Source organism: Vipera ursinii, assembly GCF_947247035.1.
Source record: "Vipera ursinii genome assembly, chromosome: 1".
In the NCBI taxonomy this organism is placed as follows: domain Eukaryota; kingdom Metazoa; phylum Chordata; class Lepidosauria; order Squamata; family Viperidae; genus Vipera; species Vipera ursinii.
This window is the reverse complement of record NC_139512.1, coordinates 188,404,646-188,668,218: the sequence shown is the minus strand read 5'-3', so window position 1 is coordinate 188,668,218 and position 263,573 is coordinate 188,404,646. Positions and strand designations below refer to the sequence as shown.

General features: G+C 41.4%; 1 protein-coding gene across 1 annotated transcript; it reads left to right on the top strand.

Annotated features, from left to right (window-relative positions):
* Window positions 1-65,095: 65,095 nt before the first annotated feature.
* COL6A3 (collagen type VI alpha 3 chain) lies at window positions 65,096-189,274 on the top strand. The gene is given in 46 exon segments (XM_083350726.1): window positions 65,096-65,255; window positions 101,167-101,305; window positions 103,118-103,509; window positions 103,513-103,735; window positions 108,328-108,927; window positions 113,877-114,479; window positions 117,522-118,118; window positions 119,398-119,961; window positions 121,369-121,968; window positions 122,447-123,046; window positions 125,352-125,954; window positions 127,165-127,511; window positions 128,624-128,702; window positions 130,680-130,825; window positions 132,045-132,137; window positions 133,505-133,558; window positions 134,984-135,055; window positions 135,674-135,700; window positions 135,835-135,879; window positions 136,003-136,056; window positions 136,437-136,499; window positions 138,819-138,884; window positions 139,735-139,788; window positions 142,582-142,617; window positions 143,798-143,860; window positions 145,081-145,143; window positions 147,684-147,746; window positions 149,504-149,566; window positions 149,895-149,945; window positions 152,345-152,380; window positions 152,473-152,535; window positions 154,295-154,357; window positions 155,486-155,518; window positions 155,620-155,656; window positions 156,357-156,368; window positions 156,562-157,055; window positions 158,714-158,810; window positions 159,552-160,247; window positions 161,646-161,739; window positions 165,169-165,221; window positions 165,909-166,175; window positions 169,192-169,287; window positions 173,718-173,888; window positions 174,003-174,053; window positions 187,440-187,610; window positions 188,278-189,274. Coding segments are annotated over 45 exon segments (8,787 nt in total). The 5' UTR covers window positions 65,096-65,255; window positions 101,167-101,214; the 3' UTR covers window positions 188,319-189,274.
* Window positions 189,275-263,573: the final 74,299 nt, after the last annotated feature.

The following is a 263,573-nucleotide window of genomic DNA, read 5'->3' as shown; positions in this document are numbered from 1 at the left end:
TTGTTTTACTAGAAGGGAACTTGAAAAAGCAATACGGGTGAGCCTGTCATGATGGTTACTGAAATCTTCTGTTCAGAGACGATGCAGTTCTGAATATAAATTGTTGGAACAAAGTTACAGAGCAGAAGAGTCCTTCATGTCCTACTCCAGTTTTTGGAAGCATTCAGTTGCCCCCCATTGGAAACAGGATGCTAGGTCAGATGAACCCTGGACTTTTTGCACCAACCAACTTCTGTCCTTAAAATATACAACACAGCAAGGCAACTAAAGCTAGCTGCCAGATTGTTCCCACGCAAGTGACACACTGCACAGGTTTCTTGGGATGTAAAGGTATGGAAAATTACCTTCCCCGATATTATGCTGCAACTGTCCGTTGAATAAGAAATATGCACAGCATAATTAAAACAGATATTGCATTGATTTATCTTTAAAATGAAATAAGATTCTGCACTTCAAGTAGAGTGGGAGGGAACAGGAAATTCACAACACTTTGAATTGGGTATTCATTGGGTCTTTTGAAGATGAGAACCAGAGGACCTTAAAATTAGGGGGTTTTTTTCTGTAAAAAAATGTGTGCTTAGGGCTAGGCAACAGAAGAAGAATAAACTTGCTTATTCATTACTGTAAGCAAAAGAATGTGGAATTCAGTGTCTGTGAGCTGACACTTTCTTTATCCATCAAACCTATTTGCCTCCTTGATCAAATGAAACATGTTGGAATGACCATTGTTGGAATGCTTGCCTGCTAGTAGCACTTGGCTTCAGAAGAGGAAGCTCTGTATAAGTAGTACACTGAATTGCTCATATTCATTATTGTGCAAAGCTTGTTTGGAACATAATGCAGATATATGCAACATATGGAATATTGTAAAACAGTTGGTTTTTAGTTAATTCTTCAGTCACAAACAACAACACTGTGAGCCAGCCTTCATAAATATACCATGGAGGAGGCCCCCTTAAGGGCATCTGGTTTAATCCCCTGCTCAGTGCAGATATCCAAGAAATGAGTACTTACTGAGAGACTAGTTTTGGCTGGAAATTTTCCACTGAGAGAGCTTAGCAGTTTTTACATCATTTATTTGGCCAAATGATTCAGTATCAAGAGGCTTTTTTCAGCAAAATTAAACTTCTTGTCACCTGAGCCTGTAAGACTTGTTCTTGACTTCTACAGAAGGCAGGTAAGAATACATCCCTATGGTACTTCTTCAGATAATATAAAGAGTGCTGGAATGGTTATTTTAATCTTTTCTCCTCCACACTAAACCTATTCTTCACCCTTTCCTCTATTACAGTGTTTTATACAATATAGTAGTAGAATATTTTCATTTACTTATTTTTAAATTAAGCCTTTATTTTTCACCTCAGAGTGATGATAGCAAGGTGTTAGGCGAGCAGCCCTAAGGACCGGTCCATTCAGCAGAGGTTAGATACATTACAATCAGCCACTCCTATTGAATACCACCCTCTTAACCATTCACTCATTTCCCTTCTCACATCATTCCATACAAGGAACTTTCTTCCTTGCCAGAGCCTCTAAATTTTCTGAGAATATTTATCTAAGGAGAAACTGTCCTGAGAATATACACTTTATCACACTTTTCTGGGTAAACTACTTTCACTATCTGGGAACTATGAAGAGTGAGAAGGCTAACAAAGAAGAGGTGAGGTCAGCTTATTTTCCAAAGCACTAGAAGCCAGGACAAGAAACAATGGATGGAAACTGATCAAAGAGAGAAGCAACCTGGAATTAAGGAGAAACTTCCTAACAGTGAGGACAATTAACCAGTGGAGCAGCTTGCCTCCAGAAATCATGGGCACTCCATCAGTGGAGGTTTTTAAGAAGAGGCTAGACAGTCACTTGTCTGAGATGGTATAGGTCAGTGATGTCAAACCTTTTAGAGACTGAGTGCCCACACTTCAACCCAAAACCCACTTATGTATCATTGGGTGCTGGGTGGGCGTGGCCCATTGGTGGGTGTAGCCAATTGGGTGCTCATGGCCCATTGGGTGGGCGTGGCTGCAGTGGTAATGGCAGAGTGAGTGGGACTAAAAAGTTCAATCAATTCCTACTTTGCAAGATCTTTTCTTTTCCCACAAGGTTGAAATTGATTGATTGATTGAACTTTTTTTGTGCACGGTGGTGGAGGCCTAAAGCATAAAGGTTTTATAAAATCCAGCGGAAGGCCTAGCACTGGGGCAATGGTGCGTGTGCCCACAGAGAGGGCTCTGTGTGCCACCTGTGGCATGCGTGCCATAGGTTTGCCACCACAGGTATAGGTTCTCCTCAGTGCTTTTTTTATAAAAGAAAAAGGTGCTGGAACTCACACATGTCATACAACCCGCCTTGCCTACCCTACAAGGTTCTATCCAAAAAAGGTGCCGGAACTCCGTTCTGAGCGTTCTATGAGAAAAAAAGCCCTGGTTCTCCTGCTTGAACAGAGGGCTGGATTAGAAGACCTCCAAGGTCTCTTCAAGCTCTATACTGATTGATTGAAATCCTAAAGAAAACAAAATGAGACATGGTATCTGAGTCTTTATAAAACTGCTGAAATAAAATATTCTAATACTATATTATATAAAATAGCCTTTGTTTTCCATATTCCTATTCAATGCCTTTTCGTTGCCTTCTTCTGAAACTGTCCAGTTTAACTCCCCGCTTCTAAAAATGCAGTATCCAGAACTGAAAATAGATATCTACAAGGTAGTGTAGAGTAACATGGTTGTAGTCTTATTCATATGATCAAAAAAGGGGTTTTCTGCATATAGAAATCAGAATGGGTCTATGCCCTCTGAGAATTTGTGCTTGTGTAATCCTGCCCAAGTACCAATCACAAGTGTTGATAAAGACTAGTTAAGATATTGGCATATAGTTTGGCATATGGAGGCTCTCTTCCTGGTCACTTGAAGGGTAACATCTAGTATCAAAGGCAGGGCTCATACACAAGGCATGTGTGAATTTTTTTTGTTTTTCTTATTGATAATTGTTATGTCTGAGATGTTACGTGGCAAGTGCCAGTCTGTTTGAATTCTAAAGTTTCAGAGCACTTTAGCTTCTTCATTTTCTATGACTTTCTCTATTTAATGGTCCCACAGTTCTTGCTTGCAGGAAAATGGTATTTGTTTCTTATCTTCCAATGTGCCACTCTTGCTATTTTGTTCTCAGTTCTGGCTTTGTGTGCATTTGTTCTCAAGGCTTGGCCTCTGCTTCTTTCTTCAATTTTCCAGCTCTTAGCCATTGCAAAGTCTTGTTGTTATTTGTTTTGCCTGCTATTTTTTAAATGTACTGGCCATGTAATACAGGGCTGTCAACCTCTCAGCGTCACAAGGATACTGGTATTTCTGTCTTTGTTGTGACACACTGATAATTCCTCAGGTTCACATCTTCTCTGTGGTTAAGGATCTTTTTTGGTGTTGATGGGATGGCAGTTGCACAGATTTACCATTTTAATGGCATATTATATGTATTCTTTTCTTAGCATGCTTCAGTTTGCATTCATTTTGGAACTTTTTTCTCAGTACAGAACACTGACATGTTCACCATTGACAGAGGCATTTTTTTGCATTTATGTATTGTATAATTATGAAAGTATTCCATTTTTCTATGTTCTTTTTCTGATTATTGTACAAATAAAGTAAAATAGCCATTTTAAATTCTAAAATATCATTTCTCAACTTGTGTCCTCCATCAGTTGTGGTCTGACTGATTCATCTGATAGGTTTCACACATCTAGAGAAGATTATAGGATGTAAGCAATGTATGAAATATAATCTACACCCACCTGAATTTAATGTAACTTGAAGTGATCTTTCTGTGTTTTTTTAAAAAAAAGTGTTGCAAAACATTTTGGGAGAATGAAAAGTAACTGCAAAAAAGATAACCACAATTCTTTTTGACTGTTACAATCTGGCAGTTCTTGTTTTTGCCAATTCACAAATACATGTAAGTTTGAAGATAAATATGTGCTCTTCAATTAATAGAATAGGAAGCATTTAGATGTTCATGTGATTTGAACAAGCTCCTCTTTGTATTTAATAATTTACCGTTAGTCATAAGTGGAATCAAATCCATTATGATTTGATTTAGCAAACAGTCCCATGATCTAAAACCAAATTAGACAAGACATGAGAAATTTATTATCTGAATGTGAAGCATTTCTATTGGCTTTCTTTTCTTTTCTCCCCCAACTTTAGAGCACTTTCACAATAGGAATTCTACTGTGGCAAACTTTGGGAAATGCTAGGTATGGTACATACCTAGACAACATTAGTTGTTTAGGCATAAATCTCTGTGAGGCATTCAGTTACTGTCTGACAAGTGCATACTGATAACTGACTATCTGTGCTTCTCAGGTGCCAACTAACTAATGGTTCTCTGTATCTTCTGTAGCAGGGGTCTTCAAACTTGGCCCTTTTATGACTTGTGGACTCAGCTTGCCTGGCTGAGGAATTATGGGAGTTGAACTCCACAAGTCATGAAAGGGCCAAGTTTGAAGACCCCTGCTCTGTAGACTCAAAACATATAAACATATCCTGAAGCCTTTAATTAAGTGGTCTCAACCTTAGCAACTTTAAGGTGCTGGGAGTTGAAGTCCACAAATTTAAAGTTGCAAAGTTTCAAAAACACTGCCTTAATTGATCTGAAAACAGTCAGAATGGACCAGATGAATCTCAGCCTGCACATTATATTGGATTCATAAGGTTTAGAAAGGCTGATTATTGGAATGCTTCCCAAGTTGCTATGGTTTGAAGGAACTTAAAAATGAAATAAGCCAGCATGGAATTAGGGAATATTCAAGACAACGTGGAACACCTGGTTTTGTTTTAAATTTTAGACTATACTTAAAAACACTAGATGTTCCAAACACTCAAAACAACCACCCAACTTGCTTTGTAGCTACTAGCATTTAAGATGCAATTGCTGTCTTTAAATATGAAGGTACTTTTCAGCCACTAAGACTAGGGGTTGTTGATAAGTCCTTTCTTCCATTATTCTTTTTTAGCTTTTAAAGTAATTTAAGTGGGTGAACATTATCATATCTGATGACTGCAAATTCCACAGTGCATCTCCATTTTCCATGCCACTAAGTTCCTTGTCAGATGCCTTCTTTCAAAGCAAAAAAAAGCAGCCAGATTTCTTGTAAGGGAGCCATAGCTATTGCTCCAGGGAGAGGTATGATAAATGGGAAGAGAACAGATCCTTTTCACTTGTGGCATCAACCTTCTGGAATACCTTTTTAAAGGCACATCTACATTTTATTTTATCCAGGTCTTTGAAGAACCTTCAGAAAAGACTGAACTAAGGGTTGTTTATCCTCCTGCCAATAAACTGGTTTTTGTTTTTTGCTCTAGTGCTTTGTTGTTTAAATCTGCTTTGTTAGCCACTTTGAATTCCCAATAAAAGATTTGTTTTAACAGAAATATAAAATAATTAGTAGAGAAATATATATTATGCATTAATGCAAGTGTTCCTAGCAAAGTCACCTAAGGAGAATCCAATTTCTGTTTCCAAATGTGTGGATAGCTGATCATTGATTTGACCATTAAGTTTCCATTTATCTGGCCTGTCTCTGAAAACAAGCTGCTTTTTGGCTGGTACAGCTATTCCTTTGCTCAGTTTGCTGGAATTGCTATGAAGAACTTGGTCCAGATAGTGGCTGAAGATGAGCAAGGTTACTTAGCAATGAGGTATAAATGTAACAAATACAATAACTAACAGATATTTTTCACTAGTCCTTCCCTTTACTGCCAAATCTGATAAATTCAGATATATCTTTAGATGTCATAATAACATGTATCCAATGTATATCAATGTTTTTCATCCTTGACCACTTTAAGATATGTGGACTTCAATTCATATGTGTGTGTGTCCAATGTACATTTTAATAATTCATAGAGTTAAGTTTTTTTTGTGCTTTGGAAATAGCAATAAATCTCTAGTGTTCTGGAGGCCAAAGATAGGTTGGTCAGTGTGGAATGCAGAGTTGCTTTGCTGGTTCTGCAGGATTTGGAGGTAGTAATGAGAGTTCCTTTGGCTTGAGACATTCTGAGCCAGGAGGGACAGGAAGGCCAGTTATGTTTTGGAATGTTTTCAGACACTGAAAACAAAATCAACTCCCTTCCCCTTCTGAAAAAAGTATATTGTAGATCTTGCTAATTTCTGCTCTCTGACCATGTGTTTTTTTAAAAAATATATATGTATTTATCTTAACAAGTCTTTCAGAAAGAAGTGGAAAAAAATGAAAAAACAACAGTATGGGAAAAACAACAATCTTCTCAACAACCAATTTAACAAAACAAATAAAAAAGTATAAACTTGAACATTTGCAGGAAACATCCAGTGGCTTCAATTCTTTCCTTTTCATGCAAAATTTAATCCAATCAATAAAAACCTCCTTACTTAAGATTTCTTGCTACTTAAAAACAAGAAAATTGAAAAAAAGATCCTGCCTAGATTTATAGTATTAGAGGTTTACCTAAAAAGATATCAAGGTCTATATTCATCATCATCATCATTTTAGCTATTATCTATCCACTGCAGGATGAATGCTTCTTCTGCATGTTTCCAACCAATGTGGTCTTGAGCTTTCTTTTGCCAATTGGGCCCACAATACTTGTTGATGTCATAGATCCATCTAATAGAGGCATACAATCAAGATCACATGAAGTATTAGTACCGCTTTATGAAGAACGGCTGCAAGATTTGGGTTTGGCTAGTCTAAAGAAAAGAAGAAACAGGGATGACATGATAGCAGTGTTTCAACTGCTGGCTCATAATCAAGTGATTGTCCACTAGGACTCCAAGGTCCCTCTCACAGTTACTGCTTTTGAGCCTGATCTTGCCTAATCTGTACTTAAAGCAAAAACTTTGATTTTTCCTGCCTAAATGTAAAACTCATTTTGTTGGATAGGGCCCATTGTTCAAGATCTTTTTGGATCCTGAGCTTGTCTTCTTGGGTGTTGGCTATTCCTACAAGTTTAGTGTCATCTGCAAATTTCATGAGCTCCCCTTTTGTTCCCTCATCTAAGTCATTTATGAAGATATTGAAGAGTACTGGGCCTAAGATGGAGCCTTGTGGTACCCCACTGCTTCCGTCTCTCCATTTGGATGCAGGACCATTGATTACTACTCGCTGAGTATGATTTGTCACCAGCTACAGACCCATCTGATGGTGTTGTTGTCTATCCCACCTTTTTCTAGCTTACTAAGCTAGAATTGTGGTCTATCTCTTTAAGAACTTGCCACAGTTTATTATGATCCACACAATCAAAGGCTTTAGCATAGTCAATGAAGCAGAAGTAGATGTTTTTCTGGAACTCTTTAGCTTTCTCCATGATCCAGCGTATGTTGGCAATTTGATCTCTAGTTCCTCTGCCTCTTCGAAATCCTGCCTGTACTTCTGGTAGTTCTCGATCCACATACTGCTGGAGTCTAGTTTGTAGGATTTTAAGCATAACTTTACTAGTGCGAAATGAGTGCAATGGTGCGATAGTTTGAACATTCTTTGGCACTGCCTTTCTTTGGAATTGGAATGTAAACTGATCTTTTCCAATCCTGTGGCCACTGTTGAGTTTTCCAAATTTGCTGGCAAATTGAGTGTAGCATTTTTACTGCATTGTCTTTTAAGATTTTGAATAGCTCAGCTGGAATACTGTCACCTCCACTAGCTTTGTTGTTGCTCAGCTTTTCTAAGGCCCACTTCACTTCACATTCTAGGATGTCTGGCTCGAGGTCAGTGACCACCTCATTGTGATTATCAGGGATGTTAAGCTCATTCTTGTATAGTTCTTCTGTGTAATTTTGCCACCTCTTCTTAATCTCTTCTGCCTCTGTTAGGTCCCTGCCATTTTGGTCCTTTATCATGCCCATTTTTGCATGAAACGTTCCCTTCATCTCTCCAATTTTCTTAAAAAGATCTCTGGTCCTCCCTATTCTATTGTTTTCTTCTATTTCTTTGCACTGTTCATTTAAGAAGGCATTCTTATCTCTTCTAGCTATTCTCTGGAATTCTGTATTCAATTGGGCGTATCTTTCTTTTTCTCCCTTGCCTTTCGCTTCCCTCCTTTCCTCAGCTATTTGCAAAACTTCCTCAGACAGCCATTTTGCTTTCTTGCATTTCTTTTTCTTTGGGATGGTTTTGGTTGCTACCTCTTGTACAATGTTGTGAACCTCTGTCCATAGTTCTTCAGGCACTCTGTCTATCAGATCTAATTCCTTAAATCTATTTGTCACCTCTACTGTATATTCATCAGGGATATGATTTAGTTCATACCTGAGTGGCCTAGACCTCTTCCCTACTTTCGTCAGTTTAAGCCTAAACTTTGCAATGAGAAACTCATGGTCTGAGCCACAGTCAGCTCCTGGTCTTATTTTTACTGACTGTATAGAGCTTCTCCATCTTTGGCTGCAGAGCATATAGTCAATCTGATTTCTGTGTTGACCGTCTGGTTATGTCCATGTGTAGAGCCATCTCTTGGGTTGTTGGAAGAGAGTGTTTGCTATGACCATCGTATTTTCTTGACAAAATTCTATCAGCCTGGATCTCCAACAGCTCTCTAGGAGTCTTTTCCAGTGCTTCATCTCTCGGAGTCCCTCGGTGAACCAGGGGGCCACCCAGGATCTGCGCCGGGTCAGAGGCCGCAAAGGCACAACTCGATCCAAGGCCCCAGCAGCCGCCCTCTCCCAGGATGCTACTATGGCCTCGGCAGAGTCGTGGGCAAAGGAAGCAGGAAATGTCCCAAGCTCTGTCTGGAACCTCTCAGGGTCCATCAGGCACCTGGGGCAGAACCACCTGATCGGTTCTGCCTCCCAGTGGCAGGGGGTGGTGTACTGAAAGTCTAGCTGGAGGAGAAAATGATCGGACCATGACAGGGGTTGGATGGTTAAATCCCCCCTACCCAGATCATTAATCCACTGCCCAGAGATAAAAACCAGGTCACGTTTGTGCCCTCCATTATAATAATAATAATAATAATAATAATAATAATAATAATAATAATAATAATAATAATAATAATAATAATAATAATAATAATAATAATTTTATTTATATACCGCCCTTCTCCCGAAGGACTCAGGGCGGTGAACAGGGCAAGAATAAAAAATACAAAGTTAACAAAAGTTAAAAAAGAATTAAATATATGCCCACTAAAAACAATAAATACAAATATTAAAATAACAATAAAAAACCCCACCAATCCCCCATCAGGCCAGGCCGGCTTGTTCAAATAAGAATGTCTTTAGATCGCGACGGAAGGAGCGAAGATCGGGCGCCATCTGGAGCTCAACCGGTAATTGATTCCATAGCTCTGGGGCGCCCACAGAGAAGGATCTCCCCCTGGGGGCCACCAATCGACATTCTTTGATCGGTGGCACCCTGAGGAGGCCCTCTCTGTGGGAACGCACAGGGCGAAGGGAAGTTGATGCCGGCAGTAGGTGTTCCCTAAGGTACTCCGGACCCCTGCCATGTAGGGCCTTAAACACCATTACTAGTACCTTGAATCTCACCCGGAAGACAACTGGCAACCAATGCAGCTCACGGAGCAGAGGTGTGACATGGGAGTATCGGGAGACTCCCAACACAACTCTCGCACCTGCATTCTGTACCAGTTGGAGCCTCCGGGTGGTCCTCAAGAGCAGCCCCATGTAGAGAGCGTTGCAGTAGTCTAGACGAGAGGTCACGAGCGCGTGAGTGACCGTGCATAAGTCATCCCGGCTTAGATAGGGCCACAACTGGTGCACCAGGCGAACCTGGGCGAAAGCCCCCCTAGTCACAGCCACTATGTGGTCTTCCAAAGTGAGCCGTGAATCTAGGAGGACTCCCAAGTTGCGAGCCCTATCTACGGGGGGTAATAGTTCACCCCCCATAGAGAGAGATGGAATATCCGGAATAACCCGGGATGCAGGTATGCAAAGCCACTCAGTCTTGTCGGGGTTGAGTTGAAGTCTGTTCCTCCCCATCCGGACCCGAACCGCCTCCAGGCAACGGGACATCACGTTGAGGGCATCACTGGGGTGGTTTGGGGTTGAATTGAAAAGCTGGGTATCATCAGCGTACTGATGATACCCAACTCCAAAGCCACGAATGATCTCACCCAGCGGCTTCATATAGATGTTGAACAGGAGAGGCGGGAGGACCGACCCCTGAGGAACTCCACAAATGAGAGACCTCGAGGTCGACCTCTGCCCCCCTGTCAACACCGACTGCGAACATCCCAGGAGATAGGAGGAGAACCACTGCAAAACCGTGCCTCCCACTCCCAATCCCCTGAGACGCTGCAGCAAGATACCATGGTCGATGGTATCGAAAGCCACTGAGAGGTCTAATAGGACTAGGACAGAGGAATATCCCCTGTCCTGAGCCCTCCACAGATCATTCACCAGCGCGACCAATGCCATCTCCGTGCTGTACCTGGGCCTGAAACCCGATTGGTACGGGTCTAGATAATCCGCTTCATCCAGGACCAGAGGGAGCTGATGCGCCACCACACTCTCAACAACCTTCGCAAGAAAGCGAAGGTTGGAGACCGGACGAAAGTTGTTCAACACAGCTGGGTCCAAGGCAGGCTTCTTGAGGAGAGGCCTCACCACCGCCTCTTTCAAGACGGCGGGGAAACTACCCTCACTCAAAGAAGCCAATATAACTGCCTGGAACCAGCTTCGTGTCCTCTCCCGCGCTGCATAAACCAGCCAGGAAGGGCATGGGTCCAATAAACATGTGGTGGAGCTCAGCCTCCCCATAATCCTGTCCACTTCCTCTGGAGTCACAGAATCAAACTCCTCCCAGGTAATATCGACAAGACCGCCCGTGTCCTGATCGTCAGACTCTGCCCAGTCAGAGTCCAGACCGGTCCGAATCTGAGCGATTTTGTCCGACAGATGTTGGTTAAACTCCTCGGCACGACCCTGCAAGGGTTCCTCCCTCACCTCTTGATTAAGGAGGGAGTGAGTCACCCTAAACAGGGCGGCCGGGCAATTATCTGCGGACGCGATAAGGGTAGCAAAGTGATTAGACCTCGCCACCCTTATCGCAGCGAGATAAGACCTAATATAGGCTCTTAGTCGCAATCGGTCGGATTCAGATCGGCTGGATCTCCAACTGCTCTCTAGGCCCTGTCTCCGACGCTTCATCTCCCGGAGCTCCGCGGAAAACCATGGAGCTCGACGGGATCTGCATGGGGTCAGGGGCTGCAAGGGTACAACTCGGTCAAGAGCCTCCGTGGCTGCCCTTTCCCAGGCTTCCACTAAGGCATCCACCGAGTTGTGAGCGAAGGAGGCAGGTGGGGACCCCAGCACTGCCTGGAACCTCTCAGGGTCCATTAAGCGTCTGGGGCGGTACCATCTAATTGGTTCCAAACGCCCATGGTGGGGAGTGGCAAAACGGAAGACCAGCCGCAGGAGATGATGATCGGTCCATGACAGGGGCGTAACAATTGGGGAGCCCCCACCAAGATCATCTAACCACCGTCCAGATAAGAAAATCAGGTCAAGGGTGTGGCCTCCCACATGAGTCGGTCCCGAAATTACTTGCGTCAGGTCCATGGCCGTCATGGAAGCCATGAACTCCCGAGCTAACTCAGATGATCCTCCCAGGGATGGTAGATTGAAGTCCCCCAAAACTATAAGTTTCGGGAACTCAATCACCAACCCAGAGAGGATATCAAGAAGCTCAGGCAGGGCTGCTGCTGCATAACTAGGCGAAAGGTACACCAGCAGCAAGCCCAACTGCGCACCAGGGCCGCATCTCAGGAAGAGAGACTCACACCCGACTATCTGGGGAACAGTGACCTCCTGCGGACACAAGGTCTCCCTCATAACAACAGCCACTCCCCCAACCCTACCCTGAGTCCGAGGCCAGTGTAGCACCCGGAAACCTGGTGGGCAAAGATCAACCAGAGGAATACCGCCCTCTGGGCCCAACCAAGTCTCCGTGATGCAAGCCAGGTCCGCCTGCTCACCCTCGACCAGGTCACGGACAAGAGGAGCTTTATTAGCAACAGACCTGGCATTCAAGTACACCAGCCGGAGCTCAGGGGGCTGCACATCCTCGCTCCCGGGACCTTGGGGCGGAGACAGAAGGTCGGAGTGCCTCACTGCTTGCAAGCAGCGGAGAGGCCTTCTCTGAGATCAATACGACCCTCTGTTCCTACACATGCTGCCATTCCCTAACGTTGTGGGAATGGGTAGTCCCACGACCTGCCCTGGAGCCCCGGAGGCAACTGCCCCCTGCTCCTCCCCCCCACGATCAATCCCGGACCTGGCCTGAACAGCGGTTGTTGGACTGTTCCCCATGTCCAAACAACCAAAAGAAATTCCCTCCCCCCTCCCTAACCCCCCAAAAAATTTAGATAAAAAACTAACCAGGGGCCTCTTATTAGATTTATGTCGGAGGCCCCTACCCATGCCCAGCCATCTCTCATTATGGGTCGGGTCTTGAATTATTTGAGTCAGGTCCATGGCTGTCATGGAAGCCATGAACTCCCAGGCCAACTCAGACGCCTCACCCACGGAAGGCAGATTGAAATCCCCCAGAACTATAAGCCTGGGGAACTCAATCGCCAACCCGGGCAAGACGTCGAGGAGTTTGGGCAGGGCTGATGACACGCAGCTGAGAGATAGGTACGTAATCAATAGGCCCAACTGAACTCCAGGACCCCACTTCAAAAGGAGAGACTCACACCTGCCTATCTGAGGGACAGTGGCCACTCACAGATAAAGACTCTCCCTAATAATAACCGCCACCCCCCTGCCCCTGCCCTGGGTCTGCGGCTGGTGAAGTACCCGGAAGCCCGGTGGGCATAGTTCCGAGAGGGGGACACCCCTCTCTTGGCCCAACCAGGTCTCCGTGATGCAAGCTAGGTCAGCGTTCTCCTCCTCATGTATGAGGGGAGCCTTGTTCACCACTGACCTGGCATTGAAATAAACCAACCTGAGCCCAGGGTCCTGCAATCCTATGCCCCCGGGCGAGCAAGAAGAGCATCGAGGGCGGGAACAGGCAACCGCTTGAAGACAGCAGTGGCCCATTCCCCAATTGCAATAACGCCCTCTGCTCCCACACTCTCTGCCCCTCCTAATCACCATCAAGATGGTAATTTGTATGCTTTATTTCTCCCAGAAAAAACAAATGAAGTATCATTTGGCAACAGACTATTTCAAGCTTTAATTCTGATTTAAACCAGGTTTATTTTCTGTCTTTTACTTTATCTGATGATGAGTGTAATCTACCAAAGCTAAAGAAGGTTATATAATGCTTTACCCAATGGAATTAACCCAATTTCAGTGTTAAGATCAGATCATAAGCTTTTCTGACTGGTCAGCAAATAATAGAAGAATCTGAAAGTAGCGTGTAAACATTCCTCAGAACTTGATGATGAGAGACAAAGATGTGCCTGTTCAAATCATATGAAAACAGGAAATGTAGCACAGCTCTATGCTTCTATGTAAGGAGTACAAAATGTTTATAAAACAGTGTAGATAAATCATATAAAGAATGTGATCTGGGAGAAGATTCATTACTGCGTTGCTCTTTCCATGGACTATTAGAATATGTTCTTGTTTATAATCTGGAGAGTGCAGTTTTAATGGAGAGCAGGACCGCTCATCAAAGTCAGATGAATCCAAACCAAAACAAGTTTCAGACTGATTTAAAAACAACCAGGAGCTACCTAAATAAAAGCAGTTATGAAGCAATTATGGATTCAATATATTAATCCATCTCAAACTTTATGAGTGATTCAGAGGGACCCAAAATGCATCTGGAGAAATGGACACATTTTTCCCAGTCTCTTCAGGGAAATCTCCAGGACAACAGAATATTGTTTAGAGACTGAGAACTTAGGTTAAATGTAGTAATAGCTCTGTTGTCCAGGAGAAAAAGAATATCTAAAATCTGTATAAGTAGTATTTTCTTTTTCTTTTTATAAAATAGTGACAAGCTTTCAAATTTCAAATATCTTTAAAGAAGATTAGAAAAAGAACACTGTACTATGCTAGGAATGAACTTTCCTTAGGCACCTGCCTTGAGAGCAAAGACCTGCATGCTTACTTGGTTGTTGTTCCCAATTTAGAAGGGGGCAGCCTAAGATTTCCATATCTGGCCCTTTGGAAAGTTGATGCAGATTCATCAGCCTTTAAAAAAAGCAAGGAATGTTTTCATGATTGTTCCATATTCTCCTGAATTTTAATGCAGAAATAAATATTTTCACTGCTCAGTGAAGATACTGAATCTAATTTTTTTCTGGCAAAATATATTCCATAATGGGTAAGAACCATATACCTAGCTTGCAATGATCAGGAGCTAATAAATATACACAGCCCAACATTTTTGCTGCAGTTCTCGGGTTCTCGGTGCAGTTCAGGGTCCTGAAAAAGGAAAGGCTCTAGAGGTATTCTCTATCACAGTCACTTAACAGAAGGGCAATATCTTGGCATAAGGCTGGCATACTTGTTTCTATCCTCTCAAATGATGAGTTGTCTTTCCTGACAGCTGCCATTGGAATGGTATGAGAAGAAAGTGGAGATGCACTTGCTGGCAATGTCTAACCAGTTAACGATTCCTCCATCCGGCTCTGCTGCCTGCCATGGATGGAAGGAGAATCCAGCAGAAGCACTAAATAATAGGAAGAGTCTACTATTTCCCAAAGAGGCCTTCACCTTCCAGGATGTGGAGGGCAATGGAAGCAGGCAATTGAAAGGCAGGGTTGGTAAGAAGATCCCTCTTCACTCCTTGTCCTATGATGGGTAGGATGCAGGAACACTGGTGGGTAAACATTTCTGATTCAAAAATATCCTTCTATGACTGCTCAGTTGAATTATTTCAACTAGATTGCCTTCCTAAGCAAATATTTTCATATTTGTGTTACCAAAGGCAATGCAATGCTCCCTGAGGGAAAGACAAAAAAAACCTGAAAGGAAATGACAACCAGCTTGCATTGAAATACTTGGCAAATAAATTTTACATTTATCTTTTCAATCGCTAGACAGAGATGGAGTATGTGGGAGTCTGTGAATGCATCAGTGAAGCCAAATTCAAATGGGACCCTCTTTCTTTTATTTTTGATGGTTTAAAATGTGATGGACTGGATCGATTTACCAGGAGCAGAAAAAATATATTTATCAAATATCCAGAACAACTCTATTATAAAGTCCTCAGTGTGTTTATTAGCTGATGAGTTTAGGCTGAGAGTTTAGCTGCACAGATAATCAGTGAACCTTCTATGTCATAGTTGCTGTTATTTCGAAAGCCATTACTTTTATGCAAATATAGTATCTACGTACGCATATTTACCACCTCTTTCTTTCATCACAAGTCCTGAGGAGGTAAAGCAATCTGTTGGTTTATTAAAAAGAGAGGTTGGGAGAGCAGGGGGAAGGAGGGAGGGAGGGAGGGAGAGGTGAACATGAGGAAATCTACACAGGGATCGGGTTTGGAAGGCGTAGCCTTTTCTTCCTTCATGTAGCTTTACTTCTACAGTATACCCATCCACCCCAATAATGATTACTGGAATTTTATAAATAGAATGATTTACAATATCACTTTGTTGAAGGAATAGTTTTCCTCAGGGTCCAGTCCAAGCTGGGAATAAACAACATGGTGACTGCTTTAGAAAGAAGGTTGTAGTTTATTGAAGAGGAGAGTTAGACAGAAAGATGGTAGTGGAAGAGAAGAAAGAGCACATGCAGAAGGGAGTGGGTTTTTATACCTTCCTGAGCTTTTGTTTGAAGTTGTTCCTGTGGCATGATCTTTGACCTGAGTTTCAGTGTGCCTTTCTGGTATTCTGATGGTGGTGGGTTAATCCTATAATATCCCAAAGGTCCTGCTTCCCTGTGGCTGTGGCTGATGACTGTTGGATTTTGGGTGTGAGGGATTGTTGATTCTAGGGATCTTTCTTCCTAACCCCAGTTTCCTGACTTCAGTCTTTCTGACAAGATTATCACATCTACATTTCTGCAGATCTGGTTTCTGTCCGGGGCAGAGAGACTTGGAAGGGGGGGGGGGGAGTTGGTTTCTGCCTTTAAAATCTTTTGGGGAAATATATTCTGCCTTTTTAATATTTCCCAAAATATTTCTTTCTCTGGATTCTTCCTACAACTTAAAGGATGAAAATTAAGCCCTATTTCTAATCCAGTGTATTTATAAGGAGTAGGAAAAAAGGATGCCTCAACCATTATTGATCATGACTGAATTCACCACGAAAACAGTGGACCTATTAGAAACGTAGTGTGATAGCATCACCCTGTGGAGAAATTTTACTGTGCTATTATGTCATGGAAAACAAGAAAGAAATCATGTGTAGTAATGGCTAGTGAGCCATTTTTGGGTCTCCATTGATAATTTCTACAATAGATTCAGCTTGAGGCACATTTTACTTTTTTAGTAATGTATCACAGCTTTGCTGTGAATTTGTCAATCTACTAGATACAGTCCGTTGACATACTTTACTTATTACGTATATTTTATCTGGGGAATGTTTTGGCTCGGATGTTTGTCCAGATGTTTCACACTGACATTTTTATTTCTGCAGAATGAAAAGAGGACATTAATGATATGGTATTGAAATATATAGATCAGCTGAGAAATTGAGAACACATCGTTAGAGAAGATACAGCCATGAGGGAAACAACCGTACAAGACGTACTCTACTGCCTTCATTATTGCACGTCGGTTTAGTCTTCCCAGGAGTTCACATAAGCAATATTTTGTTGCTCTAATGCAGCATATTTTCCTGCTTCCAGAAAAAAAAACCTTGCCTGTTTCCAATTACTTCATTTACTAGAAATAAAACAACCAGAAAAAGAACATGACATAACTGAATTATGCAGAATGAGGCCCTTTAAACTATGTGTAACCCCAGAATAGAAGACTCATATTTAAATTAAAAACATAGATTTTACCACTCAAAATATAAAGATTTTACTATTTTGCTTTTTCAATCTGATTTTTATCAACAATCTGATAGCATGTTTGCGGGAGCAATGATTTTTAAAATTTGTTATTCTATATGCAAAAAGACAAGGTTAAAAGGGAGAGTTCTCACAAAACCCCCCACATCTTATATACTAAAGAAATCCATTCTTACATATTCATGTCTAGTTATATCATTATTAATATTTAACTCTACTGAACATTAAAAATAAATGGGACATTAAACAGATAAGCTAGTGCTATGTTTGCTAATTTCAAGCATGGATTTTCACAACCTATTATTTAGCATAATTGAGCCAGAATTGGTTTGTTGCACCCTCTTCCATGTTTACTTTCTTAATATACTAAATAAGTGCATTTAAGTTGCAAACAACCTCAATGACTGCCCATTTTTAACCCATTTTTTTTAATTGAATGATATTCAGAGTACAAAGTAGGTGATCATAGTAGAATTCTCAGTCTGTTCCTGGCCAATAAAAAGACATTAAATAGTGCCTGACAATTGATCGCTGAAGAATTTCAAAAGTTTCACAATATTTATTTCCTGATCAAAATAAGCATATTCAAAATGCAAGCTTAAATTTCTAATAGAAATATGAATGATGAAATCCAAGCTTGATTCCAGAAAAGAATAGTTTAAGAAATCTGACAAAAATTATGTTAGGGAAGCAATTACTGCCATACAAATTAAATACAGTTGAACTTAACCAATGGCTGAAAAACAATTAAAACAAGATGTGCTTTGCAACATGTCTAAAGCCATTCTTCATTTGGAGCCTGCCTTCACAAACCCTGTTGAATTTCATATATGAAGATATTGGCTAAAACTAAAGCTAAAACTAAATATTGTTCAGTCCATCCTTGTTGGACTGAATAGATATGTTTTCTCTTTCTTACAAGAACTGCGGTGCTTTTACCTTAGCAAAATTAGCATCCCCTAAGGTTTTGGAAGGAAGGTATTCCTCCCTTCTCTTCCTTTGAAATTTTATATCTTGTTTGGATGAAACCATTAAAAAAGATTCCCATATGCCGCTGTGCTATAGTCTCCAACCATCTGTCTGTATGCCTGTTTATTGATCAGATTTTTATCTGGCCTTCATTACTTTGTAAGTTACTCAATACGGCGAACATATTATTTATTTATTAATTTGTATCCTGCTTTTATTATTTTTACAAATAACTCAAGGTGGCAAATATATTCATCAGACCTTCCTCCTAATTTCCTGACAACAACAACCCTGTGAGGTGAGTTGGGCTGAGAGAATCACTGGCCCAGTCACCAAGTGGGCTTTCGTGACTAAGATGGGACTTGAACTCATGGTCTCCTGCTGTCTAACCCAGTGTTTTAACCACTAGACCAAACTGGCCCTCTATAATACTCCTCCTTCCTCAGGTTTTCCCCACAACAGCAATCATGTGAGTGGGCTAAGAGAGAATGATTGGTTCAAGATCACTCAGCCATCTTTCATACAGTACTTTAGGCAGGACTAGAACTCATGGTCTCTTGGTTTCTAGGCCAACTTCTTATCCACTGGACCAAACTGGTTTTCATTGGTTCTTTGCCACAAGCCCTTTTCCTCTGGCAACACAATTCAAAAGCAACAACATGGTAATATTCTTAGTAGAGACTAATAGTTGCTACAAGATAGTCAAGGGATTTCTCCATGCATATAGGAACATACATTTACTTGCTTGCTGAAAATGAATGAATGAACCTTTATCGTCAAAGTACAACCATGTATACATTGTGACTGGCTGAGCCTCCCTTCATGCCCCCACCCCCAACTTACAGTGACACAAACCCTCCATCTTATTATACCATGTGAGCTAATTGCACAACACACCAGCCTCGCAAGACAATCATGCATAAAGTTTATAAAATTATTTCCCATTCAAAAGCCTAACAGCCCATAGGTAAAAGCTGTTCTTCAGCCTGTTGGTACGGCTGGCTATACTCCTATATCTCCTACCCGATGGTAGAGTAAAGAGATACTGTCCAGGGTGTGAGTCATCCCTGAAAATTTTCCACACTCTTCCAAGGCAGCAATCCCTGGCGATGTCATCCAGTGGTGTCAGGGGACAGCCCACAATGTCTTGTGCTGTGCTCACCACCCTCTGTAATGCTTTCCTATCCATGGCTGTCAGACCAGCATACCAAACCACAATACAGTACGAGAGGATACTCTCTATAGTAGACCAGTACAAGAGGGTCATTAGCCATTGTTCTACCTTGTTCTTCCATAAGACTCTGAGAAAGTGAAGTCTCTGTTAGGTCTTTCTGGCCACCTGGGTTGTATTAAGTTTCCAGGTAAGATCTTCGCAGAGATAGACTCCCAGAAATTTAAAGGAGGAAACTCTCTCCACACAGTCCTCCCTGATGTAAAGTGGGGCAGGTTCCTCCTTTTTCCTCCAGACGTCTAGCACCATCTCTTTCATCTTGCCAATGTTCAGGTGCAAGTTGTTGTTGCAACACCATATGGATAGTTTTTGTACCTCCCCCCTGTATGCTGTCTCATCCCCACCTGTAATAAGACCCATTACGGTAGTATCATCTGCGAACTTGTTCTCAGTGAAAAAAGGATTAAAGAAAAATAAGTGAAGAACACCTCATGAATGAACATTTGCTGTTTGTTGAGGGCAAAAGGGAGGTTAGGCAAATATGATTGTCAGGACCCCTTCAAAATCATATTTTTGGGGCTCTACCATTTTGATGGGAGGGGGGAGGCTTCACTCTGTTGGGAGGGGGGCTCACGGATGTATTTCCTTTGCTTTGTTCTCTCTACATTTTCATGTATCTCTTTGAGTATGAAGAGGGGGAGGAATGTTCCAGGAGCTACCTGCCTTATCTTCAAGCTGTTGTAAAAAGAAGACACAGTGTCTGGGAACCATCCCTTATTGTTCCAGTTCCCATAACAACTTCACATCTGTAGATTGGCTAAGGATGCGTTGGACAGTTGGATATTGGCAGGGCTTTTTTTCTCATAGAATGCTCAGAACGGTGTTCCGGCACCTTTTTTTTTCAAAAAACAAAAACAAAGAAACAGCTCCCTTATTGGCTTTCCTGAGCCTATTGCAGAGCTAGGCAATCTTGGCTCTTTTTTATGACTCGTGGACTTCAACTCCCAGAAATCCTGAGCCATCCATGCTGAGGGGAAAGGGAGAGGTTTCCAAGCTGAGCCATGCTGGCTCAGGAATTCTGGGAGTTGAAGTCCCTGAGTCATAAAAGAGCCAAGGTTGCCTACCCCTGCACTAGAGTAGGACATTAAAATTATTTACAGGTTACTTCTTTAGGAACTAAACTTTTAGAATTTAAAAGCTAATTCAAAAAAGCCAACAGGAAAGAACCTCAGATTTTTCATCTGCTTCTGTCTTTTGGAAGGTAAAATTAGATAACAAAATAATCTATTTCCTATGTTAACATCTCTGCAATGATGATTTCATAAAGGTAACAGTAAAGAAATGAGAAACATTTTTCTCAATGTGATATGTCTAATTTAGCTGATGCTAGAAAAAAATAGTATCTTTTGTACTATTTTGTACTATTGAAAACTATTTTGAATCTAACTATCTATTACAACTAAGCCACTTTAAACAATTCTTAAGAATGAAATATTCTTAATTTGGACTTTACTTTTACTGTTTGGACTGTTGTGTGTTTTGAAAAATAGATTATTTAGAATCTAGTTATGTTGCACTTCAGTCTTTAAATAATTAACCTAGCATATACATAACAATATATGATGTTTTCCATGGTGAGCTTAACATCAATAACAACATTTATTAAAAAGGCTAAAATAATTTCTGGTGGTATTATCTGTACATTAAAATTTTGTTTAGTCACAGTCTTTCCCTTTTCACATTCTGGAAAAGCAGTGATCATGTATTCTAGCAAAAGATGTTACATACTGTATGTGCATAAGTGTAGTCAGTAGCATATGCATTTTTAAAAATATCAAACATGCAAAGAAACAAAAATAAGTCCAAAATATCTGTATTAAATCCAGCCAATATTTCTCATCCATAACTATGGCACCCTAAGGATACCTGCATACATGCAAATGCTTCTCTGGGATCTGTAACGCAGCAGGGATTGCTTTTTTCTTCCAGTAACATATACCTAAAACCAGTTTATTGCATTTGGCAATTGTACTAAAAAAAAATCTCATTGTCAACCAATATAATTCATTTAATTTGAAATCAAGTGAAAAATTGATTTAAATTATTTTATTAAAACAAATTAATGGCAATTCTTTTATAAGAAGTTGCCTCAAACAAAATGAGTTTGACATGCCTGCTCTAGATAGATGAATGCTCCAAAATAAATTCTAGACCAGGCCTGTACATGCAGCCTGCCAAGCACCCTTGGACAGAGCACAGACGTTTTTTGTTTTTTTAAAAGTAATAAAATCACCACCACTGCCCTGAAAGTCATGTTGACTAGTGTCTCCATGGGTTACCATGACCACGAACTCCAACACTGTAGAGGCTCCTCTAGTCACCAAATCATTGATTAGCCCACCAGCATTCCTTTGCAGACCACAAAGATTTTTAATTTATCAGTGTGGGCCTTTCCCTTCTACAAGTTGCACAGACCTCTTCTAGATTTTCCTCTTGCCTTTCCAAGTTAACTCCTTGGTCTGTCATTGAGCAAGAATTGACTTTGTAGGGAAGCATATTATCATTTGATGTATATTTAACATATGTTCTACTTTTATTTACAGATTATATAATATTTGTATGCAATCCACATGGCAAGGTTTGGGGCAACTTACAATAGAAAAAATATTTTTAAAATCATAAGATTAAAACATAAAAGCAGGGCTTTTTTCTCATTGAATGCTCTGAATGGTGTTCCGGCACCTTTTTTTGCACACACAAAAAAAGCTTTTGCACAAGCTATGCTACTCCCTCCCTCCCACAAGCTATGCTACTCGAAAGCCAATAGGAATTGCTGCTGAGAGCGCCAAAAGACCCGGCCGGCAAACGTTGCACCAGCAAGTTGTCTGCAGTGAAGGTGAGTTGGCAGGATGTTTGCATCCCTCCCTGCTGCCCAACTATACCATCTCAACTAGGTAAGTAAGAGAGGACAAGGAGTGGGAGGTGGGTTCTGCGGAGTCCATGTGCACTCCTTCCTTGTGCTCACCCATGTCAGCCAGGCTGGTGGCCTACCCGGTGCTGGACCTGTGCCACGATCACCTCGCCCTGCACACCTAAGTGGCTGCCCTGCATCGCCTGGCCTGCACCGCCTCCGCTGCCCATCCCGCGTAGCCCTGCCATATAGAGCGGGCCCTGCTGCTCCCACTGCACCAGCCATGCCAGCTCCCGCCCCAGGGGACAGCCTGCCACCAACACCCCTCATGCCCGTGACCGCAGTAGCGCCCCCCTGCCTCCTGCGCCCGTCAAGATGAGAGCTTAGCTTAGCTTACGTGCTTAGCTTTCTGCTTTCACTGACTCTCAAAAAAGGTTCCTGTTTGAAACAATGCCTGTTTGAAGAGTTCTGCTTTCTTGGGAGTACTAGCTGAGGCAGGAACTTAACAATGATGCTGTTTCTTTTAAAGGATTCTGGTTATTATTTATCCACTTATAAAGTCCCACCAAGGGTCTTGCAAAGTTTGATAGAATAGAATAGAATAGAATAGAATAGAATAGAATAGAATAGAATAGAATAGAATAGAATAGAATAGAATAGAATAGAATAGAAACTGGAAGGGACCTTGGGGGTCTTACAGTCCAGCCCCTTGCTCAAGTACGAGAACCTATACCATTTCAGGCAAGTGACTGTCTAGTCTCTTCTTAAAAATCTCCAGTGATGCCCATGATTTCTGAAGGTAAGCTATTCCACTGGTTAATTGTCCTCACTGTCAGGAAGTTTCTCCTTAATTCCAGGATGCTTCTGTCTTTGGTCAGTTTTCAACCATTGTTTCTTGTCTTGCCCTCCAGTGCTATAATAATAATAATAATAATAGTAGTAGTAATAATAGTAATTACTACTACTACTTCTACTACTACTACTACTTCTTTATTGTCACTTTGAATGTACACCAACTGGCATACATCAAAATGAAATTTCATTGCATACAGCTCTCAAAGGGTCACCACCTCCAATATATACTCCTTGTTTGTGACCAGCTCAAGTTTCAGAACGTCCATCTTAGTGTCTAGGGAGCGAATGATGGCAAAAACACAGATGGAAATGGAGCTCCATGTGGATTATCCCTCAAATTAGCCTGTATTCCTGTATGACAATCTCGCCTCCTTTTCTTTTTCTGATAATGTCTCTTCCAACTTTTCCTTTTAATGGTCTAACCAATAATTCCGAAACAGCTAAAAACTTGCCATACCAGCAAAAATTGTCGGTCGTATGTTAGCTTAGCCCCACTAGGTAAAGGTAAAGGTTCCCCCGCACATGCGTGCTAGTCGTTTCCGACTCTAGGGGCCGGTGCTCATCTCCATTTCAAAGCCGAAGAACCAGCGCTTGTCCAAGGATGTTTCCGTGGTCATGTGGACGGCATGACTAGATGCCAAAGGTGCACAGAACGCTGTTACCTTCCCACCGTAGTGGTCCCTATTTTTCTACTTGCATTTTTACGTGCTTTCTAACTGCTAGGTTGGCAGAAGCTGGGATGAGTAACAGGCGCTCACTCTGTTACATGGCACTCAGGATTCGACCCGCCAAACTGCCGACCTTCTGATCGACAAGCTCAGCATCCTAACCCACTGAGCTACCGCATCCCTTATTAGTCCCACTATGTTGCTCAAATACATTAAAGCCTTCCCAATCATGTGGCCTATATCCCTTATATCCCTCCAAAAACTTTTCACCTTCAAGAGCCAATGCAGCTATAGCCAATCCAGACACCACCATCTCTTTGGAGAATATTTTGATACCCTCTTCTTTGTGGCAGCCCCTCAAATACTGGAATACTGCTATCATGTTGTCTGTTTCTTCTTTTCTTTAAATTAGCCAAACCCAAGTCCTGCAGCCGTTCTTCATATATTTTAGTCTCCAGGCCTTTTATCATTTTAGTTGCGCTTCTCTGAACTTTTCCCAAGGTCTCAACATCTTTTTTGTACTATGGTGACCAAAATTGGTTGCAGTATTCCAGGTGTGGTATCACTAGGGTTTTATAAAGCGGTACTAATATTTCACGTGATCTTGATTCTATGTCTCTGTTTATACAACCCAGGATTGTATTAGCTCATTTGGCTGCTGCTGCACACTGCTGGCTCATAGTCAAGTGATCATCCACTAGGATTCCAAGGTCCCTCTCACAGTTACTGTTTTTGAGCCAGGTCTCGCCTAATCTATATTTATATATTTGATTTTTCCTGTCTAAATGTAAAACTTTGCTTTTGTCCACATTAAAACTCTTTTTGTTGGATAGTGTCCATTGTTCAAGTTTGTCAAGATCTTTTTGGATCCTGAGCTTGTCTTCTGGAATGTTGGTTATTCCTGCCGGTTTGGTGTCATCTGCAAATTTAATGAGTTCCCCTTCTATTCCCTCATCAAAGTCATTAATGAAGATATTGAAGTGTACTGGGTTTAAGACGGAACCTTGTTGTACCCCACTGCTTACTTCTTTCCCTGTGGATGTAGTACCATTGAGGACTCTCATTGAGTACGATTTGTCAGCCAGCTACAGATCCATCTGATGGTATTGTTGTCTATCCCACCTTCAGAGTATTGATGGGTAGTTAAATAAGAATAAATTTGAAATAAAACAGAAAGAGAAAACCATTGATATAGATGTTTCTTTGATTGCCATTAATATCTACTTGGAACAAAATCCAGTAGGCTACCTTATAAATAGATATCGCAAAGAAAGTTCTGTAGGAGCAGGAACAAAAGAGTATCATATTAATGCAACAATAGAAATGTCATTAAAGTGATATAAAAACAGGTAATCCCTGAGTTACATGCGTTCACTTAATGCTCATTCAAAGTTACATGATGAGCACCCCCTTGTGCTTATGAGCAAGTCCCAAATTTATGAATACTGCAGCACCATGGTGGTCGTTCGCCCTTACAAGTGACTGCAGTGGCTCTGCAACATTCACCCTGGTTATTCACTCCCTCCCCACCCCTGCCCCAGGTCTCCCTAAGCACCAGGCCTTCAATACTCACCCTGCGAAGATTGAGTTCCTTCATTTTCTTGGCTGCTCCAGGTCTTCGGTGCATTTGCAAGATCACGTGAGATCAGTGGGGCAAGTTCTCACACAACTGATCTTGCATGATCTCATAGTACTTTAGGCCTCTGTTCTCTGCAACAAAGAATGGAACCGAAGCTGGAAGATGCTTCCATGTGCCTCCGGAGGCAGGGATCAGGGTTTTGGAGGCCTTTTTCAGGCCACTGCGGCCCAGATTTGAGGCCTGGAAATGCTTCCCCCCCCACGGCCTGATCCGTGCTCTGGAGGCACTTTCCAAGCCTGATCAGGCTGCGGGGGGGGACTGTGGAAGTGTCCCCCGCCCTCAGATCCCGGTGGCAGTAGCCTGGAAAAGGCCACTAGAGCCCAGATTGGGCCACAGGGGGGTGGAATGTTCCCCAGCCTCAAATCTGGGCTGTAGCGGCTTGAAAAAGGCTCCGGAGCCCGGATCGGCCTGTGGGGGGACATAGAAACATTCCCTAGCCCCAAATCCAGGCAGCAGCTGCCTTGAAAAGGCCCCTGAAGCCCAGATCATGCTGCAGTGGGGTGTGGAAGCATTTGCTAGCCTCAGATCCAAGCAGCAGAAGCCTGGAAAAGGTCTCCAGAGCCTGGATCGGGCCGCAGCGGGGTGCAGAAATGTTTCCCGCCCTTAGATCTGGACAGCAGCCGGAACCATGGCAGAGAGGAGATGGATCTTTTCCAGGTGAGTCTGGCATGGCAAGAAGGGAGGGGGGAAGCATACGGTATCTTAATGGGTCAAGGAAGCCTTGGGAGCTTGTTCCATCACTAGGCCCTCCATGGCTTTGCCCACCCTGAGATACCTCATGTTTGCTTAATGAGCTATGTGCATTTTAACAAGCAAGGGAGTAATCTTGTTCAAGGTATGAGATTCACTCTACGAGCTTTCGAGTTATGAGTGTAGTGAGCAGGCTCCATTACACTTGTAACTCGAGGACTACCTGTACTGCCAAAAAATTTGCTTCCAGAAGAACAGATTTGGAAGGTACCTAGTAGGTCATCTAGTCCAATCCTCTGCTCAAGCAGGAGACCCTATATCAGGCGTGTCAAACTTGCAACATCATGTGATGTGTCGTGATGTATCATGACTTTTTTCCCATTGCTGGAGCTGGGGTGGGCATGATTTTGGCATGACGCATCCTGCCCATTTGACACCCCTGCCCTATACTATTTCTGACAAGTGGCAGTCTAGTCTCTTCTGGAAAGTCTCTAGTGTTGAAGTTCCCACAACCTCTGAAGGCAAGCTGTTCCATTGGTTGATTGTTCTTACTGTCAGAAAATTTCTTATTTCTAGGTTGAATCAGTTTCCACCCATTATTTCTTGTGTGACCTTTAGTGCTTTGGAAAATAAATTGGTCCCTCTTCTCTGTGACAACCCCTCAAATATTGGAACACTACTATCATGTCACCCCTGGTCCTTCTCTTCATTGGACTAGCCATGCCAAATCTTGCAACCATTCTTAATATGTTTTAGCCTCCAGGCCCCTAATCATCTTTGTTGCTCTTCTCTGCACTCTGGAAAGAGTCTCAGCATCTTTTTTATAGTGTAATGACCCAAATTGGATGCAGTATTCTACGTGTGGTCTTTCTAAGGCTTTATAGAGAGGTATTAGTAACTCACACAATCTTGATTGAATCCCTCTATAAATGCAATTTAGGATTGCATTGGCTTTTTTGGCTGCTGCTGCACAGTATTGGTTCATATTTAAGTGATTGTCCACTAGGACTCCAAGCTCCCTCTCACAGTTACTATTAAGTGATTAAGCCAGGTTTTGCCTAATCTGTATGTATACTTTTGTTTTTTCTTGCCTAAGACTTTATTCTTCTCTATGTTGAATGTTATTTTGTTAGATAGGGCCCAGTGTTCAAGTCTGTCAAAATTCATCTGGATCTTGAGCTTATGATCTAGAATGTTGGCTATTCCTGCCAGCTTAATATCATCTGTAAATTTGATAAGTCCCCTTCTATTCCCTCATCTAAGCCATTTATGAAGATATTTTAGATTTAGATTTAGATTTTATTAGATTTATATACCGCCCTTTTACCGTAGGACTCAGGGTGGTTTACAAGGTGTTTAAAACATCAGTACAAAAATTAAAAAACAATTAAAAATGATTAAATTCAATCCCTGAAGTAGAAATATAAAATATAAATATAGAAATATAAAAACCCCAATTAAAACTCTCAGCCAGGGCCGGAAAGCTCAAAGAGCCAGGTCTTCAGGTCCAGGCGAAATGAGCGAAGGTCGGGGGCAGTCCTAAGCTCCACAAGCAACTGGTTCCAAAGGGCAGGCGCACCCACAGAGAAGGCCCTCCCCCTGGGTGTTATCCGCTGGCAGTCTTTTACCGGCAGCACCCTGACAAGGCCCTCCCTGTGGGAGTGCACAGGACGAAGGGAACTTGATGCTGGCAGCAGGTGTTCCCTCAAATATCCCAGACCCAAGCCATTTAGGGCTTTATAGGTCATCACCAGCACATTGAATCTCACCCGGAGGGCAACCGGAAGCCAATGCAGCTCACGGAGTAGAGGTGTTACATGGGAGTATTGGGAAACCCCCATCACAACTCGTGCGGCTGCATTCTGCACCAGCTGAAGCCTCCGAGTGGTCCTCAAGGGCAGCCCCATGTGGACAGCGTTGCAGAAGTCTAACCGGGAGGTCACAAGCACATGAGTGACTGTGCGTAGGGCATCTCGGTCCAGGTAGGGTCACAACTGGCGCACCAAGTGAACCTGGGCAAAAAGCCCCTCTGGTCATGGCTCCTATGTGATCTTCAAAACTTAGCTGTGAATCCAGGAGGACGCCCAAGTTGCAAGCCCTATCAATGTGGGGTAACACCCCCCCATCGTTAACGATGGAATAAATTGGTTAACCTGAGATGCCGGTATGGACAGCCACTCAGTCTTGGCAGGATTGAGACGAACCCTGTTTCTCCCCCTCCAGACCCGGACCGCCTCCAGGCAATGGGACATCATGGCGAGGGCATCACTGGGTTGGTTCGGGGTGGAGAAAAAAAGTTGGGTATTATCAGCATACTGATGATACCCCACCCCGAATGATCCCGCCCAGCGGCTTCATATAGAGGGGAGAGAGGACCGACCCCTGAGGAACTCCACAAACGAGAGACCTCGGGTCAGATCTCTGCCCTCCCGTCAACACCAACTGCGAGTGGCCCAGGAGGTAGGAGGAGAACCACTGTAAAACAGTGCCTCCCACTCCCAACCCCCTGAGATGCCACAGTAGGATACCATGGTCGATGGTATCAAAAGCCGCTGAGAGATCTAATAGGACTAGGGCAGAGGAACAACCCCTGTCCCGAGCCCGCCAGAGTTTATTCACCAGCGCGACCAATGCCGTCTCTGTGCTGTACCCGGGCCTGAAACCCGATTGGTACGGGTCAAGATAATCAGTTTCCTCCAGGAACAGAGGAAGCTGATGCACCACCACACTCTCAACAACCTTCGCCAAAAAGCAAAGGTTGGAGACCGGACGATAGTTGTTCAAAATCGCTGGGTCCAGGGCAGGCTTCTTGAGAAGGGGCCTTACCACCGCCTCCTTCAAGGCGGCAGGGAATACACCCTCCCTCAAAAAGGCAGTTATTACTGCCTGGAACCAGCTTTGTGTCTCCTCCTGAGCCGCATAAATCAGCCAGGAGGGACACGGGTCCAATAAACAGGTGGTGGAGCTCAGCCTCCCCATAATCCTGTCCACATCATCAGGGGAAACAGGATCGAACTCAGTCCAGATAACATGCTCAAGACCGTCCGATTCCTCCACGTCAGACTCTGCCCAGTCAGAGTCCAAACTGGCCCGGATCTGAGCGATTTTGTCCGTCAGATGGTGACTAAACTCCTCGGCCCGACCATGTAAGGGATCCTCCCTCACCTCCTTGTTAAGAAGGGAGCGAGTTACCCTAAACAGGGCGGCCAGGCGATTATCTGCGGACGTGATGAGGGCAGCGAAGTAATTAGCCTTCACCATCCTCATCACTGCGAGATAAGACCTTTTAAAGGTTCTTAACTGCAATCGGTCAGATTCAGATTGGCTGGACCTCCAACCGCTCTCTAGACCCCGTCTCTGATGCTTCATCTCCCGGAGCTCCACAGAAAACCATGGAGCCCAACGGGATCTGTGCCGAGTCAGGGGTCACAAGGGTACAACACGGTCGAGTGCCTCAGTGGCCGCCCTTTCCCAGGCATCCACCAAGGCATCAGCTGGGCTGTGAATGAGGGTGATGGGTATAGACCCAAGCACCATCTGGAACTGTTCTGGGTCCATTAGGTGCCTGGGGCAGAACCACCTGGTCTGTTCCACAGCCCAGTGGCGGGGGGTGGCATAACGGAAGACCAGCCACAGGAGATAATGATCAGACCATGACGGGGACAATAGCTGGCATACCCCCTCCCAGATCATCCAACCACTGTCCAGATAAAAACACCAGGTCGAGAGTGTGACCCCCCCCCACATGAGTAGGGCCCTGAATTACTTGGTTCAGGTCCATGGCCATCATGGAAGCCATGAATGTCCGAGCTAACTCCGACAACCCTCCCAGGGAAGGCAGGTTGAAGTCACCCAGAACTATGAGCCTGGGGAACTCCACTGCCAACCCTGCGAGGGTGTCGAGCAGCCTGGGCAGGGCTGCTGCCACACAGCTGGGCGCCAGGTATGTAAGCAACAAGTCCATCTGAACCCGAGGGCCACATCTCAGGAGGAGGGACTCACTCCTGCCTATCTGGACAATGGTGGTCTCCTGCAGACATAGAGTCTTCCGAATAACTACCGCCACCCCTCCACCCCTACCCTGAGCCCGTGGCTGGTGTAGCACACAGAAACCTGGGGGGCATAACTCAGTCAGATGGACCCCTCCCTCCGAGCCCAACCAGGTTTCCGTAATGCATGCCAGATCCACGTGTTCCTCCTCGATCAAATCACGAACGAGGGGAGCCTTGTTAACAACGGATCTGGCATTAAAATACACCAGCCTAAGCTCAGGGACCTGATCACCCTAATCCCCAGTCAAAGGGGTGCTAACCAGAGGGTTGGAGCGCACCACCGCTCGAAGATAGCGAGGGCGCGATCCCAGGTGTTGATGCGGCCCTCCGTGCAGCCACCTGCTGCCATTCCCTATCGTCGTGGGGATTTGAAACCCCACCCTAGCACACGCAGAGCCAGCAACCTCCACCCCCAACCCCCCCGGAACCCATAACGGGCCCAGACTAAATGCCAGTTGGTAATTCCCTCCCCTCCCTACTATTCTTCCCGCTCCCTAACCCTTTAAAATAACCAGCTTAAAAACATATCAGGGGCCTCTTAATGCATCTCCACCAGAGGCCGCTAGTTAAGCCCAACCATCTCTCGGGGTCCCAGCAATTGGACCCGTCATCAAGGGAAATGATAGACCGGGAGGCTGGTCATGTCCAAGAGGGAGAAACCCCCCTGAGGGCATACAAGTCCGATCTGGAATATCGCAATCGAGCGATAAAGTGCAAATATCCATGTAAATGGAAAGTCAGATGTTATAAGATGTTAAGTCCAGAACACATCTTCATCCACCAATCCGGATCTGAACGCCGCCCGTGGTCGCCGCCATCTTGGGCAAAACAAACAAACAAACAAACAAAAATACTGGGCCTAAAACGGAACCTTGTGATACTCCAGTAATTACTTCCCTCCATGTGGATGTAGTACTAGTGAGGACTACTCATTGAGTTTGGTTTGTCAGCCAATTACAAATTCATCTGGTAGTGATGCTATTTACCCCACTTTTTTCTAGTTTACCACAACTAGGTTGTGGTCTACTTTGCTGAATGCTTTACTAAAGTCTAAGTATACTATGTCCACAGCATTTTGCTGATGTACCAATTTAGTCACTTTGTCAAAGAATGAAATACAATTGGTTTGGCATCATCTGTTTTTAACAAACCCATGCTGGCTACTAGTTATAACTTTATTGTTTCTAGATGTTTTCAGATTTGTGTTTGTTCTGCCAGCTTCTTCAGAACTCTGGAATGTAATCCTTGGGTCCCGGTGATTTATATTCGCCAAGGTCAGATAGGTGTGCTCTTTACCATTTTCTTGCTTATTTTAATTTTTATTTCTAGTCTGTCTTTTACAGTTATGTTTTTGGTAGGTTGGTACTTCTGTAAACAATTTTTGCTTTTGTCTTATCCATTTCTTGATAATGACACTGTTTTGCAGAAATTTTTTTTGCAAAAAATGCTTTCTGTTTGCCTTTCTATATATCATAATCCTTAAAATCATTTTCTGCAGGGCAGAAGTTTTCTTTTTTCTTGTCCTTTTCTGTTGCATCATTCATTTGCTTTATCTCCCTCCTTTTGGCCCAGCTAGGTAGAGTAACTAACAAATGTAAATTTTTAAAAGAAAGCAGTTAAAGATATGATAGCAGTGTTCCAATATTTGAGGGGCTGCCATAAAGGCTACTGCTAAGCTTGTAAGCCGCCCTGAGTCTTTGGAGAAGGGCGAGATATAAATGGAATTAAAATAAAAAATAAAAATAAAATAAAGAAGAAGGTATCAACCTATTTTCCAAAGAACCAGAAGGCAAGACAAGAAATAATGGATTGAAATTAATCCAGGAGAGAAGCAATCTAGAACTAAGGAGAAATTTCCTAACAGTGAGAACAATTAATCAGTGGAATGACTTGCTTCCAGAAGTTGTGGGTGCTGCAACACTGGAGGTTTTTAAGAAGGGATTGGACAACATTTGTTAGAAATGTTGACCAAGCAGGGGTTGGACTAGAAGACCTCTAAGATCCCTTCCAACTCTGTTATTTTGTTACATAGAAAGAAATTAAGAATAACAGAACTATGCAGAGCCTTCTTAACATAATTTAAACAGGTATTGCATTTCTCAGTTTGGGAGCAACAAGAAGGGGGCCCTCTTATTGTTTTGATAAATGAGATCTTGAATAGAAGAACACTTTTAAAAAGAAACTAGCATCCAAAGAAGATCAAAAGGCATCTTGAAAGTGATCTCTGTGGCATCCGTTAATTGTTAAAAATCCTTTAGCAAGTCTTCTCTATGGTTGAAACACTTTGAATCTTCACAATGAATGTCCTCATCCATGAGCGAGTTTACAATGCTTGGATATTAAACTGATTCTCTCTTTTCTGTACTAACATGTGCAGGGCTTGGATTTTAAGGCAAGGCATGAATTTTAGCTCATGATCAATATGCTAATAGGCTTTTGAATGGTTTTCCAGTTGCAGCTAATTAGTCATGCAGTGCTGTAATGTTGAACTGCTTCCTAGATAACTTTGTGCAAGAAGCTGTAGCTGCTTTTAGGGGCTCCCTAGATATATCCTTGAGTCCCTACCACTGGCATGTGTTTTTATCAGAACTGGAATGCATCCCTCAAGACAATGACCAATATTTGCATTTTGATCCTCTGTGCTTGAAACAGGTGTTTTACCCTTGCCTTAAACTTCTTAGATTGGGATTCTTTGGCATATATAAGTGGCCAAAATGTGTTGGCAAATTTATTTCTCATGAATAATTGCTGAAACATTATAGAGATAGATGATTTATATTCATGTTATACTAATGTTTTTCATACATTAGGCCATGGCAACTAATTCTGCTTTAAATAAACTAACCATAGCACCTTTACTATGGACCATGGACTGTATTTCCTATGGAAAGGACTCTTGGCAAGGGATGAGCTGCACCTCACGAAAACAGGGAAAAATATACTCAGAAAAAGACTGGCCCAACTCATTAGAAGGTCTTTAAACTAAAATTGAGGAGGAAGGGTGACCAAACATTAGAATCTCTAGATCACAGAACCAATCATAAATCCCAAGAAAACAAATCAAACAAACAGCTAGGGAGTGATGAGAAAAAAAGAAAAAAAATCAAACAACAATCAAGAGATCCAGGAAACACACTCATGGACAGACAAAAATGTCTTAAATGTTTATATAAGGAAGGAGTACTTATTCATGTACTGATAATTTGATGATTGCAAACTGTACTTCCAGGTTTATACCTATGTCTTCCATCCATTCCTAAAATATTATATAAATGTTTTTATTTAAAACAAACACTTTACAATACTAGAAACTAAAAAAAAGTTTAGTCAGTATAAAATGAGGTAGCATTATAATCAATGTTATGTATGCCGGCATCTGCATAGCAACAGCCATCAGGGGGCGTTGGCCTGGACAGTTTCGGCGGGAAACCTAGGGCCAACCCCATTGGCTGTTAGCTTACCTGGCCAGGTATATAAGGAGGCCAGGTAGCCCTCATTCCTCAGTTCACTTCCCCTTCCAATAAAGAGCTGAACTCAAACACCGGCTGGCATCTCTCTTGCGTCAGACCCACTACGCAATAATGGCAACAAAGGTGGGATTGCTGCCGACCAAGAGCTGAAGTCACTGGGGAAACGCTCCGCAAGCTGAAGGGAAAGGCATTTTTCCTTCTTCCCCCCACGACCGCCAGCTGAACCGGCAACGCCAAGCGCCACATCCACGACCAACTGCCGCCATGGCTAGAGCCGGACAACCCCGTGAATTCGAGACCCGCCGCCCCGAAACCTGGACCCGTTACCTGGCTCACGTTGAACTGTACATGCGGTTCAATCAGATATTGGAGGACGGTGCAAAGGCGGCCGCCCTGCTCTGCCTTGGGGGACCAGCGCTGCTGGAAGTCGCTGCGAACCTGTTCCCCCAGGAGGCCATCAACACCGTCGCGTACCGAGACCTCGTGGCCAGGCTCAACGCACATTTCAGGCCCCGGCGCTCCAAGGTGGCCGCACGGTCACAATTCAAGAAAAGGGACCAGCGCCCCGACGAGACCGGTGCCGACTTCCTCGCCGCCCTACGGGAAGCTGCCGTCGCTTGCAGGTTCACAAATTTGGAGGAGCGACTACGGGACCGGCTGATTTGCGGCCTACGCGACAGGCGGTTGCAGGAGCGCCTGTTCGAAAGAGAGGAGGTCTCTCTCCAGGAAGCCGAGGACGCCATCCTAGCCCACAAAGCGGCCTGCGGGGCCGTCCAAGCCTGCCAGGGAAACCGGCCCGGCAACCAGGCAACCAGCGTCCACCGGCAAGGGGCCACAGAGGAGGACGACCTGAGCATCGACCTCCTCCAGCGGAAGTCGACCCCCGACCAGCGAGCCAGATGCCCAGACAGGCCCAGGCCTCCCAGCAACACTGCCATTCCCCAGAGGTGCGCAGGGTGTGGTGGGAACCACATGCACAGCCTCTGCAAGTTCCGGTCCGCCACATGCCGGGCCTGCAAGAAAACAGGCCACATAGCTGCCGTCTGCCGTAGCCGCCGCCCCCGAGAGGAGATCCACGAGCTGCAGCCGGAGGAACCGCCGTTCGAAGGTACTGGGGCCCCACCAAAACAAAAATTGGCTATGTCGAGAGCCGGCTAGCCATTAACCACATGGGTAGCTGCCGGCTGCTCAAACCCAAAATTAGATTAACAATCCGTTTGCAAGGCGTCCCTTGCAGCATGGAGCTTGACTCCGGATCAGCGGTCTCGATTATTTCAGACGAGACCCTTAACCACATAATTAGCCGGAGCAAGCGACGGATTAAATTACGGCCTACTAAATTAACCCTGACTGATTTTCAGAATTCGCCGGTCAAGGTGAAGGGGGAGGCCACCATTTCAGTGGGGTTTAAGGGTTGCGAAGGGCACCTGGACGTTGTAGTGGTAGAGGGCCGCAGAGCCAGCCTGGTCGGGCTGGACTGGTTTGAGGCCCTGGGAATCTCAGTATCCGGGATCCATTGGATCCAGGGGGACTCCGTTGAGGCCGTTTGCTGGGAGTTCGCCGACGTCTTCGATGGGTCATTAGGCAAGTACACCGGGGCCCCCATATTGTTCAAGCTTAACCCGAACATCTCCCCCATTAGGGTCCGGCCGCGGCGAGTCCCGTTTGCACTCAAACACAAAATCGAGCGCGAACTAGAGAAGTTGGTGGCCCAGGGAATCTTAGAGCCCGTAGATGGAGTGGAGTGGGAAACCCCCATCGTGAGCCCCCTCAAATCCAATGGGGAAATAAGGATCTGTGCCAACTATAAGTGCTCGGTGAACCGCGCCCTAAACCCGCACGCTTACCTGGTTCCCGCGGTCAGCCACGTTCTCGCTTCCCTCCAAGGTGGCGCCATTTTTGCAAGGCTCGATCTTGCACAGGCGTACCAGCAACTCACGGTCACTAGGGAAACAGCTGACATCCAAACCATAGTAACCCATAGGGGGGCGTTCCGGGTGAACAGGCTGCAGTTTGGAGTCAGCGTTGCTCCCGGCATTTTCCAGGAGGTTATGGAAAAGACACTCAAGGGCATTCCAGGAGTCTGCCCCTATTTTGATGACATCCTGATCGCAGGAGCATCAGCAGAGGAACTGGCAGGGAGGCTTAGGGAAGTGCTGGCAAGGCTGCGCACAGCTGGCCTCAAACTCAAAAAGGAAAAATGCAGCATAGGCGTTCCTTCCACAGAATTTTTGGGGTTCAGAGTAGACGCCAGGGGAATCCACCCCACAGAATCCAAGGTGAGGGCCATCAAACTAGCACCCACACCCAAGAACAAAGCAGAGCTTCAGGCATTCCTGGGTCTGCTGAATTTCTACCATACATTCCTCCCACACAAGGCAGCCATCGCTGAACCGCTCCACAGGCTGCTAGACAAACAGGCAACATGGGCCTGGACGGCCACCCATGATCAGAGCTTCAAGGCCCTGAAGGCATTGCTGTCGGACAAGTCCACAGTAACCCATTTCATTGAGTCCAAGCCCATTTGTATCGCCTGCGATGCATCCCCTTATGGTGTGGGCGCTGTCCTAAGCCACCTTGAGCCCAACGGGGCACAAGTCCCCATAGCATACTATTCTAGGACACTGTCTGGAGCAGAAAGAAACTACGCCCAAATAGACAAAGAAGCCCTGGCAATCGTGGTAGGAATCAAGAAATTCCACGATTACTTATATGGCAGGGAGTTCACTGTCTTCACGGACCACAAACCACTCCTGGGCCTGTTCACCACAGACAGGCAAAACCCCCAGATTCTGTCCCCCAGGATGCTCCGGTGGTCCATCTTCCTTGCAGCATACAATTGCAAGCTGGTACACAAGCCAGGGAAGGAGATGGGCCACGCAGACGGTCTAAGTAGGCTCCCCCTAGACACACACGACCCAGACCCAGCACCAGCCACACAGATCCTAGCCCTGCAGGAACTACCTGAGTGCCCAGTTCTTGCCAAGGACATTGCCAGCCACACAGCCACAGACAACATCATGGGCAGGGTGCACTCATGGGTTTGCACAGGGTGGCAGGACAAATCCCCGGGACCAGAGTTTCAGGCCTATTTCATTAGATGCGATGAAATCTCCACACACAAAGGGTGCCTCCTTTGGGGTAGCAGGGTCATCATTCCACCCGCACTACGCACCAGGGTATTGGACTCCTTACACGAAGGGCACCCGGGGGTGGTCAGGATGAAGGCACTGGCTAGGAGCTAACTCTGGTGGCCCGGGTTGGACAAGGAGGTTGAGGATCGGGTCAAGGCCTGTTATACGTGCCAGAGATCCAGGCCAGAAGTGCCACATGCACCAGTACACCGGTGGGAGGCCACACACACGCCATGGTCCCGCATTCACATTGACTATGCGGGGCCATTCCAGGGTCAACTATTTTTAGTAGTGGTGGACAGTCACTCCAATTGGTTAGAGGTAGTCCCTGTCCCCAACATGACCTCGGGGAGGACAATCCAGGTGCTCAGAGCTCTCTTTGCCACACACGGCCTCCCCGACGTAATTGTGTCTGATAATGGGCCTCAGTTTACTGCTGCTGATTTCCAGGCGTTCTTGAAGGCGAACTGGATTAGGCACGCCACCTCCGCGCCTTTCCATCCATCTACCAACGGGCAGGCCGAACGGATGGTAAGGACGACCAAAGATGCACTCCGGCGCATCATCAGCGGGGACTGGCACCACAGACTGGCCAAATTTTTACTAGCCCAACACACAACACCATGCGTGGCTACCGGCAAGAGCCCAGCAGAACTGCGATGGGGATGGCGCCTCATCACCAAGCTGGACCGCCTGCACCCAGACCGGGTAGCAGCCGAAACCGGAAGGGCAACATCACCATCATCACCATCACCACCAGCATCACTACCATCACCATTGCCATCATCACCCACACACAGGGTCCTCAACCTGGGGGACCTGGTCTGGGCAAGGAACTATGGGGCTGGACATCCTTGGGTTCCGGGGACAGTGGTCGGGAAAACAGGACCCCTTTTGTACATTGTAGGGGTGGAGGGGGACAGACGCATAAGGCGACACATCGATCAGCTCAGAGGAAGAGTCCCTGAGCACGTCACACACGCCCCTGAGCACGTCACACACGTCCCTGAACTCAACGCACACGATCAACAGGAGGACCACACTCCAGGAGGGGTCAACCCAGCTGAGGACGTCACAGGGCAGGGACCAGAAGAGGAGGACTTCCTGATGCCGGCTCCTTGCAGCCCTGCACAAAGGCCTCAGGAACCCACGGTCCAAGCCCAGGGGCCAAGCACACCCAGACGATCCACCCGTCCACACAGGACACCAGCCTACCTGTCGGACTATGTGTGCAAGTGACCCTCACACAAGGACACCACTGTTTTTTTTATATATATACTCATAGTTATAGTAGTTGCATGTTGTTGTTATATGGGTCTTCTCTAAGGGGGGAGGGGTGTTATGTATGCAGGCATCTGCATAGCAACAGCCATCAGGGGGCGTTGGCCTGGACAGTTTCGGCGGGAAACCTAGGGCCAACCCCATTGGCTGTTAGCTTACCTGGCCAGGTATATAAGGAGGCCAGGTAGCCCTCATTCCTCAGTTCACTTCCCCTTCCAATAAAGAACTGAACTCACACACCGGCTGGCGTCTCTCTTGCGTCGGACCCACTACGCAATAATCAATTTGTTAAGACAATAGTATTTTCTCCCACTATTAAAAGTTGATTTAGTAATTTTAGCAAAGCTGTGTCAGGTTAGACTTGTTCTACCAAAGATTTTAAATTTAAGGCTGGGTAGTAACAAAAATTGCAAACCATTTTTGGTCAATGGGCAAGAAAACTGTGTCTATGAAGTCACCAAGAACTTGACAAAATTTTCTTCTAAAACATCTAAACTTACATTTGACAAAAGTGGATTTCGGTTGTGGCCTAATCCCTTCTCCCATATCCTGATCACCCAAAATTTAAACTTGCAGATAAATATGATTAGTGCAAGGAATGAAAAAACAGATTTTTTGTTTTATTTTACTCCATGAAGTAAAATTACTAAGGGGAAATCTATTGCTGCTGAATATATTTTTTCTGTGTTTTCCAACCTAGTCCTGGTTTCAAATGAACCAAATTCAGTACTTTGTTTTTTAGGTGATTGAATCTTACATTACCTATATTGATTTTATAAACTCTTAAGACCAACATATAAAAATAAGGGACAAAATGTGTCTCCAACCCAGCTTCTTCTAGAAATGTCTTTACTGCCTTTTACAGTGGGACTACAACTGTATTTTGTTGAAAAAAGGAACCAGAATATCTGTGAAGGTACAGTATCAGAAGGGTATAGATTTGCTTTTTAGTTATGTCCATAATAGTTTGGATTTGAATATTTGTTTTCCATGAAAGAATAGAAATCAAAGTTATATCTAGCGGTAAAGCTAAAATCCAGGAAGTTAAAACCTTCTTCGTCTTATGAAAGCTAAATTAAATGAAATAAAGTTAGATAAAGAAAATCTGGGTGCTATTAATACTATTTAAAAATATGGGAAAGAATACTTGCTGAAAAAATTAACACAAAAAGAAAAAAATGTGGAAAATCTCTGTTATAATCACATTTTGGGCTCCATTTTACTCATATTGAAGTATTTTAATGGAGTACATATTTTTAAAAGTATTTTATTAGTACTGTATCACTAATTATTTTTATTTGTACAAAAGTAACAAAATGCAAAAAAACTCATTTTTATTTGCATCCATCATAGCAGTTGTTCCTTTCTACATGGCAAGGGAATGTTTTATGATATGTTTACAATGGAGAAATGCCCTGACCTTAATTTTTTTTCCACTGCAAATTAGCCAAATTAGAAAAGAGCAATAGTCAATATGGACAGAGGCACGTTATTCATCGTTCTTGGGAATCCTGCCTGAATTGGTTTGAGAGTCATCTTTGCCATTTGGAGGATGTTGGGTGGTTGCCTTGAAAGGCAGGCAGGGATGGAAGGGGACAAATGTGCAGTGTTTTGATGCTGCTGGGTGCCACATCTTTGATATGCATCCCTTCCTCCTGAATAAATTTAGGGTAGGTCTTGTACATATGATTTTACTGTGTCTTATGGCGAAAGCTGAGGTCCTTTTTCCATTGCTCTGATCGTACAGGGTTGGAAAAGTTGGGAAATAATAATAGTAACCATGTAATGCTGTCCCACCTCTTCCTTGCTCAGAACAGGTTGGTCTTGCATGACAGAGTACACCTCAAAAAACAAACAAACCAACACCCTTTAATAAAGTGGTTAACTGGAGTCTGGCTGACTCCATGTAGAATATTCCAACAAATCTAATTGCTCACTTTGGGCAAGAGTCATATTTCTGTGCAAAAGGCCAGCCTAAAATGCTAGGACATAATTTGCCCATTGTTCCTTTACCCAGACACTAAGATTTGGTCAAATTAAAGATACATGGGTGGCCCTTGATAATTCTCCAGGGGGGAGAGGATTCTTCAGTTTTCTGTCCAGTTATTAGTTGTGCATTATTACATAATGCCAACCCACACTGTAAACATGAAAAATCCAATACTCCACCAAAAGGAAAGAATGTCTAGCAAAGCAGGAGTAATGTGCCAACAAAAATTGTGAGCCAAGGTTTCATTAAAAAAACCCCTTCTCTTCAAAAGCTCCATAGTGATCGTATGTAAAGTAACAGTTGGACAAGAACTTGGAATCCTTTGGGTGGGATACATGGAGACATAGAAGGAATGACTGATTGAAATTTTGGCTGAAAATCTTTGTAGGAGAAAAAAACATCTATAACATTTTGTCCAAATTCTACTATTTGATACTTGGGTACATATGGACCAAGTTTCAATTTAGCCTGGAGAATAGCACGATTCCATTCAGACTGTGTTTCAAAGGCAACATATGACAGTCAATATTTCATAATATTGGGAAAGTACCATAACACATGTTTTGCTGGTTACCTCTCTTGCAACTTCCTGTGGATGTTCAGGGATATGACTTTCAGGAATTCTTTATTTTTCCAGCTAGATAAAGTTGTATTAAAGATGCATAAATAGATGGTCTGCATGAAACCACTAGAAGACTATTGTGTAGTGGGTTCAAAAACCTCATCTGATAGTTCAGGGGAAGAAGGAAGAAGACAGGAGAAGGAGGAGGAGTGGGAAGGGGGACAGGGAGAAGGAGAAGTCTTGCAAAGATTGGGGTGGGAAGCAAGGAGAACGTATTCAAAATGTGGTCATAAAATAAAGGGAAAACAGTATAATTTAATGAAATCATACCTGATTTTCAGTGTTTTAACATTCATTATTTCAGGAATCTAATTGTCTACTTGACTGTTGTTTATATAATTGAGTTGTACAAATTGATAATGATTTAACTATTTCTATAACTCTATAACAGCTATAAATGTAGTTCATACAATTTAGAGAGAGAAGCTTCTGAAGTTGAGGAAGGTAACACCAAGATGGAGGAAATGATAGCAGAGGAGCAGACAGTTTGCAAAAGTTGTAAGATTCAGTAAGGAAAGGAACCTTGAGTGAAACTATTAGATCCATTCTACAATAAGAGGTGAATTGAATTGTAGGCCACCAATTTAAATCAGTTTGATGCTTTAAGGGAGTTTTTGGTGCTTCTAATCTTGGCAATAGAGACGCAGTGGCTCAGTGGGTTAGGACGCTGAGCTTGTTGATCAGAAGGTCGGCAGTTTGGTGCGTCGAATCCCAAGTGCCGCATAGCAGAGTGAGCACCTGTTACTCGTCCCAGATTCTGCCAAGCTAGCAGTTCGAAAGCATGTAAAAATGCAAGTAGAAAAATAGGGACCATTACGGTGGGAAGGTAACAGCGTTCCATGCGCCTTTGGTGTCTAGTCATGCCAGCCACATGACCACGGAGACCTCCTCGGACAAGCGCTGGCTCTTCGGCTTTGAAATGGAGATGAGCACCGGCCCCTAGAGTTGGAAACGACTAGCACGCATGTGCGGGGGAACCTTTACCTTTACCTATGAAGAATTCAACTTATATTTGATTTTTGTACTTTTTAGAAAATTAGTAATCTGGTAGTATTTTTGAATGTCATGTGAATTAGGCTGTTTATTTTAGGATATGTGTGTCAGCAGGCTTTTCTGATACTGTATATGAAAATCTGAAGAAATCACTGAGAATGAACACCCTAATAATTCAGGGTTCTTCCTTTCAAACAGCCATCAAATGGAAATAAATAATCAAAGCATTCTGATAGGAGTCTTTCAGACTAACAGAATTTATTAAAATATTACATTTTGCTAAAAACTACATCTTTTAAAAAAATGTTTGTTTGAAGACGTCTGTTAACATTTCTTCCATTTTGGGCTATCACTCCCTCACTATCTTCAAATGGAAATTGTACGGCATCTGTGGAAACAATGCTATCTTCTTGAATCATGATTTGCCAGTTTTTATCTAGGGATGCTTGTACCAGTCTAGAACAAATAATAAAAGAGTAGCCAATGCAAATAAATGACAGAGGGAGATTTTGAAAGATGCAATCTCAAAGTCTGCATGTAAAACAGGAATCTCACTGACATGGGCTTCTAATTTGATATACATAAACATACACACTAATAATTTTTGCTGCAAAATGCCCCTATTTAGGGTAGTTATTTAGAATCACAAGGCTTCCTTAAAAGCACATTTGGTTATTCTGCAATAAAATTTAGAAGTTCTTAAGTCTTGTCTGCTCTCCCAACTCCTCTGTTTCTTTCACTGTAGCTGTACAGCCTTCAGCAGCCAGTTTGGATTCTGGATAGGAAATCAAATAAAACAAAAGCCTTATGCTATGTCCTTATGCTCAAGAAAAACATGGAAAAAGAATGTGATATGTAACCATCATTTTCAAAGGGAACATAAGTAAATTATCATTCATGAAATTCATATTTAAATGGGATTTGATGGCATTTTTTTAAAAACTGGCACTGCTTCAGCCATGGATATTTTTGGCCAGGAAATGTGACTTTGCTCTGATGTACCAAATCAGGACTACAGGAAGAAGTAGACTTAGGACTTTCTATAACTCTTTGCTGACATCTAGGAATCATCCGAGGTTTTCTAACCCAGATCTGTCAATTTTAATTGTTTACCACCCTGAGTGTTCTCTCAGTGGAAAAGCTGGCTATAAACTTATTTGCATACATCTATATTTTTAGAGTGCAGTTAATGTTTTAATTTTGATCTCATTTTTGCTTCTATGGTGTGTTCCTATGACTATAACTCTCTCTTTATTATCACCATAAAAAAGAAACAAATGAGTATTTTTCATCCAAATATTCTGGATGTATAATATCCAGCAAACTCCCATCCACTATGACATTTTTGGCTCTGATCCTTCTAAGTTAGTAATTTCCTTCTCAGGTACACATTGCTAATCATGCTGCCACACAGATAGTGAAAGTCACCTGAAAATATATAAAGGTGCCTTCTCCGCACACCTTATGGAGCATGCTTCTCCCTAAAATTAGACCAGCTCCATCCCCTTTGGTATTTCACAATGCCCTCCAGTTCTCCTGACATTGTCAGGCTGGGGCAAACAGGCAACCACTTGCTCCATCATTGAGGTGGCTGTTTTTATCCTCCCTTTCTTATGGTTGTCTTTTCATTGTTATGATACTTATTAATAGAGTTTTTATATTGTTGTCAGGTCCCACTTCAAACCCACCTCTTAAGAAAGCAGAACTCTTGGAAACAATCTCTTCCAACAGGAACTTTTATTAAGAGTAGTTGATAGCAGGCATAATAGACTGGATCTGAAATTTCCTGTGCAGAGCAATCGGTTAAAGTATCCCCAAACTAGACCCCACCCCATAGTCCACCCATCCAGTATGGGACGATCAATCCCCAGGTGTTAGGTCCATTGTGGGAAAAGGGGAGATAAGGTTTCCGGTTTGTGCACGCGACGCTGGCGGATGTGCCAGGAGAATCTCTCCCACTGCCTTCTGGTTTTACTCCTTTGGAGGATCCTGCAAAGGGTTAAAAGTCGCCCTGGAGGGGTGACCACCACGAGGAGGCCAGATCCCTGAGATCGCGGAAGGGCGGCAGCCCTCAGTTTGATCTGTAGTTCTCCTCTGGCCCGAAGAAGAAGAGATTGACCACTAAGCCATTCCCTGCCGAAAGCCACAGCACCATCTAAGCACAATGAAGCAATCTGGAGGATTTGGGTGAGACCTTACCCTTTTTACTTCCCTAATCTCTTTCCTGTGGGACTTTCTTGGAAAAATTCTCCCCCCTTTTTGAAAAATCGGTGGCTGCCTACCTGGGGATTTATAACTTTAAAGCCTCAAAAGAATTAATTAAGCTATTTTATTTCGGATTTTTGAAATTTTGGGTTTACTAAAAAGGATTCTATGTGCAAGTGAGGACATCTTATGGCAAAACCTGGTATAGCAAGTAAACCTTTTTTTCCCCCTCTCTGAGATCTGGCTGTAATAGAGTTGCCCTTGACAATATCTTTAAAGATAAAAAGTGGGAACACCTGGTATTGAAAACAACTTTTAGGGATAGTGGAGGTGGACATTTATTGGCTTTTCTTAAATTAGCTTCCACGAAAGGCCTATCTGAAAAATACTAAAGAAATGGAAGAATACATCCCACCACTTGACTATAAACTCATTCCTGATACAATTTTGGCAATGACTGCAGAAATAAAAGCTAAACTTAAAGACAAATCTAACAGCATAAACTCACCTAATGAGACTCTGACTTCAACTGATGAACTGACAACTCAAAATCTAGCAGAGGATGAGGAAATCAACAACAAAATAGGGAACTTTAAAACACAGCAACTACAATCTACTGAGAGCCTTGATGCCCAAACTTTGATCTCAACTATAAAACCTACAATCCAACAAATAACAGAAGCTGAAGAAAGCAATATTAAAATGGAGGATGCCAAAGACCCTCAAATACAGTACATTAAGACTCTAACCAACCAAACGATAATTACAACATTAGACATGACCTTTTATCTAAGCCAGATGGATTTGAAAGGAGAAGATCAGATTGAATTAATGACAACTGTACTACACCAAACAAGGAGATTGGACTTATTAGAATGAAAATTTAATGACTATAAAGGGGTCATTTTCTTTCAAAAATTGATAATTGGATGGTCTCCCTGGATTCAAACAATGTGTGTAGGAAGAAAGGGAGACACATTTAAGAAGTTAAAGGCAATGATATGGAAGCCTGCCTGGCATAAGAAGAAAGCGAGAGTTTGATTTAAAATATGATTTATTGCTTTTGTTGTTGTTATTGTTGTAAATGTGGGGACTGGCAATAATAAAGCTTAAATTCTCTTTTAATGGGCCAAGGGGAACTGTTACAAGAAGTAAACTGATTTTATATTTAGGATTTATATTTTTAAGGGATTGAAAATTAGCCACAAACAATAAAACATGCTTTGTCAATTCTAGATCAACTGTAAGGATGATAAATAGAATATGTATGCATTTTAGATAGGGAAACTATTATATAATGAAATAGATTAGTTATTAGAATATAACTTTGAATTATATTATAGATTTTGCAATGACATAATAAAAATATTATTTTAACAATTGATGAAATATTAAGAGGATAAATGGAATATACTTGTTGCAATGATAGAGCTTAACTTTTTTTTCTTTTCTCTTTTTTATGGCTTAAGGGGAATTTTTAAAAGATATTCACTGATTTATACTTAATTTTTAGACTTCTAACGGAAAAGAAAGCTACTTATTAGAACTGACTTATACTATTAAGATCTTAAACAGAACAAAAGTATAAAATAAGAATGTATTAAAATGAACAATGTATCTATTTTGGACAGGATAGTTACTATATATTGAAATGGGGAAATGTGGGCTGCCCAAAAACTAAGTTTTCATTTATATATTATAGGCTATTTTAGAACATCTTATTACAATTAGGTAAAACTCAAAAACAGGACATGGATATGCATAAGTGAAAATACTTTGAAAATTGTTTTAATTGATTGTATTAGAAATAGAAATGTATTAATTTAATTATTTTGTCTATGTTATTATAACTAAGGGAATTGGAGAGGGAATTTTTGTTGTTGTAAATTGAGCTATTTACAGATGATTCTGTTATTTGATATTGTTTACTTTTAACTACCCAAACACCGTATTGCTTCATAAAGATCTGGATATAAAATTAAAAAATTAATAAAACTTGTATTTAAAAAAAGGAAAAGGGGAGATAACATCAGCCTGAGATAACATCATGCAGAGATGGTCAGCGGCTTCTTCACACCATCCTCTGAGAGCGTAGCAATAAACCAGGCATTGAGGTTACATTCCTTATTTCCTCCCTTGTTCTAGCTGACAGTTTAGGGAGATAAAGTTCAGAGAGAGAGAGAGATAACTCAGGAAGCAAATTATTACATTGTAGCAGATAGAGGACACAGAGGCAATAAACGAAAGCCAAAGGTTACATTGTAGCAAATAGAGGAAGCAGGGGCAATAAACCTGCACATCCCCTCTCCCCCTTGGGAGTATGGCAGAACCCAGGGAAAGGTGAGATTTGATTTTGGGTCAGAGGGGATATATAGAAATGAAATAGGAATGCCCCCTTAAAAATAGGAGAGATCCACCTGTTGAGAAAACAAAACAGGTATAGAGGTTGGTCTGGTTTGTTGAGATATTCTGTATGAAACCTCTGTAGCAGTTTGAGTGCTCTGACCTGACATTTGTGGACCCACTTATTTTGTGAAGAAGGAAGGTGTTTCCCAGCATGGGACAAGGGGAGATAACATTGGCCCATCTCCAGCTCACATACCAATGAATTGGCAGTTTCCTCACCCCTTCCTCTGAGAGCGTAGAGATAATCCAGGCACTGGGTTACGTTCCTTATCCCCTCCTTTGTTCTAGCTGACAGTTTAGGAAGATAAAGATCAGAGAGAGAGATAGTGCAGGAAGCAAATTGTTACTTTGTAGCAAACAGAGGACACAGGGGCAATAAGATGAAGCAAAAGATTACATTATAGCAAATAGAGAAAGCGAAAGCAATAACCCTGCAGGCACATCTCCCCTCCCCCTTGGGAGTATGGCAGAACCCAGGGAAAAGTGAGATTTGGGCTTAGATCAGAGGGGATTGATAGAAACAAAATAGGAATGGGTTCTGACAATTGTATATTTTTGTTTTATTTATTCTTCTTGATTTTGTTTCCTGTTCAGAGTTGCCTTTGATGAGATGGGCTGCTGTATAAATTTGATTAAGAAGTAAGTAAGTAAGTAAGTAAGTAAGTAAGTAAGTAAAATGTTGACTCAAAAAGCATTTCCACTGGATTCAAACTTCTAATAGAATTCTTAATTTCCCTGATATTTTCTCAATATGTACAATAGTACAGTGACATTGTAGGATATAAACCAACAAACCAACCAACAAATAAATAAGACTATCTAGGCTGCAATTAGTAAAATGAATTAATTTTTCCTGTCTTTTTAAACCCCTCCTTTTCCGTAGTATTTGGGATATATATTGCAATGCCCAGATTATTAGAGGCCCATATTAGAGCCTTGGTGGAGCAGTGGGCTAATGCCTCCTTAAGTAACACCAGCTGCCTGCAATTAGTGCAGGTTCACATCCCACCAGGCTCAAGGTTGACTCAGCCTTCCATCCTTCCGAGGTAGGTAAAATGAGGACCCAGATTGTTGGGGGCAATTAAGCTGACTTTGTAATAATGCCGCTTGGGGTGTGTGTGAAAGCCCTAATAAGCAGGCATATACATAGAATGAAGGCTACTGCTAAGCTTGTAAGCCGCCCTGAGTCTTCGGAGAAGGGCGGGATATAAATGGAATTTAAATAAATAAATAAATAATCTATGGGAGGGAGTTGGGTTGTTTTGCTTATTAACTAGGAAACCTCCAATTATATGCTGGGGTGGGAAATGAGATGCCAATGTTTCTGTATTAATCTTTTAATTATAAAATTAAATTACCTCAACAACCAAGAGAGATAAGTTCAAGGCCTTCCTTAGACATGTAAGCTGGCTGGATGACTTTGGGCTAGTCACTTTCACTTTGCCAAACCTACCTTATGGATTTGTTGTTGTCTTATTGAATACTGAAGAGACCAAATTATCCTACAAGAAAAACTAACTGAATAATAGAAAAGAGATGGTAAGGCAATATATTACATGGCCAGTACACAATCTACGTGGGTGTTTTATTATAATATTGTAATACATCACTGACTTGTAGAGCATGTGACACTTTGCTGACCTGTTCTCCTGGTGCTATTTTCTCCTTTATAATTCATTTTCCCTTAACTTGATTTTATCGCCTCTTTAACAATAAATGTTGTTTTTAGTACTATCAAATTATGTATTTTCCAACCAAATAAAAACTAGTTACAATGTACAGACACCCTTATTAGTACTGTGGTAAGGGATTTAAAGCTTAGAATCAATTGAAACTTTGCTCTTTGCTTTCTCCTTAGATCCTAGGCTGGAAGAAGGCATTTGCACGAAGGAGAGCTTTTAGTTTTTACTTTGCATATACAAAGCTATGTCTCTTTATCTTGAATTTACAATCCACATTTCAGTGAAATAATTACATTAATGTTTGAATGTTTTCATAAGCCCATAAACGGCCTGCTCTCTTTTTCCAATGTGAGCTCCATAGGACAGATTCCTAGATTCTTCTCTTGCAACAATCCAAAAGGCAATCAAATCATTGAAGACTACCTTTGGTGAGGGTCATTGCTGTTCAGAAAATTAGCACCATTTTCAGAGAAGACAAAAGGCAACAATTCCAAATTTGGGAAAAGTATGATATAGGCACTTCACTCTTTATCTTGCTACTCACTTACGTTATTTTGATATAAACTTTATAAATTTCTTCTACATTGGTAAGCTTTAAAATCCATAGAATATTACACACAAAAGAGAAGAAATCATAGGAACAATGACAATAAGAATATGATGATGACCTTTAATGGTTCAAAGCTTGAGCTATGGCCAACTATTTACTCTTATTACAGGTGTTTCAAAGATATTTGCACTTAATCTTAGATAACATTATTGGATCCAAGTCATGTGGCAATTTTTCCATGGTGTTTATCAGGAAAATGTTATTGGAGAGGGAATTATACTAAATGTATTGAAAAGGAGTACTATGCCACTGGCTATGCTTGGAAAATATATGTGGGATGTGGGTGAGGGGTTGCTCTGAACTGGAAACAAGTCAATGAGATGCAACACATTGCTTTTTTACAAAGGTAGTGGTTTTTACTCCCTAATCTCAGTTTAAAACTGGGCTGGTTGATAAATATTTTTTTGAGTCTAAAAATTACTGCCCTCTTTTGGGAGAGGCAGGGCTGGGATTAGGCTGACAGCAGGATTTTTAAGGATTTTTGTTCCCGTCAAGGACTATGAAAAAGCAAAATGATTGGCAAATGTTTTAAGTGCTCAGAATGTGATGCAGTATTTGAGGTAAATGTCAACCTTCAGCTCAAATATCCTAATAAAGTCCAGGATCACTTTCATTTCTAAAAAACTTACTGGTTTATTGAATACATGGCATGGCATAGGTGAAGGAAAACTAACTCTAAAACCTCAAGGCATCTAACCATATCATATAACAATGACATTCCCAGCCAAACCCCCCAGATGTCCATGTAGTACATGTAAACAAATTCTCTTTGTTATGAGAACTGTCTGCTATCTTCTTCACACCTGCTAGAAAGTCTTTGAAAGTTTTTCAGACAGCCTTCTCTCTATACCAGGGCTTTTCAACCTTTTCACTGATTGTATCACTTTTAGGATATGGCAATATTCGAGTACCACCTAGCAAGGTGTCCAAAACTTGATGACCAAAAAAACAAAAAACAAAACCTGTTCAAAGTTGCAATTGTACTGAAATGACTTATGATGATTTTTCACACTTATGACCATTGCAGCATGCCCAGGGTCATGTGATTTATATTTGGATGCTTGGCAACTGATTCATATTTATGATAGTCACAGTGTCCCAGGGTCATGTGATCCCCTTTTGCAACCTTTGACAAGCAAAGTCAATGGCAGGGCTGCTGGTGGCCAAGTGCTAAGGTGGGACTTCCCTCCCTCCCTCCCTCTTTCTCATGCCCACCACCTTCTGAAGGAAGAATTTGAAACACCCCCCCCCCCATTTTTTCTGTCTTCCATATATTCATCAAACAAGGAAAAGCCTGCAGAGACAGAAAAGACAAACTGCTGAGTGAACTACCTTAAAAAGGCACATTCCCCTTTAAGAATTAGCTACTGGCTAGAAAGGAAAGTTAAGGAATGCAACTGGCACTTAAGGAAGAAAAAAAGATGTAGTAAGTATTGGCTGCTGGCTAAGGCAGCCTCTCCAAATGGCTCCATTCATAAGTAAAGGAATGCTACAGGCAAAATCCATTCAGGAGAAAAATATTTCAAAATCCCTTGCGGCAAAACTTACTGCTAACGATAGCAGAGCAATAGAAGCTAACACAAGGCATCAGCCAAATAGAAATTGCCAAACACTCCTTAAGAACACAAAGCCCACATTGCACAAATCCCAGAACTTCAAAGTCACAAAAGCACATAAGAATCCTTCCACTCTCCATCTCCCTCCCTCCATGTCTCGCCTCCAGCCAATGCTGCCTTTCTTCATTCCTCTTGGAGGGTGACCCCTCCCCCACTGCATTTCTTGCCTGTTTGCAGCTGCCAGCACAGGTGGCTACCACAGCAGTTGTAGATCAGCTCATGGCCGGCCTGCTTGATCTTCTCTCCTCTCCCCCCTACCCTCCTCCTCCTTCTTTCCCTTCAGTGCAGCTAGAGCTGACTCCACCTCCTCCCAAGGCTGCTGCTTTTTTCTCTCTCTCCCTCTCCCACCCAAACTGCCTCCTTTTATAGCCTCTCCTGTCTCCACCCCCTCCTCCTTTCTCATGGGGGAGGGTGAGCCAGAAGTGAGCCTGGGGCCTTTGCCTCACCCCAGCCACTCTGCAGCTCTGGAGGAGTCTCTCACTGTTAAGTCCTTGCCTGCACTGGCTCTTTCCCTCTCCCACTACAGTTGGTGTACCATCTGCCACTCGTTAATGTACCACAAGTGGTACATGTACCACTGGTTGAAAAGCCCTGCTCTATATACCCATACATTAAGTACTGTCTCATAGTCAATTTCCCTTCCTCCACTGAGGTTGGTTAGGGTATTTGGAATGGAATTTCCTAATTAGCCTATCTGGTCTAACATTTGTAGCTGCCATCCACTGTGCCTCAGCTAAGGGTTATCCTTTCCATTTTACTGCAGCTTTTCCCTGCAATATCTAGAATTAAAGATCTCTTTAATTTCATAATGCCTTTTCCCCTTCACTAAAATTGGAAGCAGAGGTGATTTTCCAGTTGCTTTCAATCTTGAAAAGGCTTCAATAAGTTTCAGTGAAACACTGGGTGTATCGGTTTAAAGCAGGGTGTCAAACTCACAATGTCACGTGATGTGTTGCGACATATTGTGACTTTTTTTCCATTGCCAGCAATGGGGTGGGCATGGTTTTGCCATGACACATCTGGCCCATGGGCCAGCAGTTTGACACCCCTGGTTTAAAGACTCTTGGTAACTGTAATTTCACTATAATTGGGTTGATAACCCTTATGATAGTAAAAGGACCTATATATTTCAGTCCTATTTTTCTACTTGCTATTCTTAAGTTCAGGTATTTTGTGGATAAATATACTTTATCTCCTACTTTAAACTTTTTTGGGTGTTTATCTGTTTATTTGTTTCTTATCTGCCTGTTTGCTTGTTGTTGTGGTTTTTGCACCTGTTCCAGAGCTTTGTGCATCCCTGGCCGTGTGCTTTTTATATTATCCATCCACGTTTTTAAAGTAATAGAAGAGGGAATGTTTTGAGGGATTTCAGGCATAGCTATATATTCAATCCCAGAAGTTACTTTAAAAGGTGAAAAACCAGTACAGCTATGTACTGCATTATTGTATGCCACTTCAGCAAAAGGCAATAAGTCTGCTCAAGCATTCTGTTGATAATTTACATAGCACCTTATATTTTCTTCTGTCATTGCATTAGCTCATACAGCCACACCATTGATAAGATGAATTCTGTCCAAAATATTGCAGTGAATTGTACTCCTTGGTTTGATATAATTCAGTTAGGTACTCCATGCACAAACATTTTGGCTAGCTTCCTAACTGAAGGAAGCTTTGGACAAGCTACAAAGTGTGCTTGTTTTGAAAATGAATCAACAATTGTCCATATAACAGTATTTTACCACTCTCCAGTAGTTCCACTATGAAATCCATTTCTATTTCTTCCCAGGGTCATTTAGGGTCAGCTCCTGGTTGTAATAAACCAGGGGTTTATTCCAGGCAACCACTTCATGGATGCACAAACTGTGCAACTAGTTATCAACTAGTCTTTGATATCCTTTTCCCTTTTTGACCACCAAAATTGTCTTTTCACAAGATGAAGAGTTTTTACAAACCCAAAACAACCAGATTTTTCATCATGGGCTCAGCTTAACACCAACATTCTTTGACTATCTGGAGCATAGAATATAGACCTTTCCATGCCAGACCTTTTTTTATCATAAAATCACTTTTATGGGTTTGAAACCAACTATCTTGTTCCATAGCCTCCTTAAATTTCTGCCTCAGTGGATCCAAGGTTAACTAGGGTGGTTTTCCCCTGCACTGAACCCCTTCCATTGGTGCAGCAAGCTGGCTGGAAGGGATTATAGAATGTATCTCTTCCTCTTTGGTACTTTTATATTAGGCATTCATGAAAGGGCATTGGCTAAAGTGTTTTTTTCTCTGGGTATGTAAAGGAGACTAAAATTAAATTGATTAAAATATTGAGCCTATATGACTTGTTTGGGAGACAGTTTCCTTGGAGTCTTCAAAGCCTCTACATTTTTATGATCTGTCCACACTTCAAATGGAATTTTGCTACCCTCCAGGAATTGTCTTGATGTTACAACCGCAAAAGCTTCCTTTTCCCACATAGCCCATCTTCTTTCAGTATCCAATAGCTTCCGAGAAGTATATACACATCGCTGTAATTCTAACTAACCCATTCAAAACATCAACTTCCCCTTCTTACTCTAATGGCAAGATGAAAACAAAGAAGCATGTAGCTGCCAAACTTTCACTCTTGACTGTAAAATTGTCCAGTGCAAAATAAAATAGAATGATTATTTCTGATTTCTGAATGTTTGTGGAGATTCTCAGTCATACAGGTCATACAGTGCAGAGTCTGGCATGCAGGAATCAAGCGGTCTTGAGCATGTTATCTGGACTGAGTTCGACCCTGTTTCTCCCGATGACGTGGACAGGATTATGAGGAGACTGAGCTCCACCACTTGTTTACTGGACCCGTGCCCCTCCTGGCTGGTTTATGCGGCTCGGGAGGAGACACAAGGCTGGTTCCAGGCAGTTAATAACTGCTTCCTTGAAGGAGGGTATCTTCCCCGCTGCCTTGAAGGAGGCGGTGGTGAGGCCCCTCCTCAAGAAGCCTGCCCTGGACCCGGCTGTTTTAAATAACTATCGTCCGGTCTCCAACCTTCACTTTTTGGCGAAGGTTGTTAAGAGTGGTGGCGCATCAGCTTCCTCTGTTCCTGGAGGAAACTGATTATCTGGACCCGTACCAATCAGGTTTCAGGCCCGGGTACAGCATGGAGACGGCATTGGTCGCACTGGTGAATGATCTCTGGCGGGCTCGGGACGGGATGTTCCTCTGTCCTAGTCCTTTTAGATCTCTCAGCGGCTTTCGATACCATCGACCATGGTATCCTACTGCGGCGTCTCAGTGGGTTGGGTGGTTTTACGGTGGTTCTCCTCCTACCTCCTGGGCCGCTCGCAGTCGGTGTTGACGGGAGGGCAGAGGTCCGCCCCAAGGTCTCTCGTTTGTGGAGTCCCTCAGGGGTTGGTCCTCTCTCCCCTCCTGTTCAACATCTACATGAAACTGCTGGGTGAGCTCATTCGTGGTTTCGGGGTGGGGTATCATCAGTATGCTGATGATACCCAACTTTTTCTTTCCACCCCGAACCAACCCAGTGATGCACTCGACGTGATTTTCCGTTGCCTGGAAGCGGTCCGGGTTTGGATGGGGAGAAACAGGCTTCGACTCAATCCTGCCAAGACTGAGTGGCTGTGCATATCGGCATCTCGGATAAACCAGGTTGTTCCACCACTAATGATGGGGGGTGAGGTGTTACCCCCCGTCGATAGGGCTCGCAACGTGGGCGTCCTCTTGGATTCACGGCTCAATTTTGAAGATCATATAGGAGCCGTGACCAGGAGGGCTTTTGCCCAGCTTCATCTGGTGCGCCAGTTGCGGCCCTATCTGGACCAAGATGCCCTACTCACAGTCACCCATGCGCTTGTGACCTCCTGGCTAGACTACTGCAATGCACTCTACATGGGGCTGCCCTTGAGGACCACTCGGAGGCTTCAGCTGGTGCAGAATGCAGCTGCGCGAGTTGTTATGGGAGTTTCCCGATACTCCCATGTAACAGCTCTTCTCCATGAGCTGCATTGGCTTCCGGTTGCCCTCCAGGTGAGATTCAAGGTGCTGGTAATGACCTATAAAGCTCTAAATGGCTTGGGTCCAGATTATCTAAGGGAACACCTGCTGCCGGAATCAACTTCCCATCATCCTGTGCGCTGCCACAGGGAGGGCCTTCTTAGGGTACTGCCGGTTAAGGAATGCCGGCGGGTTATCCCCAGGGGAAGGGTGTTCTCTGTGGGCACGCCGGCCCTTTGGAACCAGCTTCCCACGGAGCTTAGGACCGTCCCCGACCTTCGCTCATTTCATAGGGACTTGAAAACTTGGTTTTTTGAGTTGTCTGGCCCAGACTGAGGGGTTTTAATTTTTAATTAATGGGGTTTTAGTTAAGTTCAGGGATTAATTTAATCTTAGTTTTAATCGTTTTTAATTGTATATGATGTATTTTAACTTTTAATTTCTCCTGTAAACTGCCCTGAGTCCTACGGGAATAGGGCGGTATATAAATTTAAATATAAATAAATAAATATTTGTTTCAAATGTGCTTTTTCCAAAAGGCAACTGGACTGTTTTTTTCCTTGAGGAGGAAGAACAAAACATTTCATTACTCGTTCAAGAAGCTTCATCAGTTCTGATGGCTAGGGGGAGAGAAGGATAGGTACTGACAGTTGAGACTGGATGGTGGGGTGGATGGAAGGATGGGTTCTGACTGGATTTTTCTTGAGGGGGAAATGGAAAGATTGCAGTTATCTGATCATTAGCGCTCTCCTTGAGAGCTTTTGAGGCCACTTGGGGGTTTATCTTTGCCCCAGGATCACCTGAATCAGAGTGCAATTGGTTGAGGAACTGCTGCAAGGGCTGTGTTGTGAACTGGAAATAGGTGGTGTCTTATCCCTCCCCCCTGTTGAGAGAGGGCTGCTCAGTGTTAGCATAAATGGCCTCTTTTACCCCTCTTTCAAATCAATGATCAATGAATGAACCAAACCTTTCAAATGTTCTAATTTCTGAACTACACTATTGTTGATACATCAAAAACTTGATTTGATTATTGTATTGGATTTGATTTTTTGCAGCCACATTACACTACTGAGTCATAAATGTCCTGCAACGAATGATAGTTTAAGATCTTTTTTTCAGCTATGATTGGCAAGCCAGAATCCCTATTTGGTGTTAATACTTTTAATTTCTGCACTAAGAGATAAACTTTGCATTTTTTTCTTTTAATTTTAATTTCATTTTGTTATTTTTGTCCCATTTCTGCAAACTAGCATTTCATTTCTATCTTGCATAGTTAAGTATCATTTGTACAGCTGATGACCATTTTTTTATCATATAATTCAGATCATTAATGAAAATGTTAAAGAATGCTTGCCCCAGAACTCACTATTGTGGCCTACCACTAAATACCTTGTTCCAGTTTAATGAGGAATCTTTGAGAAATGCTGTGTGTGATTTTCAGGCTCTCTGTATATCCACTTAATTGTCATACCCTCCAGCCAAATTCTAGTTTTCTAATCAGAAAGTCATGAGATTCTTTGTCAGATGCTTTGTTGAATAACATTTGTTATGTTGTCTGAAGCAGAAGTACTTGATGATTGGAAAAGGGCTGATGTGGTTCCCATCTTCAAGAAAGGAAAAAAAACAGACCCATAAAAGTACAGACCAATCAGTCTAACATTGATACCTGGGAAGATCCTGGAAAAAATAATCAAAAGACAGATCTATGAACAACTAAAAGCAGGGAGGGAACCAGCTAAAGTGGTGCTGCACAGACCTGGAGGAGATCAGCTGGAGCTGCAGGGCTCGGCAGAAGCCACAGGATCTGCATATGCGGCTGCATGCTGGTTGGAGCTTCTAGCATACCTGGAAGAGAAAAGGAGGAAGAGGAGGCAGAGAGAGGAGAAGCTATAAAAGCAGCAGGTTTTGGCAGGAGAAAAAAAACACATGGAGAAAGAGAGATAAGAGACTTTTGTTAGTGAAGTGGTGAGGAGAGAGTGAGCAAGTGGCCTTTGCAAGTGAAGGGTGAGTGAATGGAGCAAGATAGAAGCTTGTGCAAGCAATGTGTGTGTGAATGCGAGCAAAAGAGAAGCTTGTGTGAGCAATGTGAGTGAATGAGAGCAAGAGAGAAACTTTTGCAAACAACATGTGAGTAAATGAGAGCAAGACAGAAGCTTTTGCGAGCAATGTGTGTGTGAATGAGAACAAGAGAGAAGCTTTTACAAGCAATGTGTGAGGGAATGAGAGTGTTAAGACTGCAACGACCTGCACTGAAGCCATTTTAACTTCATTTTCAGTTGCCACATATTTAGAAAGAAGGAGGGAGTGGGTGGAGTTCTGAGTTAGACAAAACACTTTAATGTATGGGAACCAAGGTCATTACTGATAGCATTTTGGCAGGCTGGAGAGGTGGGAGGAGTGTCCACTTTTTCTACTAATTGGTGAATGTGATTTATGACATCTAATTGGGGTGGGAATTGCAACTTGCAACTTTACGGTAGGGGAATTTAGTCTTGGGTTAACCTTTGTATGTGCCATTATTTTGTAGCTAAATAAAAATGTTCTTTGAGGAAGAATTCCTTGCCTTGAAGTTCTTTTAATTGGTCTCATCTACCAGAACCATGACATTAACCCAAGACTCAAAACTATTTTAATACCACAGGCTCCTGAGCTCCAGTTACCTACCCAAAGCCTTCGGAGGATGACAAAGACTCAGGGAAGATTACATCATGGAGAAAAAGGAAGATCCTGTTACTAGCCTTGAAGCTACAGCAACCACATCAGTGGATGGGGTGCAGGCCATCGCCCTGATAGAGAGTGTGACTTCAGTGGTTCCAGCACCTGGCATGAGACCAAAGGAATGGGAGATCCAATTGGAGCCATTATTGCTGTTGGAGGGAGTCCTATCATCAGAGACACTTGGTGTTCAGAGACAATGCAACTGAAAAAGAGTTCATTAAAGGCCTCTGAAGCTGAATTCCTGCTAACTGCTTCTCAAGAATTGCACTCTCCAGATCAAAGAGGCACCAAGCAACTAGCACCTTGGGATGAGTCAGATGAGTGGAAATATCTGCCTGCAATTCGTAGGGCCAGTCCGTTGAGCTGTTAATGGAGAGGTTTAAAGGCCTGGAGGTGGGAGGAAATGAGCAAATCACCCAGCAGTTACTTTCCAGAAAGCAGGATACTGATGCCCCCAAAAGCATCCCCAGTCCAGGCAAATTCCCAGTCCCAAAGCTGGGGCCCGAGCTGCATCCCCATGACCAAAGCCACCAGCTTTAACTTCAAGTCCGGTGCGGAGGCGAAGTTTGCCAGCACTGATCGCCATTAATGCTATGCCAGTCCTGGCCATCAGCAATGGTATGTTAGCCCCAATTGGTACCACCACTAGGCAAACTCTGACCAGTACCCATGCCAGATCAGCCCTGAATGTTATCGACATAGAGCAACCCCAATTGCCACCAATACCCGGGTAGCCCTGATCATCGGGCCAGTCCAGATTGATATTGGCACCATGCTAGTCCAGACTTTCATCATTACAGACTTAGCCCCGAACATCACTGGCACCACACCAGACCAGGGCCTCTGCTGATAGAGCAGCGGGACTCCCACAAGATCAGTTGCAACAGTATGGGTTGCTACAGGCTCTCTTAGATCGGCAGTGACCCACAGAAGCCTCTCCTTTCAAATCCACATTTGATGGCAACCCTGAGAACGTTTTTCTTGAATCAAGTGTGCTCGCACATGAACAGGAATGGCAATGCCTATCCAGACCCTGTGGTCGATATGGTAGTGGCAAGCGTGGACTACAACTTGTTTATCCAGGGCCTAAGGACCAGGTTCAAGGATGGATCCACAGCCCTTCAAGCTGAAAAAGATATCCATGTGGTGAAACAGAGGGGTTGGCCAGCGAAGGAATACATGCATGAATTCTGGAGAGTGGCTGGCAGAACTGTGCAATGACCGGAGTGGTCAATGGTTCGTCATTTCAAGTCCAGATTGGATCCAGATCTATTCCAGGCATGCATCAACTCCATGAGTGGTATCACATGGCTGTGAATTTAGACATCAAGTTAAACTGCTACAGGAAGCCACCAACCCCTGGACCTAGACCAAGACCAGATCCAGCGAGACGTCAGCTTCCCAGGTGAACCCCACCAACTGGAACTACTGGAGCTTCAAAGGCTTCAGCTGGACCACCAATCAAATGTTTCAGATATGGCCAGCCGGGTCACCCAGCAGCTTTTTGTCCAGATCCTTTCCCCTAGCAAAAAAGCAGTTCTACTACACCAGCTAAACAAAAAAAAAAGCTTGTGATCCACTGGAGAAAAATCAAGTTGGATTAACCAAGAGCAAGCCACTCAAGTCACCTGTCATACTCTAGAGAAAACTGAGGCCCTACCTGATGCTGTCCTTTCACCCTCTCCATATGACAGCGATGATGAGGCAGAAAATGACCTGATGGTGAGTCAGCCTGTACCACCCTTTTTCTTCTCTGCTAAGCTGTTGGTCCCTAAGACAGGAGCATGGATGGACTTACATGTGCTGATAGACTCTGGGTGTTCACAATGCCTAATCAACTTCCCTACCATTCTCAAATTAGGCATCAGAGCAAAAATGCTTTTCTCCCCCATGAGGTTCAAACAGGCAGATGGGTCCTTACTGGGTGGAGTCCTAGTCACCCACCTAACTGAGCCAGTTTGATGAGAGGTGGGAGAGCATTGGGAACTTATCCAGTTTGTGGTAGTCCCCAAAATGACTGAGGCAGTAATCTTGGGATTATCCTGGTTGGACAAGTGGAAACCTTTAATATGGTGGGAGAATGGAATGAGAACCTTGAGGTTAGCCATAGGGCCATCACCCCCCAGCCCCTCTAATGACACCAGCAGAAAGCAGAACCGCCACCCGAGACACTAAAAGCTGTGGCAAATCCCCTGCCAGGAGTGCCTCTCATTCCCAGCGAAATTGAGACTTGGCTGAAGTGTTCAGCAAGATGGAATGTGATATCCCACCCACCCATAGAACCAGTGACTGTGCCATTGAGATTCTACTAGGGGCTAAATTGCCAAAGCTGAAGATGTATGCAATGACCCCCCTCGAAGTGGAAGAATTGAGGGAGTACATTGATAAGAATTTAGTGAGAAGTTTTATTGAACCCGCAAAATCCAAAGTGGCTGCCCCATACTTTTTAAGGAAAAAGAAGATGGATCGCTTAGACTCTGAATTGTTTTTAAAGGATTAAACACTATTAGTGAGAAGAATATGTACCCCCTCCCCTTAATCAAAGACATGTTAGCCCACCTGGTGTAAGGATGAATTTTTACCAAATTAGACCTAAGACAGGTGTGTTATTGCAAGAGAATAAGAAAAGGTGATGTATGGAAAACTGCATTCAACAGCTCCCTAGGTAGTTACTTTAAAGTCATGCCTTTTGGATTACAAGGAGCTCCTGCTGAGTTCATGCAGCTGATCAATCAGGTGCTGCATGATCATTTATATAAAGGGGTTTTGGTGTATCTTGATGACATCTTAATCTATACAGAACATACAGTTTTAGTATGAGAAATACTAAAGAAACTGCTGAATGCTAAACTCTATGCCAAACTCTCAAAGTGCGAGTTCCATCAGGCACGTTTGGATTATCTGGGTTACAGAATCTCCAGCGAAGGCATTGAAATGGATCCAGCTGAAGTAAAAGCAGTAATTGAATGACAGCTCCACAAATTTGGAAACAGCTCCAAAGTTTTTTGCGATTTGCTAATTTCTACTGCCAATTTATCCCTTTATTTGCTGAGATTGCTTTGCCCCTTACAGAACAATTAAAAACTGGCAAGGATGGGAGTAAACCACAACCAGGTCAACCCTACACTGGTCATTAAAGTGCCAAGCTGCTTTTGAGAATTTAAAAAGACTGTTTGCTGCATAACCAATTCTCAAACACCCTCATCCTGAGGAGCAATTTGTTATTCAAGCTGATGCCAGTGATGTGGCTGTGGGGGCAGTGCTGTTACAAAAAAACCATGTGCTTACACTTTGAAAAAACTCACACAGAGCAGAGGTGGGCCATTTGGGAGAAGGAAGCCTTTGTAATCAGATGGGATTTATTGACTTGGTGTCATTTCATAGAAGGGTAGAAGGTGCCTTTTGGACTGATCACAAAAACTTAGAGGGACTGAAAGCTCTCCATAAATTGTCTCCCAAACAAGTACGCTGGGTGTAATATATAATTGTTTTAACTTTACCCTGAAATACGTACTGGGTGGAAAGAATTTCTTGGCTGATGCCCTCTCTAGACTGCCTCAATATAAAAGCCAATGTGAACAAGTCATAGATTCTATTATGGCACCACCTCAAGTTATTTCTCAAATAATCCCTGGGAAACAATGATATGTGAAGTCCCCTAACCCAGTGTTTTTCAACCATGTTGCCTGGTGTGCCGTGGGAAGAATTGAAAAAACACTGACCTAGGAGACAGCGGTGAGAGGAGGAGGAGGAGGAGGAGGAGGAGGAGGAACAGCCACGGGCGGAGCGGCGCTGCAAGACTCTCTGGCGGGGAGCCTTGGCTAAGCTGACGGCCCTACTTTGCTGGAAGCAAAAGCCCGGGAAAAGAAGTGGGCTCAACCTCTCTAGGCACCAGGGCTCCACGGCAGCGTAGCTCCGCCCCCTTCTCTGGCTTCGGAGGGTCTCTTGCTGAAGAGAGAGACGCTGGGGAGAGGCGACCGGCTCGCTTATCAGAAGAGGACGGATGGGCGGCCAGCCTGGCTCACCTGAGCTGTCGCGTGGTTGGTTGCCTGCAACGTTCGAAAAAGCTCTTCTTCCCCAGCACGCGCCGCTTACTCCTTACTCCCCGCGCGGCTGAGGATGCGAGACTCCTGCCTGGTCGGCTGCCTGGTTGCTCGCCGCGACCCCTTGCCCCAGCCCGAAATAGAGGGATCTGACCGCTTCGCTCTTGGAGGCTTCGCTTGCGTCTGAAAAATTACATGGCTGATTTTTTTTTAACCTGTCCTTTTGATACGTTGCATAATAAAATGTCCTTTGGACCAAAGCAATTAAAAACCTTTGGGGTTTCCCCCCCCCTCTGGAGTGAAGTGCTTTTGATGGTAAAGGTGAGAAAGAAAGAAAAAAGGAAGGGAAAAAAGGAGAAAGGGGGAAGGGGAAAAGGGAGGGAGAAAGAAAAAAAAGGAGAATAGAAAAGAAAGAGAGAGAGGAAGGGAGGGAGGAAGGAAGGAAGGAAAAAAAGCAGGAAGAAAAATTAAAAAGAAATGCAAGTAGCTTCCAGTTTCCACAACAAGTAGAAAGCAAGAAATTGAGAGAGGGAGGGAAAGAAAGTGGGAGAGAGAAAGGAAGGAAGAAAGAAAAGAAGGGAAAAAAGAAAATACAGAAAGATAAATTAAAAAGAAATGCAAGCTTTCCTTTTCCTTCACAGCAAAAACAAACAAACAAAAGCCCCAAAATAAAATAAAATAAAATAGAGAATAATAATAATAATAATAATAATAATAATAATAATAATAATAATAATAAGAAGAAGAAGAAGAAGAAGAAGAAGAAGAAGAAGAAGAAGAAGAAGAAGAAGAAGAAGAAGAAGAAGAAGAAGTTGGAAGGGACCTTGGAGGTCATCTAGTCCAACCCCTTGAGAACACAGGCCATCCTCGACTTACGACCATTTGTGTAGCGACCGTGGGGAGGTCCAACGGTGTGGAAAACGGTGGAGTGCCTCGTGATTTTTTTCATGAAACAAGTGTGCCTTTGCCCAAAAAAGGTTGAAAAACACTGCCCTAACCCACATGACCCATTGACGAAGAAATTAAAGCAAAAAATGACAAATGACAAATGGCTCAAGGAAAATCAAACCATCCTAATCCATAAGGATGGGTTAGCTTGGAAAGTGGGGAAATTATATTTGCCTGAATCGCTCAGACCCCAAGCACTCCAACACAGTCACAACATTAAACAAGCTGGTCACTTTGGATATTTAAAGACACTACACTTATTTCGGAGGCAATTTTGATGGCCAGGCTTAAAGAAAGATGTGGAGAGCTACTGTATGTAAAATGTAGTGCAGTCTGTGTTATCATGAAGAGGATCCAAGGAAAGCCCCCTGGACTGTTACAGCCTGTTGCAGATCCTTCTCAGCCATGGGAGGAGATCGCTATGGACTTTATTGTTGAATTACCGGAGAGTAGCGGAAATGTGGTAATATGGACTGTAATTGATCTTTTTTCAAAGCAAGCTCACTTTATAGCATGCTCTGGCCTCCCATCTGCCCAGAAGCTAACCAAGCTATTTCTTAAGCATATTTACTGGCTGCATGGCACACCAATATGAATAATTTCAGACAGGGGAATTCAATTTACAGCCAGATTTTGGAGGGATTTTCTTTCTTTTTCAAATAATATTTTTTATTAATTTTCTAATTTTACATTTAGGTATTTAAAAGGCAGTGTGGTGGTTGGGTTAATCAATAGTTCAGTAATATACAATTTTTTTTAGTACAAATCTCAAACTACAACCTCAAATATTTCCTCTCTTTTTCCCTTGTGCAATCAACTGTGCATGAAGGAGAGTAAGCTAGAGGCTTTTGTTAGCAAAGGGTGGTGGGAGGTTGCAAGCAAAGGGTGAGTGAAAAAGGGAAAGTGAGGGGGAGAAGGGAAAAAGAAAAGATAAGACATTGACTTCTGAGTTCCACTGTTGCAGTAGGAAGGAAGCATTAACATTAAACCTCCTTTTTACTTTTCCATAATATTATAAACTAGCCATTTCTATAACAACAAATGAATCTAACCAGTAAAGCAGAAAATCCCCCCTTTTTTAGTCATCAAGTTTTTGACCCTTGCTAAGCACTGGTGGTATATGATGATGATGATGATGATGATGATTAGTTGAATTTCTATACCACCCTTCTCCCGAAGGACTCAGGACGGTGTACAGGACAATTAAAATACAACATACAAAAGTTAAAAGTAAAATTAAATTAATTTAGCCCTAACAATAAATAGTTAAAAAAAACCAGACCCTTAGTCCAGGCCGGCCTGTTCAAATAAGCAGGTTTTCAGGTCACGGCGGAAAGAGCGAAGGTTGGGAGCCATCCGGAGCTCAACAGGCAATTGATTCCACAGGGCAGGTGCGCCCACAGAGAATGCTCTCCCCCTGGGGGCCGCCAGCCAGCACTCCTTGACCGACGGCACCCTGAGGAGGCCCTCTCTGTGGGAGCGCACAGGATGAAGGGAAGTTGACACTGGCAGCAGGTGCTCCTGTAAGTAATCCGGACCCATGCCATTTAGGGCTTTATAGGTCATCACCAGCACCTTGAATCACACCCGGAGATTTTATCATGTCCTAAAAGTAGTACAATATGTGAAAAGGTTGAAAAGCCCTGTTCTAGAGTATTATAATCCATAAAACTAATGTGCCAGTTCAAGTAATGTATTCTATTCTGGATAGAGATAAGATGTCTAGACTCCAAGTCAGGATGCAAGACAAAATGCTGGAAAATAAAACTTACCTATCCAACATGTTTGGTTCAAGGGAGCATGCTGCAAATCCCCTCTTTTCCAAATGTGAAGGGTGGAGGCACCAAGGCAAGCCTTCTTTGAGAGAGCCACCTACCTTCCGACAGCAGGCTGGCATGCACCCTTCCATGCCATGTTAGAAGAACATCACAACAGGATTCCTCCAGAGCCAAAGGTGAAGGGAATGCCACCTCATTAGAAGCAGCGCCAAATAGACTTTGAAAGAGATTTATGTACTAATGACAAACATCTAATTGCCAAAGTATATAAATCTTTATTAAAAATAAATCTGGAGGATAAATAAGTTAAAGAGTGTATGATTAAATAGATATAATATCACACACTACCAATGGGGAAATAAGTGGATTAATGAATTACAATTTTAAAGTTTTTTTTTATAAAAGGATGTGTCATTAATATTTAACTCCTGAGAAACTGTCAGGATGGATATAAGAATATGAAATAAGTGTTGGAAATGGTAATCAATGTGACAATACCTTTTATTACTATTCGTGGACATGTGACTACCAAGAATTATTGGAATGAGACATGTTGTTTGATTCAGAAAATATTAAAAATGAATGTAAAATTAAAACTAGAAGCCTTTCTTTTATTGTGAATTAGTACATTGGAAGTAAAGATGGGATTTTGTTTCTATATATGACAACAATGGTGAAACTTTTATATTCACAAGGATGGACAATGCATAAATTCCCACAACTGAAGAGTGGATTTTGAAATTAACAAAACTGACAGAGATGACGAAATTTTGATAAAAGACAAAATAAATTCTAGTTTTGTTTCTATTTGGAGATCACTTTTGGACTTCTTGCTTGAGAAAGATAAAAATGAAGTTTTAATTTTAGGATTTTACAATTAGATTTGTTATGATTACAGAAATATTGTATATTTTTATTCTTACTAATAGATATCTTTACTGTACTTTTATGCTTATGTTTAATCATAGAATAAGAGGGGTTTTTTGGCTATATAATCATGATGTTATTTTGATTGTTTAATCTTTATATTTTTATATGATTATTTAGTGTTTTTGTTTTAACTTAGAGTAAGAGGTTACTTTACTATATATTTGTACCTGTACTGAAGAAAGTCAGAAGATTGTTGATTTTTTGTCACTTTTTAACTTTTTTCATTTTTTAATCCTCTCTACCCCATTTTTGTTGTTCTGTATTTTATATATTTTTTGAAATTCATATATATTTCAAACAGGAGAGAAGGTAGAGGTGCACTTCCAATGTTATAAATATAAAATTAAGATAGGATTAGGAGAATGTTATTTGAGTGTCATAAACACAGACTCCAGAATTTACAGTTAGGTAAACAGTTCAGAACTAACATTTAAAAAGTGAAGTGTAATAATTAATTGCATTTCCTATTTTTTACTCCCCCAAAACAACTGATGCATCATCTTGTGGAAACATGTAAAACAGAAAATGTTAGTTCTTTTCTCAAAGGTGACTTGGAGGAGGTCCTTCATGCAGAAAGTTCATGTAAAACTAGAACAGAGGCAATGCTAAACTCTGACATCATCTTACACACAGGGGTCAGCAGAAACAACCATTTGCTGTTTGAGCAAATCTGCTTTTCATTTACAGTTTGGGTTTGTGAGTGAGGAGGCCTTGATTGTAATATTAGGGACAATCCCGTTTTGAGTTTCTTCCACCAAAAGGCAGTTCAGTTCTTCACTGCGCCTACCCAGTTGGAGGGATTTGTCTTAAAAAAAAACAGCAAAAAAAAACCCTACTGTTCAGAATCCCAGCTTCCTCTCCTTCACTGTGGAGAAAAGCACCAGGCGGAACCAGGGACGTTTAGCAAAACGAGAAGATGAGTTTAATGTGCAGATAATTCCTTCAATAAGGTCCTGGAATTGTTAATTCTGCATTTACTCAGGGGTAAGTACTTTGTTTTCTTTTATTGTAGAAAGGATTTTTATCTGAGAATCTCTGTCAGTTCTATGGCTATTATCTAGATGGAGCACACTGAAGTAATAGGAGCAACCGGGACAGAGTGCCTGGGGGTGGGGAGGGGGCAAACAGTTCAATCTGTTGAGTTGACAGAAGGCAGTCAACTTCAACCCAGTCTCAATGGGCACTAAAGATTGGCTAGTAGTTAATTGTTGGGGGGGGGGAGAAATTTGCTCATTGAAGACTTTATGGCTTGAGGGGAGGGGGAGAAGGAGGGGGACAGAGAAAATCCTTATATCTGCATCGAAATGTACCTCTTTTCTCCTGTTTATGAATGTATTGATTTGGGTCTTCTCTCTTATAACTTTATTCTCTGTTTTAAGGGGTCAATTCTGTTTGCGGTGAAGTTACATCTAGGATTTCTATTACTGTCCTTTCAAGAGAAAACCATAATGTTTCTTCATTTTTCTAGCTGCTGTGCTTTGAAAAGTTCTGTTTGCATGATGGGGAGTGGGCAGAAAGCAGGGGTGTGAGCTGATGAGAAATGATAGGATTGACTCCAGAGACACAACAAATAAACCTAGGGATGGCTGAGTTAAATTGCTCTTTTGCATTCTCCTTGTACTTTTTCTAAATGACTGGGACTAAAAGGAGTGAAGGGAGATGATTCTCAGAAGGGACAATACCAGATTCAGTACTGAAAAGATCCTGTAAACAAGTGTGTAGCTTGACAGCTCAGAAAATGGCACACTCCATTTTTTTCAGGAAAGCTTGAAACAATGCTGCACTCTTCCCCAATGTTTTTTGGGGGGAGAAAATACAGGAGGTGTGCAGATGGAATAAACATAGTAAAAACTAAGGTGAAACAAAGTCTTGCCTTTCTGGGAAAGATTGCTCAGTTTCAATCAGGGAGAGTTGGGAAATGCAAAATTAAACATGTATCCAGCTATTACTTTGGTTTCTGTAGACTTTTTTCTGAGTATTGGGCAGCCACCTGGGCAGATGAACACTATGGCCAATTATCTTTCTGCACACCTTTTTTTTACTCTGCTGACCCACCCCCATATGCTTCCACAAATAAATGTTTATTTCAAAGGGTAGATACGGTACTTATAAACATAGCCACTGTCCATCTTAAACAATTAGTCTCACAATGGGCTCCTGAGAAAAGATTTCCTATGCAAGTCTTTCATGTCATACAGCAACATGCCTCTTTTGTTGCAAAATGAATTGAAGAGACCAGGCAGCTCTGCAGGGGTTAATACATAAAGACCTCCAAGATGAGCAGGAAGAAGAAACTGATATAGACTGCAAGATCTACAGTATGAATTCTTGTTTGTCTTGTGAACTAATTCAAGTTGAAAAGTTAAATAAAGCAATTTGGTATCTCTGGAAATAGTTGCAGTTATATTGAAAGGAATCTGAAATGTGGTTTTCAAAGGCGCTATTCTAGATCAGTTGCTGAATTATCGTTCTTGTTAAGAATGCTTAATGTTTCAAGTAAAGGAGCAGAGAGTTTTACATTTTATTATTTATAAAGGATTTAAAACTTCCAAGAAGTTCAACTAAATTTACATTCTTTTTTTTATTGAAAAGTTTTAAAATACAGTTTTCCTTTAAAAAAAACCCCTTCCCCCTCCCTGCTCCCCCCCTACCTCCCCCCAACCTCCCTTTACATTCTATAAAGCAGACATTTTTTTGAAAAGGAGATGTTAGTACTTAAGTGGCAAATCTTGAATTTGGAGTGGGTGGGGAAGTAACAAAAAATATGTTCATACAGCTACATTTTTTAAAAACGTGATGAGTTAAATTTGGAATTTTTATTATTCTATGTCAAACATAAGTAACATTTAATATGCAAATATAAGTAACATTTAATTATTTGATAACAAACTCATTTACGTTTTTGTATGGCCTAGATAGGTTTTTCCTTCTCTGCCAGCTTCAGCCCATTCTACAGAATGGAGATAATTTATTTATTTATTTATTTATTTTATTACATTTATATACCGCCCTTTCCTGAAGGACTCAGGGCGGTTTACAGGGTAATTAAAAACCAAAAATACAAAAGTTAAAAACCAAGTTTAAAAAAGATTAAATTTATCCCTGTATAAATAAAACCCCAATTAAAATAAATTAATCCTCAGCCTGGGCCAGAGAGCTCGAAGAGCCAGGTCTTCAGGCCCCGGCGGAATGAACGGAGGTCGGGGGCAGTCCTCAGCTCCACTGGCAGCTGGTTCCAAAGGGCAGGCGCCCCCACTGAGAAGGCCCTATCCCTGGGTGTTACCCGCCGGCAATCTCTTATCGGTGGCACCCTGACAAGACCCTCCCTGTGGGAGCGCACTGGACGAAGGGAACTTGATGCCGGCAGCAGGTGTTCCCTCAGATATCCCGGACCCAAGCCATGTAGGGCTTTATAGGTCATCACCAGCACCTTGAATTTCACCCGGAGGGCAACCGGAAGCCAATGCAGCTTGCGGAGTAGAGGTGTATGACCTAAATTGGCTGCTATGGATGACTGAAACTATGTACTTAAAGCACCATATATAATACTATGGACTACTGTAAGAGAGACGAATTGACCCAGAAGATGTTAAGTTTTGCTGTGCTAGCAAAACTATTTCTTGGTTGCAAATTAACTGGTAGAGTGTTAATAGAACCTTCCACAATAGACAATAACAGAATTGGACGGTCATTCTTGATATGACAATTTATGCTTACTATCTATCTTACTATCTTCCTATTCTACCTTGCCTGTGACATGTTGGAAATTATATGGAATATGGTACTAGAAAATTCAATGCTCTCTGACATTTGTGATATGACAATTTCTGTGGGTATTTGGTAGAACTGTGCAGCACTTTGGAATCAATTCAGAAAAGGCCTTCGAAGTGTGCAGAACCCTGAACAGTCCATCCATTTGCAGTTCTTCAAAGGAGCAGTGATTTTTCTACTGCTGGGTTGCTGCTTTCTGCAGCTGCCATGCAACCCCAAGAAAAGACCCAGCTACTTTCAAGAGTTAAAAACAGATGCTGTTTTTGCATTCCTTTGCCCTCCAAAAGGCCTTTTGGAACTGAATCCTAAACATGGTGAAGCACTCAGTAAAACATTCTAAATTGGATCCATTTAAACTTTAATTGGTTGATGTAATTTAATTGTTTTTATGTCCCTACATGACTTTCTGCTGTATTCTACTTTGTAAACAAGTCACCATTTGTGGTATAGAATTGTGGTGATGTTGTGGGGATAACATTGGTGAATGTGCTTCTTTTCTGTTAAACTTTATAGGTGATATATAATGACAGAACAATGGCCCATTTAGAAAGTAAGAAACAACAAAAGATGTTTTGCTTATAGGACCTAATGCCCCATCTATTTCTTTGCTCCTGCTATGATTCATAATTCAGCATAGTTCAAAGTCAGTGTTTTCATGATCTTTCATCAAGGATGGGGAACTGCTCTTGAGGACTTAATGCTTTCTTACAGATAGGGCCTCTGGCGTATAACACCTAGAACAAAATCCTCTGGCTTCCTCCCATATTGTTCTCTCTGCTTCCTGTTTTCTGCTGTTCTGGGGTTAAACTTCTATGGAGGATTTTTACTGCTGTTTAAAAGGAACCTGGCTGTCAGGATCATTTATGATTTATCTATCACAAAGTATGGTCAAGAGTAGGAGAAACCGCTTCTGTAGATGTTATAGCAACTACTGTCAGAATTAATAGAACAGAATAGAGTTGGAAAGGACCTTAGAGGTCTTCTAGTCCAACCCTCTGCTCAAGCAGGAGACCCTAGACCATTCCAGACAAGTGGTTGTTCAATGTCTTCTTAGAACCTACCAGTGATGGAGCACTTTCAATTTTACAAAATATAATTTTTTTGAAATTTCAAAAATTTCAATTTTTTAGAGAGAGAATGTCAGAGTGTAGGAGAAATAGTGTTTTATGACAGTGAACAGGAACAGAAACAGAGGAAAGATGAAGTTTTCCAGGAGGAGAGATGGACGGACACTATCTTGCCTTCTACTGCGAGGACAACAGTATTCTGTCTGAAGCCAGGCTCCTGATATCACTCTGCTCAGAAAGGAAAGTGGGAAGGAGAACCCTTCAACTAGACTCTATGCCTCCCTATTGGTTGGGGTGTCAATTACAATTATTTATTTATTTATTTATTTTCCATTTCTATTGTTATTCTTCTAAATCCAGTTGACTCTGGGTGGCAAACAATACCACAATTATAACCCTAAAAACACAAATTATACATATAGGCAACAGAGAATTTTTATCACAAAAATTAAAAGTTCAGGTAGGTAATGTGGCCCCTAACACTTTCAGGGTCATACATATAGCTAGGTCTTTAGAGCAAGAGTGTCCAAATTTGGCAACTTTAAGACTTGTTGGATTCAACTCCCAGAATTCCTCAGCTAGCCATGCTGGCTGGGAAATTCTGGGAGTTGAAATCCACAAATTTTAAAGTTATCAAGTTTGGAGACCCTTGCTTTAGAGCAGACATGTCAAACACAAGGCCCGGGGGCCGGATCCGGCCCGCGAAGTGGTTTCATGTGGCCTGCGAAGCCATCCTGGAAACAGTGAGGGAATGGCCCCCATTGCCTTGGCCCTGGCCCAGAGACCCTCCTTCTGCCAGAGACCCTCAGATCTGTCCCACTCCTGCCCAGGCCCCCATAGGTACCCTTGATGCAAACGATGTAGAGCTGGCCATGCCCACCCAGTAGGCCATACGCACTCTAACCACGCCCACCCAGTAGGCCACGCCCAGCCTGGCCATACCCACCCAGCCCCCTGAGGGCAACGGCAATGCTGATGCGGCCCTCAATGAAATTGAGTTTGACACCCCTGCTTTAGAGCATTATGAAAGGCTAATGGAGTTGGGGTCATCCTCAGAGGAAAAGTGTTCCAGAGGGAAGGATTTATTGCTGAGGAGACAGCGTGATCCCCACCAGCTGATATTCCTTGATTGACATGGCCCTCAGCATCCCCAATCTACTCAACTGAACTGGACAGGGAGACACTATTGGAAGAAGATGGTTCCTTAGGTAACCCAGTCCCAAGTTCCATCTTTGTGAGTAACATAGCTGTATTATTAATCTGAATATCAGGGGAGAGGTGTTGGAAAAGAGAGGAGCCATCGCTAAGGATGCTCCACAATAGTCCCTGCAGTTGGCATTCCTTTGATGATGGGTTCCTTAACAACATTTTTTTTTCTGATTTCACTGGAGAGGCAGATTCAACCTGGAGACGGTAACTTCAAATATAATCAGGCTCTGAGCTTTAAAGATAGCAAGCACCATCTTGAATTGCATCTAGAAGTGAACTATCAGTCAGTATATTACATGGGCAACCAGCATCACTGCTAATGAGTGACCATGGCTGCAACTGACATACAAGTTAAAATTGTGCAAAGGCCTTCCTGGTCTCCACATGCGGTTCAAAAATAATCTGTGATTTCAGGAGGACCTCTGACTGTAAGCCAGCTGTATCTGGAGAGATACCAAATGTTATTTTCATTTGAGAACATTGAAAGCTGTTTCTTGAGATTAAAATTAGATCCAGGTGGATGCAGGAATTCTGATTCTCTCATGCCAATGGGTAACAGTTTCCTTTGCATAACTAAGACTAGTTTTATTGAGGTCTAGTTGGACAATGAAAGAGGTAAAGCATCAAATCCATGTATAATTTTAGTGAATCAACTGTGTGTTACAGAAAGAATAATAAAGTACAAATTTAAAAGTGAAGAAGAATCCGTGAATAGTTTGGAAAGCTTTTACTTGGGGAGATGTCTGTTATGACTAATTTTGAGAAGCCAGGCCAAATGCCTTGAGGTTTTCTCTTGTACTCTCTTCATGATCAGTTGTCTGGTGAGAAAAGTATTCCTGGCCAAAAATCACTTCCTGGCTATATGTCCAATTGCTCTTGACCAAAATTGGAATGACTCAAATCATTCCAGTGGCTTCAGTGGGATTTTTCGGTTAGGACAGAGTTTCTGCCAATCCATGTGTGGTTCTTTTCCTCATGGTGATTCATAGACTCCTTACAAACTTTCTAGGCCTGAGAAAGAAGAAGTGGTAGTCCTACAATTTCCTTGGACTTAACTCCCAGGAATGGTTCCCATCAAGTCATCCTTCTTCTCAGTTGTATCGCAACTCCCCAATCCTTCATAGCTGTCCCAAAGGAAAGAAATACCTCCTCAAATCTGTGCCTGAACCTCCTGCTATCCTTGATCAGATCCTGTCTGTATGGTCTTTGCATGTTTGCCACATTTAATCTGATGCCTTTATCCCGTGTCTGGAAAGTATTAAGAATCCTCTGCTTTGTTTGAGGGATATCTTTTTTCTATTTTTAGAAGGTATTTTAGATTCCTATTGGAATCCACTTTCTGGAATAAACTATTTTGATTTGTTTGTTGTTTTTCTTTTGATAAACTGTGTATCTGTTTAAATACATAGTAAGTATTGTTTATTCGTTTTTAACCTAGAATAATGCAAGTCAGCAGTTTCAAGACTAACATTTTTGGCTCAGTTTACAGGGATAGAATTAATGACTGTCATTCTTAATTCCTCTGTATGTTCTGCAGAATTAGAGAAAGGGTGGGAACGGAGATACCATGTCATATGATGTCTCGAAAGAGCCATAAGTCTCCAACAACTGCTGGATTCTGTACAATGTGGCAATGTGACCTATTCCACCCCCCAAGCTATGTATTGATAATATTCATTTTGTTTTATTCCCAGAATTCATTTCCCTATTCCTATTTCTTTGGTGGTGATATTTGTATTATTAATACTACTCCATCAATTCAGTGAAAGCTCTGACATATCTATCTGTGTGGGTAGTCTAAAAATAAGATATAAGAGTTCATAATATAACAAATTAGGGAGAGAATATTAAATGTAGTTTACACATATGTCTGCACAGTTCCTTTCTCACAAGACCAGAATGAGCTATAGCAGCTTTCTCGTCCTGTGCATTATCTCCATCTGGATTAAGTAAAAAGGAACAAGAAAAAGGTCATGTAGGATAAGTTGAAATAGACATAAGGAGCAGCTTTGTTAAACTTCCAGGCTAACTTCCAGTTTATTGGGTTTCTGAAGCTCAGACCTATACCTGAGTGTGGTATAGGTTTTAACTCTGGTTTTAAGCCAGTAATTTTTTAAAAACATGTTTATTAATTAAAACAAATCAGACAATAATTCATTAAGTGCAGCAAAAAAATAGGAAGTCAAGCTAGCTTTGAAAAGGCTCTTATATTATCTTCTAATCTTATTCCTCATGGAGAAGAGGTACATTATTTTGCTCACCCTTGTCTTTGGATTGCTGTGCTGATTTCCCCCATCCCATAAGCAGGAGCTGAGACCAGTACAATAATTATATTTTGCTTCATTTAAAGTCATTTAAAACAGTTAATGGTGAATCTCCAGTCATATATGTAATATTTCCTCTTCTTGCAACATTATAACTTAATATTATATTTTTGCTCTTTGGAGGCCTAAGTCAAGTCTTCTAGAGCTTTCTGTAGCATTATTGCCTTATGTGTTTTTCTCATCAAGTCCCTCTCCTGATAAATGGAATTCATTAGGTTGACCAAGACCAATTCTGTTCTAAAATCAGATCAGAGCAAAGCCTGGAATGAGTCTAGATATTAAGATGGTAGATAGGTAGCCATATACATTTGTTCAATAAATCAATCAATCTCCAGAAGTAGCTGTAATAGGGATGACACCACTTCCTCAATCATTTTGCTAAGAAAAACTGTTCCTCACTGAATTAAGGTAACCTCCTCAGTCCAGAAATTACCATCATTGAGACCTGAAGACTAGCAGGAGATACTCCTTTATACAATGTTGCATTCACTAACCCCCGGACTTACCTAATCAGTTCACTTTAGCTAATTTATATTAACCATAAAGGAGAAGGGTTATAATCCTGGAGTTGCCATGACAGTCTTGCCCATGTTCACAGCCACAAAATCTGAGGTGGATGGTAGGACAAATGGTAGGACAAGATGGAGGATTAAACTCCTAATCTATAATTGTAACATTTCCAGCAAATACTCACAACATTCAGGAATTTCTCATATTCCATACAACTCCGATGTAACCCATCTTAGTGGTCTCCAGAGGGGTGGTGGTAGAATAGACTGGGGGGAAAAATCAAACTTCATTGGGAAATGATCATCTCTACCCAAATGAATTGCCCCAGTAATTGAGATAACACATGGTTATTATGAAGATCATGAAATCTTAAACTGGCTCATGAATGTTGAAATCATAGTTTCCATGGGATTTACTAAGAGACAACTCCTGGTCAGAGATGCTGTTAGGTGTCAGTTGTCCAAGCTTGGTCAGTTAGAAAGCAAGACACTTCAGCTCATGGTTAGTCAAAAGTATACTTTACTAAAGCCAAGCAGTTACAGAAGAAGCAAAGCTAGATCTGAGGGTTTCCTGCACAGAGTATATGGTTAATCTTTCCATGTCCCCCTCCACCCCTCTGGAAAAAGGGGCACATAACTAAGGCTGATTATCAGCAGATAGCCAAGACATGCAAAAATGAAGTCAGGAAAGCAAAGGCTCAGAATGAACAAAGACTTGCAACAGAAATCAAGGACAATAAAAGAGGTTTCTTCCAACATATTAATAACAAGAAAAAAGTCAAGAAAACTGTAGGCACACTAAACAGAGAAGATGGCAAGGAAATAACAGGCAACAGGGAGAAAGCAGAGTTGCTTAACTCATACTTTGCATCAGTCTTCACAGAAAAAGAAACTATAGCCCAACATACCCCCCCAAACCACTGCAAAAGACATACTAGAAACAAAAATTAAAATAAGCAAGAAAATGGTAAGAGAACACCTACCCAAACTTGATGAATATAAATCACCGGGACCCGACAGACTACATCCCAGAGTTCTGAAAGAGCTGGCAGATGTTATCTCAGAACCATTGCATCACATCTTCCATAAATCGTGGAGCACCAGGGAAGTACCTGAGGACTAGAAAAGGGCTGATGTGGTTCCCATCTTCAAGAAAGGAAAAAACCGCACCCAGGAAACTACAGACCAATCAGTCTAACATCAATACATGGGAAGATTAAACTAGTAGACCAGCGAAATGCAGTGGACGTAGTATACTTAGATTTCAGTAAGGCATTGGATAAAGTAGACCACAACCTACTCCTTGGTAAGCTAGAAAAAGGTGGAATAGACAACATCACCACCAGATGGATCTGTAGCTGGCTGGCAAACCATACTCAACAAGTAGTCCTCAATGGCACTACATCTACATGGAGAGAAGTAAGCAGTGGGGTACCACAAGGCTCTCTTTGGCCCAGTATTCTTCAATATCTTCATCAATGACTTAGATGAGGGAATTGAAGGGGAACTCATCAAATTTCCAGATGACACCAAACTGGCAGGAGTAGGCAACACCCCAGAAGACAAATTCAGGATCCAAAAAAATCTAGACAACTGAATTTATATATTTATTAACAGAGGAGGGGCTAAGAAACATCCTGCGTCACTCTTAGAGTGAGTTGGAATCTCATTAGTATAGTGACCTGCATACTGCAATGGACTTTGAATCTGCAGTTCTCATAATATAGAGGTTATGCACGAGCAAAAGTAACCATCTGTCAATGAAGGTGTGCAGAAGCTTTGTCCAGAGCCTTGCTCTGGGAACTAGATCAAATACAGATATAAAATCAATAAATGCAGAGTACGGTGTAGAGCAGACATGTCAAACACAAGGCCCGGGGGCCGGATCCGGCCCGCGAAGTGGTTTCATGTGGCCTGCGAAGCCATCCTGGAAACAGTGAGGGAATGGCCCCCATTGCCTTGGCCCTGGCCCAGAGACCCTCCTTCTGCCAGAGACCCTCAGATCTGTCCCACTCCTGGCCAGGCCCCCATAGGCACCCTTGATGCAAATGATGTAGAGCTGGCCACGCCCACCCAGTAGGCCATACGCACTCTAGCCACGCCTACCCAGTAGGCCACGCCCAGCCTGGCCATACCCACCCAGCCCCCTGAGGGCAACAGCAATGCTGATGCGGCCCTCAATGAAATTGAGTTTGACACCCCTGGTGTAGAGTCTACTTTAGATCAGTGGTGGCATTCAAATATGTGAACAACCGGTTCTCTGTGTGGATGCCACTTCCAGAGGTCCGTTCTGGGCCTGGCCAACAAAACTGCCTGAATCCCACCACTGCTTTAGATGTATATTTTTCACCAGATGTTGAAATATGAGGGGATGTCTATATCCAGACCTAAGCCTGCTTGCACATTAGCCAGTTTATGCTCTGAATCAATCCAATCAATTAGTTTATTATATAGATGTCTAGATAGACCTTGCTTATTATGCTTAACAGGCTGATAGGTTGTAATTTGCAGGCAAATATTGTATGTCCTTTTTGTATATAGGCAACAGGCCTGCATGGGCCACACCAGAGAAAGATTTCTGGTAAGAAAGTGGATCCTATCATTTGTTTTCCTGGCCCTCTGATCTAAATCAGAATAGCCAAGTTTATATAATCAATCTAGCCAGCCCATCTACACAAGTCTTCATGAACCTGGCCCTCGGATATGACTTAAATCACAGATAACATGGAATTAACTATGCCAAAATTAATGTTAAATTAAAAACACTTTTCTCAAAATTAATATTTAAATGATAAATCTCCTTCAAACTGCACCTTCATAAGGCATTTTGCTATAGGGGAGGGGGGCAAATTGTGCTTGATCAGTGTTTTTCATCCTTTTTTTCTTAAATCTGAAAATGGTATTCCTTCAGAGCTACTAGTGAAATCAACCATGAAGCAGAAGCATTTTACCAATTAAGGAACAACTATTCAATATGAATAATTTTGTGTATAGATCTGAAAAGTTTTATAATGTCTTCTGATAATGATTGTTAATCTGGTTTCACTCAGGTTTTCATATTCACAACCATATGTTAATTTCAGCTAATAAACAAGCTTCTTCATTAAAATTTATTTTCATTCTGCATACTTTACATATTTGTGAATGAATTGTCTCTAAGAACATTGGTTGGAATAAAAGGAAATCATAAATGAAAATGTTGAAAAATGGAAGGATTCAGGCATAGATTTTGTCAGGACCCACCTCAATCCACATCTTAGGAAATAAGAACTCTTGGATGCAAGTTTAGTCCAAAAGGAAAATGTTTACTAGGAAGGAATTGATTGTGGGAATACAAGATGGAATCTGAGAAAAGTTACATTTCAATCCTATATAAACCATTCCCATTCCAGTCCCTCCCCTCATCCATTTGGTCAGGCTGTCGTCAGTTGCTAGGTGTCAGGTCCTTCCATGGGAAAGGGAACTCTCCTTGGTTTTATGGTTATTGCTTCCCTTTTCAGTTGTAAATGAAGATACAAACCAGATCTGTCCCTTCCCCCGTTAAAACATCCCCTGTTGTTTGAAAATCGCTTTAGTAACCATCCTCTCCCCCCCCCCTCGGAGAGATGGCAGAATCCCCAGTAATAGCACGTTGTTCTACCTATACAATTATGAAATGTGATATAAATGGATTCTGACAGATTTGTAACTGGAAATATATTAAAATATGAATGCGGTTTACTTATGGAGTGAGTATCTGACTAGTTCCATGTGTGTGGAAACTCCATCTGTACCTGATGACTGAAAGAATGCCATTACTGTTTCCCTACAGGAAGGAGAAAATACCAAGAGTGAATGCAAAAAGCAGGAAATTAGTTCGTGAAGTGCATCTGAGAAGTGTTTGATAGGATACAGGGGGTGGCAATGATCAAAATTGGGGAACTACAGTGCAGCTATGGCTGGGTAGGAGATGTGTGAATAAGAAGTTTGTTCTTGGGCAGGACATTGTGAAGTGTATGAATGTAAGGAAGAAAGCTCATTTGTACATTTATTTACTTAGAGGAAATGAATGATGAAAATGGATTGGCCTGTTTTATGGCATTTTTGCACAAATATATAGTTGCTGAATGTGGTAAGAGTGGTATATGATGGAAATAAAACAAGGATGAAAAGAGACTAGTTAATGATTCAACATTAACAGTGAATAATATAAAGGGATGTAATAACATCTCAGTTATTTAATGTATTTATAAATAACTGTATAAGGAACACTTGTAAAGATGTGTTGTTGAGGACATGAATATACTCTTGTATGTAGATGTTCTCTGTTTCTGGAAAGTGCTTATTTTTTATCCCTCTTTCCCATTTTTCATTCTTCCTCAGAGCCATCTCTCTACTCCATCCTTCTCTTACATAGTAAACATTGTCAGTGCAAAATGACACACCCTAACATTCAAAAAGTTTGAACTTTCATTCACAATACTAATGGAATCTTAAAAGGCCGTAACTGGTGAAGAAATGATTTTTGGGTTTTATAAAAAAATTACCTAAATAAAAATTTAAATGTGTTTTTTTTAAAAAGCATACCTTCAAAGTGATATGAGATGGAAATATGCAAAAAAACCAAAAAAAGGTTAGCGAGATGTTTGGTAGCTAAGCCAAACCCAGTCAGGAAATTTTATTTTGAATCTTTTAGCTTACAGTGCATGAGGCTGAATGGAGACAGGACACAGGTATATAAAATCATACCAAGTATGAAAATATAAATAAAAGTTTTTCTTTCTGTGAAACAATGTTAAAAAACTTGTGAAGAATCAGGACCAATAAGAGGAAACACTGTTCAGTATAAAATATAATCAATGAGCATAGGCTTTCCTGTGACCAGAGGTGATAATGAGAATTTATTTAGATTGTTGTAAGAAAGGAAACACGGGACGTGGTGGCTCAGTGGGTTAGGATGCTGAGCTTGTCGATCAGAAGGTTGGCAGTTTGGCAGGTCAAATCCTGAGTGCCACGTAACAGAGTGAGCACCTGTTACTCATCCCAGCTTCTGCCAACCTAGCAGCTCGAAAGCATGTAAAAATGCAAGTAGAAAAATAGGGACCACTCCGGTGGGAAGGTAACAGCATTCCGTGTGCCTTTGGCGTCTAGTCATGCCGGCCACATGACCACGGAGACGTCCTCGGACAAGCGCTGGCTCTTCGGCTTTGAAACGGAGATGAGCACCGGCCCCTAGAGTTGGAAACGACTAGCACACATGTGCAGGGGAACCTTTACCTTTAAGAAAGGAAACAGACAAATTTAGAGAGAATTAAACTATCTGTAGTTAATAATGTTGCTGATTGTTCACTACCTGTTGAATAACAGCTAGTATATCTTAAATAACAATGAAAAGGGGTTGTTGCTTTCTTGTCCAAACAGCAACCTTCCTGAACAATCCAGTTGATTACTGTGGGACATAGAATGCTGGGCTAAATGGTCTCTTAGCGTGATTTGCAGATGTATTTCAAATGGATTTGTACAGAAGGACTTGTTTTTGAGCCATTCACCTACCATTCTTAGTCCCATTGTACAAATTGTGCTGGAGCCAAGCCCTGCGAGTTTTCTACTGAACTAACCTCTGTTAGCTGTTTTTTAATTCAGAAGATCAGCAGTAGAATTCTATAAATTTTTCCTGACCCTAGAAGTCTGTATTTCATAAGAGTGGCATGGGTGGACAACATGTGGTTGGTAACATTCTTATTACATACTGTACAAAAGCTTGTTGAGCTCTGAAAGGTTTCTTATTCTCCCCCAAAAAAGTCATTTTCCTCTTACCAGCTTAAAGTGCAATATCAGAAGCTTACTTATAAATACGATGTATAAAAAAAATACATATACACCTCTTTTATGATAGAACCACTAGGATTTTTTTAACCTGTATCCTTATTAGTCATAAGCACTGAGTTGGCACACAAACTTACTTGAGTCTAAAAAAATCCTGACATTTTAAAAATGCATCTTGATATTATTACTTTAGTTTTTGCAGCATTGGAAAAGCAATATATTGGATTTACTATACAGCAGAAAGGGTAATTTTATCTGTTTCTTCATACAAAAATCAAATAATATCATTCATGTGCACAGGAAACAAGACCATCAAGAATTACGACAAACTAGAAATTTAATTTGGGAAGGGCATACAAGTGTAAGCTTTATCTGCTCTTTTATTCCTATATGAAATAATATGCTAAAAATAGTCTGCCATTTCTTCTTTCATAGTTATTTTAATCATAGGAAATGCCATAATAGTTTACATTCCGAATGCATTATAACATACAAAGGTTTTTTACACATCTTTCTTTAATTTACATAACATAATTATACATTATAAAAATGTACTTTGTATACATTTACTTTTCTTGTACATACACATATTCCTGATATGTGCTTTTTAAATATACGTTTTCTTATTCTAAGCTCTCTTTTAAATTACAGTTACTGCTTTTTGCAACCAATTCTACAGTATATCTTTCTAGATATATTATTTGTACAAATAATTTAAGAAAATTCCTCCAAAATTTTGCTGTGAACTGCACTCCTCTATCTGAAATTATTTGCTTAGGGGCACTATGCAGTCAGTAGATATGTTTCAGGAACAATTTAGTCAGTCGTTGTGCAGATTGGAGTCCTTTACAGGCGATAAAATGAGCCTGCTTCGAAAACAGATCTATCACAGTCCAGATGACAGTATTTCCTCTACTTTTGGGTAGGTCTACAATAAAGTCCATAGCTATTTCTTCCCATGGTTGAGAAGGGTCTGCCACCAGCTGCAGTAGCCCAGGGGTTTTCCCTGGAATTCTTTTCATGGTGGCACATATGGTACAACTCCTGACATAGTTTTCTACTTCTTGTTTTATTTATTTATTTATTTATTTATTTATTTATTTATTTATTTATTTATTTATTTATTTATTTACATTTATATACCGCCCTATTCCCTGAGGACTCAGGGCGGTTTACAGGGAATTAAAAAATCCACCATACAAAAGTTAAAAAACCAAATTAAAAAATATTAAATTGACCCTGTATACTTAAAACCCCAGTTAAAAATTTCTCCTCAGCCTGGGCCTGAGAGCTCAAAGAGCCAGGTCTTCTGGCCCCGGAGGAATGATCGGAGGTCGGGGGCAGTCCTCAGCTCCACCGGCAGCTGGTTTCAGAGGGCAGGCGCTCCCACTGAGAAGGCCCTATCCCTGGGTGTCACCCGCCGGCAATCTCTCACCGGCGGCACCCTGAGCAGACCCTCCCTGTGGGAGCGCACTGGGCGAAGGGCGTTTGATGCCGGCAGCAGGTGTTCCCTCAAATAGCCCGGACCCAGGCCATGTAGGGCTTTATAGGTAATAACCAGCACCTTGAATTTCACCCGGAGGGCAACCGGAAGCCAACGCAGCTCGCGGAGTAGAGGTGTTACATGGGAGTATCGGGAGACCCCCATTACAACTCGCGCGGCCGCACTCTGCACCAGTTGAAGCCTCCGAGTGGTCTTCAAGGGCAGCCCCACGTAGAGAGCATTACAGTAGTCCAAACGGGAGGTAACAAGCGCATGAGTAACTGTGCGTAGGGCGTCTCGGTCCAGATAGGGACGCAACTGGCGCACCAGGCGAACCTGTGCAAAAGCCCCCCTGGTCACGGCTCCTATGTGGTCTTCAAAATTGAGCCGTGAGTCCAGGAGAACGCCCAGGTTGCGAGCCCTATCAACGGGGGGTAACACCTCACCCCCCATCGTTAGAGGTGGAATAAGTTGGTTAACCCGAGATGCCGATATGCACAGCCACTCAGTCTTGGCGGGATTGAGACGAAGCCTGTTTCTCCCCATCCAGACCTGAACCGCCTCCAGGCACCGGGACATCACGGAGAGGGCATCGCTGGGTTGGTTCGGGGTGGAAATAAAAAGTTGGGTATCATCAGTGTACTGGTGATACCCCACCCCGAAACCACGAATGATCTCGCCCAGCGGCTTCCTATAGATGTTGAACAGGAGAGGCGAGAGGACCGACCCCTGAGGAACTCCACAAATGAGAGACCTCGGGGCGGATCTCTGCCCTCCTGTCAACACCGACTGCGAGCGGCCCTGGAGGTAGGAGGAGAACCACCGTAGAACGGTGCCTCCCACTCCCAACCCCCTTAGACGCCGCAGCAGGATACCATGGTCGATGGTATCGAAAGCCGCTGAGAGATCTAATAGGACCAGGACAGAGGAGCAACCCCTGTCCCTAGCCCTCCAGAGATCATTCACCAGCGTGACCAATGCCGTCTCCGTGCTGTGTCCGGGCCTGAAGCCCGATTGGTACGGGTCCAGATAATCAGTTTCCTCCAGGAACAGAGGGAGCTGATGCGCCACCACACTCTCAACAACCTTCGCCAGAAAGCGAAGGTTGGAGACTGGACGATAGTTGTTTAAAACAGCCGGGTCCAAAGCAGGCTTCTTGAGAAGGGGCCTCACCACCGCCTCCTTCAAGGCGGCAGGGAAGACACCCTCCTTCAAAGAAGCAGTTATTACTGCATGGAACCAGCCTCGTGTTCCCTCCCGAGCCGCATAAGCTAGCCAGGAGGGGCACGGGTCCAATAAACAGGTGGTGGAGCTCAGCCTCCCCATGATCCTGTCCACATCATCAGGGGAAACAGGGTCGAACTCAGTCCAGATAACGTGCTCAAGACCGCCTGATTCCTCCACGTCAGACTCTGCCCAGTCAGAGTCCAGACCTGTCCGGATCCGAGCGATTTTGTCCGCCAGATGATGACTAAACTCCTCGGCTCGTCCCTGCAAGGGATCCTCTCTCACCTCCTGGTTAAGGAGGGAGCGAGTCACCCTAAAAAGGGCGGCCGGGCGATTATCTGCGGACGCGATAAGGGCGGCAAAGTAGTTAGACTTCGCCGTCCTTATCGCCGCAAGATAAGACCTTATAAAGGTTCTTAACTGCAATCGGTCGGATTTGGATCGGCTGGATCTCCAACCGCTCTCTAGACCTCGTCTCCGACGCTTCATCTCCCGGAGCTCCACAGAGAACCATGGGGCCCAGCGGGATCTGCGCCGGGTCAGAGGTCGCATGGGTACAACGCAGTCAAGTGCCCTGGTGGCAGCCGTTTCCCAGGCCTCCACCAGAGCATCGACTGGGCTGTGGGTAAGGGTGATAGGTATAGGCCCAAGCGCCCTCTGGAACCGATCCGGGTCCATTAGGCGCCTGGGGCGGAACCACCTGGACGGTTCCGCCGCCCAGCGGCGGGGGGTGGCATGACGGAAAACCAGCCTCAGGAGGTAGTGATCTGACAAATGACAGAGGGGTGATGGACGGGGAACCCCCTCCCAGATCGTCCAACCACTGTCCAGACAGGAACACCAGGTCGAGAGTATGATCCCCCTCCGAAGACTTACAATCTAAAGCACAAATCAATGTGCTTAGCAATAGCCTTCATTCTATGTATACGCCTGCTTAATAGGGCTTTCAGCCCCCCCCCAAGCAGCATTATTACAAAGTCAGCTTATTGCCCCCAACAATCTGGCTCCTCATTTTACCTACCTTGGAAGGATGGAAGGCTGAGTCAACCTTGAGCCTGGTGGGATGCGAACCTGCACTAATTGCAGGCAGCTGGTGTTACTTAAGGAGGCATTAGCCCACTGCTCCACCAAGGCTGAGAAGGGGGCTGGACTAGAAGAACTCCAAGGCCCCTTTCAGCTCTATTCTATTCTATTCTATTCTATTCTATTCTATTCTATTCTATTCTATTCTATTCTATTCTATTCTATTCTATTCTATTCTATTCTATTCTATTCTATTCTATTCTATTCTATTCTAAATTCAAATCCCAGCAGAGGACCTTTTTTAAAAAAAGAAAAAAAATCTAAAACAGTCCTTGGAAGTGACTCTCCCTCCACCTTTTCTTCTCTGAAAAAAATCTGCAGTAAAATTTTATTTATTTATTTATTTTATTGGATTTATATACCGCCCTTTCCTGAAGGACTCAGGGCGGTTTACAGGGTAATTAAAACATTGATAGAAAAATTAAAAACAAAAATTAAAAACAAAAGAATTAAATTTAATCCCTGAAAAAATATAAAACCCCAAATAAAAACTCTCAGCCTGGGCCAGAGAGCTCGAAGAGCCAGGGCTTCAGGTCCCGGTGAAATGAACGAAGGTCGGGGGTGGTCCTGAGCTCTGTGGGCAGCTGGTTCCAGAGGGCAGGTGCACCCACAGAGAAGGCCCTCCCCCTGAGTGTTACCCAGTGGCGTAGCGTGGGTTGTCAGCACCCGGGGCAAGGCAAGTAATTTGCGCCCCCTAACCCGTGGATTTTAGCACTCGAGTCTCTTTCACTAGCTCAGGAATTCTGGGAGTTGAAGTCCATGAGTCATAAAAGAGCCAAGGTTGCCTACCCTTGAGTTAGGTTCAAGGCAAAAAAGGGTCTCTGGAGAAGAGGGAAAATGCTAGTTTAAAACTGAAACAAGGCAACTTTAAGGTGCCTCAGCTGTGATTTAGGATGAGACAAAGAGAGGACATGGCGTTGAAAATGGTTAATGGGGCATGTTTGTTCCACTCTTAGTGGATGTCAAGATAAACCCCACGAGAGAATGACCTTACAACAGATGTGAATAGGCTTGGACTACGTTTGTAGATTGAGTGCATACATCACATGGAGCGATGATGGGCTTCATCAAGATTTATGATCCCACAATTGGCTAGTTTTCTCCATCTTGTACTAAACCCTGGATACCAACCACGGTTTATGGCTTAGCATGTGGTGTGGGGTGACCCAACATGTTAGGCAACAAACAATGACTTCCAACTTACAATGCCTCAGCTTCCCAAGATTATTCCAAATTGTCCATATTCCAGATTGTTGCCTCCTGCAGACCCACAGTCCAGGCTACCCCCTTCCTCCCCCTTTCCCCTCCCAACCCGGGCTTGCTCGATGTCCTGGATTTCAAGTCCCAGTCATCACCAATTCGTCCAGGGTCAATCAAGGATGAGGGATGCTGTAGTCGAACGTACTGGGAAGTCTCTGCTTACCTGGGAATGAATCTCACGGAACTTGCTTCGGCTACTTCTCAGCACGGAGGGGATTGGACTATAAAGTGACCTTATTAAATTCAACACGGATTCGAGAGTGGGTCTTGTCAATTTCTCGGACCTACCCCCCAAAGGGAAAACTCTGAAGTCCCGTTGACTAGTCAATTTCAGGCAGATTCCTCTTCCCAACTAGGACTAGGACAAGCACCGTTCTCTTCCTTCCTTTTCTGGCAGAGATTTCAGGAACTTGGCGCTACCTGGACTTCCGTCCCTCTCCAGTCACCTTCCTCCTCTCCTCAATACCTTCCGGACAAGGTACATTGCCCCCCTCCCCCTCCTTACCCCACAATAGAAACCCAGTGAAACCAATTGCCCAAAGATAGCGGCTGTCTCAAAAGTGAACTTCCACGGCCGAGGGGAAGCTCCTCCGAATTCTCAACCTGGGAGCTCCCGTTTGTCTTGGTTAAGAGGAAGTTCAAGATCAGGGGCAGCCGCCGAGTGATTTTGAGAACCGCCTATCCGTTCCTCTTGCTTAAATGGAGGGTGATGGATTGGTTATTTAGAATTAGATTTAACACCGACGCCTTCATTCAGGCCCTGTGAAGACGGGCGCGACCCGGCGAGTTCACGACTTCAGCAACCGGGTCTTCTGAATCTAAGAGAGATGGGGGGATCTCATCTTTACCTTTACCTCCGGGAAAGGAGATGGGGGCGGGAGCTGGGTCGGGGGGGCGGGCTTGCAGGTTGAGAGCCAAGCGGAGGAGAGCCGCGGCGGGAGAAAGAGAGGGAGGCGAGACGCCGCCAAGCCTCCCCACCCCCACCCGAGAAAGGAGGCGATCCGCAGCCACGAGAGGACGGGATCCCGCTCTGGCTGGGCGCAGCAAATGCGGTTGCTTTCTATGCTCCGCCCACTCGCTCGCTCCTCCGACCCTCGGTGAAGCAGAATCATCCCCCTCCGGCGAGCTTAATGGGCGCCCCCCCAGATGTTGCGCCCGGTGCGTCCGGCCCCCCCTGCACCCCCCACGCTACGCCACTGGTGTTACCCGCCAGCAATCTTTAACCGGCGGCACCCTGAGAAGGCCCTCCCTGTGGGAGCGCACTGGACGAAGGGAACTTGATGCCGGCAGCAGGTGTTCCCTCAGATATCCTGGACCCAAGCCATTAAAGGCTTTATAGGTCATCACCAGCACCTTGAATCTCACCTGGAGGGCAACCGGAAGCCAATGCAGCTCACGGAGTAGAGGTGTTACATGGGAGTGTCGGGAAGCCCCCATCACAACTCGCGTGGCCGCATTCTGCACCAGCTGAAGCCTCCGAGTGGTCCTCAAGGGCAGCCCCATGTAGAAAGCGTTGCAGTAATCTAAACGGGAGGTCACGAGCGCATGAGTGACTGTGCGTAGAGCATCTCGGTCCAGGTAGGGTCACAACTGGTGCACCAGGCAAACCTGGGCAAAAGCCCCCCTGGTCACAGCTCCTATATGATCTTCAAAATTGAGCCGTGAATCCAGGAGGACACCCAAGTTGCGAGCCCTATCAATGGGGGGTAACACCTCACCCCCATCATTAAAGATGGAATAGTCTGGTTAACCCGAGATGCCGGTATGCACTCAGTCTTGGCAGGATTGAGACGAAGCCTGTTTCTCCCCATCCAGACCTGGACTGCCTCCAGGCAACGGGACATCACGGCGAGGGCATCACTGGCAGCAGAGATGAGAATTTGGCTACTGTTGATTTAGCTAATGCGCACGCCAATACTGTTTGTTTTTATAAAAAGGAATCCAGTCATTTGATGTTAACATATCCACAATAATGTGATTTATTCAAACTTTAGAACACCTGAAACAATCATTTGGTATGGAAGTCTACCTGCCCAGGTAAACCAGGCAGAAAACATGACTACATAAACTAAAGTACAGCAAAAGAATAAGTACAAAAAGTGGAAAGAGGGAAACATAACTAAGGCAGAAAATCAGCAGTTAGCCAGAATCTGCAAAGACAAAGTCAAGAAAGCAAAGGCTCAGAATGAACAAAGACTTGCAACAAAAGGCAAAGATAATAATAAAAAAAATCTTTCCACATATAAATAACAAGAAAAAAGTCATGGAAACAGTCAGTCCACTAAAGAGAGAAGTTGGCAAGGAAGTAACAAACAGTTGAGACAAAGCAGAGCTGCTTAGCTCATTCTTTGCATCAGTCTTCATGCAAAAAGAAACCTACCAAAAGCATAACTTTAAAAGACAAACTAGAAATAAAAATTAAAATAAGCAAGAGAATGGTAAGAGATCGTCTGTTTGACCTTGATGAATATAAATCACTGGGACCTGATGGATTACATCCCAGACTTCTGAAAGAGCTGGCAGATGTTATCTCAGAACCACTATACCATATTTTTCAAAAATCCTGGAGCACTGTGAATCATCAGAGGACTGGAAAAGAGCTGATGAAGTTCCCATCTTCAAAAAAGGAAAAAAAAATAGATTCAGGAAACTACAGACAAATCAGCCTAACATCAATACCCAGGAAGCTACTGGATAAGATAATCAAAAAACAGTTCTGCAAACATCTAGAAACAAAGTTATAACTAGAAGCTAGCATGGTTTTGTTAAAAAGAGATCATGCCAAACCAATCTCATTTCATTCTTTGACAAAGTGACTAAATTAGTAGACCAGCAAAATACTGTGGACATAAACATAAAGATTCAACGTGCTGGTAATGACCTATAAAGCCCTAAATAGCTTGGGTCCAGGATATCTGAGGGAACACCTGCTGCCAGCATCAAGTTCCCTTCGTCCAGTGCGCTCCCACAGGGAGGGTCTTCTCAGGATGCCGCCGGTAAAAGATTGCCAGCGGGTAACGCCCAGGGGGAGGGCCTTCTCAGTGGGTGCACCTGCCCTCTGGAACCAGCTGCCCGTGGAGCTGTGGACTGCCCCTGACCTCCGTTCATTCCGCCGGGACCTGAAGACCTGGCTCTTCAAGCTCTCTGGCCCAGGCTGAGAATTTTAATTTTAATTTTAATTTTAATTTTAATTTTAATTGGGGTTTTTATTCTTTCAGGGACTGTTATAATCTTTTTAATTGTTTTAATTTTTGTATTTCTTGTTTTAATTCCCTGTAAACCACCCTGAGTCCTTTGGGAAAGGGCGGTATACAAATCCAATAAAATAAAATAAATAAATAAATAAATAAATAAATAAATAAACATTAGCAAAGCATTCAACAAAATGGACCACAACTTACTTCTTGATAAGTTAGAAAAAAGTGGGATAGATAGCATCACCACCAAATGGATGTGTAGCTGGCTAACAAACCATACTCAATACGTAGTCCTTAATGGTACTACAGCTACACGGAGGGTAGTAAGCAGTGGAGTAACACAAGGTTCCATCTTAGGCTCAGTACTCTTCAATATCTACATAAACGACTTAGATGAGGGAATAGAAGTGGAACTCATCAAATTTGCGGATGACACTAAGCTGGCAGGAATAGCCAACACCCTAGATGATAGGCTCAAGATTGAGATGGATCTTGATAAACCTGAACACTGGGCCCTATCTAACAAAATAAAATTCAATGTAGAGAAAAGTAGTCTTACACTTAGGCAAAAATTGTTCACTAAGACTCCAAGATCCCTCTCACAGTTACTGCTATTAAGCCAATACATACATACATACATACATACATACATACATACATACATACATACGTGTTAGTTTGTGTGTGTGTGTGTGTGTATTGGGTGAAACCTGGCTTAACAGCAGTAACTGTGAGAAGGATCTTGGAGACTTAGTGAACAATCAATTAAATATGAGCCAAATATGGCAGTGGCAGCCAAAAAAGCCAATGCAATTCTTAGTTGCATTAACAAAGGGATTCAATCAATATCATGTGAGGTACTAATACTACTCTATAAAGCCTTAGTAAGACCACACCTAGAATACTGCATCCAGTTTTGGTCTCCACACTATAAAAAAAGATGTTGAGATTCTAGAAAAAGTGCAGAGAAGAGCAACAAAGATGATTAGGGGACTGGAAACCAAAATATATGAAGAATGGTCACAGGAACTGGGTGTGGTCAGGAGAGACATGATAGCAGTGTTCCAATATTTGAGGGGCTGTCACAGAGAGGAGGTGGTCAACCTATTTTCCAAAGCACCTGAAGGCCAGACAAGGAACAATGGGTGGAAACTGATCAAGGAGAGATTCAACTTAGAAATAAGAAGAAATTTTCTGACAGTGAGAACAATCAACCAATGGAACAGATTGCCTTCAGAAGTTGTGGTAGGTTCATCACTGGAAGCTTTCAAGAAGAGACTGGACAGCCACTTGTCAGAAATTGTATAGGGTTTCCTGCTTAACCAGGGGGTTGGACTAGAAGACCTCCAAGGTCCCTTCCAACTCTGTTATTCTGTTAAAGTTACTTTATTGTAAGCTACATTAACAGGATCTTGAAAGTCTGAAAGTACAGACTTCCTGCTTTTTTAACTGCTTGATCCCTTAGGATGGGTGTATCAAAGGTGCTTTTTCAAGAGGCATCTGGACTTTCTTGTTTTTCTTTGAAGACATTTTGCTTCTCATCTAAGAAGCTTCTTCAGCTCTCAGCAGAGCAAAGATGCTTCTTGGATTAGAAGTGAAACATCTTCAAAGAAAAACAAGAAAGTCCAATTGCCTCTTGAAAAAGCACCTTTGGGACAACCATGACCTGGATGACTGAGAATCTCCATAGACGTTAGGATGGGTCTTTCCTAGGTTTCTTTCTCTGACCATTAAGCCACTCCTGCCAGTCTAGTTTGACTGTTTCCTAGACAGCATCTCTTCCCCAAGGTCATTCATACATTCCATTACAAGTATCCAATTATCCAGCTTGTGTAAAGAACATGAATTTGTCATAAATTGTTGATAGATTAAAAGTATGATTAACCTGCTGTTCAGTTAAAATGATTATCTTGCTTTAAAAGTCAGTTCCTGTCTATGAGCTTGCAGTCTAAAAGTCATGACACAAAATGGATAGAGGAAAAGAGAAAGAGGAGAGAAGGTAGGGAACAGTATGTAGCACCAGTTCCTAAAGTGAAATAGTCATTCTGTAATTGCTAGTCAATATATTTCAGGAAAAGAAGACATTTGAAGTTGGCCTTTCAGCAGCAGAAGATGGACTTTCTCTCTGATTTCAATTTCATCTCCTCTAGTTTTAATCCAAGACTATCTGGTGACCCAAAAGACCATATTAGTCCTGGAAGAAAATAAATAAATAGAAGATAATTTACTATAATTAGTATCAGTATTCGTATTAGTATTAGTATTAGAAGAGATAACAGATTCCTGGCATGGGGAATATAAAGGGAAGATAAAGAAGAGGAAGAGAAAAAAGTAACTGGGAAATGAGGAAGGAGAGAGTAAAATAAGCTCTTGGGCCTCTTTGGCTGGGTCTCCTTTACTATAAAAATTCATGGAGGGATTCGCTTCTGCTTGAATTCAGTTCAACACAGACTATTCCTCTCACTATTTCCAGAGAGTTCTGCAAAAACGTAGGCAGCTGGCTTGAACAGCAATTCCATGTAAGCCTTTTGCTGGATTCAACCCCCACCAGGGCCCCCTAACAGTCTCAGAGTGTTCTTTCCCTATGAAATGCCATTTTCATCACTTTGCACATCTGAGCTTATTGGCACTGCAGCAGTACATGTATTTGTGTAATATATTTTTCAGCTACATTCTTGGAACTTGATATTAGAACATCTGAACTCCCTCCACTCAGAACGCTGTTCTTTGGAGGGAATGGCTTTCCATGAGTTACATGTGCATTCTCTGTCAATGCTGCTAACATCGGATGTTCTTGCTTTGACAACAGATGGAAATGTAGCCATTTTTCTATTTCGCTTTTAGAGTTAGTTGATGCTGGGAGGGGGGATGTGGATGAGAGTCCAGTTAGTCATAACAATAATAACTCAGCCATGGGAATCCAAGGTAATTGCGCCCAGAGTTGATAAAGATTTAGCGGGCTGGAGAGCTGGGAGGAAAGCCCTCACTTCAAGCTAATTGGGGAATGTGATTTATGACTGTTAATTGGAGGAGGGAATTGTGCTTTGCTACTTTGTGCCCAGGGGAGGGGATTTCAGTTTTTGGCTTTAACTATATAGTGCCGATAATTTGTTTCTCGAATAAAAGATTCTTTAAGGTAAACAATGCCTCAAAGTTCTTTTGAAGAGTTTCATCTGTCAGAACCATGACCTTAAGCCCCAAACTACAACTTTTACCTAGCTATCTTGTGGTCCCAAGCCCTAGTCACTAACCCTAGAATTGAGGGATAGACTGACAAAGATTTGGGGAAATAAAGAGTGCCTGAAACCAGCACCCTGGCAGCGGCTGCTATCCCAGAGGGGAGAGTGCAAGCCAGCATGTCAGTGGAAAAGGAAATTTTTCAGACCTCTAAGTTGGGGGCAAAGCCCAAGCCACAAGGACACATCCACAGTGGGTCGGCCAGCAACCAATGATGGCACCACCTCTTAGAGCAACCTTTGATGGGGACCTGGAGAAGCTGATCTTTTTCCTCAACCAGGTGCACTTTCACTTGAACCTCTGTGCCTATTTCTATCTGAACCCAGCCGCTTTGGTCAATGTCGTTGCGTCCACCTTGGAAGGGGAAGCATCCAAGTGGCTGAACAATTTATATAATGAGCAAGCACCTGAGTTGGAGGACCCCCAGCTCTTCTTCCTAGGACTGAGAGGAAGGTTCAAGGACCCATCCATTGCCCTCAAAGTGGAGGAACAAATCCACAAAATAAAACAAGCCGGCAGACCTGCACTGGAATATGTACGAGAGTTTTGCAAGATAGCCGGCCGAATAGAGAGGTGGCCCAAGCAATCCCTAGTCCATCACTTCAAGGAGGGACTAGATGACCACCTCTCCCAGGCCTGTATATATCAAGCAGTCCCTGATTAACTGCAAGAATGGTACCAGGCAGCAGTAAGACTAGACGTTCAGCTCGCCCACTATAAGAAGTCACCCCCACAAGAAGCCGAGTAGAGGCCAAATCAACTCAAATGACAGCCAACCCCCTGAAAGCCTCCAACTGCTGCAGCTACTGAAAATCCCAGAACACCTGCAGGCCCACCGATCAAGTGTTTCAGATGTGGACAACAAGGGCATCGAGCAGCGAGTTGCCCAGTCCCTTACCCTCAACAGCAGAGTAGACTGGGACCATCAGTGAGAAAGAAACCAGCCCAGCAGCCAATGAGAGAGAAATCCAACTGGATCACCCATGAAACTATTGCCCAAGTCATGTCCCCCACACAGGAGAATGCTGGGACTCAGGCTGAACCCGCCACCGCTCTATCCTCTTATTACAGCAACGATGAAGGAGAGAATGACCCAATGGTGAGTTGACATATCCCAACTTTTTCACTACCTGCCAAACTCATAATCCCTAAGCACAAGTAGATTTAAAAGTGCTAGTCGATTCTGGATGCTGCCGGCACATTATTAGCTTGCCATTTGCCATGAAATTGGGCATACAAGCAAAGCTGCTCTCCAAACCCATGAGGTTTTAGCAAGCTGATGGCTCCCTGATGGGAGGAACTTTAGTCACTCAATTAATTGAGTCCCTACGCTCAGAAATAGGTGAGTTCATTCGTTTCCTGGTGGCTCCAAAATGACTGAGGCTGTGATCCTAGGATTAGCCTGGCTGCATAAATGGAAGCCGTTTATCTGGTGGGAGAAGGGAATGAGAACTGTGAGGTTACCTATAGGTTCCAAGCCCCATTTACTCAACAGACATTACAGGAGAACTTAGCCCACCCAACGAGCTAGCGCACATGGCTGCCTTGTCTCAAGCCACTCATCCCCAGTGAATAGCAGAAACTAGTGGAGGCATTTAGTGAGAAAGAATGCAACACCCTGCCTCCCCAGCCACCCAATGATTGCTCTATTGAACTGCTACTGGGAGCCAAACTCCCACGACCGAGAATGTATGCTATGTCCCCACTTGAGATGGAGGAGATGCAGCATTATGTGGACAAAAACCTAGTGAGAGGATTTATCGAACGGGCCAAGTCTGCCATGGGAGCCCCAGTGTTATTTTTTTTTATTGAAAAGTTTTACAAAATTTTAATAATAACCCCCCTCCCCATCAACCCCCCCCCTTCTCTCCCCCCCCGGACTTCCCAAAGCAGAATACAGGGTATTAAATATAGCAATCTTATGCAAACATATGCTAAATATCTATTACAATGTTAACAAACCTTCCACCCTTTAACTCCCTTATAACAAAACTAAAGTAATTATAATAACACTTCTATAATTGTTAAGAATTATTCATATGCTATTTGAAACTTTTTAGTCCCATATTTGTTCTGAATATAATCAATCCATCTTTTCCATTCCAAAATATATTTTATGTTGCGCCACCAACAGTCTGGCTGCCGTTATTAAGTGTAACATTAATTTAGTTTCTATAACAGTACAATCCGAAATAAACCCCAATAAGAATAGCTGCGGAGTAAATCTATTTTATCATACAATCTTTAACTAACTCCGATTCTGAATCAATCTCTATAAGAGCATTATATAACCTTTTTATATGCGATTGACTTTGATCTCTAATTTGCTTTATCAAATTTTCATCAACTTTTATTATACCAATTTTCTGATCTATCCATCTAGCTTGTAACTGTATAAACTGAAACCAAGTCTGTACTATCTTTTCTTCCTTTAAAACATTTAAAGGTTTCAGTTTCAAAATATTCCCTTCCATCCTAAGAAGTTCTTTATAAGTAATCACATCTTGTTTCTGCTCCACACTTATATTTCCTATTGCATGTCTAGGTATTGCCCATATAGGTATTTTATTATTTAATATATATTGGTACTTTTTCCAAACTCGGAACAAAGCGTTCCTTAAGATATGAGTCTTAAAAATATTATCCACCTTTTTGTCATAAAATAAATATGCATGCCATCCATACAATAAATCATACCCCTAAAAATAATCCCCAAATTCCATCTTTTCTATTACTTTCAATAAAAATTGCCAGTTCAATTGATCAAAAGCCTTCTTTGCATCTAAAAATATCAATGCAGTGGAGACTTGCTTGTTTCTTTCCAAATATTCCAATAAATTAACAATTTGTCTTACATTGTACTTCATTTGTCTACCAGTTATAAACCCTGACTGATCATTATGTATCACTTGTTGCATTATATTCATTATTCTATTTGCCAATACTTTAGCAAATATCTTATAATCAGTGTTTAAAAGAGATATTGGTCTATAATTCTTTGGTTGACTAAGATCTTGATCCTCCTTTGGAATCAATGTTATGAAAGCTGTTCTCCATGATGGGGGCACTACTCCCCCAAGTTGAATTGTTCTAAATAAGTTCTTCAAAGGCTCCACCATTTCTGACTGCAAATTTTTATAGTAACTAGCTGTCAATCCATCTGTCCCTGGTGATTTACCCAAGAAGTTATTAACTGATTCATTCCATCCCGCTGCTCTTGAGTAACCTTAGGAATATTCACCTCTTGTAAATATTTATCTATATCTATACTTTGAATTGTATCACTTGCATATAATTTAGAGTAAAATTCTGAAAATAGCGTTCTGATAATATCTTGTTGATAAACCTTTTTACCTTTATATTCTATTTTCTCTATCATCTGAGACTTTTCTTTTTTCCTTAACAAGTAAGCTAACCATCTACCTGGCTTATTAGCATTATAAAAAGTATTATGTTTAGTGTATCGTATGTTGGTTGCAACCTGGTCTGCTATCAACTTATTAAACTGCCCTTTCAATAAGTTAATTGTTTCTTTCACTTTCTTATCAGCTGGGTTCAAGATAAGTAACCTCTCCTTCATCTTTATTTCTTCTTCTAACTCCTTTTGCTTTTGTTCCTTTTTATGTCTATACTTGTTATTCAAATGTATTAGGACTCCTCTCATATAAGCTTTACTTGCATCCCAAACCATTTCAATCGAGGTGCCCTTATGCATATTCATTACAAAAAATTCTCTCATTTGTTTTCTACATTCATTCACAATTTCCTCATATCTAAACAAATTTTCATTTAATCTCCAAGATCTTTTATCCCTTTTCTCTTGAACCAATTCCATCCACACTGGACTATGATCTGTTAATGTTCTTGGGCATATCTTAATCTTCTTCACCCTAGAAAAAAATCATTGGTAATTAGTATAAAATGAATCCTTGAAAAAGATTGGTGCCTATCTGAAAAAAATGTAAAATCCCTCTCTTCCATATTTCACTCTCTCCAAATGTCTCTCAATTCCAGGTCATCCATAAGCTCAAAAAAAAAGATCTAGGCAGTTTCGCACGGTTTGATATTCCATTAGAAGACCTTCTTTTGTCTTTTCCTGTGTCCAGAACTCCATTCCAATCTCCCATTAAAATACAAGATTTATAATCCCATTGGGTTATTCTGTCATGTAAAAGTTTATAAAAATTTTCTTGATGTTGATTTGGTGCGTATATTCCAACCAAAAGTATTATCTTTCCTTCTATTATAAGTTCAATTGCAATATATCGTCCTTGTGCATCTGCCTCAGTGTTATTTAAAGAAAAAAAAGATGGATCACTTCATCTCTGCATGGATTATAAAGGTCTGAATGTGGTGAGCATGGAAAATAAATACCCCCTCCCCCTTCTGAAGGACTTACTAACCCACCTGGCAAAGGGGAGTGTCTTCACTAAGTTGGACCTGAGAGAGGCATATTACCGGGTGATGATAAAAGAGGGAGATGAGTGGAAAACTGCTTTTAACTGTCCCATGGGGAACTATCAATTTAAAGTCATGCCATTTGGGCTACAGGAGGATCCAGCTGTCTTCATGCAACTGATTAATCAGGTCCTACATGACCATTTATATGAAGGGGTTCTGGTGTATCTTGATGACTCAGGTTGACTCAGGTTGACTCAGCCTTCCATCCTTCTGAGGTAGGTAAAATGAGGACCCAGATTGTTGGGGGCAATTAAGCTGACTTTATAATAATGCCGCTTGGGGTGTGTGTGAAAGCTCTAATAAGCAGGCATATACATAGAATGAAGGCTACTGCTAAGCTTGTAAGCCGCCCTGAGTCTTCAGAGAAGGGCGGGATATAAATGGAATTAAAATAAAAATAAAATAAAAATAAAAATATACAGCACGAATATGACTAGTGAGACATAAAACTAGTGAGACAAGAGCTAAAGAAACTGTTGAATGCTAAACTTTATGTCAAACTACCAAAGTGTGAGCTTCATCAGATCCAACTAGATTATCTTGGCTACAGAATTTCCAGCGAGGGCATTGAAATGGACCTGACCAAAGTGAAAGCCATAATTGAGTGGCAGCCCCAAAAAACTCGCAAATAGCTCCAGAGCTTCCTAGGATTCACCAACTTCTACCATCAATTCATCCTCTCCTTTGCTGAAATTCCCCTACCCCTAATGGAATTACTAAAAACAGGCAAAGAGGGAGGAAAGCCACATCTGGGCCAACCACTAACATGGACTATGAGCTGTCAGAATGCTTTTGAGAACTTAGAAAGACTATTTGCTGTTGAACCGGTCTTAAAGCATCCCTGCCCAGGGAATCCCTTTGTAATTCAAGCCAATGCCAGCAACATGGCCATTGTAGCTCTGCTACTGCAAAAGAACCAGACTGGGACCCTACAACCCTGTGCCTACACCTTGAAAAAATTCACTGAGAGCAAGAGGAGGTGGGCTGTGTGGGAAAAGGAAGCCTTTGTGTTCCGCTGGGCTCTATTAAACTGGAGACACTATCTAGAGGGGAGCAAGGTGCCTTTCAAGGTTTGGACTGATCACAAAAACCTAGAAGCACTGAAAACTCCCTGCAAATTGTCTCCAAAACAAGTATGATGGGTGCAGTACTTTAACCATTTTAATTTCAACCTAAAGTACATACTGGGAGGAAAAAACTTCTTAGCTAATGCTTTATCCAGACTGCCCCAGTACAAGAGCCAGCGTGAAGAGCTTAATGAGGCAATTATCTTCAATCCACAAACTGCTTCTCAACTCAAGCCACACAGAGTCCTAAGCCCCAATGACCCTGTGGCAAAGAAAATAAAGCAAGAGCTACTCACCGACCAATGGTTCAAGGACAATCAAACCTCCCTAACATGCCTGGATGGTTTGGTTTACAAGGCAGGAAAGATATACTTGCAAGAGACCCTCCACCTTAATTCTCTCCAAAACGGCCATTACATAAAACAGGATGGGCACTTTGGATATTTGAAAACCCTACACCTCATCCACTGGCAATTCTGGTGGCTGGAATTGAAACGGGACATGGAAAACTATGTCCAGAGTTGTGCTGTATGCGTCACCATGAAAAGAATTCCAGGGAAACCTCCTGGATTGTTGCAACTGGTGGCGGACCCTTCCCAACCATGGGAAGAAATTGCTATGGATTTTATAGTAGATCTACCTGAAAGTAGGGGAAATATGGTCATCTGGACTGTGATATATCTGTTTTCAAAGCAGGCTTACTTTATTGCTCACTCCCATCTGCCCAACGACTGGCCAAGATGTTCCTGAAACACATCTACAGACTGCATGGTGCACCAAAACAAATAAACTCTGATAGTGGGGTGCAGTTTACAGCTATGTTTTGGAGGAGTTTTCTCAAACTAATTGGCTTATCTCAAGGACTATCTTTGACCTTTCACCCGTCTACCAAACGGGTGGCTGAATCTGCAAACTCAATGGTGGAATAATATCTATGATTCTATGTGGATGATCAACAAACAAACTGGACTGACCTCCTCCCTTTTGCAGAGGTGGCTTATAATAAGTCTGTTCTCAGCAGCACTGGCTTCATGCCTTTTTAAGTGGCCACAGGAAAGGAACTCAGCCCAATACACGAATATCCCCAAGGACTCTCTGCTTACCAAAATCTTGATCAATGGGTGAGGGGGTGAGAGGAGGTCTGGAAAACCATGAAAATTGCTTTGAAAAAGGCTTCAGAGACATACAAAAACAGGCAGATAGGAAAAGGGCTCCTCAAAGGACATTTCAAGTTGGGGAAAAGGTTTATCAGTCAACTAAATATTTAGGGCTTAAGTTACCTAGTAAGAAGTTAGAATCAAAGTACTTAGCACCCTTCCCCATTGTAAAGATCATTAACCCAGTCATGGTAAAATTAAAACTTCCCAGGCTCATAGAGAAAGTTCACCCCATTTTCCATTGAAGCCTGTTGGAATCTTTTCAGGATTCCATCTTAAGATCTCCCCCTAAGAAGGCACCTGGACCTCTCATAGTGGCAGGACAGACTCACTGTGAAGTAAAGCGTATTCTTGATTCAAGAATTTTTAAAGAGAAATTGCAGTATTTAGTGCATTGGAAGGGATATCCATTGTCTGAGGCCACCTGGGTGAAATCTAGTGATGTAAAAGCTGACAGACTCATTAATAGATTCTATAAGAAACACTGTAACAAACCAAGAGGCAACCCCTAACCTGTGCTTTTGTTTGCATTACAGGATTTGTCCTTTTTGTAAGGGTGGGGGCGGATGTCAATGCTGCTAACATCGGATGTTCTTTTTTTGACAACGGATAGAAATGTAACCATTTTTTCTATTTCGCTTTTAGAGTTGGTTGATGCTGGGAGGGGAGATGTGGATGAGAGTCCAGTTAGTCATAACAATAATAACTCAGCCATGGGAATCCAAGGTTATTGCGCCCAGAGTTGATAAAGATTTGGCAGGCTGGAGAGCTGGGAAGAAAGCCAGCTCTCTCTTCAAGCTAATTGAGGAATGTGATTTATGACTGTTAATTGGAGGAGGGAATTGTGCTCTGCTACTTTGTGCCCAGGGGAGGGAATTTCAGTTTTTGGCTTTAACTATGTAGTGCTGATACTTTGTTTCTCAAATAAAAGATTTTTTAAGGTAAACAATGCCTCGAAGTTCTTTTGAAGAATTTCATCTGTCGGAACCATGACATTCTCCTTCAAAGGAGAAAATGGCTGTCCTTGCCATATTTGTATAGTTAAAAAAACAATGGGTTTGCTTGGATTACAGATCTTTTCAGATATTTATGGTAAGTACAGGAAGAGCTCCATATGAAACAGTTGACAGGCTTGCCTCAAATAGAGTGGTTTAATCGGAAAAGCTTCCCATTGTGCTGGAAAAGACAGCCTTACTTTAGTCTTGTAGAAGGAGGGTTCTTCAAACTTTCAGTTTAGCCTCTAACCCTATTTCTCAGTATTCACATGAATCCCAAGTTTCTTGTTCAGTTACCATCATAATCCTCATCCATCCATAGATGAAAATAGTTTTCTGACAGCAAAATTCTATATGCCCTTAACAGAGAAAAAGGCATTTTTGCTGCAGTCTTTCTTGTATTGTGGCCTTTTACATTCATTTTACTTATACAAGAAATGCCACTCTTCCTGATTTATCCCCAAGCCTACATATAGCCATCAGATGCTGATAAGACATGGTTAATTGAAAGATTATAAGGCAAAGAATATAAGGCAAGAAGGTCTGCTATTGAGTAGAGCAGCTGGTTTTAAAAAATAGAAAAGAAAAGAAAACTCCAGAATTTCAGTGATCCACCAGTAGACTAATGTCATAACAGACCATTCCCAAGTATTACTCTCCCTACTACTACACAACTGCTCATAGAACTGTTGTATGAGTTAGATAGTAACTGGTCCTAAGTATTATATCACATTGAATCACTGCTTTCACTTCACTGGTAGTCTAGGAAAATCCTTTTTGTTCTTGTGCAAGGAATAAGTTAGATATTTATACCCAGAGCTTGGACATAAACACTGAATTGTGTGGGGTCTTCTGTGTGGAACTTAAAAGTACATAGGTAGTAAACAGGGTACACTTTAATTCCCATTCAAGATTACATAACTTTTATATAATGTTTATATATATTTTATATAATTTTATGTAATTATAAACAAGATTATAAACTGAATCTAGAGGTCAATCCCATTTACATTTAAATCTTACTTCAACATCAGCCACAAGAGGCACCAAAAGACTAACATCTAAAAATTGAATTTTTTAGAATTTTTTAAAATTTTAAAAAAATCTTTTAATTTTTTTTGAATTTTTAAAGAAATTTTGAAATTTTAATTTTTAAATCAACTTTTAGATTTTTAAAAAACTTTTAGCAACTGCAAGAAGAAAAGCATGGTCTTGAAAAAATCATAGGAAAAAATACCTGTACTGTTGTGATTTGCAAAATATTTTCCATGTATGTATTCATGCCCATAGAAGATCCAAATTACACATGTAGTAAATGTAAACTAAATGAATTACTCGAAGAAAAAGTAAAGGGTCTAGAGGCAAGTCTAGCCACTCCGAGACTCAACTAACAAAAACTCCAACCAAAGGAAGAAGACTGTATCAAAACTGAACACAGTAAGGAACAAAAAACTACCAGAAACAAATGAACCTTTAAATGACGGGTGTCAAACTCAGCATGTCACATGACGTGTCACGACATATCACAACTGTCAAAATCCAGTTATATTTCATTTCTATCTATCTTCTCTGATTTAAAACCAATTCTTACTATCTCCTGGATTTCATCATACTACTAAGGGGGAGGGGGTATGCATGTGGGTTTTACTACTTTCACTTCCTCTATTCACTACAAAGTAACCTTTTGTTGATTCACTTCAGGTCTGCTAACCATAACAATGTGGCCATCTGACTTTCATCCTATGCCCCTCTGAAACTCAGAGTACGCAGAGTACACTTAAACCTTCCTATTTATTGAATCATGGTCAGTCTCATGGTCAGGATTTAGCAGCTCCTTTTATTTCTGATCCCATCAAAAGAACTTTCAAATATTTTCTAAGAGAAATCATCAATGAAATTTTAGCCCTGATTATGATCATGGTACTTTGTATCAATTAACTTAGCAGATGATACTCAGTTTCTGGAACTGTGTCATGAACTGGAGCTCTTTATTGCTAACTGCTGTGTCTTTGACAGTTTATTTTTCTTACAAATGGGGGGGGCAGGATTTCATTAATAAGCTCAGAATTTGAAACAAAAGAAACTGAATTGAAACTATGAAACACTTTCAGTTAATTGTAAAGAGACATTTCCATTCACAAGTAGTCATCGTGTACCAACCATAATTGAGACAAGCAACTCCATTGCTAAGGTCACAGTTGTAAAATGAAATGTCATGTGACCATACTGACTTACGACACCAGTTCTAGTTGCAGTCATTAAGTAAATCACCCACAGTTGTTAAGCATGACATTATACAACCTTGACTTGTGACTTCCAGCTGGCTTCCCCATTGACTTTGTGATGGTCATAAATGGTGATCACATGACTGTGGGATGCTGTGACTGTTGTAAATGAGCACCAGTTGCCAAATGCTCAATTCACAATTATGTGATTGCAGGGATACTGCAATGACTGCAGGTTTGAGGATTGGTCATAAATTTCCTTTTCTGGCACTATCTTTACTTTGGTCATTGAAGTAGTGGTCAGTAAGCAAGGACTTCCTGTATGTGTGTTTTGGGGAGAGGAAGCCCATGAAGTACTAGATACTGGATGCAGGTGGCCAAATGCTACCTTAATTCTTAACAGAAAATTTCAAACTGAATATCCTAAGCCAACAGTTGAATTGGGTGGCATTGAGTCTACAACATTGGGAACCTATTCAAAGGTGTGTCTTACTTAGCCAAATCCAAGGGGAGAATTATTTTGGGAGAGGTGAAGGAAAGAATAGGAGAGGCCACTTGGCCCAAATTTGGTTATTGGTTTCATTGGAAGATACTTGGATTTCAGTATAATACTGTAGTAAATAGTTTCCCAGCTAGCATTAATGGGTACCAGAAAAGGTGAGAAAAAAGTTTTCTTATGAACATCAATGAGATATTTTATAGTGAAGATATTACATTATTTTGCTATATATAGACAAAAACAAAGTCAGTATTATTATGATATATTATTGGTTTCTGTATATCAAATTTCAACTGTCAACATTTCCATTTCTTTTCAGATCTAAAACTGGTGCTTTGAAAAGCTAACCAACTCATAACCAAACATAATGAAGAAGTATCACCATTTGATTTTTGCAACAATCTGTTGTCTTTTACTCTCAGGCAATCATGAGGCTGATGCACAGCAGAAAGAAACTAGTAAGTGTCTTCTATTTTTAAATGATTCAGTATTTAAAAATGGAAAATTATCCCAGATTTTTCATGGAAATTTTGAAGAGAAAAATATATTGCTGTTGTATATTAATGTAGTACGGATTGCCAATGTCTATCTTTGAATTTTTGCCATGTGTACATAGGCATATATACTGTATGTAGCATATCTCTTGCATGCATGCCTTTGATGAACAAGCAGTTGCCTCCGCTGTACCTACCCTGTTCATTCTTATACAATGGTGGGTATGCTGGAATAGATCAATGTTATTTGGGGCATAGATACAGAATAGGAAAAATGGGGATATTTTTGTGAAAGTGAGCCAACTCTCATATGTTACATTTCTAAAGAGATAAATGTTCTTTTCCCAATGATACAGGTGATTGATTTTGTGCTTGATTCTTTTCTGCAGTAAAGAATTAAGTAATATTACAAAATATTTGGGAAATATTGCACATTGGAACAATTTTCAATTAATTTTAATTTGACTTTTCTTCTGTCTGATGAACAAAGACAGCATCATGTTCTTATAATATTGGTACTATATGAAGGAATTTAATATGAACCAGAGTAAGAAAATGCAAAACTAATACTGTAACAACTTATTACAAAACAACCTTTTAAAAATAAATCTGAAAATTCCCACAAAAACCTGTTCCTCCTAGCTGCCCCTCAACTCTTTCCATTAGCAACTCTTCCCCCCACTCCCCCAGACCTCCACTCTTCCCTTTTAGTATCTGCCATGCAGTATGGGGCAGAGAAAGAAATATGCACTTTCATTTCTTCCTTCTTTGTTTCACTGACTTTCTGGATAGCAATTAAAACACAGATTCCAGGGAACAGATAGAGGGATTTTCCTCCAGAAAGGAATTGGACTGCTGAGTATCATGGTGGAAATCAGTTACTGAATATGCTAAAGCAGCTTAGTTCTCATAAAATGCTAAGCCATAAACTATTGATTTACAACCCACATTGGTTAGTTTCATGCACTAAACCAAAACTAATGGCTTTAAAGACAGGGTCCCCAAACCTGGGGTGTGGCCCGCTACTGGGGTGTGGCCTGCTTGGAACTAGGCTGCACAAGTGATGAGCTGGTGCACACATGCATGTGAGCAGCTCAACTTGCGCAAGCAGCATGCCAATGTGTATATGTGTGTGCACATGCATCGGCCAGTTTCCTTTTCCCCCCCACCAGGCCAGCAAGCTGTAAAGGTGGGGGACTGCTGCTTTAGAGGATATGTGATCTAGGGGAGAGAGTGAGAGAGAGATGGAGGAGAGAAGTAGAAAAATCTCCTGTTTTGCTCATTTAGGAAGAGGGTGATCCTGTTCAGTGGAAACTCATGTGTAGAACTTCAGATGGGCACATTAAGTGCTGTTCAGATTTGCCCTCTTTCAATCTGAATTCATCTCTTCTTGTCTCTTGGATTAGTCTCAGTATTCCTCAATCAACTATTGAGTCAATATACTGCTGTATATAAACAGCAGTCTTGCTTTCTCTTACCTAGGCAAGGAAATCTCACTAAAATCATACCATAAGAAGAAAACATTCCAGTGGAAAGAATTCTAGCTTAGTTTAGCATTTCTGCAAGTTGCTTTAGTAGTTTAAAATTGCCACATCAATCAGTGTTTATTAAACAAGAATAATTTCCAGGATTTGAATAGTTTTCCACCTGCCCCAGTGTAAATGAACTCTGGGTTGTTGGTGATATAAAAGAAGAGCCTGGCTATTAATGTAGGACAAGATCTTTCTCTCCACCATGACCTCCGAAAAATCATAAATCAATGTGTTTTTTTAAAAGATGTCAAAATCAGTGCTGCTGCTGATATAATATTTCTAGTGGATTCCTCTTGGAGCATTGGAAACGAACATTTCCAACTTGTTCGAGAGTTTCTGTATGATGTTGTTAAACAATTAGATGTGGGAGGAAATGATTTTCAGTTTGGTCTGGTCCAGTTCAGCGGAAACCCACATCCAGAGTTCCAGTTAAACACCTATCATACTTTGCAAAATATCCTCTCCCATATTTCACACATGCCTTACATGGGGGGAAGAACCAAGACCAGACAAGAATTAGAGTTCCTAATTCGGAACCATCTAACTAAAGCCACTGGAAGCAGAGCGAACAATGGCATTCCCCAGATTGTTATAGTGTTAACGGATGGACGATCCCAAGATGATGTGGCTCTACCATAATCTATACTTAAATCTGCTGAGGTAAACATGTTTGCCATTGGAGTGCAGGATGCAGTGGAAGGGGAATTAAAGGAAATAGCAAGCGAACCCCTTGATATGCACCTATTCAACCTAGAGAACTTTACTGCTCTCCACGACATTGTAGGAGACTTAGTTGCCAGCATTCGCTCATCCATGGCTCCAGAAATGGCTGGAGTAGAAGGAGGGATTAAAGACATCACAGGTAACACAGTCTGCTCTGCCATTGCAAAATTTGTGTCTGAGGGAATTATTTGCTACTTTTCCATAATTTTAAGCATTTGATACATAGCACAAGGGCATTTCAAGGTAACACTAATCAATTAACTTTACTTCTAGTGCTATACTAATATTTTCTATCTGTATGATGTGTGGCTAATGCTAAAATAGCATGCGGTGTAGAGAAAGAATGCAAGCAAAATGATAAGGGAAAGAGACCGCTGAACAGAATATTGTTGAAACTATTTTCATTACTGTCAAGTTTTTAAAAAGTATTGCATGCAATATTCCATGCCTGGATGCTTGAATGCTCCTGCCAGGGAGTGTGTAATATCCAGACAAATAAAATTATAATACAGCACTTATAATACATAGGATTTTAAGATTTTACAACATGGCATAGGAGGCACAAAGAGTAAGACATCTGTGTTTATCTGACTACCATTAGTAGTAGCTACAAGAGAACCCACTTTTCTCACAATGTTTTGTTTTGCAATTTGTTAATTATGGGATGTTTAGCCTCTCCTTAGCTGTAAGAGAATTGCCTAGAAAAGCCCTAAGATGCACATTCAAAGGGTTCAAAACAAAGGGGATTTCTTTTTTCAGATAATGTTTTTCTGCGATGACATGTGATTTCCATGCCAGTCTCCTCAGGCTCTGCCTCTCCCCAGCTTTCTTATTATCTCTGTCCTCCTGGACACACAAATGGACAAAGAGAATAAAGGGAACCAGAAGTCATTGCCTCTCAGCTGGATAGCAAAATCTCCTGTAAATCCGCCTCTCCATCTCTACATTAAGCAGAAGAAGAGGGGAGGAAATAATCTGATTGGAATACAAACTGTTTTATTTAATTAGTAAAAGTGATGAAATAGGACAGTAAACCTTATTGATTTAAATTTATCAATGATTATTCTGCAGTCCTGCATTCTTAGTCCTTTGTTTTTATATCCTGGAATGTATGAAAGGAATTGTGTTGCAAAACCCCCCACAAAGCTTCATAATATTTGCCTTGTTTTATTAATTTTATTCAGTTTGGTTCAATTACATTTCTGCATGATTCACAGGCAAATGTTTTTATGAATAGGGCAAATAATGAGATTCCTAGAGGAAATCAGAAAGTACTCTTCTCCATTAAGTTATTCCATTTTATCATTTTATATATTTATTAGATTTATTAGATTTCAATGCTGCCCATTGAACTATCTATATTTAAGTAAAACTTCTTTTTAAAAAGCCTATCCAAGAAATCTGTATTATTTTACCTCCAGGGAGGATTTCCCTCTTTTAAAACAGAATATCCATTGAACTTGATTTTGATGTAAAAAAAATCACATTGCAAAAAAGATGGAGTGAATGGAAGATGCATTATTCTGAGTAACCTTAGAGAATTATGGGAGCCAAGATGTGAAAGGCTTATTATTGGATGAATGGAAACTTCCCTTTCCTGTAATTCCTTTCCTGATAGCTACCTTTATCCCTATGGGATGAAGTGAACTGGGTTCCTGGGAGCTTCATGAGATGCTGAGCAGGACTTCCTAGTTAGTCTTCATTAACAGAAGATTCTTGGGCCTTGAGGCAATAACTTATCAAGAGTTCATAAGCAGACATATCACTCTGCAAGCAGAACTCTGTACCAGTGCTTAAGGTATGAATTTTGTATAGGGTAAAAATATAGTTGCAAGTAATAGTTCTAAAAATGGCTGTCTCTTTCTACATGCATTTAGATATGATGCTGGTTATTTGTGCCCAACAATAATGTGAAGAAGTATTTTCCATAACAATAATTAAGTGTTTCAAAAATTTAACATGTTGGCTAATTAATTAATCTTTTTTGCATGAGTTGAAATGACACCTTTATGAATTTAACAATGCCCCCATATAAAATACTACAAGCAGCCATTTTCAAATGCACAGTGGAAGAGATGTTCACTATTCTAGTAACTGCAAGTGTTTACTCTTTAATAATATGTTCTGTGTAATTGGAAACGGTAACTTTGAATTTGCCTTTGTATATATTACACACTACCTTAGTTACTGCTTCCTTTTCAAGCCATCAGTTCTTGGCTGTTATGAAACTCCTAAAAAGCATGCTTTAATCTGTTTTTCATCAATTCTTCAATCCTTCATTGTATTCTTTGGTATAAAGATTCTTCAGCAGTGACAAATTATCCAACTATTATATATACTGTCTTCCTGTTTCCTTGCAATTTGCAGCATTTAACAGAAAATCTATACATTTTTTAAAAAAAATCTAAACATTTTAAAAAATTAATCCAATTTGATATTTTTCAAACTTTCTGAGTTTCTAAGAAATCTTCATCACAAACAGTGGTCAAAAAGGGATAAGGAGATGTGGCTGCTCTTTGAGCTATAACTTTACCAGAAAATATGCTTAAAAGAAATGAGAGTCACCATATATTCATTCTGGCTTTTACAAGGTATATTTTAAAGTTAGGTTACATAACAGGCTGTTCCAAAAGTTGCTGGAAAGAAGGAACTGATGTAGTACTGATGTATAGCCATATGGCTAAGAATTTGATTACTAAAATAGTAAACGGGAAATTTTGAAGAAAGCTTAAATTTATGTACTGTATATGTAATATTAATAGGGACGTGTTGGCTCAGTGTGTTAGGACGCTGAGCTTGTCGATCAGAAGGTCAGCAGTTTGGCAGGTCGAATCCCGAGTGCTGCGTAACAGAGTGAGCGCCTGTTACTCGTCCCAGCTTCTGCCAACCTAGCAGTTCGAAAGCACGTAAAAATGCAAGTAGAAAAATAGGGACCACTAAGGTGGGAAAGTAACAGCGTTCCGTGCGCCTTTGGCGTCTAGTCATGCCGGCCACATGACCACGGAGACGTCCTCGGACAAGCGCTGGCTCTTCAGCTTTGAAATGGAGATGAGTCCCAGAGTTGGAAACGACTAGCACACATGTGCGGTGGGACCTTTACCTTACCTAATATTAATAAGTATATTAAATCTTTGTTCAGAATTATATATGCATATAATATTCTATATAATATATTATTTTGATTGAAAGATTTGAAAGTAGTTAATCCAGGATTAGATAATGGTAAATGAGAAAATTTAGGTTACTAGATTATGTGAACTGTTCCATGTATCTCCTTCCATAAACACAACTAGTTTTTCCATTGCTCACTTTCCCCCTTTACGTATCTCACCAGCTTTCCTCCAATGAGCTCTGCAGGTTTTCTCAAACTTCCTGAGTGATGGTGCACAGACTTGTGCAAAGGATAGGAAGAAACAAATTCAGCACTATGGCATATTTATTCCACCAACAAGCAGAAAGGAGTAATTGGATATAACTCTAAAAATTCTGCTCAACTATGAGAGACATGAAATAGATAATCCACCTGATCATAATAATTTCAAAAATCCATCTCAGGTTAAAAAAACATTCTCCATGCAATTATTGTGGATCCAGAAACAGGCATAGTGTATGTGGTTGGATAATTGTTATGACTGGATTTACTGCTTTAACACGATTCTGCATTACTTGATTGAATATCCAGTGGTAATATGTGAACAAGTAAATCAGAAGTATACTTTTGTTGTAAAAATAATGTTAAAGTTATATTCCCTTAAATGACATATGCAAGGATACTTATATATATTTACTTTCTATTCTTTTGCACTTTGATTTTACATAGATTATAATTAGAAAATATGGTGACAAACATAATTTTATAATCTAATAATCCTTTGAAGATACAGAAGGTAAACATGCACACAAACATTTGGCTTTTGAATGAAGTATTTATTTTTTTAATAAATTGAAACATAAAATTTTATAAATATGTTTCCCAGTTCCCCAAAATCCTTTATTTATTATGTTACATTTTTAACATGATAGGACTTTAAAATCTTTTCTGAACTTTAAAAATATTTTTCTTAACTCCTAGAATTTTATTATTATTCCATTGCATTTATTATCATTAGCAACTTGACTCAAATTTGCATTTTAAAAACAAATGCATGTTTGCTTCATCTGCCATGCAATTCCATGTATTTTTTTTCTGATTTAAGACCCTCTGAAATAAATATATAGAGAATTCCAAGTTTAACCAATTATTTGTGATCCATGTTGAATCTCAAAATGGAAAATAATTTCAGTTTATATTTTGCCACATTTTATGAGTATAGGAAGTAAACACTGTACTACATATGACTAAAATGTAGCATAAGAAGGCATTGTGTATATGCTGGTTCCTAAAAGAAAAGAGCTTCTCCCTCCATGTACAAAGTTCACATTTATTTGATGATAAAATTGTGTTAGAACCTCATTCTATTTTAATGTCAGAGGGGCCCACCTGTGATTGCAAAATATAGTAATTTATAAGAAAACTGTCCTTAGGGTAATTTTTTCAAAGACTGATCATTCATATTCAATCAGAATGCAGAACTGGCAGGCAAGTTTCATTGACTTTGGTCATCACATGTTTTTCCCTTCCATATTCGTGTTTCTTGCTGTTTTTCAAAGAAACATGTCAGAACACTATTCAACTTGCATGGATTCACTTGGTTTAATGCTTTCACCTGTTGCATTTCTGTTTTTTTCAAGCACAAGAATCTGCTGACATTATTTTCCTTATTGACGGATCAAAGAACGGCGCTGTCACTTTCTCAGCCATTCGTGATTTCATTGCAAATTTAATTGAAAGACTCTCAGTTGGAGCTGAGCTCATACGCATTGGGGTGGTTATATTTAGTGATGAACCCAGAACTGTATTCTCCTTGAACAGCTACACCCAAAAAGTTGATATTCTAGAGGCAGTGAAGGCCCTTAGCATTCTTGGTGGCGAGGAAGCTAATATTGGAGACGCTCTTGATTTTGTCATGCAAAACCACTTCACCCACTCAGGAGGCAGCAGAATAGAGGAAGGTGTGCCACAGATTTTAGTGCTCATAAGTAGCATTGAGTCTAGCGATGACATAAGAGAAGGAGTTTTAGCCATGAAGCAAGCTAGTATATTCTCATTTTGCATTGGGGTCCAAAATGCTGACAATGCAGAGCTTCAGCAAATAGCTACTGATGCAAGCTTCGTATTTACTGCCCTGGATACACGTAACCTTGGTGAACTTCAAGAACTCTTACTGCCAAACATTGTTGGAGTGGCCCAAAGGCTCATTTTGTTAGATGCCCCAACTATTCTTACAGAAGGTATGTATTTTACAATGAACTGCTATCTTGCATTTAGTTATTTGTGCTCTTATATGGAATCTTATTTGTTTGATAGTAGCCTGAGGATTGAGAATGATGGGTTGAGGGTAAATGCTTATGTGTAACTGCATAAACATAGATACAGTACTGGCGTGACTATACACCAAAGCACACAGAATTCTGTTACCTTCCCACCAAAGTAATAGCTATTTAGGTACTTTGCCATTTAAAAAATGCACTAAGAAATAGCAGTGATGTTATTTCTGTTGCCACTATTATGAGCACAATCATGAGTAAGACTTGTGAAATTCCAAATGGCATTGCCAATTTTAACAGTTTTGCCTGAAATTCCAGAATTCATCTGTCTTCTCAGTTTTTTCAGGGAAAGAATAAACATCAAAGTGAAGGATGAGAATCAAGGGGGAAATCTTTGCTTGTCTCAAAAGTTTTAGTCTTCATTGTATGCATACATTTACACTTATCAGTGCTGTTTGATTAATCCACACATACAAGTCTGCGTTGGTTTTCTACTTCAAAAAGGTCCACTGTTTTTTGTTCAAAGCACCATGGCAACTTTAAGATGTGTGGACTTCAGCTCCCAGAATTTCCCAGTCAACAAGCTCTAGGTTCTTCCTCTGCTCCCAGATTTAGGGCCTCAACATTCTCAGATCCCTGTCTAGTGCAATCCTGGCCTTCTAGAATGAAATAAAAGTTTTATTGTAATTTAAGATGTGCTCGCTCTATATCTGATGTGCTATGGAACAGCAGGATCTGAAAGATAAAAGCAGCTCATAGAATGAAACTCTTAGTAATCATTCCTGTCACTGAGATTCCAGATTGAAAAATGGTAGGCATCAGTGTCCTGGTCATAAATCAAATAACCTGCTATTTTTCTGTCTGGGATTTCTTATTTCATAAATTTATCTCTCCATTTTTTCTGAGTTGAATGTAGCAGTTCTGGACAGAATGAAAAGGAGAGATTCAGCCAAAGCCCTGTTTCCAACCCTATTTCCAACTTTAAAGAGTCCTAGGAGCAAAGGAGGATGGGTGGGTTGAAAGGCAAGTAGGGTGGAAAAAGTTACATCTTCTTGCTTTCCAACCATTACAGGTTACCTGGCAGGCCTTTGAGAATGTTAAGGCTTCCCCCCTGGAAGTCTGGATTAAGAATAGAATTGACTTGTCTTTATGATTTAGTATAATTTACAATGGATTATGTGTGAAATCGATGTTGTCTCTGTCCCACAACCAAGCTTGAAAGTGACTGGAAAGGGTCCAGATAATTTGCTTCATCTAAGGTATTTTGTAGTAGGATACTTCCTCAAAAGATGGTTGGAGATGTTTTATAGATGGCACTGAACATCGGTGAGGTTAGCAAAAATGTTTAAAAATATATCAAGCAATTGTTGAAAATTTAGACAAAAGCCAGGCACTTACTACCATCTTTGATGGACATGCCCTATATATATATATATATATATATATATATATATATATATATATATATATATATATATATATATATATATATATATATATATATATATATATATACATACATACATACATACCATATTTTTCGGACCATAAGACGCACCTGACCATAAGACGCACCCAGTTTTTAGAGCAGGAAAACAAGAAAAAAAATATTCTGAACCAAATAGTACCAGTATACTAAAACAGGGCTTTTCAACCTTTTCATCCATTGTACCACTTTTAGGACAAGGCAATGTCACCCAGCAACGTGTCAAAAACTTGACGCCCCCCCCCTAAAAAAGGAAAAAATGATAAAGTACAGGTAGTCCTCGACTTACAATGATTCACTTAGTGACTGTTCAAAGTTACGATGGCATTGAAAAAAGTGACTTATGACCATTTTTCACACTTATGACCATTGCAGCATCCCCAGGGTCATGTGATTTACATTCGGATGCTTGGCAATCGATTCATATTTATGATGGTCACATTGTTCCAGGGTCATGTGATTGCCTTTTGCAACCTTCTGACAAGCAAAGTTGGTGGGGAAACCAGATTCACTTAACAATCATGTTACTAATTTAATTTCTCTCTCTCGTTCTCTTTCTCTCCCTCTCTCCCCCTCCCTCTTTCTTTCTCCTTTCCTTCTTTCTCTCTTTCCCTTTCCTTCTTTCCCTATTTTTCTCTTTCCCTCTATTTCTTCCTCTTTCTCTCTCTCCCTGTTTCCCTCCCTTTCTTTCTCCTTCTCCCTCTCTATTTTTCTCTTTCCCTCTATTTCTCCCTCTTCCTCTATTTCCCTCCATCTTTCTTTCTCCTTGTCTCTCTCTCCCTTTCTCTCTCCCTCTTTCTCTCTCTCCCTCTATTTCCCTCCCTTTCTGCTTCTCCCTCTTTCTCTCCCTCTCTTTTTCTCTTTCCCTCTCTTTCTCCTTCTTCCTCTGTTTCCCTCCCTCTTTCTTTCTCCTTCTCTCCCTCTTTCTCTCTCTATATTTTTCTCTTTCTCCCTCCCTCTCTCTCTCCCTCCCTCCCTCTCCCATTGTCCCTTCCTTCTTTCCTTCCTTCCTTCCTTCTTTCTTCCTTCCCTCCCTCTTTGTCCTTCCCTCTCCGCGTTACAGCAGTACCTACGGAGGCAGCCCTGCGGCCCAGCTTTCTCTTGCAGAAGGCAGGCTGAAACTGAGCAAGGAATGCGAATCGACCGATCTCGCGCTCCTGCATTCTCCTCCACTCGGTTTCAGCTTTTCTTGCTACAAGAGAAAGCAGGCTGAAACGGAGCGAGGGAATCTCCCTTGCTTTGTTTCAGCCTGCTTTCTCTTGTAGCAAGAGAAGCTGAAACCGAGCAGAGGAGATTGCAGGAGCACGAGATCAGCCGATTCGCATTCCTTGCTCTGTTTCAGCCTGCCTTCTACAAGAGAAAGCCGGGCCGCAGGGAGATTGCAGGAGCCAATTGCAATCTCCCTTGCTTTCACTTGCGGAGGTTGGGGCTGGCCATATGGATCACCTTCGGACCATAAGATGCACCCTTGTTTTTCCCCCCACTTTGGGGGAAAAAAGTGTGTCTTATGGTCCGAAAAATACGGTATATACTCTTTAAAATTTTTAATTAACTCTTCCTCCGTTGGTTCTTGCTGCAGTTAATACATGTAAAATTATATATATATATATATATAATTTTACATGTATTAACTGCAGCGAGAACCAACGGAGGAAGAGTTAATTAAAAAATTTTTAGATTGTTGAGAAATGGATAGATTGACATTGAAAGTGAAAGAGAAAGAAGATTCAGTTTATTTTAGAACATGGGACACTTTTTATCAATGGCTAGAAAAATGAGGTAGAGAGAAAGGAATTTAATATGTACTGGCAGTCCAGGTGATCACACTTATCCTCGCCCCAGGAACGAACCAAAAAAGGAAAACTTCTAAAACTACAGGCATTTATTATATTCCCATAATGTTTAATAATTAAATGATTTTTCAATCATGATGGGCTGTACACAATATTTTATGACAATATTCCAGCTCTAAAATTAAACCTGCTCTTAAGATTGTGAAAAACACAGTTATTGAATGTTTACCTATTTTCTATGCTAGACAAATGAAAGTATATATATGAAAACAGGAAAGGTGCATGTTATCCTTCTTCCAAGTGCAGTAGTTACTCTACCTGTCATCTCAAAAGTTGATAGTTGAATCTTTCTATTAGTTCTTTTACATCCCAGAGTAACAAATCTTTTGGAGCTAATAGTGATTGGTGTGAATTTCACATCTGACTGAGAATCATATTTGCCATTTTTGGACTAGAGAAGGTTCAGATAATCCATTTCATCTAGGATACTCTGTAGTTGACTTGCTACTATTATGTCAACAACTTCCTTAATAACTCGCTGAGTTATTCTTCTATTTGGGCTGGATATGTATAGCCTGAAACACATATGTGTATTATTTATTTCTTATAGATGCCAATAGATAATTAGTTTGCTTCCACTCAGTGCTGAATTCGTTCTGCATCATTCATTCATTCATTCATTCATTCATTCATTCATTCATTCATTCATTCATTCATTTATTCATTCACATGCTGACAACCTATCCTCTGGTTTCAAGTAGCATACAAACATCTATCTAAAGTAATATTAAATATAGCAATTAAAACTATTTTAACCGCCCCAAAATATTTTCAGCCCCATCTTAAAATGTAACAGGGGAGGAGGGCGATGAATCAGACTAACCTACCATAGCATGTTGTTCCATATTTGAGGAAAAGTAATAATAATAATAATAATAATAATAATAATAATAATAATAATAATGATAAAAATGATAATGATAATAATAATTGGAAGTTATTGTTGAAGTTAAGCATGTTTGTGACAGACTGGGCAAAAGGATCCCAGTGGAATCTTTGGGGGGCAGTTTGTATAGAAGTACATGATCTTGCAATAATAAAGCTTTCTTCTCTATTCCATATGAGAACCATTACCATGTCATTTCCAGGTGATAGGTTAATTTAATTTATTTTTAATAGGAATATCACCAAAGTAGTATCAAATCCATTTAATTTATTCTTGAAACTGTGTGCTCATTCATAAATCTGTTCACTTACTTATGATGGTTTCCTGCAGGTTTTGGACCTAGGTAGGTTTTCCTGTTATAAAGTTGTTTATTATCTTCTCTTGTTCTTTCCATGTGTAGAAGTGGGAGGGAAGGTGAAATTTTATAGGCTTTTGTTTTATTCTACTGTAAAGCCAGAAAAATGTAGTTGTATGAATATTACCCATGAATTTTAAGCAAAAATACTGACATGCAAAAAATCATAAACATAAAGTTAGATTGAATATATTTGAATGTACTGTAACTCAAGAATTAAATACCTTGTACAACAAATAGGAGCATTTATCTAATATGTGTGCACCGATTCAGAATGAATTAGTGTTCTTGAATGAGTAAACACACTGACTGCTTATATATTGTCGCTTACAGTTGTTGAAGTCAATAAGAGAGACATAGTCTTCCTGATAGATGGTTCTACTGCATTGGGATCCGCCCCCTTTAATGCAATTCGTGATTTTGTGGCCAAAATCATCAACAGAATGGAAATTGGACCAGATCTCATTCAAGTTGCAGTGGCACAATATGCAGATTCTATAAAAGCAGAATTTTCTTTTAATAGCTTCCAGACGAAAAAAGACATTGTCACCACTGTTAGGAAAATAAAACCAGTGGGTGGTACAACACTTAATACAGGCTCGGCATTGCGGTTTGTTAAAGACAATTTCTTCACCAACGCCGCTGGAGCCAGGATTGATGAAGGTGTCCTTCCCATGTTGATTCTGATCACTGGAGGTGTGTCCAGAGATGATGTTGTCCAGCCAACACAAGAAGTTAAAAGGAACGGCATTGTGGTCCTTGCTGTGGGAGCCCGAAATGCTGACCGTACCGAACTTGAAAAAATTGCCTACGAACCAAGCCTGGTTTTCACCCCCACAGAATTCCGCACAGTTGCACTAACAGTCATCATTCCTGATGTTTTGTCATCTATACGGTCACTCCCTATAAAAATTCCAGAAATACCATCAACAGAAGGTAATTTCTGTTCATTCTACTTAGCATTTTTTTTAAAAAAGAACAACTTATGTATGTATGTATGTATTTATATTGCTGTTCGATTTCTGTCACTAGTTGGTACATACAGGTAGTCCTCTTTTAGCAACCAAAATTGGGGCTAGGAACTTGGCCATTGCAAAATGGTCGCTAAGTGAAACTGCAACTGTACTTATTTTATTTCAACTTTCCTTTGCATAACCAACCTATGAAAGTCATAAATACCATTTACCATGATTTTAAGAATCGAGGGAAGGAGATTTTTTAATAGAAAATTTAATCCCTGAGATGGTCAATCTACTTTCTTCTCTATCACCTATTCATCTGGTAATGTAACTGTTTGTTCTAATGTTATCATACATACACAAGGAAGATGAAAACATTTATTATAACCACAAAATGTTAGCTTTCTAAATGGCCTTTCCAATAGTGATGAATTTTCATAACCACTTTGAAGTTACAGTACATCATCATTAATTTACTAACTTTCCAGAAATCACTTAATTACCCTTAAATTAGAATATAGTAAAATCTGCAACTTAAAGCTTTTTCAAAATGTACATTTCTTACTAATATTTTCTTGCATGGTACATATCACTGATGACATTTTTATTTTAGAACTGAAATTAAAAATGCTCTTAAATGTTGCTCTATTTGTGAAGATACATTTTCCTCCTCTCCCTTTTTCTCTTTGTAATTATGTAGTATGGATGTACTTTCCTCCTTTTAAAGAAATGTTCATTTCTGTAACTAATCCCCCCACTCCACACACCCAGTCTTTTCAAGCCTCTTCACTGGATTGGAAAAAGTTGTTGAACAGTGTGGCTGGGGTTTTATAGGGCAACAATAGGTACTAATGGGAAACATTTGATAACAGGCAGCAGAAGATTTTACTTTCACTTTTTCCTTTGTTAGCATTTCTAAACATTATTGGCAACATCTCCATTTATGCAGACATTTCTAGAGTTTTTACTGAAGAACATGGAATTCTCTGTATCTACACAGTACTGTCTCTCATGTCTGCCTGTAACCATCAATTGAATGAAATGGTGCATCACAGGACAACAATTTTTCAACCAAGATACATTAAAAGGGCTAAATTACAGAATGCCCCACACCCATCATTCCCTGGGAAGGAAATCTGGAAAGGTTGCAGCCATTGCACTGCTGCAGTCAGACGTTATCATGTGACCATCATTTCAAACTCACCCTGCCAGTTTCTCACAAGTCGATGGAGAAGCCAGCACTTGATCATGATTGCAAAGAAAATCTTTGCTTGTGGGAAGCTGGCAGGGAGTGTTGGCTGTCAAGAAACTGGAAAGAAAGATCATAAATTGCTCCCCCAGCTATGCAACCTTCTAATCTGCACTCATACTACACTGGCCACTCGGGCACCCCTGTGAACTCTTCCAGAACAAAGCCACACCCATGCCTGACCTCTGACCCATATAGCACCTTTCCCACAACCACACTCATCCCCATGCACAATTCCCAACTCATTTAACAATTCTTGTGCAATTCTGTGCATTCTTCCTCACTTGCACTCCACCACTACATGCCTTCCTTGAGCTGTGCAGCACATCTGATGCACTTCATATACCCTTCCTGGCCCACGCTGCACTCAACCCTACATGCCCTTCCCAACCCATGCTACATCCAAACCATGGGCCCTCCCTAACCTGCGTGGCACATCTTCTGCACCCTGTGCATCCCCATTCAACCTTCCCAACCTGTGCTGCATTCCCATGCATTCTCTGCAACCTGCTGAGAATCTCTTGCGTATCTCCCCCCACACCCTTCTTGATCCACAGTGTACCTTGCAATCCTCCCCACTCAGGAGGAGGGTGTGTGGGAGTATGCAAGTGGGAAGTGTGCAAAAGGTACCATGCAGATCAGGATGCCACATGGGATTGTGTGAAAGATGCCATGCAGATTGAGGAGGCTGCAAAATAGTATGCAAAGAGTGCCATATGAGGATTCACAGGGGTGTGCAAGAGGTGCAAATCAAGGAGGTTCTGCAGGGTCATGGTGTGGGTTGGGGAGGGTGCATGGGAGGGCACAGGGGTGCACAAAGCTGTGACAGAGTTCTGATGAAAATCAGGGAGATTGCATGGGAGGTGTGCAAGGTGTGTAAGATTAGGTCTCTGAAATGATGACCCAGTGAGTAATCTAATCTCATCTAAAACTCATCTGTTAAAATTGGATAAAGCTGCAGGTTGTGTTTAAGTTTTCAACTGGTAAAGGGGTAGAATAGCACAGTTCATGGCAGGAAATTTAGCCCTTTGATACATTATGTGGTCAAAGCAGAGCACTCTGTCCTGAAGAACTCATGATGCCAAATTTCATGGGTTTTTTTCTTCCATTCAAATCATGTCTGATTTTCAGAGACTGCCTGGATAAGTCCCCGCAGTCTTCTTGGCAAGAAGTGGTTTGCCATCGCCTCCTTCTTAGAGCTAAGCTAAAGTGATTGGCGCAAAGTCACCCAGCTGGCTTTGTGCCTAAGGCAGAACTAGAACTCAGGGTCTCCCAATTTGTAGCCTGATGCCTTAACCACCTATATCAAACTGGCTCTAATATACAGATGAAGACTTTCCAATTGACCTTATTTGATCAGAGGATCACAGTCTTTGGAAGACTTTCTAGCCCACTTGCTTTGTCCACTGAATTCAGGGGAATAGGATCCTAATATTAGATAATCTTTACACAATTCCACATGCACACATGCAGTTAGCACACATTACTAGCAAATGAATGCACCTCTCACACACACCTGTGAGAAGTATTACAACATTTTAAAATGTAGTTGGTGTGTTTTGATTAATTGTGTGGTGGATGGCTCTTGACACTCCTCTCGGTTCTTCTTTTTTTCTCTTCATGGCTGTCCTGTCCTGTCCCTGTCCTGTCCAGTGCTGTTGTCTCTTGAATGAGATATACATGTGTGTACCACAATTACAAATGCACACATGACCAATACTGGTGTGTTTTTCTATGATGTCTCATGTTATTTTCTGTGCTCTACTGCAGTTGTAACCAAAAGAGATATCGTCTTTCTTTTGGATGGATCAGTCAACGTTGGAAATACCAACTTCCCATATGTCCGTGACTTTCTTGTGAACCTAGTTAATTCCCTTGATGTTGGAATTGATGATGTACGAATCGGCCTAGTACAATTTAGTGAGAACCCCAAAACAGAATTCTTTTTAAACTCCTTCCTAACCAAGGCAGATGTCCTTTCTCGTCTAAGGCAGTTGAGACTGCAAGGGGGGTCAATTCTGAATTCAGGAGCTGCACTAGATTTTGTGCGTTCCAATCACTTCACTGAAGCAGGTGGGAGCAGGAAAGATGAGAATGTCCCTCAAGTGCTAGTCTTCCTTGCGGCAGGGCCATCTGCTGATGCCTTCCAAGATGCCGCCAATGCCTTAGCTCGTGCGAGAGTGCTCACCTTTTGTGTTGGGGTTAGAAATGCCAAACTGTCAGAACTTCAGCAAATCGCATTTAATCCACAAATAGTATATTTTAAGGATGAATTCAGCTCTCTGCCAGCTTTACCACAGGAAATGATTAGTCCACTAACAACATATGTTAGTGGAGATGTGGAAGAAGTTACGATCACATCAACAGGTAATTTGCTTTTTTCATATTACATTGACTTTTCTTTTATCATGCAGTTACATTTTGAGTGACATGCTAATTTTATGAATATTGTTAATTATACTTATTCTATCTGACATTTTATATCTTACATGCTATATTAACAACTAGAGGTGGTATAACGGCTATGGTGCTGGGCCAGGCTCTGCTCTGCCTTTAGACACAGATGGCACAGTGGATGACTTTGGGCCTGAATCTCAACTGTGGTCCAGGAAATTGAAAAACATCTTTATACTAATCTACACCACCCACTGGTCCAGCATCATATAATTTTTAATATTATTATTATACACATACACCCCCCAAGTGTAAATGTCTGAAAGGGTGGCCCATGAGAGGGAGAGTGGTTGGTGACTGTTTCCTGGCAGACAGAAGCGGGAAGGCCCAGCAGCAAGGGAATTGTCCAGTGGGAGGACTCAGCAAGAGAAAAAGAGATTTCATTTCATGCCCTTAAAAATAAGTATGGTCCCTTGTCCCAGTGTGAAATATTAAGCAGCCCTTCCACTATCTGCAAAAGAGCCAAAAAACAATTATGCTTTTGCAGGAGAAAAGGTTTTGCAGAATGAATACTAGAGCTCAGTATAGTAAAACGGGGATGCCTTGTTTTCAAATGCAAACTTACCTATTAATGTCACTGTCAAGGCAATTATGTGCATATATGAATCAGTTCTTGGAAATACTGATATCTGGAAACCTTACTCTTTAAAATACATTAGGAAAATATAGATACTGTAATATCCAGATGCCAACAAGGAAAGCAGTATATATTCTTTATTAAGGGTGACAAAATACATTTATATGGAACAAGCATTTCGTTTTCCTATTAATATAATACTGTGAGAAGAACCTTATTCCTTCTTCTGAAACTTAAGGTGATATATATCTTAAGGTGATATATCCTCCTACCAGTCAATGAGCTAATTTAACCTTTGAAGAGGTGGTGGCATGACATGCATTCCTATATCATGAGTCTCACCAGAAGTGTAATATGCATAATCCATTTAAAAAGCCAAGAGTTCATTTCCCTTAACGTTGTAAATCATTCTATGATTCCACAGTTCCCTCTTGATACATTTTTTCCTTCAATTGTAGAAACTTGTACCAAAGATGTAATCAAAGATGCCAAAGAAATCACCTGAGTCAAATTATATTTCTTACTAATCAAATGTGATTTGGATTTCTTGTCACTTATATAGAAATTCTATAATAAAATAATATGTAATTAATATTTTACCTCACTTCATTCCAGAAAACAAGATTGATATTTTATTTTTGATTGATGGCTCAATGAACGTGGCTGGCCAATTTCCTGCTATTCGAGAGTTTGTGTTCCAAATTATTTCTGACCTGAATGTTGGGCCAGATGCTGTACGAGTAGCTGTAGCACAATTTAGTGACAATGTAAATGTGGAGTTCAACTTTGACATCCCATCCAAGATAGAAATCCTTCAGAAAGTAAGAAAGATGAGGATGAAAGGAGGAAGGCTACTGAACATTGGAGCTGCACTAGATTATGCCATAAAAGGCATCTTTGTGAGACATGCTGGGAGCAGGATTGAAGAAGGCGTGCCACAATTCCTGGTCCTTCTTGTGGCTGGGAAATCAGATGACATTGTGGATGAAAGTGCTGATACCCTGAAACAAACTGGCGTGATTACTTTTGTTATCCAAACCAAGACCTCTGATCCGGTTGAATTAGAAAGGATAGTTTATGCTCCTCAGTTCATTCTAAAGGCTGACACCCTTTCTCAAATTGGAGACATACAACCCGAAATAGTCAATCTGTTGAAAACTATAGAACTTAAACCTCAAGGTATATATCTTTATTTTATTTCTCACTTGACGTTCATTATTTTTTAAATATTCAGACTGATTGCTTGCTTGCTTGCTTGCTTGCTTGGGGTTTTACCCCACTGCAATCAAACAGACTATCAGTGATATGAAAGATCTGATTTCCTACAGTCTACTAAAACCAGTCAGAAGGTGACACGTAGGCAATCAGATAATTCTGAAACCATTGAAACACTTTGGCAAATTTGCAAACATATTCTTCAGCTGAAAACTGACAAACCATTGTGGGCTGAACCCAAATTTAGAACAAAGTTCAGGACCATTTTTCATGGAATGGGAAAAGCTAGCTAGCTCTACTTTTAGGAATTTTATTCTTGGACATTTCCAGGGACATGTTTTGCTGTAGGAATGCATTACCCATGAAACCCCTAATAACACCACCTCAAAATAATAGCAGAAGATTCAATCAGGGCTTCACAATATCACAGAAAAAGCCCGGTTGTTGATAAGCACAAGAACCGAACACCAATATGAATAAAGATTCTAGTGACTCCAGGAGTCTCGGAACTCTAGAGAAAGGTTTTTCAGCCCTGAAACTTGTATCTAGTGTTAATTCATTTGTCAGGGCTATGGAAATACAAAATCATTTGGGGGAAGGGGATCTCTCCCAAGGACTCTTTGTAAATGAGCTGTGTTATACTTTTACCCTAGTAATGAAAAGGCAACATTCCTTAGGAGGTATTTCAGGGTAGAAAAGTACCAGCTCTACCCTCCTTGTGATCCTGCTGCTGATGGTATCAGGGAAGCAGCAATCCAGAGCATAGTCCTTGGGAAGTGACTATGCAGTATAGAAAAGCTAAGAAAAGAAAATTTGAAAATACAAAGAATCAGTTGTATTATGAAGGACACAATGTTATTTCAAGTCAAACTTCTTCAAGTTCAATAGCAGAAGATTCCTCCAAGAAGCTAGTAGATCTCGTACTCTCTATCTGGCCTATCAGCAAATTCTGAAATAAATGTGTAAAATTCAAGCCATCACAATTTTATTCAATCAGTATTTTTGTTTCTATGATACAAATGCTCTGGAAATGTCTTATATGGATTCTAATTCTAATTCTAATAAACATACATTACATGATTCAACAATTGCACAGCTTAGTAAAGCAAATAGTATATGTGGGAACACCTTATGTCTCCCGCTGAGAATTTAATGGAGGAAATGTGCAATAGAAAAAAATAAAAATATATAACTTCCTTTATCAATTTAATCATTTTCCAATCAAATTTTCAGAGTTTATTTTCTATAGCTTTTTAATAATATTTTGTACCATGCAGTTGTTAATATTAGCTAATTAATTCCTTTAACCATGTTGAATTTATTTGCTGTTATAATTTTGACTGTCATCTAATATCATTTTTTGTTCTATAGCAGATACAAAGAAAGATGTTGTTTTCCTTATTGATGGCTCTCAGTTTGCAATTTCTGAGTTCCCTTCAATTCGTGAATTTATTGAACGGCTTGTAAATAGTATGAATGTGGGTTCAGATGCTACTCGAGTAGCCGTAATTCAGTTCAGTGATAATCCCAAAGTTGAATTTTTACTGAATGAACATTCTACCAAGGACGAGGTGTTGGCTGCTGTGAGAAGACTAAGTCCCAGAGGAGGGAGGCAAGTGAACCTTGGTTCTGCCCTAGAATATGTGTCAAAGAATATCTTTACAAGGCCTTCTGGGAGCCGCATAGAGGAAGGAGCACCTCAGTTTTTAATCCTTCTTTATTCCCACCGACCTCATGATGATACAGAGAACCCAGTACACCTGATCAAACAGATTGGTGTGGCTCCGCTTCCTATTGGAAAGAATGTGGATCCTGAGGAAATGACCAAAATAGCACTTAGTCCTGATTATGTATTTCAAGTGTCAACTTACCAAGATCTACCTAGTCTGGAACAGAAAATATTAACCCCTCTTACAACATTAACTACCCAGCAGATACGAAAAATCATTACTGATACAAGTCGCCCTCCAGGTAAGGTGATTTGAAGGACTGTCTGCATAGAACATTGCCCCAACCTCTGCCTATCTTTCCTGCTTCCTTGTTGCAGTGACTAGCATAGAGGTGCATCATTCTTGGCATTTGGCAAGATAGAGCTGTAGTTTTTCTCTAGGCCCAAACCAGGATGACAACCATCTCACTTGGGAGCCAGGGTTGCCACATTTTCAGGAATCCAAAGCACCAAACAGAATTGTAAGCGGTGTTTTTGATTTAAAAAAAAACCAGTGAAAAATAAAGTGTAAATTCTGCATATGACCACTGGTCCTTTTCCACCAGCCTTGACTCTCTCAGTGGACAGGACTGTAAATTGTCCACTGCTGCTACCCCAGATTCTCGTCACTCAGACGGGGGGGTAGCCAGAGGTTGAAGCTGCATGTCAAAAATGCACTCCTTTCTGTGAGAAAAAAGCTGGTCTCATTCTGTTTTCCCATTCTCCCCACCCCTCATTTAGACATTGACAGTGAAGCAAAAGACATCGTTTTCCTTGTCGACAGCTCTGATGATGTCAGATCAGATGGAATTGCTCACATTCGTGATTTCATTTACCGGATTGTCCAGCAACTAGATATCCAACCAAGCAGAGTGAGAATTGCTGTTGTCCAGTTTAGCAATGAAGTGTTTCCAGAGTTCAATTTAAAAGCCTACCTGACCAAAGAGAGTGTTCTACAAGCCATACGGCGCTTAAGATACAAAGGCGGTTCTCCCCTGAATGTTGGGAAAGCTCTGGACCATGTCATGAAGACTCTCTTTATCAGATCAGCAGGGAGTAGGCGAGAAGACGGAGTCCCCCAGTATTTAGTCCTCTTGCTTGGAGGGAGATCCCAGGATGATATCAGCAGGCCTTCCATTCTGTTGCAGAACTCTGGGATTAGTACTCTGGGAGTTGGAACAAGACAAGTAGACAGTGCGGAATTGCAAAGGATCGTCAACAATCCCAAAACTGCATTTATTGTGAGAGATTTTACTGAGCTCCCACCAATAGAAAAACGTTTCCTTGCAGCAATTAAGGCACAACCAGAGCCAACTGAACTACCTACTGATGTTATCGCTGGTCAGTCTTTCATTTTAAAATAAAACTGTGAATAATACTCAGGGGGATTTAAAAAAATAGGTGTATGAAAATGAAAATTGCCTTTTGTTTTCACTTCAATAATACCTATTGCTGGAGTCAACCCACTGCTTTGTATAAAATAAAATAGACAGTTTCCAAAAGAGCTGTTACAGAAAAGACAAAGTTAAAAATTTAGCATTCAATTTTCTTTATAACATTCAAAGATCAATATAGTTTTCACATTGTACTTTTTTGCACGTTTAATTAGAGGTTCAGTTTAGAACTTGCTTTTAAGTAAACAAGATAGAAAGGAACTTCTTAACTCTAATCAAGAAATCTGAACTTATTGGACAATTCTGCCCTGCAGACTAAGCTGCTTATCTCCCATAGAGCTCTGGGTGACTCTCAAACCAACTTCAGAATTTTCAGTCTAAATTTCAGAGGGTTGGCAACCGGCCAGAATGTTCTCAGTCTAACTTTGACTACTTATATTGGTCACACTTCTGCTTCTGGCCCTTCTCATGCATATCAGAAAGGCAAGCCTTGGTGCTTGACAATTGGGTAGCTGAGTCTACTTGTGCCTGCCTTTTCCTTTTATGGTTTGTTTTCTTCTAATGAGTTCCTTTCATTTTCTTTCTCAGATTTTTGTCCATACAAACATCTTCATCCCTGCTTCCTATATTATTTCCTCTGTTATCAACACAAAACACTTTCTTTTTCTTTTTCCCTTTTATGGTATCATTATACCCTCCTATGTTACTATAATTAAAGCAATAATGAGTGAGTTCTTATTTTGTTCCTATGCCCCTTCACTGGTCCATTGCAAACTTTGTTAGCAAGGAAGAACTGATTGTTCAGCTTCATACACATAAAGGAGCAACCTTTAAAATAAAACGTGTTAAAAATTAAAGATGTTTTTAAAAGTAATAAAGAAAGGGGGAAGGGAATCTTTGTAGTACTGTGGGCAGAGGATGGAAAGGAAGCAAGCTTCACCCAGCCTGAGCAGAAGCCAAAATGGTGGATGGGTCGGATGAAACATTAACTTTGAGAGGTGAGGATAGTTCATTGACTGATTGGGCTACTGTTGGATCAACTGGAAGATTATAGAAAAAAAAGGTGGAGAACATATTCAGTGCTGCAATTCAAGATGAAATGGCTGCCCAGGGCAGTGACCAGTCTTTGGAGGGGAGGGGCTGTGGTACTAGAATAGAATGAAGTAACAGAGATCATAGGCTCTGGGGAGCTTAAGGCTGCTTTGCTTGGGGGGGGGGATAGCTTTGAATTGTATCTAGAAAACATAGGTAGAGCTAGATCTGCAATAGGCTAAGAAAGGGAAGAGGACAGCATCATCTGTTCCTGCAGTTAGAAAGAGGTGAGTCACCTGCACTGATGATGAGCCAAGCAAAAAGTGGGGATTTGCACATTGGTTATGCATCAATTTAACCCTGTGTTATATTTCAGTTCCTTCTGCAGAAATTGAAATCCATGTACAATACTAGGGAAGGTAGACTGGGCTGTTTATTTAATTAAGATAGATGCAATAATTTTTAAGAAAGGAATTTTCAGAAGGTAAAACTATTAAAATAAAAACTGTTTCATTTATTTATTAACAATGTAACAACAGACAGACATTCCACTGGACAAGAATGGAAAGAAAATCACTATTTCCCCACCATTTCAAACCCTCCCCACTCTTCTTCCTTATTCTTTCTGTACCATCTACAGATAACAAGCCGCTCCTAGGCTTGCTTCCTCAGAACTGGACTTGATCTGTTGCCTTAAATGGAATGTGGATTCCAGATACTGAAGATTTGGGAAATTTATCCTTTATTTGTAAATTACTTGGCCTATTCTAAATGGGGCAAGAGGCATTTCTCTACATTGCTCTTTTCCTTTTCTCTGCCAGATCTTGAACTGCTGTAGTTTATTACTTTCTCTGGATTTAATTTATGTACTTGATCATCTTGACATAATGTCTTACAAATGGGATTCAAGAAACTTTTACACTATAGGAGGTTGCTATGTCCTTTTCTCCTGGTAGTGCAGATAATTGGTCCCTTGAGAAACAGTTTTAGCTTATTCACCAATAAGGTATCAAAAGCTGAGAGTGAGGAAAAGTGCTATTCGCTGTGAAAATGTTTATTCGCAAAGTACATTATGATTGCTCTCAATAATAATGACTAGAGTTATATTTGATGAATTCTGTGAATACAGAAATCATGCAGATTTCTAGTCATACTGATTAAGGTAAAATGCCTTAAAATGAAATGTCTAATACCTGTACTTTTTCTTTTAAATCTTTTAGTTGATAAAAAACAAGGTGATATTGTCTTCTTGCTGGATAGCTCTATCAATTTTGGGAGAGACAATTTCCCCAATGTTGTTGAATTTATACATGACTTAATTGATGCTATTTATGATGAAGGCGATTCTATTCGAGTTGGCTTAGTGCAATACAACTCTGACGTGAGTGATGAATTCTTTCTGAAGGATTTCTCTGACAAAGAACATATCTTAGAAGCAGTGAAGAAGATAGCCTACAAAGGAGGCAGAATTGCCAATACAGGAGCAGGTGTCAAGCATATCCAAGTAAAACATTTTGTGAAGGAAGCTGGCAGCAGGAAAGACCAGAATGTCCCTCAGATTGCTGTCATTGTAACAGCAGGAAAGCCAGAAGATGATGGGGAGGCAGCAGTCTTAGGGCTGTCTCAGTCGGGTGTCAAGGTCTTTGCAGTTGGTGTGAAAAACATTGACCTGAATGAAATTACGAAGCTCTCCAGTGACAGCACAACAGCCTTTAGGGCTGCAACTCCCCAGGTCCTCTCAGAGCTCAATGAGGCTGTTCTGGTGACCTTGAATGATGTCATGAGAGAACAGTTATGTCGTGGTGTGGTGGAAGTCTCCAGAGGTAAAGAAAATCTTACTTCAATTTCTGTTTTTTGTCTTTTTTTTTTGCTTTATTTTAGATTTAGAGATTTACACGATACTGTACTGTAATTTCTACATGCAGCAGTTCTTTGCTTTTGTTTCCCTTATTTTAATATTCAGTTTCATAATAGCAAGTATAGCTAGTATTTTTATTTTTATTTATTTGTATTTAAGAACATTTATATGGCCACCCAACTTACTCTGTGACTCCAGGCGGCTTACAAAGATAAAAACCAAATATAAAAAATAAAAAGCAATGACTCTCCACCTCTTGGTAGCAACAATTAGTCAATCAAAAAGTGACTTGATGGGATCCCTCCCACTCTGAGTTTCCCAGGCTTGTTGTCAAAACCAGATCTTCAGGGCCTTGTGAAAAAGTGTCAAAATAGGGGGGGAATCTTCTCTCTGTGGGATGATGTTTCACAGGGAGAGAACACACAGAGAGAAGGCCCTTCTTCTTGGTCCTTGACTTATGATTACAACTGAGTCCAAAATTTCTGCTGCCAAGCAAGACAAGTTAAGTGAGTTTTGCCCCATTTTACAACCTTTCTTGCTACAGTTGTTAAGTAAACCACTGCAGTTGTCAAGTTAGTAACAGGGTTGCTAACTGACTGTGGCTTCTTCATTGTCTTTGCTTGTCAGAAGATCACAAAAGGCAATCATGTAACTTCAGGACACTGCAAACATCATAATACATACATAATTTGGGTTGCCAAGCACCCAAATTTTGATCACATGACCCTGGAGATGCTGTAATGGTCGTAAACAGGAAAAACAGCCATAAATATCTTTTTTTCAGTACCATTGTAACTTACACTAAGCAAATTGTTGTAAATAAGGACTACTTCTATGTTCCGTACTCCAGTCTTAAGTGTAGCTATTCATTAACATTCAACGTCCTGTGGTAACACAAGTTTGGGAGAAAATAACACAAAATGGTCAGACTGTCTGGTTTTTCATAAAAAGCTGATCATAATGTGATGTTTTGGATATTGGTCAAGTGATGTACTACTGGATATTAATGAACAATGCAAACAGAGTACAGTAGCTGTTCTTGACTAGAAATCCAGAAATGACTTTTAGATACATCTTACTTCTACATGGTACAATTTAACAATTGCTTCTCTAGCTGGTGTGCCACTTTCCCTTTACTTTATGTATGATAGATTTGCCATTTTTTTCTATTCTAGATTGCAATCTGGATGTTATACTTGGATTTGATGTCTCAGATACTGTACAAGGGCAAAACATATTCAGTGTACAAAGAATGCTGGAATCAACAGTGGAAGATATTCTGAACAGGATTAGTCAAATGCAGAAAATTAGCTGCACTCCCAACCAGGCACCCACAGTGCGTGTGGCACTCCTGGCACAGACGCCCTCTGGAGTTGTAGAAGCCTTTGATTTCTCAGAGTATCAGCCTGAGTTGTTTGAAAAATTTCAGGCCTTGCGAAATGATGGACCATATGTGTTCACAGCAGATACTCTCAAGTCTTACCAGGATAAATTTAAAACAGCTCCTACTGGAAGTACAAAGGTAAATCTCTACTCCATTTTCATTTTTGGAAAGAAAATCCTTTTGCTGCATCAAAATATTATTCTTCAGGCACACACACACCCAGGTGACTGCTGTGTTTGTGTATGTCCTGCTGGAATAGTGAAAGTAAAACAAATAGTTGTAATTATCTGCATTGCATAAGGAAAAGCACATCTTCCTTCCCCTGTCCTCACCACAGTTCCTTCCCTTCCATCCAGGACATAGCATATTGCTTGAGCAGAGTCCGCAGGATTGTCTGGGACACTACACATCCTCTTCACAACCTGTTTTCCTTGTTACCTTCTGTAGAAGGCTTCATGGTATCCAAAGCAGAAAATCCAGATTCAGTCACAGCTTTGTTCCATACAGTATTAACCTTGTGAACTCTCAAGCTTCGTTTTTCCACTGTGTATTCAAGATGGACAGTGATTAATATTTATATGTATTTATATGTAAGGGTATAGGTATATACATATGTTGTATATAGGATGTTTATATGTGTGTTACGTATGTGTACACTTTTGAGAGCAGGCAAAAGAATTTCATTTATAATGTGTGCCAGTGTGCCTACAGTAAAAATAACAATAAAGTTATCTTATCTTATCTAGGCTACATTGATGCACATGGTGTGTGACTTTGAGGAATCAACACCTGCTGGGCCTGGCCAGCTAAACTGACCAGCTGAACTGATCTGCTGGAATCACAGAGGAAAAGGGGAGGGTGTATGAAAGTATATACAGTATTATAATTTGCAGCAAGTGTTTTTAAAAGACTGGGTTTAGTTGGATAAGGAACATGTGCTGCCTTGCAAAATGTAATTGTGTCAGCAGTGTATCAGTGTTAATTGTCTACCTCTAAGAGTCTTGAGCAGGGGTGTCAAACTTGCAATGTCACCTGACATGTTGCAATGTATCATGACTCCCCCCCCCCATTGCTGGCAATAGGGTGGACATGGTTACAGCATGACACACCCGGCCCAACGGCTGGCAGTTTGGCACCCGTGGTCTTGAGCCTCAGACCATTTCTGAATATCAGTCCAATGACTGGCTGATGTTTTCACTAAAGAACAATTCACAACTAATTTTTATTAACACGAAGCTGTTTTTTCATAGGTGGTGATCCACTTAACTGATGGTATTGATGGTGCTATGGGACCGCTGGCAGCTGCATCAGCTAATCTAAAGAAAGAAGGTGTGTTTTGTATTTTCTTGCTGACATAAAAATTCCTTTTAGTTGGGATTTCTGAGACTACATACATATATTCCCACTGATCAATTCTTTCAGATGAATGAATGTAGAATGACCCTAAAGCATGCCTAGTGTTTATAGCCATTAACACAATGTTACTGTTTAGCTTTTTAACTTTTCATTGAAATATTAACGCCAGAGCCTTCCTTGACTAAAGGAAGTAGATTTATTTTCTTTTGCAGTTGTTTTATCACCAAGATGTCCCCCAGATATTTCTCCAATTTCATTCTTGATAGTTTAAAACACCATTTATGAATGTTCCATTTTTTTCTCATTTGAAGCAGCCCTAAACCACTGCAAAATATCTTCTTCCTACATACTGTAAAGAATGGGAAGATTTTATTGGTTTACTTGTTTTTTGGCAAGCAAATGCTCTTGTTGCTGAAATAGATTTACAATCCAAGATATTCTAAGAAATAGGCTCAGACAGTGAAAGAAAAGCACAGAATAGTGAAATGTTACTATAACAAAGAGTGGTATCCTTGATATTGCTGAATATTCAATTTATAAAGACCTCCAAGATTATTGCTATGGTTGAGTAAGACGAGAAACTCTCCCTGAAGACAGAAGCAAGAAAAATGTACTCCTAAACTTCTTTACATTATAGGAATATTTGAGATTGCACTAGTAATTTGATGCAATCTGTGTCAAAACAGGACAAACTTTGGAAGTAAACCATCTGAATCAAAATGTAATATTGGCTGCCATCATCTACAGTACATATTAATGGCGCCATATTTGTCTGTAGCTTCATTCAAAGGCCTAATATAGGTTAAAGATGAAGATGTGCATTTTAATATGAGTTTACCTAACCTGTAGTACCCTTGAACAAATATCCTGTACACATTTTTACAGTGGGCCCATAGTGGAATGAATATAGCAATAATGAAACTCAGCTAGGGCATTCCTTCTTTTGGAGTATCGGTGGACAAAAATATAGAGTGCAGGTGGCTGGAGAGAAGATTGCACATTTTAAAATTCACAAGTTAGATGGAATTCTTATTTTAACTCTTAAGAAGCTTTGGATAGAAGAGTAGGGACCCTTCTACTAAGCTTCATGGTCACATAGAGTCACATAATTAATTTCAGGAAGTGTTGAGTAAAATGCTTTATTTTCCAAAGACCCTAACATTGTTGTGAGTGCACATTTTTTTTAAAAAAATAAATTGCTTTTGAAAATCTATTCTTGCAGGATAATCTAAATTTTATGTGTTTCTTCAGTAAAAACAATGGATAAATAAGAATGTATTAGGAAAAGTGTGCACACAGACACACACATATACAATCCAACAACATATAAAATACTTGCCAAAATACATATATAGGTAGTCCTTCACTTTACAACCACAACTGAGCCCAAAATTTCCATTGCTAAGCAAGACAGTTGTTAAGTGAGTTTTCCACATTTTACAAGCTTTCTTGCCATCGTTGTTAAGTGAATCATTGCAGTTGTTAAATTGGTAATATGATTGTTAAGTGAATCTGGCTTTCCCATTGGTTTTGTTTGTCAGAAGGTTGCAAAAGTTGATCACATGAATCTGGGACAATGCTGCAATGACTGTAAGTGTGAAAAACGGTCATAAGTCACTTTTTTCAGTGTTGTAGTAACTTTGAACAGTCACTAAACAAATGGTTGTACGTCAAGGACTACCTGAAATAGACTTAGTTACTTTTTTTTATAAAGGATAAATTAAGAGAATAATATGGATTGCTTTAAAAGGGTGGCTTGTTGGAGATTACAGAATAAAACAGAATTAAGATTGAGAAAATGAGGGGGAAAAGAGAAATCAAATAGAACCACTTTACCTAATCCTTTGTCAGATAGATAAAAGGATAGGATCCTATAGGACAAACATTATCCTTTAGGGATTATGAACAATCATTCAGGATGGATTCCCCACCCCCCTTCATGTTCTCTAGGTGTCAAGGCTCTTATTCTTGTTGGCTTGGAGCGAGTATCTAATTATGAAGAAGCAATGAAACTGGAATTTGGACGTGGCTTTACTTATAATAGGCCTCTCCAAGTGAATCAGCTGGATTTAGATTTTGAAGTGGCAGAGCAATTGGTAAATAACTGAAGTCTTTATTCTTAACGACATTAAAATAATTTTAATGGATATATATTTGCAAGTACCTATTAGTAACAATATTGCATTTTTTAAAGAAATATAACAATGGTTTTTTATGCTACCTAACTTAAATTTTGTCCATAAAAATGTAACTTCTGTGAAGTCTGAGATGAAAAACCAAAACATTACGAAGTACTGTAGTTGCCCTCAGAGAGGAAGGGGCCTTTATCTGTAAGCCATGTTATTTATCCTTCTCATATAACATTTTCTATATTTGTGAATGGCTTGATCAATTACCATCCAGATACTGTTTAAACAGCCTCTGCTGGCCTGTCACATCTTTCTTTCTGGGCATTGCAAAGACTATTTGTTGCTGCTGTCCTTGAATGAATCATAATGGAAAGTTCATCCCCTGTCCAGATTTATTGAATTGGGAACCTGCTATGCCAAATCAATATCCCAGATGGATCAAGCAATAAAGCTAATTTTAAGGTTACTATACAGCAGACTAAAGTCTTCTAAATTCCTGAATTTGGCCGATATTAGAATTGAGGCATTTTGTATATTCTTACAAATCAGTACATCACTGTTGTTATCTCCATAATACAGTCGAAGAAAAGGGATATTAAAGTTAAGAGAGAAGCTTGCTAAAGGCAGCCTGGTGAGACTGTGGTAGAGGTAAAATATGAATAAGCAGTTTTCTGATTTGTATGTCAATCTCACCTCTTTCATGCTGCAATAACGCTCTGTGATATCAGTCATTTGCAGTAAACTAGAGAAGAATCACAGCCTGATGAGCCAATTCTACTTTATTATAAAGCTACATTGACAGAATCTTCCAAATATGAAAGTACAATCTGCCCCCCCCTGTCTCCTTAATAGCCAGAAAAAGTAGGAAGTGTCTCTTCTCAGTCTCCTGGCCTGCCCACAAGGGTTTTGTGGAAGAGTCCTTAATTGACTCATATATTTATCTTTCACCATCCTTCAGCCTGTTTCAGCACTGTTGTCTTTGAGAAATGTATTTATTTTTCAACATCTGATCAATTATTATATTAATAATGTTTTCCTTGTTTTCAGTGCTTTTTCCATTCTCCAAGCTATTATTATTTCACTTAAAACTCAATATTGGACAAATGTAACTGTGAACAATATCAAGTGCATGTATGTGCGTTTTAATGACCCATTTTTTTACCTAATTAGTGGTCTGTTTTATTAGGACAACATTGCAGAAAGATCATGTTGTGCAGTCCCATGCAAATGTTCCGGACAACGGGGAGACAGAGGATTTCCAGGGACAGTTGGACCAAAGGTGAGATGTTTAACATGGATTTTGCAGTTTATAATAAGGCATCTATGGCAATGGGCTGGATCTGTTCCAAGGAGAAATACAAAAGATGCCCAAGGTTTTGAACTCACTTGCAGCGATCCTCTGGATCCCAGCATTTCTTGTATAGTGATCTCTATTTTGTGCTCATGATGTCTTATCTAGCAAGCATGTTTACATCTATGATGTCTGTTTTATGTACTGTATTTAAATTTCCAGTGTTAAGATTGATATGAATTTTATTTCAGCACATTGTTTATCAAAAGCTTTTGACTCAGAATTTGAAGCTGCTAGAGTTAGTTTTGATACTCATTGCCACATTTCACCTGTGCTTGACAGAAATTGATGATTTAAAAAATAGAATGCAACTCTATGGAAGGCTTTGCTATGTAGGTGAAACTCTATAAACAAATTATATATTGATCTGTGCATTACAGATAGAGATATAATTTTAAATGAATGAGATAACATGAATGTTCCCAATATATATAAAATTGGAAAATCCTACCAGTGATTGGAAAGGGCTAGATTTAAAAGATAGCACTGAGGCACTGATCATAGCAGCATAAGAAAAGGCAGTAAGCATCATATCTTTAGAAGCAGGGGTCTACCACACTAGACAGGATCCAAGGTGCATCCATATGCAGAGACCCCAGAGACAGTCCAATATCATATTGGCAGGATGTAAGATGCAGGCAGGAACTGACCCAACCAAGTTGCTGCACTGTATCCAGAAACATCTGCACGGTGTATGGCCTTAGATTCCCAAACCCTGATGGGAGATCTCACAGAAGGTCATGGAAAGTTATAGGCTAAGATCCTGTGGGACTTCCAGATCCAGATGGACAGACAGGTACTATCCAATCAACCAGCCATAGTGGTAGTAGACAAGGAGCAGAAGACAGCAGCAGGGATAGATATAGCGGTGCCAAGTGACAGCAACATCAAGAAGAAGGAGTATGAGAAGCTGAAGAAGTTCCAGGGACTGAAGGAAGAACTGGAGAGGATATGGAAAGTAAAGGCCAAAGTGACCTCAATGGTGGTAGGAGCACTTGGGGCTGTGACTCCTAAGCTGGGAGAATGACTCCAACAGATCCAAGAATAACCATAGAGCTCTCTGTCTTGAAGAATGCAGTCTATATCTAAAATGCACATGTGTGTGTGTGTGTGTGTGTGTGTGTGTGTGTGTATAACCTCAAGCTTTTTTGAGATCATATTCAGATATTTATTGCAATGAGTTACTATATTTTCTTTGTAAAAAGGCAGATTATGTATTGAGTTTAAAGATAAAATATAGGATATTCAGAATACCATCTTAAATTTATCTATAAATATGTGTCTCTGTTTTAAAGGGAATTCCAGGGGAAAATGGCTATAGAGGCTATCCAGGAGATGAAGGTGGACTGGTGAGTAAATGTTTCTTAATAGCTGAACTTCTACTTGCAGTAGCAAAGAAAGAGGATGAGAAAGTCATCAATACTTTTGCTCTGAAGAGCAATGGAGGAGAAGGAGGAAGAGGAGGAAGAGGAGGAGGAGGAACATGGTACCACAACATTAGTGCTGCAACAGTCTTTTGTTCATGATGAGCAGAATATTAGCAACATTTTGCTTTTTTCTTCCATGCTACATATAGATTAAAGCATAGGCTGTCTTTTCCTACCTGCTATGCATAGTAACCGAAGATCTAAATCTTATCTATAGTTTTCACATGCTGCTTATGTTCCACATGAATCTGGAATCATGTAATGCCAATATACTTATAGAGATACACACACAAAGAAAGACATGCAGACACAAATACACACCAATGTCAAGATTAAATGTGCCATTAAGAGACATGTTTCTTAACAAAGACAAACAGCAGGGCATTAGGGTGTCATATAAAACATTATAACACTACTATCCAATGCTGAAAAGCTAATGTTAAGCTAAACAAAGTTCTCTCTTATGGAAATCAAATGGAGATAGCTAAGGAAGCAATAATCATGTTCTTTTGCATCTAAAGCACAAGGTATTTCCCTAAAAAAGAAAAAAAACAAAGGGGAATGGGTGTGGGTAAACTCCCCCACTCCCTCCATCCTGCTTTGTTCGGGTTTCATGTCATCAAGGATTAGGAAGCCTCTTAGTGGGGACTTTTTAAGGAGCATATTGGGCAGATTGTGACTGCATCTATGTGAGGAGGAGAACTAAATGTCCTCTCAGAACTGTGTATCAGAAATACTTCCTCACTGCAATCCGGCTTTACAATTTCAATCAGTGCACACAGAAGTTTTTCTAAAGGTTATTGCTAGTTGGGAAACGTTTTTTTTTTTGAGAGCACTGCTATTGAGGTTGGAGTCACATATTTGCTTCAGACAAGCTTTGGAATGGAGTCCATTATTCTGATATTGCATTTAATATGTCTCATTGCCATTCTGGAGTCCGATCGAATTTTGAGAGGGTAAGTGTGTGTGTGTTTGGATGAAGGATGTGAAAGAGAATTTGCCTCCATGAAAGAAAGTGAGACCCTATGGCCATGCCCATTGCAAGTAACTGGATCCCAATGGCCCTGGATCAGATATGATCTTTGGACTGAAATTCCTTGCAATTGCCTGTCTTGCATTATAAAAACTGTATACTTTTAGTTTTAGTTGACAGGATTGTATGAATGTAGCATGACAGAAATGTTCCATATTCTAATAATATCCAATGTAATATTCTTGTTATAGAATCTGATATCTCCTTTCCTTTCTAATATTCATCCATTTTCTTTAACTGCTAACATTCAGAAATATGTTTGTGACTGAATAGGATCCATGCTGACTCTCGTACTTTTTTCTTTTTTGTCAAAGGGTGAACGTGGACCCCCTGGGATAAATGGAACCCAAGGTTTCCAAGGCTGCCCAGGTGAAAGGGGAATGAAGGTAAAGGAAGAGAATTCGGCTCTACAGAAGAAGAACACATACTGTATAGACATCTCAATAGACACCAGCCCACTTTATACTAGTTCGCTACAGTCATGTAGCATCTGGTAGCAAATTAGTCAATAGTATTGTCCAAATACTTTTGGGGGTGGGGTGGGGAACTGGTGGGTGAAGGTAAGCTCTGAGAAGGTAAGCTCTGAGAGTCAGAAAAGAAAGTTTCCAGATGTTAGAAACAGAATATATTTATTGAATTTATCTTAACCAATCATAGCTTACACATCTTCCCTCATCTGTGTTATGTGTAGTGAGATTTCAGTGGAATTCTTTTTTTTGTAATAAAGTGTATGCATCAAAGTGTGGACTTTACAGATAAATTGAGACTTTCTTATTCATTGAGAAACAATCTTTTTTGCTGGGTTTTTTTCCTATTTATTTTTGTCTTCTATTTATTTTGAGGTCATTCCAACCTTTCCTTAATTTTATAGAAAAATGGAGACAGTTCTAACTGTGATGGTTATCTGAATATTTTTTGACTACTCATTTTCCTCTGTAGCTGTAGGTTTTGAGGAATTGAATAAAATTTTAATTAGATAAATGATAATTCTTTCTTTTTTGTAGGGGGGCCGTGGATTCCCAGGAGAAAAGGTATATAACAATTTCAATATAATATAAGAAAAAAGAATACAATTTCCCTGCCTTATACTTTTCTCATTGTCAATTGTACCTCAGTATTTCCTTTTTGGGATTATAATAATTAGTTATTTTCTTTGATTCTGTAGGGCGAATTAGGGGAGAATGGGCTTGATGGAATAGATGGAGAAGAGGTGAGTCATTTGAGTTACTTCTGGACTAATAAAGAACATGAAAACACATTTCTTTCTGGTTAGAACTTATTTCAGTAACACACTTTGATTAATAAATGCAATTAATCTGATTGCTTTTGCCAGGGAGAGAGAGGCTTTCCAGGTGTTCCTGGTGAGAGGGGCAGCCCTGGTAGACAGGTAAGCATTTATTTTTTTTGTTATTCCAAAACTTCCAAGAATTGAAAAGACAAAAAACTCCAAACAGCCAAAAATGTATTGCTTGTTATAGAGCTAAAAGAGACTTCTGGGAAATCAGCAAAGGTCTGAGATATTTTTGCTTTCTTCAGTAAAGCCCTAACTGGAAAGGCAAATCACAGAGGCATTATAAGATGCAGCCCAGTTGTATCTCTGAATAGGCCATTCACTGAAAAAAAATAGAAATGACTGGTCTAGTATCCTTTCTGCTGGTTATTCTGCTGCTAGAAATATCAGCCAGGGCAAGGTGAAAGTCACATTAATTACAGGATTCCATTGTTATGGGTAATGGTTTTGATATTATGGAAATAATTTTTTCATAGGGTGGCAGAGGAAGCAAAGGAGAAATAGGAGACCCAGGTGACCATGGACTTCGAGGCGATCCGGTAAATATGTTGAAAGATACTGAGATGTTTATACTTTAGATTTCTAATTCTAGGAACAAAGAAAAAAAGAAAAAAGGGAGAGAGATTTTTTCTTTATCTCTTTTTTCCTCTCCTTTCTCTTTCATATTTACTCTATATTTTTTGAATGTACTCATTATATATGTAAACTCTTTTAATAATTACTATTTTAAAAAAGATTTAAAATTGCAGCGGATTTAAGATGTTAACTATCAGAATGGGCAGGCTTGATGCTTGCAACAATTACCTTACTATTATTGAAATATTGAGATCTGTGAGGTAAAAGGGTGTAAAATCAGGGGTCAGAAGAGCAGTACAGAGCACTTCAAAGCACATACTGAGGCTAGAAATTGTTTTCAGAATTGAACTACCACTCAACAATCCACTTCTATTTTTTTCTGTCTCCTCCATTTCAGAATCTATTGGCTGTTTATTAAAGACCAATCCCTCTAATGGGAAGTTGGACAGGAAGAAGCATCTGCAAAGATGCATGCAATTGATTTCTAAATTTGTATCTGCTCTGAGCTGGAAATAGTTGGGCAAAATACAATCTCATGAGTGGGGAAATGTCCAAAGGGAAGGGAGTGGCAGAACCTGGAGGTGAAGTAAAACGAATTAGAATCAGCCTAGAATCTCTACATAGCCATACATGGACAGTCAGGGGTGTCAAATTGCCAGCCCACGGGCTAGACACATCAACAGGAAACCACACCTACCCCATTGCCAGCAATGGAGAAAAAACTCCGATATGTTGTACAACTTCATGTGACGTCACAAGTTTGACATGTCTGGACTAAGTCCACCCCTCTTGAATTCTGTTTACCCTTATCCTTAGGTTCCTTTGCATAGGCATGAACTGTAATAAATCAGTTTAACTGGAACTTCATCTGTGGTCCTCTGACCTGTGCATCTTTGCCCTTTCACATTCAATACCCCAGAAGACAAGCTTAGGATAAAAAAAGATCCTGACAAACTTGAACAATGGGCCCTATCCAACAAAATGAACTTTAATGTGGAGAAAAGCAAAGTTTTATGTTTAGGCAGGAAAAATCAAAGGTATAAGTACAGATGACGGGAGACCTGGCTCAAAACAATAACTGTGAGAGGGACCTTGGTGTTCTAGTGGACGATCACTTGACTATGAGCCAGCAGTATGCAGCTGCAGCCAAAAAAGCTAATGCAATCCTGGGTTGTATAAACAGAGGCATAGGATGAAGCTCATGTGAAGTATTAGTACCACTTTATAAAGCCTTAGTAAGGCCATACCCAGAATACTGCAAGCAAGTTTGGTCACCATACTACAAAAAAGATGTTGAGACTTTGGAAAATGTTCAGAGAAGAGCAACTAGGATGATCAAAGGCCTAGAGACTAAAACATATGAAGAACAGCTGCAGGACTTGGGTTTGGCTAGTCTAAAGACAAGAAGAAATAGGGGCAACATGATAGCAGTATTCCAGTATTTGAGGGGCTGCCATTAAGAAGAGGGGGTCAAATTATTCTCCAAGTCACCAGAGGGCAGGATAAGAACAATGGTTGGTAACTAATCAAAAAGAGAAGCAACCTGGAATTAAGGAGAAATTTCCTAACAGTGAGGACAATTAACCAGTGGAACAGCTTGACTTCAGATGTTGTGGGTGCTCCATCACTGGAGATTTTTAAGAAGAGACTAGACAATCACTTATCTGAAATGGTATAGGTTCTCCTGCTTGAGCAGGGGGCTGGACTAGAAGACCTCCAAGGTCCCTTCCAATTCTATTCTATTCTATTCTATTCTATTCTATTCTATTCTATTCTATTCTATTCTATTCTATTCTATTCTATTCTATTCTATTCTATTCTAATTCTCAGTTTCTTCCAGGTGAAAGGCAAAATTTTCACCAGTGCAATTTTGGGCCATAAAAGCCTTAAACCCAAAATTACTCTGCTTTCTAAATCCAAGCAAACCAGAATCTGTCCAATAGGCACAGGGAATCATTAAAGTTATCTTTCCTTGTCTATTTCCCAATGTAAGTATGTTAGTTAGCTGAAGCAAATTATCAAACAGGCTCAAAGTATTCAGTGATGTGAACAAGGTCTGTGTGTCAACACTTCTGCGTAAGGATTTATCTTCCTGTAGTCTAATGCATCCATGTGTTTAGAAATGTTACAGAGATGAAGAAGGCCCAGGGTTACCAGATAAACCTTTTGGATATGTCAGGATTGAACACAGTCTTTCTCTGAACTGTATGCATCAATGTGTTATAAACATTTATAACTTTTATCTCACTCTGCTTGGTTTTCATTGTTCGGGCTGCTTCCAGGGTACTTTTGGAACGGACAGCAGTGACAGAGGACCCAAAGGCGAAAAGGGAGAACTTGGATCAGCGGTAAAATATCAATCCTTGGATTTGTATGAGGATTAGACAGAGATACTACCTGGCTTGGCAGGCTGTCCTAGAACCTCCAAAATCAAGTCCAGGTTGCCTTCGAGAATTTAATGCAATCTAATGACTAGACTAATTGCCTTACCAAGAAGGAAAGTAAAGCAGCACGAGACTATGAGACAATTAACCAGTGGAACAGCTTGCCTTCAGAAGTTGTGGGTACTCCATCACGGAAGGTTTTTAAAAAGAGATTGGATAGCCATTAGTCTGAAATGGTATAGGTTCTCCTGCTCAAGCAGGGGGCTGGACTACAAGACCTCCAAGATTCCTTTCAACTCTCTTATTCTGTTACAGATATTTTGGTTTTCTCATAATAGAAATGGGAGGGATGAGGAATAAAAGTTAATCAATTAAAGATATAATCAATCACTAGATCAGATCAACTGGCCAGATCAGCTAAGAAAACAACATAGAATAAGAGATTAGAATAAGAGATAAATAATTTCTCCATCTCAAGTTTTCCCATCCTATAAAATACTCTATTTGAACTAATGATGGCACAAGTGCTAATATAAATCCTACCTTGTTGTCTCATAATATTTTGTGAAAAAAAGAAAAATATTTGGCACCAGAGCTTTATTGAGTTCTAGAATTGGAATGAAGTGAGGTCAGAATCTTTCTCAATTACCGCGTTCCAGGATTCATTCATATCCACAACATAGACCTAATTTAAGAGAAGAAAAGAGAAATTTTCAAAAATACTTTCTACTGAAATGTTTTTTATTGTCCTGTTGTGACTTACACTTGTCTCTTATTTAATGATAAACAATTTCACTGTTCTGTATTCTTATAGGGAGAGCTTGGAAGAAATGGACCACGAGGTGATGCAGGAGGAGCTGGAAGAGATGTGTGTATTATTTTCCCTGCTGTTTGATTTACTAATAATAGACATGTGTGTGTGTGAGTATGTATGTATGTATGTATGTATTATCAAACAGGCTCAAAGTATTCAGTGATGTGAACAAGGTCTGTGTGTCAACACTTCTGCGTAAGGATTTATCTTCCTGTAGCGGTGGCTCAGTGGGTTAGGACGCTGAGCTTGTCGATCAGAAGGTCGGCAGTTTGGCGGGTCGAATCCTGAGTGCCGCATAACAGAGTGAGCGCCTGTTACTTGTCCCAGCTTCTGCCAACCTAGCAGTTCGAAAGCACGTAAAAATGCAAGTAGAAAAATAGGGACCACTCTGGTGGGAAGGTAACAGCGTTCCGTGCGCCTTTGGCGTCTAGTCATGCCGGCCACATGACCATGGAGATGTCCTCGGACAAGCGCTGGCTCTTCGGCTATGAAACGGAGATGAGCACCGGCCCCTAGAGTTGGAAACGACTAGCACGCATGTGCGGGGGAACCTTTACCTTTACCTTTATGTATGTATGTATGAATGAATGTATGTATGTATGTATGTATGTATGTATGTATGTATGTATGTATATATTTCAAATGTTTGAATACTATGCTTTATCAAATTTAGTTCCTCAATAATTTAGAATAATATAGGAACGAACACTTTAGGCAAGATCTCATAATTGTATGGGATTATGCACTGAGATTCACACTTTAAAATCTAATATATTTGCTTAATTTCTAATGTTTTGATATTTACTAAACCAAATAGAGAAATTGAGGTAAGTAGTGAGGAGAAGAGGAATATAATCAATGAGGAAAAGAAAGTCAATAAAGACTGATTATTGTGTTGCACTTTTGTCAATAGAGTTGCATCATGAGAAGCTCATGTAGCATCCCTTGAATAAGTGTCTGAATAAACAATATTGACTAATTCATTGGCTTTGATTTGAGATGATGTGACTTAATGTGATGCAAAACTTTGATCTGGATAGAGAACTAGGAAAGATGGTACAATGACATTAACAGTTTTGTCCCTGTGATAAAAGAGCCCCTACTTTCACAAGGAACAATATAAAATGAAGATGGAAAGGTACACATCTTGATTCCGGAAGGGAACTGGGGAAGAAGGGAATAAGGATGCCAGTTGGGATGGAACCATGCACAGTTGTTACAAAATTATGTTTAAGAATTAATGATAATCAAGGGCGGAAGATTCTCTCAGTGTATTGCATCATGTTGAGAAATAGAGCTAGAGCTGGGTCAGGTTGTGCACAAAATGTCTAGCACAAAATATACTGACTTTGCAATGGAAACAAAACATTTGTTTTGAGTGTTTGTTTCAAAGGTAACTCAGCAGAACACTATTTTTTTGGTGTTCTGACTGTTCTGACAACTGGGATCAGTCGTGTCCCTGCTGTTGTTGATTTAGACTCAATGGGATGTTACACCTGTGGAGCACTGAGGCAAATATAGAAATTAGACAAATTCAAACTTCTTGCTGTTGTAGTCACAAGATGCTGAGCTTGATTCTATGGTATCTTTATCATTATTTTTATAAGACAGAAGAAGATAGCTTGAATGTCTGCAGCCTGCCTGGGAAATTATTGTTTTGTGTGTGCACATGTGTGTTTCTGATTGTTATGGGAAGTTATAGTTAATGGGAGCAGATGGGTAAGCTGTATATATACTTTGCTTCATTTATTCAAAAAGTTCTCTGTATAACATTTGCATTGATAGTTTTTAACTGCAAACTCTATATGGTGTTGGTTTGATTATTTGTTTAGTATCTATTATATTATATATTATCTGTTACTAATATTGAGCTCATGTTATATTTAAAAATACAAAGATTCTAAGTTGGGTTAGAATGATGAAATTTATTGAACTTTGGTATGTGGGTGCTTTCTGGACATACCTTGGTGTCTTGTGTTAATGTTTGTTTTATTAATACAATTAAAAAGAACTAGCAGCTCATTTCTTGTAACCAGGAATCACTCCTTTGTACAAACAAAAACATCTACCAAGATGGAGTCAGTTGCTGAGCTTCCATCTGACTGGCTGAGAAGAGGGGGATAACACACCAAATCTCTTGCTTGGTCTTGCTAAATAGAAGTTAGTGTTTTCAAAGATAAAATAGCACGAAAATAAACCTAAATAAAAAAATTAAAATCTAAAGAAAAACTCATAAACTCATAAAGAAGAGATTCTTTAAAAATATTAAGCAGATTTGTTAGTTCTTCAATCCTCAACAACCTAGAGAGTTTATTTAAATAATTTAAACGACATGTATTTGTTCTACCTGTTAAGAAGGAGAAAGGCTTTTGTGTAGTAGATTCTAATCTGAACAGATTTTTCAGTAGGTAATAGAATTATATTCCCCTTGTTACCTATGGCCAGTATATCAAAATCCCTCGTTTCCTGGTTAAAGCACTCATGACATTTTAAGCTGCATTCAGATGGAACCATCCAGCCATTTTGTTCCATGACAACAGACCTAAGTCAAAACAATCCGAATTTTTGAGAAAGTCTGTTCGGTTTCAGTCTTGAAAGAAACATTTTTCTATTCTGTGCATACTAGGGCCCAATCTTATTCATACCCCTTTCCACACTTTTAAGCATCAATCTTCTCCTTCCTATAGCATTTGGCTGTTGAAAGATAGAGATTTTCAGTTTGGGTATCCACAAGAAAAAATCCCCAGAGAATAAAAAGCTGTAGGTAATTATTAAAATAGAAAAATAAATATGTTTCTAGTGATACCTCTGCATAACAATGAATGGCTATGCTGTATTTATTTCAAGGGAGCACTTGGCAGAAGAGGACCACCAGGGATCAAAGTAAGTATTATGTTTTTACATGGTGTATGCTTGTGTTATGTACCATATGTGTCTTATAAATATTGTATACATATATAGTAAGGGAAGTGAGGATAGCTAAATTTAGTAATATCCTTATAAAAGTTGAAAAATTGAAAAATATAGAATATTGTGGTTTTTTTAATTCTCGGTTGTTAAATAACTTTGCATTTAGGAGAATTATTGAGAAGAATATACTTACTCAGTTCACCAGAGTGTTTCACATAGAGAACCATTTTAGTATTCTTTTGGGGACAAATAATGTATTATTTTTCAGGTATAAACATGCATGCAAAGTATACAGTAGATATATTTCACAAACATTTATTTGAAAATCTGCTTATGAAATTGTAATAAGCAAGACCTTTAGTCTAGTAGGGCAACTTAGTTGCAATTCTTTACTTATTTATCATGTTTATATGGCTTCCCATTTCACAACAGTGTAACTCTGGGCAGCGTATAAAGTTAATTAAAAAGAAAAATCAATAAATATATAAAAACAGTTATCATCGAAACAATAAAGAACAATGAAAAGCCCAGAAACAGAGATGACAATGTTAGCCACAGTAAGGGAGTCATTGCAATATCTACCTGATCTTTATTCTACCTTTCTGCTAAAAAAAACCTCATTACTGTACTATAGGCACACAGTACATGTTTTTGTATGCACTGTAGCCTCATAGCAACTCTGTAAATTAGGTTAATATAGAATATTTGAAATTCTGACTGGCCCACAGCTGTCCATGAGTTTTGTAGACATAAATGTTTAAGGAGGCTGAGATTTTAAATCAACTACGTAGGTAATCCCAGAGGAAAATAAATTTAAAACTCAAGTAGTGTAAAAGACTGCATCTGAAAGACATTCCATCCACTGACAGAACTTAATTTCATTTGACCCTCATGCCCAAAGAAAATGCAAAGAAGAATGCAGCTTTTAACTGAAATCATATAAACATAAGAAAATGCCAGTCTGCTTAATTAAGCAGTAGCTATGTAAAAGCTTCTCTCTCTCTCCCTCTCCTTCTCCCTTCCCCTTCTATCTCTTTATCTACCTCTACCTCTACCTCTCTTTGTCTATATCTGTCTATGTCTATGTGTCTGTGTCTGTCTGTTTGTCTGTCTATCTCATTATGTTCTCCATTCAATTGTTTTAATTTCTTAGGGAAATAAAGGTGCCCTTGGCTCACTTGGATTTAATGGGGAACAAGGAATTAAAGGTCCCCAGGTGAGTTTTTGCAGCTCATTTTCAAAAGTAGGGAAACGACATTGGGGTACATTGAGTGGAAGGGGACAGGGGTTGTGTTAATCCATAGAGCAAAAGCAACAACTATTTCAATAGTAATTTATTGATTAAATTTCTAACTAATTTATAGCTATCAGTTTAATTGCAAAAAGCTTTTGTAGATTATTTCTGATTGTATCAAAACCATCAAGTATTATCTTGAGTTGTCAAATATAATAGTTTACGATGGGTATTAATTTATGGCCAGATCTCTCCAAAACAGCACCTAAGAAACAGCACCTAAGTAGGCTACAAAAGGAGATTAAAGATAATATTGTGTAACTCTTTATATAAATAAAATAAAATAGAATAGCATAAAAAATCAAGGTAAAAAGGGAGAGAGAAGTTCAGCACTGTACAATCTGAAGCCAGGAATCCAAAAGATCATGAAATGCAGCCCTCAAATACATGTAGGAGATTAAAAAGCTACCAGTCCTCAACAACAGTTGAATTTTTTGGGGTCTTTCTGTATATGTGTATGTATAAAATTGTCATTTGAAGTTATTAGGAGTGTTACTGTCTTCCACAGAATTTAGATTCATAGACTTGGAGGTTATATTAGAGGTCATGTAGTCCAACCCTCTACTCAAATGGATTTCTTAATCATAAAGAATATTAACTAATGATGTTAAGAATGCAATAGAATTACTAAATCACATGTAAAACATTGCAAAAATATTGGATCTAGTCTTTTGTACATGCATGTTTTCTAGTGCAGGGATAGGCAACCTTGGCTCTTTTATGACTCGTGGACTTCAACTCCCAGAATTCCTGAGCCAGCCATGCTGAGGGGAAAGGGAGAGGTTTCCAAGCTGAGCCATGCTGGCTCAGGAATTCTGGGAGCTGAAGTCCACAAGTCACAAAAGAGCCAAGGTTGCCTACCCCTGTTCTAGTGGCATGACATCTGATTCATGTAAATGTGCACACTAAATGAAAGTAGTATTATATTATGTTATCTTCTATTGTAATACAATTGTGAGGATTTATTTTTGATAGATGGGAAACTGTAAATTCAATCATTTCTGTTCATTCAGTAATAACATAGTACTGTGGCTTTGGGAGTTGATCTCACATCTTAGTTCATAATAAACTTGTACTTCAAGAATGTACCAATTTATCAGAACTTTTCTGTTTCAAATATTTAATTTTGCTTATTTGTACAGGGATCACCTGGCACAACTGGAATCCCTGGCCTTCAAGGAGAACTTGGCCTCCCTGGTCAGAGGGTAAAATTAGGTTTTTCTGTCATCAAGGATGTTCTTAAAGAGCAAATTGTAAACAGTCTTAGATGGGGAAAAACTCAGTGATTATTGTCTGTTTCTAATCATCATCAGATGTGTGACTGAAGAACAGTTTAACATCAGACAGCTGTGGAAATAGTAGAAAATAATTTTATTATGGATCCTGTTGGGAGTCAATTTCTTCTCATCCTGGCAGGAAAGAAGTCTAGATAGCACTTTTCATTAACAAAAGCTGCAAAGTCATATGATAATCCCAGTATGCACTTGGTTGGCCATCTGACCACTCCAGAAAACACAACAAAAAGCAGTGTCTGCATAGGCCTTTGTGGCTGTGAGGTTGTCAGGTGTCTTTCCTGGTAAAACAGAAGATTAAACCATAGCCCCCTGATATCTTGATCACTTATAAAGTTAGGTCAGCCTCAAATGGCCCAGCATTTTTTTCTTTGAAGTTTTAAGAGAATTTGCTCTGCAAGTGGGCAATAACAAGGACCAGCATTTGGAGGCCTCCTGTCCCCAAAACAGAAGTAACAAATTTTCCTCCAATCCTCTTTTAACGCTATCAAGTTAACGGCCATTGCCTTGCTTTTGGCAAGAATTGAACAATGCCCTGGGTGATCAACTACTTCCTTTTTGTGAAATAAAAAATCAAGATCCTATTGCAAATCTTCATTCAGTCTGCTTCATTGGAGACTCCTGGACCTCTTGTTTGGCAAGAGGGAGAAGACTTTCTCATACTGCACTTTCACTATACTGCATGGGATTTCATAGACTTTGATCATGTCTTGTCAAAGTCACCTGCTTCCTAAGCCAAAGAGTTGCAATTTTCTAGCCCTGTTTCAGAAAGTATGTCTAGACATCCTGACATTTTTCTTGCTCTATATATCCTTTCCCGTTGTATTAGTCCAGCTGCAGGCTTTTTCCACAGTGGTTCCTGCTCTATGGAAAAATCCTCCCTTTGGAGATTAGAATGGCTCCAATCTTGATATCCTATTGTAAGGGCCTGAAAACCTGGCTATGTTTCCAAGCCTGGGGCACTGAATATATCAAAGGCCCTATTTCCTGGCTGTGTTGCTAACTGACCAAGTATCTTGGCTGCTGTGTATATTTATTTAATTTTTTTAAATGTTTTTAGTGGTTTCATTGTAATATATTTTTGAATTGTAAGCTGCCTAGAGTTATTGAAAGGGACGCGGTGGCTCAGTGGGTTAGGACGCTGAGCTTGTCGATCAGAAGGTCGGCAGTTTGGCGGGTCGAATGCCGAGTGCCACGTAACAGAGTGAGCGCCTGTTACTCGTCCCAGCTTCTGCCAACCTAGCAGTTCGAAAGCACGTAAAAATGCAAGTAGAAAAATAGGGACCACTACGGTGGGAAGGTAACAGCGTTCCGTGCGCCTTTGGCGTCTAGTCATGCTGGCCACATGACCACGGAGACATCCTTGGACAAGCGCTGGCTCTTTGGCTTTTTAACGGAGATGAGCACCGGCCCCTAGAGTCGGAAATGACTAGCACGCATGTACAGGGGAACCTTTACCTTTTACCTTAGAGTCATTGACTAAGATGTGCAGCTATAAAAATTTAACAAATAATAAATAAATAATATGTGACAATAGGAACTGTATACAGCAGGGATGTCAAACTGGCGGCCCACGGGCCAGATGCATCACATGCAGACCATGCCCACCTCAGTTCCAAAAAGGCAAAAAATGTTGCGATACATCACGATATGTCACATGACATGATCAAGTTTGACACCCATGGTATACAGTATTCCAGATGAGAATGCATCATGCATTTCTGTAAGGACATTACAATGATGGCAGTTTTAATTCTGCCCCTTTCTTGATTATCACTTGTGTGGAGCTTGCCTTTTTCATAGCAGCTACACATTGAGTCAACTTCTTGAGGTACCTATTATGTACTCAAGATCATTTTTATGGTTACTTATAGGCAGACCTCATAAGTGTGGACATGAAGCTAGGGTTCTGTTGCCTGCTTTGAACTGAATTCAATTTGCTATAAGTTTAACAATTCACATATTTAACGAGTTATTTATCTTTATCATCTCTTTTGACCCTCTTTACCTTAAACAGTTTGGCATCCCAAGCCAGTATCATTTATGAAGAATTGAAAAAGCATGGGGCCTTGAAAGTCCTTGCTTTATATTTTCTGAAAAAAATGCCTGTTCATTCCTACTTTTTGCATGTCATTTTTAATCAGTAATACATAAAAGGACAAGGATTTTTATTCCATGAAAACATATTTTACTGAACAGTCATTGTTAAGTGACTTTGTCAAAGCTTTTTTTGAAAATCTATACAAATCTATACAGGCTTGCTTCCATTCACAGGCCTATTGTGGGAATCTCAGAAAACTTTAGAAGGCTGATCAGGCAAGATTTATCTTTACACACTGATTTTTACATAGCAAGGCTTGTTCCTCTATATTCTTAGGGTTTTTTCCCCCTCTTTAATTATAATTTCCATAACAGTTAGTAATATGCCCATCCTATAATTTCTTTTTCTGTAGGGTGCTGGTGGCCCAGTTGGAGTTGTTGGGGAGCGTGGTAGGTCTGGTCCTCTTGGTAAAAAGGTTAGTTTTTTTTAAATAGTTCTAATAATTACTAGTTAAATGACAGAAATGGTGGCAGTTGAAATAAACCTTGTTTTCACTATCTCCTATATATCTTTCCAATCTTAACTACTACATCAAACTGGATCTCAAAAATATGTCTATAGAAACTAAGAATATTGTTAAAATCTTTAAATATTTGATTAAACTTTCCCATTGGAATGTTAAAAAGCGTATTGTATCTTGTTTAATTTTAAAATAGGTAAAAATGTAAGCAATCAAATATAACATGAAACCACATTTTAAAAACACTTGCAAATGGTATTTTTCTTTCCCCAACAAAGTACATGGGGAAATGCAAGTTTAATGGTTGACATTTACTCAAAGAGCACTGGATTATTTATCGCTCCTATTATAGCAACTTGGAAGTTCTCCTGAATTCAGAGTTCTGCTTGAAGAAGCAGCTTCAGCTGGTGCACAATTTATGTTTCTCTGTGGATGAGAAGCTTTGGTGACAGTAACTCACTGAAATTGGATTACTGTACTGTAGTACACATATTACTTGGGCTGTCTTTGAAGATTACCCAGAGATTTCAGTGGGTACAAAATGTGGTAGCTTCCTTGCTGACAGATGAAATTTGCCTTAGCAGGATCACACCTTTGTGGTAGATGCTATATTGGCTCTCAGTAGATTTTTGACTGCAATGCCTTTAAAGTTTTGAATGGCTTGAGGCCCTGTTACCCATAGAACCATATTCTCTGAGGAGAACCTGTCCTCTTCTGTGCTTAATCCAAGAATGGTTCCTTTGGATTCCTCCCTGTGGGCTGTCAGGATAGGGGGAGTCCAGAGACAGGTTTACTCAGTGGCTCCCCACTTCTATGGAAAAGCTTCCTCCTTGAGATCCTCCACTATTGATGAGCCAGCAGTGTGCTGCAGCAGCCAAAAAAGCTAATACAATCCTTGGTTGTATAAATAGACGCATAGAATCAAAATTACGTCCAGTATTAGCACTTGGAATACTGCATCCAGTTTTGGCAACATCTTGCAAAAAAGATGTTGAGACTTTGGAAAAAGTACAAAGTACAAAGAAGAGCAACTAAGATGATTAAAGGCTTGGAGACTAAAATATATGAATAGTTGCAGGATTTATGTTTGGCTAGTCTAGAGAAAAGAAGGACTGGGGGGGACATGATAGCAGTATTCCAGTATTTGGGAGGCTACCATCAGGAGGAGGGAGTCAATTTATTTTCCAAAGCACCAGAGGGCAGGATAAGAAACAATGGTCGGTAACTAATCAAAGAGAAAAGCAACCTGGAATTAAGGAGAAACTTCCTAACAGTGAGGACAATTAACAAGAGGAACAACTTGCCTTCAGATGTTGTGGGTACTCCATCACTGGAGGTTTTTAAGAAGAGACTATTTATTTATTTATTTATTTATTTATTTATTTATTTATTTATTTATTTATTTATTTATTTATTTTTGGGAGTGGACTAGAAGAACTTCCAGCTGTATTCTGATTCTTTATTCCCCTCCTTTGGGACTCCAATAATGCTTCCTCCCTGGACTATTGTTACTTTATTGTTAAGATTTCTTAATATTAGTTTAACATTATCATTGTTGGAGGTAATATGCTGAATCTGTAAATCATTTATAGAGGGGCTATAAAGCACTATGAAGTGGCATATAAGTCTAAGTTCTGTTGCTAGTGCTAATGCTATTGTTCTCTAAGCACTGTGTATATATCTTACCTGATACATTCAAATAACTCTTTCAGGGTGAAGCTGGTGAGCCTGGTCCAAAGGGGCCCATTGGGCCTCTTGGGCCTCGAGGAGAAATGGTGAGTGTTACTAGGAACCAGTATTACTCACTGCTCAAAGAGCTAGCACTAACAGACGCCAGGGACAATCAACATTTTCTTGATAAAGCATCAAGAACACTTTCCACATGTTTCTTGATTGAAAACCTTGATTGTTCCCTGCAGGTCAGTCCAGATGGCTTACAAACCATTTCAAAGGGTTTCCATCCATTCTTGTAGTCAAAAGAACATCCTTAGCACTGAATTGTTTGGAGTTTAATGCCCTTTATGGTACAGCAGAGATTCAAAGAGGCTTCTCAGGATCCCAGTGTCTGTTGCTTATTTTGATTTGTGCCATTGCATCTTGTAGGGAGATGATGGACGAGATGGAGTTGGCAAAGACGGACCTAAAGGCAGAACGGTATGTATAGGATCAATGTTTGGACTTATAAATATAGCTGAAAGTTCCTTAATCCATACAGCAAGGCCTGGGTGGCAGCAGAATTTGCAACAAAGAACCAAAGGTCTCTTGCCCTCTAACACAAGACTCCCTGTTTTCTTTTGTTCTTCCTTGGCAATAACAACACCCACCCTGCGACACCCAATTTTCACAATATGTCTGATTTTCTTCCAAGCTCTTTTGTGTTCAGATGTTCTTGCTTTGACAGACATCTCAACCCTACTTTTTCTTGGTCTTTCCTTCTCTTCCCCTTACCTGTTCAGTAGGCAAAATAAATGAAATGTAAAATTTGTAGTCTGCAGCTGCCCTTCTGGTTTTTATCTCTTCATAAGCAAGATTTCTTCTCCACAAAGCCTTCCTGCTCTGCACAATTCATTTCTATGGATAATTTTTTATTGATGCCAGTAGAGGTAATTTTTTTAACACACTCATATGAGAAAGTTTTAAGTACTTCAAACAATGAACTTGAGGAAAAGGATTAAATTTCATTATACGGACTGCAGTCTGAGTTGAGTCACCGTCAGTGTGTTTGTGTCAAAGTAACATACTGTTTGGATTTGTTATTCCCCTTTTTGAAAGCTCCCTGAATTTAACTGCCCAGAATCGCCAGGCAGGCTTCATTATTACAGGGAGTGCAGAATTATTAGGCAAGTTGTATTTTTGAGGATTAATTTTATTATTGAACAACAACCATGTTCTCAATGAACCCAAAAAACTCATTGATATCAAAGCTGAATATTTTTGGAAGTAGTTTTTAGTTTGTTTTTAGTTATAGCTATTTTAGGGGGATATCTGTGTGTGCAGGTGACTATTACTGTGCATAATTATTAGGCAACTTAACAAAAAACAAATATATACCCATTTCAATTATTTATTTTCACCAGTGAAACCAATATAACATCTCAACATTCACAAATATACATTTCTGACATTCAAAAACATAACAAAAACAAATCAGTGACCAATATAGCCACCTTTCTTTGCAAGGACACTCAAAAGCCTGCCATCCATGGATTCTGTCAGTGTTTTGATCTGTTCACCATCAACATTGCGTGCAGCAGCAACCACAGCCTCCCAGACACTGTTCAGAGAGGTGTACTGTTTTCCCTCCTTGTAAATCTCACATTTGATGATGGACCACAGGTTCTCAATGGGGTTCAGATCATGTGAACAAGGAGGCCATGTCATTAGATTTCCTGCTTTTATACCCTTTCTTGCCAGCCACGCTGTGGAGTACTTGGACGCGTGTGATGGAGCATTGTCCTGCATGAAAATCATGTTTTTCTTGAAGGATGCAGACTTCTTCCTGTACCACTGCTTGAAGAAGGTGTCTTCCAGAAACTGGCAGTAGGACTGGGAGTTGAGCTTGACTCCATCCTCAACCCGAAAAGGCCCCACAAGCTCATCTTTGATGATACCAGCCCAAACCAGTACTCCACCTCCACCTTGCTGGCGTCTGAGTCGGACTGGAGCTCTCTGCCCTTTACCAATCCAGCCACGGGCCCATCCATCTGGCCCATCAAGACTCACTCTCATTTCATCAGTCCATAAAACCTTAGAAAAATCAGTCTTGAGATATTTCTTGGCCCAGTCTTGACGTTTCAGCTTGTGTGTCTTGTTCAGTGGTGGTCGTCTTTCAGCCTTTCTTACCTTGGCCATGTCTCTGAGTATTGCACACCTTGTGCTTTTGGGCACTCCAGTGATGTTGCAGCTCTGAAATATGGCCAAACTGGTGGCAAGTGGCATCTTGGCAGCTGCACGCTTGACTTTTCTCAGTTCATGGGCAGTTATTTTGCGCCTTGGTTTCTCCACACGCTTCTTGCGACCCTGTTGACTATTTTGAATGAAACGCTTGATTGTTCGATGATCATGCTTTAGAAGCTTTGCAATTTTAAGAGTGCTGCATCCCTCTGCAAGATATCTCACTATTTTTGACTTTTCTGAGCCTGTCAAGTCCTTCTTTTGACCCATTTTGCCAAAGGAAAGGAAGTTGCCTAATAATTATGCACACCTGATACAGGGTGTTGATGTCATTAGACCACACCCCTTCTCATTACAGAGATGCACATCACCTAATATGCTTAATTGGTAGTAGGCTTTCGAGCCTATACAGCTTGGAGTAAGACAACATGCATAAAGAGGATGATGTGGTCAAAATACTCATTTGCCTAATAATTCTGCACTCCCTGTATATTCAGAGACTCTTCCAAAAGGTTACATTGGTCAGTTGGATTTTACAGCATAACTAATTCTTTAATAGTGCCTCTGTTGATACCCATAATCACTAGAAAAGGAATTGGGGAGGGGTGGGAGGAAGCCAACTCTTCTGATTCTAAGACTGCCTTTTCTTTTCTCCACAGGGACAACCCGGTTTCCCAGGATACCCAGGACCACGGGTACTGAAAGCACTTTCTAGTTTTGTAGAGCACTTTAACTCCTATGTGATTATTATTAGAGAATAAATGCTCTGCTTCTCATTTTGAATTAGGGTGTACCTGGAGATCATGGTGATGATGGTAAACCTGGCCCCAAAGGAAGCAGCGGCGAACGGGTAATGCCATGTCATCCTCTGACTCCCGAAGAGGAATAAGATTCCCTTCCTGCATCTTTTTCCCCAATGATTGTCTTTGTTCCAAATGTCATTTTGTTACAATTACTGGCAGAGTTGTGGTGTACTTAATTGGAACAAAGATAAGAAAGTGAAAGTTATACCACCCTGGCCATGCAATAGGAGATGGGTTATCCTTAACTTTTATAATAGTAATTATAAAAGTAATATCCTTGCCAGGTTGCTATTGGCATTTTATTGTAAATATTAGAGGGATCCCTTACCTGGAGGGCTAGAACGCATTGATTTTATTCACTTGTTATTGTCTGGAGAAGATGCTTTATGCTGCCTGTATTCACACATATGATATGTGGTACATTGAAGCCCTATCTTTTCACCAGACACTGATAGTGTGCGTGTGTGTGTATCCTTTTGTTGTTGTTGCTGCAAGTTTTTAACATACAAAAATTTCATAATGATTTATTCATTTTACTGTAATTTAATTCATTTGTATTTTAATATTGGAATCCTAAGGAAGTATTATGGTGCTGTTCACATTAAGTCAACTCCCCAATTAATTAGCATTATTTGTAAAGCATGCCACTGACCACATCCTTCAATGTTTTTTCTTCATCATCTGATTAAGGCATTCATATTAGTTAGGTGTAAGATCCCATACTGTGTTCTTTATCAGCCATGGAGATTTAAAATAAATTAGTGTAAGATAAAGCGAAACTTTGAATTATGTTCTTCTTAGCCAGGAGACAACTGTAAGAAAAAGGAAAGCAGAATTTCATAAAGTTGGAACCAAATATGTTCTTTAAGTACTTTCTGGTCATAGGAGAGTAATGTTGGAACTGTGAACATTAAACATTGTCAAACGAAATCCAGTGATATTCATTTGCTTGTGCAAAGAAGCTAAAACATTGCTATAAATTGAAATGCTAAGTATTATAATACTATGAATAATCTTACATACCAATCTGCTAATACTTGTCACTATGTTTTTTTAGACACACTATGTCCTTATTAGAGTTGGCAATCTTTTTTAGCCAAGGACAGTACTCCACACTTTTTAAATACGACAAAGGCTTTAATAACAGAGTGACAATTTGTATACTTATGTATATGTAGGTGGGTGCATGTGTGCATGTGGGAAAGAATATAATACCCATGAGTGAATCAGGATTCTCTTGAATGGACGAGTCATGTTAGTTAGATGTTTTAGGAGGCTTACAGGTTTTGTATGTTTTTTTTTACTATTAAAATAAATTGAAAACTATGTTTTGGGTTTTTAGTAGCTGCCTCCCCCAAAGGCAATCTTAGTGGTTCACCTCTAATCTTTACATCATTAGAGAAATGAATTTTATTATTTATAATGTGCTTTTAACTAGATGACCCTCAATAATTATTTAAAATAATACAAAAATATATAACCCAAATTCTTTTCATACAACTAAGACTGAATTACAACAAATGAAAGAGATATGAAAAATAAATGATTGCTAATTTAAACAAAACTTCTAGATTAAAGTAATGGTGACAAGTGTTGGATACATTAGATGCCTAGTGAATATGAGATGAAGGTGGAGAATCTATGGACTAGAAGCAAAGGAGAATCCTGCGGTGGAATCTTCAGTGTAGAAATAGATCTAAAACCCTGAACAAATGAGGACATATTTAATTAACTTGAAAGAGCAGGGATGAATAATATGAAAATATATTTATGATCTGAATCAAATGCCTTGTTTTCCCTTTTTAGGGACGTTCAGGGGAACCTGGCCAAAGCGGTCAGAAAGGAGAGAGTGGATATCCAGGACCAATTGTAAGTTTTTGCTATGCTGGTTTTTGCTTTAGTAACTATACTTCGCTAGTATACTTTGCCCTTTCTTTTCATACAATTTGCAAATAAGCTCACATGCTCCCTATTTAACTTCAGTTGTAAAGTTAAAATTCATTCTCTTAAGTGAACTCATTAGAATCACAAAAAATGGGATGTGACTTTAATGTGTTTACTCTGTACATTCCTGACTTGCTTGCATCACTTAAAAGTATTCTAGATTGTTCATAGATTAAATAAAATTGTAGGAACTGATAACAGTTATTGAACTGATTATGGCTAGCTTATGTGGGAATTCTGCCATGAATACGAATGTACTGACTGCATCTTTTTCAACAACAATAGCTAAAGACCTATATTTTGCTGAGCTACAATAAAGGAAGGATCAGCTGTGAAAATTCAAAAGTTATAAAGTCTGTACCTTCAGTTTCAAAGCTTCCCACTTTGGATTTTGAGATAAAAACTTTGTAAATATTTCAGGTTTTTCCCTCATTTTGTTACTCAGTGAGCATCAGCAACTGTATATAGAAATGTAGATGTAGAATGTATCACTATATTAATATAATGTACATTAAAAGTAGAAATCTAATATAGTAAACCAGCAGGATGTTGTTTTCCCCTGTGTTGGGATGCATACTGATAAGAAGCAGACAGCAATAGCAAGAGCAATAGACTTCTATACCTAAGCTTTTTAGTGCCATCAGTTTTCTATGTTCCTGTGTTTCTATTTGAATTCGTTATATCTACCAGACATGACAAGATATCCCAGTCTGTAAAATGAGAGAGGATGCATCTTTAAAAAAAATTTGCTCAATTTCCTCTAAGGAGATGTGGCAGTGAAACTGGTTGTAACTGGATGAATGGTATTATTTTGAAAGAAAGCTTGTTTCATGAGTGGCTTCCTTCTGGGTCGGCATGCACAGAATCAGCCTCCATGGCTGGCTTTCTGTGCTCCTGGCAACTCACAGACAAGACGTTCTCCCCCAATCTCTGGGCTTTGTTTTCCCATATGATTAATTAAGTGTCTGAACTTGTCAAGTCAATTTTAAACAAGCACAGTTAAATTTATTCACAGTTAATTATATCTACATTTTTAAAAATCCTTTCTTTCAGGGATTTATGGGTAGCAAAGGAGAGTCTAGAGATGTAAGTCAACCATTTGTTTATGGTATCAAATCTTTTGTACTTTTCCAGGCTGGAAACCCTTTTTCACTCTCTCTCTCTCTCTGTCTGTCTTTATTTTAAAGCACTGCACACTTGTACGCAACATCAAAGATAAATGCCGTAAGTCTATTTCTTTTGCCCCTGGTCTTGATGTAAGTTGGCTGTCAGGACCTACTTCAAGCCCACATCTTAAGAAAACAGAACTCTTGGAAACAATTTCTTCCAATCAGGAACTTTTATTAAGAATAGGAGATAGCAGGCATAATAGATAGATGGGATCTGAGATTTCCCAAGCAATGCAGTAGATTTTAGTGTCCCCAACCAGGACCCCACCCCATAGATCGAACCCCCCCCATGTGGGATAGCCAATCCCCAAGTGTTAAGTCCATTGTGGGAACCGAGGAGATAATATCGTCCCCTCTCCAGCTCACTCAAGGGTTGGCAACTACTTCACACCTTTCTCTGGGAGCGTAGACAAAATCCAGGCATTGAGGTTAGATTCCTATCTCCTCCTTTGTTCTATCTCCTCCTTTGTTCTTAATTGACAGTTTAAAAGATAGAGTTTAGAGAGAGATAATGCAGGAAACAGGATACAGACCCAATCAACAAAATAAGGGATTACATTGTAGTGAGGGGTGGAAGTGAAAGCAATAGCCCTGCAGGCACATCCCCCCTCCCCCTTTGAAGCGTGGCAAAACCCAGGAGAGGTGGAATGAAATAGAAATGAAGTGAAATAAAATAGGAATGGGTTTTGACATTGGCTCTTGGTATAGATTATAAAGTAATTTCTTTCTTGTTTTTTCTCTGTTATTATTCGCAGCTTGCTGTTATGGTAAGTTCATTTTAAATTACTCATTATCTGACACTGGCCTGCAGTCAGATGAAAAACTGACATACACTTCTTTGAAAGATAAGCATTGAATTATTCGCTGGTAAACTGTCACTTCCTTTGGGTGGGGTGGGGGCTGTAAAACTAATACCTTTTTCTCATACTACTTGTTTCTTAATATTCCTGGTTTCTGCAGGTCCCAAAGAATGTCCTGTTTATCCAACTGAACTGGCCTTTGCTCTTGATACTGCCGCTGGTGGAAATGCAGACACTTTCAACAGAATGAAGGACACAATAGTGTCAATTGTTAACAATATCACAATTGCAGAAAGCAACTGCCCCAGAGGTGCCCGAGTAGCACTGGTTACATACAACAGTGAAGTTACCACTGAGATACGTTTTGCTGACTCCAGAAAGAAGAAGGATTTAGTAAAACGAATTAAGGATCTCCAATTTGTTCAGACATCCAAGCAACGTAGCTTAGAAACAGCCATGGGATTTGTGGCCAGGAATACTTTCAAGCGTGCACGTAGTGGCTTCCTTATGAGGAAGGTAGCTGTGTTCTTCACCAATGGGCCAACAAAAGCATCTCCACAGTTGAATGAAGCAGTACTAAGACTCTACATTGCTGGAGTTGTGCCTGTATTCCTTACAAACAGAGAGGACAGGGTCCTTATCAACGCATTACAGGTCTGCTTCCTTTTGTTTGGTAAAGTTTCCCCCGCACATGCGTGCTAGTCATTTCCGACTCTAGGGGCCGGTGCTCATCTCCGTTTCAAAGCTGAAGAGGACGTCCGAGGACGTCCGCTTGTCCGAGGACGTCTCCATGGTCATGTGGCCAGCATGACTAGACGCCAAAGACGCACGGAACGCTGTTACCTTCCCACTGTAGTGGTCCCTATTTTTCTACTTGAAAAAGGTTGCTTTGAAAAGGTTGCTTCAGAGTATTTGTGGCCATGTGCAAAGCACTTGTGGCAATTATTTTTATGGTAAAAAAAAATCAAGATGGCAGCCATAGATATGCAATTGAAGCTCTGCACTGTTGTGACCATCATCTTGATTTTTTTTATCATATGCTGTGGACACCCATACCATCCCTTAAGACCATGAACAACAAGGAGTGTCTTCAGGAAGGAGGGGGGAGGGGCTGCCAATTACTGTGGCAGCTTTCTGTTTTCATGTATTAGTTTCCTAAGTTCAAAATAATGATTTGACTCCAGAGATCTATACTTGATATTTTATGTATCCAGTAGGACTTACTTCTTCCACTGTTTGTAATAAAAAACCAGTCCTAAAGATGAAGAAAAAGCATTATATCATGTGGTGGTGGGGAATACCCTGAGGATGGGGAAGTTGGCAGAAATGACTGTCTATCCAAACAGGAGCATCTGGCTCATGTAAACATTTCTTTGGATATAAGCCATAAAGTCCATTAATAGTGTATGGCTGCTTCTTTATCAGTCAAAGCTGTCAAGTCAGTATATACTGTGGATTGTTTTGAAAAATATCATGTGGCAACTTTTATTTTTGAAACTATCCTTAGAAGGATTAAAAGGAAAATTCTCAGACAATGAGGGGAAACCTGCATAGGACAGTAATTTAGTGAAATGGCTTCCTAATTTGAATCAAGATAAGCACTTTTTTCCCAAAGATGCATGGTATCCCAGTTAAAATTGTTCCTACACAAATTGTTCATTTCATAGTGCAGTCACATTAATTGGATTTGAGAATTCATGCATGATCTAGTTTTTAAGGTGTTATTGTTGACCTCTCCCTCTCTCCATCTTTCTCATATTCTCTCCTACCTCTTCTACTACAGCTCAAGATAACAATATCATGATTGCTTCTCCATTTTATCATAATAATTTTGGAAACTAGTTGGGATTGTACTTAATTCAAAGCCACTTCATGAGTTTTGTGGCGAAGTATATACTATTAGTTTTTCACATCACATTTCTTGTGAATAAGTTGATATGGATGGTGATATGCCAATGAGTTGCAGTTGAGATTTCATTTCCAAGGCCCACATGTTGTGAGCCCTACACTCAGATGTTCTGGAGGTATAGTAGGAGATAAAGAATAGGCAAACTGTTTGTTGCCTAAAGTCCGAATTGGACCTTATGGCCAACTGCACATTCATGTTCAATCCTTCTCTCAATGATGCAGAAAGGTAGGTTTTGAATCTAAAAGATGAACAATTTACAGAAATATACTGAGATCTCTATCTATGTTCAAGTGGAATTAAGAAAATCTAACTCTTTCTTGATATATTTTAGAGACCCTGGACAATTTAACAAACTGTGTTCAGAATTCCATTGACTGCATGTTTCTCTTCTTGTTTTAATTAGATAAACAACACTGGTGGACAGGTTTTCACACTTACTGGTGGTGCTAGTCAACTGGCTGCAACTTTTAGGAAAGTGTTCACATGCCATATTTGTCTAGGTAAAATATATGACTTTTTTTACTTGAGTTATTTGTGTACTATGAGAAAATCAATTTGTAAGCAGTCTGGTTGAAGATTTTTGACAAATTAGAGGGAACCAAGGAATTTTTTTTTGTTTGCTTTAAGCTCTGCCCTTGTAAGGGCCACATTGCAGTACCATAGACGGACCTGCCTTCTTTTCAACTTTGCATTAGGTCAGAATGCCTTATGAGGTTATGATCAGAAACCATTCTGGAACCAGCGGTTCAGTCTGAGCAGGCTTCAAGAATCTTGTGAACAATTGCATTTGTTTTTTGACTGTTATTAATGTTCCCTCTGTTTCTAATAGTGCTGTTTAAGGGACATTTTGTTTTTACATTTCTGTTCTCATGATCATTCACTACTGGGATTGCTTTGGTAGTGATGAAACCCAGATGAATTTTCAATTAGCCTCAGTAAAGCAATAGTACAATTTGCTCATAATGCAGTCATCCAATTGCCAAGTGCAATGATCCCCATTGTAGTGGAAAATTTTATGGTGGAAAATTTTATGGGTCAGTCAAGGATTTTAGACTCACTCTAAACAAATCCCTAAATGTCTAAAGCATTTTTAAGTGCATAATTGGAAGCTACTAATATAGATGTTTTGGGTTTTGGTACAGTTGTAGATTTGTATATCTTGCTGTTTTTGTCCAACTGAAGGACAAAAAAAGGGCACTGCAAATATTAATTATGTAACAATTATATATTTATTTGTCTAGATGTATGTGATCCTGATCCCAGCTGTGGTATCCAGAGGGGTAGCTTTGGCAGAGACAGACGGGCAGCTCCTACAGATGTTGACATTGATATAGCATTCATTGTGGATAGTTCTGAGAGTACCACTCCAATGCAGTTCAAAGAAATTAAAAGCTATATTTCATATATAGTAAACCAACTGGAAACTAGTTCTGATCCCAAGGTATCTCAGCATCATGCCAGGGTTGCTGTTGTCCAACATGCTCCCTTTGAGTTTCAATCCAACTCAAGCATATCTCCTGTCAAAGTTGAATTGTCACTCACAGATTATGGACCTAGGGACAAATTAACGGATTTCATTCAGAACCAAATGTCACAACTTTATGGAACACGGGCTGTGGCAACTGCAGTAGAATATACAATGAGGCATATTCTTGAAAGTGCACCAAATCCCAGAGATCACAAAGTCATTGTTTTGATGATGACAGGAGGCATTGAAAAGGAAGAACTTGAACGCCTTCAGGAAGTTATTGTAGAAGCTAAATGTAAAGGATATTTTTTTGTCATTATTGGCATTGGTAGGAATATTAATATTCCAAGTATCTACAGCTTGGCAAGTGAGCCTAATGATATCTTCTTCAAATATGCTGATAAGGCATCAGAACTTCATGAAGAACCATTGCTACATTTTGGAAGCCTTTTGCCATCCTTCATCAACAGTAAGTAGATGCTTAATCCATCAGTGAAAGGTATTGAGTGTAGAAGGGTTAGACAGAAGAGAACCTGAACCTGGGAGGGGAGCTTCCTTTTATAGTTTAGGGTGTAAGACTGTACAGTCAAAGAACAATGTTGCAAAAGAAACCTAAAACCACATATTTGACTGAGTACTTCAATCAGTACCTGTCCGTCCATTTGTCCATCCATCCATCCATCCATCCATCCATCAATCAAACTTAGAAACCACACATTTCCCTCACAGAGGGACTCTGGGTGGAATACAAAATATTAAACCATAAAAACTATATATAAAGTTTAAAAAGAGGCAAAGATAGTTTAAAATCAATGTTAATAATTAATTAAAAGATGGGGGGAGAGCTTTCAGAGCACTAACCATCCCCACAGCTGTGTGATTTTCTGAGAGCCCCAAGCAAAACAGCAGAACCTGAAACATGGCAGTTTGGGATTGGATTAAGATGACTACATCAAATTAATTAGTCATATTTAAATAAGAAGTTTGCCAGCCAATTTGGATACTTTGATCCTACAATTGCAGTATCAGATGGATTTCTCTGAAAGGATTTCTGGATTTTGTGTTGATTAAAATAATTATTGTCAAGCTTGGAATAATTAATCCTGAGTAAACACAATTTGTATGCATCTTAGATGCCTCATAATTCCTAGTTCCTCTGTTATAGGTATTAACTTGAAAAAAATTGTATCAGTATATTTGTATAAAGTGTCCTGTTTCCTATTTAAACAAATGGAAACCCTTTAATTCTACCTAAAGAAAAGGCCCATGCTTGCACAATCAACAATCTTTTTTCTTTTTTTTTCTTTAAAAATTATTAACAAGTAACATTTAAAAATAGTAAGAAAAGGAGCATGCAGCTGTTTATTCAGACATATAACGGGTATACTTTGAAACAGCAAAACAAAAGCTGCACTTTATTTTTTGCTAGATTGATGCCAAAAAGAGAGCTCATGTAGGTTATTACTGTATATCTCTATAGTAATAATAGAGAAGATGTTGGGAAACGTCCAGCCAAGCAGTGGGGGTGGGGGTTGAGGGGAGGCCTCCATCACTGAATTAGGTTCAAGTTCTTGTGTGGCTGCAACAGATCCAGAACTAATTCCTCCCCCCACTGCCCCTTAAGCTCCATAGAGCCTTATCTATTTGTTCCCAGGCTGAGGATGGGAAATTCCCGTATAATAGGCAGAATATAATAAAGCAGCAAGCTTGAACTCTACACATGTGGGTCTGACTGCTTGTGCCTGACAGAATATTACTAAATCTAAATAAAATGTTAGAATGTTTAAATAAAGACATGGTTTATATTCCTATACTATGTTTGGGAAATGAGAATATATTTATTCAAAAATTCTCCTTTATGTTTTAGGTGAAAATGCCTTTTACTTGTCTCCAGATATCCAGAAAAAATGTGATTTGTTCCAGGGTGACCAGCCAATCAAAAAAAGTGGCCAAAAACAACTGTAAGTCTTTATCTTCATTTTCAGTTTCAGAAAGTAAATCCCCCCCATATCAAATTATGTGTGGGGGAATGAGACACCTCACTTCATTATGCTTTTAATTTTTTGTCTCGGTTTTTTATTTTATTGATTGTATTGCAATTCCTTTGCTTGATTGTTGTGAGTCACCCAGTTATTATTAAATACAAATTTAATAAAATATTAAATTATTATTATTATACCTGTGGTAATTGAAGGGACAATAAATATGGGTTTAGAGCTGTTCCTTCTTATATGGGTATAAAGCAGTATCCCCACTTGATCCTGTCCTTGTCTCATCTTCAACCCTTAAGTTGTCTTTAATTGTATTTATCTGTGGTTAAAGCATTGTTTTCCCTTTCAAACCAATAGCATTCTATGATGGCTGTAAGTTGTATAAAAACTGCTATGTTCTATGAGCACTCTATCAAAGATTAAGTTAGGTGACTAATAGTACATGAGAGCTCTTATTCTTCCTTTTTTTGTAATATATTTTATTGATTTTTTAAAAACATAAATCACTTAATAATTTATTTATTTTTATTTTATTTTATTTTAATTCTATTTATATCCCGCCCTTCTCCGAAGACTCAGGGCGGCTTACAAGCTTAGCAGTAGCCTTCATTCTATGTATATGCCTGCTTATTAGGGCTTTCACACACACACACCCAAGCGGCATTATTACAAAGTCAGCTTAATTGCCCCCAACAATCTGGGTCCTCATTTTACCTACCTCGGAAGGATGGAAGGCTGAGTCAACCTTGAGCCTGGTGGGATGTGAACCTGCACTAATTGCAGGCAGCTGGTGTTACTTAAGGAGGCATTAGCCCACTGCTCCACCAAGGCTCTATTGATGAACAGTGTGTTGTCTGGGTTATATTTATAAAACAATCACTAACAATTGATTTCTATAATCCATAATCCACACAATAGTTTTAGTTGATTTCCTCTTTTCCCAAAATATCTTTTGCAAACATTGAGTTAATACAATTCTTATTGTTTTGATAGATCAGGGCTTTTCAACCAGTGGTACGGGTACCACCTGTGGTACATTGGCACCTGGCAGGTGGTACGCAACCATCCTAGAAAAGTGGTAGCTGGGGAGGGGAATAAGCTGAACCGGTGGCAGCACTGCACAAGCCTGAGTGAGAGATGGCTGGAGTTGCAGGGCTGTCAGGGCTCAGCGGAAGCGCCAGGATTAATGCTGCTTTCTGGCTGATCAGCGCTTCTTCAGGGCTGTGAAGGCTCAGAGGAAGTGCCAGGATCAGCACCAGGCTCTAGCTGGAGCTCGGCGCCGATCCTGGCACTTCTGCTGAGCCCTGAAGAATCACCAATCAGCTGGAAAGCAGCACTGATCCTGGCACTTCTGCTGAGCCTAGAAAAAGTGCCGATCAGCTGGAATGTTACAGTATCTCCAGGGTCTTGTGATTTACATTCAGATGCTTGGTAACTGATTCATATTTATGATGGTCACAGTGTCCCAGGGTCATGTGAAGTGACCAAAACCTGCTGCAACCACCCAGCAGATGGGGGGGAGAATAAAAACCAAACACCCCCACCCCACCCCTGCTGCCAATCGTCAACAGAAATCCTCACAACAATGAAAACCTTGGACAGGAGGAAGAGCATCACCGGGCAGGCAGGTGTCTTGCTTGGCTGTGGCTTGGGGGGCACTTTTTTCAGTGCCATTGTAACTTCAAACAGTCACTAAGCAAACTGTTGTAAGTTGAGGACTACCTATACTTCATCACTTTTTTCCTTTTTTGTTTTTCTTTTTGGTCATCAATTTTTGGCACCTTGCTAGGCGACTGGTGGTACTTGGATATTGCCATATCCTAAAAGTGGTACAATGAGTGAAAAGGTTGAAAAGCCCTGTGATAGATAACAATTAAATATATAATTTTTCACAATAGCTCTAAAAATAATAATCACATCAATATAATATTTCTTTTCTATCCAATCATTCTGGTTGCCTTATCATAGATCCTGTTACAGTCCTTATTTTAATTTGTTTCTCCCACCAAATTCTAGATATTCTTACTGGTTAAGATTTTCTCAAAAATTAATTACATTCAAGAATTTAACTCTATTTTTCCATATGAACCATCTCATACTTTTACATTTCTTAAGGAATAGATTAAAAAGTAGAAAAATGAAAGAAAAGCAAGAGTAAAGAAGCATAAAAAATAACATACTACTTAAAATATATATCCCTCCTAAGCTAACATGTATTTATTTCCTAAATTTCTTATTCTTTTTAACCATAATTAAAATATGTTTAATCTTTAAACATTCCATTTAATACATCTAATCATCTAGTCCTTTAACTTTTATTCAAAGCATTTTTTAAGAAGAGACTGGATGATCATGTATCTGAAGGTTCTTCTGCTTGAGCAGGGGGCTGGACTAGAAGACCTCCAAGGTCCCTTCCAGCTCTATTCTGATTGATTGATTGAACTTTATCCTATGTAAAGAAAGGAAAAAGAAGGATGGTAAATTCCTAAATATAACCAATGCTTGTGAATTTGGCAACCTTTGCGATGCTGATCTTTTTTTTTTCCTAAAAAACCGCACCCAAGCATTCAGCTTGGATATGGCAGAATGGGTCATAGGAAGGAATAGTTGGATAGAGTCCTGGAGTCTGGCTCCCCCCATCCTTGCTGCTGTGGTTTATTTGTGGATATTTTACCTGTGTGGCTGATGATTTGCTGAAAAGGGAGAGCAGCAATTCTTAAGAATCAAGCAGATTATTTGTCCTTCAAATACTGCATAGGCATGATGAGAATAGCCCCATTTAGCATTGGGTTGGAATAGACTGAAGGGACATGAGATGGAGCAGCAATATAATTTGAAGAATGACTGGAGAGCTCTTTAACTCACCAACAGGAAAATGCTTCTTTTCCAGTCTTGATTACTTCAGCTTTCAAATTTCTACTCTGGTGGTCAACTGAATCAACTGAAAACCCCTCCTACATATCTGTTTGGGAAGCTACCACAGATAGCTTTTAAATCAGAGCAGTCACTTCACTGATGGTTGGAAATACAGTATCTTTAAGATGATCACTTGGTCTTTCAGATCTGAAGATTTATTCATAAATTAGAAAATATACTAGAAATATTCATATACACATATACTAGGAAATATCCCAGTCCAGAAAATCCCATGTAGTTTCTGACCAAATTTACTTTTCAAGAACATCTTAGGGGCATCTTAGTAAAATTACCATCTTTTGGATAAAGTGGTGCAATAAATTTGCTAAAAACTCTAAAATGTTTTTGTTTAGAAAGGAACATTAAGATTTTTTTAAAAGCTGCTGTCCTAAAGAACTCTACCAAACAAGCGCAAAAGACCTAAAAGTAACTTGATTATTTACATGTATATGCATATTCTTAACTATTTGTTTCTTCAATCAGAAATATTCCAAATAACGTTACTGTCACACCTGCTGTACCAGAAAAAACAGAAGGTAGGTACATTTTACTACTATTCTTAAGCAGATCTAAATGTTTTACTTTACAATAATTTGCTATTTACTATTTTGTTTACAAAAGATTACTATGTTTAACTTCAAATACCATATCTTTGCTTCAGTAAAAGAGATGCATATGAAAAGAAGCCCTGCAGATTATATTTAAAAATAATAACTGGAAAAGCCGCAAGAAGCAATGGACAATATTTTTTTTTACAAAGGAAAACAGCTGGAAGTTTTCTCAGCAACTCTTTTCAATGGTTGCAGCTTCAGGAGATTAAAACAAAATAAAAAGATATTGTGGGTTTGTTTCCGTATGATTTTAAATGTAGCTTGCATTTAATGCATTTAATTACAGTCTCTTCTTGTGTTTTCTAACCCAAATTATGATCTTTTCATTTTCTGTGCCTATTAGCAGGCAGGTCTTAATCCTCTCCAGATTGCAAACAATACACACTCCCAGCCAGATTCAATGAAAGGTTCTAGCATACTGGAATGTTCTTAGCTTATTATAGAGATTTTTTTTCACCTCCCCTTTTGAGGGATTCTTGTGTTACTTACTCTAGGATCAGATAAGTTTTTATGAATGATGTCTTTCCTTATATAAGTCTTATCCTGAACCTCCTTAAACCGCTGAATCTATTAATTTTGTCCTTTTATTAGTTTTTTTCTTTTCTTCAACAGTGATTAAACATAATGGAGAAGTCCAGATAACTGATATCACTGAAAATAGTGCTAAGCTGCATTGGATGATTCCTGAGCCTCAGAAAGTCTATGTGTATGACATCACAGTCACCTCAGCACATGACGGCTCCTTAGTTGTGAAGCTTAATTTAACTAGCAATGAAAGAGTCATTGGAGGCCTTCAGAGTGGACAAAAGTATCATGTTGCTATCACAGGCTACCATAATGCCCAGGCCAAAGCTACTTATAAGGAAACATTTAATACAAGTAAGTTATCTTGCGTATTGTTTTTTTCTATCAATTTCGGATGTTGGACATATGAAGAAGCAAACCTAATAATAATGACATATGCCTAATTAATGCTGTGCATTTGGGTCACATTTTTTTAAACAAGTTTTATTGGTTTTTCAGTTAAAATCTACATATTTAGAAAGCATCACGATGACTGGGTAGTCAGAGATTTAGTAACAGAGTTTTCAGTATATAATTCAGGTTACATTATCAAAACATCCTTCTCAATTTCCCTTAACATTTCATATAACCAGTTTAAACTAATAAATTTCTAGAAATAGCATGGTCAGTTAAAAAAATTGTCAATTCAATTTCATTGAAATATATCTATGTCCTGTTATTAAATTTTACCTAATTTTGATTTTAATTATATTATTCAAATTTAGCCTTTAACATCCCAAATAATATTCACAACCCAATTTTTCCTTATTTCATTACTGCAAAAACTATAGCATCTAACATGTACACAGTGGCTGAGTAGCTATGTTCTACCTAATAAACATTGCCTGTTTCACATCCTAATACATCGCACATTACTGACAGGACCACAGCCTATGTTTATCAATTTTAGCTAATTCTTAATTCTTAAATAGAATAATCAGACGTCTTTTAACATCAAATGTGGGATCTATAAACCAAATTTCCATTTTGTCAGTGCACAAATTATAATGTCTAAAATAAGCCTAATAGATACATAAACACATTCTAATTCTATCTCATAAACATTTTCTATTTTAGATCCTGATAGATCACTGATTACTAAAGGGATAGCCTTTAATGGTTCTCTAAGAACTCACTTTTTAAATCTAACTCTGGCTTTCTTTTTTTGCCAATCAGGTTTCCAGACCAAGGCCTTTAAGTTGCCAGATAGGTCTCCCTTTGCTCCAATAAATATTATTTGAATCAAAGGAGGCCATCTAGCCATCAGTGATCCACAAAAACCAAACCACTTGTAGTCATTATGTTGTTGCCCTGTTAGTTCTAGTCTCTGTATTTGCTATAAAAACTTTATCTTCAGTTCAGTCTGGATTCCTCTTCCATCTGGGTTCATCTGCTTTAAGTAGAGAGTCTTATCCAGTTTTGTAATTACTCTAGTGCTTGGCTATCCAGGCTTTCAGGAAACTGTCTTTGTTGATCTTCCCCATCCTCTATGTTAGCATCACTATCTTGCACATAGTATACTTCTAAAGTTATAGGCTCTTTTGGTGGAGTCAAAAGTTGAGTATTAAGTTTTCCTATAGTTTGTTGTTGGTCCTTAAGATTATTTGCCATATTGATTGTTCCTTGTATTTTTAGAGTTGTCAGTTCTTTGAATAGAGTCAAATTTTTTGTATTACTTTTTTCAATATCTTGTTCTACCTTGTGTTCCTCTATCTCAGTAGTAATTTGTTCCAGTTTTGTTATATTCTGAGTTGTAAATTCTTTAGTTGAAGTCTGGGTTACAGTTTGTAATTTGGAGTCGGCACCTAAATTTTCCAGCCTGGAGATAAACATCTCAGAAACTTTATGCATTGTTTCTAATATAAGCTTATAGTCAAGCGAGGTTTGTGGCTGATCAGTCTCCATTTTGAAGTAGTGGTAAATAGTCCTTAGTGGAGGCTAATTTTTAAACAAAAGTCAGTAAATGTTCACCTCCACAAGCCTTGAGTTCACCTCCAGCTGTTTCAGGTTTTTATCTTTAGCTGATAATCTCAAGGGCAGTTCCAAAATAAACAGGTTTATTTGCCAAAAAGGCCACAAGATGTCCCCAGCATACTTAAAATCTTCTTCAGACAGAGTAAATTTATTAGTTTTGAGTACTTTTAAGTAACTTTTAAGTAGTTCTTTTCTCTCTTTTCTCCCTTTTTTTAATCAAATAGACAGAATAGCCAGTTTCTGTAAGGATAGGAGTTTTGGGTCACCAAAAATAGAAAGGAAGTAAGTTGAATTAAATAGTATTATTCTGTTCAAGGTTTTCTTTTTTCTCCCAGGGTGATCAAAAGCCGCCCTTAAGGAGGGTGGGGGAAAAAAAACTCCCTTCCCTCTCTTCTCGCTGGGGGAAGCAAATTCAAGGAGCTTTTGGCAGGAAAAAGTAGACAATTAGGAAAGGAAGAAGGCAATTCTCATCCAGTTTTCAAGTGATTTGTTGTAATTTTGGCTTCAGCAGGAAACAGCTGAAATGATGGGCCATGGGAGTGGCTGATCCTTTATTCATCAGTTTGGAGAGTTGCTCCAAGCTGACGGGAGGGCCACCACCCTTCTGCCGCTGACTGGAGAGACCTCTCCCCCGCTCATCACCCCTCCAGGGTGACTTTTGACCCCTTTATGGGGGTTCCCTGATGAAGAAATCCAGATGACGTCGGGAGCATTCCCTCACGCATCTGGTCATGCCGAAAACCGGAACCGGAAACCCATTTGGGTCACATTTTTAAGCAGCACAATATGCTATAATGAGACATTCATTTGATATAGATTTTTAACAATATGAGAATAAAATAGTATTGTAACAATTTGATTAATATTGATTTGTGACTTCCAAGAATCTACTCAGAAGGAATAATCCTTTCTGCCTGCATTTTTATACTGCTCAAGCTTAATTTCTAGTGGGAAACATATTTCTGAATGAAGTTCCTGATTTGAGTATCACCTTTGTCAAGAACCATTTTATACTTCAGGCAAGTTTGCTCAAAATGTCTCTTTTAAAAAGAGCTCATAATAAGTAATCATAACTGGATTACTGGATATAGTCAGGTGTTACAAATATTCAAAATATACACCTGTATATTTCTATAATATTTCCATGATTTTAATTGATTCCTAGGCACTGTGCTGGCTAAAATGATAATATTAAAACACACAATAACTTTCTTGCTCTTTATGTATCATTACATACAAAGCTGAAGAAGTCTTGTGCGCAATGTCTCAATCAGGCTGGATGTAAGTAAAAAAGTTTATTGCAGTGATTTGAGTCTCCCGAGCCCACCCTCACAATTGCTTGGCTTTCTTTCTACAGAGAGCATGCCCCCAGCCAAGGGCCCTTTAGCAGCAGCAGCAGCAGCAGCAACCAATGTAATGGTGAACACTGAACCTTTGGAAGTCCCTGAAAAAGGTGAGTCCAAGCTGTAAAAGATGTCAAAGGTGTGGGAAATAAAAGTTTGGATGGATTAAACTAGCAGCCCCCGGTTCCCTGGAGAGAGGTTTTTACATGGACCGGAGGGGGCGTAGTTTCACATGCTGCCTGCATCCCAAGGATGGGGTTTTGCTTGTTTGCACAGCCCAGTTGCTGGCATGCCATGGACCAGTGCTGGTTCACAGACTGGAGGTTGGGGATCTCTATGTTTAACCTGTGTTCTAGACAGAACATTTTAAAGTGGCACCAACACAATATGCTACCTGAAATGAAGGATACTGGTTGATTTTTGTGGAACAGTAAAATATGTAAACTGAAGGGTGAACATAATGTGCCAAGGAACTTTTTATCCCAAAGTAAGTGGTAAGTAGATTCATGATCATGAACTGCAGATGTCCCACACTTTATACCAGAGTTTCCATTAGCTAGTGCCAGCAAGTAGTACCATTATTGCTGATTCTGAGTAAAGTATGACAGGACTGTAGAAATTAAAGCTGGATTCTAATACAGGATGATTTTGAAAATTCCAGAAGAACTGAGAGGATGCTCAAATGAAATGTACCATATTGTGCATCTCTACTTAGTATGTATGTATGTATGTATGTATGTATGTACAGTATGTATGTCACATTGTATATCTGTCACATTGTCACATTGTATGAAAGCATGTGAAAAGGAAGAATGCCTGGTTTTGCACAGCCCTACAAGTCTTTCGGGGGGTGGGGGGGGGAAATGCTCACAGCTGCACTTTTCACAGCTCCTATGACACTAGTAATGATAAGGCATTCTACAGCATTGCAAGGTTTAAAGCTTTAGGAAACTTGTAAATAAATTTAAAAAATCCTAGGAGCAGATTGCATTTCTTCTGTGATTATTGCTAGGTGTCAGGTGTAAGAGACTTGCTCAGCTGTCTTAACAATCTTCCCAAAAAACACCCATTGCTATTGTTCTAGTAGTGCTGTTCATTTGCATTTTAGAGGGCAAATGATGGCTCATGTCATGCAATTGTGTAGTACTTTCCAAAAAGATGCTTCAGAGTGCACATTGATGTGAATGATATGAATCTTCAGTTCTTTCAAAGTAGCCATGACTTACTGTGCTGTTAGAGCAAGTAGTAGTTTTTAAGGGTTAAAAGCCGTCTCTTAAGGAGACGGCTTTTAACCCTTAAAAGCTACTACTTGCTCTTAAAAGCTACTACTTGCTCTAACAGCACACTTACCTTGTGCTATGTCAATTGGCAGTTACATTGGGCAGCTGTGTGACAGACATCTGTTTTAAAGAGTTGCAGCCAGGCGCTGTGTTCATGTATCAAAGGTTCATTTTTTAATTACTTTCAAAGCCCTGCCAGCCCTAATAGAACACCAGTCATCCTAGCATAACATGTTTCTGGGGTAGTGGAAAATATATATTTTCTTATGGCTCATTGGAAAAGGCTGAGTTATGGGATGTTGTGTCACTGCAAAATCCTGTGCTCATTTCTTTGTCATGTGTCTTAGTTCAATTAATTATTTTTGTAACAAAGCATTAACAAATCACCGTGCTAAACTCCCTTATTAACAATATGTAGATAATTCACATTTGTTCTAAATGTGTGATTGTTGTGTTATTTTTGTTATAATAATTTTATGTTAATATGACAGGTGTATGAAATTGTCATAATGTTAATGAAACCTCTGTTAAAATCAGTTTTTATTTTGCTGCCCCTCTGATTTGCCTGCTCATAAATTTTTAAAATACTATGGTAGATAAACAATTTTACACAACTAAGATGGATTGAATTGATATTGGATTTGTAGTTTTTCAAAATCTGATGTTATCTTTACTGTTAATAGTCTTTGAACTTCCTTGTGCATTGTCCATTAACAGAAAAGATAGGCGCCACATAATTCTTTCACATTTCAAATGCAGGCATGTATTTTATTTTTCTTTGTTTTGGTTATTATTTCTGTTTTTTCTGTTGCATATTATGAATTCTAGCCAGACATTTTTAATAATGTTCATGATTGGGCTAGAACTCACATTTTTTAAAGCAAACTGCTGTAAGACCATATGAAAAAAATACTAGGTTATTTCCTTTCATTCAGACTGATAACTGAAGGTTTGGTGAAAGGTACCAGATGTGTATCTTCATACAGGCTACCCAGCAGTGCTGTTTTGAATATGCTATTCTCTTTTATGAAGTTAATCATAGAAAAATGTAGAAAACTAAATCCTTATGAGAGATAAATTCTAAAAGACAACTTTGAAAACATTGAGATTTGCAAATATTCGGTTGGAAATTGGTGGAGATATCTTTTCCCCAGACATGGTAGTTTTTACATATTTGCATTACAAATTAATTTCTTTAATCATTTTCATCTTTGTTTGTCTAATTCTATCATTCTTGTCTTTTTAATGTGTATAATTGCACTTATTTTTCTGTTACCAATTTTCAGCATTTATGACACAGTTGTTGCAACACCAAACTGGTTTTTCAAAATCTCTTCTCCTCTAGTTTAACTTCTTTTCAACTATTCTTTTGCAAGAGAGCCATGTAAAATTCATGTAATAATGATAACCCTTTTCTTTTGGATCTATATTCACCCACAAAGGCTCCTAATGTGAGAAAATTCCCTGTAGTCACTTCATACTGTTCTGAAGATGCCATGACATGATTTTGGGTGCTTTCTCTGGTGGAAGCAGTAGGAAACTGTGCGTTTGTGTGTCTGTGCTGTGTGTTCATGTGTACTCTTCCAAATGGCTATGGGGACTGTTTCACTGAATAGCCCGTGTTTTTGAGACATGATAATGCCTTATTATGCAACCAAGAGGTAGAAATAAACTTCAGTGCAGATGTAGAAAGCAAAATATGAAGTAAGGACACAAAAGTTCCAAGTACAGGTAGTCCTTGACTTACAGCCATTTGTTTACTGACCATTTGAAGTTAAAATGGCCCTGAAAAAAGTGACATGACCATTTTTCACACTTATGATTGTAGCAGCATCCCCGTAGCCACATGATCAAAATTCAGACACTTGGCAACTGGCATGTATTTATGGCAGTTGCACCGTCCCGGGGCCATGTGATCACCATGTGTAACCTTCCCAGATGGCTTTCAAAAAGCAAAGTTAATGGGGGGAAGCCAGATTTGTTTAATGACTGCATGGTCCACTTAACAACTGCAGTGATTTGCTTAAAACTGTGCAAAAGGGATGTAAAATGGGGCAGAATTCACTTAAAACCTGCCTTGCTTAGCAACAAAGGTTTTGGGCTCACTTGTGATTGTAAGTCGAGGACTACCTGTAAGGTGAATAAAATTATTTTAAAAAAGAAATCCTATGACCAACTTCATTGAAAGAGCTGTTTTGTATACAGTATATTAGCTCCTAATTAATTATTATATGTATTTTTTTAAAAAAACAAATATCTTTTTTCCTCTGAGCTTAGATTTAGATTACACCTTTGTCTAATTCTAACACAATTAAAATCTTATTCAAACAGTCCTATCCCAACCTAAACCCTTCAAACAACTGCTACTCTGCTTTTCGTATTGGGAAGAGCCTGGGACTCTCAGCTTTTGCCAACCCATGAGACTCTAGGATTGTAAATTCAGTTTCCCTCTCCTAGCAAGAGGTTACACATGAAATACTTTCAAAGTGTGATAGTGCCTCAGAAAGCACTCCCAGAACCCGTCAACAGTATACAAATTCACAGTGTAGCTTAATTCACACCTTGCAAGCTCTAGGTTGACAGACATGTCACATCTAGGTGGCCAGTTTGCCCTCAGTTGAGCAGTACAGCAAATGTTGACATCAGTACAGTACTGGCCCTTAACTGAGAAGGCCAACAAATCCAACTAAGTGGAAGGGAAGTAGAATAAAGGCTCCACAGGAAAAGATCTGGTTGTGTGCTGAAATTCACCTTCTACATCTAAGAAGGAACGGGTCTTGTAAGAAGGGTATTATTTGTACTTAGGGGAGGGTTGGCCATTGGTGATAAAATTAAGAACAGTATAATTTGGGGAAACAAGTATACAGTTCCAGTGCATTGGGAGATTTGCCACTACACCCTTTTTGCATTTTCCCCACTCTGCTTTTTATATTTCTGACTGCTCTTCTGCACTGGATTTGGCTAATGACTTAACAGAGGCCTGCAGAAATGTAGCACTTTGATGGCCCATCATGAAAGACATGAGCCAATAAAGTATTTACACGCATGCACTGGCTGCCTGACATATTTGTGATTTTATTAGCAGTGCAAGGTTATTATTTTCAATATAGTTTCTCTAAAAATCATTACAAAGTTTGTATTCTACTTTCTTTTTGTTTGTTGAAAATGTTTTTTTTGTTGGCATCTTGTGCCTGTTTTGAAGCTTTTAATACCTTCAGGATCATTTAACCTTTGCACATGTTGAAATTCAAATTTAACAGATCCTTGCTTACTGGACCTTGACATGGGCACGCAGTGCAAGGAGTATCAGGTTAAGTGGTTCTTTGACTACAAAAACAAGATCTGCACCCAGGTTTGGTATGGTGGGTGTGGCGGTAATGCCAATAGATTTGAGACAGAAGCTGACTGCATTAGCAGATGTGTGAAGCCATGTAAGTACTCAAATAGGATTAACCCATTTTGTACTTTCAATATTGTGAAACAAAGTTTCCAAGCAGAGGGAAAAAATAGTTTAAACACAAATTCCACACACTTTTTCTCTACAGCAGATGAGAAAGATATGCAGCTTCCTGTCCTTGAGAAAAGTCATTTGTCAGGTAAAGTCAGAAATGGAGAGGATTGTACTTTTGACCATTTGTCCTAAAACTGTGTCTTGGATGTTTGTCATGGCCATTGGCCAAAGATAACCACACAGTGTGCCTTCATGCTACTTTTCCACAATAATCATCCCATATTTTCTCTGTCTCTGTTTGCATGCAACCTTAATGCCTACCCACCCACCCACCCCCAATGTTGGTGTAAAAATGTTACAGAATGGAGCTAAAATTTATTCATTTCCCATATAGAGACAAAAGTCTCAGTTGCCGAAAAGTACTGTACTTCTTCAAGAATGGTAAACAAGTTTCAGATTCCATCATGGAGGAACTTCATAATGTAGTTTTATCTTGGTGGTAGGAAATAGTGCCTGCATCTGGGGTGCAAAAATCCAGAGGACCACAAGGTTGTAGCAAGGAGATTGGGTTGTTCTTTTTGCAGACTAAATGCATAGCAGCTTTTTGCACTCCCTTTTTATTTTTTTAATTGAAACTTTTTTCATTCTTTTTATTGTTTACCTATAGATTTAGAAGAGATATTTCATTGTTTTAGTAGACAATGTAGACATTCCTCACACTCGATCAAAACACTCACTTAAAATAATGCCATGGAAGTTTTCTCCATCCTGCCCTCCATAGAGAACCCGGAGCTAGCAGGAGTTCTGCAAACCCAAATACTTTCTTCCTAGACTACATCTCTAAAGAAGTCAGGATTTGGGCCAAAGAGAAAGTTCTTTAAAGAAATTTAAGAAGCAGATCCTATAGGTCATGTGAAGAGGATGGATAGAACTGATAGGTAGATGCAGTTGATTAGATGACAGAAAAGTTTTTATTTCTTGTATAGCATTAAGTTAAAACTTTGATTTAATGGACAAGGGGAATATCTACAATATCTAAATGTACATCAAATATGAATGTGCATTATTGATATAATCTATAGCATTTCCATACTTAAATCATTCACAATTGTTGTAAACTGACACAATGACATAAATGGAAGTAAATGACATTAAATATCCAAGAAGTTTTGTGTGAATGGATTGGGCTTCAGATGAATTTTTTTAGGAACACCCAAAAATGCAGGCCATCCCCAAAGTTACATAATCTTTTCTTGGCTAGTCCTGAAGTTCTATATGCCTAACCAATAGCTATGTTTTCTTGAAAGTCTCCTAGGACTGAGGGTGGAGGTGAGAGGTGCAGGGATAGGACTCCACAAACATTAAACCACTCACAATAAACAAGCAATCAGAATTTGGAGAAGCTATTGTCAAGATACACAAGTATTGCTTTATAACCATTCTTAGTTATCTACAATATACAACAGCTGTTTTCTTCTTTTGGTTATCCATGGCTTCTTGAATTGTTACCCATAGTTATGTTAATTCTCTCTTGCATAGGCATTCTTTGAAACATCTGAAAATTGCCAATGTATACTGTGACATTAGGTTAATACTCTTTAGGACAGGGATTATGTAGGAATGGGTTGTGATGCAGAATTCCACAGAGTTCACTTAAGTCTCCATTATTTTTTATTTCCAAATAGTGGCTCTGGAAATACCAATCTCCCCATCTTTCCACCCACCCATACTTACCTGTCTGATCCTGCCATGGCATAATGCTAGTTGAGGGATGAGGTAGCATAACAGCTAGATAGCAAAATCTAATCTTGATATTCTGTATTAACAACTTCAAATCAGAGCACCTAACATCATCGCCATCTCTGATGTAAAACCTTAAATAATTGACAAAGCTACCCTTAAAGTATTCATTTTATATAATAATATCTCTGCATTTTCTCAAATATTATTTTCTGAGCACATATCCTATATGCGGAAAGCCACTGCAAGTTTAAATCTCATCATCAGCAAAAGGGGCTAAGGAAAAATTCCAGCTTGCAATCCTAGAGCTCTTACATATCAGTGTCAATACTACTGAGCTAGCACATGTCAGTCAAAGTAACCAAGATTTAGAAGAGCCCATTAAAAAGATAAAATGAACATAGAAATGTATAAATGTTAAATATTAAGAAGATAAAAGTATACTTAGGTAATTCATTTTTTGCAGCAAACAAGTGAAAGAAATTTTGGCATAGTAAAATAAAAAGCTGAAAATGTATTGGAGAACAAGAGAACTTAAGGCGAATGACAAACCTGGAGAAGTTCATGAAGGATAGTTACATTTCAGTGATCCCAAGGATACGCAATCACTTTTTTAGTAGTAATGTAAATTATTGAAGTGGGAATGGCAAAAGAATGAAATAAAAGATTTTTTTTAACACTATGAATGAATCAATTGGTCCTGGAAAAAATAAAGACCAATTGCCCCATTGAAGCTTTTTTTAAAATTGGAACAAGCAGAAACACACATGTAGTACATCTCATGTAAATGAATAAAGAATTTGAAAAAAACAACATTAAATTTGGGGAATTTGAGGAAAGATGAGGAGGAAAAGATCAAGGAGATCCCTTGAATGACATTGGAAAAACTACGGATTGTTGTATGCTGGACACAAGTTGAGAAAACATGATTTGTCCATAGACCTCCCAGGATTGGGTCTCCTCTAGTTAACTAATTAGATCTTTCAATAGGGAGGCATAATTCTCTTTTGCACTACCCTATTTGGATTTTTCTGACCTTAATTTTGCCTGAAGTATTTTTCAAGCAAGGTGAAAATATAAACCAAATAGCTAATTATTGAGCCACACCCACTAGTACAGCAACAACAGATGATTATTAAAAAAAATCTAAGTTTCTTCCATGAAACAGATGGAAAGGAGCCTGCAAATTAACCCTATTGAATCATTGTCCATTTTGTCTGAAAATATATTGATACAAATGTTCATTGCAACTTTATGAAACTTACTCTTAGTAAAATATTCTTTTGGTCTCTTTGCCATTGGTTTCCGAAATGTATTCAATAACATTTGTAATTAAGAGTCTATAGTGAATAGTCTCATCTATTTCACTGAAATCCAAATTTTTTATACAAGATAATTCCCAGTCAGAATTAATCACAAACTTTATTCTTATCACAACACAACTCTTTTGAATAGTGGAATTTTTTAGCTGTTCAGTTAAAATTGGTGAAATAATAGGTGTTCCATGGTCTATATCTCTTCTCTATAATATTAGGAGACCCAAAATTTGTTAATAACAAACCCACAAGAAATCACAATGAACTGAACAATACCCTTTAGCTATATAACAAACAATAATTTGCTCCACAAACTGTGCAGATACTTGATTGTTCATAGTTTTTTTTAAAAATGTGTAGACTAAACTGTTGTGAGGAGAAAATGAAGCACTGGAGAACTGTTGCATCTTTTTTTAAGAAGACACTATAAAATAATAACAAAGAATTAAATTTAGTTATATTTATTTCCACCCAGGCTCTAGGTTGTGCATGCTCATTATAGGCATCACAGCCGTAGTAACATAACTGGTCTCAACATTTACAGGACAGAAAGTGCACATGAAGAATTTACCCAGGAGGAAATTTCCAAGAAGGAAATTAAGAAGCAGAGCAAAAAAGGTAGCAAGAGAAGGTATGAGTAAAAGAAAAGAAATCTGAAATTAATTGGATCAAGGGAAATGTGTGTATTGAAAGGTGATAGCTAGCAATCATCCCTAAAACAGGCAAAGAGTTAACTAAATAAAATTAGGTTAGTAATAAAGTTTCTGCTTGTCATAAAGAAGACCTGAGCTCTGTTCTAATCAGAGTAAAAAACTTCTTCGCCAGATATGTGAATGTTTGAGCTCACTATGATCCAGCTTCATAATTTTGTCAAACATTTTGAAGTGAACTATTTTGTAATGTAATAAAATATAAAATATAATTAAAAAGTAATGGAGAAAAAGTGTTCACAATATTAGTTTATACAGAATAACAAAATTCCATGTCAAGCTCCCCCTGACCCTTCTTTTAGTAAGCAGATTAAAATAACAAAGCAATATCACAAAAATATAATTGTAAATGCTATTAACTACTGATGAATAATAATAAACATCTGCTCTTCTTGAGTTTTCATCTCCCATTTGTCAAGATTTCTCAAAGATAGTGCATAAAGATTCAGCAGGACCATCAGCAAATTTCTTTAGTTTCCTAGAAAGTAGTTCATTTGATTACTTGAACTTATTCAGGGTAAATAGGTATTTCCTTACTATGTTTCATTTATTTATTTTACATAACTATATGATGTCCTTTCTCAAATAGATCTAGCCAGTTTATAATATAACTATATAAATGTTAAAAGCCATACTGTAAATATTTTAACATCAGCAGCGTAAATCCATAAATAAATGTCATTTAAGGCTTTAAAGGCTTTAGGCTTTAAGAAAGGCTTTAAATTTCTTCTTAAACTAAAAGAAACTTGTCTTGCTGCCAATGACAATTTGTTTCACAAGATTCTCCATGGGGGTGGGGGGAAAATAGATTGCTGTCAGTATTGTATATGTTCAAGATGGAGTTTGCAAAAAGTGGCGAAGGGTGTAGCTCATTGTATGGGACTGAAATGGTTCTGGGCCAGCTGCAACTTCTAAAGCATCTTACAAGGCTGTCCCATAACAAATATACTGTGTTGTTGTTGTTGTTAGTTGCGAAGTAGTGTCCGACCCATCGCGACCCTATGGACGATGTTCCTCCAGGCCTTCCTGTCCTCTACCATCTTCTGAAGTCCATTTAAGCTCACACCTACTGCTTCAGTAAATCCATCCAGCCACCTCATTCTCTGTTGTCCCATTCTTCTATTGCCCTCAATCTTTCCCAGCATTAGGCTCTTCTCCAGTGAATCCTTCCTTCTCATTACGTGGCCAAAGTATTTGAGTTTTAGCTTCAGGATCTGGCCTTCTAAAGAGCAGTCAGGGTTGATCTCCTCTAGGACTGACCGGTTTGATCGCCTTGCAGTCCAAGGGACTCGCAGGAGTCTTCTCCAGCACCATAGTTCAAAGGCTTCAATTCTTTGGCGCTCAGCCTTTCTTATGGTCCAGCTTTCACTTCCATACATTGCAACTGGGAAGACCATAGCCTTGACTATACGCACTTTTGTTGACAGGGTGATGTCTCTGCTTTTTAGTGTGCTGTCATGGCTTTCCTCCCAAGGAGCAAGCGTCTTTTAATTTCTTGGCTACAGTCCCCATCTGCAGTGATCTTGGAGCCCAGGAAAATAAAATCTGTTACTACCTCCATTTCTTCCCCATCTATTTGCCAGGAATTGAGAGGGACAAATGCCATGATCTTGGTTTTCTTAATGTTTAGTTTAGTTTAGTTTAGTCAAGCCGAAATCTGGAATCCCCTCCCCTAAGCACATAGTATCAAGCACAGTTCCTCCCTCTGATTAACCATCATAAATCACATTCTCCATTAGTTTGAATTATAAGCTTTCCCTCCTGTTTAACAACCTGCCAAATTCTTATCTCCTCTTATTACAAACAGTCTTGAGATACATTCTCCCTACTCCCCCCCAGCGTCCACTAATTCTAACTCTAAAAGTAACATACGAGTTAAAGAAAAAGGCTACATCTCCCTATGTTGTCAAGCAAGAACATCCGATGTTAGCAGCATTGACATCCGCCCCCCCTTACAAAAAGGATAGACCCTGTAGCATAATTAAAAGCCCATGTTAGGGACTATCTCTCAGTTTGTTGGGGTGTTGCTCACAGAACCTTTTGATGAGTCGGTCGGCTTTCACATCACTAGATTTCACTGAGTATCCCTTCCACTGTACTAGGTACTGCAATTTCCCTTTAAAAATGTTAGAACAGGGATTTTCAACCAGTGGTACAAGTACCACCTGTGGTACATTGGCACCTGGCAGGTGGTATGCGCCCATCCTAGAAAAGTGGTAGCGGGGGAGGGAAATGAGCTGAACTGGTGGCAGCACTGCACAAGCCTGAGCAAGAGATGGCTGGAGCTGCAGGGCTGTCAGGGCTCAGTGGAAGCACCAGGATCATCGCTTCTTCGGGACTGTCAGGGCTCAGCGGAAGTGCCAGGACCAGTGCCAGGCTCCAGCTGGAGCTCGGCACTGATCCTGGTGCTTCTGAGCCCAGAGGAACTGCTGATCAGCTGGAATGTTGCAGCATCTCCAGGGTCTTGTGATTTACATTCAGATGCTTGGCAACTGTTTCATATTTATGATGGTCACAGTGTCCCAGGGTCATGTGAAGTGACCAAAGCCTGCTTCAACCACCCAGAAGACAGGGGGAATAAAAACATTGCTAGGTGATTGGTGGTACTCAGATGTTGCCATATCCTAAAAGTGGTACAATGGGTGAAAAGGTTGAAAAACCCTGGTCTAGAATCAAGAATACATTTTACTTCATAGTGAGTTTGACCCACCACCCGGGTGCCTTCTTAGGGGGAGGTCTTAAAGTGGATTCTCGTAAAGGTTTCAACAAGCTGCAATGAAATACAGGGTGAATTTCCCTCAAAGTCTAGGGAGTTTCAATTCTACTGTGACTGGGTTGATGATCCTTATGATCAGGAAAGGCCCCAAGAATTTTGGTCCTAATTTCTTACTGGGTAATTTTAGGTGTAAATATTTGGTCGACAGATAAACCGTTTCCCCAACTTGGAATGTTCTTTGAGGGGCTCTCTTTTTATCTGCCTGCTTTTTATAAGTCTCAGAAGTCTTTTTAAAAGCAGCTTTCATGTTTCTCCAAACTTCTTCCCACCCCCTCACCCATTGATCAAATATCTGGCAAGCGGAGGGCAACTGAAGGTATTCAGGTTTTGGGCTGAATTCTTTTCCTGTAGCTACCCTGAATGGCATGTAGCCGGTGCTGCTGTGAAAAGAATTATTGTAAGCCACCTCTGCAAAAGGGAGGAGGTCTGTCCAGTTTGTTTGTTGGTATGAAACATAATATCTGAGATATTGCTCCATCATCTTGTTAGCAGATTCTGCAGCCCCATTGGTAGCTGGATAGAAAGCAGATGATAGGCCTTGAGATGATCCAATTAATTTAAGAAAACTCCTCCAAAACCTCACTCTAAATTGCTTCCCCCTGTCTGAAATTATTCACTTAGGGGTGCCATGCAGCTGGTACATATGTTTCAGGAACAATTTAGTGAGTCATTGGGCCAATGGGAGTCCTTTGCAAGCAATGAAATGAGCCTGCTTTGAGAACAGGTCTATCACAGTCCAGATGACAGTATTTCCTCTACTTTCAGATAGGTCTACTATAAAGTCCATAGCTATTTCTTCCCATGGTTGAGAAGGGTCTGCTACCGGCTGCAGTAATCCAGGAGTTTTCCCTGGAATTCTTTTCATGGTGGCACATACAGCACAACTCCTGACATAGTTTTCCACATCCCGTTTTAGCCCTGGCCACCAAAATTGCTGGCGGATGAAATGTGGAGTTTTTAGATATCCAAAGCGTTCAGCCTGCTTTACATCATGGCTGTGTTTGAGAGCATTAAGACAGAGGGCTTCAGGCAAATACAGTTTCCCCCCTTGTAAGCCAAACCATCCCTGCATGCTAGGGAGGCTTGATTGTCTTTGAACCATTGATCAATGAGGAGCTCTTGTTTTATTTTCTTTGCCCCAGGGTCATCAGGGTTAGGGGCCCTGCGAGGTGTGAGTTGAGCTGCAGTTTGTGGACTGGGGATGATTGCCTCGTTAACCTCTTCGCGTTTGCTTTTGTACTGTGGTAATCTCGATAATGCATCAGCTAGGAAGATTTTTCCTCCCAGTATGTATTTTAGAGTGAAGTTGAAACAGTTAAAGTACTGTGCCCATCGCACTTGCTTTGGGGACAATTTGTGGGGAGTTCTCAGTGCCTCCAGATTTTTGTGATCTGTCCATACTTCAAAAGGCACCTTGCTCCCTTCTAAATAGTGTTGCCAGTTTAATAGTCCCCATCTAATGGCGAAGGCCTCCTTCTCCCAGACTACCACCTCCTCTCGCTTTCAGTAATTTTTTTAGAGGTGTAGGTGCAGGGTTGCAGGACCCCACTTTTATTCTTTTGCAGTAATGCAGCTCCGACTGCCACGTCACTGGCGTCAGCTTGAATTATGAAGGGCTGCCCTGGGCAGGTGTGCTTTAGGACCAGTTCAGCAACAAATAGTCTTTTTAGATTCTCAAAAACGATTTGACAGCTCATAGTCCATGCTAATGGTTGGCCTGGTCATGGTTTCCCTCCTCCTTTGCCTGTTTTGAGTAGTTCTGTAAGGGGTAGGGCAATCTCAGCAAAGGAGGGGATGAATTGACAGTAGAAGTTGGCAAACCCTAGGAAGCTCTGGAGTTGTTTGTGAGTCTTTGGGGGCTGCCATTCAATTATAGTTTTCACTTTCGCTGGTCTATTTCAATCCCCTCGTTGGAAATTCTGTAGCCAAGATAATCTAATCGGGTTTGATGAAATTCACATTTTGACAATTTGACATAAAGCCTGGCATTCAATAGTTTCTTTAACACTTCTCTCACCAGCTTTATATGATCGTTCATATTCGTGCTGTATATCAGGATGTCATCAAGATACACTAGAACCTCTTTGTACAAATGATCATATAGGACCTCATTAATCAACTGCATGAATACAGCTGGGGCCACCTGCAGCCCAAATGGCATGACTTTGAACTGGTAGCTTCCCAAGGGGCAGTTGAAGGCAGTTTTCCACTCATCTCCCTCCTTTATTCTCACCCGGTAATATGCTTCTCTCAGATCTAGTTTAGTAAAGACACTTTCCTTTCCCAGCTGGGTTAGTAAGTCCTTCAGGAGGGGGAGGAGGTGTTTATTCTCCACACTCACCATGTTCAGACCTTTATAATCAACACAGAGTTGGAGAGACCCATCTTTCTTTTCTTTAAACAACACAGGGGCTCCCACAGTAGACTTGGCCCATTCAATGAATCCCCTCGCTAAGTTTGTGTCCACATATCTCTGCATCTCCTCCATTTCAAGGGGAGGCATAGCGTACATTCTTGGTTGTGGAAATTCAATGGAATAATCATTGGGCCAGTGAGGAGGTAAGGTATCACATTCTTTCTCACTGAATACCTCCACTAGGCCCCGGTACTCACTGGGGATAAGTGTCTCACCTGGTGGCTATGAGGCAGGCATGTGCGCTCACTCATTGGGTGGGCTAAAATTTTCTGTAACATCTGTTGAATCAATGGGGGGATTGGGCCCTATAGGTAGTCTCACAGTTGTCATTCCTTTCTCCCACCAGATAAATGGCTTCCATTTGTCCAACCAGTCCATCCCATCCTAGGATCACCACCTCAGTCATTTTTGGAGCCACCAGGAAGCGAATAAACTCCCAGTGCTTGCCTATTTCTAGGCGAAGTGGCTCCATTAATTGCGTGACTAAAGTCCCTCCCATTAGCTGCTGATCTCCTGGCTTCTGCACCACCCCAAGCTGTTGCAAGGCCTCTATTAGCTGTGGCAAGCTCAGAGGTTGCTGACCATCCACCTGTGGGAGCTGCCAAGCTCCCCATTGCTGCAGAGGCCTCAGACTGAGGTTCCCTCTCTCTGTGGGGCTGAAGGCTTCTCTAAGCAGAAGTTGATTTCTGCTTGTCATCTCTAGCTTTTCAAATCTTCCATTGACTCACCCGAATCTTCAGTGGCAGAGATCCTGGTGGCTCTCCCCAGCTGTGAGGCTTGAAAAAGTTCCTTCTCCCCCGGCTTGCTCACTGTCTCTCCCCCTCCTTGGGGTAGCAACTGCTGCCGAGGTGCTGGCTTCAAGCCATTTGTCTCTCTCCATGATGAAATCTTCTCCTGGATCTTTGCCAGCCAGTCTGGTTCAGGACTTCTAGATAGTTTGAAAAGTTTCTGGATTTCGGCTTAATGTCATGGTTCCGACAGATGCAATTCTTGAAAGAACCTCGAGGCATTGTTTACCGTAAGGAGTCTTTAATCAAAAGAGCATAGCTTTGGCACATACATGGTCAAGCCGAAATCTGGATTCCCCTCCCCTAAGCACACAGTATCAAGGACAGTTCCTCCCTCTAATTAACTGTCATAAATCACATTTTCCAATTAGTTTGAAATTTATGTCCTGATTTGTGCAATGTTAGCAAACTAATGCAAATTAGGATGCTGTTGGTGCCTTGTGCATCTGCAAGGAAGTCATTCTACTTTGAATGATACACCTAAATGTTCTTTAAAAAAAACATTAGGCTTTGGATCATTCCAGATTTTATTTATCTGATGTGGATGTATTAGCTCAAAATTTATTTAAAAGATCTTCAGAGTTACCCGCCTCCATATTAAAAATACACAACAAGAAATTTAATCTAAGTTTCTTTTTATATGAAAAATGAACTGTTTATTTTATATTTCAATGATATACGAGTATAACAAATAAAACATGGCATTGAATCTATTTAGGTACTTTAAAACAATCCCATGTGAACTCAGAGGTAATATTGTTTGTATGAAGAGGCTGGGCTATTTCTCAAATGTATGTGTTAATTAGGCTCAAAGGAACAGCAGATTGGACAGCATCAGTGAGCAGGCCATTAAAAAAGATCAGCAGTTTATGATGATGACAATAATAACAAAGTGCCAGCACAATTTTCAACCATAACATTATTTCTAGAAATATTACCATGCATCATAAGCAATTGGCAGAAATACCTTAAAGGCCTCCTTTTCCCCATCATTTGGAAATTTAACCTAGACAGTGAAAATTAGAATGATGCAAATAATTATTTAATGAAATGGTTACGTTTGACCTACCTTTCAGGTATCATTAAGTAATTCTTAGACTTAAGAAAACACAGGCTTACATCATTTATCTTGATGTTATTAAAAACTAAAAAGGTATTTAAAACAAGCAAGGCAATGTGTGTAACTTGTTTGATTAATTATATTTGATCTGGATACCATTGTACTGAACACACATGCACATACACAGAGAGAGCCTTCCTGGTTTTGAGCACAATTTCTGGCAACTATAGAGGCACGTACTGTACATGTAGTTTTCTTGGCAACTGTGTAAAAATGCTTTGCTGTATGCCACTGCCTTCTTCCAAGATATTTCTTTGACTTCCCAGTCATTCTGGGATTTTCTGATTGTCTCTCAACTAAAGAGTAAGCAAATAAGACCATCTTAGATTTTTTTTTTCTCAGATTAGCCAAGATCCTGAGCTATTACCCAGCTGCATAAACATATATCACATGTTTATGGGTAATATTTATAAAACAATACACTGAACCTATTGCGCGTAATGTGCAAAGTGTTGGTAGATCTGATATTGCTTAAGCAGAATGTAAAAGTCTAGCTGACTTAAGAAATGAATGAAGCAATATCAGAACAAATAGCATTTCTCTCACCTCATCCTTTGTTGATTGGGATATACACATCTGCAAACCTTGACCCAGCAATTCTCATTCATTACTACACTCTAGGTCAGGGGTTGGCAACTTTAAACACTTAAACCTTAAACACTCAAAGAGCCATTTGAGCCACAAACCCTACTGCTCCCCCCCCCCGCATGGAGTGCTCTGCCCGCATGAAGCTCCCTGCCACCAGCCACTGCTTTCACCCACCCACCCCTTAATGGAGTGCTCCACTTCCACTGCTGCTTCCCCCCCACTGCACGAAGCATTCCACTGCTGCCTCTGCTTCCCCCCAGGATGGAGTGCTCTGCCACTGCTTCACCCAGTGGTGAAGGTGGAAATTGGGAGGCAAATCACATTGCCAATTAATAACCTACTGAAAACCAAAGGGGATGGGAAACTGAAGCCCAGCCAACCTTTAAAATAGATGGTAGAGTACCAAACTGCATTTGAAAGATTGAAAAGATTATTTTCCACTGGACCAGTCTTAAGACACCCTGACACTGACAAACCATTTGTGATTCAAGCTGATGCTAGTGATGTGGCCCTGTGGGCAGTATTAATGCAAGAGAATGATGAAGGGAAGCTACAGCCTTGCGCGTACACATCAAAGAAACTCACAAACAGAGCACAGGTTTGTAGTTTGGAAGAAGGAGGCTTATGCCGTCCGATGGGCCCTCCTAACTTGGTGACATTTCATGGAAGGGAACAAAATTCCCTTCCATGTATGGACTGACCACAAGAACCTGGAAGCCCTAAAAATGCCCAGGAAACTGACCCCTAAACAAGCGAGGTGGTCTCAGCATTTCCACCGGCAGCCCAGGCATGGCCCAGCAACAGCAGCAAAGCTGTCCAGTCAATCGACCGCCAGCGGCTTGGGTGTCTCTGCTCCATCCGAGTTAAAGAAAGCAGAGGAGCAGCAGCGGGATTGCTCTCAATAAGGCAGGAGTACATGAGTGAGCAGTGCACCCGGCTCTTATTTTTTGAGAGCAATCCCGCTGCTGCACCTCTACTTTCTTCATCTCAGACAGAGCAGAGCCACCCAAGCTGCTGGTGGCTCATTGAGTGGGGAGGATGAGGAGAAGAGTGTGAGGCCAGCCGGCCAGGTGAGGAGTAGGTCGGGCAGTGGTGGCTGGCTGGCTGGGGAGGGGAGATCATGGCCGCTTGGGTGGGATATGCCAAGCCTCATGGCAGTGGCATTGGCAGCTTCCCTCACCTGGCCCATTTCCCTGGCTCCGTACAAGGTGCTTAGCAGAACCCCTCCCCTCATGCCCCCGTTTGGACCCATGCGGCACCTTCTTTCCAGCTCCACCATGGTCCTCCATCACTTCCTCTGCTGCCGTGTGCAGTCCCACAAGCAAAAGAAGTTTGTGGGCAGTCCCGCAAACAAAAGAAACGGGACTAAAAAAGTTCAATCAATCAATTCCAACTTCGCAAGATTTTTTTTCCCATGAGAAGTTGGAATTGATTGATTGAACTTTTTTAGTCCCACTTCTTTTGTTTGTGGGACTGCACACAGTGGCGGAGGACTGGGAGCCACAGCAGAGGGATGAAAGAGCCGCATGTGGCTCCACTGTTCTAAGGGAATGCAATTGTAGCTTCAAAATATTCTTAAAGGGCAGTCCCATCAAGAATGGATACTTGCAAAATCATCCTTATCAGGAGCACATTGTATATTTCTGAAGTTTGGGCTTTTTAAATTGAAGTGTTCTATGACTATTTTTACTTGGAATTTCTATATACTTTAATTCCTTGTAACTCCTTGTTTAAAGGTAGGACAAAGCAAGACCTAAATTTCTTTGTAATATACCTTCCAGGAATTCCATTGGACTTAACTTGTATTACTTTGGGGGTGATTTCTCTCCTTTACAACAGATCATCCTTTGTTTTCTTTTAATTCTGCATGCTGCTGTATATAGTAAAACTGAATACTACTGAATATATGTGTTATATGTATTACTGTTCCTGAAGAAAGCATGCTCATTGTCACTGGAAAAGCTTTATCATTATGTTCAACTGAACCTGTGTGAACTTTATGGTGAAGAACATTAGTACAGAGTGTTGTTTTTTTTACACAAAGTGATGTAGTGATTCTTTGTCTCTTGGTTTGCAGTCACAGATATCTGTCAGTTGAAGAAAAAAGATGGTACTTGCAGAAATTTTGTTCTAAAATGGTATTTTGATCCAGAGACCGCAAGTTGTGCTAGATTCTGGTATGGTGGCTGTGATGGAAATGAAAATAGATTTGACACACAGAAAGACTGTGAAAAAGTCTGTGTTTCAGGTAACAGATAATTGTTTAATTGCATGCTTTTATTTCTAAGAGCCAGTGATTAAAATAATTATGCTATGTTTCACTGTTACATGGCATTGTTTATATGGTAATATGCAGACAGAAGTCTAGATATTGTATTGCCAAGTCTTAAAATGTAGTGCCAAAATATTTCTAGTTGTTTGCTGTATTAAATCAAAATCTGAATCATAGACAAGAAATTAATTTTTAAAAGATAGTACTCTTGTAAGCATGTTTGGTGGCATAAAGTTGCTCAGTTTTCCATAGCGTATATTAATATAGTTTCTGCGGTCTTTGTGATTACGTAGATTTAGATAAATGAGAAAAGAAAGCCTTCCCAGGGGTGCTTATACAGAAGTCATCTAGATAGCAATGGACTCTTCAAGACTGAGGGTGAGATGGCATCCCTCATCACAGCCTACTCTTTGCAGCCAGTCCTGTAGCTGCTTTAAAAAACAGCAATTTATTTATTTATTTATTTATTTTAATTCCATTTATATCCCGCCTTTCTCCAAAGACTCAGGGTGGCTTACAAGCTTAGCAGTGGCCTACTTCAAAATTCTTGCCTAACTTTATGTATTCTGTCAAATTAATCAGACAATATTTTCATGAAAATATTTCAGAAGTAAAATTTTAATAAAATATTGTTCTTTTCTAGCTCACATCAAGTCTGGTGTTGTGAAAATGATTGGAACTTAATTACAGCAAAATATCAACAGATACCTCTAAGAAAACCAGGAGTCAGCCATTGCCAACATACCCCATGTAGAAGCTAAGGGTATAAGGCTCCCTTGCACTGTGCTATTTCTGCTTTACTTTCTGCACAAATGAAGAAAGTGTTTTGCTGCACGATTTTATCAATATGGTGCTAAAATGTTTGTGGATTGAATGCTCATTGTGTCTGGGATATACTCTATAATTTCTACAATATGTACTATTTTACCCACCACCAATTTTATTTGATTCAACAAATTAGAGTTTACTTTGAATTCTACCAGCATACCTATTTTGGCTATAGTAAAGATTCTTAAAGAATGTGGGGGAAAACATTGCCACTGTTATATACTTGCGTTTATCATTCTCATAACTGAACATAACTTTAGATGGAAAGCCTTATGTCTGTTCTAAAAAAAGGAGTCAACTTTTCATTGTACTTCTACTCTTGCTGGATCAGACTTTATATCAACCTTCCTTTATGTAAGTGTGATCAATCACACCAATAACAAATGCAGCATTTGCTAGCACCATTACACTTCTGGGACTAACAATCAAGCTCAAAAGTTTTAAAAATATGGCGTAGAAGGTTTCTAGTAATCCTCTAATGTAGTGTGTTTTATAATTTTTAATATTTTTTGCTGGGGTGGGAATTCTTTTTTTTAATTATTTTGTTTCTAGGAAATCTTTACAAAAGTAATTTTAAATAAAGTTTAAGTGAGGTTTTGAAAGTCTTCACATTTCATTGTGTATGTGGTGGTGCTTTTTACAATAAAACATGATTCTATAAAAAATGGATTTTGCCATCTGGTCTTATTTATTACACATCAAATGGAACTTAAAACAGTAGCCAGAGATTCGAAAGCTTAAAACTGTTTCCTGCTTTTTTGCCTGCCTTGAACAGCTAGATAATATTCATTTATTTTAGACAATCTGGGAGCTAAGGGTGAAAATCTTCTATTGGAAAGTGATTGGAAAAATTATACAACACAATATTAGCTAAAGAGGAATAGGAAAGAAAATCCTGCTGATGATGTTACCTAGTCTGGTAACAAAATGTCCAGAAACAAAATTGAGACAAGCTTGGAGAGCAAACCACTGCCAAAATTATAAGACAGTGCATCACTAGGTGTTAAAAAACATAGGAAAGAGTATGTCCATTTCAACAACCTGGCCATTATGCAAAATGGTTGCTAAATGAAAAAACATAATGAGAGAGAGGGGAGAGGGAGAAGAGAGGAGAGAAGAGAGATATGAAGATCACTGATTGCTTTTTTCTCATTCAGATAAATTATCTTCTACTGTGTCCCGATCTATTTTTAAAATGTTATTTATTAATCAAATTTGTATAGCTGACCATTTCACGTGTCTCTTTTTTTTGCCCCCTTGCAAGGCAGAGAGATTGCTTCAAGAAGCTTTCCCTTCCTAAGCTACTTTTATTCACAGCCTGATGTTTGAAACTGACCAGACTTTAATCAGTTTCACACTGAAGGCTTTTGTTGACAGGCAGAGGAAATTTTGTCATAAATGTGCACATTGGTTATAAACTGTATCCTGTGGTTGCTTTACCAAGGAGGGAGGTAATAGAGAAAAACATTGTCCATTTATGTTCTCCAGAAATGGTTGCCTTGCTTCTTCTGGAAACAGGGCTAACAGACAATGTAGATAAGCCCTTGGGGAGTTGCCCTGAGCCAAAATGAACCTTTTTCCAGGTGCAAATCACACAGAAGGCATTTCTACATTTGCCATTTAAGTTACTCCTGCCCTATGTTCCTTTCAGCTTAAGAAAAACCTGTACAGACTGAGATACCTTGGCAACAATTTGCAAACTATTCAGTCCAGATGTGGATCACCATCTCTTCCCATTGGACAATTTCCCTGCTGCGATGTCTTTCCATCTTTGTGTAGGAAAGGGTCAAGGCTGGGAAGTAACACCCGTGAGCCTTATTGAAGGAAATCAGAGTGCTTCCTTACCTCAGTGAAAATTGTTTTTCCTTCAGAAAGGCAAGCACTGTAATGGCGTAAAGTCAACTTTTCAGAATTTATGCACCACATATCTGCTTGAATTCATTAAAGTGAATCTCCTCAAAGTAGAGTTGGGATGCTACTGGCCCCTTGTTGAGAAAAGAGTACCTTAAGGGCTGTATTAATGAGTTATTCCCTTTTATATTTTATGTAAGATACAATGTTGAACTGTGATTTTCACTCACCCAAATATTTCAAGACACACATTGGCAACAAACACAAAATAAGGCAGAAACTGCAGAAGGAAGATATTTTTGTAGAACTGCCATCCCCACCACTTGGTCTACAGCCTGTTTGGCATTAAGGCAGGATCATCATCGCTTAGTAGCTGAGAGACAGCCAAGAGCATAGCAGTGTTTTTTAACCCAGTGCCTGTCTCTTAGGGTGGGCTAATTGGCCCTCAGGAGCAGGGACAAATTTGGGGTTCTGTCAGTGTATGCCCACTCAATGCCTATTCCAATCCTTGATCAAACTGTCAGATGCTCTTAGGCTTGCTGGGCTGGAGATTATAATGTGCTTTCAGGGCCTGGAGCAGCTCACTTCATAGCAACCATGCAAACTTTTTCGTCCTCTGCCAATACCTGAAGCAGATCATCCAATGTATTGTGTAGTGGGTCCGACGCAAGGAAGAGATGCCAGCCGAAGTACGTATTCAGCTCTTTATTGGAAGGGGGTAGCGTACTGGGGAATGAGGGTTACCTGGCCTCCTTAAATACCTGGTCAGGTGAGCGGACAGCCAATGGGTGCTGTGATTCAGGGTCAGCCTGTGGGTTCGGCAGTTCGGTCGGATGACTCAGATGAGGGGGAGGAGGGGGGTGTTGAAGAACTTGCTGATGATGGCTTTGAGGCTCTGCAGAGCCCCCAGCCAGGCCCCTCCCACCTGGTGGAGACCCAGCTGTGTGAGCCTGACAGCGTGGATGAAGATGACCCACAGCTGGCCCTGTTCAAGGACGCCCGACGCAGGAGGCAGTCAAGTAGGAGTAAACAGAGGAAGGCAATGGGGCTTCTCGGAAGGAGGGAGAGAGAAGCCACGCCCTGAACTCTTTATAAAGGACTTGTGTGGGGAGGGCTGGTTTGCTGAAGGCAACCGCTCAGATAGTGTTTCAAAGCTCCAGTATCTTGGTTCGTGTCTTGTTTGTTTTTGTAATAAATTTGGCAGACGTATTCCAGCCTCTTGCCGTCTGTAAAGGGGTTGCCTTTTCTGCAAGGCCGGTAGCAGGCTGGTACAGAACAGTTTGCTTTCAGCCTCCCACCCCTTACTAATATTATGGAGCAGCTACGTGCTGAGAATGCCCAGCTCACCCAGCAACTCACTTTGCTGGCAGCTCAGGTGGCTCAACTGCAAGCTCAGGTTCATGCTGCACCCCCACCATCACCCCCACCCAGGAGAAAATGCCAAGTTGCAATGCCGGATAAATTTACAGGCACTCCAGAACTGTTTCCTGCTTTCCTGGGACAATGCCAGCTCTTTATCAGCGTGAGAGCAGCTGATTTCCCCACTGACTGGGATAAGGTGGGGTTTGTGATAAGCCTTCTTTCGGGTGATGCAGCTCGTTGGGGCACGCCTCTGCTGGCTCAACCTAGCCCATTGTTGGACAACTTTGTGGGGTTTTGTGATCATATGTGTCTGATGTATGAGGACCCTATTAAGACGCAGACTGCTACTCGACGTCTGAAAGCTCTGAGGCAGGGTCAACGCCTCCTACAGGGCTATATCAGCAATTTTCGGCTGCTTAGCCAGGATTCCGCCTGGAATGAGGCTGCGCTCGTGGATGCCTTCCAGGATGGATTGTCGGAGGAGATGTTGGATGAGCTGGCCCGTGTGGATATTCCCTCAGACCTGAATGGGCTGATCCATCTCTGCCTGTGGATCGATGCTCGGTTGCAGCAGCGAAGGAGTCGCCGTGCCACCCCACAGACCCCTGCAGCCCCTGTTGTGCGTGAGCCCCCAGTTCAAAGGGAGGAGCCAATGGAGCTGGGTGCCGCCAGGTCTCGTCTATCGGTGACTGAAATGAACAGACGACAATCAGGGGGGTTGTGTTTTTACTGTGGGGACCCTGGACATTTGGCTGCTTTTTGCCCAAAGAAGCGACAGCGGGCATCAGTGATCGAGTCTGCCCCGAGAAAGTCCCCTACTTTTCTGTCGGGAAACACCCCGAGCCCGATCTAGACGGTGTGATAGATCAGGTGTCCCACAACAACACTGAGCGACGTCTTTCCGATGCTGCCTGTGGACCTCCACGGCATCTGATATTGGAGGCACGTCTGATCCTTCCTGGCAAGCCAGAGGGGATTCCAGTCCATGCCTTAATTGACTCTGGGGCCACCACAAATTTTATGGACTCAGCATTTGTGGCCAAATGGGCTGTTCCCCAGTGCCCGGTGGATCCACCCATGTTAGTGGAGACTATCGAAGGTCGAGTGCTCCTGTCTGGGCCTATTACGGCCGCCACGCAACCATTATGTATGGCCATCAGTTCCCATGTGGAGGCCATCCAGTTCTATATCACCTCAGACCTGCACTTCCCCATGGTCTTGGGACTGGCGTGGCTCCGGGCACATGACCCACAGATCTATTGGTCACAGAACTTGGTCACCTTCCCAAGCTTGCAGTGCGTGGACCACTCCCGCCATATCTGTGCCGGCCAGGTGGAGGGTTTCCCAGGGGATTCCTTGCCTCCCGAACTGTCCGACTTTGCTGATGTGTTCAGCGAGACAGAGGCGGATCAATTACCCCCGCACAGGCCCTATGACTGCCCCATTGATTTAGTCCCTGATGCGCCTCTCCCAGTGGGACGTTTGTACTCCATGTCGGACCCTGAGTTGGCTGCATTGCGGGACTTTCTGGAGAAGAATTTGGCCCGCGGTTTCATCCGGCCCTCGTCCTCGCCAGTGTCTGCACCCGTGCTCTTCGTCAAAAAGAAGTCGGGCGAATTGCGGCTTTGCTGTGATTATAGGAAACTCAACGCCATCACAGTGCGCAACCGTTACCCGCTGCCCCTCTTCCCCGAACTCTTGGACCGACTCCGGGAGGCTAAGATCTTCACGAAACTGGATCTGCGTGGAGCTTACAACCTCGTCAGGGTTCGGCCAGGTGATGAGTGGAAGACGGTGTTTGGTACTCGCTATGGACATTTTGAGTACACTGTGATGCCGTTTGGCCTGACCAACGCCCCCGCCGTGTTTCAGCATTTCATGAATGACATTTTCCGGGATTTGTTGGATCAGTTTGTCGTGATCTACTTGGATGACATCCTGATCTACCCCCCATCGCGTGAGGTGCACCATCAGCATCTCCATCAGGTCCTGCAGCGACTCCGAGAACATCGGCTGTTTGCCAAGTTGGAGAAGTGCCAGTTCTACCGGGTGACCATCGATTTCCTGGGTCACCGCATTTCTCCTGAGGGCATCGCCATGGAGCCGAGTAAGGTTGAGTCTTTGCAGAGTTGGCAATCCCCGCGTCGCGTGAAGGATGTTCAGCGACTTCTTGGATTTGCCAACTATTACCGAACTTTCATCCCTGGGTTTGCTGCCTTGACAGCCCCCCTCACCCGGCTCCTGCAGAAGAAGACTCGGTTCCAGTGGAACGCTCCAGAACAACAGGCTTTCCAGACTTTGAAGGAAGCCTTCATGAAGAAGCCCATCTTGACGCATCCTGACCCGCAACGGCCATTTGTTGTGGAGGCGGACGCCTCCGACATTGCCATTGGGGCGGTGTTACTCCAGGCAACGACGTCCAGCGGTACCCTCTTCCCTTGCGCATACCATTCGCGAAAACTGAACCCTTCGGAGTGCAATTATACAATCTGGGAGAAGGAGCTGCTGGCCATCAAAGCGGCATTCAAGGCCTGGAGGCATCATCTGGACGGAGCGCGGCATCAAATCGAGGTCTGGACGGACCATAAGAATTTGGAAAGCCTGCAGACCGCTCGGAATTTGAACCAACGCCAGATCCGGTGGTCTCTTTTCTTTGCGAGGTTTGACTTCCGGGTTCGGTACATACCTAGCGGGCACAATCAAAGAGCGGATGCTCTGTCCAGGAAGCCCAAATATTCCCGAGTGGAAGACAAGCTTCTGCCCAGGACAGTGATCCCCGTCGAGTCTTTTGCTGCAGTGCGGGAGCCGGTTGATATATGGGCTCAGATCCGGGAGGCACAGCAGCAGGAGGTGTGGGTGGCTCAGCGGAAGGAGGAGGTGGGGCCAGATTCTCCTTGGACGGTCACAGATGGACTCTTGTATTATCGTGACCGGCTCTACATTCTGGGAGGGCCACTAAGGGGACTCATCCTCAGCCAGTGTCACGATAACCCGGTGGCGGGGCATTTTGGCCTGTTCAAGACCCTGAACCTGGTCTCCCGTACCTTCTGGTGGCCCCGAGTCCGACACGACGTCCAGTTCTATGTCACTTCCTGCATCCCATGCAGGCAGGCCAAGTCAGCGACAGGGGCCCCGCCTGGATTACTGCAGCCCTTGCCGACACCCAAAAGACCCTGGGGGGCTGTGTCCATGGACTTTCTGACAGATTTACCCCATCCTCTGGTTTTACGACAGTGTATGTGGTGGTGGACATGCTGACCAAGATGGCGCACTTCACCCCCTGTCGCGGCTTACCATCAGCCCGCGCCACTAGTCGTATGTTCATTCAGCAGGTGTTTCGGCTGCACGGCCTCCCTGATAGAGTCGTCTCTGATAGGGGGGCCCAGTTTACAGCCCGCTTCTGGCAGGAGTTGATGCATGCGTTGGATATCAAGATTTGCCTCTCGTCCGCGCATCATCCTCAAACTGACGGGGGAACCGAGAAGGTCATTGGTATCCTGGAACAATATCTGCGCTGCTACGTCAATCTGCAGCAAAACAATTGGGTGGACTATCTGGCCATAGCTGAGTTTGCATTTAACAATTTGCAGCACACCTCCACACAGATGACACCGTTCTTGGCCAATGTGGGATATCACCCCCGATTTTTCCCCCTTTCTCCCGTGGACTCACCGGAGCCGGCAGCGAATGACTTCATGGCAGAGTTACAGGCGATCCATCGATTGGTGCGACGTCAGTTAGAGAAGGCCAAGGCCGATTACAAAAGGTTTGCTGATCGGTCAAGATGGGATACGCCTCCACTATCGGTGGGAGATCGGGTCTGGTTGTCCACCAGGAACCTACCGTCAACACGGCCGGTGAGAAAGTTAGATCACTGATATTTAGGACCATTCCCAGTCGAGGCTGTCATCAATCCGGTCGCCTATCGCTTAACTCTGCCACGTTCCCTGCGCATGCACCCAGTCTTTCATCGGTCTCTGTTGGTCCCCGAGCAACCGGCCTGTCCACTCCACCGAGCGGAACCTCCCCCATCAGGACCTCGTGATGGAGGCAGCACCCCCGAGTACGAGGTCGCCAGCATCAGGGATTCCCGTTGGCTGAAAGGTCGTTTCCAGTACCTGATTGAATGGAATGGTTACGGACCAGAGGACTTCACCTGGGAAGACGCGACCGCCGTTCTTCCCCCGGCGTTGGTGACCGCTTTTCATGAACAATTTCCATCTCGACCGCATCTGGATCGGCAGACCCAGGGGAAGGGCCCTGCGGTGCGGGATAGTGTTGTGATTCAGGGTCAGCCTGTGGGTTCGGCAGTTGGGTCGGATGACTCAGATGAGGGGGAGGAGGGGGGTGTTGAAGAACTTGCTGATGATGGCTTTGAGGCTCCGCAGAGCCCCCAGCCAGGCCCCTCCCACCTGGTGGAGACCCAGCTGTGTGAGCCTGACAGCGTGGATGAAGATGACCCACAGCTAGCCCTGTTCAAGGACGCCCGACGCAGGAGGCAGTCAAGTAGGAGTAAACAGAGGAAGGCAATGGGGCTTCTCGGAAGGAGGGAGAGAGAAGCCACGCCCTGAACTCTTTATAAAGGACTTGTGTGGGGAGGGCTGGTTTGCTGAAAGCAACCGCTCAGATAGTGTTTCAAAGCTCTGGTATCTTGGTTCGTGTCTTGTTTGTTTTTGAAATAAATTTGGCAGACGTATTCCAGCCTCTTGCCGTCTGTAAAGGGGTTGCCTTTTCTGCAAGGCCGGTAGCAGGCTGGTACAGAACAATGGGGTTGACCCTAGGTTTCCCACCGAAACTGGGTTTCCCGCCAAAACCGTTCAGGCCAATGCCCCCTGGTGGCTGTTGCTATGCAGGTGCTTGCATACATAACACCCCTCCCCCCTTAGAGAAGAACCACATAACAACAATAACAACTTGCAACTAACTACATAAATATATACACCGTGTGTCAACAAATAAAAACAATGCAACTGCGTGATGGTCACTTGCACACATAGTCCACCAGGTAGGCAGGTGTCCTGTGGGGCCGGGTGGACCGTCTGGGTGTGGCTTGGCCCTGGGCTTGGACAGCTGGTTCTTGCAACCTCTGTGCTGGTTTGAGCAGAGCTGGGTTCAGGAGGTCCTCCTCCTCTGGTTCCTGTTCTGTGTTGTTACTGTTTGGGCTGACTTCTCCTGGGGTGTGGCTTCCCTGTCGGGCGTGTGTGGTGCGCCCAGGGAGCCTTCCTCTGACCTGGTCAATGTGTCGCCTTATGTGTCTGTCCCCTTCCACCCCCACAATGTAGGAGAGGGGTCCTGTTTTGTCAACCACTGTCCCTGGAACCCATGGATGCCCAGCCCCGTAGTTCCTTGCCCAGACCAGGTCCCCCATGTTGAGGACCCTGTGTGCTGGTGATGATGGTGATGAATGTGATGGTGATGATGCTGATGATGCTGGTGGTCTAACCGTCTCAGCTGCTACTCGGTCCGGGTGTAAGCGGTCCAGCTTGGTGATGAGATGCCGTCCCCATCGAAGTTCTGCTGGGCTCTTCCTTGTAGCAACGCATGGTGTAGTGTGTTGGGCGAGTAGGAATTTTGCCAGTCTGTGATGCCAGTCCCCACTAATGATGCGCCAGAGTGCGTCTTTGGTCATCCTTACCATCCGTTCAGCCTGCCCGTTGGTCAATGGATGGAAGGGCGCGGAGGTGGCGTGCCTAATCCAGTTCGCCTTCAAGAACGCCTGGAAATCATTAGCGGTAAACTGAGGCCCGTTATCAGACACAATTACGTTGGGGAGGCCGTGTGTGGCAAAGAGAGCTCTGAGCACCTGGATTGTCCTCCCCGAGGTCATGTTGGGAACAGGGACTACCTCCAACCACTTGGAGTGGCTGTCCACTACTACTAAGAAAAGCTGGCCCTGAAATGGCCCTGCATAGTCAATGTGGATGCGGGACCAGGGTGTGTGTGTGGCCTCCCACCTGTGCACGGGTGCGTGTGGCATCTCTGGCCTGGATCTCTGGCACGTGTAACAGGCCTTGACCTGTTCCTCAATGTCCAGCCCCGGCCACCAGAGGTAGCTTCTGGCCAGAGCCTTCATCCTAACCACCCCCGGGTGTCCCTCATGTAAGGAGTCCAATACCCTGCCCTGTACTGTGGTGGGAATGATGACCCTGCTTCCCCAGAAGAGGCAGCCCCTGTGCGTGGAGATCTTGTTGCACCTGGTGAAATAGGCCTGGAACTCAGGCCCCAGGGACTTGTACTGCCACCCTGTGCAAACCCATGAGTGTACCCTACTCATGATGTTGTCTGTGGCTGTGTGGCTGGCAATGTCCTTGGCATGAACTGGGCATTCTGGTAGCTCCTGCAGGGCTAGGATCTGTGTTGCTGGGGCCGGGTCTGGATCAGGGGTGTCTATGGGTAGTCTACTTAGACCGTCTGCATGGCCCATCTCCTTCCCTGGCTTGTGCACCAGCTTGCAATTGTAGGCTGCAAGGAATATGGACCACCGGAGCATTCTGGGGGATAGGATTTGGGGAGTCTGCCTGTCCGTTGTGAACAGGCCCAGGAGTGGTTTGTGGTCTGTGTAGACAGTGAACTCCCTGCCATACAGATAATCGTGGAATTTTTTGATTCCTGCCACGATTGCCAGGGCTTCTCTGTCGATTTGGGCGTAGTTTCTTTCTGCTCCAGACAGCGTCCTGGAATAGTAGGCTATGGCAATTTGCACCCCATTGGGCTCAAGATGACTGAGTACTGTGCCCACACCGTAAGGGGATGCATCACATGCGATGCAAATGGGCTTGGACTTGATGAAATGGGTTACTGTGGACTTATCCGACAGTAGTGCTTTCAAGGCCCTGAAGCTTTGGTCGTGGGCGGCAGTCCAGACCCATGCTGCCTGCTTGTCTAGTAGCCTGTGGAGTGGCTCTGCAATGGCTGCCTTGTGTGGAAGGAATGCATGGTAGAAATTCAACAGGCCCAGGAATGCCTGTAGCTCTGCCTTGTTTTTGGGTGTGGGTGCTAGTTTGATGGCCCTCACCTTGGACTCTGTGGGGTGGATTCCCCTGGCATCTATTCTGAACCCCAAGAACTCTGTGGAGGGAACACCTATGCTGCATTTCTCCCTCTTGAGTTTGAGGCCAGCTGTGCGTAGCCTGGACAGTACCTCCCTGAGCCTACCTGCCAGTTCTTCTGCTGATGCTCCTGCAATCAGGATGTCATCAAAATAGGGGCAGACTCCTGGAATGCCCTTGAGTGTCTTCTCCATAACTTCCTGGAAGATGCCAGGAGCAACACTGACCCCAAACTGCAGCCTGTTCACCCGGAACGCTCCCCTGTGTGTTACTATGGTTTGAATGTCAGCTGTTGCCCTAGTAATCGTGAGTTGCTGGTACGCCTGCGCAAGATCGAGCCTTGCAAAGATGGTGCCGCCTTGGAGGGAAGCGAGAATGTGGCTGACTGTGGGGACCGGGTAAGCGTGCGGGTTCAGGGCGCAGTTCACCGAGCACTTGTAGTCGGCACAGATCCTTATTTCCCCATTGGATTTGAGGGGGGTGACGATAGGGGTTTCCCACTCCCCCCATCTACGGGCTCTAAGATTCCCTGTGCCACCAGCTTATCTAATTCGCGCTCTATTTTTTGTTTGAACGCGAAGGGGACTCGCCGTGGCCGGACCCTAATGGGGAGAACATTCGAGTTAAGCTTGAACGATATGGGGGGCCCTCTGTACCTGCCCAGCGTCCCGTCGAAGACGTCTGCGAACTCCTTGCAGACAGCCTCGACGGAGTCCCCCTGGATCCGGTGGATCCTGGTGACTGTGATTCCCAGGGCCTCGAACCAGTCTAGGCCGACCAGGCTGGCTCTCCGGCCCTCCACTACTACAACCCCCAGGTGCTCTTCACGACCCTTAAACCCCACCGACATGGTAGCCTCCCCCTTTACCTTGACCGGCGAGTTCTGGAAATCGGTCAGGGTTAAATTTGTAGGCCGTAATTTAATCCGCTGCTTGCTCTGGCTATTTATGTAGTTAAGGGTCTCGTCCGAAATGATCGAGACCGCTGATCCGGAGTCAAGCTCCATGCTGCAAGGGACGCCTTGCAAGCGGATTGTTAGTCTAATTTTGGGTTTGAGCAGCCGGCAGCTACCCGTGTGGTTAATGGCCAGCTGGCTCTCAACATAGCCAATTCGCGTTTTGGTCGGGGCCCCAGTACTTTCGAACGGCGATTCCTCCAGTTGCAGCTCGAGGATCTCCTTTCGGGGGCGGCGGCTACGACAGACCGCGGCTATGTGGCCTGTTTTCTTGCAGGCCCAACACGTGGCTGACCGGAACTTGCAGAGGCTACACACGTGGTCGATGCTTCGGTTGTCCTCAGCTGTAGCGATTTGCCGGTGGATGCTGGCCGCCTGGGTGCTGGTCCAGGTTTCCTGGACTGCTTGGACAGCCCCGCAGGCCGCTTCATGGGCTAGGAAGACATCCTCGGCTTCCTGGAGCGAAACCTCCTCTCTCTCGAACAGGCACTCTTGCAGCCGCCTGTCTCGTAGCCCGCAAATCAGCCGGTCCCGTAGCTGCTCCTCCAAGTTCGAAAACCTGCAGGCGACGGTGGCTTCTCATAGGGCGGCGAGGAATTCGGCACCGGACTCGTCGGGGCACTGGTCCCTCTTTTCGAACTGTGACCACGCAGCCATTTTGGAGCGCCGGGGCTTGAAGTGGGCATTGAGCCTGGCCACAAGGTCCCGGTACACGAAGGTGTTGATGGCCTCCTTCACGGCGATCTCCAGGAGCGCTGGTCCCCCGATGCAGAGCAGGGCAGCCGCCTTCGCGCCGTCCTCCGAGATCTGATTGAACCGCATGTACAGTTCGGCGTGAGCCATGTAACGGGCCCATGTCTCAGGGTGGTGGGTGTCGAATTTGCGGGGTTGTCCGGCTCTTGCCATCGCGGTGCTGGTGCGGTCTCGGACGTGGATGCGATGACCGGAGTGGTCCGCTCGGCTGGTGGTCGTGGGGGGGAAGAAGGAAGGAAAATGCCTTTCCCTTCAGCTCGCGGAGCACTCCCCCAGTGACTTCAGCTCCTTGTCGGCAGCAATCCCACCTTCGTCGCCACTATTGTGTAGTGGGTCCGACGCAAGGAAGAGACGCCAGCCAGAGTACGTGTTCAGCTCTTTATTGGAAGGGCGGTAGCGTACTGGGGAATGAGGGTTACCCTGGCCTCCTTAAATACCTGGCCAGGTGAGCGGACAGCCAATGGGGTTGGCCCTAGGTTTCCCGCCGAAACTGGGTTTCCCGCCAAAACCGTTCAGGCCAACGCCCCCTGGTGGCTGTTGCTATGCAGGTGCCTGCATACATAACACAGTGAGTTTAGCATTTTTATCCGATCAAGGAGCGATGGGTGGGGAACTCATGTTTTCTTTAAGGGGGGGGGAAGATTTATACGATCTGAAGAGAAACCAGAGTTTTCTCACTGGCAAGATAAAACTGACACCTGGTTAAGGTTAGATTGATGGCTACACCCATACAGAGGCAATGGACTTACTATACTAGTCTTCTTAAAAATGAGATTGACTCCAAGAGGCCTTGAAAGAATTTGTGGCTGGCATAATCAGTAAGCCTGTTGATGCCCAGGATAGTACAAGGTCCAGCATAAAGGCTGTTTAAAGGTTTGTCCTATGGTAATGAAGCAAGGGACGCGGTGGCTCAGTGGGTTAGGACGCTGAGCTTGTCGATCTGAAGGTCGGCAGTTTGGCGGGTCGAATCCCGAGTGCTGCGTAACAGAGTGAGCGCCTGTTACTCGTCCCAGCTTCTGCCAACCTAGCAGTTCAAAAGCACATAAAAATGCAAGTAGAAAAATAGGGACCACTACAGTGGGAAGGTAACAGCGTTCTGTGCGCCTTTGGCGTCTAGTCATGCCGGCCACATGACCACGGAGACGTCCTTGGACAAGCGCTGGCTCTTCGGCTTTGAAACGGAGATGAGCACCGGCCCCTAGAGTCAGAAACGACTAGCACACATGTGCGGGGGAACCTTTACCTTTACCTTTACCTTTAATGAAGCAAAGAAGCAGATATTGTATCCACTGAGTTGCTTCAAATTGCAAGATGGATGGTTTATAGCCCCAGTTGCTTCTCCTTGAATTTTTATAGAACACTCAAAGACTTTTTGCAATTTTTCTGAGTTTCCAAAGGTTTTTTGTGTGTAAACATCTCATAAATTTCTCATAATTCTCATAAATTATGACTTAAAGCTTACCTCAATTATCAGATTGTATATTTTATTTTTATTTTGTTATTGTAGATTTCTTATCCCTTTATTTTTTAATAAATAACACACCTTCCTCCTCCTATTTTCCCTATTACAGCAACCCTCTGAGGTGGGTTAGACTGAAAGAGAGCGATTGGCGCATGGTCACCCAGTCAGTTTTCATGCTTAAGGTAGAATTAGAACTCACAGTCTCCCAGTTTCTAGGCCAACACCTTAACCCAGGCATGTCAAACTTGCGATGTCATGTGAGGTTGCGTGATGTATCACGACTTTTTCCCTATTGCTGGCAATGGGGTGGGCACAGTTTCATTGTGATGCATCCAGCCTATAGGCAGGCAGTTTGACATGCCTCCTTAACCACTACACTAAACTGGCTGTAATAACTTCTATTGTTAAACTGATTCAGTTTTAATTTGTGATAGGCTTGTAATAGAATGCAATATCACCTGTTCTCTGGATTCTTATCCCCCTTGGTTTGTAACTTCTAACTGGAAGCTTACTAAGATAATTTAGTTAATATCATAAACACCTTTCTAAGGGAGTGTAAGATACAGCCTTGTTTAGAGGAGACAATTGTTAGACCATTTACTGTATTAAGAAGCCTGTCCCTCAGTTATGGGCAATTAAAAGCCAGTTTCTTCTTACTCTTTTATCGATGGATAAGAAACCTTAAAAGAGTCTTCCCAACTGTATGTAGTTCTAGAAGAAGCATATTTACTTGACTCATTATATAGAGGTTTCAGGATGATTTTGAGATAGACTGTTTTGATTGTTGTTGTTGTTAGCTGCGAAGTCGTGTCTGACCCATTGCGACCCCATGGACAACCTTCCTCCAGGCCTTCCTGTCCTCTACCATCTTCTGGAGTCCATTTAGGCTCATGCCTACTGCTTCAGTAGGCATGAGCCTAAATGGACTCCAGAAGATGGTAGAGGACAGGAAGGCACCTCATTCTCTGTCATCCCCTTCTTCTCTTGCCCTCGATCTTTCCCAACATTAGGCTCTTCTCCAGTGAGTCCTTCTTTCTCATTAGGTGGCCAAAGTTTTTGAGTTTCAACTTCAGGATCTGGCCTTCTAAAGAGCAGTCAGGGTTGATCTCCTCTAGGACTGACCGGTTTGATTGTCTTGCAGTCCAAGGGACTCGCAGGAGTCTTCTCCAGCACCATAGTTCAAAGGCCTCAATTCTTTGGCGCTCAGCCTTTCTTATGGTCCAAGGTACTTATGAGATTCAAGGTACTGGTAACGGTGTTTAAAGCCCTCCATGGCATGGGGCCGGAGTACCTCAGGGAACATCTGCTGCCGGCATCAAGCTCCCTGCGCCCTGTGCGTTCCCACAGAGAGGGCCTCCTCAGGGTGCCACCGATCAGAGAATGTCGATTGGTGGCCCCCAGGGGGAGATCCTTCTCTGTGGGCGCTCCGGAGCTGTGGAATCAGCTACCGGTAGAGCTCCGGATGGCGCCCGATCTTCGCTCCTTTCGTCGCGATCTCAAGACATTTTTGTTTGTACAAGCTGGCCTAGCCTGATGGGGATCGGTGGGGTTGTTTTATCTTTGGTCTTTTAATTTTATCTTGGGGTTTTTAGAATTGTACTTCTATTGTTTTAACTAGGGCAATTGTTTAATCTCTTTTTAATGTTTGTATTTGCTATTTTATTCTGCCCTGTGAACCGCCCTGAGTCCTCAGGGAGAAGGGCGGTATATAAATGTTATTAAATTAAATTAAATTAAACTTCCACTGCCATACATTGCAACTGGGAAGACCATAGCCTTGACTATACGCACTTTTGTTGGTAGGGTGATGTCTCTGCTTTTTAGTGTGCTGTCTAGATTTGCCATGGCTTTCCTCCCCAGGAGCAAGCGTCTTTTAATTTCTTGGCTACAGTCCCCATCTGCAGTGATCTTGGAGCCCAGGAAAATAAAATCTGTCACTACCTCCATTTCTTCCCCATCTATTTGCCAGGAATTGAGAGGGCCAGATGCCATGATCTTGGTTTTCTTAATGTTAAGTTTCAAGCCCACTTTTGCACTCCCCTTCTTTACCCGCAACAAGAGGCTCTTTAGTTCTTCTTCACTTTCTGCCATTAGAGTGGTATTATCTGCATATCTTAGGTTGTTGATATTTCTCCTGGCAATCTTAATTCCAACTTTTGATTCATCTAGCTCTGACTTTCTCATGATGTGCTCTGCATATAAGTTAAATAGGCAGGGCGACAGTATACAGCCTTGCCAGACTCCTTTCCCAATTTTGAACCAATCAGTGGTTCCGTGTCCAGTTCTCACTGTTGCTTCTTGACGCACATATAGGTTTCTCAAGAGACAAATAAGATGGTCTGGTACTCCCATCTCTTTAAGAACTTGCCACAGTTTGTTATGATCCACACAATCAAAGGCTTTGGTATAGTCTATGAAACAGAAGTAGATGTTTTTCTGGAACTCCCTAGCTTTCTCCATGATCCAGCATATGTTGGCAATTTGATCTTTAGTTCCTCTGCTTCTTTGAAATCCTGCCTGTACTTCTGGTAGTTCTTGATCCACATACTGCTGGAGTCTAGTTTGTAGGATTTTAAGCATAACTTTACTAGCATGTGAAATGAGTGCAATGGTGCGATAGTTTGAACATTCTTTGGCACTGCCTTTCTTTGGAACTGGAATGTAAACTGATCTTTTCCAATCCTGTGGCCACTGTTGAGTTTTCAAAATTTGCTGGCAAATTGAGTGTAGCACTTTTACTGCATTGTCTTTTAAGATTCTGAATAGCCATAAGAATAGCTCAGCTGGAGTACTGTCACCTCCACTAGCTTTGTTGTTACTCAGTTTTTCTAAGGCCCACTTCACTTTACATTCTAGCATGTCTGGCTCAAGGTCAGTGACCACCTCATCATGGTTATCAGGGACGTTAAGCTCGTTCTTGTATAGTTCTTCTGTGTAATTTTGCCATCTCTTCTTAATCTCTTCTGCCTCTGTTAGGTCCCTGCCATTTTGGTCCTTTATCATGCCCATTTTTGCATTAAACGTTTCCTTCATCTCTCCAATTTTCTTGAAAAGATCTATGGTCCTCCCTATTGTATTGTTTTCTTCTATTTCTTTGCACTGTTCATTGAAGAAGGCATTCTTATCTCTTCTAGCTATTCTCTGGAATTCTGCATTCAATTGGGCGTATCTTTCTTTTTTCTCCCTTGCCTTTTGCTTCCCTTCTTTCCTCAGCTATTTGCAAAGCTTCCTCAGACAGCCATTTTGCTTTCTTGCATTTCTTTTTCTTTGGGATGGTTTTAGTTGCTACCTCTTGTATAATGTTGCGAACCTCTGTCCATAGTTCTTCAGGCACTTTGTCTATCAGATCTAATTCCTTAAATCTATTTGTCACCTCCACTGTATATTCAACAGGGATATGATTTAATTCATATCTGAGTGGCCTAGTGCTTTTCCCTACTTTCTTCAGTTTAAGCCTAAACTTTGCAACGAGAAGCTCATGGTCTGAGCCACAGTCAGCTCCTGGTCTTGTTTTTACTGACTGTATAGAGCTTCTCCATCTTTGGCTGCAGAGCACATAGTCAATCTGATTTCTGTGTTGACCGTCTGGTGATGTCCATGTGTAGAGCCGTCTCTTGGGTTGTTGGAAAAGAGTGTTTGCCTGTTTTGATTAGACATATTGATTATCTTTTGGGAGTGACTGACTAAGAATATTGATGATCCTGGACTGTGGCTGTTGGTAAATTCTAGGTTTGTTCATAATAACACAAACTTGCTTGTTGTTCTTGTTCTTGGAGCCCTAATCTCCATGTGATAGGTGTGAATGTCTACATGTAAAGTTGGGCTGAAATGGCAATTTGAGAATGCTGCTTGTGTACCATCAATCTTGCTACAGGTCAAAGCCCTGTACGAAGCTTCTGGTTTTTACTGCAGGATAGGGAATGATTTTGAAGCACAGGCAGATATGTTACCATAATAACAATTAGACAAGCATGGCTTAAGTCCACTCCAAGAATGTAACGAGTAAATGTCTCAGACAGTCCTTTTCTAATTCACATGAAGATAAAATGAGGAGGGAAGGAAACACATTCAGATTTGCAAGATTCTGTTACTATAGCTAATCTAAAAAGTATTGTTAGACCTTTATTCTCAGACTAGCCTACCATATAGGCTAACAGTTGGTGTAGTCTTCCCAGCTATTAGTATTGAAGAATTTTCAATCAGAATAGAGCTAGAAAGGACCTTGGAGGTCTTCTAGTCCAACTGACTGCTCAAGCAAGAAACCCTATACAATTTGACCCAAGTGGCTGTCCAGTTTCTTCTTTAAAACCTCCAGTGATGAATTTTCTCCTTAATTCCAAGTTGCTTCTCTCCTTAATTAGTTTCCATCTGTTGTTTCTTGTCTCGCCTTCTGATGCTTTGGAGAATAGGTTGACCTGCTCTTCTTTGTGGCAGCCCTTCAAATACTGAAATACTGCTATCATGTCACCCCTAATCCTTTTTTTCTCTAGACTATCCATACCCAATGCCTGCAACTGTTCTTCAAATGTTTTAGTCTCCAGGACTTTAATCATCTTAGTTGCTCTTCTTTGCACTTTTTCCAAAGTCTTAACATCTGTTTTTGTAATGTGGTGATCAAAACTGAATGCTGTATTTCAGGTGTGGTCTTTATAAAGTGCTACTAATACTTCACATGATTTTGATTCTTTGCCTCTGTTTATCCCTCTCACAGTTATTTTTGAGCCAGGTTTCACCTAATCTGTACTTGTACTTTTGGTTTTTCCTGTCTAAGTGTAAAACCTAAGTGTAAAACCTTGCTTTTTTCCACATTAAATTTCATTTTGTTGGATAGGGTCCATTGTTCAAGTCTGTCAAGATCTTTTTAGATGTTGAGCTTATCTTCTGGTGTGTTGGCTATTCCTGCTAGCTTAGTGTTATCTGCTAATACTATGAGTTCCCCTTCTATTCTCTCATCTAAGTCATTTATGAAAATATTGAAGAGCGCTAGGCCTAAGACAGAACCTTGTGGTACCACACTGCTTATTTCCCTCCATGTAGATGTAGTACCATTAAGAACTACTTGTTGAGTACAGTTTGTCAGCCAGTTACAAATCTATTTGGTGGTGATGCAGTCTATCCCATATTTTTCTAGCATACCAAGAAATAGCTTGTGATCTACTTTGCTGAATGCTTTACTGAAGTCTAAGTATACTATGTCCACAGCATTTTGCTGGTCTACTAATTTAGTCAATTTGTCAAAGAATGAAATAAGATTGCTTTGGCATGATCTGATTTTAACAAACCCATGCTGGCTTCTAGTTATAATTTTATTTGTTTGTAGATGTTTGCAGATCTGTTTTTTAATTATCTTTTCCAGGATCTTCCCAGGTATTGGTGTTGGTGTCAACCATTCCATTGGCATGTACAACAAAAGAAACTCCTGGGACAGGTTTTTTTTTTACCAAGAGTATAATTTTATTGACAGATCCATATAGGTACAGAACAAACAAAGCCAGTTCTAAGGATTTGGTGCGAAATGCAACATAGTAAAAAGCACTTTTCCTTTCCCAGGCCACCCATTGTCCACTGTCCACCAATCCAGGTTAAGCATTTTATTTTGGGAAAACAGTCTGCACTTTTCAAAAGTCTTCACTGTCTGACCTTGGGGTTGCAAGATTTTCCAGGCTGCCAACAGCTCATGTAAATTCCTTTTCTCCCTCCCAGCTCCCCACACATTCCAATCATACCTATCCCCTCACCCTTAGCTTCTTTGTCAAGTTGTGAGCAGAAAGAAGCACCTTGCCAGTCAATCTTGATAGCTAGGCTGATTGGTCTGTAGTTTCCTGGGCCTGTTTCCCCCCCCCCTTTTTTTTTTGAAGATGGGAACAACATAATCTCTTTTCCAAATCCTCTAGTAGTTCCCTGGTGCTTCAGGATTTTTGAAAGAAATGGTACAATGATTCTGAGATAAAATCTGCCAGCTCCTTCAGAACTCTGGGATGTTATTTGTCAGGTCCTGATGATTTATATTCATCAAGATCAGACAGATGTTCTCTTACCATTTTCTTGCTTATTTTAATTTTTATTTCTAGTCTTTTACGGTTTGTTTTTGGTAGGTTGCAAAGAATGAGTAAAGCAGCTCTGCTTTCTCTCTCTACTGCCTGTTACTTCCTTGCCATCTTCTTTTTTTAGTGGACCGACTCTTTCCTTGACTTTTTTCTTCTTATTTATATGTTGAAAGAAACTTTTTTAAAATTATCTTTGTCTTTTTTGTGAGTCTTTGTTCAGTTTCAGTCTCCATGCTCTGAGGTGGGTGTGGGTGTCTATATGGGAATTAATGCTTCCAGTCATGGTCTTCCTAGGTAATGTCTGGCTAGATCTCAACAGCTGATCATATCTTAGATCTAGTTTTCAGAATGATTGCAATCTGTAACTGGAGGAGGTTGTAGTAACTCCTGTGCCACAGTGAACACAGGCAGAACTTGGGCCTCTCCTTTCTATGAAGATATTTAGCTACAACCACTATATCTCCATCATCACTATACCTTCATCAAAGAGCTGACTACAGAACAGTTGCTCTCACATCTGTAGTCATGAAAACCTTTGTGCCGGCCACTTGAAAATCATTATGGATCTACACCTTGCAATTTGCCTACTGAGCAAATAGATCAGCAGATGATGCTCTTAATATGGCACTGCACTACATCTTACAACATCTTGAATCCTCAAGGACCTATGTAAGATCCTTTTTGTAGACTTCAGCTTGATATTCAATACCATAATTCCAGAAATTCTTCTGTCTAAACTGACTCAGCTGCCTGTGCCTGACCACAATTCTAGGTGAATTATAAGTCTTATAACAGATAGAAAGCAGCAGATGAAGCTAGGTAAAAAACACATCCGATACCTGTACAATTTGCACAGGTGCCCCCCAGGGCTGTGTGCTTTCTCCATTACTCTTTTCTGTATATATCAATGACTATATCTCAAAGGATCCTTCTGTTAAAGTACTGAGGTTTGCAGATGATACAACAGTCATAGGTTTCATTCAAGACAATGATGAGTCTGCATATAGATGGGAGGTAGATTAGCCAGTCCGGTGGTACATCCGGAACAATCTGGAGCTGAACATACTTAAAATTTTAGAGTTGAAAGTGGATTTTTGAGAAGCCTTCCTATTCTATCACCTGTTATACTGTTAGACAACACAGTAACAACAGTAGAGATCTTCCCAGAACTTGAAATGGACACCTAACATTAGAACCATCATTAAAAAGGCACAACAGAGAATATCCTTTCTGTATCAACCCAGAAAGCTCAGATTGTTCAAGGAGCTGTTGATACAGTTCTTCAGAGGAATTATTGAGCCTGTCATTTGTACTTCTATAACTGTCTAGTTTGGTACAGCAGCCAAATAGGTCAGGCACAGACTTCAACAGATAGGACTGCAGAAAAAACAATTGCAATCAGCCTGCCTTTCATTGAGGACCTGTATACTGCACAGGTTTAAGCACCCGCTTTAAAACCTCATCACAAGAAAGCAGGACTCTTGGAACATTTCCATTCCAAAAGGAACTTTTATTAGGAGAAGCTGACAGCAGGCATAGAAGGTAGGATCTGAGGGTTTCCCACTCAGATCAATAGGTTAAAAGAGCATCAAGCAAACCCCACCCCAATAGTTCGTCCAGTCATTTCAAATGAGACAATCCCCAGGTGTTAGATCTGCTGTGGGAATGGAGGTGATAACAGAGCCCGTTTCCATGCTTGTGAAGATGTTGGGTTTTCGCACCTTTCTTTTCCACAGCAGAGAGATACGCCAGATGGCTGGAGGCACATTCCTTTTTCACCCCAGGTTGACATCAAGGGGAAACAGTTCAAAGAGTAAGCAGATAGGACAGGCAGAGAGGATACATTGTAGCTAAGCAAAAAGGAGAAAAGATGTGTTTTCTGGAGCCACCCCCCAGGAGAATGACAGAACCCACAGAAAGAAAAAACCAAAAGGAACAGACCACCCTGCCAACAAAGAAAAGGGTTCTGACAACAGGTCAGAAAGAGGGCTGAGGAAATATCTACAGACCCCTCATGCCCTTGACATAAATTATTTCAACACCTCCCCTCAGGATGTGGCTACAGAGCATTGCATGTCAAAACAACTAGATATAAAGGTAGTTTGCCCCATGCCATCTCTCCCATAGCATTGTCTCATTTCTCATCTTTTCTCCTCTTCTCATCTTTCCTACTATCTTCTCCTATTGATTTCTTATGATTTATCAATTGTTGTTTGTAACTTATGATTAATGATTGTAACTATAATTTATGACCTATGACCTAATACTTGCTGTTTATACGTACACTGTGAGCTTATGCACCATAGACAAAATCCTTGTGTGCCCAATCACACTTGGCCATAAAAAATTCTATATACAAAGGAAGGAACTTGGAACAAACGAGAAAATGTCACCTTAAGGTTGATTTCCTATGCTGTGTAGCAATCTCTTCTTCAGTATATTCTCATTTAAGGCAATATTTTATTTTCTGTATGCAGCTTCAGCATAGAGTTTTAAAAGCTGGGCATGCCTCTCACATGATAACAAACTGCTATCATCAGGGTTTGCAGCTTAGTTTTCTCAGGCCTTTTAAGGAAGCAGGTAGCAATGCTGGAAAATATTCAGCAATTGCGTTCCAGTACAGATGTGGAAACAATTGCCTTTTCATTGGAAGAGAGTTTGCCACCGTGGCTGGAGACAGAAGACCAAAAATAAGTTTCTGTGGTTTCTCAGAAGCCCTCTGCGTGGCTTAGCTTTGTCTGTCATGCCTTCACCTTTGCTGGAAAGGACAAAAACCTCCCCACCCCCAGAATAGTTTCATTATCTCCAGATACATTTCACTTTTCAGCCACAGCAGCTTCTTCTGTCGCCAAATGACAGATCTCCTGTGGAGCCATAAAGCTTGCCAGAATTAAAGAAACTAAATCGTGCTTTTAACTGTTGGTTGATCATCAGTTTAAACAATGTAAGCAAAAGAAATAAAGTCCGACAGACCACTTTCTCCTTTCATCAAGATTCAGGGCAAACAGCAGCATTATAAGAGTTAAATGTAAGGAATGGATTGTAACGGAATAATCATACTAAATATTGAAATATTTTTTCCAGAAGACAAAGATTCATTAGTGCTGACCTTCCCCTTTCCTTGCAATTCACTTTTTAACCCATGAAGACTCTGATCTGCAGCCTGGCTTGCACTGTTTGCTCAGCCAGAATGCCGAGTGGGAAGCTGATTGGAGAGGTTTTGTCTCAGCATGGTTGAGGGGGCGCCAGCCAGGGGAAAGCAGCTCTAGAGCCAGCAGCTCTGGCCCTCCTCCATCATTTCAGTGGAGGCATGGTGATCATCAAACTGGGCAAAGAATGGGTATTCTTTTTGCCACCTCCTCTCCCACCCTTTCTCACCTCTGGACATTCATGAGAGAACTGGAGGGAAGCATCTTTGCAGCTGCTTGAAAGCCAAGGAGTCAAAGGGAGGTGGGGAAAGGCTGGAGATGCAATCCCCTTCTCTACCTAATGGAAATTGCCTGAACTTTCTGAACACCTGAGGAGCCTTTGATGTTGAAGCAGAAAGTGAAGAGTATCAGTCCTTTTCTTTTTGAACTAGCCCTTTATAGGCTAAAGAAGAAGTTGCATATTCACTTCAGCAACGCAGCTGGATTGAACATGAAAACTTAACCAAGTCAACTGGGACAAAAAGAAGGCTCAAAGTCAAATTAACTAACAAAAATAATAATGGATAAAGCTTAACTTCTGGAGGTTTTTGCCTTTGTTCCCTGCCTGATGGGCTCCAAAAGACAGAGCTACATTCACCGTAGTGGATGGGACTTTCTTCTTTCTGGGGCAACTGGGGCTCTTAAGGACAGAGGTGGGCAGCTGTTTCTTCTCTTACAAATCCTCTTCCCCCACTAAGCCAAATTTCCCCATTCTGAGTTTTTAAGGAGCAAAATGAGTATACTAAAGCTAAAGCAAAAATCCTGCCCTTCAAAATCCTCAACTCAAATCATGGGCCCACATTTTAAATCTGCTTCTCCAAGACCCATGTCTTTGGGCCACAGAAGTCACGTGTGTTCTGCTAGGCTGAAAAGTGTGTGTGTGAATGTGTGTGTATGCATGCTTATTTTTTAAAATGCATGCAGTGAGCCATTCTTTTTCTTTTCAAACACTTTTTTATGCATTCAGACGAGAATTTTTTCCTTTATTTTCACAGCAGAATAACCTTTCGTGCTAGCGTTTTAATTTCTTGTTTGTTGTGTTAAGTTTCATATTTATTTTTTCTCTGTACATTTTCATATAAATTCTTCAGAGCTATTATTGAGCTACCAGTTTCCAAAAGTCAGCACTCCCAACCATTCATTTGCTAAGCCTGGCACTTGGTCATGCTGTATATGCTTTGCATCCCCACCACTCTTGAAACATTGGTCACCATAAAGAAGGCTGAGACTTCTCCTTTCTTGTCCAAGAGTGCCAGAAACAGATTTCAATTAGAGGAATGCAGGTTGTGATGGAATGTTTGGCAAATGGTGGTAAAAGCAGCTTTGCGGTAGTACTCTTTCAGGTGGAGGTAATGGGCTCCATCTCAGATGCTTTCATACCAGTTTTTGCACTGAGAAAGAGGTTTGGGCTTGATCTCCTAAATGACTTTTCTATTTCTGTCATTCACGATATGAATATTTGGAATGATATGTGTGAAGCATTCATAAAATGTGTTTGGCATTATAAAGATCCTTCATCCCATAGGCATCATATTTTTTTTGTTTGAACTAGGTTTTTAAAGGCCCTCTCACTCCTCTGCTGTGCAGGGAAGTGGATTTGGAAGCTAAGGTCTGATGCAAGGCATTTCTCCTGCTTCAGACCTTGCTTTGCATTTGCACTTATTAAAACTACAGTTCTCAGTAGGCGTCTTTTGCAACTTTGTGTCTGGAACAAGTGGTGACTGGACTGAACCCCATTAGACTACTAAAGGGAAGGGAGAATGTATTTTTGTACCCTTATGAAAGACATCATGCAAGTAGAAAGCCGGCATATTTTTCTGCTATGTATTTCATTGCTTTTTTATAAATAGCATTTACAAATGGTTCTTCTCAGATGAATTTCAAAAGTGCAGCCTATTCTGCCATTTCAGAATTCATGATTTTGTTCTAATTCTCTGCCCCTGCATCCACATCTCTGGTCAATTTCTCACAATTGAGTTCAGGTGGCATCCATCCTTGTATTGGCACAAATCTAGTGGTGGGATTCAAATATGTGAACAACCGGTTCTCTGTGTGGATGCTGCTTCTGGAAGTCTGTTCTGGGCCTGAGGAACAAAAAATTAGCTACCGGTTCTACCGAACTGGTGTGAATTGGCTGAATCCCACCACTGCAAAAATCCATTATAAAATTCTTCGCTATGCTGCCAATTTCTATCCTGTTTCTATTGGAACTCACAGACAAATTCTTATTATAAACAAATAAGACTAGTTTCCCCCCCTCTGGTTTGTGGTCATCCCCCTTTGCTTTTTACAGCTGGAGGAAAATATCTATCAGTTGCAACAACAGAGTATGATGCAGCTGACGTTATTATGCAGTTGGCAACTTTGGAACTCCACTTTGGCTTCTCTAGGCTTCTCCCACATCACATTTGAAGATCAAGTATAAAACAATGTGAAATGATGAAATAAGTTCCAGATGTCTTGTGATCAGGGTAGGACAGGAAGTTCTTCTTCCTCAGCTAACACAGCTTGGGGAGAGCCAAGACAGATGTTATACCCTTATCTGAATATCTGCAGAAACAAAAGGAGCACAGCAGGCTAAGCAAGAGAAGAGTAGTGGAGTAATGGAAACCTATAATATCTTCCAAACTTAGGAGAGGAGAGAAAATTTCACTTAAGACAATATGGTTTGCATTCAAATTTGCAACCATACTTCAACACAAAATAAGCCATTCCTAATGAGCTTACTTTATGATTAATAGTTATGCTCCTGGAATTTTTGCAAAGTTTGAATACAAATGTTGAAAGAAGTTTTACAATAATACAGCATATGCATATATGCATATATGCATATATAGAAATATATTAATTTTCCTGCTTTAAAAAGTGCATTAGCAGTACTTTATCCTTGTTTTATTATTTTTAGTCTTACTATAATCCTTTTATTTTATTTAAAAGAACAGTATATTTTCCAATAAAATTTATGAATGATTAATTATTGAGGTTATACAATTATTGCTCAGAATAAAATTAGTAAAAGATACCAAGGATTATAGTTCACAAATTTGTGAACAATGACAAAAATCTATACTATATTCTTATTTATAAATGTTTAAAGAAAAAGAAACAAAACACCTCTATAAATAATTTAAGTAAATATTTATGATTTCTTCCCTCTTTGTACTTCAACTAATTTGCAGCGCCTATTAGCATAAGCTTTAAGTACCATTTTCTAAACATATTTGTTGGCTTTCCTATGTAATTGCTGCATGTTATTCAACTTTGAGTTCCTAATTTGTTACTGTTAGTACTATATCTTTTTTCTAGTGTTTTGCAAAGTTTATCTTCACAGTTGTAATGATGTATCTTAATAAATTATAGCATTTTTATTGACGTACTTTGGAATTACAACTAATTTTCAAAATTGTGGTTTTATTTCAAATTTAACAGAATAACAGAGGTGGAAAGGACCTTGGAGGTCCTCTAGTCCAACTCCTTGCTTAAGCAGGATACCTTATACCATGGATGTCAAACTCACTGTGTCACATGAATAACTTTTTTTGCATTGCCGGAGCTGGGGTGGGTACGGCATCCATATGATGCAACGGACCCACAGGCCGGCAGTTTGACATCCCTGCCCTATATCATTCCGGGCAAATGGCTGTCCAATCTCTTCTTTAAAACCTCCAGTGGTGGAGCACCTTCAATTTATGAAAACAACTTGTTTTACTGATTAATTGTTCTCACCTTAGGAAATTTCTTCTTCGTTCTTGGTTGAATATTTCCTTAATAAGTTTCCATCCATTGGTTCTTGTCTTGGTCTCAGGTACTTTGGCAGATAGTTTGTCCCCCTCTTTGTGACAGCCTCTCAAATATTGGGAGAGTGCTATCAAGTCACCTCTACTACTACTTTTCTTCATTAGGCATATCCAGTTCTTGCAACAGTTCATCATATATTTTACCCTCCAGCTCTCTAATCATCTTTGTTGCTCTTCTTCCACTCTTTCTAGAAGCTCAGTTTGATCCTTAAAATTCTCTAAATGTTGCTGTGTATGTTTTTACAGTACTTTGGAGGGGGGGTTGCATGTCACCACATATAGCAGAATGTTCCTTTTATTTTATGGCATATTCAACATTGATTATTGTATGATTTGTCTATTTTGGCCATTATTGATAGACTTGTACACTACCCATAAAATATTTTATACCAGTTCTTTCTCAAATCATACCCTAATTTGGAATCTTTGATAGATTTGTTCTACAGTTACTCCCATGGTTGTATCAGGACAATTTCTTTGAAGTTTCTCATACAATTTGTACATGTTTTATGTGTTCTGTCTCTGTAACATATTTAAGTAGGATTTTATATATGCAGCCCAATAAGCTGTCTTGATTCTGTATAAGATTTCAAATTCTGTCATTTTTTTTAATGACCCCACCTAGTTTTTGAGGTCAGATTTTATTCTTCCTGCAATTTGTTGGTACTTCAGCCATGGTACATTCCAATCTTCCTATAATTGTTTTGCTTCTATATTCATGCTGTGTCTTAATGTATTTTTAATGTAAAAAAGAGAGAAGGAACTTGATTCAGAGAAGTAGACAACACTTAATGAATCTATTTTAAGAATCCTCAGTAATTGGCAAAATTAAAACTTGTTGCCTATACATTTTATGTATTTTCCATTATCAAAAGAAAACTGGAAGATAGGTACCACCATACCAAATGAACTGAATTTAAATCAGTATTATTTCTTCTTCCCTATTTATATGAGTAGTGGATTGGACAAGGATCTCCAATGTCCCTTCCGACCTTCTAATTCTATGATTCAATCATTCTATATGTCAATCCACAATCTACACCAGACCTTATACGTCCCATTTTCTTTTTAATCTGTCTATTGCTTACAATTTCCCTGTGCATTTTTCTTATATTTTTACATGAAAAAAAATCCTTAAAATTGGAAGAAACTAGTTGGGTGTTTTAAATAGAATGCAAAGGTGCTGGACATACAGTACCTCCAGAAAAAAAAGATTTCTGTAATTTTGTGAAGCATCTAAGAAAATAAGTTTAGAATGAGAGGAATGCACTAGAATCTCAGAGGAAATTTATCATATGATAAACTGGGTATGTTATTTATTAAAGAAAAGGACTATGGATGACATGATAGCAGTCTTCCAATATTTGAGGGGCTGCCACAGAAAAGAGGGAGTTGTCCTATTCGCCAAAACACCTGAGGGCACGACAAGAAGTAACAGATGGAAACTTATCAAAGAGAGATCCAACTTGGTACTAAGGAGAATTTTTCTGACAGTAAGAACAATTTACAATTAATCAGTGGAATAGCTTGCCTCTAGAAGTTGTGAATATTTTATCACTGGAGGTTTTAAGAAGAGATTGGACAGCCATTTGTTTGGAATGATACAGGGTCTCCTGCTTGAAGAAGGGGTTGGACTAGAAGACCTCCAAAGTCCCTTCCAACTCTGTTATTCTGTATTTTTTTCTGCAAGTCATTGTGTTCAAAGTGATGGAATCCTCATGCAATCTTTCAAATAGTAATGAATGCTACTTTCTGAGGGAGAAATATTAAATAAATAAATAAATAAATAAATAAATAAATAAATAAATAAATAAATAAATAATGAATGCAGCTGTCCAGTTCTGTTAGTGACCAATGTAAACTTTGTCCGCTTTGTTGTCTTGACTGTTTCATAGCTTATGAGATGATAAAAGCAATGATCTAAGTAGGCCTTTGTCATTAGCTTTAATAGGTTCTTATTCTCTGCTATATCCAGCCTCCTCTCCTTAAAACTGTCCATAGCTTGTGCTATATGTACTGTTTTTGTCTCTTTTCTCCCTGTATTCTTGTACATGCACTCTCTTTGTTCAGCTTCACCATCTTTAGTCATTTGAGGTTTTCTCTTGCTCCCTGACATGTCTCCTCTGCCTTTCACATTTGATTTACCTTCTTCAAAGAACACCCTTCCTTAACATGTATTCTGTGATACCTACCTCTTCTCTAATCTTACTTTTTTCCTGTGAAAAGTTTTTGGCTTGGAAATAAAGGCTTAGTATAGTCAGACTTGATTTAGCTTAGTCTCTAAATCTTGGAGAACATCCATATTTGTAACAGGATCTTCCCACATGCTTTCCTTCTTATCCATGGTGTTCTTTTAGCATTTTAGGCTGTAAATTTTTATAGAAGCAAGATCTGCTTATATTGACAGTATACTTGGTAGCTCCTGAGTAGACTAATAATCCAGACTAAGCAATAAACATCACAATTAAGAAATATACATTAAATTTTTATTCACAGTGACTTTTAGCTGGATTAGCATAGTAAATAAACTTTAATAAAGCAAATGCAGGACTGCAAAGCTTGCCTTCTTCTTTTCTTTGAAAGTTCATCTAACTGCTCTGACATTGTTTCCCAGTTCCCATTTCAGTTTCCACTGTTTTCCAAACATATCCTATTTTAAATAGATGATTCAGCTAAAATATTTCTAAATCTGATGTGACAGAGTTATTTGAGCAGATTACACCAATTGCTAATATAAAGAGAATGTTTTTTGGGAGACGGGTCTGTGAATAAATGTAGATGTATTTTCAGTATGACTTCCTTTGAAATTAACTGTTTGTTCTGAATTCATATTATATATACATTTAAAATATTTACCATATACTCTCAGCTCATACACCAAAAGATTATTCAAATCATACTGTTAATATGTGGAATGTTTCTTTTTTAGCCCTGCACGACATTTCATCTACAATGCTTTATATACTTCCAAGCTCCCGCAAACCCTAATACTAATTCTATTACTCAATAGTGAGGTTTAATTAGAAAAAAATATGCTACTCATGACATACTGCAAAATGGTGTATGTAACTATTAAATGCAAGTAATTCAGACCTATCTGAGGAAAGCAAGTGAATATGGTAGACACTACAGATGTTGCAATGATAGGATACTTCTAAACAGGCTCAAAGTATCTGGATCTAATGGCAGCTTTGAAGAATGCCAGCTTTTCCTCCAATGTAGGATCTGCATTGCCAAATTATCCTGTTGCCAGAATAGGCAAAGAACTATGTTTGAAGAACAAAAATAAATTCATTGCCATCTATGAATTCTCAGTCACTGTCAAAGTGGCCTAAACCTTTATAGGTGATGATGCTTCAGTTTGTTGCAGGCTAACCCCAGCAGTTCAATGGAATTGTAAGGACCTGCCTCAATCCCTCTTTCCAAGAAAGCAGAACTGCTGGAACAGCTTCACTCCAAAAGGAACTTTTATTAGGAGAAGTTGACAGCAGGCATAAAAGGCAGGTTCTGAGGGTTTCCCGTGTGAATCAATAGGTTAAAGGAGCAATTGCCCCACCCCAATAATCCATCCAGTCAGTTCAAACAGGCCAATCTCCAGGTGTGAACCCACCATGGGAACGGGGCTGATAAGACACCGTTCCCAAAGTTGTTAGGCTGTTAGGTCTTTGTGCCTGTTCTTCCACAGCTAGAGATAAGGCAGATGGCCAGAGACACATTCCATTCTCACCCCAAGCTGGCAGTAAGGGAAATAGATCAAACAGCATGCAGATAGAGGAAAGCGGAGAGGATACATTGTAGCAGCTATAGCAAAATTGAGAAGATACATTGTAACACCCATCACTTCCCCTCTCCCTGCAGGAGTATGGCAGAACCCTCAGGAAGTCAGAATAAAGAAACACACTCCACCCAGTAACCAGGTTCTGACAGGAATACCCCTTCAGATGAGGCAGTACTTACCATGTTCTCTAAAACTTTAAAGCTGCCTTTTTAAAATCATGAATTAAGATCATGAATCCAATAATAAGACAATACCATAGTTATAACACTGTTGCTTATAAATGGGAATTTGCTGGTTCAAAGGTTAATAGAAATGTTGTTGCTGCTGTTCCTATTGTGCTTTCTTTTAGCTTCATCTCATTTTTTTAAGTATAGTTGTGTGCTGTTTCTTCATTCTTACCTTCAGCTGTCAAATAGCTCAAATAACCTCTTTTTTGTTTTTGTTTTATTTTCTGTCATAAGTCTAAGATTTATTATTCAACAAAATGCACTTCAGTGATGAGAAAAGCAAGCTGCTGCACTTAGGCAGGAAAGACCAAACACACAGGTATAGAATAGTTAGTACCTGGTTCAACAATAATAACTGTGAGAGGGATCTAGGTGTCCTAGTGGACCACCACTTAAATATGAGCCAGCAGTGTGCTGTAGCCATAAAAGTAGACAATGCAGTCCTAGGCTGCATCAACAGAGGGATAACATCACGATTTTGATAAGTGATAAAACTGCTTTATATTGCACTAATGAGGCCACACTTGGAATACTGCATCCAGTTCTGGTCACCACGGTACGAAAAAGATGCTGAGACTAGAAAGTCTTCAGAGAAAAGCAACAAGGATGATTGGAGGGTGGATGAAAGCTAAATCATATGATGAATGATTGAGGGAGCTAGGAATGTCTACTCTAGCCTGTTGAAGAGAAAGATTGGGGGGACTTGATATGTGTCTTCCATTACTTGAGGGACTGTCACAGAGAACAGAGGAGATTGACTTATTCTCCAAAGCACCAGAGGGCAAGGACAAGAAATAAATGGATGGAAGATTATCAAAGAGAGATCCAACCTAGAAGTAAGGAAACATTTTCTGATACCGAGAACAATTAATCAGTTAATCAATGGAAAAGCTTGCTTCCTGGAATTGTGTGTGCTCCATCTCTAGAGGTTTTCAAAAATCGACTGGACAACAATTTGATCAGAATGATATAAGATCTCCTGCCTTGAGCAGGAAGTTGCAGTAGAAGACCCTTGAGTTTCCCTCTAGCCCTATGATTCTATGTTATATGTTTTGTGCTTTAGCCTTCCTTTTGTAAAATGAAGATATTAGATACTTGCTAGTACTGTACAGCTCCTTGATAATCATACCCATCTACTATCTTACCTCAGTTGAATTTTCTGTATACATTCATAGCAGTTTCTTAGCTGCCCTGCATTTCTTCTCATTACAGTGCTGTGTTTTGCACTTCCTGTATGAGAATAGAATAGAATAGAATAGAATAGAATAGAATAGAATAGAATAGAATAGAATAGAATAGAATAGAATAGAATAGAATAGAATAGAATAGAATAGAATAGAATAGAATAGAATAGAATAGAATAGAATAGAATAGAATAGAATAGAGCTGGAAGGGACCTTGGAGATCTTCTAGTTCAGCCCCCTGCTCAAGTAGGAGATCCTATACTATTTCAGACAAGTGACTGTCCAGTCTCTTCTTAAAAACATCCAGTGATGGAGCACCCATGATTTCTGAAGGCCAGCTGTTCTACTGGTTAATTGTCCTCACTGTTAGGAACTTTCTCCATTATCATAGGTTGCTTCTCTCTTTGATCAGTTTCCAACCATTGTTTCTTGTCCTGCCATATGCTGCTTTGGAGAATAGTTTGATGCCCTCTTCTTTGTGGAAGCCCCTCAAATACTGGAACACTGCTATCATGTCACCCCTGTTTCTTCTTTTCTTTAGACTAGCCAAACCCAAGTCCCGTAGCCGTTCTTTGTATGTTTTAGTCTCCAGACCTTTGATCATTTTAGTTGCTCTTCTCTGAACTTTTTCCAAAGTCTCAACATGTTTTTTCTACTATGGTGACTAAAATTGGTTGCAGTATTCCAGGTGTGGTCTTACTAGGGTTTTTTTAAAGTGGTACTAATTACTTTGTGTGGCCTTGATTCTATGCCTCTGTTTATACAACTGAGGATTGTATTAGCTTTTTTGGCACACTGCTGGCTCATAGTCAAGTGACCATCCACTAGGACTCCAAGGTCCCTCTCAGAGTGACTGCTCTTTTTGAAGATTTCCCAGTCTTTCTGCCTTCGTTTGATCTGAGGATTTGCCTCCTTGGGAACTTGTCTGGTACTTTTCTAAGCTTGCTGAAATTGGCTTTTTTTGAAATCTAATGTCTGTGTACCCAATGGTCCGATTTCCTTCTTTGTAATATATTGAAATCAAAGATAATGAACTTTTCCTCTCATGATTTCCATTGCTTTCACCTCTGATAAAAGCTGGAATTTCAGGAGAATCAATGAGAATTAAAGCAACAGTCTAATTTGCAAAAAAACTTTCCCATTTTTCGATATTTGAATTGGAATAGAATAGAATAGAATAGAATAGAATAGAATAGAATAGAATAGAATAGAATAGAATAGAATAGAATAGAATAGAATAGAATTGTCAGTATCCATTTTCATCTCATTTTTAACTCCCTCTCTGTGCAAAACCCAAATCTCACCCCTTCACTGGATTCTGTTTTAGTCATGTATGTTTTAGTAAAAGTTCCTGCTTGGACAAACTTGTGTCCAAGAGTTTTTCTTTCCTAAGATGTGGATTGGAGTGGGTTCTGACAAGAATAGAGCTGGAAGGGACTTTGGAGGTCTTCTAGCCCAGCCCCCTGCTCAAGCAGGAGAACCTATACCATCTCAGATATGTGACTGTCTAGCCTCTTTTTAAAAATCTCCAGTGATGGAGCGCCCATGATTTCTGGAGGCAAGCTGCTCCACTGGTTAATTGTCCTCACTGTCAGGAAGTTTCTTCTTAATTCCAGGTTGCTTCTCTCTTTGATCAGTTTCCAACCATTGTTTCTCGTCCTTCCCTCTGGTGAACAACATGACCCCGTCTTCTTTGTGGCAGCCCCTTAAATATTGGAATACTGCTATCATTTCACCCCTATTTCTTCTTTTCTTTAGACTAGCCAAACCAAAGTCCTGCAGCCCTTCTTCATATGTTTTAGTCTCCAGGCCTTTGATCATCTTAGTTGCTCTTCTCTGAACTTTTTCCAAGGTGTCAACATCTTTTTTTGTAGTATGGTGACCAAAATTGGTTGCCGTCTTCCAGGTGTGGTCTCACTAGGGTTTTCCATCATTACAAAATTATTCTACAAGCTGTAATCAATGAACAATGAGGGATCACTGCAGAAACATATCCTGAGTTTCAGGGTACTGTCACACCAAGCTTTCTCATCCAGTCAGAGCTGAAGAAGCTTCTTGGATGAGAAGCAAAACATCTTCAAAGAAAAAAAAGAAAGTCCAGTTGCCTCATGAAAAAGCATTTTTGGGATAACTATGACCTGAATGACTGAGAATCTCCATAGACAATTGGGCCAGTCACTTTCTCTCAGCTCTGGGAAGTGGGCAAGAGTAAACTACTTCTGAACTCTTTCCAGGAAAACTGCAGGAACTACTCTAGGCAGTTGCCAGGAGTCCACACTAAGACATATAAAAAAATCCACATACAAAGCCAAGTAATTTAACAGTTTAAAAGTCAAGACAATTGTCATGAATTGTCATAAAAATGGAAGCATTTTTAAGCATGGCCAAACTGAAGCAGAGGGTAAGTGTTACATAGAAAGAGAACATCTAAAACAAATAATTTGTAAAGGTTTTGTTGACTTTCATGCCCTTTGCAAACTTTGTTTTCTGAGTTGTACAAATCAGGATATTTTTTCATGATATTGGCATGCATCTCTGTGAACATGCCCATAATAGACATCCCAGATGTGGATTCAGTTCAATTCTCTTCATTGGCTTTTTGTCTGCTGCTGAAATATTCTTTTTTAGATTCCAATGGACTCTTGCAGACACCATCTGTCTTAATTGAGGGCTGTCATCCAAAATCTAAATGTTGGAGGACTTTCTTCCAGAATTTGTTCAAACCAACTTTTTTTCTTTGTGCCAAGTTAATTTGTGTAATTCTTTCCCAAATGTGGATGGCAGGTATTATCCTTCTAAAGGAATTCTTAAATTTGGTAAAAACAATCCTTCACATTTTATAGGAAACCTCCTTTTGAGGTGCTGACAAAAAAAAACAAGTATAAAAAAGTGGCAAGAGGGGCACATAACTAAAAAAGAATACCCCCATATAGCCTAAAACTGCAAGGATGAAATCAAGAAAGATGAGGGTCAAATTGAACTAATGCTGGCAACAAATCTCAAAAGCAATTTTAAAAACTTACAGGTGAAACTCGAAAAATTAGAATATCATGCAAAAGTTCATTTATTTCAGTAATGCAACTTAAAAGGGGAAACTAATATACAGTATGAGATAGACTCATTACATGCAAAGCAAGATAGTTCAAGCCGTGATTTGTCATAATTGTGATGATTATGGCGTACAGCTCATGAAAACCCCAAATCCACAATCTCAGAAAATTAGAATATTGTGAAAAGGTGCAATATTCTAGGCTCAAAGTGTCCCCCTCTAATCAGCTAATTAAGCCATAACACCTGCAAAGGGTTCCTGAGCATTTAAATGGTCTCTCAGTCTGGTTCACTAGGAATCACAATCATGGGGAAGACTGCTGACCTGACAGTTGTGCAGAAAGCCTTAAAAGGTAATTGCAAAAGAAGTTGGATGTTCCCAAAGTGCTGTATCAAAGCACATTAATAGAAAGTTATTTGGAATGGAAAAGTGTGGAAGAAAAAGGTGCACAAGCAGCAGGGATGAATGCAGCCTGGAGAGGATTGTCAGGAAAAGGCCATTCAAAAGTGTTGGGGACTTTCACAAGGAGTAGACTGAGGCTGGAGTCAGTGCATCAAGAGCCACCACACACAGACCGATTCTGGACATGGGCTTCAAATGTCGTATTCCTCTTGTCAAGCTGCTCCTGAACAACAAACAATGCCAGAAGCGTCTTACCTGGACTAAAGAAAAACAGACCTGGTCTGTTGCTCAGTGGTCCAAAGTCCTCTTTTCTGATGAGAGCAACTTTTGCATCTCATTTGAAAACCAAGGACCCAGAGTCTGGAGGAAGAATGGAGAGGCACACTCTGCAAAATACTTGAAGTCCAGTGTGAAGTTTCCACAGTCTGTGTTGATTTGGGGAGCCATGTCATCTGCTGGTGTTGGTCCACTGTGCTTCATTAAGTCCAGGGTCAATGCAGCCGTCTACCAGGAAATTTTGGAGCACTTCATGCTTCCTTCCGCAGACGAGCTTTATGGGGATGCTGACTTCATTTTCCAGCAGGACTTGGCACCTGCCCACACTGCCAAAAGCACCAAAACCTGGTTCAATGACCGTGGGATTACTGTGCTTGATTGGCCAGCAAACTCGCCTGACCTGAACCTCATAGAGAATCTATGGCGCATTGCCAAGAGAAAGATGAGAGACATGAGACCGAACAATGCAGAAGAGCTGAAGGACGCTATTGAAGCATCGTGGTCTTCCATAACACTTCAGCAGTGCCACAGGCTGATAGCTTCCATGGAATGCCACATTGAGGCAGTAATTGCTGCAAAAGGGGCCCAAACCAAATACTGAGTACATATGCATGCTTATACTTTTCAGAGGTCTGATATTGTTCTATGTACACTCCTTGTTTTATGATTGCATGTAATATTCTAATTTTCTGAGATTGTGGATTTGGGGTTTTCATGAGCTGTACATCACAATTATGACAAATCACAGCTTGAACTATCTTGCTTTGCATGTAATGAGTCTATCTCATTTATTAGTTTCCCCTTTTAAGTTGCATTACTGAAATAAATGAACTTTTGCACGATATTCTAATTTTTCAAGTTTCACCTGTATTTCAATATGTAAAAAACAAGAAAAAGATCAAGGAAACAATTGGTCAATAAATGGGAGAAAATAGCAAAAAGATGATGAGCAGTTGGGAGAAAGTGGAACTCTTAACATTTTACATTTTATATTTTATTTTATCACTTTATAATGCCTTGTTAAGACCACACTTGGAATATTGCATCCAGTTTTGGTCACCATGATATAAAAAAGATGTTGAGTCTCTACAAAGAGTGCAGAGAGAAGCAACAAAAATAATTAGAGGGCTAAAACATATGAAGAAGGAATTGGATATATCTAGTCTAGTGAAAATTAAAACTAGGGGTGACATGACAGCAGTGTTCCAATATTTGATGGGCTGCCACAAAGAAGAGTACTCAACATGCTGTCTGTCATGGTTCTGACAGATGAAACTCTTCAAAGAACTTCTAGGCATTGTTTACCTAAAGAATCTTTATTTGAGTAGCATAGCATCGGCACTAACATAATCAAAGGCAAAAACTGAGTTCCCCTCCCCTGAACACATAGTATCAAAGCACAATTCCCTCCTCCAATTAACAGTCATAAATCACATTCTCCAATTAATTTGAAATGTAGGCTTCCCCTCCAGTTCTGCAGCCCACCAATTCTTATCATCTCTTATTTCAATAACCTTGGTTCACACACTAGGTTCAGTATTGTTGTGTCCAGCTAAACTCTCATGCACATTCCTCCCCCCAGTATCATCTAACTCTCTTTAAGAGTAAAACAAAAGTAGAAAATGGTTGCATCTCCATCTGTTGTCAAAGCAAAAACATTCGATGTTAGCAGCATTGATATCTGGCCCCCACTTACAAAAAGGACAGATCCTGTAACATTAACAAAAGCACATGTTAGAGACTGCTTCTCTGTTAGGGTGTTTCCTATAGAACCTTTTGATGAGTCTGTCAGCTTTCACATTGGTAGACTTTACCCAAGTGGCTTCAGACAGTGAATATCCCTTCCATTGTACTAAGTACTGCAATTTCTCTTTAAAAATTCTGAAATCAAGAATACGCTTTACTTCATAGTAGGTCTGACTAGCCATCACAAGGGGCCCAGGTGCCTTCTTAGGGGAAGATCTTAAAGTGGAACCCTGAAAAGTTTTCAGCAGGTTGCAGTGGAAGACAGGGTGAACTCTTCCTAAAAGTCTAGGGAGTTTTAATTCTATGGTGACCAGGTTAATGATCTTCACAATGGGGAAAGGCCCCAAGAATTTTGGTCCTAATTTTTTACTGGGTAATTTGAGGCGTAAATATTTAGTCAACAGATAAACCTTTTCCCCAACTTGGAATGTTCTTTGAGGAGCCCTTTTTTATCTGCCTGTTTTTTATATGTCTTGGAAATTGTTTTTAAAGCAGTGTTGGTGGTTTTCCAAAATTCTTCCCATCCCCCTCACCCATTGATCAAGTGTCTGAGAAGAGGAGGGCACCTGGGGGTACTCAGGTATTCTTTTCCTGTGTCTACTCTGAAAGGCATGAAGCCGATGCTGCTGTGAACAGAGTTATTTTAAGCCACCTCTGCAAAAAGGAGGAGGTCAGTCCAGTTGGTTTGTTGGTAGGAAACATAGCATCTGACATATTGCTCCACCATTTTGTTAGCAAATTCCACGGCTCCATTAGTAGATGGGTGAAAAGCAGATGCTAGACCTTGAGATGATCCAATTAATTTAAGAAAACTCCTCCAAAACCTAGCTGTGAACTGCACACACACACACACACACACACACACACACACACACCCCGTCTGAAATTATTCATTTAGGGGCACCATGCAGCTGGTAGATATGTTTCAAGAACAATCTAGTCAGTCGTTGGGCAGACAAGAGCCCTTTGCAGGCAATGAAATGAGCCTGCTTTGAAAATAGATCTATCACAGTCCAGATGACTGTATTTCCTCTACTTTCAGGTAGGTCTACTATAAAATCCATAGCAATTTCTTCCCATGGTTGAGAAAGGTCTGCCACCGGCTGCAATAACCCAGGGGTTTTCCCTGGAATTCTTTTCATGGTGCCACATACAGTACAATTCCACACATAATTTTCCATGTCTTGTTTCAATCCCGACCACCAGAATTGTCGGCAAATGAGATGTAGAGTTTTTAAATATCCAAAGTGCCCAGCATGTTTTACATCACGGCTATGTCAGAGAGCATTAAGACGGAGAGTTTCTGGCAAGCATAACTTTCCCTCCTTGTAAGCCAAACCATCCCTGCATGTTAGGGAGTTTTCATTGCCCTTGAACCATTGATTGATGAGAAGCTCTTGTTTTATTTTCTTTGCCCCAGGGTCATCAGGATTAGGGATTCTGCAAGGTGTGAGTTGAGCAGCAGTTTGTGGATTGGAAATAATTGTCTTGTTAACCTCTTCACGTTCCCTTTTGTATTGGGGCAGTGTGGATAAAGCATCAGCTAGGAGGTTTTTCCCTCCCGGTATATAGCAGTAGTAGTAGTAGTAGTAGTAGTAGTAGTAGTAGTAGCAGCAGCAGCAAACTTTATTGTCATTTCAACAATATACAGTACAGTACACAGTGAAACGAAACAACATTTCCCCAGAACCAAGGTGCTACATCAGACGACACGAATCAAAAAAAGAACAGAACACAAACTACACATAACTCTAAACTAAAAACTTAAAAAAACTACAAATACAAGTATTTATAGTTCCAGTTTCTTCGTGTTGAGAATTCTAATGGCTTGTAGGAAGAAACTGTTACACAATCTGGATGTCCGAGCCCGAATGCTGCTGTACCTCTTTCCAGATGGCAAAAGAGTGAAGAGTGTGTATGAGGGGTGTGTGTAATCAGCCACAATGTTTCTGGCTTTACGGATGCAACGTGTGATGTAAAGATCCATGACAGAGGGAAGAGCAACCCCGATGATCTTCTCTGCCATCGTCACTATTCACTGTAGGGTTTTGCAATCCAAAATGGTGCAGTTTCCAAACCAGGCAGTAATGCAACTGCTCAGGGTGGTCTCAATAGTCCCTCTGTAGAAGATTGTAAGGATGTGTGGTGGAAGCTGTGACTTCCTCAGTTTCCTCAGAAAGTAAAGACGCTGGTGGGCCTTCCTTGTTATGGAACAGGTGTTGAGCGACCAAGTGAGATTCTCCCTAAGTGAACACCAAGAAATTTGGTGCTCCTTACGATCTCCACAAAGGAGCCATCGATGTTCAGTGGAGAGCAGTCATATTTTGTCCTCCTGAAGTCAACAACCATCTCTTTTGTTTTGTCTACATTCAGAGACAGGTTGTTGGCTTTGCACCAGTCTATTAGCTTCTCCACCTCCTCTCTATATGCTGACTCATCTTTCTTGCTGATGAGACCCACCACGGTCGTGTCATCAGTGAACTTAATGATGTGGTTCGAACTGTGCATTGCTACACAGTCATAAGTCAGCAGGGTGAACAACAGGGGACTGAGCACACAGCCCTGAGGGGCCCCAGTGTTCAGTATGATGGTGTTAGAAATGTTATTCGCGATCCAGACTGACTGAGGTCTTCCAGTCAAAAAGTCCAGGATCCAGTTACAGAGGGAGGTGTTCAGGCCCAACAGGGCCAGCTTCCCCATCAGGTGTTGGGGAATCATAGTGTTGAATGCTGAACTAAAGTCTATGAACAGCATACGTACGTATGAGTCCTTGTTCTCTAGATGGAGTGTAGTAGAGATGGTGTCATTGGTGGAACGATTTGAGTGGTATGCAAACTGCAGTGGATCCAATGTTACGGGCAGCAGGGTCTTTATGTGCCTCATGACGAGCCTCTTGAAGCACTTCATGATGATGGGAGTAAGTGCAGTGGGACGGTAATCATTGAGGCAAGACACAGATGGTTTCTTTGGCATGGGAAAGATGATCATTGTCTTGAAGCACTTTGGGACAACAGTGGTGCTCAGAGAAATGTTAAAGATGTCGGTGAAAACATCTGCTAGTTGGTCTGCACATCCTCTGAGCACTCTGCCAGAAATATTGTCTGGTTCCACAGCTTTCCATGGGTCAACTCTACTTGGGCTTTCCTCACGTCAGCAGTGGAGAGACAAAGTATCTGGTCGTTGGAAGGAGGTGTGGTCTTCCTTGCTGTCACGTTGTTCTGTGCTTCAAAACGGGCGTAGAAACTATTCAACGCATCTGGAAGTGAGCCATCACTCTTGCAGGCAGATGGTAATATTCTGTAATTAGTGATGGCTTGGATGCCATGCCACATATGCCATGTGCCGCCATTGTCCATGAAGTATTGGTGGATGCTCTGAGCATGTGCACGCTTTGCTCCTCTGATGGCCCAGGACAATTTGGCTCTTGCTATTCTTAGGGCTGCTTTATCGCCTGCCCTGAATGCAGAGTCTTGAGTTTTCAATGGAGCACGCACCTCTCCAGTTATCCACGGCTTCTGATTGGGGTGTAAAATAATTTACCTGGAGACTGTAACATCATCAATGCACTTGCTGATATAGCTGGTCACTGATGATGTATACTCCTCCAAGTCAATGGAGTCGCCGTTGGTTGCAGCCTCCCTAAACATGTCAAAGCAGTCCTGAAGAGCACAGATGGCTCCTGCTGGCCAGGTCCTCACCTGCTTCCGTACTAGCCTTGAACGCCTGATGAGTGGTCTGTATGCTGGAATTAGCATAACAGAGATGTGGTCTGAATAACCGAGGTGGGGTGGGGCTTCACCCGATATGCACCTGGGATGTTTATATAAACAACATCCAGCATGTTTTCCCCTCTGGTTGCAAAGTCCACATTTTGATGAAATTTAGGGAACAAAGTACTGAGATTAACATGATTGAAATCTCCGGCAACAATAAATAATCCATCAGGGTGTGTGTTCTGCAGTTCATTGATAGTCCGGTAAAGTACACAGAGCGCTTCCTTAGCATTAGTGCTAGGTGGAATATACACTCCGAGTATAAAAGCACTTTAGAGTGAAGTTAAAACGGTTAAAGTAGTGTGCCTATCACACTTGTTTCGGGGACAATTTGTGGGAAGTTTTCAGTGCTGCTAGATTTTTTTTTAATTTTTTATTAAATTTATTATTTAAAAACATTGGACACAGTACCAGCGAGCTGACAAACCTTTTTGTCTACAATGTTTAAATATATATATATATATATATATACATGTATATATGTACATCAAAAATACACTTAAATACACTTAGATTACAAATCGGTGAAATACCACAATGTTTAAAACAGTGAGCTAGTCTGTAAAACCTAATAGAGACCTTTCTTTTTATCCATCCAAAGATACAATTTGTTCCAAATTCTATAATAGTCTGATTGATCTTTATTCTTTAATTCCAAAGTTAATTTGTCCATTTCAGCGCAATCCCAAATTTTCCTAATAACCTCTTTTTGTCCTGGGATCTCATTCTTTTTCCATTTTTGCGCAAATGATATTCTAGCTGCTGTGATAATATGGATCGTTAAGTATAGCACATCTTTAGGATATTTCTCTTTCGTGATTCCCAACAAGAAAAGTTCTGGACTAAACTCCAGATCTTGTTTCAATATTTCTTTCAGCCAAATCCAAATCATTCTCCAAAATTTTTGTGTTTTACTGCAAGACCACCACGTGTGGAAGTATGTGCCTATCTCTTCAGAACACTTCCAACATTTGGGAGATGCTGTTGTGTACATTTTTGCTAAGCGGGCTGGGGGAAGATGCCATCGGTAAAACATTTTAAATAAATTTTCTTTATACGATGAGGCCAGTGTTATCCTTTTATTCCTATCCCAAATTGTTTGCCAAGTATCTAGGTCGATGTTATGTCCTAAATTGTTAGCCCAGATCAACATGGGGTCTTTCACTTGCTCTTCAAATAGCTTATATCCCAAAAGTAATTTATAAAAATTCCTTATTTGTTTAGAGTCCGGTCCCAATAATATTTTGTCCAATGCTGTTTCAGAGGTATATATCCCCCATTCATTTTTATCCTTCCTAAATCTCGATTGGATTTGTAAGTAGGCCCACCAATCGAGTTTTATACCTTGTAATTCTAGTTCATTCCTAAGTTTCAATTCCCCCTCCTCATTCAGAATATCCTTGTATGAGATTATGTTACCCAAATCAAACAGATTTGGGTAAACTATCGCTTCAAGGGTGGATAGCCAGACCGGTATTTTGGTGTAAATGTGAGATCTAATTTTTTTCCAAGTATTGAGTAGCGCTTGCCTGATCCGGTGTCTTTGAAAATGCGAGAAAAGACCTTGTTTCTCCGTCCATAGGAAAGCATGCCAGCCATATTGCAAATCGTGACCCTCTAAAGTTAATAGTCTTCTATTTCTCAAGATTACCCATTCTCTAATCCAGCTCAGGGCCGCGGCGTGGTAATATAATTCCCAGTCTGGCAATCCAAAACCCCCATTTTCCTTCGTGTCTTGTAAATATTTCAATTTAATTCTTGGTTTTTTCCCCTGCCAAATAAAATTTAGTGATAATTTATCCAAATTTCGAAAAAATTTAGAGTCGAGTTGAATTGGGATATTCTGAAACAGAAACAGGATTTTAGGCAGAATATTCATCTTAATGACAGCGATTCTTCCCAATAATGAGAGTTTTAGGTTTCCCCATCTTTCCAGGTCACCTTTTATTTGATTCACTACACTATCATAATTATCCTTTTTGAGTGAAGTGCATCTAGCCGTAATGTTAATCCCTAAATATTTTATTTTCTTGACTATTTCTATATCCGTGATTTCGGCCAGATTACCCTTTTGTTTATTGGTCATATTTTTAACAATCATCTTGGTCTTATTTCTATTTATTCGCAGTCCGGCAACCTCACCATATTTAGATAATTCTTCCAATAGCTTTGGTCCCGTCTGACATGGATCCTCCATAATAAAAACTAGATCGTCCGCGAAAGCTTGCAATTTAAAGGTTTCCTTTTTAATGGTTAATCCTTTTATCTTTGGGTCGTTTCTTATAGTTCTCGTTAATACTTCAAGAGTCAATATAAACAGCAACGGTGATAAGGGGCAGCCTTGCCGTGTTCCCTTTTGAATTTGAAACTTGCTAGATGCTTCCCCATTAATAATTATTTTTGCTTCCTGATTGTCATAAATTGCCCTAATTATATTTATAAATTTTTCTCCCATATTCATAAAGCTAAGCTGTTGGCACAAAAAAGACCATTTAACATTGTCAAATGCCTTTTGGGCGTCTAAGAAAAGTAATGCCATCTGTTGTTCGCTATGTAATTCATAGTACTCCAATGTATCTAATATTATTCTAATGTTGTGCTTAGTGTGTCTCTTAGCGAGAAAACTATTTTGATCTGCGTGTATGAAATCATTCAGAAATCGTTTCAATCGTTCCGCTATAATTGATGTAAATATCTTGTAGTCCGAGTTAAGAAGTGATATGGGTCTGTAATTTTGGATTAATGTATGGTCTGTGTTATCTTTCGGAATAAGGGTTATGTTTGCCTCTAGCCAAGATTTAGGCGTCCTTGCGCCTTCTAATACTGCGTTAAATACCTCCACTAGGGGTTGAGCTAGGATATTTTGTAATTCTTTATAAATCTCTGATGGAAGACCGTCGGGTCCCGATGCTTTATTATTCTTTTGTGCATTAATAGCTTTTATCACCTCAGATAGTCGAATTTCCTCGTTTAACATATTTCTGGTATCTTCTGTGACCTTAGGTAGTTTGGCTCTTTGAAAATATTCCTCCATTTTCTCCACACTTGCCTGGCTATCTTCTTTGTATAAACGTTCATAAAATTCCTGGGCTATAATTTTTTTTTTTCCTCCTGGTGGAATATTCTCCCTTCCTCATCTCGTAGTTCGTGAATCCAGTTTTTCCCCTTTTGTTTTCCCAATTTGTATGCGAGCCACCGGCCCGGTTTATTTGCATTTTCAAAAAAATTTTGTTTCGTGTTTCTCAATTGTTGTGCCAATTTCTCTTTGTCTAGAATGTTAAGTTTGTGTTTAATCAGATCCATAGATTGCTTGATATTCTCTTTTTGTGGATCTTGTTGGAGTGTAACTTCTAAGCTCTTATATTCCTCTTCTAATCTTTCCCGTTGTTGTCTTTTCCCCTTGTTTTTATATACCATATATGCCCTCGCTACCCCTCTCATCATTGCCTTAGCTGTATCCCAATTGTTTTGTACTGAGGTGTCTATAGCTTTATTTTCCTTAAAGAAAAAACTTAGTTCTCTCTCCATCTTAGATTTGAATTCGTCTTCTTTTAAAATTGCTCTTTGAAGCGTCCATCTGGGTATTTTTTTGGAACCTTTCCAGATAAGTTTAATAGGATTGTGATCTGCCCAAGTACCTGTCGCTATATGTACCTCGTCTATTTCTGAACTAATTTCTTTCGTCATCCATACCATGTCTATTCTAGACCATGAGTTATGTCGGTTGGAGTAATATGTATATTGTCTAGCCTTACGATTTCTTTCCCTCCAGACATCTTGGATATTTAGTTCCTCAGCCAAGTTAAGAAAAGATCTCGGTAGAGTTCTTCTCTTCTTTTTCCTAAGCGTCTTTCCCATATAATCCAAATTTATATCTAGGATAGCATTAAAATCTCCTATTAAACAAATCTCCTCATAATCAATGCTACATATCTTATTGTGAAGTGTTTTGAAAAATTGTTCTTGGTTATGGTTTGGGGCATATATCTCTACCATCATGACCTTCCTGTGATTTATTATAACCTCGACTATCAGTATTCTACCCTCTTTATCGTTATAAATTTGTTTTGCAGTCAATTTTGGGTTTACATATAGTGCCACTCCTCTCTTTTTCTTGTGTCGGTCTAAGGAAACGAATAGGTTCCCTATTCTTGGTTGTACTAACAAATATTTTTGTTGTTCCTTTATATGGACTTCTTGTATTGCCACGATATCCAATTGTTGGTGAATAAGCCTATTAAAAAATTTCCGCCTTTTCACTGGCGAATTCAATCCATTAATATTCACAGACATAATACTACACTCACCTCCCTTCATCTTACTTATTTCTGGTTTTTGTGGATCTCGTGATTCGGGGCTCTCTCTCTTCCTTGTCTCTAGTTCCATGTTTCTCTGTTAACTCACCGGATTTGTTCCTTCTATCCTCTGTAGCTAAGATCTTCCCATCCATTGCCACACGTATTGTATCTCTTTCTCTTACCTCCCTTCCATCTTGATCTTCTAAATCTACTTCCTCTTGGCTATGGAAGTGGCGTTTGTAAAAATCTTCTGCCTTCTCTATCGTGTCCAGTCTATGCCTTCTATCCTGCCACGTAACAAGAATACCCTCTGGAGTTAGCCATCTAAAGTTTACATTTTCTCTTATTAGTTTGGATGTTAAGAATTGATAGCCGCGTCTCAGATCCCTCATCCTTTTAGGTATCTGTTTAAGGATGGTGATTGGTTGGCCCCGAAATTCTAATGGTTCCTCTCTAGATCTATGCAGAAGCTCATCCCGAATTGATTTTTTAACTAACCTTACATGTACTTCTTTTGGGAGGTTGTGCCTTCTCGCATAATTAGTTTGGACCCTGTATGTTTCATCAATTTCCGCCAGCATTTCCTCCTTCCCTACACCGAGTGCCTTTGCCATCAGTTCTGCCATCATGACCAACAGATCTTCCCCTCTTTTTTCTTGAACGTTCTGGAAGCGTAGATAATGAGCAGCCTTTTCTGCTTCCAGAAAAATGACTGTTGTTTCTAATTCCTTATTAGCCTGAAGGAGTGTTTCATTTAAATCATCTACTCTCTTTTCCTCTTTTTCCATTCTAGCTTCCATATTTTGAAGTCTTTGTTCATTTTTGACTAATTGCTGTTGAATCCCTTCAAATTTATCATCTATCGCTTGGATTTTCCCCTTTAATTCACCAGTGTCGTTTCTTATTTGGCCTATTTCTCTCTTCATCTCCTCGTGGTTTTTGGCCATTGCCTCGTGTAGGTTTTGCAAAAGGGCATGTAAATCTTTAAAGGAATTCGAGTTAGATCTTTCCCTTTGCAGCATATCCTCTATAGATTTCTGATTGGAGGGACTTGAGGCCATCCCCTGTCCCTGTGCTGCTGCCTTTTTGCCAGCGCTAGGCTTAGTTGCTCCCGAGATACTTGTCATGTTTCCCCAATTTTAACAGCGTTTTATCAATGTATAATACCCTGAGTCTTATATAAACCTTTTAACTCTATGACAAAAGATATATAAAACAGTTACCACCAGATACTTATTACCAACTAAGCAATTTATATAATAGAATTCTATAGTATGAATATAATCAAAGTCACGTTCTTCTTCTTTCCCCCCCCCCCCGTTTCCGGCGCAGAAATTGGCACCTTTTCCGTCTTCCTCTGCTGTCAAAGACCAGTAGGTGTCCCACTAAACAAACCTCCAGTTACTAAATTGCTATATCAAATGGCCGCCCGTGACAAGTAGAGTAGAATTTCAAAAGTTTCAAAAGTTCACAAATTCAAAATTTACCAGGATAGACCAGACTAGACCAAGCTGATCGCTTTCCACGCCCGACAATTCAGAGTTCAGTCTCTAAGGCTCCAAAGCTCAGACTTTGACCTGTTGTAGCTTTTCTCCAGCTAGAGTACAGTCATATAGTCTTCGGCTTTCTTTCCCTTGCTGTTTTTGCCAAACGCCTCCCTCAAGACTTCTATCGCCGCTTATTCCCTCTCCGTGAGGCTCCCACTTCGAACCAGTACCTCTTTCACAAGCGCTTCCTATTTAATATTCGGATACACTCTCCGTCAGCTCCGCTCTACCGTTGTCCCGCTGCTTACGTGCTAGCTCCGTCCCTCTGTCAGATCTTCATGTCGGCCATTACTGGCCTCCTTCTCCCCGGTTCGCTCGCATCAGACTTTCTCCGGATCTTCAACACGAACTGCCGCTCATGAAGGTTCTCCGGGCTGCCTGCAACTTCGGATGTCCCTACAGGACCTCCTGAAGCTCCAAAAAGTCCCCGCGAACACTGGGTGAGAGGTTGTGCGAGGAGAGAGCTCCGTTCACACAGCCGCCCGCTCTGACAGTTGGCTCCGCCCCCAGTGCTGCTAGATTTTTGTGGTCAGTCCATACTTCAAAAGGCACCTTGCTTCCTTCTAGATAGTGTCTCCAGTTTAATAGAGACCAGTGGATTGCGGACACTTCCTTTTCCCACACAGACCACCTTCTCTCGCTCTCAGTAAATTTTTAGGTGTAGGTGCAGGGTTGTAAGGTCCCACTTTGGTTCTTTTGCAGTAATACAGCTCCGATGGCCACATCGCTGGCATCAGCTTGAATTACAAAGGGCTCCCCTGGGCAGGGGTGCTTTAGGACTGGTTCAACAGCAACTAATCTTTTCAAATTCTCAAAAGTGGTTTGACAGCTTATAGTCCAGGCTAGTGGTTGGCCTGGTCACGGCTTCCCTCCCCCTTTGCCTGTTTTGAGTAGTTCGGTAAGGGGTAGGGCAATCTCTGCAAAGGAGGGGATGAGTTGACAGTAGAAGTTGGCAAAACCTAGGAAGCTCTGGAGCTGTTTGTGAGTCTTTGGGGGCTGCCATTCAGTTATGGCTTTCACTTTGGCCAGGTCCATTTCAATGCCCTCATTGGAAATTCTGTAGCCAAGATAATCTAATCGGGTCTGGTGAAACTCATATTTTGACAGTTTGATGTAAACCTTGGCATTCAATTGTTACTTTAACACTTCTCTCACTAGTCTTACATGATCATTCATATTCGTGCTATATATCAAGGTACACCAGAACCCCTTTGTATAAATGATCGTGTTGGACCTCATTAATCAGCTGCATGGCTGGGGCCCTCTCTAGCCCAAACAGCATGACTTTGAATTGATACCTCCCCATGGGACAGTTGAAAGCAGTCTTCCACTAATCTCCCTCCTTTATCCTCACCCGGTAATATGCTTCTCTCAGGTCTAATTTAGTGAAGACACTCCCCTTAGCCAGGTGGGTTAGTAAGTCCTTCAGGAGGGAGAGGAGGTATTTATTTTACACACTCACCACATTCAAACCTTTATAATTCATGCAGAGATGAAGAGACCCATCTTTTTTTTCTTTAAACAACACAGGGGCTCCCATAGCAGACTTGGCCCATTCAATGAATCCCCTTGCTAGATTTGTGTCCACATATCGCTGCATCTCCTCTATTTTGAGGGGGAACATAGTGTACATTCTCGGTCATGGGAGTTTGGCTCCTGGCAGCAGTTCGATGGAGCAATCATTGGGTCGGTGGGGAGGCAGGAGTATTCTTTCTCACTGAATGCCTCCACTAGGTCCTGGTACTCACTGGGGATGAGTGGCTCACCTGGTTGCAGTGAGGCAGCCATATGTACTCGCTCATTGAGTGAGCTAAAGTTTCCTGTAACGTCTGTTGAATTAATGGGAGCTTGGGCCCTATACGTAGCCTCACAGTTCTCATTCCCTTCTCCCACCAGATAAACAGCTTCCATTTATCCAGCCAGGCTAATCCTAGGATCACAGCCTCAGTCAGTTTGGAATCACCAGGAAATGAATGAATTCACCTATTTCTAAGTGTAGGGGCTCAATTAATTGAGTGACTAAAGTTCCTCCCATCAGGAAGCCATCGGCTTGCTCAAACCTCATGGGTTTGGAGAGCAACTTTGCTTGTATGCCCAATTTCATGGCAAATGGCAAGCTAATAATGTGCCGGCAGCATCCAGAATCAACCAGCACTTTTAAATCTACCTGTGCTTAGGGATTATGAGTTTGGAAGGTAGTGAAAAAGTTGGGATATGTCAACTCACCATTGGGTCATTCTCTCCTTCATCGTTGCTGTAATAAGAGGATAGAGCAGTGGCGGGTTCAGCCTGAGTCCCAGGATTCTCCTGTGTGGGGGACGTGACTTGGGCAATAGTTTCATGGGTGATCCAGTTGGATTTCTCTCTCATTGGCTGCTGGGCTGGTTTCTTTCTCGCTGCTGGTCCCAGTCTACTCTGCTGTTTATTTATTTATTTATAAGCAGGATTTGCTCAGAAAAGATAAGAGATTTGTGAGCCAATCCATGTACTCCTTTTCCTAACATGGTTATTTGGTTTTCTTACACGCATACCTGAAAAGTACTTTGTAGTTAACACATTTTTTACAACACACACACATACATACACACACACAAATAGACTCCCTCAGACAAGGATCAGAAATAGATCTGAACTGGGCACATAAAATATGGAGGCACTTGTATCCAGTGATTACATGAATGTTTTTTGGTAGTGAGTAATCCTGCAACTCATCCAAGAAATATTTTATTCCAAACATCTGCTTTGCTAAGGGCCAATTTGCATAAATCTGGTACACCAATTTCCCTGTAGACCAATTGGTGAAATTCATCTTGCACAGCCCAGCTGAGTTGCAGCAAAAGCCATCTGCCCCTTTGGCTCACCCTGAACTCTCTACCCATCCACAGTGCCAACTGCATGAAGCAACAGTCTGAAGTACTGTAGAATGTGCCCTGTCTCAGGTCTCAAAGTTAACTTGACTGAAGCAAAGGAAAAAATGGGCAGAGGGAACAGGCACCTGTAAAACAGTGAATGTGTCTTTGGAATCATTCAGTTTACCATAAAATCATAGAAACATAAAATCATGCTGTAAGGGACCTTGGACATATTCTAACCCAACCCTTCAAGGCAGGGGACCTTATATCATCCAGGACAAATGACTCTCCAATCTTTTTTTGAAGACATCTAGTGATGGAGCACCTACAACTCCAGAAGCCAAGTTGTTTCATTGATTAATTGTTCTCACTGTCAAGAAATTTCTCCTTATTTCCAGGTTGAATCTCTCTTTAAAAAGGTTAACCCATTGCTTCTTGTGCAGCCCTCAGGTACTTTGGAAAATAAGTCAACCCCTCTTCTCTGTGAGAGCCCCCAAGTACTGGAAGACACTTATCATGTCATCCCTAATCCTTCTCTTCATTAGGCAAAATGTATCTAGTGCCATTAACTGTTCATCGTACAGTTCAGCCTCCAGACTCCTAATATCTTTGTTGCTTTTCTCTGCAGTTTTTCTAGGATCCCAGCATCTTTTTAAAATTATGGCGTCCAGAACTGGATACGGTATTCCAAATATAGCCTCACTAATACAGGACAGAGTGGTACTATTACTTCCAGTGTTCTTGACTCTAACCCTCTGTTGAAGCAGCCTAGACTGCATTGGCTTTTCTGGCAGCTGCAGCACACCTCTGTCTCATATTTAAGTGGTGGCCCATGAGATAGAACACCTATATCCCTTTCACAGTTATTACTCTTGAGCCAGGTACTGCCTAATCTATATCTGTGTGTTTGGTTTTTCCTGCCTAAGTGCTGGACCTTACTTTTCTCACCACTGAACTTCATCTTGTTGGGTAGTGCCCTCTGCTTAAGTCTATCAAGATCCTTCTGTATTTTGAGTCTATTTTCCAAATTGTTAGCAATACTCCTGAGCTTGGTGTCATCTGCAAATTTAATGAGTTCCCCTTTTATCCCCTCTTCTAGACCATTTATGAAGATGTTGAAGAGCAATGGCCCCAATACAGAACCTTGAGAAACCCAGCTGCATGCTTCCTGCCATGCAGACACAGTTCCATTAAGGACTACATGCTAAATGCGGTTGGTCAGCCCACTGCGATTATCATCATTTGGTGAATGAATATTCTGCTGTCATTCACTGCAAACAAAATTTTAACATTCTGCTATTTGTTAGTGGATGGAGTTACAGCTGCTAAGTAAACATTTCAATGAGCCATTTGTTTTCTTGGGCCTCAAGGGGTTTTCAGCTTCTAGCCTGAGCAACTAACATGGAGGAGAATGTGCAGCATGGTGAGACTGACTGAAACCATGTTACTTTCATTGGACACAGATAAAAAATCAATGGTTTTCTAGAAATACATCTGCTTACTAAGCTGTTCCCTTTCATCCTCCTTTTACTCCTTGCCAGGTATTTGTCTTGAATTCTGCTCCAACGACTTCAAAAACAATATGAAATATCTCAGTTTTTCACAGATGGGCTTTTGCAGTGACACATTGCACAATTAATTATGTTGGCAGCTAGAAGGGATAACCCACTCCTTCTAAAGTTTAGGAGATTTGGGGTTTGGGAAAAAGCATTTAAAAATCTGAAGCTTATCCAAAATCCTCCGAGTTGGACATCATGCTGGAAATCTTATGACACCAAGTTTTTCTCATGAGACTGCTGCTCTTTCCCAGCTGTAATGTCCTGGGAATAACTCCAGATGTCTGTTCTGGATTTTGGATTAACCACAAAAAGACCACCCTAAAAAACCTAGTCTACAGTTTTTACTTAGCTATGATGGTGGTGTGCACAGCATGATGGGGTAGATTTTTTTATTTATGACTCTATACATTATTTATAAATTATTTATGATCAGCAGTTCTGATCAAGCAAAACTTCAACCAGAAAGATCACTTCCTGGAACAGGAGCCAATTTCCCTGACAAAACCTCAGAGGGTTGAAAAAAGCCAGGGAAAAGTGATGCATAAATTCAATAGACAACTATAAAAGTCATAATATTACTCATAGTATTAGTAACATTAATATTGAATTCATAAGATTTTACAACCCCCAAATCTCATGTTAGACAACACTGAGAATTATTTAGATAAATTGGAGTTACCAGTTTTAGACTCATCATGTTATCTGAATTAATAACATTTTTTTCCAAATTTTAAAAATGGGCACACACTTGATCCAGGTAGATTTGTCAATGAACTCTAAAAAGACTCTAATATATTTTAATTCCAGAATTTTTACAAACATGCAGTCTATTATGTTAAGGGAAGAATCTCCCTATTCATGGTAAAATTCTAAAATTACACTTATTTTGGATCCAGGAAAAAACTCACAGTAAGTTACTACATATGAGCCTATGTTTTTATTAAACAAAGATTATAAATTATATTCAAAACAGCTGATCATCTCAAATTAATTATAGGATGAATTATATACCTATATATGTGATTATACACAGACACACACACACACACACACACACACACACACACGATGGGGTGAGCTCCTGGGGTGAGCTCTTGTTACTTGCTGCAGCTCCTGCCCACTTAGCAGTTCAAAAGCATGCAATGTGAGTAGATAAATGGGTGCCACTTTGGTGGGAAGGTAACAGCATTCCATGTACTTCAGGTTATAGTCATGCTGGCTATGACTACGGAAATGTCTAGAGTGGTTCCCTTGGCTAAGAAATGGAGATGAGCACTGCCCTCTAGAGTTGGACATGACTGATGTCTTTTAAATATGTAGGAAACAGTTAGAAACTGGAAGACCATGAGTTCTAATCCTGCCTTAGGCACAAAAGCTGGCTGGGTGACTTTGCACCAGTCACTCTCTCAGCCTAACCCAACTCACAGGGTTGTTGTGGTGGTGAAAATAAAAGGAGGGAGGAGTATTTGCAGAAAACACAAAATTGGGAGGGGGTTATTGCTATTTTGGAAGATTAAGATTTAGCAGGATCTTGACATTCAACATTAGGCCCTATCCAATAACATGCAGCTCAGTCCTGCTGGAAAAATCAAATGCACAGGTATAGAATAGGCAGTATCTGGTTAAGCAGTAGTAACTGACAGGAATTTACTTGAGGAGTTCTCACAAAGAAGAGGGACTTGATTTATTCTTCAAAGCTCCTGAGGGTAGGTCAAGAAGCAATGGGCGGAAGCTTGTCAAAGAGAGATCTAATCTGAAAATAAGGAGAAATTTCCTTCCAGAGTTGTGGGTGCTCCATTGCTGAAGGTTTTCAAGAAAAGATTGAACAACCATGTGCCCAGGATGATATAAGATCCCCTGTCTTGGTCCCTTCCAGCCCTATGATTGTATTCTATTCTATTGTTGAGAAACAAAATCAGAAAACCTCTACAAAACTGGAAGAAACTACACTCCTGAAAACACAAAAGTTACATTTTGAAACACTACCAAATGTTTTGGGTTTTTAAAATTCTTTATTCCCAAATTGATTTGTATTACACAGGGTCCTAAGATCACCTTAGACTCCCAAAGTGCTGAGCCTTCATCTTCAGCTTGGCCTTCTTGGAACTACTCCAGAATGCTATAAAATGCAGTTCCTGTATCAGTCAAGATAGCTGAGTGGAATATGTAGATTCACAGATTATTTATTCGTGAAAATAAGGATATTCCTGGCCTCTGTAACAATTGCCTATATTTTACTGTAGTTCAAGAGCACTAGAATCAAACACATACTAAGACTGAATTATTCATCTAAGTTTTGTCATACAATGGCTTATTTAGTAGATCTGGTTAAAGTCTTTATCATTCTCTCTGTAACATAATTGGAACAGTGAGATGTCTCTGCTAAGAGGCTGGTGTTTGATTTATACCATATTCCCGTAAAACTCAGTACAAAAGTAGAAACTTAATTAAAACAATGAAAAAGTCAATATGTCCTTGTTTAGACCAACCTCTTTCCAATAAAGTCAAGCTTTACTTGTTCTTATTTTCCCCTTTGCTCAAATAAATTCCTTTTATAACAATACATTTAGTTTTTGAAAACGCATTTCTCCTTAAACCTCCATTGGGAAATCTATGTAATGATAACAAGGGGAGAGCTAAAACATACTTGAGTGAACAGGGAGAGGTCAAGGGGAAGCACTTTTCTTTGCCTTTCTTTTTGCTCCTTTCTCTTTTCTTCCATTTTCAATCCAAATTAATGTCTCCCAGTGAGGCAACATCTTGGACTTTGTGACCAAAGCAAATGGACAAATGAGCAAATGGAACTTTGGCTAGGGGAGTTGGCAGAAAAGGCTTTAACATTGATAATGAGGGAAACATCCTTGTGGCTTGCAAAATTTATATAACATTTGTCTTCCTGCCTGAAGAAGAATCAAGCTACACCATCTGCAAATGCATATTTTGTTTTCTTATTGGAAGAGAAGGTGAAGAGACTAAAAAATGGGAGGTCTTTGAAAGAATAGCTGACATTCTCAATGAGGAAAGGAGGAATCCAAAGAACAGGAATAACTCCCTTTGGCAGAGAGAAACATATGGAGGCACATCGTCCACAGAATTGGAGTACCAAGATGCACTTGGTGCCAGTGACCTCAGAAATTTATTTTATTTTATTTATTTTATTAGATTTATATACTGCCCTTTCCCGAAGGACTCAGGGCGGTTTACAGGGTATTTAAAACAACCAGTACAAAAGTTAAAAACAAATTTAAAAAGATTAAATTATCCCTAAAATTAAAAAAACCCAGTTAAAAATTCTCAGCCTGGGCCGGAGAGCTCAAAGAGCCAGGTCTTCAGGTCCCGGCAAAATGTGCGAAGGTCGGGGGCAGTCCTAAGCTCCACGGGCAGCTGGTTCCAGAGGGCAGGTGCACCCACAGAGAAGGCCCTTCCCCTGGGTGTTATCCGCTGACAGTCTTTTTGTGAGGTGATCTCATGATGGATTGTTAAAGGTGCTTCCAAGTAAAGGCATCACGCAGAGATGCAATCATATTAGCTTTATTCAATGATAGATCAAAGAGAAAGAAATACTTGGCATGAAAGCATTCATGCCTGCATGTGAGAGAGAAATAAAATAAAATAAAAGCAAGCTAGCATTACATAACTAAAACAGAAGGACTAGGAGCTAGGAGAGGAGAACTGGAACTAGAAGGAGAACTGGAGACCAGAACAAAGAGCAGCCCCTCGTGCAGAGGTATTTATGGGGGGTCTTGGTCCCTCCCTGACCATAAAACTCTCTCGCCAATGGGGCTGTCGGGTCTGAGACCCTTGGCTCATCAGTGGAAGCAAAGAAGCCTCTTTGCTCCCATCTGATGACCTTTTTGGGGAACTGTCATGGCTGGCACAAAACATCTAACAATTCCCCTTCTTGCCAGCCAATGACAGGGACCAGTGAATGTATGTGAGGGGCGAGCAGGTGTCATAGACATGCCTAAAAACATTCAGAAGGCCAAACACAAACGCTTACACAGAAGGTTGTGCCGGTCAATGGGAACAGGTTTGGTAAACAGATCAGCTATCTGGTCAGCTGTATTACAGTGCTCAACATGTATAAAACCCTTTTTGGTAAGCTGCCTGACATTTTTACAGCGTATGTCTATGTGGCGAGATCTAGAGCCTACTGCATAAGCGCCCGAGATTGCAATTGCGGCAGTGTTGTCCTCTAGAATTTGGATGGGCAGAGGAGGAGATGCCCAGATGCTTGTTATCAGCTCATTGAACCAAGTCAAATGATTGGCCGTGTCTGACAGGCTGGCATATTCAGCCTCGGCCGTGGAGCAAGAAATAAATTTTTGCTGCCTAACATGCCAATGTATTGGGCAGCCATTTAGCAATATGAGGAAACCAGAAGTGCTCCGTCTACTTTTGGTGTCGCCAGCCCAGTCTGCGTCTGAGTAAGCGGAGAGCTGGGCCGTCTTCCCCTTCTCTGGTTCTAGCATAAGGAGGGCATCAGCTATGCCCTTAAGGTATCTAAGCACCCTTTTAACAGCAGTCCAGTGGAATTCCTTTGGGTGTTCCACGTGCCTGGACAATAGGTTCACAGCTAAAGCTATGTCAGGTCTGCTCCAATTGCTGATGTATAGCAAGGAGCCAATCACAGATCTGTAAAGCGTGTTATCTGTGAACTCAGGACCGTCCTTATGGGTGTGGTTGTAAAAGTCGCTTTGCATTGGACTATGCGTAGGATTAGAGTCTGTCATTTTGCATTTGGCCAGTAATTCCTCTATCTTTTCTTTTTGAGATAGAGCGAACCCCCCCTTAGTGGCCAAAATATGCACACCCAAGTACTTGTCAACCCGCCCCAAAGACTTCAGAGTAAACTTTTCTTCCAGCGCCTTGGCAAATTTATCACACCCTTCCTTGTCAGGCCCTATATATAATAGGTCGTCCACATAAACTAACACCTGTTTTGTGGTACCTTTGGAATTGCGTGTGAAGACACATTCATCTACATGAGATGTGGTGAAACCAACTTGTTCTAAACTCTTTCTAAGACAGTCATACCATAATTTCCCTGACTGCTTGAGACCATATAACCCTTTGTGGAGCAACCATGTATTTCCCCCTTCTTGCTGGTAGCCAGGAGGAGCCCTCACGTAGATCTGCCGGTCCAAGTTGGCGTGGAGGTAAGCCGTCTGTATGTCGAATTGGAAGACTTCTTCTCCCAGAGCGGCTGCAGTCACAAGGGCGGCCTTGACGCTCTCTGCGTGGACGGTTGGAGAGTACGTCTCAGCGTAGTCTTCCATATAGTGCTGAGCGAAGCCCTGGGCTACCAAACGGGCCTTATATAGGTAGAGGCCATTGGCAAGTGGTTTGGCCTTGTAAACCCACCTTGTGCCAATGACTTTCCTCTCCTTTGGTGGTTGCTGGGGGGGTGAAGACTTTGAGTTTCTTTAAGCTCTGCATCTCCTTCTCCATCGCGAGCTGCCATTTCTCCTGCTCTTCGATGGGCAGCTCCTGGATGTCAGAGAAAGATTTTGGGGTGACCACAACGCTGTTGACAGACGCGATGTGGCCAATGTCAATTCTCTTTGGCGGGACCCCTTTGTTGGACCGCTTTGACCTCCTTACCTTCTGCCACTCACCGCTCTTTTCTTCCGTGGGTCTCTGAGGCGTCGCTGGGGGTGAAGACGGCGTGTCTTCCTCCGTGGGACTGGACGCATCTTCGTCTTGTTCCTCACTTTTGTCAGTGGCAGGGTATGTGGTCGTCTCAGGTGATGTCGTGGTCGGTGTGTCCTTGCTGGGTCGGTTGGCATATGGGCTCAGATCATTTGAGTGGATCTGAGTCCAATTGGAGTCCTCTTTGAAAGAGGCAGATTGGGAAGTCACAGGCCTGCCCCCTTCTCCCAGGAAACGATTGGCCTTGGAGCCAGGAGCATAGCCCAAGAACCTTAATCTCTGGGAAACAGATCTCCCCTTCTTCCGCAGCTGCTTGGGGATGTGCACCCATGCATAGGAACCAAAAACACGCAAATGTCCCAGGTTTGGTTTCCTACCGTGAACCAGGAAATATGGGGTCTGGTTCACAACACTGCTCCAGGTGCGGTTTAAGGTGTAATTGGCGTAGTGAATTGCCTCCCCCAGTATGATTCTGCAACATTAGCGTCTGCAATCAGACTATGCATCATGGTTTGCAGGATTCCATTTCTTTTCTCAGCTACACCATTTTGCGAAGGGGTGCATGGTGCAGTAAGAAAATGGCGGATGCCCTTATGCAATACCCAGTCCTGGAACTTTTGAGACATGAACTCAGCCCCGCGATCGCTCTGCAATTGTGCGATCTTGGTCTTGTACTGGGTCTCTACGAAGTTGTACAGTGACTTTATGGCGTCAAAGGCTTCAGATTTTTCTGTGAGGGTATACACGTGGCCGTATCGTGAAAAATCATCAACAGCAGTGAGAAAATACTTTTTCTTTCCTAGGGATGGCGTAAAAGGCCCAACTAGGTCAACATGTACTAGTTGGTACGGGTACTGAGCCTTACGCGATGACACCTTTAGGGTAGGGGCAGCCTTCCTCTTTGTTTTCTTGCAAATGGCACAGTCCAGAAACACGTCACAATCCTTGAGCTGGACTCCCTCAGCAAATTCTCCCATCTTTTTAACTACAGGGAAGCTTGCATGACCTAATCTTCTGTGCAGGAGGTGGGCACACTTATCGTGTAGCGGCTTCCCCACTGATACCCTCTTGGCTCTAGTTGCTTTGAGTGGTGCTGTAGGTGCCTGCTGAGATTCAGGCTCCTTGCCCACACTGCCCTTGGAAAGTCTTGGGGCAGGCTGTGGTGGCTTGGGAGAAAAATATGGTAAGCCATTTATGATGGCAATGTTTCCAATGACCCTCTGGTCCCGGGTGACATGACCTCCCCCCTTGCGAAATAAGACTTCCACTTTGTCATCGTCACATAATTTGGTAATGCTTAATAGGTTGTTGGCAATGGAGGGAGCGTGCAAAACACCTTCAACTTTTCCAAGTCCAGGTACAGAAATAAACCCCTCCCCAACAACTGAAGCTGTATCACCATTTGCCACTTTGACAGATGAGTTAATTTTCTTTAACCTTTTAAAACCTTGACTCATATTGGTAATGTGAGAAGAAGCTCCAGAATCCAGTAACCATAAGTCAGTGGAGCTATCAGCCTTTGTTGTGGGGGTGAGGGAACAAATATGCAGAAAATTTCCCTTGTCCCTGCCACGCCCCCTTCCTTGCCCCTTGCCCCTTACTTGATTGGGACCACGTTTAGGGGCTTGATGTTGATGGGGGCAGTCTTTCTTGAGGTGTTCCTCAGAGCCACAGATGAAACACTTAAGTAGAGCATTAATTTGCTCTGAGTTGTGGCGCCCCTTTCTGGCTTGCTGAGTGGTGACTCTGGCGTATTCTCCAGCATCCCGTCTCCTCCTATCCTCTTCGATGAGTCTCCCTGTGAGGTAGGACAGATTTATGTCTTCCCTCTTGACCGCTTCGAGTGAAACAATGAAATTGCTCCAACTCCTGTCTAGGGAAGCAAAAATGATCGCGACCATGTTCACATCAGTTACTGGAAAATCTCTGGACATCAATTCTGCCCTGAGTGCCTTTAATTTTGCAAGATGTTCAGGCATGCTGGCACCAAACCTCAGTTTGGCTGTATAAAGCTCAGTTGTAGATCTGGTGATGGAACCAATGGTATCGCTGTTGAATAAATTGTATAATAACTGCCAAACTTCATCAGCTCTGAGTCCTGCTGGGATGCTGGAGAACAAGTTATTATCCAGTGAACTGAGCAGAGCAGAGTAAGCCTGCAAATGTCGCCACTCTTCTTGACGTCCCCATGGGTGAGGGGGTGGTTTCTGAACCATTTGTAGAGTCCCATTCTTTAAGAGATATATCTGTATATCTTTACTCCAACTGTTGTAATTCTCTCCTCCCAGTTGTAGCTTTTTAAAGTCGCTCGGAAGATTTGCTGCTGGAAAATAGTCCCTCTCAGATCCGTTTTCAAAAATCTTAGAAATGTCCATTGACATAAAAGGGAAAGGGAAAGGGGTCCCTCTAGTGGTCGAGGAGGGAATTTTTTCTTGATTATTTAGTAACTCCAAATGGGTGTGCCTGGAAACCATGTGATCCGGGGGAGGGCGTTGTTCAGGATTTCTTCCTTCTTCCCATGAGGCATTGGGGGGGCGGACCCCAGATTTGCCGGCTCGCAGTTGCTGCAATGATTCCCTCTGAGAATTGCAAGCACATGGATTTTCAGCATTGCCTGGTTTGCCTTGAGAAGCCCATCGCTGGTCCTGAAGACCTGAAGAGAAGGTGGGAGGCCACGGGGGTTGATTGTTGGGAGGCTGCAGGCTGGATCCCCCTGGCAGTTGGGCCCTGGGGAGAGGGAAGGAGGCCTTGGGGGGGGTGGGCACCCCCAACGTCTGCTTGGCCCCCAGGGCTGTAGTCAGGACTTGGATGGCCGTTTTAATTGCATTTGTATTTGTATTAGTATCGGCTGGGCAGATCTCATTGTCATCATTGGACTTTAGGCTTTGTGGTGGGGAGAACCCAGGAATTTGCATGCTATTTTGGCCGGATGCCAGGGATTGCATGCTATTTCTGCTGGATGCCAGGGATTGCATGCTATTTCGGCTGGATGCCAGGGATTGCTGGCTTTCCAGGCTTAAAAGAGGTTTGTCTTTGTTAGACCGTGTGGGCTTACTGGGGGCCACCATCTTGTTTCCTGTGCCAGACCATGTGGGCGGAGCCATCTTGTTTCCGCTTGCCCCAGGAAGCTGTAGCTCACAGCTGGGGGGGGTTCGCGCCAAAAGCCCTGGGGTCCCGGGGTCACTAAGGGTGGCGGGCGCCATATTTGGAGGCCTCGTGGTCGCTAGGGAAAGGCTCACCAGTGGTTCTGAGGCTCCCTGCGCTGTTTCCTGGGCTGTCTTCCCCCTCCCCTGCATTGCAAAGATCTTTACAAGCAGCTCTTCACGTTCCTGTGCAGTCAGCTTACTCACGCGGCTTTTGGCTTCAGCCAGGTCCGTCTCTGCAGCATCTGAGCAATCTTGGGCAGTCTGCAAGCCTTCTATGTTCTCCTCTGTGGCGTTCAGGGAGGGGGAGGCATGCAGGGCACTCCCAGATGTTCTGCTGGATCCTCTGATGGGGTGGAGGTCATCTGTGCTCTCACCTGCAGCGGAGGTTGCTTCAGGAACTGAAGGCTTGGATGTAGGCAGGGATGCCGTCTGTGATCGATGACTTCTGGTCACGATAGGAGAAGTCCTGCCATCTGTTATAAATGGATTTGAGCCAGGTCTTCCAGACATCTTGTTGGCTGGCTTGGAAGCGTTCCTTTAAACCATTCTCTGCTACCAACTTGTGAGGTGATCTCACGATGGATCGTTAAAGGTGCTTCCAAGTAAAGGCATCACGCAGAGATGCAATCATATTAGCTTTATTCAATGATAGATCAAAGAGAAAGAAATACTTGGCATGAAAGCATTCATGCCTGCATGTGAGAGAGAAATAAAATAAAATAAAAGCAAGCTAGCATTACATAACTAAAACAGAAGGACTAGGAGCTAGGAGAGGAGAACTGGAACTAGAAGGAGAACTGGAGACTAGAACAAAGAGCAGCCCCTCGTGCAGAGGTATTTATGGGGGGGTCTTGGTCCCTTGGCTCATCAGTGGAAGCAAAGAAGCCTCTTTGCTCCCATCTGATGACCTTTTTGGGGAACTGCCATGGCTGGCACAAAACATCTAACACTTTTATCGGCGGCACCCTCAGAAGACCCTCCCTGTGGGAGCGCACTGGTCGAAGGGAGCTTGATGCTGGCAGCAGGTGTTCCCTCAGATATCCCGGGCCCAAGCCATTCAGGGCTTTATAGGTCATCACCAGCACCTTGAATCTCACCCGGAGGGCAACCGGAAGCCAATGCAGCTCGTGGAGTAGAGGTGTTACATGGGAGTATCGGGAAACCCCCATCACAACTCGCGCGGCCGCATTCTGCACCAGCTGAAGCCTCCGAGTGGTCCTCAAGGGCAGCCCCATGTATAGAGCGTTGCAGTAGTCTAGACGGGAGGTCACGAGCGCATGAGTGACTATGCGTAGGGCATCTCGGTCCAGATAGGGTCGCAACTGGCACACCAGGTGAACCTGGGCAAAAGCCCCCCTGGTCACGGCTCCTATATGATCTTCAAAATTGAGCCGTGAATCCAGGAGGATGCCCAAGTTGCGAGCCCTATCAATGGTGGGTAACACCTCACCCCCCATCATTAAAGATGGAATAGCCTGGTTAAACCGAGATACCGGTATGCACAGCCACTCAGTCTTGGCAGGATTGAGACGAAGCCTGTTTCTCCCCATCCAGACCCAGACTGCCTCCAGGCAACGGGACATCACGGCGAGGGCATCGCTGGGTTTGTTCGGGGTGGAGAAAAACAGTTGGGTATCATCAGCATACTGATGATACCCCACCCCGAAACCACAAATGATCTCACCCAGCGGCTTCATGTAGATGTTGAACAGGAGGGGAGAGAGAACCGACCCCTGAGGAACTCCACAAACGAGAGGGCTCGGGGTGGATCTCTGCCCTCCAGTCAACACCGACTGCGAGCAGCCCAGGAGATAGGAGGAGAACCACCGTAAAACAGTGCCTCCCATTCCCAACCCCCTAAGACGCCGCAGAAGGATACCATGGTCGATGGTATTGAAAGCCGCTGAGAGATCTAAAAGGACTAGGACAGAGGAGCAACCCCTGTCCCGAGCCCGCCAGAGATCATTCACCAGCACGACCAATGCCGTCTCCATGCTGTGCCCGGGCCTGAAACCCGATTGGTACGGGTCCAGATAATCAGTTTCCTCCAGGAACAGAGGAAGCTGAATGTCAAGGTAAAAATCACCTTTGTAGAGGGCGACGGACCGTGCTTCAGAGAATGCATGATACACTTGCAGGAAGGCAAGAAAAACACGACGCATAATCTTACTAAATACCTTTTACTTACAAAAATATAAAAACTAAATATATATTATACAGAGCTAGCTAGCTTCATCCTAACATAACAGACAGTAAAAGCAAAGTGAAAAAAGAACAATACAGATAATAACTCTGGGAACTTCTTCTAGACATGCGCACTAAATAGACTGAAACCATAACATAGCTAGTCATATGGGATTCACTATGGTTACCAGATAAGTTATCACAACAGGTGCAGAGAGCAGGGGAAATGTACAGTTAGAAATGAACTTTTCTGACGAACAAAAAAAACGTGCAGTGACATTCCCCTTCTTTCGTCAGCAAAGTGAAGACTCAGGTAAGGCACATCTTCTCACGCAGATACTCATGCTGGGCTGTAGGAAGTGGTTTGTTCAGCATGTCAGCAATTTGATCACGTGTAGGCACATACTGTAACGTCACAAAACCTTGTTTAACCAGTTGCCTTATGTTTTGATATCGGATGTCAATGTGTCTGGACCTTGAACCTGTAAAACGTGTTTCAGAAATATAAACCACAGATTCATTATCTTCCATTACTGTGATCGGTTGAATCGGATGTGTCCAGATATCTGTGACCAAAGCATCAAACCAGGTTAAAGAATTGCATGCATCAGACACACAAGCATACTCAGCTTCTGTAGAAGAACAAGAAACAAAATTCTGTTTACGCACATGCCAGTAAACAGGACATCCATTTAAAAACATCATATAACCTGATGTACTTTTCCGTGACTTCTTATCACTCGCCCAATCTGAATCTGCAAAACAACATAACTCTGCATAGTCAGTATGTGTTGGTTCCAACAACAACTTCATGTCTTTGGTGTGTTTTAGATACCTCAATAACTTTTTAACACATGTCCAATGAAACTGTTTTGCCTTGCCTACGTGTCGTGATAAAAGATTAACACTAAGTGCAATGTCGGGTCTAGTCCAACTACTAATATACAGCAGTGACCCAATGACTGAGCGATATAGTGTTTGATCTTCGAACTCAGGACTCGGTTCATGTGTCAATTTGTGAAAGTCAGTTTTCATGGGTATACTCACAGGTTTAGCATCCTTCATGTTGCAGTGATGCAATAGTTGTTCAATCTTCTCTCCTTGTGTGAGACTAAACCCCTTCTGAGTTTTGGCAATTTGAACACCTAAATAAGTGTTAATACATCCTAAACACTTCAACGTGAAAAACTTTTGTAAAGCTTTAGCAAAACATTCACTCATCTGCTTATTTGGACCAATATAAACAATGTCATCGACATAAACAAGAATTATCTCATACCTATTACCGGATCTTTTGGTAAACACGCATTCATCTGTTTCGGACTTAATAAAGCCCATTGAATTTAGTTTCTCAGAAAGACATAAGTACCACATTAAACCAGACTGTTTCAGACCATAAAGACTTTTGTGTAGAAACCAGGTATCCCCTTCTTGCTGTCTGAAACCTGGAGGACCTTTGACGTAGATGTCTTCATCAAGATCAGCGTGAAGATAAGCCGTTTCAACATCGAACTGAAAAACTTCCAAGCCAAGGATAGTTGCAGTGGCTAAAGCAATTTTCACACTTTCAGTCCGCACCGTGGGTGAGTATGTATTTGTATAGTCCTCAGGATAACGTTGAGCAAAACCCTGGGCTACGAGTCTGGCCTTGTACAACGACTCACCATTCGGCTTCTTTTTAATTCTGTAGACCCATCGAGTACCAATAACTTTCTTGTTTGCTGGAGGGCTCGCAGGCGTAAACACTTGAAGTTTCTTTAGACTGTCCATTTCAGCCTGCATTGCCTCAAACCATTTATCTTGTTCTGATTCAGGAAGATGTTTGATCTGTGTGAACTTCTCAGGTGGAAGTGTTACATTACAAATCAAAGGTACAGGTGTTTTTGTTACTTGCCACGAATACCGTTTTGGAGGGATTCCCTTTGTGGACCTCTTGGAACGTCTCGGGCCAACCGTCCATTCTTCTTCCGTGTCGTCCTCGTCTTCATCATCGTCGCCAGCAGCAACATCGGCGGCTTGCGAAGACGGAACAGTAGGTTGAGAAGAACTCGTGGAAGGAACATTCTCCTGTGATTCTTGATCAGGTTGCGTGGCATCAGCAACATCATCTCTAGGAAAATAAACTCCAGGATCGTTAGAATGAATCCTGGACCAGTCAGCATCTTCCTCAAAAGTAGCAGATTGTGAAACCACAATAACATGATGAGAGTCAATGTATTTGCTCCATTTTGAATTATCATCAATGCCCATAAATCTCATCCTTTTTGCTGCAGGACCCCCTTTCTTTCTTTGGGCTAAAGGAATATTCACCATAGCATAGGAACCAAAAATATGGAGATGTGAGAGATCAGGCTTGTGTCCATACAACATGAAATAAGGGGTCTGATTTATCACACTACTCCAAGTACGGTTGACGATATGGTTAGCATATTTGATAGCTTCACCCCAGTATGGAAGACTGAGGTTAGCATCTTCAAGGAGGCAATGCATCATGGTTTGCAAAACCCCATTTCTGCGTTCTGCCACCCCATTTTCAGCTGGAGTATAAGGAGCAGATGTCTGATGTACTATCCCATTCTCACGCATCCAGTCCTGGAAACGTTGAGACATGAATTCAGCACCGCGATCACTCTGGATTCTGGCAATGTTGACCTCGAATTGGGTATAGACAAGACTAGCAAAGTCTTTAAAGATCTGAAAGGTCTCAGATTTTTCTTTCATAGGATATACATATCCATATCTAGAATAATTGTCAACGATTGTCAAGAAATATCTTTTACCACCAAGTGTTGGTGCAAAAGGACCAACTATGTCAGTGTGTACCAAATCAAAAATGCGTGTTGACAGGCGTGTAGCGCGTTTTGGAATTGCTGCTGCCTTGGATTTGGCTTTCTTGCAGACAGCACAGTCCAAAAACACCTTACACCCCTTTAGATCCAAACCTCTTGCGAACTCTGGCATCTTCTTCAGAACACGGAAACTGGCATGACCCAATCTTCTGTGCCACTTATGGATACACCTGGAATGCAAAGGTTTACCTGTTAGTGCATTCTCAACTCTAGCATTTTTATTAGGAACCCCAGGCTTGCTGTGAGCAACCTGTGTCTTTTTTGTATTTTTATTATCCTTAGGAACCTTTGGAGTAGCAACAGGATCTCTCTCTGAGACGTCTCTCTCTGGGCCTGTGCTCTTTGGAACGTGTATACTTGCCTGCTCTTGCTGCTTAGGCTTTGGTTTTAAGTAATAAACACCACCAATCAACATGGTTTCAGCAACAATATCTCCATCTTTGACTATATAACTTGCTTTTTCAAGATGGTGGACCTGAAAATGAGAAAACCTAGACAAATGACTCTGACTAAGCAAATTACTACTGGCAGACGGAACATAGTAAACATTTGGAATGAGAGCATCAAGCTCTTCAATGTAGACAGTTCCTTTTCCCATGACCTGAACAGGATGATTGGAAAAAGAGTAAAGTTCACGAAGTCCAGGTTCAGGCTCGTGCATCTCAGTGAAAAGCTCTTTTCTGTAGGTAACATGTAATGCTGCTCCGCTGTCCAAAGTCCAAAGAAGTCGTCTGTCGTACTCTGGTTGAGGCTGTGGATCGTTGGTCACAACCAATGTGGCAAGTGGAGCTTGTGGATCACGCCTGGAACCACGACCACGACCTTGTCGTCCGCCTCTACCTCTGCCTCCTCTGGAATCTGTTCCTCTGGGCTGGTATGTGACGGGCGCTGGAACTCGTTGGGGACAATTCCGGGTGGCATGTCCCACACGATTGCAGATGTAGCATCTTGGCATCCTTGGAACGTAGGTCCTTCCACGGAAGGCACGCCTCGCTGAAGCTCTTGATGCAGGTGGTTCCCTTAAATGTGGCGCAGCTTGCATAACTGCCTCTTCTTCGGCTAAAATCCTGCATACATGATCCACTGTGCGTTGAGCAATAGGCACTTGATTGATCTTGGAAATAGCATCTTTCCACTCATGATTCAAAGAATTGATGATAATGCTGATCATTTGAAAATCATCAATAGGATAGCCTTTTTCACCCAGTTCTTTTCTAATACCTTTCATTTTAGTCAAATGTGCTCCAATATGTTCACCAGGTTTTAATCTGGAACCATGGAACTCAGACAAAAGTAAACATGTAGACTCAATTGATGTAGGCCGATAACATGCCTCTAACTGAGTCCAAATTTGTTGGGCAGTTGCATCTTGTGAAAACGTGAGCTGCAATTCAGTGTCCATTGACATCAATAATGTAGTGCATGCTCTATTATCCAAGTCCCATATGTCAGGAGTCCATGGCTGGGCAGGAGGATTAAACACCATCATGTGAGTACCTTCTCTGCGTAACAAAAGTCCAACCTCACTGACCCATGCCCTGTAATTCTGTCCTGACTTCTTTAATTTTGAATCACCAGCCAGTGGTACAATGGAAGGTGTTTGATGAGGAATATACAATTGAGGTACTGGCTGTGCAGGTTGTGCAATCCGACCATAACCTGCAGGGGGCACCAGTGGCGTCTGTGCCTGGACATGCGGCAGTTGCATTGAAGCTGCCGGTAGTCTTGGTGCTGGCTGTGACTGTCTTTGAGCTGCTATTCCACCCTGGCCAGCAGGAGGCGCTGGCGCTGGGGCTGATGCATTAGCATAACCTGCAGATGACACTGGCTTTCGCATATAAGAACCCGGTGGCAATTGCATGTGGGCTAAATATGGCTGTGCTCTGCCAGGTAGAGGGACTTGCATAGAAGCAATATTAACAGGAGAAGCAATAGTAACAGGAATCCTAGCACCATCAGGGACTGGAGCCTCAGATAACGGCAGAAATCTTGTATCTCTGAGCAAAGACTCCTCCATAGACAATTGCGAGAGTGAGAGCTCCAATTCATGTCTTAATGCAGCTTCACCAGTAGATGGTGCCATAACATTTGCTTCAGGCATCACTGTGGCTCTGTATGTCCTTTGGGACAGCCCATAATCATGTGACATAGGAGCCTCCGGTTCCCAATCGTCTCGCATGACACTCAATGATGGGCGTGACTTTGGCTTTGGGGAAGAAGGAGGCAATATGGCTTCTCCTTGTGGGTGTGGCAATATGGCCGGTTCATGCTCATAATTCCTCTCATATTGCTGAACCATTGACACATATTTCTTTGCCTGCTGCAAACGCCTTTCAAAAACCCCAATTAGTTCACAGTAGCCTTGCATAGCCCTATCTCGCATAGTTTGCTTGGGGCTTGAAGGAGCAGAAGAAATTTTCTTCGGCTGAACTTTAAGTTTCACTCCAAGCCTTTGAAATTCATCTTGAGCCCCTGGAGTGTGAACATTTTCAAAAGCAGCTGCCAGGGAGCTTGGGAAAGTAGAAAAAGGAGTGACTGACCTTGCATCGTGGACAGGAGCAGGCACGTCTTCTCCAAGGCGTGTGGCCGAAGCTATCGGAGTCCTTAAGGTCGAAGGGATCTGCCCCACAGAAAAACTCCTTTCCAGCAGTGGCTTCCTTCCTGACATGTTTCAGCAGTTAATCACCGCTGCCCCACTAGCACTAACTAACTGATAACAGCCGCAGAAACATGCTTCTCCAAAAACATAAATCAAACCATCCTCGATACCAAAATGTCAAGGTAAAAATCACCTTTGTAGAGGGCGACGGACCGTGCTTCAGAGAATGCATGATACACTTGCAGGAAGGCAAGAAAAACACGACGCATAATCTTACTAAATACCTTTTACTTACAAAAATATAAAAACTAAATATATATTATACAGAGCTAGCTAGCTTCATCCTAACATAACAGACAGTAAAAGCAAAGTGAAAAAAGAACAATACAGATAATAACTCTGGGAACTTCTTCTAGACATGCGCACTAAATAGACTGAAACCATAACATAGCTAGTCATATGGGATTCACTATGGTTACCAGATAAGTTATCACAACAGGTGCAGAGAGCAGGGGAAATGTACAGTTAGAAATGAACTTTTCTGACGAACAAAAAAAACGTGCAGTGACACTGATGCGCCACCACACTCTCAACAACCTTCGCCAGAAAGCGAAGGTTGGAGACTGGATGATAGCTATTTAAAACAGCCGGGTCCAGGACAGGCTTTTTGAGGAGGGGTCTCACCACTCACTCCTTCAAGGCAGCGGGAAAGACACCCTCCTTCAAAGAAGCAGTTATTACTGCCTGGAACCAGCCTCGTGTCCCCTCCCGAGCTGCACAAACCAGCCAGGAGGGGCACGGATCCAATAAACAGGTGGTGGAGCTCAGCCTCCCCATGATCCTATCCACATCATCAGGGGAAACAGGATCAAACTCAGTCCAGATAACATGCTCGAGACCGTCCGATTCCTCCACGTCAGACTCCGCCCAGTCAGAGTCCAAGCCGGCCCGGATCTGAGCGATTTTCTCCGTCAGATGATGACTAAACTCCTCGGCCCATCCCTGTAAGGCAGGGGTGTCCAAACTTTTTTCAAAGAGGGCCAGATTGGATGAAGTGAACATGCTGGAGGGCCGAACATTTTTCCGAACATTCTTTGAACAATTACAATTAAATGCAAATGAATTATTTTATGCCAAGTTAATTGCAAATGACATACTTTTCATTTTATAACATAAGATCAACTGACAGCTGAGTTTTCACAATGTATTTTAAATAAATTTTTAAAAAAAACTTACTGTGTGAGCTGTTACCAGAGAGTCTGACCTTGTCAAACTTACTTTGACAAGGTCAGACTCTCTGGTAACAGCTCACACACTTCCACCACTTCACAAATTCTGCTAGGCCAGGGCCCTACCTACCCCTGTCCAGCTCCCCACATCCCAGCCCATAAAATGGCTGTGAAACACAGAATGCGCGCACGTGCACACACACACACACACACACAGAGACACACCCGCCCTTCCCTGGATGTCGCCTTCGCCCAGGGGAGCCAGAGGGCTTCGAAGCCGGGGCAGCTCCGGCGGCAAAGAAGGCGCGCCCCCGCTGCACCGGCACAGATGCCGCGCCAAGCCCGCGGCGGGGGGAGGAGCGTGGCGGTTCGGCCAGACAGGAAAAGGTGCAGGAAGCGGCCACCGCCTGGTAACGGTGCCCGGGCTCACAACGTGGAGGCGGTGAGCAAGCACGCGCTCAGGGCAAGGCGGCCGCGGTCCGGTGAGGGAAGAGCGCCGAGGGAGTGGCTGGCTGGGCTGCGCTGCTGCCGAGCAAAGCTCGGCCGGGGTGCCCGCTCTGCTCTGCCTGGCGCCAGCTCAGAGACTCCACCCGCCAGGCCCTTCTCCCGCTCAGCCAGGCCAGGCGTGCACCGTCAGCCTCGCTGCACCGGCACAGACGCTGCGCCAAGCCTGGGGCAGGGGGGGAGGAGCGCGGCGGTTCGGCCAGGCAGGAAAAGGTGCGGGAAGTGACCGCCACCTGGTAACGGCACCCGGGCTCACAACGTGGAGGCGGTGTAGCGAGGCTGACGGTGCGCGCCTGGCCTGGCTGAGTGGGAGAAGGGCCTGGCGGGCGGAGTCTCTGAGCTGGCGCCAGGCAGAGCAGAGCGGGCGCCCCGGCCGAGCTTTGCTCAGCAGCAGCGCAGCCCGGCCGGCCACTCCCTCGGCGCTCTTCCCTCACTGGACCGCGGCCGCCTCGCCCTGAGCGCGCGCTTGCTCGCTGCCTCCACGTTGTGAGCCCGGGCACCGTTACCAGGCGGCGGCCGCTTCCTGCACCTTTTCCTGCCTGGCCAAACCGCCACGCTCTCAGCCAGGCCAGGCGCGCACCGTCAGCCTCGCTGCACTGGCACAGACGCCGCGCCAAGCCCGGGGCGAGGGGAAGGAGCACGGCGGTTCGGCCAGGCAGCCGGCCCTTCAACCCACCGGAGGAGCGGCAGATCGGCACGGCCGGAGTCGGGAAAGCCACTAGAAGGGGGAGGGGAGTCACCTCTCCCCGCCGGGGGGTCGCCCAGCCCGTCCCGGGAGGCTGACATTTCTGCAGCTGAAAAAGTCGTCTCGGATTCCATGGCGGAAGGTCACCCCCGGGACTCCAGCGCCAGGCAGGGCTGAGAGGGGGAGGGGGGGAAAAAGGGAGGGAAGGAGACAGGGAGAAAGGACGAATGGGGGGAGGGAGGGAAGGAGAAAGAGAGAAGGAAGGAAGGAAGGAAGGAAGAAGAGAGAATGGAGGCAGGAGAGAGGAAGAAGAAAGAGAAAAGAGAGAGAGAGAGAGAGAGAGAGAGAGAGAGAAAGAAAGAAAGAAAGAAAAAAAGAAAGAAAGAAAGAAAGAAAGAGAAAAGAAAGAAAGAAATCGGAGGCTTGGACAGACCCCGCTCCGGGGCCGCCACCACGGAATGCCCAGCCTCGGGGGGGCGTCTTCTGCAGGTGCACCCTGGCCCCCTCCCCTCCCCTCCCTCCCTCCCGCGGCCCATCCCCAAGGCAGCGCCTGCGGGTCCCCGGACTCACAGCATGCAGAGGGCGAAGGCGCCGGCCACGCTCTCGCTGTCGCGCACCAGGAAGCTGCCGGCCCGCCCGGCCCACGCCAGCAGCTCCTCAGCCGCCGCCCGGCTCAGGTCCTTGTGGTACCAGAGCGGCCAGCCCGGCACTGCCGGAGCCCCCGCGCCCGGGAGCCCCCGCGCCCCCGGAGCCGCCGCCATGGGCAGCTGCGGCGTGCAGGGAAGGTGCTCAGCGGGATGGCCGGGCAGGCCGAGACCCCCGCCGGCCACCCCCGCCTCGCCCACAGTGCCGCATGGCCCGACCGGAGACCCCCGGCCGCTCAGGGCATGCCCGGCCCAGCGGCTCCTCCTCTGGGCTGAGCTCCGGCCGGGATGAGGGCGCGATCCGCTCTCTGCGCGCTTCCCCTGCGCACTGGAGCCGCCCCGGGCCCCGAGCAGGCCTCGTGGAGGAGGAGGAGGCGGAGGAAGCCGCGTGGAGCCCCGGAGCCTGGCTGGCGGGGTGGGGGCGGCAGCTGGGCCGGCCTGCGCTTCCTGGGGCGGCCCCTCAGTGGGGGAGGCGGGAGCAGCTCCCGAAGGGGCGGCCCTCAATCAGAAGGGAGGGCCGTGGGAGGGCCGCATTTACATACAGCAGGGAGGGCTGTTGCGGGCCGTATTAAACCGCCCCGCGGGCCGCAAATGGCCCGCGGGCCGGACTTTGGACATGCCTGCTGTAAGGGATCCTCCCTTACCTCCTGGTTAAGAAGGGAGCGAGTCACCCTAAACAGGGCGGCCGGGCAATTATCTGCGGATGTGATGAGGGCGGAGAAGTAATTAGCCCTCGCCGTCCTCAATGCAGCAAGATAAGACCTTATAAAGGTTCTTAGCTGCAATTGGTCAGATTCGGAATGGCTGGACCTCCAACCGCTCTCTAGACCCCGTCTCCGATGCTTCATCTCCTGGAGCTCTGCAGAAAACCATGGAGCCCAACGGGATCTGCGCCGGGTCAGAGGTCGCAAGGGTACGACACAGTTGAGTGCCTCAGTGGCCGCCTTTTCCCAGGCATCCACCAGGACATTAACTGGGCTGTGAGTGAGGGCGATAGGTATAGACCCAAGCACCATCTGGAACCGTTCAGGGTCCATTAGGCACCTGGGGCGGAACCATTTAGTTGGTTCCACCACCCAGCGGCGGGGGGTGGCATAATGGAAGACCAGCCGCAGGAGATGATGGTCGGACCATGACAGGGGAATAACGTCCGGTAAACCCCCTCCTAAATCATCCAACCACTGTCCAGATAGGAACACCAAGTAGAGAGTGTTACCCCCCCACATGAGTCGGGCCTTGAATTACCTGGGTCAGGTCCATGGCCGTCATGGAAGCCATGAACTCCCGGGCTAACTCCGATGACCCTCCCAGGGAAGGCAGGTTGAAGTCACCCAGCACTATAAGCCTGGGGAACTCCACCGCCAACCCTGAGAGGGTGTTGAGCAGTACTAGTTTTGGCAGAATAACAGAGTTGGAAGGGACCTTGTAGGTTTTTGAGTCCAACCTCCTACTCAAGCAGGAGACTGTATACCATTTCAGATAAATGGTTGTCCAATCTCTTTCTAAAACCCTCCAGTTTTGGAGGCAAACCATTCCACTGATTAATAGTCCTGTCAGGAAATTTCTCTTTTTAAAGATGAGGACTACGTCAGTTCCAGTTCTCTGGTAGTTCTCTAATACTCCAGGATCTTTGAAAAATATGGTTCAGTGGTTCTGAAATCATATCTCCTAGCTCCTTCAGAACCCTGGAATGTAATCCATCTGTGCTGATTTGAACTCATTTAGAGTGATTAGATGTTATCTTACCATTTTCTTATCTATTTTGACTTACATTTCTAATCTATCTTTTATGGTACTGTTTTTGATAGGTTGGACTGTTTTTTCCCCTTCTGTGTAAGGATAAATGCAAGAATGAATGAAGCAGTTCAGGTTTTTTTTCCTGTTGCTTTTGGCCATGTTCTCCCATTAGTGGACCAATCATTTCCTTGACTTTTTTCTTGTTTTTTCACGTTGAAAAAAGCTTTTTATTATTATTTTTGACATTTGTTGTAAGGTTCATTCTGAGCCTTAGCTTTCCTGACTTCATCTTTGCAGATACGAGCTATTTGCTGGTAATTCTCCCTGTGTCCTTCTTCCCACTTTTTATACATGTCCTTTTTGTCTTTCAGTTTATCAGAGAGTTCTTTATGGAGCTTTGCTAGTTACTTCTGGGATCTCTTATTTTCTCTTATTGTCTTATTAACTTATATTTATAATATCTTATTATATTATATTGTATCTTATTGCATTATTATTATATATCTTAGATTCCTCCAGAGGATGATTGACACCCCGACAGAAGAATGGGCAGGATCTTGTACCCAATAGACTGAACATACCAAAGGGCCACCCTGAGAAAAAAAAGAGGTGTGTCGCCATGGTTAGTGATTTCCTGTTAAAGGGAACCAAGAGCTGGGTGCTGCAAGAGTGTTGTATTCTATGTGCCTAAGGAGGTGGGATCAGTTGTTATTTGATCAGCCACCTCCACTGTGCTGTCAGTGGTCAGATCCTATTCGAGGTAGTTTCTAGTCTTGAGCACCACAGAATTCAAAATAGGAATAACTTTGGAGGAGAGATTATAACTATGCCAATGAGGAACAGTTGAAGGAACTGCGTAAACTCTGAAAAGATAACTGAGGGGAGATCTGGTAGGAGTCTTCAAGTATCTAAAGACAGCATACACAGAAGGACTTATTCTATATTGTGTAGAGAGCAGGATTAGAGATAATGGTTTAAAATTATAAAGAAGGAGGCTCAGGTTAGACCTCAGGAGGAACCTCTTATCTATAGGAACTCTCAGCCAGTGGAAAAGGCTGCCATGTGTATGCTAGCTACTTTAGTTCCAGAGAACTGAACAGAGCCAAAATTCAGTTCAGTATGCACAACTGTTCAGTTATGCATAACCTGTATGAATAATCATTGTTTCATTTCTAACAGTGCCATTTATCATGTCTAAATAGTTCTCATTTTTCAATAATTTTCTCTCCAGCTTTCAAATTTTTCTATCTCTATTTTCCAAACTTTTATATTTTAAAGTTGGGATAGCTGGAATAAATGGGGAAGGTTAACTTATATGTCAAATAACCCTAAACTGCAAGCTTTCTTTTTGGCCTTGATCATGCCATTTAATATTTTTATCCTTACCAGATTTCCTATAATAAGGGAAAAAAGGGGAAAATGAGGGAGGGAATGTGAAAGGGTATTGTATGCAGTGGAAAGCAATGTCATCTAGAGTCACATAAAATTCTAAGAAAAAGGATGGTGATAGATCCATTTGGAAACATCTTAGGTTTCCAAGGTACTGTGAACTCTAAACACAAACTGAGCCACCGGGATTGAGTACTCTTTGCCAAGTTCTTAGGAAAAAAGCAGCACCAAGCAACGTATTAATTTATTCCTTTGGCTAGGAAGAAACCCGATTAATCCACAGAGCTGCCAGGAAGTACATCTCTGAAGCCAACATTTGCTGCTTTGGCTTCTTCCTCTTCTAAAGCAGGAAATCCCAGTAGTTCAGATTGCTATGAACTGAAGGTCATGTGAACTGGTTGTTTAAATCAAATAATTCCACAAACCCTTTTGCCAACAATCTTTACTTCAGCATTTCTTAATATCTCATTATCCTTTGAGAGGAAGAGTTCTGCTGTAAAATCAAAATCCAGCCCATGAGACCAAGACACACCAGAATCCAGGGTAAGACATGCACCAGCCCTGGCACCGTCCAGTTCTGGTATGGACGGCTCCGCCATCCTGGCTTCTCCTCCCCTTGGGAAAGCCTGCTCTCCCCACTGCCCCGTGCTCTCCCTCTCTGGGACTTTCCTCTTTCCACCTTTTGGCATGAAGGTTCCAAGGGAGCGGAGGAGGAGGCCAATGGGGAGAAGAAGCTGCTGTGGCAAATCTTCCAAGGTGGCAGCAGACTGCCACTTGGGCTCACCTATCTCAGCCTGCTGCGGGAGGCCAGAGTTGAGGCTTCTGACTTGCTCTGGGAGGGATGCTCTGTTCCTCCTCTTTGGCTGATGGATGGAGGAAACCCAGCCGGAATCCACAGACTCAGAAATGGCGAAGGGAAAGAGGGAAGATGAAGAGCAGTTTGCAGTCTCAACTGACTGGTTTCTGGAAGGGATGCTCAGAAAAGAGAGGATGAGAAACAGAAAGTGGGAGAAATGATGTCTTCCAGCTGTCTGGGGTACTTTTGCTGGGAGGTGCGAGGAAGCAGCAGTTCTGCTCCATGGGAGATGGGAGCAGGCAGCCTTTCCTTCAAGCTTCACCAAGTGACTTCAGGAGCGAAGCAATGTCTGAGTCCCCGGAATGTCAACTTTGCAAAAGAGGGAGGTGGTGGTGGGATTAAAATAAAATGGGGGGGAGTTTGAGGAAACCCAGCAGATGCCTACTTCAAAGGGCAAGCAAGAAAGGCAAGATCGGGGAGAGGAAGAAAGCTTTGGGGGCTTGCCCAGCAGACAGCTGATCCCCACTCTCAGAAATTGCCAA